Below are 288,358 nucleotides of genomic sequence, written 5' to 3'. Positions count from 1 at the left end.
ACCTGCATCACCTGATCCATGTGTGACAGAGGGAAACGGGACAAGGGTCAACAGTACCTCCACTGAAACGGGGGAGGGGAGGCAGCCATGGAAGAGCTGGGAGCAATAGAAAGCACTGAAGAGAACACTGCGTGGACAACTCAGGAGAATCTATAAGAACAAGCCTGCTCCTTACACACACGTGTTGAAGGAGGGACCCTCTGGTGAAGAGAGGGATAGGCATTCACATTGCAAATATCAGTATGGTCCATTGTGCTCACAGTCTGGGAAGGCTGGCATCCCATCAGATGCATAAACAGCACGGACACATCATATTGGACAAGCGGAGCTCAAAAAGAGTCAGTGCTTCCAAAACATTCTGGACGGTTCCAGAACTTCTCTTAGAACAGTGTTTGTGGTAAGAAGTCATAGCTATGTATGACTGGAATTTTTAAAGAGGATATTTTTTTCTTAGTTGTGAAAAGAAATATAATCTTTCAAATAGAATTCTGCTATTTTCCATCTAACATAAGATTCCTCAATCTCCGTATAGTTATTTGCTCGAAGCCATCAAGCCTCTAATAGCAGCCTCATTACATCTGCAACTGCTCTGTGTTTTTAGCACGGGCCATCTGAACAACTCTGAGGCCTAATGAAACCACAGTTTCCACTGACCTAAATGTCCATGCAAACCTGAAGTATCATACGAGATATTTTCTTTTTTTTTGCCATAGTCTCTATTCATTACCTCGTCTTCTAGAAGTATGCTTTACTGGTTCATTCTAATGTCCCTTGCTGAGCATCATCTTGAGCAAAAGGAATGTATCACATTTCTTATTCTTATGGAATTTTTGACAAGAATGGGCGATAAAGACAAATAACTGTTTCTTGGAAGACTGATAACCACCACCAGGGTAGTTCAGACAAAGTGTTACCATGATTCTGAGAAAAGAGAGGTCACAGCTGGTGGGGATGGGCAAAGGGACCAAGGACAGCCTGTAGGTGGAGATGGCTTCTGGGTGGGGTGGGAGGACAGTGCTCCTCCAGAAGGAGCTTCCCTAACCCCTACAGGGCGGTCCCTCTTGCCGACTGGATTTGTCCCCTTCCTTCAGCACTTTTGCAAAGGTGGCCACTTTGTTCCTGAGCAGACATGGGGATGCAGGCTTCCCTGTAAGCACCTGCAGTCCGCTGGGGATGGGGGAGGGGGCTTGCACACGGGTACCCATCCACTGCTCATGCATACACACCACCCACGGAGATGGCATCCTCAACACCCACCCCTGACCACTTCTGGACAGGTAAAAAACTGAGCCCTACCTGGTAGATGTTAGCATCTTCTACAAAGAAAAGTGATAATCGATCACACAAATATTGTTCCATAAAATACTAGCAGACAATGCATTGTGGCACAGAGAAGTTGATTTTTTCTGAACAAGTAAAACAAAAATCTTGGCTTGAAAATAATGAAGTCCCGTATATAAATAATATCTCCCCACCCACAAATTCTTTTGTCTTCTTTCCCTTTGCAATAATCTATTGCTATATCAGATTTCAGAACAAAAGCTAATTTCAGAGAAAACAGATTCAGTCAAACAATGTAGAAAGAAGTAATGTTTGCAAGGTTAAGATTTGAAATCTTACATAGCTTTCTCAAAGACACTGACGTTTACTGGTGCTTTACTATTTTAATCCTGAGCATGAAATTCAAACTTTTCTTCCATAACAAAACTATATACCAATAAACAAAAGAAACATCCCACAGGTCTCTTCCTGGTGTGAGCTTCAAATAATTTTCCTTTGCAGCTCTTTCCAGTTGTGAGTCATGTTGCTCTTTCTCTAGCTATTTTTAAAAAGGATTTTCCAGTGACAACTAAACTAAAGTTATGTCATGTTTCTGAAGGCATGTTCCAGTGACAATGCATCGGGTGGGAATGATGTTTATGACAGAATCTATATTTTGTTTGGGTTATGAACCACTTATTTATGAGATTTAATAAGAACCAGACATTGCCTCATTACTGTTTCACCCGAGAAGTATGGCTTGCAGTGAATTCTGAGATCTATTTTTTTTCCCTGTAGGGTAGTAAGTGTGTTTCAAATGAAAAGTGAGAGCATCAGATGATTTGTTCAGGTCAGTGGTTCTAGGACTATAAATATGTGGCTAGTATGTATTAATTCATTTTTATCTGAAACTCCATAAAAACCAAGTAATGGAACAGAATCCTGAGTCCCAACCAACTATCATTAGAGGGACAGCAAAACAATTGTGTTCCAATTCTGGGAACCCGAGGAGCACTGGGTACAGATGTACATTCTCCAATACCACATTCGTTTGCTGTTTGATCTTGGCATTTAAGGTATTTGCTTGAGGCAAGAGTTCAACTGATTAGAGAACTATTCTAAGGGTAGGAATGACCTTGTGTAGCCTGAATGTTTTGCAACCGGGCAGACCTATATTTCAGTCTTGCCCCTACCTTGTACTAGCTATGTGATTTTAGGCAAAATTAATTAGTCCCTTAGCTTCAATTTCTTCTTCTGAAAATCAGCGTGCTAATATGTCCTTGGCAAAACTAGTGTGAATTTAATGACATGAAAGTATGTACTGTACCTGGTTCCTAATAAATGTTAGTTCCTTTGCCTTGAATAATTTTACATCAGAAAGGAGTGGAAGATTTCATCACAGTATACCGATTCTCTTAGGTATTCATGGGAGTATTAGCCTATATGTTGCCTTTTTAGAGACAAAAGGTTTTCTAGGGCTTTTGAGCTCAATGATAAAGTTATCTCCACTTGATGACCCATTTCATCATTATAACTCACAGCTTACAAATAATGTTGAGCTAAAATAATAAAAAATTAAGGCCATTTTTTTTTAAAAAGTGTAATGTCTTAAGAACAGGGATGTAGATCAATGAAACAGAGAGCCCAGAAATAAACCCATACTTTTATAGTCAATTAATATTTGACAAAGGAGGTAAGAACGTGCAATGGAGTAAAGCCAGTCTCTTCAATAAACGGTGTTGGGAAAATTGGACAGGTACACGCAAAAATGAGAAAAACCTAGATCATCAACTTATACCATACCCAAGAATAAACTCAAAATGAATAAAAGAATTAAATGTAAGTTGCAAAACCATAAAAAATTGTACAGGAAAACATAGGCAGTAAAATTTCAGACATCTTGCGAAGCAATATTTCTGCCAATATATCTCCTAGGGCTCTGGAAGCAAAGGAGGAAATTAACAAATGGGACTACATCAAATTAAAAGCATCTGCATGAGAAAAGAAATCATCAACAAAATGAAAAGGGAACCCACTGAATGGAAGAATGTATTTACCGATGATATATCTGATAGGGTGTTAATTTCCAAGAATTAATATAAAGTTAATAAGGTTAATATAAGGTTAATTACTGTAAGGCTCCAAGGTTAATACAAAGAACTTACACAACTCAACACCAAAAAAACAAACAATCCAGTTTTTAAAAATGGGCAAAGTTTGGCTTGTATGGCTCAGTGGATTGAGCACAGGCCTGCAAACCAAAAAGCTGCTAGTTAGTTCGATTCCCAGTCAGGGCACATGCCTGGATTGCAAACCAGGCCCCAGTAGCAGGTGCTGAGAGGCAACCACACACTGATGTTTCTCTCCCTCTCTTTCTCCCTCCTTTTCTCTCTCTCTAAAAATAAACAAATAAAAATCTTAAAAAAAAAAAGAAATTTATAAAAAAATTGAAAATGGTCAAGGGACCTAAACAGTCATATCTCCAAAGAGGATATACAAATGGCCAATAGACATACAAAAAGACGCTCAACATCATTAATCAGAGCAATGCAAATTAAAATCACAATGACATATCACCCTACGCACGTCAGAGTGGATATCATTAATAAATCAACAAACAACAAGTGCTGGTGAGGACATGGAGAAAAGGGAACCCCAGTGCACTGTGGGTAAGAATACAGACTGATACAGTTGCTGTAGAAAATAGTAAGGAGTTTCCTCAAAAAAATATATGTGGAACTGCTTTTTGACCCAGTGATCCCAATTCTGGGAATACATTCTGAGAATCCTGAAACACCAATTCACAGCAGCACTATTTACAATAGCCAAGATCTGGAAATAGCCCAAGGGCCCAACAGTAGACAAGTGGATAAAAAAACTGTGGTACATTTACCTAATTGAGTACTACATGGCAGTAAAAATAAATAAATAAAAATAAAAGGAACTCTTACCCTTTGTGACAGCATGGATGGAACGAGAGACTACTATGTGAAATAAGCCACTCAGAGAAAGACAAATACTATATGATCTCACTTCTACATGGAATTTAATGAAAAAAGTCAACTGACAAACAAAATAGAAACAGAGGCATGAACACATGGAACAGACTGACAGCTGGCAGTGGGGAGGGTGGAGGAAGGGGACTGGATGAAAGAAGGTGAAGGGATTGGCCAAAAACATATATGTATAACCCATGGACATGGACAACAGTGTGGTGACGGCCAGAGGGAAGGCGGGGTGGGAGATGAACAGAGGTGGGTGAAGGTGGAGGGGTGGTAGGGACATTTGTACTAGTGTCAACAATAATGATAAAGTAATGCCTGTGTTCTTGGCTAAATTTTCTTAAACTAAATTTAGTCTGTGACACCCACTGAGCTCACTAATGTACATTAGAGCAAAGGGAAGGAAGTGGTTATCTCAACTGAAAAAAAAAACAACACATCTATGAGAAAGGTGAAGAAAATAAGGCGACATCAGAGCAAACACAAATTCTATGAAAATGTTCCCCCAGCTTCACTGATAAGCACGTGGCAGATGCCACACTGGTCAAAACAGTGCCATTTCCAGCCCAAGCCCTGGCCCTGAGCACAACCGCTCTCACTGGCAGGAATGAGAAAGGATGGGGAGAGACACCAGTCAGGGGAGGTCCTGGCTTGCGCAGCACACAGATCAATTCTAGGAAGTTTCTGTTCGATTACAATCATGAGAAGGCAACGCCAAAGACAAGTGTGTAGCTAGATTTGGCTACACACAATTTCAAACTGTATGTATACCAACAAAATCAAAATGAAAGACAAATGGTAATTAAAAAAACATTTCATAGTCTTCACTTATTACAATGTATGTAGTTCACTACAATAATTTTGAAGCTATTTTTAATAGGAAACTATATTGCCAAAATAATTCCAATCAGTTAAAAAATCATGGAGAAGGAGAGTAACTGGAGGGAAAAGGCCAGAGTCTGTAAAACAGAACATTCCCTGACAAATGTCTAGAGAAAAATCTCAAACATGTTGTGTGGAATAATTGGACTGTAACATAGTAATAATTGATAGCAACTGTTTCGCTGTGAATAAAGGGATTTTAAACTAACTTCACTGTATTTATTGATAGAACTAAGGTGGTGATTTAAAAATGCTGTAGAGACTGTGTAAATACATTTCCTCAAAGCATTTGGAGCGTCTCATAGTCTCCTCGTGGATGAGACGGTGGAAGGCAACCTGGGCAGATTCTGAACGTGCTGAACAACCCAGACAACTTAGGCAGTTAAGACACATCAGAGGAAGCTCCTTCCAGAGGCCAACAGAGTGCTTAGTGGTCCGTCTTTAAGTATTGCTCACAAATGAGATGGTAACACAATTTTTGAGTTTGTGACTGAATCTAGCTGGGAGGCAATAGGAAAAACAAAAGAATCAAGACTCAAAAGTATCTTGGCAAGATCAGAACCAACCAGGAGACTGCATAGGAAAAAGGGTTTGTTTCCAGGATGGTTACACTGCTTGGAGTAATTTGCAAAAACTGTCGGAACACGTGTTGAGAGGAATCCTAAAGGCTTGGGGAGAAGAGGAGTGAAACCCATCAACACTATCCGGTCGTGACATCCATACAACACAGTGTATTGCTGTAATATCTTCAAGTTAGGAACTCATTCATTCATTAATTCATTCATTCATTCAATAGGTGTTTATACACATTTCCTATGTGCTCTGGGAGAAAGGGTACTGAAACCATTTAATGTGTGGAGTTGTGATCACAACAGAGATCTCCTGAGGGTACAAGAGGAGTTTATTCCCTCATTAATTTAATAGCTGCTCACAGTTTCCTACAAGCACTGTTATAAGGGCTTTAAAGTATTAAATTATTTGATTCTCTTAGCAATCATATGATATGAGATGCTATTATTGCTCTCTCTACAGAGGACAGGTTTGGTCATTTGTCCAAGGTCAGAAAGGCACTGACTGCTGCAGCTGGGATTCAAGCCCCGCAGTCTGTTTCCAGAATGAGAGTAGCCCCTCATGACCTCTCCGTGACGCACAGCATCTTCCAATATGTGGATCATTACCATACACATAATCCATCTTAATTTATTTAAAGATGAGTTTTAAGTTCTAAATTGAGGACCAGAAAATACAGCACATTATATAAATATAGAATGGGAGAGACAGATTCATACAAAAAAGAAAATTAGTTTGAGGTATATTTCAAGTACAAGAATAACAAGGCTTCTGCTAAGAAAATGAATAAACTTCCATCCTTGATTCATAGAAAAGAAGTAATGGAAGGGAAAAGAATTGGTTTATCAATTCTACTGGGTACTAGGCACTTTATATACGATATCGTATTTACCCTTGATTAAATCTCTTAGAGGTAGTTATTTGTGGTAGATTGGTTGCATTTTTCAGATGTTATAAGAGGAGATGGCAGAAATCTAACATCAATCAAATGTGTATGGGGTCCTTGATGGGGGCTTTACATGCTTTGCTCATCAAAACCTTACATCAGCCGAGTGAGAGCTAAGCCTTATTATCACCCTTTAGACACGAGCAATCTAAGGCGTAGAATGCTTGAAACATTGTGAGAGCCAAGATTCAAGTTCAGATGCATCTTGCTCTGTGGCAAGCTGAATAATGACTCCCCACCCCCTGGCCACAATGTTCATATTCTATTCCCCAAGAACCTGTGAATATCATTACTTTGTATGGCAAAAATAACTTTGCAGATATGACTATGGATCTTGAAGTGGGAGGTTATCCTGGATTGTCTTGGTGGATCCTAAATGGAATCATGGAGTCCTTGTGGAAGGAAAGTAGAGAGAATTTGACTACAGTAGAGGAGAGGCCAGTGTGACCATGAATGCAAGGACTGCCAGGGTTCTCTAGAAGTGGAAGAGGTTAAGAACAGATTCTTCCCTGTAGCCTCCAGAAAGAACCCGTCCCGCCAATACCTGGATTTTAGCTTCTGAAGACATCTTTTGGACTTCTGACCTTCAGAATGCAAAAAAATAACTCTGTGCTGTTTTGTGTTTATGGAATTTGTGGCAGTGGCAACAGGAAATTAGTGCAGGCTCCCAACTTAGAGAACACTAGTATCAATCAATTAATTCCAGGCAAAAAACGCTCAGTGCATTTTTTAGATGAAACACTTAAACACATCCAAATCAGGAAAAATCAATGACTGGAGCCATGTCAGACCAGATAGGGAAGTTCCAAACGTGCACACCTTCCAAGGACACTCGAGCCATCGTCACGACTATTCCAAAGCAAAATCTGGAAATCCCGAGCCAAGTACTGTAGAAGCTCTTCCCAGCGGGGAGGAAGGAATAGTGTGAGGGCCAGTCCTTCAGGTAGCCAAGCCATAAAACCTTGTAGAACTAAGTCAGAACTGCAAGCTGAAACCCGCAGGACTGGGGTAGCCAATGCAAACCTCAGTAGAACTGGTTGTACTTCCAGTAGCAAAACACATCTAAACAAGGGCCATATTACATTTCCAACTCTTGGGGCAAAGCCTGGCATGTGTCCGACAGTAGCCCTAGACTGGAACTCAAGAGAATGAGTAACTCAGAGCAAAAATACTTGCAAAACAAACTCTGTGCCTAGCCCAGATAGAAAAACAAGCTACTGGCTTTGATTGCAGTACAAACTCCAGACCTCATGCCAGCAACGGCCTCCTCCAGGATTACATTTGGCATAGGACAGGAATTATAGTAGTTTGAATTACACATACTTTCCAAGGCAAAATAAGTACTACCATGCCCTGAAAGGAAGTCTGTTTATATCTTCCGCTGTTCATTGAGACAATACTCACTGGCTTTCAAAGCTGCTGTCCAGTGTTACCCTCTCAGGGGAAGTGACTCAGGCAGGAAACAACGGCCAAAACCAAGAAAAAAAAAATACAACCTTCCGCGTGAAATTAGCCTTTGTTTTCCTGCCCCCTTTTGATTTTGATGGATATTTCTTCATGGCAAAATTTTCAGTGCTAGTCTTCTGAAATATTCCAAAAGGGAGGGCTCAGAGGTATAACATATAAGGGGGTCTGGTGTAGGTGGGCAGCAATGAGAGGACAAACCACGAATGCAATGAGAACGCTGATGGGAATCTAAAGGGTTGCAAGCGCTAAAGACTTGAAGTAGTGAAAATATTTTTTAGACATCCTTAATGAAAGAGCTATTCTCCAATTTTGAAACTCCACTTGTTTCCTCATCAGTCTTCCTGCATCTCTGACGTTGTGGGTGGCAGCATTGTCAGAAGGTCCCACGAGCCATACTGAGTGCCGTAAAGTGATCTTGACTATGACTTTCATTTCAGATCAACTACACCCATGGCTCATTAAAATCAAATCAATGGGTAGTAACTGAGCATCACTGATTCACAAAACGCCGTGGAGGATGCAATCACCAAAGGCAGTGCCCTCTCAGGGATTGTAGTCTACTAAGGAGAAAGGACATAGATGTATAAAATACTAAATAACCAAGTTTTAAAGATGGGTGACAAAACAGAAACCCATCACGAAGTAGGACATGATACGAAGTAGGACATGATAAACCGGCAAATGATTGCCATTGTGGGTTTAAGGGAGAAGCAGATCATGAGAAAGCTGCAAGGCTACAAGGAGACTCGGGAACCCAGTAGCTCCTACCATGCTGTGCTGTGGGTAACACATAGTCGGTGTGATGGCGAGAGATGCAGGCACTGGAGCCACGCAGACCAAGAGTCACATCCCATCTCTGCTACTTGCTTGTCCATCAGATCTTGGCAGTTACTTAAAGACTCCAAGCCCACGTATCGTCCTCTGTGCAATGTGGTCCACACCTGCCTGCCAAGACTGCACCGTCAAAGTGAGATGTGTGTCAATTTCTTGGCAGGTAGTAGATGCTCAATAAATGTCAAAAACCTTTTCTCTGGCAGTGGTGATTTAGTCCTCAACACAATTCTTTGCCAAGATTGTCATGACACCTTCTTATTACCCACAAACCTAAACACACATTTACAAAAATGTCAGAGTCTCCTGCACAGGCAGCATCATGGCGCCCCCGTGACTGCCCAGGGAGATCTGGGGCTCCAGCTTGGTCAGCAGGGACACCCCGCAGAAAGTGGCTCTCCCCTCAGAAACTCTTAATCATTGTCTGCAATTGCTACAGGACACAGAGAAGCTACATACACCCTCAATTTTATTATGTATATTTTCTACACATTAATGTTTCTGAGGCAAGCTTGTGGCTTACAATTTGTCAGGAATGCCCCTTTGAACGCAATTGAAAAAAACAATAGAAAAGCATCTTGTTTTATAATTCATGGCATTTTGGCATCGAGCAAACATGATCATGGCCCTGGAGAGAAGGGAACTTCCAAGGAAACAGAGGTGGGCTCAAGTTTAAGGGCAAAAAGCCACAGACCTAATGCCACAGAGCAGCACACTTAAAATTGTTAAAATAGTAAGTTTTATGGGATATGTACTTTACTATAATAGAAAAAGCTAAACCACAGGATAGGTAACCATCCCCTGGATTAATGAGTCAGCACTGTGCAAGGCAGCAGAAAGTGCACAGGGCACATTAAAGCAAAGCCTTCCAGGGAAACCAACTGCGTCTCCTCCCTCCAAGCCTGTCTTTGAGGAACAGCATACAATTAGTTGCTCACAAGAGTAAAGCCTATTTCCTGAAAACTGCTAACATTCTCAGGGGATGGGGACAATGGTTGGGGGAAGGATTCTAGGAAAGGGGGAACAGGAGAGTGGGCAGGAGCAGAAATCTTATCGGAGGACAAATAGAATCTGACCTCAAATACAAAAGCTTTCCTATCAGCTATTCGGTTCACTCTACTGCTGTTGAAGTTTTCTGTGTGTTCATGTTTAAGGGAAAATGATAATATATAAGAAATATCCAAGTTATAAACTACACCCTAGTAGAGTCAAAAGAAAAAAAAGAGGGAAATGTTGAACCCTTTGGTGGTGGGGGATGGGGGGGTAGGGGGTGGAGGGCAGGAACGTGTTCTAGGATGTTTTGCTCTGATGGCCCTCCACACTTCCTTCCCAATTGCACGACATCCCTGAAAGCAGCCATTTCTGATCAAAATGCTGCAGCACGTAAAAGGTCAAAAAAAGAGTCTCCACCCATGAAGCAGTCATTACCCCAGCCCTGGCCTCCCTTGCACCCCCTCGGCCCCCACCCCCACTGCTCCAAGAAAAAGCACAGCTGCACCCTTCTTTCAATCAGTGGGGTCAGAGGCTCTTCCAGGTGGAGCTGGGAGGGGCGGCACCCCAGATCAGTGCCTTCCCCTCCTCTCCTCCACGGCCTTTTCCCTAGAATACTGCATAATCCATACCCCATATTCAGAGTCTGTCAACAGCGCACCAGGGATCTAATACATTCTCACTCTATCAGGAGACTGTTGAACAGGGAAAAAAAGGCTTCCAGATTTCCACACAAATTGCTAATGATGTAAATTCAGACCTGTGTGGAGATTTATTAAATCAGAAGACCCTGTTGAGAGGGTGCCTTCAAAGTTCCCAGCGTTCTTGTCCGTCCCTCCACTGACCCTGAATGACCCGGTAGTGAAAGCTCTCCTCTGACTCAGGCTTCCCCAGACAGCACCTTCAGGGCAACGTCTTCTGCCTCAAGACTGCAGTACGGAATTTCCTCCAAAAAAATGTAAAATAGAACTGCCTTTTGACTCAGTGATTCCAGTGCTGGGAATACACCTGAAAGATCCTGAAACACCAATTCAAAAGAACCTATGCACCCCAACATTCATAGCAGTGCTGTATACAATAGCCAAGTGCTAGAAACAGCCTAAGGGCCCATCAGTGGATGGGTGGATTAGAAAACTGTGGTACATTTACACAGTGAAATACTATGCAGCAGAAAGAAACAAGGAGGGATGAAACAAATCCTAAGATTTGCAACAGCAGGGATGGAACTGGAGAGCATTATGCTAAGTGAAATAAGCCAGCTGGTGAAAGATAAACACCATAGGATCTCACTTATAAGAGAAATCTAATGAACAAAATAAACTAATAAGCAAACAGAACCAGAGACATGGAAAGATGGAATAGATTGACAGCTGCTGGAGGAAAAGAGGGGGAGGGAGCAGTGGAAAGAATGGGAAGGAATTAGTCAAAGAACATGTACGAAGGACCTACAGACATGGACAATGGTGTGGGGATTGACTGTGGGAGTGGGGGGTGGGCTGGGTGGAGGAGGGTAAAGGGTTTGGGAAAATTGGGACAACTGTAATAGAATAAGCAAGAATTAAAAAAACTGCCCGAGGACCATTCCACCTCTGTTAGTCTGCTCAGGCTACCATTACAAAACACTACACACTGGGTGGCTTAAACAAGAAGTAACGTTCTCTCAATAGTGGAGGCTGAAAGTCCAAGATCAAGGTGTTGGCAGGTTTGCTTCCTCTGAGGCCTCGCTCCTTGGCTTACAGATGGCCACCTTCTTGCTGCGTCCTCACACTGTGGTCCCTTTGTTCTGACCTCCTCTTCTTCTAAGGACACAAGTCATAGTACATTAGGGCTCCTGCCCATGACCCCATTCTACCCTAACCACCTCTTTAAATGTCCTATCTTCCAATTCGGTCACATCCTGAGTTCCTAGGGGTTAGGACTTCAACGTATGAAATTTAGAAGTACGCAATCCAGCCCATCACACTTTCTTCCATCTTCAAAAGTCACAGAAGGGGAGCTATTGTTCTTTTATTGTGGCCAGGAACATTACATCAGGTTTTCTTTGAAGAGAAAAGGTCCTACTGTCTAAAGTATGGAAGAGACATTTCAAAGAGAAAACAGGTGGAGACGTCTCTGCTGTAGTTAGCTCTAGGAGGAAGACACAAATAAAGAAAAGAAACCATCCTGACCAGGAACCTGCTCTGAGACTACCCAAAGGAAGCTGAGGGGTCTCCTCCATTGTCACAGAAGGTAGATGCAGGATGGGAAGCATCGTTCAGTAGGATGCGTTCGGGAGTTTGAACAGCAGGTCATGACTGAGACAGCCTGGGATGACCCAGGCCTGACAACTCAAACAGTGAGTGATCTGCTGTTCGCTGAGACCCAGGAAGAACATGTGGCCCCACTTTCGTTTGTCATCTAAGGCAGCTACAACTGTTCTGTTTCCTTTTATTTACTTGCAGTAACAATAATGATAATAGCAATAACTATACCACATACTGAGCTCTCACTGCATAGCAGGCATTGGGTTACTTGCTTTGTAGACATTTTCCCACTTAACCCTCACATTATTATCTCTCTTTTGTATAGGAAGGAACTATCCAAGGTCACACAGCTCGTTGGAGGAAGAGCTGGGATTTAAACAAAGCACTCTGACTCCAGAGCCCTTAGCTACTTCTCTTCATTAGTCCACCTTTCAGAGGCAGTATAACTGGGCGAGAATAGCACAGTGGAGAAACGCCAAGCTTTATCTTCACAATAGGCAAGTGTTCAAATCCCAGCTCAATGACCATGAGTAAGTGACTTAATCTCTATATTCAGTTGCCTTCTATCCAGCTGGGGATAATTTATGAAAACATCTAACCAAAGTCACTCATAAATAGCATCAATCATTTTTATTACTACCATTATTTTCTTCCCAGCGCTATTCTATGATTATACATGAAATATAAACCAATAAAATGCCATTAATCCATAATATCTTGCATTGCAACTTTACACTAATTAGTACTACTCATTTGAAGTTACACTTCTAGCTCTTCAGCAAAGGCAACATTTAGATGAACTCTTATTTTTCACCTACTTTTAAAGATCGCTACTGATTGCTTCTTAGGATTGCATTTTCCTTACCCCTTCGACATTTCAATCCTTAGGAGGACTCAATGAATAATTTAAATGTTGTGTTTAATGTATTATATATGCTTCTAGCAACTATTTTTATGGACCAATTCCTGTTAAAGTCCTCGAGTCCTCGTGGCACAGGTGGCTCCATTAAAAATGTATTTCTCAGCATCCTTGAGGGATTTCTTTTAGGTCCTGCAATGGGCACATCCACAGATGATCGACAGTAGCCTGCATGCTCCTCTATTCACCACATTTGAAGAAACATTGTGGGGTTTTTTGGTCTGATAGTTGTATGCCAATATTTTCTATTTTCTACACTGAACTATAATTAAAGCACATGACATACAACGAGGTGATTGATTCAACTATTCTCCAGGAAAGGGTTAAAAGCAGATTGACAGGGATGAATAGAAGTGGGGAAAAGAAACAAAGAATAGGAAATGTGTGCTTCCAAGTAGGGTGTTAGAAAGTTAGTCAATAGTGGGATACAGTAGGGAGGCCAGAATCACTCTCGCGCCTTCTCCTGATGCTGGGAATGGAATAGTCAGGAAGAGGAGGGGTGCTTTTCGCTGGCTGTGTCTCCATCAGGGGTCAAGATGCATCCTCAGTCATCACCCACTTTCCTGGAGAAGAAATGAACCCAGAACATGGCATATTTTCCTGGTGAACCCGTTCCATAATCTATTGAATGGTTTGGGTTTCATTTATACTTGTCCTGAGTTTGAAGTCTCCTAAGGCCTAAATTGGGCACCGTTGTATGTGACTGTGATGCATTCTGTTTATGGAGTCAACAGGGTTATTCCTTTGTAGAGATGTGAAAAACATGAATATAAAACAAGGATAAGTCAGTTCCAAATAACATGCTCTGGGAGGCATTCACTCTCCTTGGATTAGTACAGATTAATATATTTTTAGAAGGTATCTATGGATAAAGGCCTTCTCTACCTGATGTCAGGAAGTCACCAAAATTATGAAGGGCCCACCCAGCCTTAGAAAAACCTGTGTCCCACTGGCTGAGAGACTCGTGGAAGCCACACACCATTAGCAATGTGGTCTCCGCTCTACCTGCCAGACAGATGGACCATCTGACTTAGGGTTGGCTCTAGAGTTTTCTATCAAAATAACTGTTTGTTTTTTTTTCAAAACATACTGACTTCTGTTAAGTTAATATGAACAATATCCCCAGATGGAGGACAAAAACTAAGGCATCTACTTGTCAATGCTCCCTGGAGGAAAAAAATTATATATAAATATACATTTTTAACTTAGGCTTAATTCAATACAGAGTATAAAAAGCAGCTCTTGTTTTCATTCATCAGCACGTCTCCAATATCCAGCACAGGGCATATAACCCAGAAGGAGGTTTCAGATATTTGTTAAATAGAAGAAAGGTTTGTGGTTAAAAGCGAGCAGCCTCCGACATCCCGATGCATCTCACATGATACATTCACATTGAGATTAAAGGCATTTATTATGCAAAGCATCAACTCCATGTAAGACACACCTGCACAGGGGTCAGTTTTCTCTCAGGGAAGGGCATTGCCTTTGAATTACCTTTGGAACAGGCCTTCTCTGGATGCAGATCACAAGAAAGAGCACTATCCTTGGGAATGGGCATAGCCCTTTACATTTGCAAATCTCCTGATGCTCAGTTTTATTCGCTATTTTAAGAATAAGACCCTGGGATGTCAGCAATCATACCTCATTTGATAGAGGAGCAGTGAAAATCCAAAGGCATTAATTGAGGACTTACATATTTAGTGCTTAAGACCCTAAGGTAAATCCGTAAGTGTATTATCAAATCCTCACCCTGTGAGGCAAGTTCTGTTTTAGCTCCATGTGTTATTGAAGTTCAAAATGGTCTAAGTGACTAATCGAATGTCACATGGCATCTAAATGGTGAAGACGGGATTTAAACCAAGGTCTGTGTGGCTCCAGAACTCAGGTGCTTGACCACTGTCTATTACTGTTGCCATGTTCCCTTGTCTTCTTGAAGTCCACGAAGGCTTTGATAAAGTCCATTCCCAGACATGACAGTTTAATGATGGAGGGTCTTCCAGGATCTCAAAGCAAAAAAGTCCTTAAAAAGTGGAAATAGTAAGGAAGATGAATTAAAAGGAATGCTTCAAGGCAGTGGATGAGGTACCTGCACAGAGGTTTGCTGGCCCCCACATCAAAGCTTACACTCTTCCTAAGCTTACACTCTTTGGTCCTCTTGGCTGCGTAGCTGGTGTCATTTCAAAGAGCTCACCAACAGGCCTCTGCTGCTTCAATCAAGCTGAACTCCTCACAAATCCTACTGCATAGTTTACATCTTCTTGCTGCTATCCCTTCCGGAAGCGGTTGTCCCCGTCTGAAATGCCCTACGGTAAGTCAGATGTGGCCACAACTTTGTTGTAAGGACTCTCATCAAAAGGAGGAATCTACTTCTCAATTGCCTTGAATCTGGACTGACTTGGTGACTTGCTTTGACCAACAGTATGTCGCAGAAATGACATCTAGTGACTTCCAAGCCTTGGCCTCCAGAAGCCCTGAAGCTTCCATCCTCACTCTCTTTGAACAAAGAGAGTGTGAACAAACCGATCTGTGAGGATGAGACAGACCACACAGAGAAAGTGGCCCAGCAGGCCAGCGCTGACCGAGGCCCAGGCTGAGAGCTGGGAGTGAGGCTGTCCATGACCAGCTGACTCATGACGACTGAACAGATGCAGAGTTGAGATGAGCCGTCTGCCCAGATTGCCAAGCCAAAGGAAAGTGACAAATCAATGAGGTCGTTTCGTGTCCTTTGGTTTGGGGGTGGTTTGTAATGCAGAGGCAGAACATTGACACGTACTCTTTTGTGCCTTTTTCCTAATAAGTCCAGTGCCTACTCATTGACCGAGCTCTGACGCCACTCCTCCAAGTTTTCCCTGATGGAAAGTTTCCTTGAAAAGCCAATCTTGGGTTTAAGTGGATGCCCCACTGTGGTTCTGAGGGCACAGAGACCCCGTTGCCTCCCTGGGTACCTTCCGCCTTCCGTACCCACCACCTGATGTCTGGGATTTCACCATTCACGTGTCATTACTTAAAAGAGCAAATGCCGATTACGTTTTAAGAGTCACGCTCGTGCATTTGATTTTTCTCTAATTAGAAAAATATACAGGAATGGAAAGTGACCCTAACTTAAAGTCACTTTCTAAACAAGAAAAAAATTGTAAATGGTTTTGACCAACCTGAATATAAGCCTTTAGGAATATAGATGAAGTCGTTATGTAATCTAATTTCAATGTTTAACTTAGTAAGTTCATTAAGCATACTATATATTTAAAATCACGGTATATAAAATATTTAATTTAGAAATATTTCTTTCTTCTATTCCTCCATCCATGAAAGTACTTGATTCAAGGTAGCCGTATGTGTTTTTAGTCCTCTGTAACACTAGGGACACTTTTGAGCCATCTGACAGTTTTCGAGACGAATCTTCTCCACCTAATTTGCTGCTGCTGTCGTTTTCCCTATGATGCTGCCATGGGAATTTTTATCCCGAGCTCCAAGTACCCACTCGCAAACCACAAAGACAACTGTTTGTCCCCTGGTCCTACTGGCGTGTATTCATGATTTTCACAGTACAGCCATTGGTAGTGCTGCTTTGTAAAGGGACCTTCAGAAAGCTGTCGTACAATGACATGGAATGCTTGCAGTTTGGGGGTCTTATCCCCCAAGAAAGAATTCATTACATTTATGTTAAATGTCTTGGCTCCTTTTTTTTTTAAATTAGAAGATCATCATAATCATTACAAACATAATCAAAAGTTTGTAACTTCCTGAGATCATTTCAAGCTAATATGTCTTCCCCAAATAGTACTTTGTAGCTCAAAATACGTCAGAATAAAAACATCCCATCACACAAAGGACTCTGGAAGGACAAGAATGCAAGGTGCATCCTTTTTGTGGAGGGAAACCCAAATTTCAGAGTTAGATTTTGGGGGCAAAATGAATTTCTTATGTGACATATATTAATACATACTTACACTAGAAACTTCGGACAACACAGAAAATTACAGCGGCAACAACGAAAATCATTGCTAATGCTACCAAATAGACACGACAGCCCTGGCTGGTGTGGCTCAGTGGGCTGAGTGCCAGTCTGCGAACCAAAGGGTCACCAGGTCAATTCCCAGTCAGGGCACATGTCTGGGTTGCAAACCAGGTCCCCAGTAGGGGGTGCGCAAGAGGCAACCACACATTTATGTTTCTCTCTCTCTCTTTCTCCCTCCCTTTCTTTCTCTAAAAATAAATAAATAAAATCTTTTTTAAAAATAAAGATTATAATTTCACCATTTTGATTCCTTTCCTTCTCGATCTTCTTCCTATGCATTATTACACGTGTATCAGATTAGATTCCATCGGCTCTACCATGACAAAATGATAACAGATGTATTTCCCTTGTGTGAATTCTTTGTAAGAAGATACACCCTACTTTTCTCACTGCGGTACATTGGCATTGCCGGGGGAGGATCAGTGTCTCAAGCAGACACTCGTCCCTTGCACCTTAGCATGAGTGTGTTTCTATTTCTTTTTCCTTCGTTCAACATCTAGCCAAGTAAAATATCCCAAAAGTGAATAAAGAGCAATCCCCACCCTAAAAGGAGAGAGACACCTATAAGCAATGCAGTGCATAGAACATGGTAAGGGCTTGAACACTGGAAGATACAAAACGCTACAGTAACACAAGGCAGGGACGTGGACCCCTCAGGGCAGGAGGGCTCACAAAGGAGGCAACACTGGAGGACTGGGGGGCTTCTTTGTTTGTTTGCTTGCTTCTTTTTCTTTTAAATTTATTTAATTATTGTTCAAGTACAGTTTTCTGTTTTTCACTCCCATCCCAGCACACCCCCCCAGTGCTCCCCACCTCCCTCCCATTTCCACCCCCCTTAATTGTTGTCCATGTGTCCTTTATACTTGTTCCTGTGAAATTCCCCTTTTCCCCTGAAATTCCCTCCCCTCTCCCCTCTGGTCACTGTCCCCCTGTTCTCTATTTCAGTGTCTTTGGTTATATTTTGCTTGCTTGTTTGTTTCTTGTTTAGCTTCCTGTTAAAGGTGAGATCATATGGTATTTGTCTTTCAATACTTGGCTTATTTCACTCAGCATAATACTTTCCAGTTCCATCCATGCTGTTGCAAAGGGTAGGAGCTCCTTCTTTCCTTCTGCTGCATAGAATTCCACTGTGTATATGTACCATAATTTTTTGCTTGCTTCTTAATTGCTTTAAAAAAAAAAGACTATTAAGACCGTTTTGAGAAGGGAGAAGTCTTCAGGAATCTTTCCCCAACTAGATGTCCAGGACAGAGCACCTCTGCTGTGTGGACAGCAGCAGGACCACGCCTTATGACGCACAAGTTAGAGGTTACCTGGAGACCGGGGAATTTTCCAAGTGCAGCCATGATCAGGGGGAGTCAGTCTGAGGGCACCGGGCCTGAAGAGGTGGAACTAGAGAGAAGCCAAGACAAGTGCCAGCATGAAAGGCCAGAACAAGCTCCGCCACTCCCACACTCTTCCACACCTTGCTCAGCATTTCCACATCCTGGCACCCGCCGCCTGTGCTCTCTGGTTCTTCACACAGGTGTGTCTTGTCTCCCTCCAGAAAGTTCCTGGAGTTTAGTGCAGACAGCAGTTATGGAGTTGCACGGAGCCCAGCGCCTGGGTTTGAGGCCCAGTTGCCAGCCTCCTCTGGGCTCGCCATCCTGCCCAGTGTGACTCTCCTTCAGTCTGCAGACATGGCCGCAGGCAAGTGACAGACGTGCCTCTTCTGGCCACACTGACCCTACAGATTCTTCACCTCAGATTTATTTCTTGCTTTTTTAAAAAACTTTTTAAAACTGACATATGACCACTTAATAACATTATATGAACTTCGGTTTCCAGACACCAGGCTAGGCAAGCTACAGCCAGACATGGAGACTAGACCTCTCAACTCTCAACCACCCACCCAAAGTGGCCACCGCTCCCCACCAACAGCCTGCTCATTCCACCTGTGTTTATTTTCTCCAGAGCATGGACCACTTTCTGCAATGAACTTCTTTGTTCATTTGTTCACTGTCTGTCTTCCTACTAAATTTTACCATTAGAGCAGGAATCTTGTCCCAAAGCCTAAGACAGTGTATGAGGCTACAGGTGGAACAGTGTGAAAGAAGAAATGAATGAACGTGGAGTAAATGTGACCCTAAAATATGAATTACCACGACACACCTCTGGGTACTAAAGAAAGAAATAAGGTAACACTCCACAGCTCACAGTCTAATAAGAAGAGAGAATAAGAAAAAATTGCAATACAGTGTAAAAAGCATAATCTCAGAGGTAGAAATAGGTACAGAGGTTGAATAAAGGAAGGCACCTGCCTATTCTTCTGAAAGAAGTAGTTTCTGAACTTGGTTTTAAAGAATGAATGGAAATTTGCCAGGTAGGTAATGAGGGAAATACTTTCAACAGGGCCCCTTGGATGTTTACTATGACCTGAACCTTCACCTCATTTCCCTTCCCCACGGAAATTCAGGGTAAAAATACCCTTTAACATCATCTAGTCCAGCAGTTCTTAAAGAAGACTGTTGTTTTAAAATATGTCCACAAATTGTCTGATACTTGGGCCTTCTGAGGAGGCCAGTTCCCCTTCCCTTGAGTACGGATTGTACTTTAGTGACTCACTTCTAATAAATGGAATGTGGCAAAATGACAAAGCGTGACTGCTGAGGCTAGATCATAAAGGACAAGTGGCTTCCACTTTATTCTCTCTGTCTGTTTGTCTGTCTCTCTCATCATTCATTCTGGAGGCAGCCAGCTGCCATGTTGTGAGACACACCAGGCAAGACATGGAGGCCCCCTGCCCGCAGCCACTGAGACCCAGACTGTCCAGCCCCATGTAAGCCTTCGGATGACGGCAGCTGTGGTCAAGGTCTTGACTGCAATCTCATGACCTCCAGAATCCACAGCTCAGCTGCTCCTGAATTCCAGGCTAACAGAAACTATGAAATAACTACTGGGCTGGCCGAAAAGTTCATTTGGCTTTAGTAGTGCTTACTGGTCTTTAACTTCATTCAAAACAATTTTGTTCCATCATATTGTGACAGCTGTCATATTAGTATGCATTAAAAAAACTTATCAGCCTTGGCTGGTGTAGCTCAGTGGACTGAGCGCGGGCCTGGGAACCAAGCAACCATGGTTCGATTCCCAGTCAGGGCACATGCCTGGGTTGCAGGCCAGTTCTCTCCCTCTCTCCTTCCTTTCCCCTCTAAAGATAAATAAATAAAATCTTAAAAAAAACTTATCAAAAGTGGTGAATTTTTGTGCAGCCATTTTAATATTGAAGATGGAAGAAAACAAGCTACTTTTTTGGCATATTATGCTTTATTATTTTAAGAAAAGTAAAAAATGCCACTTAAATGCAAAAAAAGAAAAAAGATTTGTACAGTGTATGGAGAAGGTGCTATGAGTGATCAAATGTGTAAAAAGTGGTTTGTGAAGTTTCATGCTGGAGATTTCTCGCTGGTCAATGCTCCAGGTTGAGTAGACCAGTTGAAATTGATAGCAATCATATTAAGACATTAATTGAGAACAATCAACATTATATACCATGCAGGAGATAGCAGACATACTCAAAATATCCAAATCAATAAAGTGGTTTGGGAAAATGAAAAAAATGTCTTTTATTTTAGAGAAAGAACTGAACAAGCTTTTGACCAACCTAATATTCCTTGCTTTTGTTTTTTAAATTAATTTGTTTATTTTTAGAGAGAAGGGAAGGAGAAGAGAGGGAGAGAAACATCAATGTGTGATGGCCTCTTGTGCACCCCAAACCAGGGACCTGGCCTACAACCCAGACATGTGCCCTGACTAGGAATCAAACCAACGACACTTTGGTTCACAGGCCCACACTCAGTCCAGTGAACCACACCAGCCAGGACCTCCAATATTCTTGTTTTAAGCCACAAAGTGTGGGGGTATTTGTTACACAGCAAAAGATAACAAATACAAGGACCTCAAATAGCTTGTGTTTATGTGAATGATGACTGTTTATATTTACCCTATTAGAAATTAAAACTGAAAAGTGTTGAAAATATTTATGTATTAATTCATTAAAAATAATGTAATAAATATAATACATGTTAACACAGATGACATTTTTATGAAAAATAATAATTTTCCAAAACAAAAATGAGAAGAGTGGCATCATTTTCATTTTTATAAATCTTTTCATTGTCCCATTTCATGGAAGATAACTGGATTCTTATATTTACTTCAGCATTCAATCATCTGTAAAGTCACAGATTATGTAGCTCTGAAAAACTCCACAAAACATTAGAAGTGAAAAATATCATGGATCTTATCAAGGTTCTTTTTAACACCCATGACAAGTAGACACAGGTCACACCTGAACATGCCCAGTGACTGGAAACTCAGAGTTCCCATGAAAGCATACTGCTCCCTGCAAACATCTCTGGTGATGAGAAAGGTCCCCCTTCTGCCAGGCTACCTTCGTTCTCCTATCAGTTTTCTGCAGTCTCCTTCAGAGTGCATTCAGAATAGGTCTCATCGTTCCTTTAAGGCTAAGATCCTTGGGTAGGTCATTTAAGGGTTAGTTAGAACTTTCCAGTTTATGGAGCACTTTTGCCCATGTTCTCTTAAAAAAATCTGTAAGATAATTCAATGCTAAATGAAAATCTCAAAAGAATTTATCACGAGTTATGCCCTCCTGCCAATTAGTTTCAAGCAAGTCAGGGCCTTTTGCCAGACATGGAGATCCCCATAGGAGCTGTTTTCAAATATCAGACTGGCTGAACACATAGGTTTGATGTATCTGGGATGGTAAAATGAAAAGAACACCGAAAACAATCAATGCGACTTAGAACAGAGATTTCTCTCTTCTGCCCACGGCACAGTCTTTTGATGGCATTAGCTGTCCCAGCCCTGTGTTTGAAGTCCCTCCTACAGCAGCCTGAGAGCTTGTGCATGTTTCCACAGGCTTCTTATAAACACCCTGAACTTAGCTGTTCATCAGAGCTGTCCACCAGGACCCTGTTTGAAGGTGCCTGGGACAGGACGTCTGCTGGTTTGTGAGGGTAGCAAAGACGTTTGTGGTTGGTTCTGCAACACAGAAATGGGTCCAGGAAGCATTTCCCAAAAGCTGTTCAGAGAACAGAGAAAGGCATTTCTCATTATGTGAACCATACTCTCTGGGGAGAAAGAGCTATGCTCAGCCAGACTTAAAAACTGAGTTTGAAATCCTCTTATATCCACATCAAAACATTTGGCACACACACGAGGAAGCACGCTATTGGGGGGGACTGTAAACTGGTAAAACCACTGTGGACAAGAAAATGGAAGGTCCTCAAAAAATTAAAAGTAAAACTTCCATGGGATCCAGCAATCCCACTTCTGGGCATTTATCCAGAGGAAATCAAATCACTATCTTGAAATGATGTCTGCACCCCGTGTTCACTGCAGCATCATTTCCAACGGCCAAGGTATGGAAACCATCTAAATGGCCGTCCACAGGGCACCTTATACAAACACACACAGTAGGATGTTATTCGTCCATAAGTAGGAAATCCTGGTGTTTATGACAATATCCATGAACCTGGAGGGCATGATGCACAGTGAAATAAGCTAGACAGATACTGTATGGTCTCATTTATATGTGGAATCTAAAAAATAATAATGAAAGTTTAAAAAAAATTTTTTTTTAAGTTGAACTCATAGAAATAGAGAATACAATGGTGGTTAGGGGGGCAATGGGTGAGGAAATGGGAAGATGTTAGTCAAGGGGTACAAGCCTTCAGTTATAAAATAAGTTCTGGGGATCTGGTGTGCAGTATGGTGGCTATAGTTAATAATAATGTATTGTATACTTGACATTTACTAAGAGAGTAGATCTTAAGTAAGCATTCTTGCCACCAAAAAAAGTATCTCCAAGGTGAAAGAAGTGTTCATTAGCTGTATTGTAGTAATCATTTCACAATATATATGTATACTGAATCATTATGATGTACACTGTAAATATAATTGTCAATCATAACTCAATAAAGCTGAAAATCACATTAAAAACTGAACATAGAGATATAAAACTATCACACTTTAAGTATGTACAATTTTATTTGCCAATTACATGTCACTAAAACTTGGAAAAACATATAAATAATATAATTTTTAAAAATAAGAGGGAAAGACAAAATGAACTAAATATATCTGGAAGCCACTTTCCGGTATTTTCAGTCAAATTCAGAATGATCTATTCAGAACAGTCACTTCATCTGACATTACAGGGTTTGTTACAACACAATGTCACTCCTGAAAAAAGCTTCAATTAATCTCACACCATTTAGAGAACTCATTCAGCCATTTCTTCACTGTATAACAGAGAATAACACAAACTTAGTGTTTTACTCTTAATTGTAATAGCTAACATTTATTGAGAACTTCCTATATCAAGCACTGTACTAAGAGCTCTTCAGATTGAGCTCACTTCATCCAAGTAGGTGTACTAAGTACTGTGGCTATACCCATTTTATAGATGGGAACACTCAAGTTCAGAAAACAGAGAGCCAAGGTCATAGCCAAGGTCACAGAACTAGAGAATGGCAGAGAGGAAATGGTAGGAGACAAGAAATGACCTTTGGGGCATCCGTGGAAAGTGCTCACTTGAACAGTGATCAGAGATCATTGAAAACTAACAAAAGGGGGGAAGTCCTGAACTGCACAGGAATGATAGGAATCAGAACAATTTGTGTGCGCTTCCATTCACACTCACCAGGCAACATGATAGCCAACCACACGCATTTTGTATGTTTACAGTAGGTTTTATTTTACGGCAACAAGCACTTCCCACCGGACCTCTCAGACCACGTATGAGTGTGGAGGAACAGCAGACTTTGGCCTTGGGTGTTGCCCTGGCCTGCGTTTGAAACCCGTCTACAATTCACTGGCCATGTGGCCCTGGGCAGCCTGTATAAACTCTCTAACCTCAGTCTTCTCACCTATAAAACACAGGTATAAAAAGAATGGGAGGACACATCTCCAGTATTCCACAGAGTTTAACACACACAAAGCACATTACAAATTACAAAAATTAAGAGAGAGAACACAAGAATATGAGACATAGATGGAAGCACGGCACAATATCCAAATAATAAAAGGGAAATACTGCAATTGAGTTCCATCCTCCAAAGGCATAAATGAAATTGGAAAGAAAGACGCAGAAGGGGGCGGGGGAGTTAAAGTGAAAAAGTGTTAAGAAAATCTTAGAAGTTTATTTAAAAAAAATGAAAACATGCAGAATTAAATGAGGAACAAAAAGTAAAACAGCCGTGAATATGGAGGATGTCCTTTCGGGGTCTTTCTCATTCATTACATTTTAATTCCTTTTCCTTAAATAAACGATTTCAAATGATTGCCCATTTCTTTTCTGACTTTTCAAAACTGCCTTAACAGAGCCATGAAGACAGTATTTGGCTGTTTTAGTGGCAAATGTGAATTGGCCGACTGGAGGATGGTGGTCTTCAAAGGGCTGAAGAAAACAGAGCTCAAGAAGCTGAAGAGTAAGAGCGGATCTGTTTACCCAGCACTGTCCCCAGAGAGAGACGCTGGGACTCATTTCTATGGGGACTTTAAATCATTGCCTCAGGAGGTCGCCTTAAGGGGCATCAGTGAAATGGATTATTTTAATGTGTACCATTGAGTACAAGCTCCTGGGCCCACTGTAAGGCGCAAGAAAGAAGTCACCTTTACATCTCCCGATGGCAGGCTGTGACTGTCCCTGGAGGATTCTCCAGTGGATGAGGTGTCACCTGCCAGGTGTCATTACACAGCCATTGCTTGCCAGGCCCTGGTACAGACCCCAAACGGGTCAGGAATTTCTTCTATTTCCAAGTGATGTTCTTCCACTGTGATTTTAGGAGAAACGAATAAATTCATTCTTTTTTCAATCACGCGCTAGGCAAACTAACAAACCAAACTTATTACACAATTAGCTATAATTATTTCGATTAATTACAGGTATTCCAAACCCTGAATTTGTTTCTAATGATACAGGTATCATTTTAGTTCTGGCCAACCATCGCTCTGGCCACAGGCAGCTGAGTCAGCATTTCAGATCTAATCTGTCTACAGAGTCTTTATATCTTCATTTTTGTCTGGTCCCGAGCCCCTTTCACACGTATGTGTGTTCTCACGTGTATGTGGATAGTTACATGTGACACACACACACACACATTGCCCACCCACAGTCACCTTCCACGTGACCCCTGAGTTTACTTAGTGTCCAGTCACTCAATTTATAAGGCTTTACTACCCTAACTGAAGAAGCTTTTTAACTTTTTCTACCACCCTTTATTTCCCAGTTCTGGTCTATAGAATACATAGGGAAAACTACCAGGGAACAAGTTAAAAATATCGATTCCTGGGACTCACATCCAAAGATTCAGATTCAGTAGCTTTGGAGTAAGGCCCAGAAATCTGCATTTTTAACATATCTCCTATTCAGGGTTCAAGAAGGGGCAAGACGACATGCAAATGTGGTATCATTGTGACCAGTACGAAGTGCGGAGTTCTAGCAGCAGCTCCCACCTTGCCCTCTGTGTTGGGCAAGCTGCTTCTACCCTCTGTGCCCACTTGGGGGTAAGAGGGAAGTGGATTCTGTGGCATGGTCATCAGGATTAAATGAATGAACACCTGTTAATCTTTGAAACAGTATCAGTGAGTCCTCAAAAATCTTAACTATTTCTGGCTTTATGCATGTTGATGTGTTGCTTTAAAGGTTTGTGGGGTTTTTTCAAATAAGCATATAACTATTTTTACAATTGTTTAAAAAAGTCACCCTCCCTCTCCGTGGGGACAGGGTTGGGCCAGCACTCACCCCTCCCGTTGGTGCATCATCGGCTCCTCCTGTGGCCAGCCCAGGGCAGCTCCCACTCTCAGACCAGCCCTGCCTCTTGCACTCCTTTGCCGTCAGGGTCAGGGCGGGGCTCAAACCTCCTGGAAAACTGGGCGATGCCACTGTACCCACAGGGCCCCAAGGCTGTGAGGCTGCTCCTGTTCTCTTCCCTCTTACACTCCTGACTATTCCCTAGGCTCCCGCCCCTCCCCACCCCATTATGCTCCATTATTCATACTTCTGTGCCTTCCTTGTAGAGCACTTAGCACAGGTTCTAATTACACACATCAGTTGGTTAAATTGATGGAGCCAGGGTTCACGTCTACTTGGTTCGCTCTTACATTTTTGCTCCTACCACCATCCTTGGCAGGTAGATGACGCTCAACAACGCACTTTAAATGGATGGATGAGCAAACTGCTCCCCTGTTCACCAGGCCACTCCTTGCTGTCTGACCCTACTGTGTGTCTCAGGCCACCTACTGTGGTCAGGTGCAGCCTGCACAGTAGGAGGACTTATTTATTGTCCCTATGGCTGACATAGAGGAAAACTTCACCTGCACGTCCAGTACCACCAGAAGGGCTACTTCCCCAGGAGACAGAGCAGCCCTTCTCTGGTCTGGTCCCTGAGATGCCACTCTGACACTGTCCCTCTCACGGATGCAGGGACAGGAATGAAGTCACTGCCCTTCAAAAGGAACTGGCTCTTTTCAACTTCCACTGTCTCTCAGAGACACCACCAGCATTTTAAACCCTCTTACTCCTTCCTGCTGCCCCAACCAGACAGACCCTCCCTCTGAGGCCGGCAGACTGGCCACCTCCCCTATTCCTCCCAATGGCAGGTCCTTTCCACTGACGATCCATGCAAATTAGCTACCTCTGATAGGCTACTGTTTATCAGAAAAAAACAAGGAATTTGTTTTCTAACCAAAATAATCCTCATATCCCAGTGTTAGGTTTGAGCTTCCTGGATGAGGTGTCCCGAAACAAATATTGCTTTCATGGGAATGCAGCAGTGAAAGGGAAATGCTGCGAACTCTAATCCATAAACATGTAGGTATTTTATTCAGTTCCTGCTCTGAATCTGTAGCTCAATTATTTTCATCCTCAAGAAACTGACTGACTCATAATATCTAGTAAGAGGTAGAGAAAGTTAGCGTAAGTTCATTCTGACTTACTTGCCACCCCGGATGTAGTGCTTCCTCACCTGTTAAAATTGGTTTCAATATGCTGAGTTCAACTCTGAGTTTCCTTATTCCAGCCTCGGATTTTTACATAATTTCTTGGCATGGAGAAAAAAAGGCCAATTAAAATATGTGCTTGCCCACAAGTCATTCTTCTGATCCTGGGAACTGTATTTGCTTCTCTTTAATCTTCCCTTCTTAAGTATACCTCGAAGAAGTGACTTCATGCATCTTGCAACAGACCATGCCCTTTACAGTGAAGGCTTCCATGGGGTTATGACTAAACCTTGTGCTGCTTTGCACAATGATCCCAGGACACTTACAGTAGAGGATAGGCATCAGCCACTGCCCCTTACTCTGTCCATGGCTAACGTCACAAAGCAGGACCTATACGTCATGGGCTCTATATAAAAGCAGGAAGAGCCTTACTGCGAGATTTTCTACATGTGATTAATATCATTTTAAACTATTGTAAAGGTCGTTTCTCTACTTAAAAAGACACCCACCACCACAGAGGGTGCCCCGTGCTCTGGGACCTGGCCCGAGGACTGCATACCCCACTGTCACTTCCGGGCCCACAGCGGCTCATCTTTGCACAGACTCTTTCGTACAAAGTCACCTGTCCCCTTTCATTGCCCCACTTCTGCAGTAGGAACCAGTCTTTTTAGTCTGAGAGAATTTTGTTAGCAACACCTCAAAGTTTTTTACCCATTTCAAAAAAAGCTGGAAGAACAAGGGTGTTAACCCGAAGAAAGAATAAATTGAAGCAAATACGAGTAACATAATTGTTCATGTTTAAATCCAATTTTTTAGCTATGAAAAATAGAGCAGATAAAGGACACAAAGGAGAACAAACAAAAAGAATAAAAATTATACTGAATAATTAATTTTTACCAGGACCCCATGATTTCTTATTTTTTCTCCTAGTACCAGCCACTTCTCCTCGAATATCCTTTACTTAGATCTTCCTCATCTTTTGGAGTCCTTTTCCTTTTTATGTATTTTTTTAACAGCTAAGGGTGCTAATTTCAGGTACACTCTACAAACCATCAACTTCATGTTTTAAGTGTATAATTGATTCTTAGTAAATTTACAGAGTCATACAACCACACTAGAATCTAATTTTAGGGCATTTCCGTCACCCCAACAAGGTCCCTCATGTATGTTTCTTTGACTTCTTAGCCAGGAGCAAAGACTTAGCCAGTCTTTGGACCACTTCTCTTTATACTCACCTGTGATGATCTCATCTGGCTGCCACATTTAAGGACCAGGCATATCCTGATGTCTCTCAAATCTGCATCTCCACCCTGAACCTCTCCCCTAACCCTCAGACTCATCTCCTCTTAGATGTCTAATAGGCATCTCAAATGCATGCCCAAAACTGAGTTTTGATCTTCTCTAAAACTGCTCCTCCCACGGTCTTTCCTAACCAGTTAATAGCAGTTCTTTATTCCAGTTGCTCCTGCCAAAACCCCTGGAGTCATCCTTGAGTCTTCTCTTTCTTCTCATCCACCATTCAATTCATTGAGAAATCCTGTGACTCTACCTGTAAAGCAGATCTAGAATCCAGCTACTTCTCCTACTGACATGGCTCCCACCTGGGTCCAAGCCATCACATCCCTCAGCCGGATTATTGCGATAGCCCCATTACTGGTCTCCTGCTCTTATACTTACTCTCTGCCTCCTGTTCTCAACATAGGAACAGCCAGAGTGATTCCTTTAAAGTTTGTCGGACCATGTTACAACTCACAGCCAGCGGTGGCTTCCCATCTCACACAGAGCACAAGCCAGTGCTTATCCAACCTCCTCTGCCCCCCTCGTACACTCCGCTTCAGCCTCACCAGACCACCTTCCCCTTCCCCAAACACATCCAGCTCAGGATCTTTCTTTTCCACTGCTTGTTCCTTCTGCCTACAGGATTCTTCCAGGAAAATGGGCTAATTTCTTCACCTCTGATAAGTCTTCCCTCAGTCTTAGTTTTCAATGACGTCGACCTTCATCACCTTGTTTAATCCCATAAATTTGCCCCTGCACTCTCAATCCCCCATACCTTGTTCTACTTTTTCTTGTTGCATAAAACTTCCCCCCTCCTTTCACTTAACAAAGCTGGTCCAAAGATATGAAACCTATTGTAAAGCTGCAGTCATTAAAATGGTATAGCAATGGTAAAGACATGGAAAAATGGGGCCAATCAAAGAGAATAAAGGGCCCAGAAATAAATGCATGTTCTACACAGGAACTTGGGATATGACATGTTAGCATGTCATATCGCTGAGACACAAGATTATTTAAAACAGGACAATTGGATTTCTATTTGGAAAAAGATAAAATTATTGTAGAACACTATTTTGCATCATATACAAAGTAGATTCCATAGTGATTAAGGAACTAAATAGAAAGAAGAAAAACTTTCAAACCTTACAAGAAAATATATGTATAACATCTTGGTAGAAAAAAGTTTTCATAAACAAGGTGAAAAATGTTCAACACTAAAGGGAAATATTGACATAATTGACTACATTAATATTAAAAGGGACCCATATAACAGGAGACACAATAAACCAACTTAAAAGACATGTCACGATCTAAAAGATGATACACATGGTTGAAAAAAGGACTGGTTTGTAGTATTTATATTTAGTTTTGACTGCCTCTAATTTTGAAAAGACAAATAACTTAATGGAAACACTTTCAATGTTTAAAATAAAATTTAAATGTTGAAATAGATAAATAGTCAATTAATTCACAAAAGAGGAAATTTATCTGGCTCTTTATACATATGAAATATGTTCAACCTTACTAAATGAATATGCAGTTAAAATGATGATACTCTCCAATTGGCTCCACAGAAGTAAAAATAACTCTGGTAATAGAAAGTGTAATTCGTAAGAATGTAGTGGAATGAAGCTGTGATATACCCTGACTGGGTGTGCGCTCTGGCCCTGACTACTTCGGAGGACAACTTGGTGAAATCCAACAGAGCTGAGAATGCATGTGTTGCACAACCTAGTAGGTCCATTTGTAGAGATGGGCTTAGAGAATCTCTGATGTATGCACACAAAGCCATGTACAAGTGTGTTCACTGCAGCTTTGCTTCTGATTGGAAAAATAATGAGAAATAATTTAAGTGTCCATCAATGATAGAATGTATAGTAAGCTGTGATATTTTATGTATTATGCAACATCATTAAATTCATCATAACAGCAAATTTTAAAAACATACTTGTGAGTTTTTTAAGAAACAATATACAAACCCACATATCGAATAGGATATTAACTATGCTCATTATTATAATACAAAATTTTATCTAGAAGTACAAGCACATCTACTAAAAATGTAAGACACGTACATGAAAAAATGCATATGCTTTGCGGTAGATGACAGAAATGGCCACAATTTTCCTCCCCTCTTAGAAATCCACTCCCTTGCAATATGGCTTCACCATTCCTTCTACCAAGAATCGGAGTCTATTTTCCCATCCCTGAATCTGGGGTCTGTGATGCTCCTTCTCACCAACAGAATGTCATGGAAGCAATGTTTTGCCGGAGGTCCTATACACTGCCATTCTGCTCTCCCTCCAGAACCTTGCTGCTATCTTGAGAATGAGCCTGCTGAGTGATAAACACCCATGGCCCATTGAACCCCACTGGCCTAGCCTGCAATCAGCCATCCACCAGACACATGATTCAGCCCATATGAACCCAAGCCAGCACTGAGGCGACCTGTAAATTGACCAGACATGTGGACACACCCAGCTAAGATCAGCCCAGCCCACCTCCTATCAGCAGAACCACCCCGTGGACCTGTGCACTCAGGAGCAATAATACTCAGTTGTTATTTTAAGTCACTGGGTGTTGGGGGTGATTTTTTTTTTACCTAGAAATAGATACGTGATACATGCACCATCTTCAGAACAGTGCTCTTTTAAGAAGAGAGGGAAGGGAGGAGAGTCGAGGGGATGGAGGCACCTTCACTTTTTACATTAATTTTTTTAAGCTTTTGAAGTCCTCGAATCCTGTGTTAAACTGGGATCGTAGTAACCTGAGGAAGTCCATTCTGCTATTTTCAGAATTGTGCTGAACACCTGAAATGCTGCCTGATTTGTTTATAGAAGCACGCCCCCAGTCTTTCCATGCTTGTCAAGTTCACACAAATATGGTAGAAGTAGACATAACTAAATGGCTTCCTTCACCATTTGGTTCTCCTGCAGATTGGCTGCCCAGAGACTTGGAAATATTAGACCTGGCCTTATGTAACCGAACTCATGAGCCTCAGTGACTCAGCGTGAGCAAACATTACAGTCACACCTCATTCTGCGGTAGCACATCATCAAGAGCAGGAGAAACATATCAAACCCCCAATTAATCAAAACTCAAGACACAAATTTTCTTTCATGAAAAAGTCTGTTTTTAGGAGTGAGCAAAAACACACTGCAATTCTCCGACTTACAGGTTAAGTCCAAGGGTCAGACTGAGTAAAGCTAATCTGTTCATGTTCAATATTCAGGTAGGGGAGCAGATGTACACTTTTGAGAAATATTTTATTTTCTTTTTCATTTTAAATTAATTTTATTTTTAAAAAGCATATACAAACAGGTCAAATAAGACTGAAGCCTGAGAGGGCTGCAATCTTTCTAAAGAACTTAATAGTCCCAAAAGACCGATACTTATTGCTGATCCAGCTCACGAGATCCACACTCACAGGCAAGCATCTTGCAACCACCTTTATGGGTATAAGAAAAAAGAAACATGCTGTACAAACACCAAGACCACACACATCTATCACAACAAAAGCACCTACCCCCATAAGTCATTACACGTTCTAACCAATGAGCCCTAGGATTATCTGGGCAAATATACACTACGTCAAGTTTCAACCTGACATAGCAAAACAAAAAAGTTTGTATTTACTTTCTATTCACTCATGTTTCAACTGAATTGAGTTGAAAGAGGAAGACATAATTCTAAACCAAGTGTACCATTAAATTTAGTGTTCATGTCCTAGAATTTCTCCATAGTTCTACACCCAGATGTCAGCTTCAGTTGTTCCGACTGCCAAAATGATGTACAAATTCAGGCAGTGAGTAGACTGCTGCCTACCCTACGGCAAGATCCGTACTGATAAAATCATGCAAGTTCATTTGGGAATCTCCAGGTTCAATGCAGGGAGATGATGGAGGAGGCTCTCTCCAGTTGCCACTGGAATCTTTTATGGGAGGTCCACCAGAAGCAAAGTTCTTCAAATAAGAATCTGTGCTGATAACTCTAAATTTTCTCCTAAACAGCAGACAGACGTCCTTGTCAGACTTAAAAGCATCTTCCACACCAGCATCAGAGGGGCAGGACAATGGCGGGACAGTGTTGAGATTGCAGTGAAGCTCTGTCCTCCACTTGACGCATGAAATGAGATGACATGGCAGTCTCAGATCACAGGACCTTCCCCGGGGGTGGCCTGCCATTTCCAGACAGGTACCATCTTCCTCTCGGCAGACATGGAGGTAGAAGTGACGTTCTTCTAAAGGGTACTGGTCACGGTTTTTGATGTATTCACAGAGCATCCAGGTTTTTTCTTCACCCTGGCAGCCTTTGTAGACACAGGCATCCTGTGGAAGGAAGGCCAGCTGGTAGTGGGTGGGGTCATCCCCCTCCATGCTGGCTTGGACCAGGGCAGAGGCCTGGGGTGGAGGGAAGGACCAGCCTTGCCAGTGGGCTTTGAGGAAGGAGGTGGAGTACAGCAATCTGCTCGGGTTCTCAGGGCAGAGTCGAGAAATACTTTCATTGGAGACAGGAAAAATAGATTTCTAGTTACTCTGGCCGGTGTAGCTCAGTGGATTGAGCACGGGCCTGCAAACCAAGGGATCGTGGTTTGATCCCCAGTCAGGGCACATGCCTAGGTTGCAGGCCAGTTCCCAGTGGAGGACACATAAGAGGCAACCATACATTGATATTTCTCTCCCTCTCTCCTTCCCTTCCCCTCTAAAGATAAATGAATAAAATCTTTTTTAAAAAATGGATTTCTAGTTGGTCATTTTATAAAGAAACAAAAATTTCACTGCGCACCCCAGCCAGCAATGCTGCTTTTATTGAAATAGAATTGCTTGTTTCAGTTTTGCTATAATTTTATTTCAAGATTTAAAAAACTCATATTGTAAGTGGTTGTGAGGGGTAGAATTTTACAGAATAACAGCAAAATCAGACTTATCCAAAAATCCCAAGTTCCTATTGAAACCTAATGAAAAAGATCCATTAATTTTTATGTTAAGAAATTTCTGAGCCCTGGCTGATGGAGCTCAGTGTAATGAGCACAGGCCTGTGAAGCAAAGGGTCACTGGTTCGATTCCCAGTCAGGGCACATGCCTGGGTATCCTTATTTGGGCTGCCTCCCTGTGTTTGTTTTTATGAACAGGTAGATCTGCTGTATCTTGGCAGTGTGGCCTTATGTGGTAGGTGTCATGTGCACAGTGGCACATCTCCCTGGTCACATGAGCTGGGTGCCCTGGGTGTGTCCCTTGTATGGGTGATGTGTGCCATCCTATTGGAGTCAAGCCCTGATTGCTGTTGGCACATCAGCAGGTGGAACTGTCCCTTAGTCTGACTGGCTGTGAGGACTGGCCACGACTATGGCAGATGAGCTGTTGTGTGGGGGCTGACCCCAAAGAGTGGGATTCACTGCGTGGGGGTTCTGGTGCCTGCTGAGTCCACACCTTTCGGGTGTGTCATGTGCGGAGCTAATTGGGAGGGACTCTAGTGTGGGTCCATTTTAGCCATTGCCTATGCCTGTCCCAGGGACACCTGATTAGAGCTACAAAGTGATCTGTGGTTGGTAGTTGCCTGTGCTGGGCTGGGAAGCACCTGGAAGAGGCTGTGCTGTGAACCGAGGCCGGCTGCCACTAGTGCTGGGCTGGGCTGCTCAGTAAGAGGTACAGGTCATGCCAAGGCCAGGGCTTCTTGTTTGGGGTTTGTGGTCTTTTCAGTTATCTTAGGGAAGTCCCTAGCATGGGCCAAGGCTGGTTGCTTGTGAGTAACAGCCTCTGAAAGAGCCTTTGGCCTAGGCACAAGTTGGGTGGAGTGAGTTCTTAGGGAATCACCTATCTGCTTGGTCTGTGTGGGGAGAGCTTAATAAAGAAACAAAACATTCAAGACAACAGCCCCTCCACCCTTGCCCTGAAGCCAGACAGTTCAATTCCCTCCCCTATGTCCCTGCCATTTTTTTGAGCTGCTGCCCAGCACTTGCTCAGAGCAAGTGAGTCCATCAGCAAGTCAATTCATGTGTAGGCCCTTTAAGAGGAATGTATGGGACTCCACCAGCCCTCTGACTCACTCAGCAAAATCCCCACTGACTTTCACAGACAGATATTGTGAGGACTCTTTTCCCTGGCACTAGGGTCTGGGCGGAGGAGCCTGGTGTGGGACTGGGAACCCCTTGCTCCTCGAGGGGCACCTCCACAGCTGAGATGTCCCTCCCAATCCTCAACTGCCATGCGTGGGTGTGGGCCCAGCCCATTTCGTGTCTCTGCCCCCCACAGCAGTTTCCACGTGTCTTCTTCTTTATACCCTTAGTTATGAAAGTTCTGCTCGGCTAGTCTTTGGGTGGTTCTCTAATGCAGTTGGAATCTTGATGTGATTGAGGGAAGAGGTGAGCACAGCCTTTACCCTGTCATCTTGGAGGGGAGCTCTGGATCTTGAGTCTTATCTGCCTGTTACACGTCTCCCAAATTGACAAAATAGGCAAATATGCAATGTGAAAAGCAAGAAGGAAAAAGCTCCCAGTCATCAGACAAGGAAACAGTCCAATCCTATGCCATAAACTTTAGCGAGAGGCATTTAAAGGGTGGGGTGGGGATTGAGAGTGCCTACTAATCCTATTCCCACTTACCAGAAACAATATCAAATTAATATTTTGAGTCAAACAAATGCAGAAAGTCCTTGCTAACAACCCCCTCTCCCAAATTTGGAGAGAAGTGGAACAATGGGGCGTCCGAGGCATTGTCAGGAGGAGACAATATCCGGAAAGAGTGTACCTACATCAGAACAAACTACAGTTCTCTACAAATGAAAAATGAGCAAAATAAAAATCAGTGACATAACAATGGCAAGCATGTACATACAGGATAAAACGACAAAATGAAAAAAGAATTGGTAAAGTTAAGAAAACTGAGCACCAAAGCTGCACCACTGGAGTAGGGGGAGGTCAAAATACTCTTACCCATGGGACAAATGCAGGACACCACCCATTTTTATAAACCTCTGTTGGAACACGGTCACTTCTATTTGTTTATGTATGTGTGCGGTGGCTTCTGCACTGTGATGACAGTGTTGAGTAGTTGCAACAGAAACCAAATGGCCCACGAAGTTCCAAATATTTACCAAGGGGTGCTTTACAGAAAGACTTTGCCAACAGCTGCCCAAGAGAATTAATACCGTGTAAACAAGCTGGCCTTCTGGTCCTGAGCAACCGTATTCCACCTTTGTGTAGCTGTTTTCTGGTTACACCGTGAAATTAAATGTGCGTGAGTGTAATGCAGTGTGAGTTGGTGGGTCACACTTTGGCCTTCCAGCCAGGGTCCTGACAACTTGGAAAATGTATCTTTTCACCCTCAGCTTCAGCCAGGCATCTTTGATAAGACATAAGAGCAGCTAACATTTGCCCAGCACTGCATGGTAGGTACCACTGTGCTTCTGTAAGAAAGCAGTTGCATGATGTACAATGTCCCTTGGGTCAACAGCAAACAGCATACAGAGCAGTGGTCCCATAAGAATATAATGGAGCTAAAAATTTCCTATTGCCTAGCGATGTCACGGCATAATACTACTCTGTTTTTAAAATAACTTTAGTGTAGCCTCAATGAGCAGCATTTATAAAGTCTACAGTAGTGTGCAGTGATGTCCGAGGCCTTTACATTAATTCGCACTTACTCTCACTATCTCACTCACTCAGAGCAACTGCCAGCTTTGGAAGCTTCACTCATGTAAGTGCCCTGAAGGTACTACAGGTATAATTTTTTACCTTTTCTTCCATACTTTACTGTACTTTTTCTATGATCAGATATGTTTAGCTGCACCAATACGTACCACTGTGTTATAATTGCCTGTGATATTCAGCACAGTAACATGCTGTATGGGTTTGTAGTGGAGCAATAGGCTGTACCATATGGCCTGGGTGTGCAGTAGGCTCTACCGTTTAGCTTTGGGCAAGTACATTCTGTGATGTTTACACAGGGACAAGATCACCCAACGATGCATTTCTCAGAATATATCTCTGTCACTGAGTGACGCATGACTGTACAGAAACAAAAGGAAGGTAGCAAGCAAATAAAACAATACTTCCCTATGATATAATAATCCTCCTTTATGGAGCAATCTAAACATAAGACAATGAGGAAGGAGAGAAAATGGTCTCGAAGTTTATAACACTGTGTTCTACTTCTAGAAACATGTTTTTTACTGGAAGTATCTTTGTTGAAACATTTCAGAGATTTATTTACTGTGTTAATTTTAAGGAAAAAATATCAGGCTATCACCCCGATTATTGAAGATTTATAATTCTTTCAGAAGATTACAAAATGCAGCGCAAAATTACATGTTACTGATTTAACCTTAGCAGGAATAAACAGAGAGCACATTTTAATCTCACTGGCCATTGGATCCGAATTTACAACTTGGAGGAAATCGTCCCACAGGATGAGCCTGTTAATACCTCCTCCTTGTGGGCTTTCACACGCCCCTCGGGCGTTTTCTTTCTTAATTGTCAAACAGATCTTAGGTTACTCATTTGAAAATGGTTATACAATCTTGTATAGAAATAATTTTTGTTCAGGAATCAAACTTCTCAAAATGTACATACCTCATTATAAATGGTCACTGTTTTGAATATTGTCTGTGATCACTACATTTCCATTTTAACTGCATTTCGGCACTCGAGACATGTCGGAACATGTGTAGACACTGTAGACAAATTGAATATCTTAGTATTTATTCTTCAAATAGTTATCCAACCCAAACTATGTTCTCCAGGTACTGTGTGAGGTACTGGAGAGTGATACATAAGGCCCAGGATTTGGGGAATTTAAAGTCACGATACAGGCGAGCTCTTCCAAGATGGATATGCAAAACAGCATTGGAAAAAAGTGTCTTCTCATGTGCAAACTCTGATCGCTCGGTGATTGAAGCGTTTCTGAGAATTCTAGGATAGCCTCGAGGAAAGAGAAAAATGGCCCAAATCAATTAGCCATGTCTGCTGTGGGCATGTGTGACTTGGTTCATGTTGTTTGTTCACAATTCCTTGTAGCGTTAAAAAGAAGAAAGGACCAAATGGGAGATATTGGATGTCAATATTTAACATCCAGGTGAGGGACAGGGGAGAGCAGCAGAAAATTATGCAATGGCAACATCAGGAAGCTCAAAAGAAGAGTTTCCAGGAGGAAGCAGAAAAGAACGTCAAATGTCATATTCCTGGAAGGAGGAAGCTTGGCACATTGGAATTCGTGGGTGACTTTCCTGAGACCAGTGTCAGTGGAGAGGTGGGGTGGAAACTGAAGCACAGAGACTAAGGAAATAAGGAACTGATGCAATCCCCAGCTCTAGAAATCAAAGATTCTTCCCACTCCCCACTGTTCCTTAATATATAATATGCATATTTGGTTTGAGGTTATTTCTTTGTTCACAACTACCTACCCTGAAAATTGCAACTTCTGGGCAGCATGCTTCTGGTATATCCAGAACTCTATTATACTACTTTTCTCTATAGACACATATGACTTTAGGAGTCTGTCTTATTATTCTGATACTATATTCATACACCTAATACTTGTCTTTTTTGCTAATTTTTTTACTTTTATTTTTGCTAGATAGCACCGTCTGTTTCAATAACATAAACTATACTATTACTATCCAATGTCTATAGCTCCCAGGATACCAGATTAGCATTCAGAATGGCTCTCTGCAACCAAAGATCAATAATGAGCTTTGGGTCTTTGGCATCGGAATCATTAATGCATATTTTAGGTTTCTAAAAATCCATTTAGAATAAATAAAATCCTGAATTTGGTTCCAGAATTTCTGTTTTATTTAATTCACTAAGGAATACTTCATCTACGTCACATTGCAGTGAAAAAGGAGACATAAACAGAATCTCTCAGTGTAAATATCCACTAAAATTGGAGATAATTTTATACTCGACTTCCAAGAGTCACAATACTAAAGATATAATGGAGTAAGTACAGGCTGTTCCAACGGTGCACCCACGGCCACTTTGCCACACCTCACTGGGCAGAACCTGGAGATACCAATTTCCTCCCACATCGAGGGTTATTCCAGGGAAAGGATTGAACACAGTGTTTCAGATTAATCTGATTTTACCACACTTTTATGCATCCAAACAAAGATATTAAATCTAACGTCAGTGAGCTAGAAAGCAGCTGAGCTGGGGAGAAAGAACCAAGGAAGGCTGACTTGTGGCCTCGAGTCTACAGTCTACTCGAAAACTCACGAAAATGACTGACTTGCCTAGGCCACAGTTTTCCCATCTAAAAACTGAAGGAGCAGAGTTGGAAGGTCTTTCAGGTTCTTTCCTGCCCTAACACCCATGCCGCGGTGAGTCCACAATGATAGGAAATTGGAAGAAATACTGAGAAAAATTAAAACACAGACGATCAGCTTTAAACTCAGGCGACTGGCGAGGAGGCCCTGTTTTTAAGATTAGATTTGTGCTTAGAGTATCAAAGGGAAACGAGCATGTAAATTCACTCGGAAACAAAACTAGTCAGTCCCCTGGGCATTGTTTCAGCTCCAGGCCTATGATGAAGGTAAATTATGACCAACTCAAATGTGCCTATATAATCAAAGCACCCTTGGGTAAATGAGGAAGAAGGAAATGCCCATCATGAGTCACTGAGGGATTTAGCTATGTTCATAGTTTGTGTAATAAGAAAATAATCGATTGTTATTAAATATTGGGACAAGATTTGTGTCGTATAATGTAAAAGGCAAGATCAAAGCTTTGTTGTAGCATGTGCAGACTATCTGCTCATTACGTCATGATTGCATCTCAGAACATTAACATTTTTTCCTTTAATTTTTATGTCTAGTAAATATTAAGTCTTCATTTTGGGGACAGTTCTTAAATTGAGACCAGTCTAAAAGAGCAAAATATTCCATCTGTCAACCTAGTCATTATTCACTCTCTAACTGAACGTTAAAAGATACCTATCTTTTTACTTCATTCTCAGTAACTGGTATAGAATTAATCAAATAAAAGATGGAAGTTTGAATCACTTGTGTTTGGGCTTTTTTTTTTTTTGGAATCACTAAGTGAAATCCAATTCTGAGCATGTGTATCCGTTTGTATTTCCCAAAATGTTGAAAGAGTACTCCCACCATATTTACCATTTAAGTGATAATCATGTATTTGATTTTTACTATGTTCCAATTGTACCGCACATTTTACATAAATTATCTCATTTATCCTCATAATAGTTTAGAGTGTGAATATCATTATCCTCCCTTTGCAGACAAGGGAACGAAGGTTTAAGAAAATGAGACGTCCGAGTGGCAACAGCAGGCTTTAAATCACTTCTTGGGATCCCAGACGGACTGAAAGTGTGACAAATGGAAGCCAAGCAGTTGTTGAATTTAGGAGAACAAAAACTCTCTTGTTCTAGTGAAACCAGGAAAAGTAAAATTCTACTTAGCTGGTGATGCTTTGGAATACCCATCAAACCCTCAATAGTGATTCACAGCTGATGTCTCAAGCCTGGAATTCAACAGGGTAATTGATGAGAAGAGTTTGGTTGTGAGAGCAGTTGTGTTAGGTAGGCTTAAATGTGTTATTACCCTTGTTTTACAAAGAAGCAAATAGGAGCTCAACAAGAAATAATTGGCTGTTAGTCACATGGCCGTAAGGGAAAAAGGCATGCACACACATGCAGGTCTTCCAACACCAAGTCCACGTTCTTTCCGCAGGGCCAGACAACCTTCCCCAAGATGCCACGCTGTGCCATTTACCTGTTTTACTTCATTATTTAGATTCTTACTAACTTACCAAGGCTATCTTGGACTTTCCTCCAATCTTAAATACTCTATTTGTCATGCATATTCTGTCTATTAATATCTGTGACCTTGAAGAGAGCCTTGAACTGGATGTAGCACTGCTCTATGCCTGGAGGTGAACTGACCCCTCCTACCCATAGAACCTGGACGTAACAAAGTGTTTACACACAATGAGGAAGTGATGCTATTGGTGCTTCAATACAACAGAAGGAGCACTCAGAGCCTAGAACATGCCTGACACTGGGACGGAACTCTCTAAATATTTGCTTACTAAGTGATTTCATAATCACAAACATAGTGATGACTTTTGGTTTAGGCAGCGGACTCTACATTATGTAAGGAGTATAAATCCCAAGGATATATCATATGACCCACTGGGATATGGGAAGAAAGTATTAAAATGTTTACATAAAATTTTCGTCTTTTTTTAAATTGTCTACTTTAGAATGTATATGATTTATTAGACTAGTGGTACCTATAAATAATTTATGAATAAATATATAAATATAAACATACGAACATCAGTATTACATTCACAAAAGGCTTTATTGATGGTGATGCACAATAAAATTTGTTTTGAAAATCCTGGTTAAGGTCAATTTAGCTGCCTTGCCCTCGGTGAGCCCCATAAGGGCTCCAAAACACCTGTGTGGTGATTCTCAAACTTTAGTGGGCCCGAGACTTACTTGGGTGACTCATTGAAAATGCAAATTACAGGTTCCGTCCCCAAATATACTGACTTAGTAGGCCTGTGGCAGGCCCAAAGATTCAGTTTTTGAACAACCAAGTGATTCTGTTGCAAGTGATCTCAGGAGAAATACAACTTCACGAGGCTGCAGTGGGCTGAAGAGTCTCCCCCTCCCCCACTGTCGCCTTTCAAATCTCTCAGTGTAGTTTTGAGAACCAACGGGATAAGGGTTCTCTTAGGTAGGAATAACCCCATATTGGTTAGGCGATTAATGCCTTAAAGAAAACATATAATGATAATAATGATAAAATTGGCTACCATTTATCAAGCATACACTCAGTATACATTATTTCTAACCATCTCAAGAGTCCTATAAAGTTACTACCATCAGCCTTGTTTGGCAGAGGAGGAAATGGGTCTTAGCACAGCAAACAAACAAGTTGCCCAAGACTTTCTATTATACTTTTTCTAAAAGCTTTGAAGCCCCGAAGAAGAAGCATTCTTTACAATTTCCCACTACCTCATATGTGGAAGAATCAAGTTCACGATCCCGATCCTATTTCTGCATTCAGACTCACATGACTCAGCGGTGGCTGAGAATCAAATTTCTGGGTTTTTCTGTGTGAGCCGCTATCATGTCTTTGTTCATGTTGAGCTTGGATAAGCCCAGAGATGGCTTATCTCTACTCTCCTGTAATAACCTCTCCACATCAAAGGTGAATCAGAAATGAGGACTCTTAAATAAAAACACTCTGAAACATTCACATAGAATTTCACTTCTCACGCCCTTGAGTGACATCTTTAAACTGGAAGGTTTGAGCTAAACACTTGCTCAAATTCTTCCATTTCAAACGATAAAGAGGATGACTGACCACCACTTGGCAATGTTCAACAGTCATTTATTTAAAAGGCATTTCCTGACTTCAGCTCCCACCTTCCACATCTTCCAATGCAGGCTCATTGGCTTCCCACATTATAGCAAGTGAGTCACCTTTAGAAAGCCCGTACCATCCCCAACTATAGTGGCCAGTAGGGGCATGGGGAAAGGCAGCAATTTAGTGGTACTCGACTCTGGAAATCTCAAAAGTCCAGTTCTGAATGCCACGTTAGTTACAGTCATACCTTCTCCCTTGGACCGTTCACTTTGGAGGAAGCAAGGTGACTTCTGCACACACTCAGGCAGGCCCACAGGCAGGTCAAAGGCAAAATGGAAGGAACTGAGGCCTCCAGCCAACAGCCATGTGACTGAGCCATTCAAGTCGATGATGTACCATCTTGGAGGTGGACCCTCAAGCCCCAGTGGACCTGACGGCTACCCTGACTGGCACTTGGACTGCAACTTTCAAAGAGACCCTAGGCCAGAACCAGCCCGTCAAGCTGCTCCCAGATTCTCGAACCTCAGAAATTATGTGAGATAATACACAATGGGTACTTGAAGCTTGAACATACACACACATACAATGATAGTATAACTCTTAGTACACACTCTATTTTGCCTCTGAAATAGAGTGCCCAAACTACCCCCTGAGACTTGTCCTGGAAGGGAATCTGGCCTGAAAACAAACAAACAAAAAGTTTTATACTGTGTATTTCCGTCTCCTGCTCCTATATCACGGACTACCAAATGGTAATCAAGAATTAACATGACTCTCCCTCCTTACTGCTAAGTGCTGAAGCCACTGTGTGTCTGGTTGTTAATCATAAACTCTGTTAAGTGCTGGCCTCTTCTGTCAGATCATTCTGACCCTGAACTGTTTTTCCAGGGTTATGTGTAAGTGGCCTACAGCTACACGCAACCCACCCACAGTAAAGTCCATGTGAGCGCAGGTCTCCAGCCTCTAGGAGCTTCTTAGAGTCTGCAAGGAAACTAAGCTAGTCTGTGGATGCTACAAGCATGCTATTGAGCCATTGCTTCTATCCTGCTCTGTTAAGGTTCCTAGGAATTTACACAAACAGGTGAGGAGATGAACCATGTATTTCATTTTGGCTCAAAAGGAAGCAGAGAGGATTCTAATTGTTCAAACACGGAACTTGTGAGTCTTTGGACCTTAATAAAACCTCTGTGTAGGTGTGAATATGACCAGTAAGTTCTTTGGCCAGCACAGAATGCAGATGTAATAAGGTATAAGTCAGCCTTGTGTTTAGTTGCTCCCTATGTACCTGGTAGCACGCCCTCATCACAAAGTTCACACTCTGACTTTGAAGAGAATTCTGCCGTGAAGAAATGATGCATTCCCAGATGAAGAATGAAGCCATGCTCATGCCATGTATAATGATGGCTGAAAAGACTCTTTAGACTTTCTTGTCTCTGTTTTTCAAATCATAGATTTTCAGTCTGAAACATCTTCTGCCCACAAGAAATGGCCCAGATAAACCTTAGTAGTTTTTTTGGTAGAGGACGCTCCTTGCTGAGCTTCCTGTCCTTCATTTTACACATTTGCACTGAGTTTCAACAATATGAGCACTCAGTGATTCGTCATCATTGAATTTCATACACAAAAGGCAGAGTATGCAAAAACTTCCATTTTTAGATTTTAATGGTCATTTTCCTTTGTGCCATAAAACCTTAATTGCTGGAAATACATCTTAGAAGAGCTGAGTTGACTTCACACTATTTGGTCACCCACCCCATTCCAAAGAGGTCAAGGGTAAACCCTCCTGCCACAAAATAGCTCCGGACAGTAGGCCTCAATTCGAACACCTTTATATTGAAAGATTTGGACTCCATGGTGTTTAAGCTCTCTTCTCCTGGTAATATTCTATGAATCCAAATCTTTTTTCAAAAGAAAACTCTTGTAAAAAATTAACCCTTATAGTTATAGTTACAAAATTTAAGTAGGCCCTGGCTGGGCACCTCAGTCGGTTAAAGCGTTGTCCCAATACATAAAAGTTGTGGGTTCAATTCCTGGTCAGGGCAAATACAAGAATCAACCAATGAATGCATAAATAAGTGGAACAACCAATCTCTATCTTTCTCTCTCTCATCAATAAACAAAAAATTAAAAAGTAAAACTTAAGTAGAATAAAAATAGTCTGGTCCGAGATACTTCCAGATAACCTTCCGACATTTACTTCAATTGTTTGCATTGTTTCAGAGAACTCAGCCTCTTTCTTTCGCCCTCCGGATCTCCCACTGTCCAAGACGGGGCTCTCCCTCCACTGTGGTCCCCAGATGAACACAGTTCGGGATGGGCAGCTGGCAAAGAGACCCCTCCACACTGCAACCAGCCGATGACCGTAGTTTCTAACCTGGCTGCAGCCATCAGCTATGGGCTGTGGGGAGAGCAGAAGGGAACAACTGAACGTGCTCTGGTCCAGGCAAATCACGTCCTCTATAATCAAGTATCTTTCCTCCTCTGAAAATGTGACTGTGCGAGCCCTATTCTAGTTTGCTGCCCTATTCATCAGATGAAGGTGAACACTGACCACTATAGACTTTCTTCAGCCTATAGAGCCATTTTCTTTCTCTTCCACATTCTAGAAAGACCTACTATGCCAGTTTGCCTGGGACTGTCCCTCTTTTAACATCAAAAGACCGATATCCAAGAAAACTCTCCAGTCCCCAAAAAACTGGATGAGTGGTCATACTATTCAAAGTGTCAGCCCAAGAGTTTGTTTCATTGTATTTTGAATTTTGAATCAGTTGCTAGACTTAAATGTCGGGCAATTCACAGAAGAGTCCAGATTTCTGGCTTCTCTGTAAAAAATGAAACTCCTGGCACCACTGGACCCTCTTTCATAGCAACCACCATCAGGAGCTCAGTAATCACTATCCCATTAGATAAGTCACGTTATTTCCAGGGACTCACAGGCCTCGCCACTCCAAACTGCTTCCCCGGAGTGAGGCTAAACACCAGCCACTCATCACTGCCCTGGAGCTGTTGTTCTCTATGGTGAAGTGGAAAGTGAAATGTTCCCTATATCTATAACTCTATTAGGAAAGACAAAGTGACAGATCTACCAATAGAAGCAAACATACTTCAGTGTATTTAAGTGAAGAATATCCCTGACTACTAACTGACCTGGCTGTTCACAGCCCACTGGCCCCTCGAGAACTGAAGTCCTGACACACACGATAGATTCTGCCCTTTGTGCTTGGCTGGTGTGGTCAGCACCTTTGCTCAAGAACTGGCAGTGCTGGCCAGTGTACTCAGGGTGCCAGCACCCAAGGGACAATATTAAATTATGTCTTAAATACTATTCGGTTGGCCCAAAAGTTCATTTGGTTTTTTTCAGTAAGATGGTTCCAGTAGCACTTAGTTGTCTTTAACTTCATTTGAAATAATTTTGTTATAATGTATTGCGACAGCTGTCATAACAGCGTGCATTTACAAAAACTTATCAAAGTTGGTGAATTTTTATGCAGCCATTTTAATATTGACTATGGAAGAAAATTTACAACATTTTGAGCATCCTATGCTTTATTATTTCAAGAAAGGTAAAAACTCAACTGAAATGCAAAAAAAGATTTGTACAGTGTATAGAGAAGGTGCTGTGACTGATTGAACATGTCAAAAGTGTTTTGCGAAGATTTATGCTGGAGATTTCTCACTGGACGATGCTCCACGGTTGGTAGACCAGTTGAAGTTGACAGCTATCAAATCAAGACATTAATTGAGAACAATCGATGTTTAGGCCATGTGGGAGATAGCCAACATACTCCAAATATCCAAATCAATAAAGTTATTGCTGAAAATGAAAAATGTATCCTTCATCTTACCAAAAAGACCCATATGGATATTTTGACCAACCCAACAGACCCCTCCTGACAGGAACTCAACTTCTACCATTGCTTCTGCTTCATATGAAAACCCGATAAGCCTTATTTTTCTCAGTAGGGATATCTTGGGTTTCAGCCTCTCTAATTAACTTCTGTGCTTCCATTCATCTTAAAGTCATCTAGGACTCAAAGCAAACACGCATAACCTAGGGCTGGTAGTTGATTCTAATATTCTTTCACATGGGGATATTCACAAAAGGGTCATCTCCTACATTAAAAAGGTGGGGGCAGATCTTTCCATTCTTGTCTGTGTTTGCAGGAAGTGAATCCTTATCTCTAAACCCTGAGTATGCAAGGAACCTGGAGGGAGTTAGAGATTCTCAGCTTCATACAGGCATAAATGATGCCCTTATTTTTGCTCATCATTTTAATCCCAGCAAACAGCCCATGCCCGGCCCATAGGAAACACTTGAGAGCATTAACTGAATGAATGAACAAATGCATGAGTGAATAAGTAAATGCTGCAGAAGAAGTAAGCTTTGAAGCTGAACGGATAAGAGGTCAAATCCTAACGTCTAATCCTAGCTCTGACTCTTCCTGGCCAAGTATCTTTGAACAAGCAATTTCCCTGAGCCTTAATATTCATATTGCCATGAAAGAAACAATGTCCATGCCTCATATGGAAACTCTGAGGATTAAACGAGAGTCTGTTCAAGGCCTAGCATGCAGGAGGTACTCAGTAAAAAGTAACTATTTAGCCCTGAGCCACGTTGGCTCAGTTGGCTGGGTGTCTTCCAACAAAGTGAAAGGTTGCCGGTTGGATTCCTGGCAGGGAACATGCAGGTTCTGAGTTTGATGACTGACCAAGGTTGTTCTCTCATATCCATGTGTCTGACCCTCGCATTCTTTCTCCCTTCCCCTTTCTCTAAAAATAAATAAAATCTTTACACTTTTTTAAAGTAGCTATATAAAAACTGCTTCACAAGGGAAACTGAGGAAAAAGAATAGAAGAAATCCTTAAGCAATCTTTGAGTGTAAAGTACTTAAAAGGAAGAATGTAACCATTGCAGAGAGTTTGAAGTCTCCTAAATTTGATAAAAATCACATTCTTAAAAGCACACTCTAAACTTTGTTTAGTTTTTTATATCTCTAAACTTTCGGTTGAGCGGGGGCTCGCCAATTATCATTTCACATTGATTTTATTTACAGTTAGATTTTAAAGTGCATAAAACAGATAGACCAACACCTTTAATTGCAATGAGATTTTTATATATTAAAAATGCATGCAGATGTAAAGTTAATAAAAAGAATTTGTGAATTTTATCCTCCAAAATATATTAAGAAAATATTTATATGTATATATACACATATATACACACACTGCATTATGTGATCTGATTGATATATACAGTAGTTTATGAAAACAGATTCATTCAAATAAACCCTTATGGATTTCAAATAATGAAAATAAAATCAAGTCATAGATTCTTTCTTAGGCAAAAATTTCAGCATGAGACCCTGTGCAATGTAAGCATTTCCCAAGGACTGGAGTTTATTAATTGCTGCCCTGACTTGGAAATAAATGTACAAGGCCAGCTATGAAAAACAGTGCCCAGGCTGACCAGTCTCACTTTCTGGCAGGACTGAGAGTTAGAAACAGTCCCACTCTCTAGGAGAGCTCAGATCACAACTTATTGAGCTTGGTTGTTCTGCGAGTGATGCTCTAGGAATGGTGATGCTATTCAGTCACAGGCTATTGCATCTTTAGGGAAAAGTAATTATCCTGAAACTGCAGGCATGCTACTCATCAGGACTATATATAAGGGACTCGACTATTTGACTTGAGTTTGTTGTTGTTATTATTATTATCATTGTTTTTAGAGAGAAAAGAAGGGAGGGAGAAAGAGAGGAAGAGAAACATCAATGTGTAGTTGCCTCTCATGTGTCTCCCACTGGGGACCTGGCCCACAATCCAGGCATGTGCCCTGGCTAGAAATCAAGCCGGCAACCCTTCGGTTCACAGCCTGCGCTCAATCCACTGAGCTACACCAGCCAGGGCCTGACTTGGTTTTAATGTGACCTCATTACCTGGGAGATATGAACTTGAAGATACATTTACCTTTTTAAAAAAAATCACTGTCTATACATCTTATCTTACCACCACGCCGGTGTGTGGTGGAGCCACCCTCCACATTCATCCTAATCTCCTTCCACTGTGCCCTCCTGTGCAGCAGAGACCGGAGAACTAGAAGCCACATCTCCCAGGCCTCCCTGGCAGCAGGGTTTTAGTTTTAATTTCTTCCATTCATCAGGAGCCCTGGCATGATGGCTGGAAGATCAAATAAGCTGGAGGACACACTTCACCATTTGGCTCTTTCTGCTGGCTGAGAGTGGGGTGGCAGTGTCTGGCTTTTCTGGGGCAGTATCTTGATCTGGATGGTTCCTGAGAGTGCTGACCTCCTTCTCATGCTAGCTTTCCAATCCTGGCAGAGGTGGTTTGGTCTCAGAGCCAGCAGCTGGCACCTTGGCTTCCCAAATCAGGTAGAGGTCTCCCCACTGAAGAACAGTATCTCCCTGGGTGGTCCAGCCAGAGTATACCTTTCAAGATTGTTCTTGAAAGCTCAACCATGTCAACAAATTGTGCTGCCACTGGTCTAGAGCCAACAGGATTCCCCAGTCTGAGGTGCGTGAAAAGGGGAAACTTTATTTGGGTAAACTGCATGCAAATCAAAAAAAAAAGTCGTTCCTCTGAGACAAAGGGGAAGCTGCCTTTTATAAAGAAAGTTCCTGCCCTGGTTCCCAACTGATGGGTTTTTATGAAAGTGAGGTTTCCAAATTTACGCAGTCTAACAGACTGAAATAGCATATTTTTGTTGACTTCACACATTCTGATTGGTTGTTATGTAGACACTCTGATTGGTCATTATAGATGCAAATAGGGATATAGCTGCAGTTACAACTGGCCAGGCAGGTCTCAGCCCATTGGTCAAAAGATAATACTAGGAACTCCATTATAAAGGTTGATTCAGACCACAGGAACACTGTGCAGGAAGCTAAGGGTTCAGTCTGTAGTTTTTGCCTGAAATGCAGCATGCGTGAGAGGCCTCTGCCAACAATGTCTGCTAGACTGATTATAAATTTGGGCCCAGTTTAACCACAAGGAGTCCTTGGTGGATATATTCTTTCTCAAGGTCCTCAACCTGGAAGACCTTGAAAAAGGACCTCCTCAAAGGTTCTATGATCCACACACTGTAATGGGTCCCTCTCCGTTTAAACCAGCTAACGGGGATTCTGTTCTTTGCAGCTGAACCCTGACAGACATAACCCTTACCTCCTATCTATTGAGAATCTCTTTCATGCTGAAACACTAGGAGGTAGGTTTATTCATTCCATCAGTACACAGACTATGGGTCCGGAATCATTCTAGACACTGGAGATGCTGTGATAAACAAAGCAGATAAAGTCAAGTGCTCAGAGAACATTCATTTAAGAGGGAAAAACAGAAATTCCCCATGTAAATGAACAAGTTAATTTCAGAGGTGAATGTAATAAAGGAACTGAATCAGAGCAACATGATAGAGAGGAACTCTGGCAGACAGGGAGGGTCACGTTGGGTAAGGTGATCAGGGAAAGGCGCTCTGAGCCTTGACATTTGAGTAGTGACCTGAGTAAAAAGCTCAGGTCCACCATGTGATAACATGTGGCTAGAGCTTTTCAGGAGCAGGAACTAAAAGAAAAAGGTGGGAAGGTGAAAGGGAACTCAGGATGTACAAGAGGCAGAAGAAAAGCCAGGGTGATGAGAGCTAAGTGAGCACAGATGAACAAAGTAGGACTCATTCATTCAATATTTGTTGAGCCCCTACTATGCACTGAGCTGTAATCTGGGTGCTTGCATTACAGGGTGCTTGAAAAATGGAGAAAAAAAATTTCTTTTCTCGTGAGCTTATATTCTAGTGGTAGAGAAAGAAGGAACAATAAACACATAGGTAAGATGCATATTCTATTAGATCAGTGGTTCTCAACAGGTGATGAGTTCTCCTCCCATGAGACATTTGGCAATGGCTGGAGACATTTTCAGTTGTCACAGCTGGGGAAGAGAGAGGGGGTTGCTAGTATTTAGAGGGTAGAAGCTAGGGATGCTGCTAAACATCCTACAATGCCCAGGGTGATTCCCCCAAAGAATTATCCTCATATGTCCCTTGTGCCAAGGTCAAGAAACCCTGTATTTGGTGGTAACAAGAGTTATGCAGAAAAAAGCAGAGAAAGATGATAGGGAATGCTAGGGGCAGGGCAGAGGAAGGCAGGGTGGGGCAGCCCAGGGAAGAACACGGTAGAAATATACCGTTTAATGACCTGGCTGGGTAGCTCATTTGACTAGCATGTCATCAGGATAGGCTAAGGTTGCAGGATCAATCCCTGATCAGGACACATCCAAGAATCTGGCAACTGTCCCTGTTGCTCTAACAGCAAGATGGAAGGTAAGGAAGTGAGTCAGCCTGGGGATGTGACTTGCTTAGCCCAAGATTCTGTTCTTGCTCTGCAACAAAAAAGCCAGCATTGAGAAAGCTGCTATTTATTTCCTTCCATTGCAGTTGGTACCACTGCAATGGAAGGAAAAGTGACTCTGAGCTTTGCCCAGAGAGGACAAGAACTGGTCTCCTTCTCGATCTTGTCACAGAGCACACTCACAAATACACACATTTGTTTCCGTAGAATGAAGAAAGGTGGTGAGGCTGGCTCGGGCCCCACTACGCACACGGGAACAGAAACGTCAGAAGGGGAAGTGCGCTGGCCCAGTTGTCCTGTGAGTCAGTGGAGAAAGAGGCAGCATCCTGCCCTGTGGCTTAGCCACTGACCATATCTCTCCTCTGCCCGGTAAGCAAATGCAGAGAGACAGAGCAGGTCCCATTGTGGACAACTGTGAACCACTGTGGACCAGCAGGTCCCATTGTGGACCCCCGGGGCTGGGGGAGAGGAACCAGACAGCTTATATCCGGGCAGTGAGTAACCCAGATGGTACATTCAGAGAAGGCAAATCGGACACCTCAGACTTCAGGCCTCTGCTGTTCAAGCTTGCCTGCATCCTCCCTCTTAGGTGGTGTTTGAATACCGTAGGGCAACCTCTGGGTAGCTTGCCTTTGCTTCATTCTGTTTTTGAAGACGTCTGACTAAAAGGAGCTTTACCAAGGTCTCCCTTGGATTTTCTTTTTCAGGAAGGGTATGGTTTGAGGTTGCTTTCTAGAACTCCATTTCCTTCCTTTCCTCTATTCAGTTTAAAATGATGCTGAGAACAGGAAATACGATTTGTAGGAAACTTCTGTTAAAAAGAGAACTACTAACATCATCTCTGTGAAAAAAAAAATCAAAGGGTGCGAGAGTCTACATTCCCAAAGACGGTCCTTTCATGGGAAGCTCCTCACAGTTGCCTGCTGGGAAATGAGGTCCTTCAGCAAGTAACACAAACCCCATGGGGTTGTTTTCCCTTTACTCTCTCAAAGGTGATAGCACTTTGCTCGTTTTCTAGGCCATTCTTGAGAAAGCCTTTCCAAATTTCAACTCACACTTTAAGGCAAAGTTCACATACCATCTCTTCCCTGATGCATCCATGATTATTCCTCCCAGGAAGAGTGTGTGTGTGTGTGTGTGTGTGTGTGTTGTCTAAATTCTTCCACTGGAGTGAAATGTCCTTAAAGCAAGAATTCTATTCTAACATTGCACTTTTGTATTCAGATAGAGAAATTTCATAGAATAATAGTAGGAAAGAAAAGGTTACTTGGCTGCCACACTGAAGGGGATGCTCCTGGAAGATTAGGGACATGTGTGGGCATATGCAAATATGCCTGAAAGGGCTGGTACCGAAATGGGATTTCAGTGCATTCCATGTCATGAAGGTTTTCAAGAAGACAGTGAATCATAACTCTTCAGAGATGCTGCAGAGTTGGTACGGCAAATGGGGAGGTAGATCCAGTGACTTCTAAAGCTCTTTCTAACTCTATTTCATATACGTGATTCTTAGAGAGTTTTTCCCTGGCGGAATAATCTCATTTAACTGCTGCCCCCAGAGACACTGCCCTGCATCAGGCAGTTCCAGAAGCTTCTCCGAACAGCCTGATGAAAACACACTGGCTTCCAGCTTCTAAGGAAGCTGCATCAGAGGACTTCTGACCTTGATGTAACCCCACCCTCACTTTACACGGTGGTCACAGAGGCCCGTGGTTCAGGAATTACACAAAGTGGTCGGAAACTGGACTCCAACTCTCAACCCCAGACTGAGAAATTCAAGTATATGCACCAGTTTCATCTTCACTCCTTCTGTGTGCCTGACCTCGACAAGCGTGAGCCAGATCCGGGAAAGTCTGAAAACGATTCTAAATCTTACCAGAGGGGAAGACTGTGTGGACTTTCTGCTATTTCTCTTCTTTCCCAGTGATTTATTTTTAAGGGCCAAATTAATGACGCAGAGGAAAAACATGTCAGGAAAGTTGAAAACATGTCCCTCGGATACACCATGCCTCCTGACGGTTGCTGGTCCTGAAGGCAGCGGCTTCACTCTCTGAAACACAAGCACCAAACTCTACTTTACTGCAGGGGACCAGGCCAGTACTGCAGAGTAAGGTGTTCACAGTGAGACCAGGGGCAGCAGTGGTGTTTGGGACTAAGTTAGGAGGTGTGTGTCCTTGCACATGTGTATCCATCTTCTAAAAAGCAAAGCACGTAGTACAATACGGTTAGTCTCTCTGTGCTGTATACGGAAATTAATCAGGACTCAAACAGCAATGTGTTATAATATGGGAAGCAGTTTCTTTATTCTAACTGTTCTACTATTTTGAAAGAAAGACTGATAAAGCAAAATATACCGTGGCAGACCTGACAATTTCTTCTCACCAATCTACTTCTCCATGTGTCTTTTTGTGAGACTGATACAATTTCCCCAGCTAGAAATTGTAAGAATGAATGCCTACATAGTACAGTCTAAAGTATAAAAGTTACAATTACCTAAAGTAATCCCAGCTAATTGACAAACAAGTTCTCCATTTAAAAGTATTCTGTGGTCTTTGCAAGAGCTTCTTGGCCATCGCTGGGAAAATGTGGCGTGTGTGTCTGAGGAAGCGCCCACAAGGTGAAACAATCAAATGACCATCTATGGTAAACAACCCGATGAATGAGAGCGAAACCATCACTGCTCCAGCGTCTAAGAAGCCGTCTCCCATGTATCACTGTCAGGTGCAAGAAGACACTGTGCTGATTCACTGCCTGTTACAAATGCACTGGAAAAGCCTATCCTAATGGGGGTGTAATGAATCCAGTAAGAGACAGGCTCAGACCCTTGTCAAAAAGAGGAAAGATGGTCTGTCTATCTATCAATCTACCTATCGACATACAGGTGGGGCCAAGTGAGTTTACCGTCCTGAGTATGCAAAACACATACTTTATTCCTGCGTTATTTATTAAATTTTGTATTGGTTTCCATATGAATACCTGTAAAGCTACTTTTGCTCTACCATGTACATATATGTGTGTGTATGTATGTATATGTGTGTATGTGATATATATATGTAAAATTTCTAAACCCTTCCTGATTTTGGTGGAAATATCAAATTTAGGCTCCTGCAGTTCCCCAGCTCATGCTATTTATTAAATAGTTGTTAGGCTGAATTCAATCACATATCCTTAGGTCTGGTTAACCAAACACTACAGCTTTGGCCAGGTGGCTTAGTTGGTCGAGCTGGTGCTGCGCACTAAAAGGTCAGGGATTTGGTCCTCAGTCAGGATACATGCGGAATCTACTTTGCAGGTTTGATCCCTGGGGAAGGTGCTCAATCAGAGGCAACCAATGGGAGGCAACCAATCGATGTTTGTCTCTTACATCGCTATTTCTCTCTCTCTTTCTCCCTTCCTCTCTAAAGTCAATAAACATATCCTGGGCTAAGGATGAAAAATAAAACACTATGAATTGAGACATCTCACCTCAATTGCTATAAATCTTATGTATTTAAACTGGGACAGAGTCAAGTGAGTTTAGGACCCTCAATGACGTGTCACAAGGCAATAGAGGAGGAATCCTATCCCTTCATTCTCCTGCCGAAAATCCGCCAGGGCATGGAAAAACCCCAAACTCAGCCTCTCGGCAGTCTTTAACCAGTCCTGCTGGAGTCCTGGCAGGCCGATTCGGAAACCATGATTAATCCCCCGGTAAACAGAAAATCTTCTCTGCAGGCAGCCGCAGCCAAACCTGAGTCACTCTCTGAGACCCAACCCTTGGCCAGCTGAACTCCAGCTCCTCCTCCAGGAGCTGGCTCACTTGCCCAGTGGTTTTCAGCAGCTGGACAGGCCTTTCCATGGGGACAGAGGAGCCCAGTGAAGCAGAGACAGAAATGTCACTTGAAGCGACTGACCACAAGCTGATGTAACCCAGATACATGCAGGGGTCATCGTGTCCTATATGGATCAACTGAAACCGGCTGGAACCCTAAGCACCTGCGATGAAAACTCCATATCCATGCCCACCATCCCCACAAACACCATTTCTGCAGGGACTGGGGGGAAGGAAGACCACATACCTAGATTTCTCTTTGTCACGGACAGTGCCGCTTGGTTTGGAGTGTGATCATCTTGTCATTGCGTGAGATGATGTTGCCCCGTGACAAGCATGGCCCTGCTTCCTTCACACACACACCTCCCTTTCTGTGCTTCCCCAAACACCTCTGACTCAAGGCTCTGGGTGTTAGCTCAGGGAAGGGAGAGGATTTACATGGGAGCACCAAAAACAATTTAAAAGTAGAAATTAAACACCCCTTTTCTTAAAAGTCCTTCAAGCACCCTGACCCCAGAGTTTCTCACCAGCGGTCCTTTCTCTGCAGGTTCTGGCTTCCTTCTCTACATTTCCCCTTTTTTTTTTCAGCTAACCTCCTCTCCCAAATTCTTACACATCATTATATAAATTTTACTTTGATTTCCCTGTCTGCTTGTAAACTGTGCCCTCACCTTGTACTCTTAAAACATTTTCCTGAACAAAGATGTCTCTTTTCCTAAGAGAAACTTGATGGCCAATTGTTCAAATACACTGACACACACCTGCACATGGGTGAGCACACACGTACACACACAGACCCTCAGAAGACCCAGGAGCAGAGATGTCAGTTTCCAGGAGCTGAGACCACAGGACTAGAATAAGACAACTGGGCACAAGAGGAAGATTGTAAACATTATGTGTTCCTTTTTACATGTTAGTATTGCTCTTCCCTTACTTTTCTAGGATGATGTGTGTGCTGGAAATATTAAAGACTCTCAGCTGCCGTGGAACTCTGAGGCTAACGGGCCACCAGGAAGCCTAGTTCCTAGTACCCATCACATATGACTCTGCTTCCGGCAGCTCAGGTCGTCTTTCTGCTGGTGTCACTTTCTTGGGGTCTCAGATGTCGTTCCAGCTGATACACTTTTGCTCATTCTCTCTCACCCCAACACACACACACACACACACACCTGTTGCCTCCTAGAATGCTTTTGCCATTTCCCCTCCCCGGATCAGACTGTAGCATTTGATTTCATTCTTTCTCCCATGTAGTCATCTCCTTTATGTTTGCCATTTCCTCCCTGAGAGTGACATCCATTCTCTGAAGGCAAGGGCTGTGTCCAGCTCTTTCTCTGTGTTCCCCACATTCCCTGGTACAGGTCTTTACATGTCACATGTCATCCTCAGCAAATGCCTGCTGGGATGAAGTAAACAAATGGCAGGACCTCAGAACCACAGCGTAATTCATCACAAACACGAGAACACCTCATTGAGAGCAGCTAAGGAAATCTGGGGCCCTGGAAACCGCCTAACTCTGCTGTCCAGACTTTGGTAGTTTCTAATCTCAAGTCCAATTCTGCGCCTTCTTTGTGACCTTAGGCCAGAGCATCCTATTTTTAAATCTATGAAATAAGAAAGGTAAAATCACCTGCCCTGCTTTGCTCACATAGTAGTTGTAAAAATTAAACAGGAATATACATATATGTGCGTGTACACATACACACATACACACATATGTGTATATATGTACATATATTAAATATATATAAAATCTGAGAAGTATTGTGTATAAGCCAGATAAATTATTACAGGTATTATAATGTCCAGATATCTTAAAAAGATCTTGAGTATTTTATCAAGTTAGCATAGACCACAGAAATTCTTCTCATATTTATTACAAAGTATTTTCCCTTAAGTAAATGTCACTACCATTTTCTAAGAACATTTACTTAGCCATATAGGAAGATTTATTATAGTTCTCTGATTTATAAACAAAATATCGCCTATTTTTTCTCTTCTACCAACAGAATTTACTTCATTTCCCGCATGATTCGCTATCAGAGGAAAATCAAGGTATTTAAAGACCATGTTTAATGCTAACTTATGAATAAAAACCACAGCTATGTTAGAGGAATGATGTGACTTGACTGCTTTTTTTGGCTTGCTTCTACATTGTATAAAATGTTAGACTCCGTGACCTTGGTTAATTTATTCTTGATTAAAGTTAACATTTGATTTAACTTTTGTGGTCCTATAGATTTCTTCAATGCCTTTGATAACCAGGGGTATTATAAAGGTAAAGCTTCAAATCATAAAAATGAGCTCAACTTGAATTGCATATGAAAATAGGCACACACCACTGCTTTATACATTTTTCTGCACTTAAGCATTACCTCTCCCAAATGACCTAGATAACATCCACCAAACAATAATTTTTGTAGTGCCTAGTAAATGCACGGAGTTGATGATTTTTATATCCACTTCAGAGGTAGGAAACATGAGGAGAAAGGAGCAATTACGTTACAGACAAATTAGTGTAGGCTATAAGTCTTGCTCCATACATATATGTATATATGCATATATACATACATACACACATATACACACCTATGCATATATACACACAGTATATAATTATATTTATATCTCCATGTGTACATCTCCACCATCCATTTCTTTCCTAATAGCATCCAGATTATCCTTTAAGGAAAAGAAATGTCCTGAGGAATGTTCAGTCCTCTAAATCTGGGTTCGTGCCCCCATGAAGTTGAAGAGATTGGATCCTTCCTGGACCTAAAATCACCCAGCCAAGGAGTCAGGAATACGAGGACAAGCAGACAGCCATGGTCTGGCCACAGGGAGTGTTTTCTGAAACACCCAATGTCCCAGCCCATTTCCAAGGCTTGTTCTCTGATATCCTATTAATTCCAAGTACACTATTAGTACCCCCGAATCCTTTGCTCTAATAGATATTCTTGAGCTTCAGTTGGTCCGAGTTTTTGTTAACAGCCACTGAGGGAGTCTCAGCACCTATGACCTAACCTTTCTTTTCTTAGCCAATAATCTTTGTTAAAGTTCTAAATAAATGAAGAAAATGCACATAAAATCTATAGGGTGTGAACCTTTTTGTTGTTGGCTAGAACTTGAGAATTCTGTATATGTATTTTAAGTTCCTCCCTTTTTGTTTCAAGATGTAAATATTTGTCATCTGAAACTTCAAACATATCCTTCAAAACTTCGGTGATTTTTATATTTCTGAGTTACTCCTTTTTATATACTAATTTACATTTTATGAATCCATTCTTTGAAAATTAGTGAATATCACGGTACAGAGTCTGCCTCACATTTTGTCTATTCCACACAAGGAACCATAAACTAAGTTGCCAACTTAGTTGTTAAAACTAGCAACTCAGCACCGCAAACGGACAGAATTATTTGCCTCTGATTTGCAAAGCTTTCCATTTTACAAATTAGCCGAGCAGCAACCACTGGTTGCCAAGCAACAGCCTGCCTCTCAAGGGCCAGAAATAGAATATATAGAAGGCCAATTTTTAAAACATAAGATACATGTATGTAAGTTAAAGAAAGACCCAGCCCTGTAGTTTGGCTGTTCACCCAGAATGCTGGTCAGGAATATTGAATTCATAACGACAGTGTGTGCATTCCAAATACATTTGATCCACCACTATTTCCCCTTGTATTTTCTTCCAGTATCTTCCTTGCTACTGAAAAATCATGAAGAAACATAGAAACCAGGCTTTTGAGGCAACTTTCCTTAGAAAAGTATACTCAGAAACTGTACATTTGGGTTTTGTTGAACCAAGTCATTGCTACATTAACATTCCTGTAGCAATACTACTCTCTCGGTTAAAATTAAACACCCTAGGAGGATATATTCCAAGAGGTTACTAATGACTACCACAGGGAAATAACCATTTGCTTTCTTCCCCTGCATATTCCTTACAATGAAAGTAATTGCTGCTAGTCGTTGCTGGGTGTTTGTGCAATGCTGAGCACGGTCCTAAGCTCATTAAATGCATTAATTCATATTAAAATTCTCCATTTGGCAGATGAAGAAAGAAGCTTAGAAAAGTTATGTAACTTGCACAAGGTCACGCATATAAAGTAACAGAGAGTCAGGATTCGAACACAGGCAGTGAGCCTCCTGGTCTCCACCAGGAGACTGGGGTGGTTCTTTTTTTTTTAAAATAAGGTGGTCCATGCATTCCCCGAATACCTTTTTCTAAGTTGTTGTGTCTCAGGACACACAGACTTATAATTCCATCTGGCTGTTCAGTTCACTAGCAGCTTTTCACCATTTGCTTAAATCAGTGTGACAGCAGTAGGAGCGAAGGGCCTCGGAGAAATCTAACAAGTGCATGAGGATCAACACGTGAGCTGATTTTAGTCAACAAGGAACTGACATTGTGCCAATTCAAATGAACCCGTAGCCACGTGCTGGGCTTGCTAGAAATAGATTGTGCAGTTACAGAAGCTTCTAGGGAATGGCTTTAAATAATGACCACTTCTGGGAATTGATTTCCTTCTCAAATGTATATTTAGTAATCTTTTTGAAAGATTGGCTTAGTGTACCCCGCCCCTCCCCCCCCCAAAAAAGAGGTAAGAATCTCTTCTCCTTCACTTTTGAGCTCAGTGTAGAAAAGGTGAGCATTCCTCAAGAGGCAGAAATTTTCTTGCTCAATTATTCTTACCCCGAGGGGGTAGATCAAGTCTACAACGTAAAGAAAAACAGAAAGCAGACCAGGAAAGGAGCGTTGAAAACTGTGCTGAATAAAACCAGCTTAGGAAAGAAAGAATACCCCAAATGCACTGCTTGGTCTCCTTGTTGAAACTTGTCCTTATGCATTCGTTTACTCATTCACTCTGTGTGAGGAAACTCCACTGGATGTTGGAGACACAGGAATGAAATGCACATACCTGAAGTTCATGTGCAAGGAGAGGAAGCAGTTGCATAAACCTGACATTGCAGTTTAACGAGGAAGTGCTGTGAAGGAGGCGGGGCAGAGAGCCAGGGGGACCTCAACATGTGCGAGGCGGGAGGCTTCTATTAAAGGGTGCACGGAGCTGGGTCTTGGAGCATGAGTAGGAACTTGCCATATGAAAGAAAAGAAGTCAGAGTTCTAGTTAAGAGTTCACAGAATGCTCCAAGTCCCAGGGAAACAAAAGACCATGGAACACAGGAGGGTGGAGAGAGCCCTTGTCCTGAAGATTAGGCAGAGGAGATGGGAACGAGCCAGGTAAATTGTTAATACTCTACACTAGAGAGCTTGGACTTTATCCCGCAGCAACCAGCAGCTAGCTGACAGAGGGGCAGGCAGACAATGAAGCCTATTATAAACGTGGATTTCTAAACCATGGCAATATAAAAATAAAAGCATAGCTGTGAAAAATTGGGGGGCAAACAGTGGAAGAGTGAATAGCTGTGCTGATTTTCCCAAACTTCAAAGCAAAAAAGTCAACAGGAACGTCTAAAAATCAGTCAGAAAATAGAGACCACCTGTACTACCCAGGCATTAAAGGTGACCACTAGAACTGAAGCTAATACGAGAGCTAAGAAAATTAAAATATCAGGAAGTAAAAGACAGCAACTTAGGTAGAAATTTCCATGAGGGTTCTTCCCACCCTTTATAGCAAGGAGTCAGCAATATATTGCCCAGAATTGATAAATCAAGAATTAGAAATTAGCAGCAGAACTTAAAATAGTTGCCTCTGCAAAAGGAGGCTTGGTGAGCAAATACTTGCTGTTGGTTTTAACGCCTGCAATTTCCTGTATTTGGAGCAAAAGGAGCATAAATGGGCTTCCTTTCTCTTTCACAACTTTCTCTGACTCGTCGCTGCACTACCTTGGTGAGCAGCCCCTCCCACCTGCGGTAGGAGACCGGCTCCAAAGGGCTGTTTGTCGCTCTTCTAGGTTCCGTCAGGCTCTGCTTACACAATGAGAAAAGCAGTCTTTAGCCCAGGTGGTGATAACAAAATAGAAATAACTAAAGGCTTCAGGGAGCTTAAAATAATTATTTCTAGCGATGCTTCTCTACCTTGGACACAGAAAATCCAAGGTCTTCGCCTCCTTGGAATGAAGGTTCGATCTTAAGTAAGAAAAGTAAGAAAGTAAGAAAAGACTGTTAAGTCGTACTGTAGGTGCTAAATTAGCGACTTGGTTGTTTTCTATTTCCTCAGTGTTTTTCATGCGTGTCAGGGGAAGTTCAAGCCTTATGAAAACTGTCCTAATAACTGAGAATGGAAAATTGTCACAGGGGTTATAAGTTTCCCTTGGAAATAACATCTTTGTGACAAAATTCAAATTACGTAATTTTTGTAAAACCCCATTTGAAAAAAATCACAAACTTGCTAGAACCGTTTGCCGAAAAGAAAATGAGCCAGTGTCCATTTAAAAAAAAAAAAAGCTCCATGTTGTCCTTCCTTAGACAAAAAGAATGGGATTGATTACACTCTATGCAAAATCAATCTTTAAATATTTCTATATTTCTCATGGTAAGATTGTCCACACAAAACATTGAAGCACAGCCAACAGGCCTTTCCCCTGCTCAGGCAAACATATATAAATACATGGCCATTTCCCGTGACACTCAGGAGTATTAGCAACTGACTATGCAAGGCCTGGATTAGCAGCTCAGCTCTGACAGCTAAGTCCACTAAGTGGACGACCTTGAATAGGGCATTTGACCCAAGTCTTGGTTTCCTGATATACCTGCTTCGCAGGGTTGTGGCAGGGACCACCCACAAGCTTGCAAGTAAAGTTCGTAGCACAGTAGATGACACATTAGCTGTTATTCTAAGTAACATTTTACTGATTTGTTTTAACAAAAATATTTCCTACGTTAAAAAGTGCCCTTTAACACAGATAAAGATCCCCGGCTGGCAGTTAGCTTTTAATCAGTGCAAACTCAAGAGTTTCATCTGGTGAGATGCTATGGATCCCACAGAGGGCACCTGCCCCCTGCAAGTCTGGAACCCACAAGGCCAGTTATGACCTCACCCGGCCCCTTGCAGGCGGCATGGCCTTGGCTGGGGTCATTGCCTTCTGCAGGTGAACCTCTTCCCAGGGATGCCTTTTCAGCGGGCTGCATTCTCACCGGGAAGAAATTAGTTGGCTATCTATGGGAGGGAGAAGAGTAAGCATGGCTGATGTGACAAGGGTAGCTTTTACGAAATCCAAACACCAACAGGGTTTACCTTGGATGGCTTTATGCTACCATGGTGACAATTCCAGGACCACGCAGTCTTCTCTGGGCAGGGACTGGAGGTGGTGGCACAGAGGAGGTATCGGAAATACAGACATACAGAGGAGACACGTGACCGGAAACACCTGAAAATATTTACTATCTGGCCCCATACAGAAAAAGTTTGCCGACTCCTGCTATAGAGCCGAAGTGCTGAACTTTGAGAACCTCCGCCTCACGGATTTCAATCTCTATAAGCAGTAAGTCAAAACACTGGTTTCTGCATAACTGATGAGGTGCTCTTGCTCTTCTAGCCATGGTTCTGGATACTGAATAGCAAAGGGCATTTTCCTTCCTGCAGCCATTGGCTTCAATTATTATTACAAATGAAGTCATTCAAAGTTAAGCAATGAGCTTATTGGAGGAAACCGAGTTGTCGTTCAGTTCAATCAGAATGATGTATCATTTGCTCTGTCATTGGGATTGACACTGAGAGCAGGGGCATGAACTTGCCTGAAACCAACAGACCTCTGGCTCCTGCAGCACCAACAGCAAGCCCAGCAACGGTACATAACCCCGGGCAAGGAAAACTACTCACATTTTTCCAATTCTAAAAGCCAAAAATTTCCATGCTTTTGGCATCAAAACACATTTTTGTGGAAAAGCCCAAACAAAACGGAGGTGAGCTATTATCTGTATTCCACCCAGTGCGACTATGGACACTTTCCTCGGTGTAAGTGGGGGAGGTGGCTGATTGTGAGACAGCGCTCCACAGTCCATGAGTCTGTAACTAATGATGGAGCACATTCTCCTTTCTGAAACCCCAGGCAGCGGGGTGAGGGGAAATCTGAATCCTGAGTTCAGCCGGTCCTAGAGGTTCTCAGTGAGGAACTGCGGGCCTGTGTTCCACTTGATCATGGTTACAGCACAAGGCAGGCAGTGCAGGCACCACTACTCTGAAACCAGCAGAACTCTTTCCCACAATGCTCCTGGAACTGGAAGAGTCCGAGTTGGTGGTGCTTATTGCTGCCAGAACAATAAGTAGAGACAAGGACTGAGTCTTTATGGGCGCTTTATTCAGATGCCAGTGATCTGGGAAGACATTGGGTTATGTCCCCTCAAAAACCATCTGAACATCTCATCTCAAGTCAATCTACTTATAAGGAGAAGAGAGGGTAGGTAAGAGGTTTGGAAAAAAAGAATAATTGAATAACAGTCACAGATTTTCCTAGTACTTCTTTATCTGTTGGTCAACAATTCCTTTTCTGTGTCACAAATATTCCCTCCCTGAACGCATCAGTTACCAGCTCCATCACTTGCAGACCCCCGGGCCACAAAGGAGATTGAATTGTTTGTCAGTCTCCCAGGGTCATGTGGTCGTGCACTCCTGGAACAAGAGCTTTCCACAGCATTAATCACTTAAGCCTATCAACTATGACTAGAGCTAAAATCTTTGACTCTTGCCTTCCCCTATCACTTCCACATAATACATCCCTCCAATTTTTTAGTATTTGCAAATAATATAAGCCTAACATTTGTTCCAGCATACAAGTGAACACATTGTACCAGTAGGTGTCTTTTAAGGATTCTGTACAAAATAAGAATAACACCCCCACCTTCCAGACACTCTACATACAAACATAAGTATTCTTAAAGTAACGCACACTATTCCTGTGATTACCACTCCCAATTTAAATGAATTTAATTTAAAAGAATCATTTTTGAGACTCTACTATGTGCCAGGCACTCAAGTGTGTACGGTAGTGAACAGAACAGGCATCTTCTCCTGTAAGAAAACTATGGTTTGGCCCTGGCCAGGTAGCACAGTGGGTTAGAGCATCACCCCAATAGGCCAAGGTCACAGGATTCCATCCCCAGTCAGGGCACATATAAGAATCAACCGATGGAAGCATAAATAAGTGGAAAAACAAACTGATTTTTTCTTTCTCTCTCTCTCCTTTCTCCTCCCTCTCTGTCTCCAATCAATAAATTTAAAAACAAAAAACTGACTATGATTTAAAAGTGCAAATACAAGATTTATCTACTGGCTCATTCATTTAATCGAATAAATTTATTGAGCACCTATGATAAAGTACCTTTGTAGGTGCTGGGAATTTAGCAGTTAAAAAAGAAACAACAATTCTATCAGCATAAAGCTTACTCACTAGCAGAGATAGATAATAAGCAAAATAAATAAGTAAAATATATAATATAAAGCAGAGATAAAAATAAGCGCAGAAGTGAGGGATGCCACTTTAGAGAGGGTGAACAGACAGGACCTCACTGAGAAGGCTGGTGGGAATGAGAAGGGCAGGTGTGTCAGGTAGAGGGCACAGCAGGTGCAAAGGCCCTGAGGGTACCCGGCCAACCTGGATGAATAACGAGGAGGCCAGAGTGGGTGGCTGGAGCATGTGAAATAAGGAGAAAGGGTCACAGGAGATGAGGCCAGAGAGGTGGGAAGGAAAATCGAGTAGAACGACAGAGGCCACCGTCAGGACCTTGGATTTTACTCTGCATGGAAGGGACTTGGAGCAGCTGGGGGGCTGACCAATATTGTGAAAGCTGCTTTCAGAGGTAAAACAATTAAGCATGGATGACTATCCAGTAAAGGGATACGCCTAGGCCAAGAGGTCAGTGAACACATCACTGCAGAAGTGGCATTTGGGCCTCGAGAACTGGTTTGCAGTGCGCAGTGTGCTCTTGGGGAAGGGAGGTGCCCTCTGCAGACCAGAGGACTTGCTGGCAGAAGGGAGAGCACAGTGAGCTGGGGGCTTGTGATGCTACAACCAGCATCCTGTCCTTCATCTGAAGGCCAACGAGTGGCAAACTGACAGGTTTTAAGGGAAGAACACGATCTGCTCAAGGCTTTATGAAGACTGCCTGTTTTCTTTAAAAACAGGATAGGCAGTATTTTCTTAAAAACACAGGTTATCACTCCTAAGTACATGCAGGCACCAAATACGTTTTTTAAAACAGAAAACATCAGTATGCCTGTGGGTTGTAAGTACAGTGGTAGGAAACTCCTGAGTCTCTCTACGCATACACTCCTGCACCTGTGTGTCATTATGCAAAGTTTCAAAGTCACTTGATTAGAAGGAAGGACATGTCAAATGGGAATGTGTTGTCATCTTCTTAAAGGTATCGCTGGTTGCTGAGATGAGAAGAGGGAGAGAAACAAGGCAAAATATACTATAAATTTGGGGGCAATCTTAAACTAAAAAGCCAGGCAGTGAAAGACAAATACCATAGGATCTCACCTTTAACAGGAACCTAAACAACAAAACAAACAAGCAAGCAAAACATAACGAAAGACTGAAATTGAGAACAGGCTGGCAGTGACCAGAGGGGAGAGGGGAGGGGATTTCAGGGGAAGGCGGGAAGGGTTTGCAGAAACAAGTATGAAGGACACGCGGACAAATAACAAGGTGGGGGGTGCTGGGGATTGGGCTACGGTCAGGGGAAAAGGCAGAAAACTGTGGTTGTACAACGATTACAATAAAAAAAATAAAAATGTCCTTTGTTCATCTGGAATTCACACTTCACGTGGCATTCAGCCCTGAATCTGGCAACTCTAACCAGCATTCTAAGCTGCCCCCTGAGAACAGAGGCGGACACACCAGTTAGGACACAATGACCACAATCCAGGCACGTGGTAGGAAGCCCTGAAACTACTGTTTCACAAGGGATTCTTGGCTGGACTAGTATAAATGCAAAAGTTAGAATGTAGAGTTGAATTGCCAAACTTTGAATTCATTATAAGCAGAACAATGTCCTATGTAAGTACTTCTCCTCCAGGTCAAGATGTAAACCCGTGTGGCTCAGATTCATTATGGGCCCCTCCGTCGGCTGTGGCTTGAGACAGGGCTGCAGTATCTCACAAGACCCACATCACTAGAGAGAAAGGTAAGAGCTGACACCCAGTTGGGCCATCCCAAATGGGCTTTTATCTGTGGGAGGAAAGTTCAATTTGCGTTTTTACTTCAATAGAACTTGTTTACAAGGTTAAACTCGACATGAAAACAAAAACCAAAAAGGCTACGTTGATATAAGTGTCCTTCTGGAAGCATTTTTTAAAACACACACATTTTCAATGTAGACGCATGAGTTGAGTAACTTAGCTTGAAAAAGAAGCCAATAAAAATAAATCCGATGTATCAAATATGTATTTTTTCTCTCAGACCAGCTCTGCTCCTAGGGCCCTGGAGTTTCTGTATGCGTGTGTACAAATAGTCTGTGGGGCGACCTCAGAAAGTATTGCAAGAGAGGGCCCTGAAGTTTCTTACACAGTAGACTATGAACTGAATTGCTTGGCCCTGATCTCACAGCAAACTCTGAAGACAATCCATTGTTCTTGGGCTCTGACTCCATCAGGCTCCTGGAAATGGAAGGAACAAGCAGTTGTAGGCACACACACAAATTCTCAAAGTGGACTGGCAGAGCCTGGTTGCTTGCAGGCCCAAGTTCCACGAGCAGATATATTTGCAATGGCAAAGGGATTCTTAACAACCCGTAAGGAGATGTGTAATAGGATATAATGAAAGAAACATCAGTGACAGCTGCCAGTCAACTGCACAACGTTTTCAGCACCCAGATTCTAATGTGATTTGCAAAAGGGGGGAAAATGAAGTCTGTGCCCGTCAATCACTGTGTACAAGGGGATGCGGAACTACTCAAAGCTTTTCACTGTAAGCTTGTCAAGAGCAACTCAGTATCCAAAGGCAGACATTTCAGTTCTTCCACTCAGGAAATGTCAACTGAAAACCAATAAATTGCCAATTAATTGTCAGGCTCCTTCGCCAAGAACAGAAAAGGGGCATTCACACATAAACTGGAAGAAATGTATACACTGTAAAAAGTCTGCCCTTTAAAAAGTTTACTCCAGATGCATGGAATTGTACATTTGAAAAGGGTTTAATTAAGCCCTTTTTGAAAAGTGGAAAAACATAAACGGTTAAAAGTAAAAAAAAAAAGTGGAAAGTTAGAATGTCATTAGCAACTATGTTTATCCAAGTGGAGAGAGGCAGTAAAACTAGTAATTTTTAATTAATAAAAACTAGAAATTATTAGCCCAAGACCATTGCAAAAAACAAAATACACTTTAAAAAATTGAAAGACAAAAATATAAGTGTTTTTACTTCCGAGTAAAAACTGATTTATGAGTGTCCAGGATAAACAAATAAAATGACTGACGTAAGAGGAAGGAAAAGCAAAAGATCCGGAGAGTCTCTAAAAAAAGGGTTTTTTTAGATTTTTTTATTGTTATTGATTTTAGAAAGAGAGGAAGAGAGTGAGAAGCATCCATTTGTTGTTCCACTTATTTATGCTTCCACTTGGTGATTCTTGTACGTGCCCTGACTAGGGATCAAACCTACCATATGGGTGTGTTGGAACAATGCTCTAACTGAACTACCAGCTCTTTTTAAAAGAAAACTATTTTCAAAATATTAGGAGTAATTTGGAGACAATGCCTCTTTTTTTTCAATAAAGGCTATTAAAGAGCTGTTGAACCATTTATTCCACTACTTCATAATCTCGAAAAGACTCTAGAAATTTGTCCTATGAACGAATGGGTCATTGTTTTGTTACCATATTAATTAATATAATGGTATGCAGATCTGTCTATTTAAACCAAAGTACTTCACAGGGTTATCTAAAGCCCTACAGGGTGTTAAAGAACAATAAGGCAGGCTTGATTCCAGGGGGCACTGCAATGGGGTCTTTTAGTAGGGGAAAGAGACAGGGCCCCAAACTGAAGAAAAAGTGAGAATATATAGCAAGGAACACAGGATGGGAAGGCTCAATAGATGAAAAAGTACTAAGAGGCGGAGTGAAGACTAAGGAGGAGTTCTGGCTAAACTGATCTATTAGGATTCTTGCTGAGGGCGGGTCAGAAAGATCAGGTATCACCTGGGGCTGGCGGAGGCTGATGACTTTGAACAGAAATGGTCTACAAAGGCTGAGATGTCTTTTTAAACCCTTCCCTAATTCACATGCTTAGCAGACCATATCTGGTACAGCTAATACCCTTATGGTAGGGGAAAAAAAGCTGATTTAGGCACCTCAGTCTGGTTCCTGAGCCCTGTGCTACTGACTGTGAAGGACACACTTAATTAGCAGTAACAAGATCTTCAGGAAGAGGAACTTGCAAAGCTAAGTTGCCAGGACATTGTAAATGTTCGGCAAATTTGTAGGGCCAAGTTAAGAAGACCTACCAGGTCCTGTCTCAGACGTGGGTGAATAAGGGGGTGTAAGGCAGTGGTCTTGGAACCAAGGTGCCAGTCAAGCTGGGTATAAATCGGAAGGATTTCCAGATGTTCATTCACAGGCATGGATAACAAAATCAACGCTCAGATCTTCAGTTCTTACAAGTTCTCTCCAAACACCGCCTTACTGAAGAGAGCACTGCAGTGGCCCGAAGGTCTCTTTCCCACATCCCCTTTCCCAGACACAGGCTGGGCAACCACTTTAAGGAAGTGAAAGGAAGGTCTCATCCGGTCCTAACTTTTGTGAGCTAGTTCCAGGGGCCATCCTCCAGGCCATCAGAGAGATGGACCAGGTAGATTTCCCGAGGGTCTCAGATTTCTAGAGAGGGGAGCAAAGCTCAGAAAGATACCAGGTCCCCTCTCTCTCTCAAGTCGTGCTCATTCTCAATTTCAAATTCAGAAGTGAGGTTGCACAGATATGCATTAGCCAGGTTTATTTGCAATTTAAAAAAAGTAAAGTCAGCCTGCTCCCGATAGAAAAATCTAACATTTGGCCAGATGTTTTGCTCTCTTACTTCAGGAACAAATGTCTGACCTGAATGAGGCAAACCTACAACTCTAACATGTAACATTCTTTGTACAAAGTATTCAGATGTTGACGTGAAAATGTGCAGAGATATGGAGTTTTACAAAAGTCTTTTAAAGCTTTTGAAAGCAAAACGTTTGAAGACCACTGGTTGATTTAAGACACAACTCCAGGAAAGAAGGTTTTGCCAGCTTATACACTCAATTTAATGAGAAGCACAGGCCTGCTGAAGGAAAAGGTGGTTTTTGAATGCAGCAGGATTGCTTCCATTCTAATCCTCAGGAGCTTTTGTCCATTCTCAGGAAAAGAGACCTAAAATAGTGCCAGTTAATAACACAGAACTTTGTCACCCAGACATCTGTGGGAGACCGCTCGACACAACAGTTTTAAGGAGTGGACAATGACACAGTGAGGCGTGAGGTGCTACTTCATGGTGCTGCCCATCTGAGTCCACGGGGTTGCCAGAGAGACCACAGAAATTCCAAATTACAGTGCAACATACGTTGGCGACTCCCTGCTATCACTGGGAGGCCCAGGGCAGGGGACGGGGGGCTGGGGGCTCCCTCTATTTTGTGCTGTCCATGGGATTGGCATCTCACTGCTGTTCTGGGGAGTCCACTGGGTGTGGCCTGGGGAAATCCAGGAACTCTTCGGATACAACATTTGGAACACATTCAATATGCAATCTCTTCCTTCACTGTATCCACCTCCAACTTCCTTCTCTTCCCAATTGAAAGTATGGGGAAACTGAGGCCCAGAGCAGCTGAAGTGCAAGAGGTCCTGAAGTGCTGCCTGTTCAGGGTGGGACAGGCAGTGTCCTGTCTGCCCTTAGATCTAACTTCAAGTCCAGAACCTGAGCCACAGACCAGACACTCCTGGAAATATAGACCATCTCAGAGGGGCATTTCTTATATTTTCCTCATGTTGTTTTTAATGTCATTCGGCTAAGACCCAGAGTTGGCCTGGATTTGGGCAGGAAGCTGAGTGTGTAACTGTCCCTGACTCACCGGTGTCTCACCCACTTGGGCGGCAGTTGACCTGCTGGGAGTTGGGCTGGGATCTGCCTGGATACCACGTGGTCAACGAGGACAGAACATTACTCTCTTCCTGTCTCATTCCCAGAGAAGGGTTCCTGTCTCTGACGATATCACCGGTGGAAGGGCCTTTGGGATCTCAGCAGGGAGCAGGGGCCCCAAGTGCCCCAGGAAAGAGACTTCAAGACTTTATATCGATAATTTCACTGAGCATTTACAGCCCCCTCAGCAAAGCACAGGTGATATGAACATTGACACAAGACAGATCAACTATATCGCCTCCAGCAGAAATTCTCATGTACACACTACGGGTTTTAGTATCTCAGCGAGACACCACATTTGAAAACGTACTTCATGTAATAACAGAGCTTTGTCAGGTACCCCTTTCTGTCCGGCCCAGGGTTGTACCACATTTCTGCCAAGTTCATGTCTGAGTAACTCAGTGTAAGATGGTTCCTTTGTACACCAGCTTATTCCAGACCCATGGGATTAGTTACCCTCTGAGTGACCAGACAAGATCTTCTGAAACATTTTTGCAATAACCTACATTTTTCAAATAGTTGTTTCTGACCCAGCCCAGCACACAGCACATTTATGACCTAACATACCTCCAAGTATGACCTAAAAGTGGGGGTGGCAACTGTAAATATGAGGAGCTCCAGTCTCTCTTCCTTGACATAAGGCAGATACTGCTCATTAGTAGCCACACTTGTTCCACTGTGTGGAGAGTCGCTCTAACTCTTCAAAACCAAATGTTCCACGCGACACTGTCAAAAAATGGCATCTAGGTTAGGATCTATTTGCAAGGCCAGGATTAGATGAAATCACTAGAAAATCTAACTAGTCTTGAGAAGTTTCTTTTAACATTCCAAATCTTGTGCCAAGCAACCTAATGTCACGTTCCCAATGGTAACATTCTTTTGGTGACTCCAAACTTCCATGTCACTTTGTTTGAGTGACACCTGAGAATTCTAACCCCCATTACAAGTTTTGACTTGTACCAGGACATATCTTCAGGTGGGAAAACAGGAACAGCTAATCTATTCTCTATTTCCTCTTGATTTTTTGACAGAAGTAGACCTGTGGTTCCCAAATTATCTAAGCTGGCTCTTAGGTTGTTAGTTTAAGTTTAAAGCTAATATATATGTTCATATGTTATCTGATTATCCTTAAATTAAGGACTTTGAGAAGCCATCATTGCTTTTCATTAAATATTGGCAGTCTTGCTTGAGAGCTATAAGATCGCTCACCTGGAATGGATAAATATTATGAAAAAGTAATTCCAAAATTTAATTTTTTTTTTAGGATTTCAGAACCTACGGGAAACATTTAATTCAAAGTTTCCCTTGGTCTCCCCTGCTCCCCAGGCCAGGCCTGACCCAAACACTTAGGAAGACCCGGGGGGCAGGGAGGGGCTGTGATCTTTCTCTCTCACCTTCTTCACTTTCTACCTACCACAGTCAATGCAACCCCATTCCAATCTCTAACTTTTATTCCTGCCATGTCCCCCCCTCATGCTTACTCTCTCCAGTTCCATTGGCCTCCTTTCCATCCCAATCACCAAAGACCTTTGTTTCCTGTTCTTTCTGCTTAAAACACTCTTTCCCCAGCTCTCTGCATGGTTTATTCCCTCCCTGAGTAGTAGCATGCAAAGGGGGTGCAGGCAAGCTATATACTTCCAACACACTGTGTGACTGATGTTTCAACAAGGGGAGAGGTCCCAAGGTGCTGTGTGAGTTCATAGGAGGGACACAGCCTGCCCAGTCTTGGCTGGTCACGGAAGGCTCCCTGGAGGAAGTGAGCTCTACACTGAGGCCTGGAGAAGGAGTAGAAATTAATCAGGTGAAGGGTGCTCCAGTCGGTGTTAAACAGCTTGTCCAAAGGGCAGGCGTACTAAGGAGAGGGTCGGTGTGGCTGAAGAAGAAGATGAGGGATGAGATTGCTGGGGCCCGACAGACATTCACAGGAAAGAACCTTGATTCCCTCGGTAATTCAGGTAAAAGGCTGGCCATGATTCAGGTTAGTCTAACACTAACACGGGTACACTCACGGTGAGCGGTGGACTTTATCCTCATAGAACTAAACACGAAGCAAAACAGTTTACCCTCTCACTTGCTGTAACACTGCAGGTTTCCTGCCTTTCCTCGATAATGGGATAAAACATTCCCATTAAATGGGATTGAACCTGAATCACGAGGAACTTAAGTGAAGACAGGGTGGAGTTGAGAATCCTGCATCCCCTTCCACATACCTGAGACCACTTCAAGAAAGAGAAAAGGAATTTGCAAGGAAATCCAAGTGCTGCTTTTAAGTCATCTAAGGAGACTTTACTTCCCCTGCATGCAACGTGCCTCGGTAACAACTCCCTTCCTCATTTTCCAGGTCCCCTCTCACTCCAGCTTCCTCCACCACTTAGCTTCACTACTTGGAAACATTGGTTTGGCGAGAAAGAGCCATGAGAGGCACAAGTGATTTTTGACATTCATTCATCCAACACTTGTACATGTCTGAGGGCAGGAACAACCCATTTCAGCGCTTGGGTTGCTGCTGGACTGAAAGATTCACATCACTCATCTCCCAAGTCTGCAAGTATAAAAGTTCCTTGTGGTGGATTAAGTAAGACACAAGTGTTATAAAGATGGTCCAGGGTTCAGGGAGATGGGAGAGAGGTTATGTACACTGGAGAAACTGGGGGAGGCCTCTAAATAACTAAACACTTACTCATGACCTACCATATGCCATCTATAATATAATTCTGTGGGGCAAGTATTATTGTTTCCATGTTAAAGATTAGAAAACAGAGTCATCAAGAAGACAAGAAGCCTTCCTTAAATAGTTTGGTAACCAAGCCTAGATGTAAATCTAGGCCACCAAGTCTAGTGCTCTTTCCATTATTTACTAGTTCACCTATCAGTCATGGCAAAGTGCTAATTGGGTCTTGAAGGATAGGTAAGGGGAAGATATTGGAGAGAGAAGCAATGAGGAGGGAGAAGGGTATCTCGGGCCTGTTCAGCCCATAGGGGCATTGGTAGGACACATAGTGGCACCATTTTTCTTTCACATTTTTTTCACTAGTGAGACACCAGAGATGAAAAGAAAACACTTCACTTGGTAACTCTTTTCCGAAGGGTACTGATCGTGGAGAAGTGTGGCTGGGAGGGCTTCTTCTTCTCAGGGGTGGGAAGGCTTTGATAATAGCTTTATGATTTTGTGTATTCAGGCATTTGGAAAGCCTAGTTCACTAGAACCTTGTAAAATTTCATCATGTTCTTGTCATACTTCACTCCGGTCTCCTCCAGACAGTAGGAAACATTATAGAAGTCGGCAGAACTGATGAGACAACCCCAGTGCTCAGCCCTTTCTGGTTTTTGTTTGAAGTAGTGTCTGAACTTCACAGGGTAAGTGATCGGTTTACACTAGCAACAGTTGGCTGGCTAGTCCAAGGCAACCACACTGTGTAACTTTCATCCATCCAGGTATCAAGTTTTGGATATCACACACAACAAAAGTTCTCTTTTGGGAATAAACCTTCTACATTGTGCTATATGTTACCACGCATTCATTTACACATTTGCTTTCAATGTTTATATTGAGAACAGCTTACTATAAAGTCTGTTTACTCCGTGTCTTGTTACTCTCACCAATCAAGTTGATTTTTTTAGGATTTTTAAAAATATATTTTATTGATTATGCTATTACAGTTGTCCCATTTTTTTCTCCCCTTTATTTTCCTCCCCCTTGTACCCACTCTCCCACCATCATTCCCCCACCTTAGTTCATGTCTATGGGTCATACATGTAAGTTCTTTGGCTTCTCCATTCCCCATACTATTCTTAACCTCCTCCTGTCTATTTTGTACCTACCATTTATGCTTCTTATATGCCTGCCTTTTTCCCCATTCTCCTCCCCAATGATTACCCTCTGTGTGATCTTTATTTGAGATGAATCTGTGTGAATCTGTGTGAATCTGTTCCTGTTCTAGTTGTTTGCCTGTTTTTGTTTTTTTATGTTCAATTGTTGATAGTTGTGAGTTTGTTGTCATTTTACTGTTCATATTTTTGATCTTCTTTTTCTTAGATAAGTCACTTTAACATTTCATATAAGGGCTTGGTGGTGATGAACTCCTTTAACTTGACCATATCTGCAAAGCACTTTATCTGCCCTTCCATTCTAAATGATAGGTTTGCTGGATAGAATAATCTTGGATGTATGTCCTTGCCTTTCATGACTGTGAATATTTCTTTCCAGACACTTCAAAGAGAAGCCTGCAAGGTTTCTTTTGAGAAATCAGCTGATAGTCTTATGGAAACTCCTTTGTAGGTACCTGTCTCCTTTTCCTTGCTGCTTTTAAGATTCTCTCCTTATCTTTAACCTTGGGTACTGTAATGATGATGTGCCTTGGTATGTTCCTTTTGGGGTCCAACTTCTTTGGGACTCTCTGAACTTCCTGGACTTCCTGAAAGTCTATTTCCTTTGCTAGATTGAGGAAGTTTTCCTTCATTATTTTTTCAAATAAGTTCTCAATTTCTTGCTCTTCCTCTTCTCCTTCTGGCACCCCTTTGATTCGGATGTTGGAACACTTAAAGTTGTCCCAGAGTTTCCTAATCCTCTCCTCCTTTTTTTGAATTCTTGTTTCTTCATTCTGTTCTGATCGGATGTTTATTTCTTCCTTCTGGGGCAAACTGTTGATCTGAGTCCCAGTTTCCTTCTCGTTACTGTTGGGTCCCTGTATATTTTTCTTTATTTCACTTTGTATAGCCTTCACTTTTTCCTCTATTTTGTGACCATACTCAACCATTTCTGTGAGCATCCTGATTACCAGTGTTTTGAAGTGTGCATCTGATAGGTTGGCTAACTCTTCATTGCTTAGTTGTATTTTTTCTGAAGTGTTGATTTGTTTTCATTCAGGCCATATATATATATATTTTTTTGTCTTGGTGCACCTGTTATGTGATAAGGGGCAGAGCCTTAGGTATTTGCCAGGGCAGGGCAACCTATATGGCTGCCTAGTGGCACTGTATGTGGGGGAAGAATCTGAGAGAGGGGAAAAATGCCACTTGCTCAGCTCTCAGCTGGCTTTCAGTCACTTCTCACACTGCCCACAAGCAAATTGGTCCCTTCTAATGCTGATTCCCAGGTGGGTGGGTTTCTGTACATTCTAGGACCCTGTGGGTCTCTCCAAGGAACTCTTCAGTGAGGCTGGGAGTTTCTCCTGCTACCTCAACCCCCACAGGTTTTTTCAATCAGAGGTTTTGAGGCTTTATTTGAGGCTGGAACCCTGGGTTGTGCTCTGTCTTGCTCCCCAGCTGTTCCTCCCACTTTATCATCCACACACAATGTGGGACTGCCTGGTCTGTCAGCTGCTGCCTCGCCCACGCTGGTCCTCCAGCCCCCACCTTGCTGTGAGTCCTCTCTGCCCAGCTGCCTGTCTCTGCCTCTCCTACTGGTCTGGATGAATGTTTCTTCAACTCATTGGTTGTCAGACCTCCATACAGTTCAATTTTCTACAGTTTTGGTTATTTTTGTTTTTAAATTTGTTGTTGTCCTTTTTTTGGTTGTGCGAGGAGGCAAAGTGTATCTATCCATGCCTTCATCTTGGCCAGAAGTTCTGAAGTTGGTATTTTTTTAAGTTTTTTTTTTTTATGAAGTCTTTTGGAAAGCTTAGGTTGCTCATTAGAATTCAAGAGCTGACTATACAGTGAGCTGTTGGCCATGCAGACCAAAGAAGTAGCAAGCTTGAAGGGCATAAAATGTCACAGGAAGAATGTTTGAATGACATGAGAAGTTTTAATCCTAAGAAATTTTTGAAAGAGAAAGAAACTATTAAGGGATTTTTGGTTGCTGAAAGAGAGTTGTTCTAAAAAATTTTAGCAGGGATGACTTTAGAAAATGAGCAAAAGGTCATTAGTAAACTAGTCAGCTTGGCTAATGTAAGAGCCAGTGAATATAATACAGGGAAAAAAGTATTCTGATTTTATAATCTCTGGATTAAATAAAGTAGTATCTGAACAGTCTTCCCATTCTGGTGCAAGGTCCATATTGAAGTCTTACCAGGAAAATGGAAGGTTCTCTCTAAACGGGAAACAGTTTTTTAGAGAGGCAATCAAGTTATGCCTCGCAATACCTAACAATTTCCAATGAGCTATTTTAATGAAGTTTTGAGATTTCCCCCGGGTTCCTGTGCTTTTTCTGATGCTACCATTTTCTTGTTTCTGCTCTTAAGGCAACACTAATGTAGCCTAAACATATTTTCAAATGCCAAAAGAAAAGAGGAGGAAGAGATTGAGAGAACAGTAGCATTGACGGCAAGGATGAGAGCAATATATGAAGTAGACAAGCCGGTCACCCAGATAACAAGAGGCACCGGTGGACTGGAGAAGGCAAAGCACTGCTTTGCCAAACCACAGGAAGGCTCAGTGTTCATTAGGCAAACGACATCCAGAAAATGCAGGCAGCTGATCAAAAAATAATGTCATGTGGCAAAGAAGTTTTACAATGTAAACAAGCTTCCACCTTAATATTGTCAGAGTAAGGCTTGTAATAGAGTAAGACATATAAATTGGGTAAATTGCTAACCAGCAATATCTAATTCGGTTAACTCATCATAACTAGAATGATTAATAAATAAGAGAGGGGACTAAAATGTAGAATGAAATGGAGCATGTTCCTATGCTTAGAAAAGGCTTTTAAAATAGAAAAAATTCAATTACAGTTGGCATTCCATATTATATTAGCTTCAGGTGTATGGCATAGTGGTTAGACATTTACAGAGTTTACAGAGTAATCCCCCTAATAAGTCTAGTACCCACCTGGTGCCATATACACTGTACTTTATACCCCCGTAACTATTTTGTAACTACTAATTTGTATTTATTCACCCATTCCTATTTTTCACCTGCCCTCCTCCTCAACAATCGGCAACCATCAGTTTGTTCTCTATGAGCCTATTTCTGTTTTAATTGTTCTTTTTTGACTTGTTTTTTAAATTCTACATACAAGTGAAATCATGTAGTATTTGTCTTTCACTGTCTGTCTTAACTGCACTTAGCATAATACTCTCTAGGTGATTAAGATTTCATTCTTCATGGCAAGTAATATTTACATATACCATATCTTCTTTATCTAAGCATCTATTGATGGACACTTATGTTGCCTCCATATCTTGGCTATTGTTTTTATAAATGTCCTTCTTTGCCTCTTGTCCTTTGCTTTAAGTCTATTTTGTCTGATATAATTATTGCTCCCTCTGCTTTTTTTCATTTCCATTTGCATGATATACCTTTTTCTGTCCCTTCACTTTCAGTCTGTGTATGTCCTCCCATCCAAAGTGAACCTCTGCTAGATGGCATGTGCATGCATCTCATTTTCTTCTCCATTCAGCTACCCCCCTCCATTCTTTTATTGGAACATTTAATCCGTTTACATCTAAAGTAATTCTTGATAGGTATGTAATTATTGCCATTTTATTATTCATATTTTTCATTTTCTTTTCTTTTTCTTCTTAAAGAAGAAAAAGAGGCAATGTTAAAAGAGGCCCTTTAACATTTGGTGGTGATGAATTTTTTTAGCTTTTTCTTGTCTGGGAACTCAGTACTTTTCAAACTTTAGTGTGGGTACAAGATATTGGGATGCTTGGCAAAATGTAGATTCCTGGACTCTTTTTTAGAGATTCTGACTTGGCAGTTTTAGGGTAGGGGCTCTCAGTCTTGACATTACTGCCACTTTAGGTGGAATCATTTTTGTGTGTGGGCAGACAGTTCTGTGCATTGTAGGATGTTTAGCAGCATTAACATGGCTCCTAGACAACAGTACCAACTTGGCCCTGAAGATTGCTTCCAAAGATTGTGAAATGTCCCCCAGGGGCAAAAAGCACTCCCCTCCTTTGAAAATCACTTGTCTAGGGCGAAGCCTAGGAACCTTCATTTCTAAAAAGAACATCGGGGTGATTTTGATAAATGTGGTCACTGGCCCAACTTGAGAAACACTAACTAAAGTGTTATGAGTTGAATGTCCCCTCCAAATTCACATGAAGCCCTGACCCCTAATACCTCAAAATGTGACCTTGTTTGGAAATTCAGAAGATGAGGTCACACTGGGTTAAAACGGGCCACTAATCGATTATAATTGATTGCTGTCCTTATAAAAAGGGAAAATTTGGACAAAGGAAAAATCCATGCAAATTTTGGGGCTAAGCGAAAAACTATCGGAAGCAAGAAGAAAAGTCTGGAGTGGAACTTTCTTGGGTGTGTACAGGGGCAGCACAGCCTTGCAGGCACCTTGACCTCATACTTCTAGCCTCCAGAACTGTGAGACAATAGATTTCTATTGTTTAAACCACCCAGTTTTGGGTACTTTGTTACAATAGCCCTAGCAAATTAATACATAAAGAATGAAATACAAGTCAGAGTTTAAGACTGGGACAACATCTGAAGCAGTATCAGAGGCAAAAAATTTAAAAATTGGCACCAGTTCTTTATCTTTCTTAGTGCCTGATATAAAATACTGGATAGTTTTTATTTTTATTAAGCATTCTCCAAATATATTTTGTCTAATTTAAATATTAAGAGCAGAATATCTGAAAATAATTTGTTACTTTAGAAGGTTGAAATTACCTACCATATTCCATTTTCGAGTTTGCATTTTGATTACGCAGTCGTCAGATAGATAGGTTTAAGTATCTGCACGTTGCCTGGAAGACAAATGGAACGAATACTTTAGGTTAATGCTCATAGAGAATGCAGTATATGACACTCCATACTAGGTAAAGATGCATTAACTGACCAGACTGTAGCTTTAAGAAAAGTGCTGGCTGCTTCAGGTCAGAAAGGCACTAGAGTACAGCAAATGGGACCCTGGGATCAGCAGGCCACACGGTCACACACTTACCTAAAGTGGGCAATTCATACTCTCACCAGAACTACAAAGCTCATGGCACTAAAAGAACCTAACAGGTATGTATGTATTCTAGCAGCTTCATTTGCGATGCAAGATTATTAAAAAACAAAAGTCCAGTGGCAAATGTCAGTCTTTTCTCCTTAAGAAAGAATAAGAATCAAAGACACTGAAATTGAGAACAGGCTGACAGTGACCAGAGGGGAGAGGGGTGGAATTTCAGGGGAAAAGGGGATAGGGTTTGCAGGAACAAATATAAAGGACACAGAGACAATAAGGGGGGCAGGGCTGGAAACGGGAGGGAGGTGGGGAGGGCTGGGGGGATTGGGCTGGGGTGGGGGGAAAAGGCAAAACACCTGAACAACAGAAATATATATTCATTGAAAAAAAAGAATAAGAATCATTCTAATAGATATTGTAGTTCCCGTTTCCTCCCTAAATTGAATTGAAAAAAAAGGGAGGGGGGAGGGCGGCGGAAACAAGTCTTCTTGCCTCACGATTTTTAGAATAAAACATTGTAAAACTTCTGTTACAGATGAAGGGCCCCAACATGTGTTTGCCCTGCTCCTGTGGGCATAAACTAAAAAGTTAAATGTTCAAGAATGGTAGGAAGCATTGACGAAGTGTTCCTAGAAATGTCTAAAATTAAGCTGCGTAATCAAATGCAAACAAGGGTAGGCCTGGACCCCTTAAGTGCTCTCTCGGGGAACCACGATAAACTAAACAAAACATTAACCTGGAGGCCTTTGCCGAACTCAAAACAGGTTTACCTCACTCAATCTCCTCACTTTGAAGCCAGGAACTCTCCAGCTTGCCCTTCAGAGCCCTTACATCATGCTTCACAGAACAGGTTTGCCTCCGGGGGCAAGGTGGTGGGGTGGACTATTCAGTTCGGCACCTGGTCTAGAAGGCCCTAGAAGGTTCAGATAGGGACTACCGATTCTCAAGACTATTTTCTGTCTCCCAAAGAGGCTAAGACCAGTAAAGAACTGACTCAGTGTCTCCCAGAGGAGAGCTGAACTCAGACAAAATAGAAACCTCGGGGGACGAGAGGTAGAAGTAAACAGGTTTTTACAGCAACACATATTTACTATGCCTTCTCAGACCTTTCCAATAGTTTTTTTCCTCCAATTTACTGGATTTTCGCACCCCTTCTCTTAACCTGCTTGTCTCCTTTCTCACAGACTCCACCCTCCCGCCTGCACACCACCACCCACCTGCAAAGGTAAGGGCCAAGGGCAACTACACTCGGACTAGTGTGCTCGGCGGCTAGCTCCAGTCAAGAGCAGTTGTCTAGATGTAAATTTGACGTGGAGAAATCTAATCTCCCCCCTGTGATGCCCCTGGCTGCTGTGCCTCTCAGAGGAGGCAGAACAGGTGAGGGCGGCTGGAGGGAACTAGTTCCCGGGCGGTCTGAAAGGGCGACGGGAGGGTGCGGGAAGTAAAAGGAGGTGCAGCCTGAGCACAGTGTCTCTCCCAGGGATCACCTTGCGTTGACCTACTTGAGTGGTGCTGGAAGGAGCCAGAGAGAACGAGGGAGAAAGGCGGGGCGGGGCGGGGCAGGGGGTGGGCGGGGCCTCGGGCTGCATCCTTCCTGGTGCTCGCCTGTGATTCGCGGACAGATTCGGCCGGAAGCGCCCGCAAGGCGTTGGCGGCACACGTGGTGACGTGCGAGGGGGTAAGGCGCGAGCTGGCCGCGGTTGCGGCAGTGTCTCTGGGGCGCGCGTGGAGGTCGGTTGCTGGGGACTGCTGGGTACAGTTTCTCCGCCTGCGGCTTCAGCGCAGCTGTGCCGGCGAGGGAGTCCCCGCGAACACTCGGTGGCGCTTCCCTCTCCTCCCAACCTCCGTGGACCGACCGCGTGTCCTCCCGCTCGATCGCTTCCACCCTCCGCGGCCTCGAGACGCGCTTTCCGTTGGGCCTGGTCCCGCCCGCTTCCTGCTGCTCCCGTTGGAAGCTCCAGAGATGAGTTTTTCCATCTCTTCAGAGATGAACCAGGTAATAATCCTTGTTCCCAGCAACGGGGGAGGAGAAAGAGGGAGCGGTTGGAATCCGAGCTGAGAGATGGAGTGGTGTCCCAATCCTGGGGGGGAGAAACCCTTAAGCCTCCGCCACACTCTGTGGGCGAGAGGCCGGCACCTTGAGAGCCCTTTGCTTCGGGCGCTGCCACGGTTGCTGGGTCCTGGCGGCCTCAGGCGGGTGCCGGCAGCAGCCTCGGAGAAAGCTGGAGCAGAGGGACCAGGGAGGGAGGAACCATACGTTCGGGGCCTGTGTCAGGGGGCCGAGGGCCAGGGATGAACTGCCGGAAGGAGGACGCGGGAATCTCCATTCCCACTGTCAGAACGGATGCCTTAGTGTGTGGGTCTGCCCAGGTATGGACTCTCTAATGTGAGACCTCCCAGGACTAGCGTGTGGGCGGAGAGCTGATCCCGGGCTGCATCGGTGTCCGCGGCCTGGAGTGAGGTGGCACCCCCGTGGGCCGCGGGGTCCTTTGTTCCCGCTCCACGTTGCCCGCTTTTCTTGCCAAGCGCGGGGAGAGGAGGGCGGGGAGGAGGGAGGGAGCAGCTGCCCTGACGTGTCGGCGCTGAATGACTGTGGAGCTGGCCAATCCCGGGCGGGGGTGTGCAGACGCAGGGCTTTGCCTTTCAGCGCGCAGAGTGGGCGCCGGCCCTGCTGCGCGCGCGGAGGAAGGTCTGGAGCTACGGGTTTACCAGTCACTCTGGGGCGCTCGCCTGTGTCTTTTTTTTTTTTTTGCAAAAGATTTCGGCGGAGAGGTGTGGTCTTTTCTGATCTTCGCCTCTTGCAAAGGGTCTCCGGTTCTAAGCTCTTAGGTAGGTATCAGGCAGTATCAAATTGAGAGTTGAACGTAGGGAAACTTGAACCACAAATACTTTAGAAATAGGTTTACTTTTTCTAAGTACGTCGTATACAGATCTTTGTGTGAGACAGCAGATTTTGAAAGCTATAGCAAGTAGAAATCGGGTGCCTGAAGGGTGCATTTTTATTTCCTATTGTCAATTGTTAGTGATGGAGGTTAGAACATCCTGGCCTCACTTGTATGTGGATCTTCTGTCTAGTAATAAAGAAAAATTTTGGAAGCTTAGTACTACTAATAACAGTTTAACAAGTCCAGTATGAACCAGACTGTATTTTCTCTTAATAATTCTAGCTCTGGCGGTTGATTTAAGGATAACAAGATACTAACGAATACCTTGTAGGCATAATACTGCTACTGAAGCTTCTGGCTTAAAGATGATGAGGCATTGTATTTGTATATCTGAAGATGAGGCAAACACTGACTATTTAGACTGAGATTGAGAAGAGTATCATTTAATGTCAGCTGGCAGGCTGCTTATCAAATGTCTATAATTTGGTACCTGGAGTTTGTGTAAAACAGACTAGAGTCACTGACCAAAAAAAGATCCGGAATAGTTTTCCTCTGTATTTTCTTATTAGAGGACATCTCTGATTAATGGACATAAATTTCTTGATTTATTTTAATGTTCTATTTTTCTAACTTTTCCCCCTAAAGCAAAGCATTCCAGGTTTTGATTTAGCTTTAAATTAGTGGGGGTTTGGGCTCCTTACTTAAGGGTGGGGTTTAGTTTTCTTTGCTTTAAAAAAAATATTTTAGGTGGCACTTAAATGTGGTTTTGCCAATAAGGGCTTTTGAATGTAAAAGTTTTCTTGTTAAGCAAATGTCTTAATCATGTTTACTAAGATCAGTTACTCCTAAAAATAATTTCATTGACCTTTCAACACTATGAATGGATAATCAAATCCACAGGAAGGAATTCTTCGAAGTTGGGGATCCTTCCACCTTTTTGTGCTAAAATGTAAATGGAGGAATTATGGATAAGGGAGTGATTTCTGGGTTTTTGGTTTTTGTGCATGTTTGGACTACAGCAAATACATGCTTAGCTATAGTTACTAACTTCAGTTACCACCTTGGAGATAATTTCTGAACCTATACCTAGATCAGTATTATGACTCTTGTGGTATCAGCCTGAACGCCCAACAGGTACCTCAACACTGTAATGTCCTAAAGCAAATTCCTCAGATTCCTCTCTTCATTCCTAAATTTAGGGTGGAGCAAACTCAAATGACTGTTAGGCTTTTTGTAAATCTAATTCGGCCATTGGTTTTGATCCTGATGCCTCCTATCTACGCTGAATGCCTTTACTCCCTGAGGAGAAGCATGGGTGTATCTATACTTTTCCTGCTTCTCTGTTTTAGCAGGCCATCTGCACATTTCTGCTGGTGTCCCGTGCTTCTTGCTAAATCCTTTCCAGCTCTCCAGCATTGTTTAAACCTAGCACCCATCGCCATTATTTCCTCTCCCACTATTCTCCGAACGCATCCCACAAACTGCAATCTTTTGAGATAGAAATAGCTGCAGTTTCTGGAATATGTATCCTGCCATACTTTTTCCCCTTTTTTGTTTGACCTGTCTTCACTGCTTGGTTTATCTCTCTGTCTGGTTGGTCTGCATAATGTTCCAGGCTGGAGAAAGGGGGTTAATTCCACTGTGTCATGAGCATCCCATTCCAGATTGTGCTTGCCATATGTTTGGGGCTATAAATGACTGTGGGATAAACCAACTACAGAACAATGAGGTTAAAAGCATGGGGCCGAGTAAGTCTGGCTGGCGACTTGATATAAACGGATGGGGATTGTAGTTTCAGAGGTGACACTGGGGATTGTTAACTTATGTTTTTAAAAAGATTCATTGGTTTACTTTGTATGATTCTAAAATCCTTTAACAAATGGAATCGATTGCTATTTTGTGTGAATGGCTGCCCTCAAAAGACTGCCTTGAAGCTTAGGATGTTTGTCATTTGCCTTGAAGTTTTCAGGATCCTTTGAAGGTTTGATAAGGTTTTATCTTGCTCTTTCTTGCTGAAGGCCCAAGAAAACTTTGGAGGGAGATAATATTGTGCCCACCTTTTTTAACTCTTCAGAAAAGAGACCTGTTGAATTCTATTTCAGTCAAGCCAATCTTTTTGGGGTCTGTGGTAACACGTGAACTTCTGGATGTTACTAAAGAAGTTTAATTACTCATTTATGAGTTTTCTGTCTCCCTTTCTTGCACTGAGTGTATTAAGGAACTGGAGAATATTTACCAGAATATATTGCATTTAACCTTGGTTTTAATTTTAAAAGTGGGTTAGTCAGATATATATGTGAAATATCAACTTTTGGGTTGGCTTTTCAAAGGAGAAAAGCTCTCTCTTTACTTTTTTAGTCCTATAGTTATTGAGTTTCAATTAAGATTTTCTGTGAATTTTCGGAACAGTTTAAAACTCTGAATTTGCCCAGTCTTACTTTAGTAGAAGTGCATGTGAATTGTCAAAGACATGTTTCTGGGGGCAGGAGTTGCTGTGACCCCCTGACTTGGGGCTTGGTGAGAGTAGGGACATATGTAAGGACAGTCATTGAATAAAGTAAGTTTGCTGCATTAACTCCAATATCCATTGGACTTGCATTAGCTTTTAAAATCAAGTAGGGTTGCACTGATGAGTAGACATTAAAGTGATAAGATTCGTACTAAGATCTTGATGTACTAGAAAACCATCAAGTACTAAGTGTATAGTAGGACTCACTGTATTTGCAAAACTAGTAATACTGTACAGATTTATGTGCCAAGATTTGCTACAAAAATTTTCCGCATTCTCCCAAAGGACTGAAGTGATTTCAACCATCTGTTTTTGTTTTTAAAAATAAACTTAAGGTAGAACTTTCAATTTATCAAATGCAAATAGATGCTATATTTATTTTTAGATCAAAACTAGTTTACAAATAGATACTGAATAAAACTGGTCAAAGTTTCAAATATTTATAAATCTCCATATCATAATGGTTTGGGTTTTTCAAAGGGCACATTTTAATCATATCAACAGAACTTGCAAGGAGGGTCTCCTTCCACCTTTTTAAGAGCAGCTTATGCAATTGAAGTGAGGGGTTAACCGCCTGTGTGCTTGAATGGGCTGGCCCTGTGTATACCATATGTACAAAGATTTTCCTAACTTGTGCCGGGCCTTGGCTAAGAACGTTTGAAAGTTTCTTTAGGAGATGGTGTGTTCTCTATAGAGAGGTGTGTGTTACTTGGAAAACATCTATTTTGTTAGTCCTGGTTCCTTAAGAAAAACTGAGTTAACTAATCTAGAGGAAAGTATAGAGCCATGGAAATCAGTATTACGTAATGGTTATGATATAATTTCTTTGTGGGGGTACACACTGACAACAGTCCCAACTGAGGCAGAGGAATTCTCAGGCACAGTTGGGGCCAGTGCGATCCCACTCTTTTACAGATTGAGCGTGTGTTGAATTTAGCACAGGAGGTTTGTTGATGTAGAACTGGACCAGACCTTAGTGGTTATTTATCTTAACAAAATTGCTAGGTTTAGAATTGTGGGTTTGATTGATGTATAAAGGAAAAGGAAGTCTGGATAATTTTAAGATGACATTGGAAAATACGCATATTTCTCAAATAATTTCTTTGTTCTGGTTTCCTGGAGTCATGGTGTAATCACAGTTTAGGTGAATCTTTGTATTCAAGTTTTTGGCTGAGTTGCTTTGGTAGGGGGTAGACGGGATAGATACAAGGATGAACAAGATGGAGGCTCTGCCTTCAAGGGACCTTGAATGAAGGAAGATACAGAAACAACCCAGAAGAGGCCAAGCCAGAAGGTCTCACATACTGTTCAGAGAGGGGTCAGTATGTGGAGAAGCTAGTTCTTACTGGGGGGGATTTGGCAGGAGCTCTGTAGAAGTAAGATTTCATCTGGCAGAGGCTGGACTAAGGCACAGCGGCAAACCCAAGGCCGATGGGCCAGGCCCGGCCTTCCACCTTCTTTTATCAGGCCTGGCAGTGCTGAACAGTGCTTAACTGTTAAGGAGTAGTTACATTTATACAGTCCTAAAATTACATTTGGCCCTTTGAAGGCAACCGTGAGGCTGATGTGGCCCCCAGTGAAAAAGAATTTGGCACCCCCGGACTGAGGGTATTTATAAGAAGGTACAGAGGCGGGGAAGTGCAGAGCACATTTTGGAGAACAGTGTATCCGGTTTGTCTATAACATTGTGTACATGTCTGGGAATGACGCCCAAGTTGCTTGCTGGCTGGTGAAAACAGAAGGATCATGTGTTTCCATATTCACCTGACTCCAATAGTAGAGAATAGAATTAACCAGGATTTATACAAGGTCTGGCACCAATGACATCACTTTTTTATTAGAAAATCTCTTACTACAAAATCGGAAGCATGTACTTCTGTGCCGTAACAATAGCAAATTCAAGCGCACCGTATGACAATTTAGATGAAATGTTTAAATTAAAACTGTAAATTATCAAACCCACATTATTATCCCACAAACCACACTCAAGCAGGCTTCACTTTTGCCAGGCCCTGTGTTTGTTTTCTGACCTTGGGTCTGTGTATCTCACTTAAATGATCAATATTATCAGCTCCTCCTGTCTTTGGGAAAGGTTTGTTTGTTTCTGATTACCTCAGTAGTGGCAGGTGAAATAAAAAATATTTATATACTATGTAATCACATTTGTGTTAAGTTATTTTCTCTCTTCATGCCATTTATGTCAAAATCTCTTCGAGATCAAGACTTATATGATCTACCCAGATCAATGGCAGTCTTTGATCCTTCTAAAATATTTCATTGTTACAGATTATGATGCATGATTATCACAGAAGAAATTCATGTCTATAGCTTTTAAGGACTTGATTACATCATTTCCAAGCCTGATAGTTTTGGAATCACCATTGGAGCTTAAGACACCTCTGCCTTCACTTCAACCAACCGTCTTCATACCTCAATGAAGTGCTGAGATTTCACACTCCTTTGCCTCGGATATTTAAGCCCCAGAGGTACATTTCTCACCAGGATAGCAGGTGAGTGAATATTCACTGCCCAGTGCACCTTTAAGATACCTTGTTTTTTCTAAAGACTGTACCACCTACACTAATACCCTTCCATAACTTAAAATGTGAAGTCAGTAATCTATTTGTAGTAAAAAAAAAAAAAAAAAATTCCCATCCCCCCCCCTTTTATTTTGGATTTGGATAAATCAGTTACTTCAAACCGACTCTCCTATTAATGCTTTAGAATGGTGCGTCTCGTGTAGCCCGGTAGTCACTTGTTCACGAGAAAAGGTGAAGTGGAAACTTTAAAAGAACATAAGTCTCTGTCATGTGTTTTTCTAAGTGATTTAGAGTATATGGAAACTTGCAAAGGGACCAGAATTTAAGTTCATCTTCCGTATCAGTTTTACCATTTGAGGATGAAGGAATGACAGCAGCCGAAAGGAACCCTGCACTGGAGGACCAGGCCGCAGCCGTCCGGGCCTTTAGCTGGTTCACAGAGCGGGTGTGGGCAGGGCTGGGCATTCGTTTCTCTCCCTTCGCAATGAATGTCAGTAGACATGGAAACAGCCCAAATCACAGATGCCCACCGAGATACTCTGTGAATCCTTGAAAAGACCACCAGAGCACAGGGGTACAAGGACTTGGATGTTCAGTACCGGTGCTGTTTCACCAGTGTTCTTGTAAGATACATTTTTTGTTGTTGACAGGATGGAATTTGAAAATTAAGATACTGTATTCCTTTTTAAAACATGGAAATCATGATTCACAAGTAAAATAACTCAGCTTCTCTTTGCTCTTCAGCCAAATTTATAAGGAAAAATGATTCCCAATGGATATTTAATGTTCGAAGATGAAAATTTCATTGAGTCCTCCGTTGCCAAATTAAATGCCCTGAGGAAAAGCGGCCAGTTCTGTGATGTTCGGCTTCAGGTAGTTAAAACCTAATTGGAAACTTACGGAAGTGGTCTTTTATTATTCAAAGCCATAGAATCTTGGATTTGCTTATTTTCTTGTTCATAGGAGGCATTTAATGAGATAACTTTTGAAAGAGAATGATGAGCTAGAGAAATACAGAGTCCGTAATGTTTCTCATTTGAACCCCTCATCGTTTCAGGTGTGTGGCCATGAGATGTTGGCACACAGAGCGGTCCTGGCTTGCTGCAGTCCCTATTTATTTGAAATCTTTAATAACGATAGTGATCCTCACCGAGTTTCTCACGTCAAATTCGATGATCTCAACCCGGAAGCTGTTGAAGTCTTGTTGAATTATGCCTACACTGCACAGTAAGTTCTTTGGTGTAATTCATATAATCGGGAAGTCTCATCAGGAAATTCCAAGTTTCTCTATATTAAGAACCTGTATTAAAGCCTCGGTACGTAAAATGATCAAGAACTTTTATTTTTTAACAGGTTGAAAGCTGATAAGGAATTAGTAAAAGATGTTTATTCTGCAGCCAAAAAGCTGAAGATGGACCGAGTGAAGCAGGTGGGGTACCAGAAGTAACAAACAAGGACTGCTGTTGTCGGGGAGTCGTGCTTTATGATTAAAATGCATGCTGTCATTTCTTAGTGTTAAGAACTTGAAAGACTTTTTTTCCCCCTAGAGAACTGAATATGCTATTTTAACTGTAGCTGATAGTGATGTAGCAGGGTCACACCTCCTGTCGGGTAATAGGGGCTGGAAATGTGCCCTTCCAGCAGTCTTCCCTGGGAGGGTGTCGGTGTCAGCGCTTGGTGGCATGAATTTAAATATGTATCTGTTCACTGTGCTAGCGGGACAGTGCAGGGAGAGCAACAGAAAATTGGAACAACTGTAACAGAAGAGTAATTTAAAAAAACAAAAAAGAATCTGTGTGCAGGAGAGAGGACAGTGCTTGGGTGAGCTTTGGGCAGAAAAAAGCATGTGGCTGTGTGCTTTTGCCATCTGGAGGGACTCAGACTTTTCTAGTACGATGCTGGTTTAAGGTCCATTTTGGCACTCTCAATTTAAAGAAAACTTCACCTGGATTGTTAAAACCAGGGATCAATGCAAAAAATATATGTATTTCTTCTTCTCCATCCCATAACCTCAATTCTTTGTTCTTTTGCTTTTTAAAAAAATTTTATTGATTGATTTGAAAGAGAGAAGAACACCAGTTTGTTGTCCCACTTACTTAATGCATTCACTGGCTGATTCTTGTGTGTGCCCTGACCAGGGATTGAACCCACAACCTTGGTGTATCAGGACAGTGCTCTAACCAACTGAGCTATCTAGCCAGGGCAATTCTTTGTTTTCTTACTCTTCCAGGTTCTTTAAAAGTATTCCTTCTAGAATTTAACACCATTGAGAAGTGCTTAATAATTCATAGGAAGAAAAGCATTTAATCTTCTAATGTGGGGGGTCAGTAAACTCCAGCCCTCCTGCCATAATTATTCTACTTGAAAGTTGTACTTTACATTTCATAGGCATTATCATAGCATTTCAGTTTATTTTCTTAGATGAGTTACACATTTGTATGGCATTCTTTGATGTTCACTATTCGCATGTGTTTCTTCCAACTGTTGAACTTGTTTTCTCGTGGCAGTAAGGTTTTATTCATCTTTGTCTTCACAGATGCATGCACACTGAGTACTAAATGTTTGTCAAATAAAATGCATGTAAATGTTGGCACTCTTGTTTTCCAAGGTTTGTGGCGATTATTTACTGTCCAGAATGGATGTTACCAGCTGCATCTCTTACCGAAACTTTGCAAGTTGTATGGGAGACTCGCGTTTGCTGAATAAGGTCGATGCTTATATTCAGGAGCATTTGTTGGAAATTTCAGAAGAGGAAGAGTTTCTCAAACTTCCACGGCTAAAGGTAGGAGTCCAATCCACAGATGCTTATTTCCAGGCACAGAATCTTTGTCCATGTTTTGAGCAAGGAATGGTTGTAGAAAAAGACGCTGCGTTGAAACGATACTGTTATTTTTAGCAACAGCGTCACAGTTTTCTGCCAACCAGTTTGTTTACTGTCTTTGTTTTTTTTGGCTACTGGTTCTTAACTCTAGTTCACAAGTTAGAGTAAGTGCAAGTGGGGCTTCTTTATTCACGGCTTTAGTATGAATTTGAGAATGAAGCTGAACATTGGAGGGTCAGCACTGATTCACATGTAACTGCTCTCATCCAACTCTAGTTGGAGGTGATGCTCGAAGACAACGTCTGCCTGCCCAGCAACGGCAAACTGTACACAAAGGTAATCAACTGGGTGCAGCGCAGCATCTGGGAGAATGGAGACACCCTGGAAGAGCTGATGGAAGAGGTTAGTTTTAAAGTAAATGGGATTCAACAGTTCTTAAAAATTATGTTGCTATAACATGAAGGATTCCCTTTCACCTTTATTTTATAACCATGACCCTAAAGAATTTAAATTTTGCTATAGGTACCCCTAAGCTGAGAAACAGGGGGGGTGTCCAGGTGAGCTGAATGAACTGTTCAGTTTGGTCTTCTGCTTTCCTTTTTAAATTTCTTTGCTTATTATGTGCTATTAACTTTCTTTAAAGTAGCATGTAATTTGCTTTAGAAGTGGGAGGTGGTACACTGAAATTTTCTGTAGATTCTTAATTTTTCTTCACAGGTTTTTGCTTTAAAGTTGACAAGTAGGTAAAAGCTTCTAATGGTTGTTCCTCCCCATTGATTTATCTCCCCATAGGTTTATTAACAAAACTAGGATACCCAAGACTGAAGAAACAAGAAGAAACCTCAAGTGTATTGACACGTACAGAAGCAGCAGTCCTGCCCCAGTTCTCCTAAGAAAAACCTGCTGTGGGCAGAGAGCGATGATGATTTAACGGTGTTTACTCCTTTACAGGATTCCTACCTTTAAAGCTTGGTGTTTTTCAATGATATTGTTCATACATGTAGTCAACTCAGCTTGGGCTTTTCAAAGACACACAAGAAAAAAAACGAATGGAGAAACAGTGGGAATTAAATAGTGGCAGATGGAGCAGTGGAGTGACCTTGAGTTTATCCCTGCACTTAAGCCTTTCAGGCCCACTAATGGCTTACCACACCTGTTAGGCCTTTAGAAATTCTATTATCATTATGTTCTGGAAAGGAGAACAGGCGATCTTCAAGTCCTGTGTAGTTTTCCACTTGAAAATCAGATGCATTCGCCTTGTATTTGCATCTGTTAAGGGAAGTGTCTCTACAGCTTGTTTGCATTTTTGAATTTGTTTTTCATCTGTTTTTCTTGACATTGCCTATAGGACAGAAACATGTTTATGCAAGTTAGACCACTTTTCCTTAGAGGTGTAAACAATATTCAGTATTTTATTGTGAATAATGTGTATTTTGAAGACCCTATATACTGTACCTAGTGCCTTTTTTCTTAATGCTGTATAATGGAAGCTATGAAAAAAAATGAAGATTTCTTTCATGCCAATCAAGCCAAAGACTCTGCAGCTGGGCCTAGAAGATTCTGTATTTTATTTTTGTTTTTTACATTTTTACATCCATGACATGTATTTTCTTTACTCCGGGATCCCGCCAGAATAAGATGTCAAGAAGCTCAAGCAGCACCCTGGAGATTTCCCCGAGGCGGTTGTGTGATCTGCGGACCAGTGGTGTAGCCATGGAGACGGTAGCCACATGGGTGTTCTGTTGCTGTTTTGCAGGTTCAAACCTTGTACTACTCAGCTGATCACAAGCTGCTTGATGGGAACCCACTAGATGGACAGGCTGAGGTGTTTGGCAGTGAGGATGACCACATTCAGTTTGTGCAGGTACACTTTGCACATCTGAGGTAACCTCAGGTTGGAATTTGAGTAGAGCATCATCGTACAGTGCACTGAGATTTTCCTTTAATGAAGGAGAGTGGAAGAGCTTCCTTGGTATGACATTTGGACAGAAACATTTTGGGGAGAAAACAAGGCATACCTTAGAGTTAACTACCACTTTTTTTGCCACATAAAAAGAAGTTAACAAATCGGGAAACCCCAACTTAGATTTTTTTTCTCAATAACATTTACAAATAGTAAGAAAGATTTCAAATAAGATGAAGCAATGTAGAAATAAATGTGTTATGTGGTTTAAAAAATAGTTTGGGAACAGAAGTGACTATTAAGTAGGTGCAGTTTTTTTTAAAGTGTCACACTTTCTTACTTTGTGAACAAATAACAGAAAATTATGCAAATTGTAAGTGTCACACAGTGAACTCATTAGTTTAAACCTTGCCTGGTCGGAAGCTCCGAGAGACTTCCTCTTGCCCCTCCCCAGTCACTGCCCCGCTGTACCCCCAAAGGGGAGCCATTATCCTAACTTCTGAAACAACAGGTTGGTTTTCCTGTGTTTACAGTTTATATAGATGGTCATACAGAAATCGTTCTGGGCGGCGGGGGGCTTTAGCTCAACATCGTATTTATGAGGGATAAAGTACAAAGTAGGTGCTGGCCCAGCTTAAGGGGTGTTCTCCTTTAATAACTAGAAGACAACTGATGGACTCACACGTAACCCGTATGTGACATTCTTAGGTGTTCTGTGTTAATAGTGACTGAACATCTTCATTCTCAGAAAAAGTTTTTGAGTCTGAAGATAACATTTTTTCAAAAGTACTCGTTCAACAAGCGAAGACTGAATCCCTGAGAAGTGGCAGGCAGTGTTTTAGATAGGGGGACACAAAAATGTCTTTGACAGTTTGTGCTTGTAGGACCTCATAGGAGCTGTAAAATGGTACAGGCATAAGAGGTGTCTACCGAAGGCATATAAAGGAGGGCAGAGTGGAGGCGCGAGGCTGGGGCAGTTGCACAAAAAGAGGCGACGGTTGAGCCATCTCGGGGTCAGAAGAGTTTGCACGGCAGACAGCAAAGGGAGTCTGGGCAAGGACGACGCTCTTGGAGTCGCAGGTCACACGACTGGGAGAGTGGGTGAACGCCACCGACTGGGGCTTCTACTTACACTTTCAGAGAACTTTAGAAAAGGGAACAGAGTGGTAGATATATTTCACGATAGAGAAATGGGCTAAGTTATGGTATTTTTCTGGAGAGCAAGCATGTGTATTAATCGTATTTTAGACAAATGGTTAAATATCAGGTGGCGGCCTCTGGTTTGTGGCATTCCAGCTGATTTGTGCTGTTTTTTTTTGTTTTTGTTTTTTTTCTTTACAAAAGGATTATATGAAACCCTTCTGTTTTTATAATCAGTTTCAGAAAGTAGATTAGAGCTCCTGAGACCAATTTGTAGACCATTCCAAGCAGCGGTTCAGGTGAAAAAATGAAAAGGGCTGAATGTGAGGGCATTAAGGAAAAGGGTGGACTCCAGATACTCAGTTACAAGGAGACTGAGTCGGTAGTTAGTTTTTCTGATGTGTTTATTTACTTGTAGAGAAAAGGGAAGGTAGTAAGAAAGGGAGAAAAACATGTGGAACGTGAGAGAAACATCAGTCGGTTGCCTCTGGCATGCCCCCAGCCAGGGACCTGGCCCACAACCTAGGCACGTGCCCTGACTGGGGATTGAACTGGTGGCGACCCTTTGGTTCTCAGGCCAGCATTCAGCCCACTGAGCCAAACCAGCCAGCCCCGAGTCAGTAGTTCTTCATGACGGTTTAGATTAGGAAAAGGAAGAATCTGAGAGTGAGTGGGGTTTCTGAAGTGTGACTTCCTAGGAGGAGGCAGTGCCACGAACAGAGATCACAAAGGGAGAAGGATGAGAGGACACAGGAAGCCTCAGGAACGGAAGTAGAGAAGGAGCCATTGGAACGCTAGGAGGACAGTGGAAAACTGTTCTGTAAAAGCTAGTTGACGCAGGAGGAGGAGGTGGGAAGGAGGACTCACTTGTCAGCCATGTCGTAACCTCCTCGGGAGGTCGTGTGAAGGGTTAGGGACGCGACTCCTGCACTGGTTCCGGGAAACTGCTTAGTAGTAACCTCGGTGGATATGGTTTCCTTGAGTAGTAAGGTCAAGAAACCCTTAGCTTGCCAAGCTGAGAAAGAAACAGCCACTAGAGACCGCCTCCTGGGGAGACACAGGCAGAGGGGGTGGGTGGTACGAGTCGGGGTGGGCACCTCTGAAGGGAAGGCGGAGTGAAGGATGGCGTTTGCAGATGTTCAGAAGGAATATGAAAGAGTCCAGCAGTATTTCTGCACCGGGCTGGTTGGTTGTGCACACTGGCAGTCTGCCTTGTCAGTGTGCTTGTCCCTTTCACGTTGATTTTCTCCCTGTACGTTAGACCAGTTTTCTTACTGTGCTGAAAAAACTCTTAATGGAAGCATTATCAATTTGTGATGTTTCGGATCCCTCTTCCCACAGATCGGGGGAGGGTTCTGTGTTCCTTGTAACTCTAGTAGCAGAGGACAGTCTGTGGTACCTAAAGAGTGGGTTTATACACAGAATGCCTAATCTTTTATTTTAGTCGTTATTGCCTTGGGCAGTATGTATGTTCTCTGAGTTTCAGTATTTTGATCTATGACGTGTAGGTAGCATTGCCCTCACTGGGTTAAAAGAGATGAAGTGAAAAAGTGTCTGATGACACCTGGGCACGTAATAAACGTCTCAGTGGAATGGAATAACCATTAACATGGTACATTTGCTGCCTTTTCTCAAAATAGCCTACAGGTGCTATAACCACACTTGCTGAATGGCCAAGACCAAACTTGGCCGTAAATAGTTTTTTCAGAGCTTCAAGTAGCTACCCAGATCTTTTTCTCTACTGTTACGTGGATTTTCGCTTCTATTAGAAGTACAGTTTTCCAGTACAGTTTTACCTGCCCCCATGGCTCTGGCCCTGGGGACCTGAGTAAGTGGATAGGCAGACGTGGCCAGGGACTGCGGGGAGGGCGCTGGTGCCCGTTCACTTGGTAGCTCCTCTCAGGGCAGGCTGCGCTGGCTCTTCCTGTTCTCCGTGATCACATCTTTTACAGATGGCGTGGGCTAAAGTCCTTGAAAGAAAACTATCAAAGGGAACTCACACATGAGAACGCATCGGAAATCTCTGAGAGTCATTTAAAATTTGCAACTTTCCCCCTCTCCCCTCTCTTTTAGTGTTCCTGGGTATTCTACTTTGTGAATGTTTGGCTCTTTTAGTAGTATTGTTTCATTTCTAATTACTATTTCTTTTTTATTTCTGTGGTTTAGTATAGTTTTGTTTGTTTGGAAAACCACTCTATAATACCTATAAGGAAGTCCTAAAGAAATAGACTATAAAAGGTTTTTTGTAATTACACTTTTTTTCTGTAAAGAACTTTCAGAGGGACTGGCTGCATGTTCCTCACGTCCGCTCACTTTTTGCTGGCATTGTGTGAAGGGCTCTCTGGTACATGGTGACATTGACTTCTCTAGGTTTGAGGGTCGTCGTGGAGACAGTGGGTTAAATGCAGTCTCCATTAATTAACGTCATTTAAAATTTATAGTATCTTTTAAAATATTCTGTACTTAATATAAATGTGAGCATATGTGGATTATGGAATGGAGGATTTCCCTTTTTCCCTCCATTAAAGAATTGACACTCGGCCTATAATATATAATTTTAGTTGTTCAAATTGAGCTTGTCCTGGCCAGGGAAGTTTTGTGAGCATAGTTGTTCTGAAGCGCAGAGGGAAGTAACTTGTGTCTGTTGGAAGTGTTGGTTGTGTTCTGTTTAGGCGTGCGACGTGACGCACAGATGCAGGGTACTGAGTGTCTTTTTCAGTGTTGTGGAATAGCTCGGGAACAAAGGTACACCTGCTGTGGTCTTTGGCTAGGTGTCTGTAGCTGCCTTTTGATCTTGCAGAAAAAGCCACCACGTGAGAATGGCCATAAGCCGATAAGTAGCAGTTCCACTGGATGTGTCTCTTCTCCAAGTGCCACGGTACAAAGCCCTAAGCATGAGTGGAAAATCATTGCTTCAGAAAAAACTTCAAGTAAGTATATTTCGCTTGTCAGACTGTCTTAAAATTTATTTATTTTTGAAGGAGTGTTAGTGGAGCTATTTTTTAATATTTTCAAACTGACTACTTGAGGAAACATCTCTAGACACAGCAAAGTTTGGAGCACAGTAGCAGACCGTTCCTGTCTGGAATCGGGAGTTCAGTTCAGGACTGCTTAGCAACCAAAAGGAACTAGTGATTGCATCTCACAGCACTTCTGTGCTTTCACAGATAACACCTACTTGTGCCTGGCTGTGCTGGATGGTACGTTCTGTGTCATCTTCCTTCACGGGCGAAACAGCCCCCAGAGCTCACCAACAAGTACTCCAAAACTAACGAAAAGCTTGAGCTTTGAGATGCAGGCAGATGAGCTGGTGGAAAAGCCCATGTCACCCATGCATTACGCACGGTCTGGTCTGGGGACAGCAGAGCTGAACGGCAAGCTCATAGCTGCAGGTAAGAACAAGGGTGAGTGATTTCTAACTGGAAACCTAGCAGCCAAGTCTCCGAGTGGACATGTTACACTTGCTTGTGACAGACACACTTGGCAGAGAGGAGGGTGTAATACACCTTCTTTCCCGGCGTTTCAGTTTACCACACTGTAGGACAACAGGGAAGTAACAACTAAGTACTGTTTGCCTAACCTTTGATGCAGTGTGTTTTCCATTCTTAAACTAATTTAGTCATACTGATAACGTTACTATTTGGCCATTTGTAAGCTCTTAAGAAATGCGAACTACTGGGGCCTTGTAAGTTTGTGGATACTTTAGCTATTCTGGACCAGAAACCCTTGTCCAGTCTAATGTTTTACGCATAAATCTTTGTGGTTCTTTCACCAGGTGGCTATAACAGAGAGGAATGCCTTCGAACTGTTGAATGCTATGACCCATGTACAGATCGCTGGTCCTTCCTCGCCCCCATGAGAACACCGAGAGCCCGATTTCAGATGGCTGTGCTGATGGTGAGTGCGTTCGGCCCACACTTAGCTTCTTCTAATAACTGGAGGGTGGCAGAAGTGCTCACCTCGTACTTCTCGTACAGGGCCAACTCTACGTGGTTGGTGGGTCGAACGGCCACTCGGATGACCTGAGCTGTGGAGAGATGTATGACCCATATGTCGATGACTGGATTCCAGTTCCAGAGTTGAGAACCAACCGTTGTAACGCCGGTAATGCTGCTCCCCTCCTGAGGTAATCGGCATTTAAACAGGATGCTTCAGTTCTCAGTGTGTGACCTTATTTTCCACTCACGTAGGCGTGTGTGCCCTGAATGGAAAATTATACATCCTCGGTGGCTCTGATCCATATGGTCAGAAAGGACTGAAAAACTGTGATGTTTTTGATCCTCTAACAAAGTCATGGACAAGCTGCGCTCCTCTGAACATTCGTGAGTTGATTTTTTTTTCTTTAAAAGTTTTTTTCCCCTTCTCCTCCCTACCCCCCCCCCAAAAAAAAAAGACCTCTGAATTAATAGTGTGTGTAGTACACACTACAGTTTTGGGAGATAGGGTGGTAATTTTGGTTTGACTTGATTTCACAGGTAGGCACCAGTCTGCAGTGTGTGAGCTTGGCGGTTACTTGTACATAATCGGAGGTGCGGAGTCCTGGAATTGCCTGAACACTGTAGAACGTTACTGTCCTATAAACAACACCTGGTCTTTAATTGCTCCCATGAATGTGGCTAGGAGAGGGGCTGGGGTCGCTGTTCTGGATGGTGAGTACTGGGATTCGGAGAGGTGAGGAGTCAGTGGCAGGAGTTTGTTCTAAGATCCCAAGAGAATGTCAGTGATAACTATAAGCTTATTTACATCATTCAGAATTTGGAAGCAGCCATCTTTTGTGTTGCAGTGGAGTGTGGTGGGGTATCTTTTGGTGGTTTTCTTAAATCAGAAACTCAGTACTTAATATAAATATATTAATTCATTAATCTTTTGATGAGTTCACTGAATTAAGTTCTAAGTCATTTTCTTCCACAAATCAAGCCCTTAATGCATCATTTTGGAGCTTGACTTTATTTCCTTAGAGCAGGAATTTTAAATTTTTTGATTTGCCAAACAAAATAAATGCAAATCATCTAGATCTGGTCATTATTCTAATTGCTCTCTACCTGATTAGAGGTAAAACTTTTTAGACTACTTTTCAAGGCATTAAACTGAGTTTTATAGAGACACACCTTTCTTTCACATTCAGTTTATTGGTTTACATACAGTTGCTACAGTGAATTTAGCTAGCATTGTTTTGGGAACAAAAGCTGAGTCTTAGTAAGCTTGTGGCTCAGCTGGGGAAAGCATGGGGTTGTGCACGCACCAGCAAGCCAGCCTGCTGGCCTGCAGCCTCCAGCCCACCGTGAGCCTGGGCAGTTCTCGCCCTTCAGTGACATTTCTTTGTAACGTTGATGAGATGCCCTGGAACTCAACTCTTGTTTATGTCAATTAGCCTACGATAAAACTGGTTTTGTCGTATGTTGTCTCACTGAAAGTCGTAGAACCTATCAACAACATTTAAGTAAGGACTTAATAAGTAACAGTGTTTATCCTTAAAAGTTTATGTTTGAAAACAATTTAAGCTATTCTGTATGTATATTTAAAAATAGTCCTAACATTCAACTTTGTTTCCAAGAAGAAATTTCTTTACCAAAATCATTTTATGTAGTTGGAAAACTCAAGATAGAAAACATTCAGTTATCTGAAATCTTCTGCATCTTCGTTGTTACACACTGGACTAATACAAACCCTCCAGTGCACAAAACTGTTGTGGTCGCTATTTACTGTGTCTTTGGCAAGTTGTTTAACATCTGAAATGGCAGTAGTAGCAACTACCACACGGGATTGTTGCGAGGACTGCACTGTAGCTAGGTGGTGCCACCCCTACTCCCAAATTGCCCTGAGTTCCGTGTGAGTGGGTTTTTACTGGTTTTATTCCACGTATATCCCCAGCCTCTAGGGTGTGCTTGTCACACTAGTAGGCATTTCATAAACACTTCTGACAGAATGAAGAGGCATTTCTGAGAACCACCGATTTTAGCAAAAGACAGGTTTTGGGTGTTTTTTCCTTCACCTAGATTAACTTGTCTCATTTCTCTTATAGGAAAACTGTTTGTGGGTGGCGGCTTTGATGGTTCGCACGCCATCAGCTGTGTGGAGATGTATGATCCAGCTAGGAACGAGTGGAAGATGATGGGAAACATGACTTCGCCAAGGAGCAATGCTGGGATTGTAGCCGTAGGAAACACCATGTATGCAGTGGGGGGGTTTGATGGCAATGAGTTTCTGAATACCGTAGAAGTTTATAACCTTGAGTCAAATGAGTGGAGCCCTTATACAAAGATCTCCCAGTTTTAACAAATTTAAGGTTTTTTCAAACTAACAGGCTTAGTGATGTAATTGTGTGTAGTAGAGGTACATTTGTGAATAAGGAGGGTGGGTGGGTGTAGAGGTTGCTGACAGCAACACAAAGCTTTGCATATTGCATACTATTAAACAGGCTGTACATACTTTGTGTCATTAGGGAAGGAATGCAAAGACGAAGATCTGTTTTTGTGTATTTTTAGGGCTACTTTGGTTATTTTACTTTTTGGGAGTTGGTATTGTAAAAGAATAAACCGAGAATTGATTGGGTGAACCATTTCAAGAAGTCCCCTCTCCTCCACCACCTTTCTTTTAGCAATTTGCACTTAAATGAATTTTTCCTCAAATGTGTATTAGGCGAGAGGGGAAGGGTATTGAGATACAGGTGGTTGGGTGTTTTAAGAACCCTTTTTCAATAACTGGAAACCCTCTATAACAAAAAAAGACTTATTTAACTAGATGGCAATGACTATTTTTGTTTTTATTAAAAGAATGCTGACATGCCTACCAAGATGTAATCTTTTATGATTGCCTTTTATAACTGTATCCTTAGCAGAGTGTTTGACCTGTTGAAGATGTGGTGGAGTCACTCTGTGGAAGCAGAGGGAAGCGTTTCTTTTACACACCTAAAACAACAATGTCTGGGCATTTGCCTCAGCTGCGTTATTTTTTTGAGAATGAAGTACCAATGTTTATTTGAATGGAACTGCTGAACAGTAATATAGCTTCAATTTTTATTTGAAATAACGATGTTTTGAGGGTATAGAAGATACTTAATATTCAACAGTAAAGAACAGTGAAGTATTTTCTCCTAAACAATTCCTGTTTTTAATCATTAACAGAACAATCCCAAATGGCAGCTGTCAATTGCGAAGACAGTTGAACTGTATTGGATTTATGAGTGCAGCCATTACCAGACTATGTTTCTGTTCAGAGTTTCTATTCATACGGATAAACATTACTCAGGGTGACTTGGTATCAAATGTGTAGTGCCGTAAAGAAAACTTGCGGGGCCAAAATCAGCACATCCTAATGCCTGCTGCCGATGCAAACGTGTTCAAGGTACTATGCAGGAAATCTTGGCACCATGGGCTTAATATCCCTGAGTTTTGTGTGCCCATTCATTGCTGAATGTTTTGGGGAAACATTTTTTCCAGTATCGATGAGTGGGGAAAAAATACTCACCCGGCATCTTACATTGGAAAGAAAGGCTGATACAAGGTTAACAGTTTCTTCCCTCAGAGAAGACAAAGTGCACGCAAGAATCTGTTGAACTAGCTGAGACGAGACGACTAGTTGGTGGCTAACTAACCTGGTTAAGAAGAAAATGAGGTACCTTCTCCAAATGTTTCTCTGGTACTTTCACACCTTATTGGTATCATCCACTCCACAAACACCACCAGAAAAGGAAATCCGTTCACCTAGTTAGTGGCTCGTTCCTGATTATGTCTATTGTGGTGGTTCTGGCCTAAAACTAGGTTGGTAGATTTGAGCCTAACATGATCACTTTTTTTTAATGGCTCTGTTTATTTTCTATTTGGCACAGGAAATTAACTTTTATTTGGGAATTCAGCAGTAAAATACTTGAAATTACTTCTTAGTTCCTAAGTAACACTTAAATGCAAATACAATTACTTTGGCTCAGAGTTTTCCTGTATTACCACTGATGCCAAATGGGTATTTTGGTGGCCAAAATATATTTTTAAAGCATGTTTTGAATATAAGCAGCTTCCATATTGTGGGGGGGCGGGGGACACATGACAGTCCTCAATCCACATATAAAAGGTACATTTTTTTTGAGGTAAGGAAACAATGTGGCATAGCCTCAGCATAAATTTGTTTTACCATTATGGGTTTTGGAGTAATTTAGAAATAATATCAATAATAACCACACTTGAGGTTAGTTGTCATAATGCATAAAACATATAGATCCCTAAAACAGTAGCAAAGCTATAAAATACCTGGTAGAATTAACAAAACAATTGATTATGCCTCAGGCATGACTTTATTTTTATTTTTTTACTTTCAAGACAGGGCTTTGATTTTTGACTTGTAGTAGTAGGTCAGGCACCCTTAACTGTTACTCAGCGTTTAGCTTTTCTTATGTACTCATATTTTGGCAGTGAACCTCCTGGATTTAGGAATGTGATGTAGGGCTAGCAACCTTGCTTAATACTTGTAATCTCTCTGGACCGCAGGATTCTTAACTTAAAATTCAAGTAGGAAAAGGAGAAAGAGTTGTATTATTATAATATTTTTTGCAACTCCAGAGTTGCCTTTAGGGAAGTCACAGAAAATTCAGTCTCTATAGTATTAGGCATTTATTTGTATTCTAATTGGTTCCAAAAAAAAAAAGATTTGAAGTCTTTCACTGACTAAGACAATGTAAATTACCTGAGACAAACTAAATTAACAGGGTGTAAAAGACAAAGAAAAGCAAGGAAATGCCAATATAGATGACTCTTAAATGATAAAGCCAAACCACAAATTTTGTTCTGGAAAGTAAGTTAAATCATCTAAGAGGAAGGATAACCTTCCATTTGTCACAACACGGGTGGGCCTTGAGCATACTGTTAAGCAAGATAAGTCAGAGAAAGACAAACATTGTGTAACAGCATTTACATGTGAAATCTAAAGTTAAACCTGTAAAAACAAGTAAAATGGTGGTAGTTAGGGGGTTGGGGAGGGGCGGGGTGAGAGTGGTGTGTAAGCATACAAACTTAGCAAGTAGTAAATAAGCCATAAAGATCTAACGCACAGCAAAATGAATGCAGACAATATTGTATTGTAATCATGTAATACGATAAACATCACCATACAGCAGTCATTACAACATATAAATGTATCAAAGTAACATGCTGTACCTTAAACTTAAAGTTTCATGTCAAATTTACTCGGTTTTTAAAAATCAAGGGGGAAAAAATTGAATCATCTGTAGGTTAAAAGATTACCATGAGGCACCAATTTCCTTCATAATAAAAACAAGTTTATCAAGAGACTTAAAATGACATATTGAGCAACAAGGAGAATTTATAGAGGGCATAACTCATGTGCATGCCATGGATTCTTCAAACTAGCACATTGGCCAGCAAAGTATTTAAGCTTCACTGTTAGCTTCGTCACTTATTGGAGGTTGACTAAGAGAAGCAAAAGCTCAGTTACCAAAGATACCCCATGGAAATAGAAGCAGCTACAAAGGCTATAGGTTTGAATAGGTGCAAAGGGAGTAATACAATTTTAGACCAGGAAAAAAGCACACAGCATACCAAGCTTCAGTGAAAGAATGAAACAGGAGAGGAAGTGAAATTTGCAGCAGTTTCAGAAGAGTTGCATTAAAAACTGGAAGGCAGCTATGAAACAGGACCAGCTGTCCACTAAGGCTACTTGCAAAGTCATGGTAAGGCCAGCCTTCCACATTAAACTAGTGTTACCTACACCAAAACTGTTTAAAGGTACAGACTTGAGAGAAAACATTTGATAAAGGATTTGAATTCAAAACTCAATAAAATAATCAAGTTTTTAAATGGGCAAAAGATCTGAATTGACACTTCACCAAAGAAGGTAAATGGGTTCCAAGACAGTTACTCATAAATTGTTAAGAAAATGTAAAGCAGTGCCATTCATACCTATTAAATCTGAATAATATACCAAATTCTGGTTAGAGTGCACAGTAACTGGCACTCTCAAACTGTAGGAAATTAAAAAACAGTAAGGTCACTTTGGAAAACAGTTTGGCCGTTTCTTAGAAAAATACCCTATGACCCAATCCCATTCCCTAGGTGTTTTATCAAAGTGCAGTAAAAACAAAAACATGCTCATGCAGAAACCTGTATGTGAATGTACCAGCTTTATTCATAATTGCCTAAAGCAAACAGCCTTTCAACTAGTGAATGAATAAATTCCATCCATATAATAGGTAGGATACTCAAGAATAAAAAGAACTGAAGTACTGATAACATCATGGATGGATCTCAGAAGCATGCTAAATGAAAAGACAGCCTCAAAAGGCTCCATTTATATAGCATTACAGAACATTGGGAAAGGCTAGTGTAAAATGATGCTAGGAACTTCGATGGGCTAATCCTCATGGCTACCTCTTATGAAATCACCAGCTCCTCACTGAGGCAAAGGCAAGGACATCATGTAGAGAGACAGTCCTTCCCCAGGTGACTCCCCATCAGTTCATTCTGGTGGCTCATGACGTGCTTATGATGGCTTCTATTCAAAATATAATAGCCATACATATTGAAGAATGGAGATTTTAAAATCTGAAGCTGCTGTTAAGAATCTGATAATTCTTGCATCAAAACAAATGTATGAAAGTAATCATTCAGTGCAATACCTAATCAAAATACTTAGTGGCATTCGTATCAGTACTAGAATAAACAATCCTGAAATTTCTATGGAACCTCAAAAGACCAAGAATAGCCAAAAAACAATCCTGAGAAAGAACAAAGCTGGATGTACCATACTCCCTGATTTTAGGCTATTCTGCACAGCCACAGTAATCAAAGCAGTATGGTACTAGGACAGAACAGAGATCCCGGAAACAAAGCCTTACTTACATGGCCAATCTATGACAAAGGAAGCAGGAGATACAGTGAGGAAATGACAACCTCTTCAAAAGGTGTTGCTGGGGAAAACAACGTGCAAAAAAAGAAACAGAAAAAGAAACCGGGCCGCTTTTTACACCATATACAAAAATGAATTAAAAACAAAGTGGGACCTGAAACCATAAGGCTCCTAGAAAACACAGGTAGCACGCTGACATCAGCTTCAGTAAGACCGTTACGGAGAGGTTCCCTCAAGCCAGGGAAACAAAAACAAGCAAATGGAATATTACTCAGAAATAAAAAAGAATGAAATCTTGTCATTTGCAACGACACGGATGGACCTACAGGGTATTGCCAAGTAAAATAAGAGAAAAATACTGTATGATTTCACTTGTATGTGGAACCTAAAACAAAAAACAGACTCACAGAAACATCATACTGATGGTTGCTGGGGGGAGGATGGAGGGGGTGCCTGGAAAAAGGTGAAGGAATACAGTCATTGTCATAAGTGTGCATGGTGACAGATGATTACTAGACTTAGTGTGATAAAAATTAAACTTTAAGATTAGACAAGACAACAGTATAAAGACTCAAGTTAGAAAACACCTTCACATATCAATAAAATTTCAGAAATGTTGACATAATTGACAAATTAATGCACAACACAATATTAAAATCCACATAAATATCGGTGGAATATAAAGAACTAAGCAGCTAATTAGTGAAAAGAAATGTTCTGAATGCATAACACATATTAAAAAGATAGGACAAGCAGAGCCAAAACTCAACAGTAGTAACCAGAAGCAGTTCGGGGATAAAGACCTGAGTAGAAGTTCTTTTGGTCAAAAAGGGATGTTTTGGCTCCTCAGAGAAGAAAAGGAAAAGAGGCAGAGGGCAGAGAGGCTTCTTCCCGTTTCCCAGAGCAGCACTGAGCCCGGGGGGAGGCGTGGCTCTGGCCCGCACAGCCCAGCGGGCCCTGTGGGCTGCTCGTGAGCATCCTGAGTAGGTGCTGTCGTTGGCGGGGCTCACTCTTATAGTGCCTTGTACGCAGCTCAAATACAATTTGGAGGTAAAATTAAAAGTAAAAATCTCACTAAACATAATGTACTGCTTTTTAAAAAAATAAATTAACATTTATAATAGAACACCAAATTAGATTTAGCCTAATGTATTACATAATATACTCTATTAAACAAGGACTTCCAACGTGCTCTGTACCTACATAAGAAGTCAGTCAGACACTTGGTTTAGTTAGGAGCAAACATAGGTCAGGGCCACCTACTCCCATAAATTTCGCTGTTTGCTACGTAAGGGGAAACTCAGCACAGGGGTCCCTCCCTGAGACACGCACAGAAAAGTGCGAACCTCAGGGAAGAAGAAAGACTTACTGCAAGTTGGAACTGAAGTAAAACTTCAATTTCCAGTACCTTGGGGAAGTGTAAGGGATGTGTACTATATTCACCAGGTCTACATGGATGACACTTGGATCATACAAGAGCCCTGGGTAAGACTGGAATGGTCATGTCCTAATTGTTCCTTGGAGTTTGGAAGTGCTGCTGGTCACACAGGCATATGCAGGGTTGAAAGATGCTGCCACTGTGCCTTCCTCAGATGCCACAGGGGCTCCTGCCCCCAGACGACTAACAAGGCGCCTCTCCTCTCCTTAAACACACCGGCTCAGCATCAGGGAGGTAGGGAGGTACTGTCAGCTTCAGAGGAGCTGACTACGGTTTATCCCGCAATGGACGCGTTAGGCTTTCAGAGAACCTCAGTGAGACTCAGTAATGAGCAATCACCCTTTTATACAAATGAGACATTTCTTACAAGTCCCTTGGGTTTGGCTTCAAAGGTCGAAAGCTACTCTATTGTTCTTGAGGCAGTCAGACTGTGGTCCTGTCGCTGAGCAAGTCTTCACACCAGCCCCGGTTTCTGGCCTCGGGGTACACAGAGGCGTGGCACTGCTGCATGGCGCGCTCCATCTCCTCCAGCTGGCGGCACCCGATGGTTAACCTTTCCCTAGGGAAGAAACGTGCGTCACTGCCAGTGCTGGCCAGGTGAGTGAAAGCATTTAACCCCACAGGATGGCGCTGGGGTTTGAAACACATTCTTTGATATTAGAGAAAGATACTAAGTGTTACGGTTTCTCAGCACAGACAAAGCACAGGAGGATATAATAGGCGCTTAGACTAGTTCTCAGTCAACATGAAGATCTTGATGCAGTTCCTTGAATTCAGGAATACCTGTTCTCATGGAAGACCTGCTGCCAACAAGCAAAGCTGGAGGCTTAAAAACAGACCTCTGTGTGGCCTCTCCTCCGAAGGACCTCCTCCAGGAGGTGGGCTGGTGTGAACAAGTTTTGATCCGAGGGGTAAGCAAGGCCCGGAGAGGGGGTGTAAACCATATTTTTTTGTCTTATTTAGCTTGGGAGTTAAAGAACAGGTAGACTGGAGGCTATAAAAGTGCGCCCCCTGCCAACAGCAGACACTAGAGAGGGGACAGGACATTGACAGAGCTATTAACATGATTGCTGAAATACATTCTCTAACAGTTAACAAATGAGTATTAGTTACTCTAACCAGAGGCGGAAGCAGAGAGTTATGGCCAACGTATGCCATGCCTATGCATAATTTTACCTGAAATGAAGCCTACCTGGGCTCTCAGGTGTCTACAGAGTCCAGATCCCACTGGAACCTATTTATACGTACTAGGAAGTCCGCTATATAAGTTTATGAAGAATACCCAGCAACTAGTACAGCGCCTGGCACATTACACATTAGGTGTTCACGACATGACAGTTACTTTTATTACGTAAATGACTTATTACTCCCTTGGCTTCTAAGGTCACTCCAAGCCATCTCCATGGTGTTGGAGAAGATCACTGGCTACGTCTCCCTGCTGCCCCCACGGATGCCTCCACGTGGGGTAGGAAGGAAAACAAAGGCAATCAGTACTCAGGGAATGAACAGGCTGGGAGACAGTGGTGGCAGCAGAAGTAAATACACCCCATCTTGAGTGGCCTCGAGTCCTGGCGATATGTGGTGTCTGAAGCTAATTAAAACCTGACTTTTGGCCTTGTGTTACTCTAGTCCTACTTTCTATACTTGGATTGCTTAAAATTTAGTGTTACGCTGCTGCCAGTTCTTCACAACTACTCAGAAAATGATTTCCGGAGGACCCCCTGAGATCCAAAATGAGAGAGGTTTTCTTCAAACTTAAAATGCAACACATCCCTGTTGCTGTTCTTGGCTATTCCATATATGAAAACTACTCCATTGGACAGTAGACTTTGAACCGATTTGTGTCTTTGCTTTTTCTTCCTGCTTTCTCCTCACAGTTACAAGGTGAGTTCCTCTCCTCTTCCCATCCCAGTGGCATCTGGTCTCTATTTGTAAGTCGCCTATAGATTCTGTTTCCTGCAGCAAGGTGTCATGACCGAGGAAAGCATCAGGTGTTTCTCACCTTGTATATCTGGTCTCTCCTGGATTACAGTGACAGGAATTCTTGAGTTCCTTTTGCCTGTGGCTTATGTGTACAAAGAACAGTAAACGTGAGGTCACCTAAGCACCTTTGCTTGCCATTCAGAGTGAGTCATCTCACCATGTATGGCTATGAGAGGCAGCCTATTACATGTTTTGATGTCTCTTAATTGCTCAAAAGTTCCTTCTTTATGTTGAGCCTAAAAATCCCAGTGATCTGACCTGAATCTTAAAACAAAACAAAGTCATTATCCCCTTTTCCTCCAACAGAACAAATATTTTCTTTTATAGTGATCCTATTAATTTTTTCCAAACTACACAATCCCAACTACAAACCCTTTGTGGAGCCACCTCCAACCCAAGACTGGAGGTGGCTCCAGTTCTGTGATGTGCTGTGTCTCGTGTGGGCGCTGCCCATTTCTCCCGTCGTCCTCATAGGGGCATTGACCCGGCCTGACCAGATGGTGAACAGGTCAAAAATAAGGGGAAAAAAATTTAAATCAATGAACCCCGCCCCGCAAAATCTCCATCATTTGATTAATTTCCATGACTAATTTTGTCCAAACTGAATGGTGATGGTGAATTTAAGTGACCTAATTCCCATTTCTGACGCAATTTTTCCGAAGTTCTGTCTAGATACGAGGAAAGTCTAAAATGGGCACTGGTTTTACAACTCTGCACTTTGGCATACATTTGAAATGTGTACCTCAAATCATCAAATGAAAGGAAAGTTTAATGCAATGTAATCCTAATGTAAAAACAGGATGTAATAGCTATCATCATATTCAATGCTGAAAGACTGAAAGCTTTCCCCCTAAAATCAGGAACCAGACAAGGATGCCCGTGTTTAATGTCTCTACTCAACATAGTATTGGAAGTTCTATTGGCAGAATTAACCCCCCCCCACAAAAATAATAGGCATACAGATTGTAAACAAGGAAGTGAAATTGTAAATCCCAAAGAATCCGCAAAATAACTGTTCAGAGCTAATAAACCATTTCTGCAACACTGCAAAATAAAAGCTCAACACAAAAAATTAGCTGTGTTTCTATACACTAGCAATTCACGATTTGAAAAGTAATGGCAGGAAACATACCATTTCCAATAACATGAAAAAGATCAAACTACTGAGGAATAAATTTAAGCGAAGAGGCACAGACCTGTACACTAAAAACTTCAGTCTGTCGCCAAAAGAAATCCAAACCTTCAATTAGGGGCGTGCCATGTTCCCACACTGGAAAACTTACTGCACTGGTGACAGACCCTGGGGCAAAACACATACTTAACGCAATCGCTGTCAAAACTCCGAGAGTCTTTTTTGCAGGAATGGAAAGGCTGATACTAAAATTTACATAGAATTAAAAAAAAAAAAACCCAAAAAGCCAAATGTTGAAAAAGAAATAATGTGAGAGGACTCACACTTCCCAGCTTTGAAAACTTACCCTAAATAACTCAACCAAAGCAGAGTGGTCCTGGCATAAAGACAGATGCACAGACCAGTGGAACTGAACTGAAAGTCCAGAAATAAAACCTCACACACAGTCGACTGACTTTAGACAAGTGTGTCAAGAGTGGCTCCTTCAACAAATGGTGCTGAGGCAACTCGACATCCACAAGCGAATGAATGAAATTCGACCCACACCATACACAAAAATTAAAATGAATCAATGACCTGTTAGAGCTAAAACTATAAAACTCTTAGAAAAACATTTGGGGTAAATATCCATGACCTCAGCTTCAGGAATGGATTCTTAGATATGACACCAAAAGCCCAAGCGACAAGAAAAAACTGCACAAATTGGATGTTACCAAAATTGCAGACTTTTCAACTGTAACTGAAAAATAAAAAAAATTTAGGTAAAAATGCAAGAACTAGTATAGTTTATCCAGCAAAAATTCTGTTTTGTCCCTTTGGGACAGTATAAAAAATCCATGTTTTAAAGCAGATATGCAAATAATCCAGCAGCGCTTTTGATACAACTCGGTCCTGGTGCAGTGGCGCTTTTGATACAACTCAGTCCGCAGTTTGCTTCCCCTCCACCTCCCTGGTGCTCCGCCCCAACCACCTGCTCAGATTGACATTGAACGACTGCAGGGTTTAGTTCCAGAATTCTCCTTGTGTCTGATATTTTGTCTGGTTTCTAATCTGGCAATGTTAATTTTGGGATAAAGCATACATAAAATATGATTAAACAGAAATCTCTTTCTCAAAAAATCACTAAAATCTTTGTACATCAAAGCATACTATCAAGAAAGTGAAAAGGCAACTTAAGGAATGAAATTCAGGGGGAGAAAAACACTTCAGGCTAGGCCTCCAGAAAGGTCTCTGCAGAGGCGCTTCAGCCACGCCCCCAAAGGAGGCCTCCCAATGGAGCCCCTCATTCAGCACGGCAGGTAGAGGTGTGGGCGTGGCTGCCCAGCCGGCACCCCGCCCCTAACCCTGCCAAGGCCACAGCCCGTGGGCTGCGCACCGCGTCTGGTGTTGGGAAGGGAGCGCTCCCCGACGGAGGCTGCCAGGTAAAGCCACGTAACTGCCAATGGTCAGGTCTGCAAGACCACACAGGATTCCGGTCTGGAGCCGGATTCCTCATCGAGAATTCTTTACAACTTGACAACAGAAAGAAAACAACCCAACTAACAATGGCCAGCAAGCACGTGAAAAGATGTTCTCAGCGTCATTTGTAATTAGGAAAATACAAATCAAAATCACAGTGAGGTAAAACTTCACACTCAGCATAGCTATAATCAGAAAATGGAAAATAAATGTCGCTGAGGATGTGGTCAAATTAGAACGCTTGCATCTCGCTGGTGGGAAGGTAAAATAGTGCAGCAGCTGTGGAAAACAGTTCCCCAAAGACAAGCACAGAACTACCATCTGACCCAGGAATTCCACTCTTGGGACACACACCCCCCACCAATTGTAAAGAAGGAAGGAATTCCAATACGTGTCCACCAACACTAGCCCCAAACGGGAAACAGAGTGTCCAACAGCAGATGGAGGAACAAAATGTGATACATACTGATACATGCCATGGAACACTCTTTAGCCCTACAAAGGAATGAACAGCTGATTTATGTAAAAGTGAGATGAACCTCAAAAACATCATGCTAAGTGAACAAAGCCTGTGTTGTACGAACAAAAGGTCCTGTGTTGTATGATGCAACTTACAAGAAAAACCCAAAATGAGTAAATCCACGGAGACAGAAGGCCAGGTTAGTGGTTGCCAGGGTCTGGGCCAGGAGGGGAGAACAGAGAACCACTGCTTCATGGGCAAGGGCATTCCTACCAGGGCAGGTGACGGAAGTGTCCTGGAGTGAGAGCAAGGGGTGTCCAGCCTGTGGGCCGCACGCAGCCCAGGATGCCTATGAACGCAGCCCAACACAAAATCATAAACTATGCATGGACCTTTTTCTTTGCTCGTCGGTTTTCATTAGTGGTTGTTCAGTTAGTGTGTGGCCCAAGACAACTCTTCTTCCAGTGTGGCCCAGAGACGCCCAAAGTTGGACACACGTGGCACAACACAGTGGATGCGCCCGGTCCCATTGAATTGTACAGTTTAAAGTTGTTAATTTTGCTATGGAAATTGTACCTCAGTAAACAAAAGTACATACTTTTATTTTGTATAATCTTCTATCACAAATAATGAAGTCGAATTTACTGCAACATACTATTGCATCTAGAGACAAAAATAATGTAATTCTATTCCACTTAAAGCAGAAACACCAAAGGTCTAAATCTGAGTCCCAGATTCTTCTCTAAGGCTTTTTTTCTGCCGAGGCTTCTTGGACACAGGGGTTCTCAAATTTCAGCGTGGCCTGGGAGCACTGGAAAACATTGCTGGGCTCCACCCCCAAACTTGCTGATTCAGGAGGTCTGGGGCAGAGCCCTAGGGTTTGCATTTCTTCCAAGTTCCCAGGTGACGTTGACCCTGGGGTCCAGGAACCACAGCTCAAAGGCAACCTCAAAGCCATTACCAGGGAGCTGGTTCCAAGGGTCAGAAAGCACTCACTCCTGAGAGCACCTGCCACAGGGAAGGAAAGCTTCTGATACACATGCCTTCTTAGGCAGTATATTAGCTGGATATGCCAGGTACTTTATGAGGCTGATGTTACAACTAGTTTGCATTTCATGTAGAAGAAATGACCTCAGGGACTCCACTCGCAAACAATGCCAGAACACTCTGTCAAGAACTTACAGGGCAAAGTAAGTTAAACACTTCTAGCTTACTTCTCATACACATAAAAGATATCACAAGATATGTGTGTCTGGTATCTATCTGACAATTTACCACCTGGGTTTTCTGAGCCAACCCTTCCTCTGCTCAGGGCGCATAATGCAGACAGACCCCAGCAGCAAGAGAAAACACCACGTCAGAGAGTCTACAAACTGGAAGGTAGAACATTACCCGGTTTATAATGTGAAGACCAGGGTTCCCCAGTGCCATGGAATTCAACTTTTGATCAAAGCCACTTTCAATGTGAGACCTTCATTTCCTGCTTTATCAGAACCTATAAAGTAGTTTTATGTTCTTCAGCTACTTAATTACATCCCTACCGCAATAAATACAGTGTCGGGCACATGAACTGTGTCCTTCCTCACAACTAACACTGTGTAACAAAAAACAAGAAACAGGAAATCCAGACACTTTAAGTAATTGCTTTTCTTAACATTCCCAAACACGGCCAGCCGTGTGCAAGTTAAACCACTCCTGTTTGCACCTTGAGACCACAGGAGAACGTTAACACCCTCTATGCACTGCGTTTAACCCTGCGACTAACGTGAACCACTGACACCAAAAGAAGGTCTCTTCTGGCAGCTGATGTGGAAACTGCGAGCTGGGCACGATGCGGGAGGCTGGCACAGGAGACACCGTTCACTGAACAGGGCAAACGATGCTAAAACGAACAGCGGGATAACAAATCTAAAAGCTATGAATCAAAAGCCTGCTGAACAGCAATTGCCATTTTTCAACTCATTCAAGATATTATATATTTGATTTCAAAATCACCCTTCTGGGTATAAGAGTGAGCTTGTTAATACCAAAGTTCAAACCCCTGAGACTATAGGTGGGAAGAAAACAAAGGAGAGAAGAAAAAGTACAACTGCTTCAACTTTGAAAATCAACTTTGACCCCTATCCCCTCTCCACCACCCACCCCACCCCCTCCAAAAAACCCTCCCAATTATTCCAACAGTAAGGTGAACTTGAAATAATCTTAGACATCTGAACCATCCTGCAAGGGGCTCGGGCCCTCCAGGTTGTCTGCAGTGGGCTTTCCACCCTTGAGACACTGTACTTTTTACACAAATCTCAGGTACACAACCTTCAAGTATAAACTGTGAAGATCTATAAGAGTATAGCTGGTTAACTGATAGTCTGCAGATTACAGTAAACAATCATTCTCACCACCAGGAACAATATCACGCATGCCCTGGCTTCAGGTTTTCTTGGAAAATTTATTCGATTCTAATGGGTGCACTTTCATAGCTATACTGCTTAGTAACATTTGTGTGTGATTCTCAATCCTAGTGTCTTGACCATCAAATAAATTCATCAAGTGAGAGTTTTAACAGAAGCACTTTGATCGCTAACTCTGTCCCTGAGCCTGCACACAGAATTTCGTAGTCACAAAGGTACATATGCACATTATCAACAGCAAAGAAACAGTGATTTAGTGACATAGTGGCATATTGCCTAGTAGTGAAAAAACAGTTCTGCTACAGTGCTTGTTCCAAACACACAGATTTATTCCAACCCCACTGATACAATAAAGAACAATTTGAGCACATAACACAAGTTTCACATTTTTTCACATGTAATTTCAGCAGTGAGAGATGCTAGGTGAACAGAGAAGACTGTACTCAGCCGAGCCAAGCTGCTTAGGAACACACACAACACACATGCGCACACCTCAGAAACGCACAGTTCTCCCAGCTTCCTGTGTCACGGGCCACATCCACTCACATCTGGTGCTGCAACGTCACGTCCAATTTCAGATGACCCTCCCCCCAGCACACCACACGAACCGACCAGCTGCAGCTCTTCCAACGACCAAGTCCACAAGCAATCTCAGCTCTTTTTCAGGCGCCAATTTTATTATAGCATTTATGTATGTCCTAACTATTGAACATGTGTAAATCTGTGATGTCATTTTGATCTTTTAATGCACTCCTGATGAGGTTTCGGAGTGACATGCCCCAGCCCATTTGTTCTCGTGAGCCCTGTGATCGTCACTGCATGGCTGTGAACAGTGCAGGGGTGACAACAGGAACACACATGTCATGTGGTGACAGGACTGTGAACCACCCCCTGCTCCAGGGCCCCACAAGGTGAATCTCACTGCTGACTTACAGGGGAGCGTGGGGTGGAGGGCAGAGGGTGTGAGACTGGAGGTGACACGGAACCGGCTGGTTCGATGGGCTTTGTGCTCCTCAGGAATTCGTCTGGGCCCAGGGTTGGGCCTATACCCTCTCTCTGCGTACAAAAACCAGATATATACTACTGTTTTGTTACATATGAATGCGATGAACCAAATGATTTGTTTAAAGAATATAAACAGTGTGATTCCACTAAGTTAAAAAACAGATGAAATTAATCCACATATTTTTAATAATAATTGCAACAAAACCATAAAGATAAGGTTGAGAATTATAAACACAAAACCACTAGAGAGGATGGAAGAGAGAACACAGATAGAAATGGGTGAAGATCTCTTCTGTCAACTGAAAGGGAGGCATATGAGTGTTCTGTACACCAGCTGTTCTTCAAAACACGGTCCGAGGAAGGTAAGCCTCTTTCAAAGGGTCTGTGAGGTCAAAGACGTCAAAGCTATTTTCTTAACAAGACTGACACAGGGTCTGCCTTTGGCAACGGTGCACTCACTCTTGCAATGGTGCTCGGCAGTTTCCAGGGACGCGTGGTGCAGTTATGGAAACAGAGTAAATGCAGCAGCCGTGAGAACCCAGCTTGCGCCTACTAAGCCAGACACTAAGAGACCTACAAACAGTGCTCCTCTTGTCAGTAATGTTTTTCGTTTGGGAAAAGTTCTCTTCATAATTCTATGTTGCTTAACATGTACTTTCAAATAAACATTTTAAGGTTATCAACTTTAATTTCTAATACAGTAAATATTGATAGATATGACCCATGTAAACAAAAGCTCTCTGGGAGTCTTCAATAACTTTTTAGAATAGAAAGGAGTCTTGAGGCCAAAAATCTTGAGGACCACTTTAAACCTTGTACCTGCTACACAAACATACACACACATGGCCCTTTTGTATGCAGGAAACATGAAATATTTCCTACTAATAAAGGTAAAAAATCATAGTGTAGTGAAGACATTAAAAAACCCTTCACCACCAGCAGAAGCTTAGTCAACGGCTTATCTGTGCACAGATAAGACTTACCGATACTCAGTCTGGGAAACACAATCATAAAGCTCCTGGGCAGTAAATTTGACACTTTCATGTACCTGAAAAGAACCGAGATACAGCATTAAAAACGCATATTAAATCCACAAGTAGTAAGAGCACAATTAGAGTGGCCCATGTTCTGAGGGAGCAGAAAGTCACGTTTCTAGTTTTGCATAAAAGGGACCAAACAGTAAGAATCAGAAGTTCAGTGACCATAACGCTAACACTGAACGATGTGTGAAAATATGACACCTATCGTTAAAGCCCAATCTGTTCCCAGAACCAGAGGTGAGAGGGGCCTGGGGTTAGTGAAAATCTCAATAAGGCAGATGACTGCTTTGGAGATCAAATGGACAAAAACCAAAAAACAAACACCTACCCCGTGCAACTGATTCATGCTTCAGTTATCCCAGCCTCTTAAAATATTCCTAATTTTAAACATTTATTTTCTAGACAAAGTAAGTGAAATACAAAACAGTAAAACTGAAAATAAACAGAAACTCAAAGGGCTGGAGTGCACTGGGGGTCACTGGGCAGGCCACTGCAAGCAGAAGCAGCCACATCCGGTTACATCCTGGACGTCAGAGGAAACCCCAGTGAAAGACAAAGTCAAGATTTCAGCTCCAACAGCACTCGAATACTACGGCTGACCCTTCCAAAGTTATTACTGGGTAAACCTGCACTTTCGTTTAAATACAAAGGTTGTAAACTATGCAGAAACATCTATCTGTTTAGAAAAGAAGTTTGATTTGTAGACATTTTCTAAGGAAATGTATTCTTCAGACTGCTGAGGTCTACATCTTTAAACTAACATGTTTATACCCACAAATGTGTAAGGAACTTAGATAATGCGAACAGCCCTCCATCACACACAAACGAGGCGTGGCGCACAGGCAGGGTGTGGTGAAGGGATTCCTCTTTCTTGAGGCTTGCTGGTGACTTAGCATTTTTGGCTTACTTCTGTGGCGGGAAGACTCCAGAACTGAAATTCTTTTTATCAGACAACTTAACAAAGAGCACAGTGCCTGAAGTTTCAGAAATTCTGAATTAGTAAAAGGGAAATGAAATGAGACCATCTTGTGTATGATTTATCTACAGTACTGTTAGTTGGTATGCACTTTTTTTTATGGGGAAAAAATGTCCCCATCCTGATTTAGTTAATACTACTTTAAAGATTCATATCATGAAAGTCTCCTATAAAGGGTATTATTTGAAAAGATTCCATGAGCTTTGTCAGTATTTTCATAAGAAATTCACCATATTTGCGTAGAAAATATTTCATTCACTGAAAGTTAAAACTATATAGTTTTTAAATATAACATTTGAAATGCATATAATCCAGCCCTGGCTGGTGTAGCTCAGTGGATTGAGCGCAGGCCTGAGAACCACACGATTGCGGTTCGATTCCTAGTCAGGGCATGTGCCTGGGTTGCAGGCCAGTTCCCAGCAGGGGACTCACGAGAGGCAACCATACATTGATATTTCTCTCTTTCTCTCCTTCCCTTCCTCTCTAAAGATAAATAAATAAATAAAATCTTAAAAAAAAAATAAAGAAATGCATATAATCAAAAATTTTTGCTTAATATCTGTTAATTATATATAATACTTAATATATTAAATGAATGTATTAAGTTGGTATATAATTTATCATAGTTAACTTTTTAGGTACTTTATAATTTTTACTAACTAAAAGTGTATGCTAAAAATGTCCTAAAATATGGATTTAAACTATCAACCAGTCCAATTCCTACTTCTTATTTTAAAAGATTTATTTATTTTTAGAGAGAGGGGAAGGGAGGGAGAAAGAAGAGGGAGAGAAACATCAGTGTGTGGTTGCCTCTCATGTGTCCCCTACTGGGGACCTGGCCTGCAACCCAGGCATGTGCCCTGACTGGGAATTGAACCAGTGACTCTTTGTTTTGTAGGCCGACGCTCAATCCACTGAGCCACACCAGCCAAGGCCAATTCCTACTTCCTTACATATTCTGCTCTGGTCTCAGGGCCTTTGATATTTTCACGATTGCCCCAGCATACCAGAACCTATAACATGTCAAACTCAGGCAAGCGAGTGCCAACAACAATGCAGATGCCTGATCAGAGATGAAGGGCATCGCCTGTTCTCCATCAACTGCTGAGAAGAGTCACCTGAAGACTGGCTTTGAACGTGATACAATATGAACACAAAATAGTTCCTTAGGCCTTCAGAAGATTTTTAGAAAAATGAGTATTTAGATGACTCATCAGTCTTAAAAGTGATCATCCAGATACATTTGGACACTTATTCCAGAATACAGCTAGAGTACAGGGTGGTGTGGGTCCAAGTCATAGGTGACTTACAAAAAAGGCAGTTCGTCTGCTACTAAAAGGAAAAACGAAAACCAAATTAATGACCTAGATCGCAGATTCTAGCCTGAAATATCTGGTTTCATCATATTCATTAATTTTGACTCAAAACATTTTCAGTCACATTGGGACATTTTAAATTACACTGTTAAATATCATTTCTATGCTCAAGTGTACAATTCTAATTCCCAGGGAGCAAACAGTTAAAAGATGCCTCTGTCAGTAAACATTATTAGAATTATGACTATAACGTGGATTGTGGAATTGCAGTCGTTAATTCACTTACTATGTCAAAAAATGCCAAATATTAGAAAGTGGTTATATAATTTTGAATTCTTAAAACCTCAAGAACAAAAGGTAAAGATTCATATAAAAACAGCCAAACATCTTAAATACTTCAGATGGTCCTATCACCGTTTATGATAAAATAAGACAAGTATCTCCAATGTGGTACTTGGTATAGAAAAGAAAGTTCTGCTAAGAGAAATGACTTTAAAAATCTGAAAATCAATCCCACATATTCTTATAACTAACATTAGCTATTTTCTCCCAACGCTTTAAGCAACAAGAAGCCCTAAAAAGACCTATGTCCCCGATTTTTCTAGGATACATGATTTTAAAATTGTTATTTCCACAAGTATATTTTTGTTAGAATGACTCAATTTGAAATTCAGAAAGTATGATGGAGTAATTAAATACATATGAATCTTCTCAGATGAGGAAATCACCCTGATCACATAATGCGGTCATACAGTATGAAGGCTGATGTTTAAAAAAGCTCAACATTTCCTCTGTGCCCGGTACTGTACGGAGCACTTTCTACAGGGATACGAAGTTACTTAGTTTTAAAGAATACTGTGACTTGTATGTGCTGACATTATGCTCACTTCCCAAGTGAAGGCACTGAGACAGAGAACTGAACGGGTGGCAGAACCACACCGCACACTCGGTCGTGGTTTCTTACTGTCAGGTGCTGTGTACTGAGCAGGAATTAAAATGAAGAAACACATCGAAAGGAGTCTGACCCCGTAAGAAATGTGAGATGTGAATATATGTCACATTCCTTCAAGTAGAGCATTTTAAAAATTACACACAGACCCTCGAAGAGAAAGAATACACGGGAACACAGGCGGGACAGACCTCTAGGCAAACAGGAACCAAGGATCAGCAGGGCACTTTCCTTGGATCCGCAAGGCAAGGACAAGGAAAGCACGCGGCCTTGTTTACCAAACAGCCTGGAGCCAAGCTCGGCTGACTCTGGGGTCTGTGCTGCGGGGGGGGGGGAGGAGGAGGAAACTAAATCACAGCCTCCCCTTTCAGCGCCAGCGCCTCCCAACCTGGGGCGATGAGCTGGGCGGAATGTCTCTCGCTGTCATACGACCAGGGAAGCCACTGACAGGTAGCATCTGAGGAGCAGGAACGTTAAATGACAAGCCGTGTTCCACACAAGAAGTAATGTAACCTGTCCAAAATGCCAACGGCTCCTGATGCCGAACACCTCTGCCTTGTAGGACGTGTATATGTAAGTGTGTAGGATTCTACTCTATGTTTTCACTTAGAGAACCAAACACAAACTCATCACGTCGCTCAGAATTTAAAGCAGGTATCAATGAAATAACATTCCATTACGTTCTAGAACTCTACCACGTGAATTTATATGAACATTTCTGTATGGTGGAAATATGTTAAACATTTAAAAATACTTCCCATTACCTCATACTTGATTAAGACATTATAGAGGGTCTCAACATCTTGAGAACTACTGTTGGGGACCAAAATCCTAGAAAATAAAATAGAATAAAAGAATGGTTAAAAAATAGCTGAACTTTTTTCAAAAAACATTCATATTGTGAGAGATAACTTGAGCAATAATCTTAGAATGTTTACAAACCGTTTTGGTTATAATCAATAAAAAATGATAGAATCATGAGCTTAATGAAACAGCAATTCATTAAAGTATTTCTGCTTATTTACATTGATACTTACATCATCAATTAAGCAAGAACCATAATCATTCTGTGAAATTATAGCTCACATTTTGAATTATGATATTGATTTCTCAAAAAGTACATAGAAGTATGAAATGCATTTACACTCCGTATCTTTTTTTTTTTTTTAAGATTTTTATTTATTTATCTTTAGAGGGGAAGGGAAGGAGAAAGGCAAAGAAACATCAATGTATGGTTGCCTTTCGTGCGTCCCCTGCTGGGAACTGGCCTGCAACCCAGGTAATGTGCCCTGACTGGGAATAGAACCACGACTGTCTGGTTCGCAGGCCCACGCTCAATCCACTGAGCTACACCAGTCAGGTTACACTCCGTATCTTTTAAGCTGAAGATAAGGCTTCAAGATCTCCCCCGGAAGTGTTCAACCAATCCAGACAACTGATTAAACTATCAGACACACATTCTAATCAAAGCTTTTGTGACTAAATTCAAATAACACTGTCTGAACTATCAGCCTAGCATTATATGAAAAAGCATTACTAGTCAGACTGTTACTAACACTGACTCATAAAAATAACATAAAATATAAACATAAATAAATAATAACAAAACCAAATGGAAACAAGGAAAAAGTAAAAATAATAAAGATGATGGGAGAACATCTTTCTCCTTCTAGCAGTAATAGAATAATTCTCATTTTCCTGTACCAAGTATTTTTTTAGTTCTTTCAAGATGAAGATTTAAAAAAAAAAAAGGAAACAGTCCTTTCAATATGGTACAGTGGTTATTAGCAATGTCTGCTTGGGTTTGTTGAGCTGTGTGACCTTGTTCTGTGTGACTTATTTTCATTATCTGTTCATTGAGGATGGTGACAGTCCATACTTCACAGGGTTATTGTGAGAATGAAATAAGCTACTATATGGAAAGTCTTTATAATAGTGTCCAGTATTCAGTAAGCATCATATGTCAGTTGTAATGGTAACGACTATTAGCATCATCTAACAGTTTCAAGCCACAGAGTAAGTGCATAAAGAGAAATCAAACTACCCCCAATTAATTCTTAACTTCCAAGAGCCTTTTTAGTTATAACAATGTTTCTAGCAGCATTTAAGATCTGGCTCCCAGCATATGTTGTCAGTTTGGCTTAAATAAACTCTTATAAAAGTAAAAACAACAACAACAACAACAAAACCCAAACAAGCAAAGCCTCTAGGTGCTCTCATCCTTGCCAATGCTCGATATCGTCAGGGTTGTTGTTATTGTTCGAGTTAAATGACCTCAAAATAATCTTGTTAGATCTTTAATCTATTTGGCCTTTACTCAACTGCAGGAGACCTTTTATAAGTAATTTTTCAGGCTACAGTCACAGTTTCAGAGGGGCTGTCCTCCCTTGGAGGAGACATACAAGAATATCTTTAAGAACATATGGAAATCTAAGTAAGAACACTGTTTCGTGGAAAAAGATTTTCTCCCCACAATCTTAAAATACGTCTCCTAACCCCCCCCTTCCAAAAATAAAGGTAAAAAGACAGAGGATAATATGATATATAGGGAGGAAGGGTTCATACATAATTTGCTTACAATAGTGAGAACAGAGCTATCTGGGTAAGTTAAACCAATCTTTCAGTAAGATGAAGGGAAAAATAGGGTTTTCTTAAAGTAGACTCACACCTATTCATTTTTGTAGCTTTGGAAATATCCAAAAAGAGAGTAAGAAAATTAGATGAAACAAGATGTTTTATATTAGGAGCCTTATAAATTCCAAGCTGATTAGCGCAAAAGAAAGTACTTTACTAGACAATAAAATGAACATTTCTTTGTCCTGAACTGCTCTACAGAAAAACTAGTTTTAGAAAAATCAGTCATTTATCTATAGCAACAAGTCATAGCAAAGACTGTTAAAACTCCCAGCCTGGCTTTATTTTCCAGTTTTACTGAAGTGCAGCTTACATACCACAAAATCCACTCATTTTAATCAATGTACTGGGCTGCACAGCAATCGCCACGATTCAGTTTCAGACCATTTCCTTCTCCCAGAGAAAGGCCCCCCCAACTCATTTGCAGTCCTTCTCTGTTCTCACCCCCAGCCCCAGCCCCAGGCATCCACTGATCTCCTTCCTGTTTTCTCAGTCTTTAAGATCTTTCCTTCTCACTCTCACCAAAGCATGTTGTAACTATAAAGGAGAGAGCATACTAAACACAGAGTCTACTAGATGAGGCTAACTCTCACAATGTCTGTTTTAGGTAGAAACGCAAGATACACGGGGAAAATGCCCAGATCAGAACAAGACCCCCTACATTCTCTCACTCAACAACTATTTGAGGCCTACTGTGAGCCAGGCGCTGTTCCAGGACCTTGGAAACAACAGTGAACAAGAAGGCAAAGATTCACAAAGAAAGTAGACCAAAGAAAGCATCATAGTTCTAAAAAGCCTAGAAAGAAAAAAAAAAATCCTGACCCGGCACAGGAAGATAATGAAGAAAATTATCTCGTTTTTTCGTCCATTTAACTTTCTTCTTTGTACTTTTTTAATTGCTACTTTGAAACAAACTAGTTTGCAAGTTACTTCTCCAAATGTAAACACTTGAGTAGTTGACAAAATAGCACAGAATTATCTTCTAATGAAGAAAAGTCTGTTGGTATGTCAGATATATTACTGTTATAATCTGAATAAAACTATATTATGTTACTTCTTAGAACTAGAATATACATCATAAATTTGGTTATAAAATTTGTTATCCTTAAAGAATGTTTTCAGGTAAACTGAGCCACAAATACACTAGACAACCTTTATTAAAATACATTCAATTTAAGGTTGAATTTAGACTTCATTACATCCTATGAATGCAGGGTTTATGAGAATGGAATTTGGCCTGTGTAAAAAAAAAGTTGCCAACTTTTACTAACTAAAAGTACAGCTTGTCAGACATACGCAGAAAAAATAAAATGGAGAGAAATGATTTATGAACTTTCATGCCTAAGTAATCCCCCACACACAAATTCTTGAGAGGTCAGCCTTCTCTATAGCTTTCTCATGGATTCTTCTTACAGTGGTATGAAAACAAAAGATTCTTTGAATGAAAGTCCTAAAACTACCCTTAGATGGCAACTTTTAAAAAGAGCAACAATGAAAGACTCGGCCTTTTAGGGGAAATGAAATACTTTACAGTAAATGGTATTTTTATTTACAAATATATCCACATTTGTTCTTTCAAGATTTCCTAACAATAAATATTTATCAAATGCATACTATTTTTTCAAGTGTACATTATTCTAAGAGCTACAGAATATTAAAAAAAATTATAACACATGGTTGCCTATCTTTAAGTTGATTATCTTCGAAATTTTTTATTTTTTTAAAAGATTTTATTTATTTATTTTTAGAGAGGAGGCAAGGAGGGAGAAAGAGAGGGAGAGAAACATCATTGTGTGGTTGCCTCTTGTGCACCTCCTACTGGGGACCTGGCCTGCAACCCAGGCATATGCCCTAACTGGGAATCGAACCAGCGACACTTTGGTTCTCATGCCAGCACTCAATCCACTGAATCACATGAGCCAGGCCTATTATCTTTGAAATTTCACTTTAGAATTTTGGAATCACAAATGGGGAATAGCTATCTGAAGCAGGATTTAATCTGAAGCTCACAGACGATTCAGAAACCAAGTCTGATCTGAATGTACTCTGGTGTGTTTTACAGCAGCATCAACAATAAAACCTAGTGTCTTATTGACCACTTACTGAAGTCTGACACTCCTTTGAACACCCTGATTTTAGTTATGCAAACTTGATGACGTTACCTATTTTCCTGCACCACAGCTCACCTGTGGAGTGAGAAAGTAATACTTCCTATGTTAAGTTTTATGTATGAACTAAATGAATTAATGTATCTAAAGTGTTTAGCACAATGCCTGGCGCAGGTCAATAAATACTGGCTGCTATGAAAAGCCGTTTTCAGACGTGGAAACAAAAGGCCTGAGTTGTTAAAACTTTGCCCAAGATTACCACTGCCATCTTCTTGCTTCTAAATGATTTCATGAAATCAAAGAAAATATAAAATAAAGTCCTTTTAAAATAAAAAGAATTTTACATGTAAGCAAAATCTGGCAAACTACTTTGTGCATGTTTGAACACTAAATCTTTGTAGCTGTTTCATCCTTCTCAAAGGCACAAAGGAGGGCAGCGGAACCAATACTCAACTACAAATTCTGATTCTTCACCACAGAGCACCCTGAGTTTTCTATTTGCATGTGAGCAATTAGCATTAAGTAAGCAACATGTTAAACAATTAAATAAGTTTCATTCCCATCTCATCTAATACTAGGTAAATATCAATGTATCTCTTCAAGAAAAAAGTTATGCTACTCCAACGTTAAAAAAGAGACAAACAGACACTCCCAGCTAAGATGGAGGCGTAGGTAGACACACTGTGCATCCTCGCACAACCAAGAGGAGGAGGATAATAATTTAGAAACAAAAACAACCAGTACTGGCAGAAAATTGAACTGTATGGAAGTCCGACAACCGAAGAGTTAAAGTAGACACATTCAGCCAGACCCTAGGAGGGGCAGAGCTGGGCCGCCAGGCGAGAGGGGTCTTAGCAAAGTGGTAGCTGGTGGACCCAGGTGCACAGAGCAACAGCAGGCAGACACAGCGAGGAGGCAGATCACGGAGGGGCGTGGCACACAAGGTGGCTGGCAGACTGGGTGGTCCCATATTCGCACCCAGATAAACCAGGCAAAACTGGGGAGTGAGACAGTTCACACAACCCGGAGTCCCAGCTCCGGGAAATAAAGCCTCAAAACCAATTGAAAACACCTGTGGGGGTTGAGACACAGGGAGAGACTCCCAGCCTCACAGGAGAGTTTGTTGGAGAGACCCACAGGGTCCTAGAACATGCACAAGCCCACTTACATGGGAACCAGTGCCAGAAGGGCCCAGTTTGTTTGGGGGGAAAGTGGCGAAAGTGACTGAAATCCAGCAGAGAGCCAGCAAGTGCCATTGTTCCCTCTCAGACCCCTCCCCCATGTACTGTGTTACAGCCCAGAGATGTGGGTTGCCACTCCAGTGAACACCTAAGTCTCCACCCCTCACTACATAAGAGGCAAGTCAAGACAAAAAAAAAAAGTCCCAAACAAAATAAGAGATCAAAGCTCCAGAAAACATACAACTATGAGTGTTGTGTATCTGAGCCATGCGCTCCAGGGAGGGACACAATGATGCAGATTAAAAATGCAGATAAAGAAGTACTAGGAAAACCACCACAGGGCTGCAACTCTTATCCAATCGACTTTTTTTCTAAACCTTTTACCTACCCTTTCTTCTCCTTATAAAAAGTCTGGCTTGAGATGAGATTTTAAAGATGTTTTGAATAAAGCGTCCCTAAAGACTCAGTCCTTGTCTCTGCCTACCGGTTCTGGTAGTGACAGGCAGCATGACCGCTGACTTTTCAGTTTCCATTCTAGTCTCAGTTTTATGTTCATGTGACTTTGAGTTAATCTATGGGAACTGAGGTCAATGATACAATTTATTCCCAGAAAAGTCATGGGAAAAGAACTTGAAATGTTTGGGATCTGATGAAAAGACAGATTGTGTTGTACCCCAAATCCAACTCTCTAATTATGTGTAGTGTTCATGTAAAAACAAGCTTCAGAAAATCTTAACTATGTCCACAAAGCAGCAAGCATATTCTTATCTTGGCTAACAAGTCTATGAAGATAAGGTGTTTTTGTTTTGTTTTGTTTTGTTTATGGCATAAAAACTTTAATATTTTATTTAAATATATTTTTAAGATAAGGTGTTTTCTAACTGCCAATTTGAGCCCCTGTCACATTTCTGTGATACACTAGTTGAGTACTATATGGGCGGATCTTCATTCATAATGAAAAAGACATTTTTGGCAAGAGGTTTGCAATGGGCTGGTGCAGCAGGGTCAGAAGACCTTGGGATCTCATACCATCACTCAGAAGTTCAGAAAAATGTCAGCCACCACTGTCCCAAGAGTTCTATCACAACACTCTCAAATTTCCTCAAATCCACCACTTCTTTTTGTTATTGGGCCTTGGCTATTGTTACTGGCTGAACCATGTTCCTCTAAAATTCATTATCAGAGCCCTAACCCCAGAGCCTGAGAATGTGACTGTATTTGGAGATGTCTATAAAGATGTGATTAAGTTAAATGAGGCCATTAGGGTGAACCCCGAATCATTAAGAGGAGAACTATGGACACGCAGAGATACCAGGGATACACACACACAAACACCATGTGAAGAGGCAGCAACAGGGCAGCCATCTGCAGGCCAGAGGAAACCAACCCAGCCAGCACACCTTGATCTTGGACATCAGTCCCCAAGATGTAAGAGAATACATTTTTCTGTTGTTTAAACAACCCATTCTGTGGTATTTCATTATAGCGGTCCACGCAAACTAATACAGTTGCCGTCCTGAAATACTGATGGCCCAACTTTTAGGAAGCCACAGGCCTCACGGTCACAAGACAAAACACTTCCCAGAATATGAGACTGACGTGAAATTCACTGAATCGTTAGTTGCTAAATAACTGCATTACTTGCTTTGCTTTGTAGCATTACGCTTCCTGCTGAATGATGACCTTTCTCCCTGAGATGGTGCCGCTGGAGACCAGGTCCAGGCTAAGCACTGACGTGCTGAGGGGCCACAAGGAGCGTGGCAAAGGGGCCTCTGCCGTGGACTTGCTGCGGAGGCCCCCGTGGGGATCAGTCAGGGCTTCAGTGACCCCCATTCGGGCTGTAAGACCAGACACTGCCAGCTGGATCCGCACCACCGTCACAGAGTCACTTAACACTCACTTCATGCTAGTCCCTGATTAATCCCACCGCACTACAGGGTACCTAGTATCTTGCCTTGTAACAGGGCAAATAGGATCACAAGAAAGAAGCCCAGCAGAGACAGGAGCTCAGGGTAAAAGAAACAAAAATGGAATTAGCCGGTGCTCCTACCATTTATGGCTGTAAGACCTCAATACCGTACATCCAGTCCGGGCTGTGACACAATTTTGTTCCTGCCTCACTACGAGCATACCTCACTAGATATAGAAATTGTTGATCTTCTGTCAGAAACATGAAAGAAGTGTTCTATTTAGAAGAACCCAGGGGGAAAACAATGGAAGAGCCAAAAACCCTTTTGTGATTGTGGTACCAATATATTTGCCTATATTTGATCAACAACAAAAGTACACCTTTTAAACTATATTAGACTTAAAAAATAAATAAAATAAAATATATTAGACTTTTTATAAAACAAGAGCAAACCAAATCATGAGATACTACTTCACACCCATTAGGATGGCTACTGTCTGCACATACACCCCAGAAGCTGAAAGTGGGGATTCAAAGAGACATTTCCACACCCGTGCTCACAGCAGCGTTACTCACAATGGCCGAAGGGGGGATTAAGCTAAGTGTCCACCACAGAATAATGAACAAAATGTGATACATACATAAAATAAAATATTACTATACGGCTTTAAAAAGAAAGGATTCCAACACATGCCGTAACATGGATGAACCTTGAAAACAGTATAGTAAGTAAAATAAGCCTGTTACAAAAGAAAAAATGTTAGACCATCTCATTTATGAGATGGACAGACCTTGATCAGCATAAAGACCATTCTGAAGAACCAGAAGATGTTTTAGAATTACGACAGTGAAAGAGTCAAGAATAATTTCATGTGTTGTTATCAGAGTCACTTTTTTTTGTAACTCTAATGTTCATTTATAATGAATAGTTTTTCATATATTATCTAATGAACAGTTATACTGATCTGACCCTTGGTTTCCTCGAGGAAATCTGAAATAACCTCTTCCCTGGCCTTGTGATCTCTTCTAACTACATGTCCTTCTGCTATTTCCAGTCCTTACCTCCAAGTCCCGCCCGAGCCCACTGATGCCTAACATCTGCCCCAACGCTCTCTGAAACATTTATTCAGTCAGAGAGTTTAGTGTAGTAAAAACTGAGTGCTCTAGAATCAGACCAGTTTCAATAAGTCTGCGAAGTACAAACTGTGCGGCCTTGGGCACATTCTCTGTTATTGTCTCAATTACAGATTTTACTTATTATCAATCAAAAACCAAATCTAGCTTTATGTCATGGGAAAAAACAAATAATGACCGGAAAAGGTGGAAGATAAAGAAAAAATACTAACAAAAAAGGCCAAAAGAAGAGCTCATCTAGCAGTTTATTAAACTCATCTATTACAAAATAAACTGGAAGGCAAAAGGCACTACAGGCAGCAGAGAGGACCCACTCACCAGGGAGATACACCACAGCCCCAGAATATACAGGCTCCAGCAGAGGTAAGGCCTGCCTGAGTGTGGTTGGTAGGGCAATGTTACAGATGTAATCATTTATAGTTTTAATTTAAACACTTCACCTAAAATATCATATGGTATGCCTGAGTGTGATGTCATTATCTTACAGAATAACATGCTTATGATTTTGTAATAAAAGATTGTGTAATAAAAAAGGGACACTGTTTGTGCCAGACCCCATGTAAAGCAAATGTTGAATGTTTCACAAAGAAATTGAAAAGCTCACAATTACAGCTGGAAATCTTCATATCAATTACAGAACTGGTCGGACAAAAATTAACAAGCATTTAATCAAATGGACAGAGAATCCTGTGCCTTAAGAAATAGAAAACAGAAAGGAATCAGGTGATACCAGTTTAAATGATGAGTTTAGTGTGAGAGGGTATGAGCTGAAAATTCACAATTGACCCAAGAAGAGAGGTAAGACTGAAAGTAAAGTTCATAGAGAGTTGAAAGTAGATGAGATCGCGGGAGGAGAGCATGTACGGAGATGGTGGGGATAGAACGCACCCAGTGATGAGTCTAGAAAACTTGTTGCAAAACATTAAGTATACAAACAGTCCCCGAAGTAACACTTCATTTACCTTAGGTCAGAAGTGAAAGTACTATTCAGTATTTGCCTTTAACAGATGAGGCAAGAAAACGTGGTTTAAAGGTAAGGACAACAATGGCATTACTGTAAAGCCTTTTGCTGGGAGCTCAGAAAATTCTAAGAGGTGCCTTAGAGACTTTTCCAGAAACACAAAAGGCCCTTTAAGGGGCTTAAGAGCATGCCTCACAAATCTATCAAAGACTTCCAAAAATGGTAAGGGCAGTGCCCACAGCAGGTCCACAGGGAACCCCTGGTAGAGAGGGTTTATTTCAGAGTTTTGTCCTTGGGACTTTTGTCTACTGGGTGAACCCCAATAAAATTCATAGAAAACAGTTGTTTAGAGGAATGTTCTGGTACCACCACCTGAACAGGAGAGAGGTAATCTGCAGTGGAAAGAGGTCTTTGGACTCCCTACCTTTTACGTGCAGGAACAGACCGAGGAAGCTCCTTGGATGCAGCTTGCTTTTTTTGTGGTAAAAGTTCAGAAGCCAAAATTAAGAAGCCAGACAGCAGAGTCCAGAGCAGCTGCAAGTAATTCCCAGGCAGCAGGACTGAGCCCTGCTCAGGACTCAAGGAAGTGGCAACACGTGTAGGGCCCGATCTTAGCTTGGCTAGAGCTCCCCCGTGCTTATTTTCCCCCTTTCAAATGTGAAGGTGCAGAGGAGTTATCTGATGCCTGTCTGGACGTTATACACCGGGAGGTGGGGCAGGGGACTGATTTGCCTCTGGTTCACAGGAGTTAAGACAGAGGATTGGCGCTCATGGAGCTTTGCCTCACCCACACCCGGACCTGATTTAAATGAGATCCTAGACTTTAAGCTGATGTCATAATGGATAAGACGGAAAGTCCTGGGAAGAGGTACCAGTGGGTTTTGTTAGTAGAAGGAATGTAAACCGTTGTGGCCACAGAGTAAACTATGTCCGATCGTATCTTCCAAGATGGCTACACAACAAGATCCTGCATCTCACATGATCTGCTTAAAATGTAACAGAGACAGTCCTCCTCCTGTCAACAGTAGGTTCTGTGCCCCCCCCCAATCTACTGAGTTGTACATTCATTGGCTTTTTTGGGAAGGCTCCTTCTATAAAGTCCTGCTACATCTTAGTTGAACTAAGAGGGAAGGTTTTCCATATCTCTGCATGTAGAGAGAAGACAGATCAATACTTCTGTGGGTTTGCAATAGTGGCAGCAGGAACCAATCACCCCCAGAGCCCAGGTAAGACACAAACTGGAGGTGGTGAGTAGAAATCCGTAAGGAAAAGGTGTAGAAACAGCGGTCCCTTCCCCCATGGGTCACTCCGTCACAGAAACACCTAAGGAATTACCTGCCCTGAGTGACGTGGCTCAGTGGATTGGGCACCGTCCTGCAAACCTAAAGGTCACTGGCTGGATTCCCAGTCAGGGCACATGCCTGGATTGCAGGCCAGGTCCCCAGTCGCGGGTGTGCAGGAGGCAACGGATCACTGTGTCTCTCCCCACTCTTTTTCTCCACCCTCCCCTTCTCTCTAAAAATAAGTAAGTAAAATCTTTTGTTAATCTTAAAAAAAAAAGAATTATCAATTAAGTTTCTGAACATGAAATTAATTCTATTTTAAATGACTGTCAATAAAATGTTGAAAATGCATGGGTATGAAAAATATGTTGGCCCAGGTTATAACTTATACCTCTTCAACTTCTCTGAAAATTTATACATTTAGGGAAAAAATGACTTCCTAATCAATGGTATTGGAAATAAGCTGAATTTTCTGTTTTGCTTTGTTTTGCTTGAGGACAGATGGCTCCTTGTATGTTAGGCTCTAAGCTTAACTACAGTCTGTAAAGGAAAAAAAACCCACAATTAGAGCTTAATTGAATAAAACACACCAAAGAATGCTTCTATTTCCACACATGAAAAAGTTCATAGGCTCACATCCACTTCTCTTCGTTGTTTACAACTATTTCCAGGTTATCTGGAAAATGTAGTGTTTGGTGGTTTTAGCATTTGTTAACATAAGACTTAACAGCAGGGAATTCACAGTATTAAGTTAACAAAACACTCTCTTCCATGCAAACATCACACCCTATGAAGCAGCTAAATCATTAGTGGGTCTGCAAAGCAGCTCCGACTGCAGGTTCCTTTAACCAGAAGTCATGTGTGGTTATGCCAACTTCTGTTTTGTTCTTGCGTTAAAACAGAGTAAGAGAGTAGCAGGAAAATTCAGTTTTTAGAGGCTTAATAAGCAAAATATATGTAACAAACACATAAAATTCCAAGCTTCATGCACTATAACTGTGTTTAGAAAAACAGTTCCATAAAGTATCTCAAAGCAAAGCCACGGCAGCATAAGGGAGTTTACTGTACTTTGGAAGATAATGAAAGCCTTTGAAGAGGATAAAAACGAATCACCTTTCTTTCCTAAATACAAGCAGAAGTCTCATTTCCCAAAACCACGTTCTATGGTCGGGCACCAATGCCCACGCACAATGCGATCATATCCAACATACGTCACCTCTTCTACACCAGGCAGCTCACCATCTACTTCACTGACACAAAAACATACTTAAAACTCTCTCATTGTCGGTTTGAAGATCAGCTTTCACGGAGAAGCCGCATACATTCATACTATGCCTCAGTTGGAACACATCACCTGTTCAGTCAACTCTGTGGACAGGCCCGTTCAAGCACAAGGCATCCAGACATTTAACATTTTCTGATATGTGTACACGTAGAACTATTCTTACTTTTAGAATTTGCCATATGACTCTTCATTGAAAACTTCATAATCTCTGGCTGCTCTGCCTGTGAAGTTGCCTGCTCTGTCTCATTGCTTCACTAATAGACTCACTTTCATTTGAAAAAAAAGAACCCTATAATCTTTTATACATTAAGAGAAAGGCTTTTGTGATACTGGGAGTAGTAACCTGATCTAGACCGAACTTTACTAAAATGCAAAATGAATCTAGGAAATACTGACCTAAAAAAAACTTAAAACACTTTTGTCTACGTGCAGAGTATTGACCCTGTTTTTACAGTGTTTATATAAAGAAAGCACTGACAAAGGTGCACGAATTATACATGTAAATGGAAAGATGAGAAAGAGAGAAGCAATCGCTAAACAATAGCAAGGGAGTTAATTCCCTCGCCCAGCCAAGAAGAAAGTGTGCAGAAAGTGTGGCAATCAGCAATGTCCCTACCCCTATAACTTTTCCAGAATTAGGTATTCTGCTCACAAATGTGTAACTGTAAGGGCAAGTGCAATCTTAACTTACCACGATCATGTTTAGAAACTCACTAAAATTGAAATACATATTTTAACTGAAATCCAAATTTAACATACCAGCATTAAGGAGAAAAAGAAAACAAAGACTAACACTTGTAGAGCTATTACAGTTTTAAAATGCACCATCTCCTTTATTCCTCTGAAGAAGGCTTGAGATTCAGTCACATTTAATAAGGGAAGAACTGGCTTTGAGAGGGCAGATGACATGCGCAAGGGTTAAATGTGGAACCAGAAGCCCAAGCTCTTAGTTTAACAAACACATTTTCACTCACTCCTTTAACTGAAGGACCTGGTTAACAGGTCACCTTATTATTGATTCACAATGTAACACCATACATGACTTGCTTTTGATATAAAAAAAAAAAAACTGGACTTCACATTTATTCACTAAGCATGTACCTCCAAAAAACAAACAAAACTATTCCATTTTAACAAGCATCAAAAAAATGCTAATGATTTTAATGCACTACAAAATTGAGTGCATTTTTTAATGTTTCAAAACTTAAAATTCCACCCATAGTTAGCCAAAAATAAATTTTAATGGAACTCATTTTGATTTAACATGACTCTTTAAAAACTTAAGACCACATATCCACCTAACAAAATAATTATTAACTTCTACTAATTTTGACTTAAATGCCTACTGTGTAAAAATGGTGGGGAACTGCAATTTTAGTTTCCCACTGATCGATGAATGCTGAAATGAGACAACTTTTTATTAATAATGCCCTCTACTGGTGGTAGTCCCAGGGGTGCTGATACACTGGCTATAGGAGACTGGATCCTTTCCTCAAAGTGAGGTTCCCTGCCACCTGCACACAAGTCCCTGGAAAGCTCTTGAAAACACAGCTTCCCCCTTTTACAAAATATCTACAAATAATTGTGATTTCACCAATTCTGGGGTAAGATCTAGAATTCTGCATTTTTAACAAGTTCCCCAACACTTAAGTGGAGAATCAATGGTTTGGTTAATTATGCCAACACCTGGCTTTTGAAGGACAACAACTTCCTGAAAAGCTCTGGAAAGCCATTATTATATAAAGACTGGGCTCAGGACAGTCTACCCCAGGTCACATGCTAAAATTCAGCAAAGCCACTAATATTTTTATTCCTGGAGGTATGTGTCCTTAAAGGAGAGAGAAAACTGTTATCAGCCCTAAAATCCAAGTAGTAATTTCTTCAGATGCAGCCACAGAGGCCGCACATGCATCCAAATGAACCTTCTTCGCCCCGCTCCACCTGAGAAGCACCTGGGGAACTGGTAACAATACTTACGCTCAGGTCTCCCCCCCACCCCTCCGCGAGTCAGGTTTAACAGGCTTGGGGTAGGGCCGAGTCTTTGTTATTTTTTCAAAGCTCCCTGTGATTATAATCGGCCACCACCTGGGCTGAGCACCACTTAGGCCAGTGGAGCTAGGTGTCTGGCTGCACAGAACTACCTGCAGGACACAGGCTGCTGGGGCCCAGCCCCGGAGTTTCTGATGAGTAGACATTTTAAGTTCCAGGTGGTGATAATGGTGCTGGTTCTGTGGTTAAGCATATTGGTCAGTGGTTCTCAACGTTGCCTACACATTAGAATTGCCTGGAGTAACTTAAAATTGATAGTTAGGCACACCCTCGGACTGACTGTATCAGAATCTCTGGGGTAGGGAAACAGGCACCAATATGTTTAAAGCTCCTCAAATTAAAGAGGTTTGTAGAGCAAAGGTTTATAAAACCCATTACTATGTTAACAGACATCTAGTGATTTTCTAAGACGGTAGTGTAGTATTCGGTATTTCCAAAGCTTATTGGACCACTTCTGTCAAGGGATATAATTAATGGCCATGAATGCATGAAATCCCAGCCTAGAGGGTAAAGTGGAAACCGCTTTGAGTCACCTACAATACATTGCCCTCCAGCCTTGATCCAGCCTCGTCTTTGGCCAAACCCTTCCTTCCTTCCTCCACTGTAGAGGTCCCTTTTAAAATATTAATGACTCTACTGCAATGATCTGTTTTCACATGACTGTTTGTACTATTTCTACAAGCTTGTAGGAGTCAGAGGTTGCATTTTTTTTATCTTTTGTTTCCCCAGAGCCTGCTATGATGCCAAGTGTAGCTGATGCTCAAAAATTTGTTGAGTAACTGAATACAGTTGATACCCCTACTATCTATAGAAAAGGTAGCATCAAGCATGGCTTTCTTGTGACCTAGAAAGTGCAACACTTTTTACACAGCTGAAGTCAGAATCGAATACTTCTCCCTCATAGAGCTACTCTTATTTAATATTGCTTTAAATTTAAAAAAAGGGACTATTTGCACTTAGAGATGATATTTAACTTGCCCTGGGATTTGTCACATATTCAATTCATTAGTAATTTAAGGGTGCATAAATCTTAGGAAATTTTTTATTGTATGCGTCAGTCAACTGTGATCTAAAAGGAGGTACGAATGCTTTGCACATTAACAATGAGACAGAGATTCCAAAAACCCTTAAAGAGGGAAAAAAAAACCCCAAACTACTGTTGTTTTGAAAATCTAAGTTCTTCAAACTTGGACATACCTAAATCTGTTTGTTTTGTTTTTTTTAAATAAAGAGTGATATTCTGTCAGCAAGCTAATTCAGGTCGAGCAATTTTGGTATATCCAAAAAAGTTTCAGTATTAAGTTTAGTCTTTTCCTTCACTGCTACGAGAGAAAATACGTGACTTCACACACTAACAGTGCTTGGTCCACGCTACAGCTTTCTGGCATTATGTTTTCTTTATGCTTCACAAACATTTAAATAATCACATGTGTGTATGTCTCAACACATCATAAGACGATGCTGTTTTATATGTTATATGTATGTTGTTACATATACAGGGTGGGGCACACGTAGGTTTACAGTTGTTCATATGGGGAAGCAATACAATAATTAATAAATAATAATACGATGGTAAGTTCTGTGTTTCGTGTACTCACAACTGCAAACCTACTTTTGCCCATCTGTATATAATACTACATTAGTTCATAAAACTTGCTGGAAGATGCCGAGAAACTTTGAAAAAGCTGATATAAGCCTATAAGCAAGAGAAAAGTAATAAATAAAACTCTAAAATTAATTCATATTTACCTCTGAATTCCTTCAAGAATATTCTTCACAGCTGCCATTAACTTTTGAAGGTAGATAAATGCTTCTTCGAATGATGCTATTTTTGAGGAGGTCTGAGCTGAATTTGAGCCCAATCTCTGAAACACATCTGTGCTGAAATAGAGAAAAAGAAGATACTCTTTGGTACACGTGCATACATATAAATGTACTGGTCCCTTTAACCAAAATCATACTACGAAGTGTATAGTGTGACTGGCAAATCAATTATGTAAAAGATTATGGGCCTTCAGAAAAGTATGGGAGGGAGTGCTGACCTAGTTTAAAATCAGTGGCTTTCAATTATTATTATTTTTTGCTTGTTCAATAAGTTTATTATCTGAAGACTCTTCATAGAAAGTTGTGGTTAGGTTTATTAGCTCTCAGCAGCCCATTCCTGAGCTCTGAAGAGGAAGCCGGCTTTCTTCTGAGCTCCCCGATCTTTCTTCTGGGTAAGACACCTTTTGGGACAATTCCACCTCTTCTTTTTTTTTTTTTCTTGTATACAAAAGGCAACGGGTTTTATTTATTTATTTTTTATTTTTTAAAAATTTTATTTAGTTATTTTTCTAGTACAGTTTTTTTGTCTATTTCTCCCATCCCAGCCTCCCCTGCCCCTTGCTCCCTACCTCCCTCCCATTTCCACCCTCCTTAGTTCTCGTCCCTGTGTCCTTCCTATTTGTTCCTCCAAATCCCTCCCCCTTTTTCCCCTTAACTTCCCTTCCCTCTCCCCTCTGGTCACTGTCCCCTTGTTCTCTATTTCAGTGTCTTTGTTTTTTTTTTTTTCCTGCTTGCTTGTTTGTTTTGTTGTTTAGCTTCCTGTTAAAGGTGAGATCATATGGTATTTGTCTTTCAACACCTGGCCTATTTCACTCAGCATTATGTACAACCATTATGGAAAACAGTATGGAATTTTCTCAGAAAAATAAAAATCAACCTGCCTTTTGACCCAACAATTCCACTGCTAGGATTATATCCTAAGAATCCTAAAACATCAATATCAAAGAACCTACGCACCACAATGGTCATAGCAGCACAATGTACAACAGCCAAGAGTTGGAAGCAACCTAGGTGCCCATCAGTAAATGAATGGATCAAAAAATTGTGGTACATATACACAATGGAATTCTATGCAGCAGAGAGAAAGAAGGAGCTGCAGAGAGAAAGAAGGAGCTACTACCCTTTGCAACAACATGGATGGAACTGGAAAGCATTATGCTGAGTGAAATAGGCCAGGTGTTGAAAGACAAATACCACCTCTTCTTGTTAACTTCTTTCTTGGGCTTCATCTCATAGACTGGAATCTCTGGTATAGCAGCATGAGCCTTCTTATACATTTCTTCCATCGTGTCTGGAGTTACATTGTTCTTATGTATTGAGAGAACTGTTTCTTGTAAGCATCTTCATCTTCTTCCATTAGGCCATGCATATAATCTGCCACATGCTTACCCATGATGTGCTTCCGATGCACTTCTGCACTGAATTTCCCTGCTTTCTGAATCATAACCAGGGAATTGTCTGGTACTGTGAGGAAGGAATAGGCACGTGTCCACCCACAGCTCCCTTCAGGGCCCCAAACACTTTATTTCCAGTAGTAGTTCTGGCAAGCCCTGCATCCAAACAGCAAGTGAAGGCACCAGGTTGATCATCAGTGCTTTCCACATTGTATCCACCTCCAGTCACCTCCACTTGACCTTCATATATCCTGCCCATGCCAAACCTGCTGAGAAGCTGTGGGCCAGCAGCAGGCCAGTACAAGATGCTGCAGCACAATTTGTTGGGCCGCCCTTCACACCATACTCTGGGAGTTCATGAGCACAAGCTGCATGAACTATCACATCTCCTTCTACACAGGCATAAGCCATCTGACAAATGACATCTCTGTTGGCTACACAAACTGTCATCCTGTATTTGGGTGTGTTCTTATTTTTATCCTGAATTACCGAGCGTTTCTGGGCATGGTAATCAGTTTTACCCTCTCGTCATCTTCTAAATTTCATTTGGTATCTCTTGAAGTAGGCCTTATTTTTGACAACTTTTACAAACTCCACTCTGCAGGTGAAAGACCCACATCCGCAGCTGGCCACAGACCTACAGGCCCAGCAGAGCCCCACTGGGGGGAAAAAGGCTCAGTTAGTTTTTAAGTGACCCTAGCAGCAGCCTGTTAAAACAACTACTCTCAAATGGTTTCTACCTTTTCATTTTACCAAGACTATAGTATTTTATTGGGTATGAAAGTAATAAAAGTGTTTCTTCCTTTTAAGTAAAATGTCTCCCTTTTAAAAAAATCTTACACACGAATTTTCCCTAAAACTGACCTCTCCGTACACTATTTTAAATGTTATTAATGCCTGGTGTCCTGCTAATTTGTCCAGCCAACCAAGGTGACCGTCTTTGGTTCCACATATGTAGGCAATGCTTCTCATCAAGGTTTCACAGCTGAATCACCTGGAGAGAGATTTTCATTGTATTTTTATGCACTATCTCAGCCACATCTCAGCCCTCCTGAGTCAGAATTTCTATGGATACAGCCCAGGCATATATATTTTTAAAACTCTCCAGATAATTCAGATGTACTCCCCTATTTAAGCATCACTGTTTTCTAAGGTACTGATCTGACAAAAGACCTTCAAAAAAGATATTCTGGAACATTAAACTCATAGCCCAAACATACTGTTCAGTGAATAACGGTAATGATGAAAAACTCTAAAATTGAAAAATTCTCAGAAATTTAGTACCTGTTCTCATATATTGTAATCCAAACGCTCTCTAAGACAGACCAGATTTCTTGATGCTTGTTGGGTTGGGGTGGATAAGAACCTGAGAAAACGGTGATTTCTTGGTTGTTAGACTTCTCTGGAGAATTAGCTTCTTGCTTTTTACCTGCTGTCTTTTCTGCAGCATTTTGATTAAGTTTTGCCTTGGCCTGGGAAAATAAGTACTGTATTAGATAAAATGTAGCTGGTCCTTCACCACAGTAAGTGAGAAAGAATGCCAACTGTGCTTTCAAATGTTCTAGCTTTCTGGGAAGTGTTGACTATTCTGTCCTTGATCACATACAGAATGTTCCCAGGAAAGTATCAGAGCCAAAAAAATAATTACCCTTTTCCCTTTATATCAAACATATTTCCAACCTATTTTATTACAATGACCTTTCTTAGCTGATATGCTAATATCAATTTAAGAACACTGTTTGAACTCTTCTACACAGATGGCATTGACCTAGAAGTAGGACCTCTAGGATACAGTGAAGGTTTCTCAAGAAATAATACACTCAGCACTGCACACAAAGACAAACTGGAACAGAAGCAAGTGGAGGGAAGAATCTGTTCTGAAGGCTACTGAAATAATCCAGGAGAGAGGGCCCGAGAACCTGAAGTAGGCAGGAAAATGTAGTAGAATAAAAAGACAAAAAAGTATGCAAGCAATATTTTTAAAGACCTGGCCAAAGACTAAAATTTAAGGACCCTACAAATTTTTAACCTAGATTCCTCAAAAAATAATAACACAAATAAGAGAAAGTTAGGGTGTCTATAAAGTCTAACAGTGTGTTTTAAAAAGATGGAACCTTTTTGATTACTTCTCCAAAGAAATGTAATGACAGCTTTATTCAGTAAAAGTGGAACACAAACGTTTCCCAAGCAACACATCTGAGAAACGTGTGCAGGCACTGATGGAAATGTTCATTGGAATGTGCCACACGAACTGCAGCTTTGAAAGGCGCCTTACACTCCACAATGCTGATGAGGGAAAACACGTGGAACATATCGTGTGTTACACTGTGACCGCAGTAAACCATTTAATGTATGTTTATCTAGGTTTCTGGATTTTATGGCCACCATTAGTAAAGGAAGAAGTACAGGCTAGTTATAGAGAAGGGAAAAGGAGACAAGCATTACAAGTAGATGAGATTGGTAGGAGAGAACGCAGCAGAAAAGGTAAAAAACAAACTGAAGAATGAAAGGCGGAAACCAGCAAAAAGAAAAAGAGACCACAAGGTAAGGGAAGGATCAGGAGTATTCAGTAGCAACAAAAGTCAACAGAAGTGCCAGGAAAGAGAGGGTAGAGAATATCAAGTGCTCAAGGAAGGCTGAGCAAGAGAGAGAAAAGGGCAGATTTGATCATTAGAAAGCAAATGATAACCTAATTCTTTGAACAGAGTGTGGAGGCCGAATTCTACTTGTAAAGGGTTACGGAGTGAGGGAAGAAATGGTAACAATGGCAACAGACTGCTGTTTTAAGAAGTTTGGTAGTTGATGGAAGGAGATAGTATAGTTAATAGTAAGGTCATAAAGTCATAAAAGTATTTTAAGAATAGGTCTGAACACATCTTAAAGCAGAGTAAAAGACTGAAGCGATTTTTATAAAAAGATTACCTTGAGGGAAAATATCAACTAAGGTAAAAAAATAAATCTGAAAGAACAGAAAAAAATTTTTAACTGTGAGTTTAAAAACTTGGGTTTCGGTCTTGGCTGTACTGTAATTTCTTTGTGAACTTATATAAAATCACTCGCTTTCTAGCCCTGGCTGGGTGGCTCATTTGGTTGGAGCATCATCCTGTACACCAAAAGGTTGCAGGTTCAATCCCAGGTCAGAGCACAGACCCAGGTTGCCGGTTTGATTCTGGGTCAGGGCGCATATAGGAGGCAACCAATGGATGTTTCTCACATCAACATTTCTCTCTTTCTCTCTCTCACTCCCTTCCTCCTTCTCTAAAATCAGTGAACATATCCTTGGGTTAGGATTGAAAAAAAATTACTCTCTTTCTCTAGATTTCCATGCTGATAAAAGTATAATTTCCAACATTAGTTTCACGGGTTGTTAGTATCATGCCATAAAATTGAAAAGAAAACGTCAATGCTATTAGTAATAACAGTTCATATTTATTGAGCATTGAGTATGCATTATTAGAACTTTCTAAGAACTTTTATCTACTAGTTCACTTCCTCCTCACAGCTACCTTATGAAACAGATACCCAATCACCCACCTTCCACAATGGAGGCATTTTCCTGGCACCTCATGCAAGGTCACACAGAAGAGCAGAGGCATTAACAGAACCTGACCTTCAGTAATCTGACTATGAATGGGGTTATGATCTCTCTCCAACTGTAAAGGTTACTCTTTTCTATCATTTGAAGAAGGAAGAAAAAAACTATTCTTCCTATTTTTGCCTGCTTACATTAATTATGAACTTAACATACTTGGATAGAAGGGCATATCTGCTCTAAAATAAAATCTTTTAATCAGCACATAATCACGCTTTTTAAGAAAATTGTTCATCCCATTACAGTTGTTCCCCTTTTTCTCCCTTCCCTCATCTGTGCTCACCCTCTCCCCTCCCCCAGTCAAGCCCCATATTGTTGGCTATGTCCATGGGCCACGTGTAAATGTTCTTTAATAAATGCTGTCACCGTCTTTCTTTTCTTTTTAAATTACTGAATTTTTTTGTTGTACTTTTTCCCATTACCATTGAGTCCCGTGATGCCCCCTCCCCCTGCTCCGCCACCTTTCATCCAGCCCCGTTGGTCTGTCCACGTGACCATGTGCTAAGTTTGAACATCACATTTGCATAGTACTGCTTCCACGCTTCTGCTCCCACTGTGTTCCTCTGTCTCCTGTGTTTGTTACACACAGCGATTTCGTCCTCAGCTCTCCAACAGCAGTGTTACAACTACGCAAGTGGGTTTATCACACACATTTCACTTATGTGCTAGGCACTACGTACTTTACAAATGTTTATTTATTACTTCTCACGTCAGTTCTGAGGCAGAGATTTTTATTATGCTCTCTTTACAGAAGAAAGAACTAAGGCTCACAGAGGTTAGGCCAGCAGAGGTTAGAACGCAGCTCATCAGGATGGGAATCCCGAGGCACACAAGCCTGAAGTTCAACGACAGGACCAATTTTTGTTATCCTATCATCCTGGTAGAGCAAGTCTTATTACTATTATTTTTCAGTGGTTGGAAAGCTTATAAAAAATAGATGTACATATTCTTTTCCTGGTCCCACCCTGCTTATATAAAAATGTGAAAATTGACTATGTTAGTTAGCTTTCCACTTTGGTTTCTCAGAGCCTTTTCCAAAAGCAAATAGTAAATATTCCTCTTTTCCTGGTTTTCTACACTTAGTAAACTAAGATTAGGGAGACTTTCTTTATAGTTATTAGATTTGGAGACCCTATCCTGGAGAGTAACCAATTTCTTTTCGTTGCTCAAGTTACTGAGACATGACTGAGTATTTAGGTCATACATCAAATCTGATGCATTTAACAAAACAAGTCCTATTAAAAGTGTATTTTAAAAGCCCAAGCTAAATCACAATTCCTGGCTGACTTAGACAATGAACTTGCAATCACACTAATACCACGTGTTGAGGGAAAAGCACCACTAAGGATGCTACAGTCTTTACCACTCACCTTCATGAATCTTTTGCTAATGTAGCGACGGGAAAATCAGGACCCAGGAATGAATAACTTACTAAACAATAATTCAGTATCTTTAAACACTCAGTGGGCAATATATAATATACGTAATGGTATGCCCATTTTCTGATAAATGACACTAAGCTTTAACATCACATTTTCATAGTACTTCCCATCTCTATGTTTCCAATTGATGAAAGGATCTAAAAACTTGACATTCGTTATTAGTATTTGGGGGTAAGGAGGTATCACCTCTGCAATGTACTCTTGAAGTCTTCAGGAAAAAAACATGGAAGTAAACAGAAATGTAGGCAGGAACACAGGGAAAACAATAAAGCAAATGTGACGAAATGTTAGCACTGGGGGATCTGGGTAAAGGATATATATGGGAATTCTATGTCTTACTCTTACGGTGTTTTTAAAGTTTGAAATTATTTCAGAATAAAAAGAAGAACCACATTTCCGAACACCACTCCCAGAAATCTGATTCAGTGAGGTCTGGGAGGGACTGGGCCCCTGCATGTTAAAAAAAATCCCAAGGAATTCCAATGCATGCTGTGGTCCATTGGTCTACAGCCCTGGAAGATGAGTATTCAAACAACAGTGCGTAGCTGTCTACTATACAATAAATAAAGTAATTAAATTCCCAACAACTGCTGTGATACCACTTCCATAAGAGAATGTGTTTTATAACTTGTAGTAAGAACCATTACTCAAATTTCAGTTCACTTAGTATTTTACTTAATGCGTTTAGTATATTAGAATACGTTTACCTACTATCCTTTACCTATATGTTGTCTGCTAACTACATTCAGAATGCATGTGATGACCTATCTAAACGGCATTCCAAAGACGTCTTACCTCTGCAAACGTCTTAAGTAGTGTGTTGACTTGAGCAAAGGCCTGCGGAAGAACACCGTCATAATTTGACCTTGTACTGAAGGCATGTAACAGGCTTTGGGAATCCTGGAGCAGGAATTTCACCGTTGCAAAATCCACTGCACTGTTAGCTGGTAACAGAAAATTAGGAAGGAAAAAAAATTACCTAAGAATGAGTACACAACTCGAAAATATCTTTGGAAAACCAATCTAATATTAATTATGAGATTTAAGAAGAGTACACATTTACACCTACAAGCCACCCCTGCTTTATCTCTGGTGTAAAAAGCAACAATTAAACTGACTTAGCTACAGACATAGCTATTGGAGTTGATTCTGGTATTCTGGGGTATTCAGATTCCAGGATTTTCTTCAACATGGTCAGTTCAAAGACATACTCTTCAGAAAAGAGAGAGAATCACCAAACAAACAAGTTAAAGCACAGATTTTCCAAACCAGGGCTGCCTCACCACACATTACTATGGCAGCATCAGAAGAGTCACATTTTGGCGGTAAGCACCTGAGTAACATGTGGTACCTCTCATAATCAACTCAGTTATAATGCAGTGGTTCAAATTTACCTTCAAATGTAGTGTAATGAAATGAAATGTAACACTACATTTGTAGAAAATAACCTGTTTGCTCTCCGTGTATAACACAGTTAGCCAAAAATAAGGAATTTAGGTAACAGTAAGCTGGGGGCAAGAGAAGCTAGCAGAATTTTTTCCCCCTGCACATTAACAAAGTGAGTTCATCTACAAGTACCAATTTAAAGGTGTGCTTTTCTCTTAAGGAACTAGAATTACATTAAATCCTCAAACCAATTGGGAGATGTGACAATAATTTCAAAGATTCTAAAAGCTATGAACAATTAAATAACTTTGGAATGTCATCAAAACTCAAAGTAAAAAAAATGTTTTCCCATTATTAGGATAAAATGCTACTAACAATTTTCAAAGGCCTACAAAATAAACCATTTCATATGTTGTATTTTCATGTTCACAGTTTCAGGGACTGTTAAATTCCAAAACAGCAGCATGGCTTTTCCCCAGTATTATGGGTTTAAAAAAAATCAAGAACTCCCCTGTATCACTTATATAGAAAGCATCTGCTTATGAAATATGGACAGGTCAAATGAAAATTAAAGGTAAATTTTAATAATTTATTACGCAATATTCAGAAATTCTAATCTAATGTGATGGTTACAGATAAGCTTCTACCTTTACTTTTACCAAACAAATAGTATACTTCCTTACAAAATGCTTTTAGTTACTTTTGAAGTCAATGCCTAGTTTAAATTAGATGAGAGAGATGCTACACATGAGACAGAATGGAAACTCGATGAATTCAGTAAATATCCTGACGAGGAGAAATGGAGCACAGCTTTTTTTAAGGGCGCTTCTCCACTGTAGTCTATGTTCATTAGGGCTTATAGCTTTGAAATAATCACTTTATTTTGTCTTGCAAAAATTATTTATGAAGATTATGAGCAAAAAATAAATAACAGTGATAAATTCAGAACCTAGACACAACATAAAAAGAAAGCTATGTGACTGAAATAATTCAATGTTTACATAAGAACAATAATTATACAAGTTAAAGTTAATATGGAAAACAAAGTCAGAAAAGGCTACTAGTCATTTTCACCACAATCTTCTATGAATTGATCTAAGGGTTCCTGTTGGGTATATCAAAGTTAAACACATGTATAATTCAATAGCAAGAATACTATTAAAGAGACTAAACAAAACCATAATTTATTATTTTTCTAATTCAAATTATCTTAGAGCAGAAGGCACTTTTACAATTCTGTTTACTATTCTTCACAAGTCAGGAATATTAGGCATCAGATTTTCTACACCAAGAATCAATGAACAATGCACATAATGACTCCAAAAAACAATTTTTGGGCAGAAGAAACAGTCACCATCTCTGTACTTCTCTCTACTGCCGGTCAGAGCTGCTGCCTACTGCCTCTCAGCTGCCCGTAAGAGCAAGATGCTGCCCGCCCCTGGAAAGAACAGACCAAGGGAGGATGGTGGGCAACTCAATACCCTGTTTCTGAAACTAAATCTTGTTCCACATCGTTCATAGTTTATGGACTTTCTCTTCTGATAGAACCAACTAAATTATGCCCTTAGTAAAATTTATGAAAAAATGTTCCTATATATCTTGTAAAACTGCTCTGAAGACGTGTCCAATATGTTGTTCTATGTCTCATATAACAATACCCCTAGTAAATAACGTTTATAATTAAACACAATGCCTGGGAAAACAGACATTCATACAACACCTACCTTGTATAAGTCATAAGGCACTGAGTAGGCATTTTATTTTTATTTTTAAAAATATTTTATTTATCTTTAGAGGAGAAGGGAAGGAGAGAGGGAGAGAGTATCAATGTATGGTTGCCTCTTGTGCGTCCCCTGCTGGGAACTGGCCTGCAACCCAGGCACGTGCCCTGACTGGGAATCAAACCTCGATCCTCTGGTTCACAGGCCCGCACTCAATCCACTGAGCTACACCAGCCAGGGCTGAGTAGGCATTTTAAATCCTCCAGGTTTTTACTTTGCTTTTTAGAGGCCCAGGAAGACAAAGCCAGCTACTTGACTTTGGACAAACTGCTTACCCTCAGAAGGCTAGAGTCCTTTACCACAAAACATGGAGTTCAATAACATTAGATCAGTGTTTTTCACACGTGTATCTTCTTATCAGAGGAACATTTTTTCCTAATCTTACATGGAACCTCCATATAGCAACAGATGAAAGAAAGCTGCCTGGCTAAAGCTGAGGTTGAAGGCCCAAGGCCCAGCACCTGCCAGGCTCCCATCGACCTTTGCCCCTCCAACTGGTGGCAGCTCCAGAGGTATTTCAAAAAACCCGAGGCTCTGTACAACACAGTTCCGAAACCACCCACTGAGTGGCTGACCACAGGCTCTTCTGGTTCCAAAATTCACTGCACCAAAGCCAAAGATGTCCTATTCCTTATTCATATTCTACGTAGAAACTCTGATACATTATTTTTAAAATTAGTACATGAAACGTGGTCAAAATTGTGTTAAACACAATTAGAAATGAAAAAATCTAAATCATTCTATTTGTGCACTGGAATAAACTACAAAATGTGGTTTAAAATGTTCCCAAAGATTATTAAAATTACATATTCACAATATGAAGGATCAACAATGACACTATTAACAGTCAAAAGCTCCGACAGCTGCGTCCATTCATCCACCTGCCACAAGTTCCCTTTGGAAGTGAGAAGTATAAATGACGAAGAACCAACTGAGAACATCTTTATTAATTCATCTTCACACTCCATGGACTACATTTACTAGTCTCGCTTTAATAAAACACAGCTAAAAACAAAATGAAAGATTCATACCTTTACAGAGATTTTCATGTAAGCTCTCAACAGTTAAAAGCAAGTTCTTTTCCATAATTAATCCAAATACAGCCAACCAATGTTTTTTAAAGCACTGTATTAAATGCATCAGAGTCCATGGTGGTTTCAAGTACAGCATCTAAAAAGTATTTAGAAAAAATTAGTATCTAATGATTTATTATTCCTTTTTCTTTTTTTAAAGTACAGTTTTCCTTTGAACAACATGGGTCAGAACTATGCAGGTCAGTTAATTGTGGAGTTTTTCAATAAATACGTATGGTTCTGTAAATGTATTTTCTTTTCCTTATGATTTTCTTAATAACGTTTTCTTTTTTCTAACTTACTCTATTGTAAGAACACAGTATACAATACATATAACATACAAATTACATGTTAACGGATGTTTATTTGTCAGTAAAGCTTCTGATCAACAGTAGGCTAGTAATAGTTAAGTTTTTGGGGAAGTTATATGTGGATTTTCTGCTGCATGGGTAGTCAGAAACCCAAACCCCCAAGTTGTTCAAGGGTCAACTGTACCTATTTAGGAATGCCTACACATATTTCTGAAAAAATATAGTTATTTGAATTTACTTTATTAAAAGTCAATCATAATCTTAAAATGCTTCCATTGCAAGTTCCTTTGTAAAACTGACATTAGTATTAATCCTCATATAGTTTCAGAAACTACAAGTACAGAAAGAATACATAGCTCTAATCAGAAGAAGCACATTTTAATTAGCAAATATCATCAGGCTACTTTTCGACATGGTCATTTCTACAAGAAAAATCAGTCTAATTAATTTCTTATAACTGATGGAAAAATTGATACAGAAAAAAGTTGTCAATTATAACTGACACTTGCTATAGTCTGTATGACAAAGACATGTTTAAAAAGAAGGTCGATCATTTACCACTACGAAATGTCAGCATGTTCTTCTTTGGACATTCACACAAAATTACTGTCTGAGACTCATGAAATACCAATTTACATCAACTGCCACCCGCAGAAACTTCTGATCATTCTTGCTCATCCTAATAAATGCAATCAAGAGCAAACACACTCTAGGCAAATATTAGTATCTCACTGAGTATCTGGAATAGATACAATCTACAATTAATGGAGATTAATATTTCTCCTCGCTATAAGTGTGAAGAACAAACAAACATTAAACTGAAAAGGCCACCATTGACAAATGTGGTGTTTTACAATTGTAGAAAAGATATGAATCTAAAGAAAACTCAAAATATCTTGCTAATATGATCAAACTTCTACTGTGATTCTCATATTTATATGGCATAAGCCAAAATACACCTTTCTTTTTCTGAACACACCTTCCCAGGGGAACTCCCTGTACTACACATCTGGACTCCAACTAAGTATGAGAGTTTTTCTGGATTCAACTTAAGCTTCAGAGGGCAAACTGTGCGACACCCAGACGCACAGTAAATATCTGCTCACTGTAAAAATGACTAATAAAACACAGTCCTCATCTTTGGGAAATGTCCATCATGTAGTTCTCAAAATATTATTTCAAAAACTACAAGACACAAATATAATGTGATATAGATTACTATAATAAAGCTTACATGTCATATTTCTTAAAATAAGGTAACCAATCTTTAGCAATAAAAAAGAACTTTTCAACTAGTAGAGTTGAAATACTCACATCCATCCAGAGGTTTCCAAAAGCGATTTTCATTTCTGTTTCTAATATTGAAGATAAAGCTGTTCCAAGAGATTTTTCGAGATCAGACACTATGCCTTCAAGTAGAATAAGTAGTCCAGAATTTGTAGATTTTTCCTCATTACTCTCTCCCAAAGATACTGCTTCTTTAAAACAATTATAAACTTTATTTAGGACAGTAGTAGTAAATATTTTACATAGGTAATTACTATCTAACTATAAATAATAAACATTTTATCTTTATAATTGGTATTTTAATTACATAGAAAACAAACCAATACTTTATTTTAAAAACAGTATTTAGAAACATGTATCTCTAGTATAGTTGTTTTAGATGCAACATAAACGTATTACACTAACAAATGCTTTGTTTTTGACAAAGGCAACTAAATAAATAGCTTCACTGGAATACAAATGTAAGAAATGTGCATGATATCTTAACTACAATTTTATTATTTTCAAAAAGAAGAAAAATCATGAGAATGCTTCAATCTACATGCAACAGAAAATTAAGAACTATGGATCGAAATGTGTATTCTACCAAAAAGTATTAATACTGTATTATTCCAACTGAAGCTCACATCAACAAATTGTTTTAAAAGGTCCAAATCTCTGACTTAACTAACCTTTATGTCCAACCCTTTAAAAAGTTATTAACTGATATCATTTCATTAACATTACTATTTTGATAACTAAAAACAACTACAATTTCTTTATGGTAAAATTCAAAGTTTTACTGCAGAGATAACTAGGGGTAACTAGAGATAACTAGTTTACCTCTACTGAGGATTTAAAATGACAGTAATATAATAAGCAAACTAAAACCATGTTACCCCTGAAAAACTGTAAACTAGAATATCCTGTTTGTTGCTCCTTCTAAATGCCCTTTTGAATAGTAGGACTAAAGAAATTTATCACTTTAAAAGTCAAATAAGTAGCAAGTGTATACATGAATTTTTATACAATTATACATAAAAGCACATACAATATTAGAGACTTTAACAATTATTTTCTCCACAAAGGGAAAAGGTGGAATGTGTTCTTTAAATTATGTCAGACTTAATATAACATTGCATCAAAGATCAAGCTCTATTATAAAAAAGATTATTCTGGGGGAAAAAAGGATTATTCTAGTGAAAAAAAAAGCCTTTTGCTTTTTTAACTATTAATTTAAGATTTAAAAAGAACTAATACTAGAGTCTCTCAAGTTTTTCCATTGAGTTTTTATAGTATTGGTGGAAGGTTATAAATATGAGGATAATTTGAAAAAGAAACTAAAAATTTCTCTCTACTTCAAATGAATACATTCAACAGCCACCATTCATTTAAAAGGTATACTTTGTGAGGTACAAAATAGCGTGCACACAATGATTATAAATATGTAAAACTGTATATGAGTGAACAACAAAAAAATTAGTTTTACAAATTAATTCAAATTAGTTTGTAAAAATATATGTAGAAGGCAACACTGTTCATTATTTCTTTTGTATCAGCATGATAATTTTCATTTAGTTTTACCATTTATGTGTGAGCAAATATTCCAAACAATGTTATTTTAAATGTACATGATAAGAATGTCCTATTAATTACAATTACTATCAATAATCTTAGCATATAAAATCTGATACATTTCTAATTATTCATAGTAAAAATACTACCTGCTTTCAACTGTTGCTTAGATGCACAAGACTGATGGTACACAGCTACGCCCGAGGACAAGCTTAAGAACTCTGCACTCAGTTCTTCTTTACTGAGTGACTTCACACCACTTATTAGGCCTTTGTTTCTTAAATTTCTATCGTCCCTAAGGTTGGTTTAGGAGGAAAAAAAACTTAATTTTTTTATAAGATAAATCACATGGCAACTCAAAATACACAGGATCTAATCAGAGGTTTGTAATTCTCGGCATATACATTAACAAAATCGGACAACTGTTTTAAACAGAGAAGACGAAAGCGTTAACACACAACACAGTCACATGAAATGAGCTGCAGAGGATACTAATAATTATCACCTACTGCGTGTGTCCCGGGTACCAGGCACTGTTTTACGCACTTTATGTATATACCATTCCATTTAATTTTCACAACAAACCTCTTAGGTGGGAATGGAACTAATGTTATCCATTATTTCACAGATGAGAAACAGAGGTGTGTAAAGGAGGTAAGTAACTTGTCCAGAGTTACACCTGGTAAGTAGGAGATGGATTTGAACTCAGGAATATGATCCTCCAAAGGGAAATAGAGCCATAGTCAGGGAAATAATTTACACACGGCAGGCAATTACAATTTTCTCAACGTGAGCATAAGACAAATGGCATGAATTTGCTATTTGCTGAAAGAAGTCAGTATAATTAGCTCATAGTGCAGGGTCTGGCTGAAGTAATGCTGGCTTGCATGTGGTTGGTGGGGTAATAATATGGGTGTAATAAATTTATAGTTTTAATTTGAACATTTCACCAAAAATGTCACATGGTGTGCTTGAGCGTGATATTATTATGTTACAGAATTACAAACTTATCATTTTGTAATAAAAGATTGTCTAATGAAAAGGGGGCGTTATCTATGTCAGACCCCGTACATGAGACTGGTTAATATGCGTGCAGAGAAAGGCAAGGGCATTAATAAATGGAAAGAGTTTTAAGGGCTTCAATGGGGAAGTGACATGATCAGATCTGTGTTTGTTAAACTATTCTGGACTTCAGCAGGTTTCTTGCTTTTGTTAACAGCCCAGTAGTTTGGCCAGACTAACCTTCCAACAGATGAGAATGAAAAAGATCTGACCCCGTCCCCCACCAAAAAAGCAAAACATTTAAAGGCACTGGAGAGACAAAAAACTGCACTGGTAAAAGATGCAAGTTTTTATTTTTTTGTCTGAGGGTATTCCTCAATTCATCAATGTCTTATGACAGAAAGCCACAGGCTTAACAGCTGGAACTCTCAGAAGACAATGTTCAGGACTGGCCAAAGCAGACAGAAAGTTAAAGCGGGAATGAAGAAGGAAGAAAACCACTGAGCAGGGGAGCCATGAAATCTGCACATAAATTCTTCATGGAAAAAACCCAATAAGCTGGCAAGAGACAAAGCAATCAACAGAACCAGACTCAGCTCTGACACAGAGGTTGAAGCTATCTGAGAGAGAATTTAGATTTTGATTAATATGTTAAAGGCTCTAATGGAAAAGTAAATAGTATACAAAATCTGGGCTGTTTCAGCACAGATGAAAATCTTAAGAATCAAATGGAAGTGCTAGAAATAAAAACACAAAAATAGAGATGGAGAATGCCTCCCACAGGCTCCTCTGTAGACTAGATATACATGAGGAAAGAAATTAAAAAAAAAAAACTTGAAGACAGGTCAGAAGAAATTGCTCAAATTGAAACAAAAAGAGAATAAAAGGTTAAAAAAATACCCAAGGAACTATGGGGCAACAGCAAACGGTCTAACTAACATAGACACATGAATCAGTCATCTACTGCTATGTAACAAATGACCCCAAGATTTAGCATCTTAAAATAAACAAACGTTTATTATCTTACACCATTCCTGAATCTGGGAGCAGCTGGTCTGGATGGTCTAGCTCAGGGTCTCTTACAAGGCTGGAGCACGTAGCCACTCAGTTTAACTGGCACTCACGTATGTGGTTGTTGGAACGCCTCATGCTGGTTCTTGGCCGGAGGCTTTATTTTCTCACCGTGTGGGCCCCTCCATTGGGCTACTCAGAACATGGCAGTTTGCTTCCCCACAGCAAATGGTCCAAGAGACAGAAGGAAGCAAGAGAGTGCCCAAGAAGTTCTTGCTATTATAACCTAATCTCAGGAATGACATACTGTACCGTAACTTCTGATGAATGCTATTCGTCACACGGACAGCCAATTCTGGTACAGTACAGGAGGGGATTACACAAGTGCATTGCTATTGGAAAGGCAGGAATCACCGTGGTCATAGAGGACACTGGCTACTACAACGTAATTCTGTAATACCAGAAGGAAAAAAGAGGGAACAGAAGAAATAATGACTGAGTATTTTCCAAAGCCAAAGACAGACGACACCAAACCACGCATCTAGGAAGCTCAGAGAACATCAAGCGGTACATTTGCTCTCCCCTAATCACCTCCAACAACCCCCACACCCAAACATCTGAGCCTGTCTGAGAAAAACTGCTAAAACAAACTGCTAAAAAAGTGAAAGACAAATCTTGAAAGCAATGATAGGAAAAAAAGACACATTACATACAGGGGAACAAAGACAACATTTGTAGCAAACTGCTCATCAGAAACCATATAAGCTAGAAAAACTGGAGCAACATCTTTAAAACACCAGGAAAAGGTCAGCCCAGATATCATTAAAAAATGATTAAGAAATAAAAACCTTGTAAGACGAAACTCAAAATTCATTGTCAAGAGACTTACACATGTCTAAGAAAGTTGTTTAGGCAGAAGGACTATGACATCAAACAGAAACTTGAATCTATTAAAGGAAATGAAGAATGCTCAAAATGGAATGCAAGATTAAAATATTCTTTTTTCTCATTTTAATTGCTCTAAACAGTAAATGAGTAAAGCAAAAAAAAAATTGCAAAGTATTATGTGTTTATCATTTATAAAAAGGTAAAATCTATGACAACAGCACAAAAAATAGGAGGAAGAAACTGGAAATATACTACTGTCAGATCCTGTACTAATGCAAATAAGTGTAATATTATTGAAGGTAGACTTTAATCAAGTAAAAATGTATATTATAAACACTAGGGACCCTGGCTGGTGTAGAGCACGGGCCTGTGAATCAAAAGATCACGGTTCAATTCCCAGTCAGGTCACATGCCTGGGTTGCAAGCCAGTTTCCAGCAGAGGCCGGTTCCCAGCAGGGGAGACACGAGAAGGAACCACACATTGATATTTGTCTCCCTCTCTGTTTCCCTTCCCTTCTAAAGATAAATTTAAAAATCTAAAATAAATAAATAAATAAGTAAATAAATAAATAAACACTAGGGTAACAATTTAAAAAGCATTTTTCAGGAAGATATAAATAAGGCAATAATGGAGATAGAATGGTACCTTAAAAAGTTAAAAATTAACCAAGGGAAAAAAAGAAAAACAGATGAAACTAATAGAAAATAATTAGCAAAACTGTAGATTCTAATCCAACCAATTAAATATGAATGGTATAAATTCATTAATTAGGACAGAAATTGTCAGAATGAACAAAAAAGAAAATACCAAATATATGTTGTCCACAAAATACTTTAATATGAAGACACAGGTTGGTTAAAAGTAAATGAATGGACAAAGATATACCATATAAATACTGCCCAAAACAAAACTGGAGAAATAATGGTAATGCTTAACAAAGGAAACTTCAGAGCCAGAAATATTATTAAGGAAAAAGAGAGACATTATGCGATTTTCCAGTAAGACAATTCTAAACGATCCTAAATGCATGTGCATCATGTCACAGAGCTTCATAACACACAAAGGGAAACAGAACTGAAGGAAATGGACAAATGTGCAGTCATGGCTGGACATTTCAATACTCCTCTCTCAGCTATCACAGGATAAGCAGACAGGTGATCAGAATGGTTTTATAGGAGACTGGAACGACACCACCAACCAACTTGACCTAATTGAAATTCATAGAATACTATACTCACAAGAGCAGAATAAACATTTTTTTAAAGATTTTATTTATTTAATTTTAGACAGAGGAAAAGGGAGGGTAAAAGAGAGGGGAAGAATGTGCAAGAAAAACCTTGATTGGTTGCCTCTCACATGCCCCCAACCAGGGACCTGGTCTGAAACCCAGGCGTGTGCCCTGACTAGGAATCGAACTAGTGATCCTTTAGTTCACAGTCTGGTGCCCAATCCACCAAGCCACAGCAGCAGGCAGAATGTGCATTTTTTAAGTGCACATAAATTCACCAAGGTAGACCACAAAACAAACTTTAACAAATGTAAAAGAAAAGAAATAATATAAAGTATGTTCTCAAGTCATAAAAGAGTTAAACTTTACAAATCAGTAACAAGAAGATAGCTGGAAAATGTGTAAATATTTAGAATTAAGAAACAAGAGTCTATGGATCAAAGAGGAGGTCACAGGGAAAATGATAAAGAATATTTAACCAAATGAAAATAAAAATACAACATATCAAAATGTGTGGGATGCAATTAAAACAGTGTTTAAAGGAAAATGTACAGCAGACTCAAATAAATGATCTAAGCTTCCACCTTAAGAAACTAAAAGCAAAAATGCTCTCTTTTGGAAGATTAATAGAACAGAAGGTGTTCTTTATGTAGAGAGTGATGTGTGCTATACCAGTGCCTCTGGTGTCAATGCTATCGTGAAAATGTGTGCATTTCATGTATGTACATTCTCCCTCAAAATGCAAAGAACTATATAAAATAATCATACAGGAGGGCAGAGAACACTAATTTTGATCATTGCTATAGCTGGGTACTTAGGAGTTTTTACTAACTCTTCTTCACTTTGAATATTGTTGGAATTCTCAATAATGAAATATTTTAAAAATGAAAAATAAAAAAGACATTGTAACTTTTTGAAGAATTAATGAAGAACAAGTGTGGAAGGAGAGCAAGTAGTCTTAGAATAGAAAAGGAAGAAAAAAGGAAAAAAAAACACATGGCTTGACATGGAATCGTGGCAAGAATAATAAAGAAAAGAAGCCCATCCAGGACCCACTAATGAGCTAGACTCATAGATTATGAGGAAAACGAAAGGCAAGTCCCAAAATGGTCCCTAGGTGTCTGGCTTTCAAAGCAAATGAATAGAAGGTAGGGTCTTTTGATCAGAAGGAGAACAGTTTAGAAGGAAAGATCAAGACTTTGTTTTTGGAAATGGTACTTTTCAGGTGTCTATGAGACAACTAAGTAGAGATATCAAATAAATAGTTGAGCATACTAGTCTAGAATTCAGAAGAGAGATATGGACTAGAGACATCAACTGTGGGTTGTTGGCCCATACTTGGAATTGTTAATGTAAGCAAAGCACTTAAAATGGTGTATAATATACAGTGTTATAGAAGGTTCTCCTATTACTACCACTGCAAATTAATATTTGTAATCATCATTCATTTAGGTAACATCAATGTATCGTTAGAATAAATAAGTGACTCACAGCAGGCAGGCTTACTACCTTTTATTAGGGAAAAAAATAAAAATTAAAAAACAGGCTCATCTAGAAAAATGATGTGAGAAAAGTAAGCTTTGACTACAAACTTTCATTTCACCAAAAAATGTCACATCTATTAATCACAAAAGAATGATGGCAGAAATAATAAAGAATTAAGTCTGACCAGTTTAAGTTTCATTCAAAGTTGAACTAAAAAACAATTACACAAGAATTATGCTTCATATTTAGCTGATCTAAAATTCAAAATGATTAGCATATTACTAATTCTATTTCAGCCTTCAACAATCTCTGAGATGATATGTTCTAGATTTTTAAAACATATTTAAACCTAGAGATAGAAATCTCCAATATTTCCCTTAACGCCAAAAAGAATAACATGTTCTTTGAAGATAGCTGCAATGATAATTGACCAAGCCCCCTTAACAAGAAAAATCTTAGGGCCACTAAGATTTTTTAGTGGCCCTAAAAATCTTACTTTTAGGGTCATTTCCATAATAGCTCCATTTCACAGAGAATTTAGGCATGATCATAAAACTGTGAAAACTCTATTTTGCAGTGATTAAAATTCACGCTAAAAGTGCTCTTCTTGATTCCTCTAGAGCCTTTTTTCTCTCTTTAAAATTTGTATAAAAGTTTATTTGGGCCAAACAGAGGATTGCCTGGAAGCAAAATCTAACAGACAGAGAGACATGCCTCCCAGAGCCTTTTCTCATACATAATGAACGCAGTCTTGGGCAGCATTATGGCAGTGTCGCCTTAGAACTAAGCTATGAAAATATTAGTTAGAAATGGAGGAAAGGAAGGAAGAGGAAGGGAGGAGGAAAAAACTCTGAGATCACACCATGTACAAGGCACTAAATCCTTCGTATACAGTATCTGATTATATACAATAACCCCATGAGACAGGTGTTATTATTCTCTCTCTATTTAACACATGAGGAAACTCAGTTAAGCAACTTTCCAAAGTTGCAAAGCTGGTAAGTGGTAGACACAGGACTCCAATCCAGCCCCAAGGACATAACTAAAGCATAAATGGCCCTTTGCCCAGACACTAATTAATTAACCTTCTTGCCTCATAACCAAAAATGTCAGGTTTTTATTTCTCAACTATTTCATTGGGATAGTAAACTTATATTTCTTTGGTTTTCAAAAGTTTTCTGAATATTACATAAATGAAATTGAAACGAAACTTATCTACTTGAGATTTGAATCTTGTTCTTCCACAGCTTACACCTAAGAAAGTGAGCTAGTGCAGCACGGTGAATGCGGTCAATATCTGACTCTACTGCACACTTGAAAATTGTGAAGAGACTAGGTCTTAAAAGTCCTCATCATGAGAAAAAATATTTTCTGTAACTATGTATGGTGATGGATGTGTTAACTAGTCTTAATTGAGTAATCGTCTAATAATACAAAAAAAATCAGATCATTATGTTGTACACCAGAAACTAACATGCCCCGTCAATTAGACCTCATAAACAAAGAAAAAGTAGGAGAGCATTTCAGATCTTGGTCCCTTGCATATGTCATCAGTTTGGCTCAAATAAACTCATTAACATTTAAGAAAAAATAATATAGGAGAGATAGCTGAACATGTTCACTGGCAGATTTATAAAGTACTGGGTACATGTTTTTAACCCTTGGTATGGTACATAAAGTATAATTTAAAAAAATTCTTTGGTGCCCTGACCCAGTGACTCAGTTAGTGTCTATCATCCCACAGAGGTAGATGTCTCAATGTCTCGATATCTTATTGTCTCTCTCTCTCTACACCCCTCCTTGTTCTCTAAAATCAATAAATATCCTCAGGTGAAGATTTTTTTTAATTCCTTGGTATAATTTTCCATTTTAAAGATAAATAAAATGACCATGAAACTCACGTGCACAGAATAACAAGAGAACTAGGGAATAATTCCTGGTACTGAAGACAGCATTTTAATACTCGATCATCATTGTTCTCATCACTCAATCCATCTGCAAATTCAGCAAAAGCAATTATCAATAAGTGCACTAGAAATCAGAGTACCATATGAATAATCTAGGCTGTACTTACATACAAAAAACATCTAAAACAAACAAACAAAAACCTGTTAAATAAAAAGAGGAACATAAGACACAGTAAAACAACACCCTGAAAAGGTTGGAATAGAATTCAGGCAGCACATAGTTGCGAGTTTAAAAAACTGGTTAGTTTTCTACTAACATGGAATAAGTTATGTCCACCAATAAACTCAAAAAATGTGATCAGTAGGTCAAATGCCAGAGTAGAAACCAAAAGCTATGAATTCTAATCTCAATTCAGTCACTTAGAGATTATTAGTAAATTATGATTACTACATGCTTAAAATGATATCAACTTAAAAGAGATCTGTAGAGACCATGAGCAACTCTTCCACCAGCAAGAGAACCACTCTCAAGTGTCTGCTTTTCCTTACTCTCTAACGCAGTAGTACAGGAAAAGGCATTATGGGCCCTACGCAGAGAACACAAAAAAATAACCACTAACAAATGTTAATCAGTGGCTGACAGGTGGTCCTCTGGCTTTCTCCAAGCTTTAAAGCAGTTGGTGAAAGTTTGTTTTTTGTGCAAATAATGCAATGTGCAGAAATAGGACCAAAGCCAGTGCTTCTCCTAGGACCTGACACTACCTTCCTCAGAACTCCCAGGGTGCTTGTTAATAATACTGATTGCAGGACCACACTCCCAGACCCAGCTGTGGATAACAATCTTTGGACCCTGGACTCAAAGACTGATTTCAGCCCTTGGGGAATCCCTTACATACCACCATTCAAAACATAATGGCCAATGAGCAATGTTCCTAGATTATAACGTCTTTTTTTCCTTCAAATTTTAGCCTATATTACTTAATCCTCTAAACATTCAAACTAAAAAACTCATTCATTCCTGCAATGAATACTTGTACAGAACTGAATCTGTGCCAGGTCACTGCGCTCCATAATTGGAGATGTAAAAACAAACTTTTTAGGAGCTCACAATGTCATCATGAAGTCTAGACAGAACGCAGCTGAGCTCAGAGCATGAGCCTGGAAGGTATTTAATTCAATTCTTTAATCAGACAACCAGTGAGCCAACCAGACAGACATATATTACAACAATTTTCCTTATTTTAGCTCACAGAGTAACTACCACAGTAATGCAAAGTAGAAAACTCAAAGTCATGAGTTAACTTTAAACAACTCAACTCAGCAGACAAGAGGAGGCTTAAAAGTTATAGTGCACCACTCTAAAGGTATCAGAGTTCAAAAATATCTGATCACCTTTTCTAAGATACACAGGACTAAAAAACACACTTTACATTACAAGCATATTCATGAAATATTTAACAAATTTTGTTTAACATTACATGTCATTAACATTTTTCAAAATGTTAGTTCTCAAAATATAATAAGCTCAACATATAGCTTTCGAAATACAGTAAGTTCTCATATGCCTATAGAACTGTATGTAACCTCTCTGTTAGTGAAGTTTCAAATTTTTTGCTGTATAAATGATGCTGTGATGAACATTTTTATATAAACTACTGTAAGCATCTGTGATTATTTTTTTGGATGGATTTCTAGAAAGAGAATTATGTCTTTCGGTTTCTTGATACATACTGATAAACTGCTCTCCTGACAAGTTACTTATATTCCCAAAGCACTAGAGCACTCTAAGTGTTCCTCACAGATGTTGAGAAAAATAACTTTCTCCATTTAGAAGCAATAAAAAGAATACAGAAAAAAAGTGAAAGATAAATCTAAAAATGTTTATATATAAGAAATTAATGACATTAAAATTGGCCATCAGACAGGAAACTATATGCAGTGACCAAAGGACTGACTAGCTGTATTTCTTCCTTTTGTGAATTTCCTATTAATAATCGTCATCCACTTAGGGGAAAGGGATATTTAGTTTTTCTAAGCAACCTGTATAAGCTTTTCGAAGACGTGAGAATTATAATCTATTTCAAGTCATAAACTATTAAGCACTTTATATATTATCTGACATAGAGAATTACACAAATAATCTATTATTCTATCTACAACCTTATAACTAAAAGCAATTTCAGTGATTTAACAAAAATAAGATCAAATAATAAGATTTAACTTTAAAGTGAAATAGAGATTTCCAGAAAAACACAGAGAAGCTGAAACAACACAGAAGTCTGATACAACTACGGTGATTTATCCTCCTTAATCATCAAAAAACATAGACTGCGGAAGTCGAAGCAGCAAAAAAGCACATGAAAAGAGAAAAATCAAAGGAATATAGTAAGTATCTAAAAATAATAAAATGCGCCCTGGCCAGGTAGCTCAGCTGATTGGAGCGTTGTCCCAGTGTGCCAAGGTTGCAGGTTCAATTCCTGGTCAGGGCACATGTACAAGATTCAACCAATGAATGCATAAATAAGTGGGACAACAAATCAATGTTTCTCTCTCTATCAACTTTAAAAAATAAAAGTAAATAAATAAAAATAAAAAATGTGGCCAAAATAACTATTCTAAAGTAAACACTTCAATGCAATTTTCGAAGCTCATCTAGTGAAGGAACGTCTGTCTAGGTCAAGTGCTTCATCTGTGTCTCCATTCTCTCGCCAGTAAGATGAGGCTGATGAGTGTCTTCTACTGCACTATGGGTTTGAATGAGGTGTCAGCTATAAAGCATTTGGAAAAGGGTCTGGAGAATAATGTCCATCAAAGTGTATATATCATTATCATAATTATCTATATTATTACATAATAAAATATAATTTGTGTCAACAAATGGAAAAAAAAGATTAAAAATAAGCAAAATTTCTACCTCTTTTTAAGGACTAGGCTCTACTGAAATAATGGCTTGGATCAGGGGTTAATTTTGTTAATTATGTAGGTGTATAAAAAAAATCTGTTAGCAGCACATACTGAAGTATATATAGGTAAAAATTATATGATGTGATATTCTGGATTTACTTCAAACTATTGCAGAAGTTCTGGGAGTTGGGGGAGAATAAGAAAAGGAGATGAGAATAAACAGGATTGGCAAACATTAATAATCACTGAAAATGAGTGATAAGTACAAAGGGATTCATTATATTAGTCTCTCTCTACCTGCATTTGATATTTTACATAACAAAAAAAGACCATCTAAGGTGTTCAATTTAATGTGTTTTCAAATATTTTAGTATTTTTAACTCTAATAAGTGATATTTGTGGTTTTCCTTTAAAAGCTCTACAAAACACATGAAGTTCCTCCTCAGAATACATAACTATTGTAGCTAGAGTATACTAAGAGCTACTAAATATTTAAAAACAGAAGGAATGAATGAATGGAGTCTCTTTTTCTGCAAACACGTAAGAGTAAGCAGCTGCGCCAAAACCCCTCTCGGCACTAGCACCATAATTATATTCATCTTAGGTTGAGTTCTTTCATATCTTATGGTGAATACAGGTAATGTAGGTAACATAAATCCATGATATTTAAAACAGCACAAATCTACATATATACATAATTCTGAATTGGGAGAAACAAAGCTTTAAGGAATTAAATAAATCCTCTAAATGGATGTATAAACTCTACAGAGGCAACAGTGTGGCTTGACACAGATTTTTTTTTTCCATAAAAGTTATATAAAACATCAAGAGCAAACTTAGGTTCTAAGACCAGAGTGATTTAAAAAAATGAATTAAACTAAGAAGGGAAAAAAATGAAACCAGGAGAAAATCTATAGATCTTTATTATAAAAACGCCTCCTTGTTACAGACTCTGACGAACCAGAGGAGAACAATGCCTCTGCACTACTCTAACGACGTGTAGTGATGGATGAGAACCTTAGATCAGTTATGGGTCTCGTCACTCAATGGTGGTATTTTAAAAAGGAATCCAACGTAGTGTTATCATATACAAGTATGAACACAGAACTATAGTCAGTATCTATGAAATATAGACATCAAGTCTAGGAGAAACATAAAAATAAAAACCAAAGACCCCCAAACAAAACCTAATAGAATACCCCAGCCCATCACTATGACCTGCCATCTCACATTTCAATGGTTATAAGTTTTTCCTAAGTTTTTCATCATTGCCCTCCAATGACTCAGTACCCAAACAAATCTTAATCAGGAAGCACAGCAGGAGAACAATACTTACAAAGTTTCTGAGACGCAAGTTGTATGGACTGACCCCATAGTTTTCTGTCCTGATCTCTGAGACTGTCATTGATAAAACGGACCGCAGGTATGGCTTTGTGCTGGGCATATTTCAGTAGTTTTCCTGCCTTCATTCGATCTAGCTCTTGCACCACAACCCAAGGAATGATTAACACAAGCCTGTCAAAGCCTGAAAAATAAAAAAGATGTCTCAGAAGTCAACAAATATCTACAGCTACTAAATGTAATTGCTGTTGGAAAATTGAGTTATAAAGTAAGGAATTTACAATTTAACAAAGAGATAATACATAAAAAATGAAAACTAACACCAGATGTATCACAAGAATGTCACAATACTTACTACTGGAGATCAAAGAAGAGTCAGTCTAGATAGGTAGGTTAACCCTGTGAAGGCTGTTTTAGTTTCTTAACTTAAGCCGATTATGCAAATATATTTTATAAATACCTGGGACTTCTGTTGTCTTCAAAATTCTAACAAATTTGAGATGATTCATCAGAATATTTGTATCAATAACAATTAGAAGTTGTTTGTCTGAAGCTGCATTTGCTAAAGAAAAAGAGCAAAGTTAAGATTTCATTACATTTGATAATAGACTTAATAACTAAATCTTGATATCATACAACTTTGACAGCATTCTTAAGAGAAGGCAGCAAAAGCAAAAATGCATTTACTCCAGTTCTTAAGAGGAAGAACAGTAATAATTAATTGTCCACCAGCAGAATATTATGAATTGCTCACCAATGGATTTAAATCATAAACTGACTTTTCCCAGTAGTAAACTATGTTGCCAAACTGTCTTGCCTCACTGCTAGCTGTGCACTTGGGAATTATAAGGTAATTTTAATATACTCCGAGTGAAATATGATTGAAAAGAAAAATATATTTAAAACAAAGAAAGCAGATAACACCAGCATCATTATTTTATGGTGCCATTGTGAGAATCAGGTTAATGCACATGAAAACAGTAAATTGAAAAATTCAGTGTGAATATAATGCAGCATTACTATTTTTATAAATACAATTCAAAATAGTGTACTAACACATTTTGGATAATATCTATCAATATCTTCTCCCACTAGTACGAAGGATCAAAATTTTTCTATATAAATAAGAAATCTAGGCATATAATACCTTTGAGCAATTTGCATTATTTCTGATCAGTGGTTTAGTTAGTTGAAATTGTTAAAAGTGATGACTGAAAGCAGGAACAAAAAACAACTCATAACTCTGATTACTGCCCCTTGGCAAAAAGAAAAACAGAAAATATGTCTACCTAATAATGTGATATATAAAAACAAATGATGATAAAACAAATACATAGCTACTCTTACAGCTAAAATACACCAAACTTTATTATTTCAAATGAACACATTTTAACACCCTTCATCTAAATATTATAAAAACTGCATGTTGGCACATTCGCTCTGAAGAAAGCACGGGTCTCCCGTGACATCATCACGTGCAAACAGGGTATATACCAGCAGAGGAATGCATATCGTCTTCCACCAAGTCGATCTCCATACTGGACAGCTCCCCGGGAGGGGGGACCACGGGCAAGTCCACACTCTTCCCCACACGTGCAGCGTGAAGCTCTTCCACTATCTGCATCTAGATTGGAACAGACCCGCAGTAAAATATTTTTGAATTCTTCAGTCTGAAGACTAATAAGAAGAAAGCCATTAAATGAAACAGTCTGTGGAATGAAAAATATTTACGAAAGTATTTTGGCAGCATGGTAAAAGAATACAGACTTATAAACATACACAGTGTTTTTAAATGGCTCTTATTACTTTAGTAACCTTAGCCAAGCAAACTATTTAACTACCTTGGGTCTCAGTTTGTACATCGACAAAACAGGAATGGTAGATATGCTTTCCTTTCAGTATTTTGTGAGGATTAAATGCAATTATGAAATACTGTGAGGCTCCTCACACAGAGCCTAGTATGCGGTAACAGACCTTCAAATTAAGTTCATCCTCATCCTCACCTTCACTTCACAGGACTTTAGGAGCCAAATACAGTTTTATCTGGATGGTAAGTGCTCTTATTGAGATTTCTAAGGTTGTTTATGAACCATCAAAAACTCAAATCTAAATCTAGCTTTAAAGCAGGGGTGAGAAATCTTTCTTCTATCAAGGGCACATACCCACAAAACAGAAAAATACAACTGAGTGTCACGAATAAAAACCTGTCACAATCAGTATGGTTTTAAAGTCTTCTTAAAAATAGAAAAATACAAAATATTCTATAAATCTAATTTTAATTCAGGACCAGTGAACATAAAATTCTATGCCATAATTCTATGAGGATCAATCAGGAAATTCTAGCTGGGAAATGAACGATGTAGCAGGTAAAAATATGTATATATTATATATGTATACACACACACAAACAAACACACACATACTCTCGTCTTCATTGAATAATATTTTCATCTTATTGATTAGAAAAAATGGGCAAAAAACATATTAGTGTAAAATTGCATTTTGGCAAGTCTAGGCATAAGCCTGCAAATATGCCTGACAACATTAAATCAAAATGTAACTTGGGGGCCATGTGCTCCATGCTCATCAAAACATATAAGAAACAAAGGCAGAAAGGTGACCAAGTAAATATAAATACTTTTCCAAGTAGTTTTTCATGACCGAATAAAACTTAAATATTGATTTAAGTACAGATATCGGTGTTACTTTCATATTACCAAGGTTTTTGAAGTCATTATTTTTATTGAAATAGGAACTGTTTGGCTTAATTTCATTAACAATATTCAACGTAAATAAGTAGAGCATTAACCTCTTCATCTGTATCTTGAATAATTTCATATGACACTGAAGAACATCGTGCTTCAAAAATCTGAAAAGAAAAGTGATTTTATTAGTTTAGAATGAAACATACAGCCACTGCGAGGTTGTTCAACCTTGGCAGTATGGACATTGGCGTCGGATAATTCTTTCTGCTGAGGCCGTTCTGTGCATTGTAGGATGTTCAGCAATATCTTCGGCGGAATCCACTAGAAACCAGTAGCATACCCCCCCTTCTGATCTTCAAAATCGAAAATGCCTCTATGAAATCTATGCCAAATGCCCCTGGGGTGAAATTGCCCACAGATGAGAAATTGCCTCTTGACTAGAAAAGCCTCATTTTTTAAGTCATAAAACAGAGTAGAAAGTCTTTAGGGTTTACTCATTCATATATTACTAAAAATACTCATATTCTAAGAATGAAACTATTGCACATGCCCCCCTAAGAAATAGAACCATGCAAAGGCAAAACAAGCTGGTCTTTGGTGCCGGGAAACTTGCATCCAGGAGTAACTGAGCCATTTCTAAAAGTGAAATGACATGACAACAAAGGGGCCTTGAAGATTATACTATAACTGAGGGGGAAAGGCTGAAAAATGCATAGTTATACTGTCTTCTGGCAGAGGTGGAAAATCGCTCTATTGTTTCCAATTTTTCACTGGCACTTTTGCTGAGTGGATGAGACCTACCTGATCCTCTGTAACAGGTAACAGGGAACTCAGCAAAAGCCACTACTAAACCAAATCATCTTCCGAGAAATCTCTAAGGTAACACCAAGCTCACATGCATATTCCAGGAACTATATAGGGTATACATTACATTGCTCTATTGGGAATTCAGTTTCCACCTTAACTTCCCAAGGCCAATCTTCACACGATATGAAACTATACACAACTCACATGTAGGCCCATTATAGCCTTACCATTCCAGGGTTTGAGATTTTATGTTCCCTTCTCCACCTGACATTAAATCTCATGAGATCCTTAAGGTCCTCTACAACTAATAAATGCCTGGAGAGCTACAGATTATCAGAACTTCCTACAACTTTTGATATTCAAAGTCTTCTTATTCTTTTTTGCTTAGGTCAGTACAACCCTTCACTCTCTTGGACCACAGGCCACTTCCAATAACTTCAATAAATTTTATATCACCCAAAAATCCATAAAAGTTCATGTCAGTTGTCCCTGAGAACTTCCTCCCTATTAAAAAAAGCTTTAGTGGGCATTTAATTGCCTTTCCCTACCACGATTCATTAAATACCTGGATTGGGATAAAGCCTGAGGATGAAAAAGGGAGTATCAGTAACAAGGGTAACAATGGTTTTATCCATGACAGTGATTCAAAACTGGGAACCTGATTATGCCACCTCCTTCATTATGTTTCAGCGCTGTGCACCACTTACAGGATACAAGATAAAATTTTTCTCAGGGAATACAAAATAATCCCTTGTCCAGACCCTGGCTTCCTCTCCTACTTCCCCTCCAACAGACTACACATCCCAACTGGGGTGCCCACGTCCGCCCTTGCCGTGAACCGTTACAGCTCCGTGCCACTGCACACATGGGCCTCCACCCTGGCAAGTCGGCACTTCCGGTCCTGGCTCTCCACGCCCCTGAATGCCACGCCAAATGATCTCCACCTTCGTGAGCCCTTCTTCAAGTTACCCCCAAATTTATCCTGACACCAGCGCAACTCTTAGCTCACTGCACTGCAACTGTATTTGCTTACTCATCTGCCTCCCTGCAAACTTCTTGAGGGTAAAGATCATCTTATTCACCTAGAAACGTACCTGATATATGACAAGGACTTTTAATTAATATTTGATAAACTGATGAGCTCTTCCCTCACAGACTTGTAAGTACTGAGTTTGAAAACGTGGCATGAAAGCCATGGTTTCTAGAACCCTAACTTGCCATACTGGGAGTGGGTGCAGTCTGAGAGGGGTCTGTATCACGGGGCTGGAATGCCCAGGCAGCAAAAGGAGTTATCCTCACTTAGGAAAGCACAACAGGACTATGAAATCCAGAAAACACAGTTATTTCCTTATAAAATACAATCACTCTTTTAGGGAAATAGTCACCCACTGAAAAATTTATGAGGCAAAAAGAACAACTAACATAATATTAAGATGATTCTCTCCCATGTACCACATGCCGAAGATCATACACCCAAGATAAGAACAATATGCACTGGTTGCTCCAGCACCGAAATGACTTCGGCAGATAAGGCTTCTATCAAAGGAACGGTTCTTAAAGAGCTCTAACTCCGATAACTGGCAAGTAATCCTGCAAAAACTTCTTCCCCTACAACTTAACACTCATGCTCTGTACTTCTTTAGGTTTCTGCTGTAACTCTGTAGAGACCAAAAGTAACTATAAGAAGCACGCAGGCTTCTTCATACTGTTCCCTGGATGTGCAGCCTAGGGGACCACGAAGCAGTGACACTAAGTCACTGAACACACTGGCAAGCTCAACTTCCTTGCTTTTACTTTATTCTAGGGAACTGGTTACAACACAAGAAATCTGGAGGTTTTTCCTCTAAGAAAGCAATGAAGACTTCTGATCGTGAAGTCAGTATAGGTGAACATGGTACTCGCCTCCTCCCACAACTATATCAAAATTACAACTAAAGAACAGCAATCATTCAGAACCACCTGAAATCCGGCTGAATGGACGTACTATAACTAGGGAATTAAACAAGAAGCCACATGGAGACTGGTAAAGGGACGGAGATGGGCTGGTCCCACATCTACGAATGTCCGGGAAAAACTGGGAGGGATATCATAGCTGCGAAGGTTCCCTCTGAAGAGTAAGGGGTCTCAGTCCCATATCAGGCACCCCATCCCTGAGTTCCAGCACCAGAAGGAAAAGCCCCCTTGCTGTAAAAACAAGCTGGGACTGAGGCTGAGGGAGAGGGAAGCTTTCAGAGTCCCAGCCAGTTATTTTTAAAGGGCCCGTGCATGGACTTACTCAGATTCACTCCCTCCGAACTCCAGTGCAGAGGCAGCAGCTTCAAAAGCACCAGAGGCATGTGGGGAAGAAGTGGAGTGTCCAGCATCAGGGGAGAGCTGGGGAGGCAGCTTTCTCCCAGACAGAAGTACTGGGAGAGGTTACTGTTCCTTTGATGAGCCCTCACTCCAAACAGCCTGCAGGCAGATACCATATCTGAGCCTCCATCAACTTGGCTAACACTGTTTACCCCACTCTGGAGAGTCCTTGAGGCCCTGCTCCACCTACTTTCGGCGCCAACAAGCTATTTCCAGTGAATTCTTCATAAAAATGGCCTGTTTCGGCTCATGCTTCAGATTTTCCTAAAATCTCTTAAACAAGCGGCATCTAACCTCAGTGAGTCCTGTACCTCTCACTTACCAGTAAGTGGTCCTAGGCCTGGTCCTAGCAGCAGCCAGCCTTGGTTCACAGACACCTTGGCCTTGCCTGGACACCTCTAAGGCCAACACGAGTAGCAGCCATCTGCAGATCACTTTGTACCTCGTGCTGGGTGGCCCCAGGCAGAGGTGGCTGACCTTATCCTGCAAGTTTTGGGAGGCACCCAAGCCACTGCACCCACTGGACAGCTTCAGACCACACTGAAGCACAACCACCCAACCACCACACAAGTGACACTCAAGGGGCTAATTCAGTAGGCACCAGAGTCCTGTTGAAGTAAGTCCTGCTCTGTGGGGTGGGACCCAGCATGACTTATCCCCCGTGGCAGTCAATGGTCACAGCCAGTCCTTGCAGCTGACCAGCCTGCAAGTAAATCCCTCCCACTAACATGCCAATAGCAGTCAAGGCAAAACTACAAGAGGAGGTGTACGCAGCCCATACAGGGGGCTCACCTCAAGTGCCCAGCTCAGGTGAACAGGGAGGCCGTGCCACCAGACCCTACAGGACACCTACTATATTACGACACACTACCAAGCCTGGAAGATAGATACAGCAGCTCTACCTACTATATAGAAACAAACACAGGGAGGCTGCCAAACTGAGGTAACAAGAAAACATGGCTCAAATGAAAGAAAAGAACAGATCACCAGAAAAAGGAATAAACAAAATGGAGACAAGCAATCCACCTGATGCAAAGTTCAAAACACTGGTGATAAGAATTCTTAATGAGCTTAGTGAGAACCTCAGAAGCTTAAAATAGATCCACTCAGAAACAAAGGATACACTAATTAAAATGAAGAACAATTTATAGGGAATCGACAGTAGAGTGGATGAAGCTGAGAATCAAATCAGCAATTTGGAATATAAAGAAGCAAAATACAAACAATTATAACAGCAAGAACAAAAAGAATTAAAAAAAAATAAGGACAGTGTAAGGAGCCCCTAGGACAACTTCAAGCATACCAACATTCGCATCATAGGGGTGCCAGAAGGAGAAGAGAAAGAGCAAGAAACTGGAAACACATTTGAAAAGATAATCCTCCACTAACTTAGTGAAGGAAATACACATACAAGTCCAGGAAGTGCAGAGTCCTAAACAAGATGAACCCAAAGAGGCGACACCAAGACGAATCATAATTAAAATTGGAAAAGTTAAAAGACAGAGAAAAGTCCTAAAAGAAACAAAAGAAAAAAAACAATTATTTACCAACAAGGAAGCTTTCATAAGACCGTCAGCTGATTTCTCAACAGAAACTTTGCAGGCTAGAGCGGACTGGCAAGAAATATTCAAAGTGCTATGAAGCAGGGACCTATAACCAAGATTGCTCTGCCCAGCAAAGCTGTCATTTAGAATAAAGGGACCGGTAAGAGCTTCCCAAAGAAGAAGGTAAAGGAGTTCATCACCACCAAACCAGTATTGCACGAAATGTTAAAGAGTTTTCTTTAGAAAGAAGAAAAAAATATATGAACAATCAAGTGCCAATAAATACATATCTATCAAAAATTGAATCTAAAAAAAACAAAACAGGCAGAAGAGAAGCAGGGTAATAGATACAGAGCACATTTTGACGGTTGCCAGATGGGAGGGGAGTTGGGGAAGGTGGGTGAAAACGATGAAGGGATTGAGAAGCACAAAGTGGCTGTTACGGAATAGTCATGAGGATGTGAAGTACAGCATAAGAAATATAGTCAATAACATTCTAACAACTATACATGGAGTTGGGGTGATCACTTAGTTATGTAATATCTAGTCACTGGGGTGTACACCTGAAACTAATATGATGATCTATGTTACCTGGAATTGAAAATAAAAATGATATATAACGAAGAGTTCCCTCTCCCAAGCTCTTCTGGCCTCCCTAGTTATTATCCCTGCATTTTCATAGCAAGCACTTGACCACTGCAATCTATAGTCCCAACAGCTAAAAGCAGGTAAATTCAACCATTCCCATTTATAAGCAGTCTCTAAATTTCAGAATTCTGAAGTTCTAAAATTCTATAAGTTTTCTTAAAGGCAAATAATTTTGCTACAGAGAACAGGTTAAAGGCAAATAATTTTGCTACAGAGAAAAGGTTCTCAAACTAGTTCACAGATGCCAATTTATTCCAATTACTTAAAAGGAAAACAGCCTCGCCTTGCTCTTAGGCCTGCATCTCTGCACACAGTTAGCTCCCTCTGCCTGGAACATCCCTCCCTCTCCCACGGCACCTCACTTCACCTTCCCCCAGGTAATTCCTATTCATTCCTTAGTTCTGTTTAAATGTAACCCCTCTTTGGTAAACTTTTACTAATCCCCCCACAGTGTACCAAGGCTACATGCATTGCCTGCTGTGAATTCCCATGTTGCGTGCTAAGCACTGATCAGACTTGATAATTGTTGTGCATCTTCTCACATGTATAAGCCTCTGAATACAGAGAAGGTGTGTCCCTCCTAGTTTATCGAAATGCCGGGCATACAGCGGCACTTCAAAAATAATCTGCTGAAAAGCCCTGGCTGGTGTAACTCAGGAGACTGAGCTCCGACCTGCAAACCAAAGGATCTCGGTTCAATTCCCAGTCAGGGCGCATGCCTGGGTTGCAAGCCAGTTCCCTGCAGGCCAGTTCTCAGCAGGGGACACACTAGAGGCAACCACACATTGATGTTTCTCTCCCTCTCCCCTTCCCCTCTAAAGATAAATAAATAAATAAATACTTAAAAAAAATAATCTGCTGAAGTAATAAGCTATTCAGAAGACTAAAACCTGGGTGTTCCACAGTACCCAGGGTCAAAGAAGAGCCTAAGACACTGCCACAGTGCCTTTTGCAAAGGACTCCCTGTAACTGCGTCTTTCTACATTTTTACGCAGTCTCTTCTTTTATGGATCCTTGATTGGTGCCAGGATACCTCCCTAAGGAAGTTGGGATTGAAGGGGTAAAATAAAGAAACAAGTACATATCTTCCTGACTAAATTGAAACCAGCCCTCTGTGACTATTATCAGTAATGGGGACCATATTACTCTCTGCTAAAACCTACAGTCTCTATTTTACAGTATCTTACCTGGGTTAGGTTTTTGCTTGCAGTTGAGTCATTATTTTCTTGATGCTCATAATGAGATTTTCCTTTCCACTCATGAACCGTCTGCTTATAAGTGGAATCTGAAAATAAATGTTTACTCTTGTGCCTCATCAGATCTGATGGACCCTGAAAGCTTTCCTGGCGTCCTTTTCTCTTCTGCTTAGTCCTTGACTTGCTGGAATCTAAAAGGAAAACATTTTCTTCTACAAGTTTCTGATGGGTATCGTGAGATTTTACTGGAATTCTGAAACTGACTTTCTTTCTTCTGGATTCACAGGGTTCTTTAATGATCTTGTTGGAATTATAATCCTGAGAAAACTGAATTCTCTTGCATTTTTCCATAACCCGTTTTTCAGAAGTGTCTCTGTATCTATTGTGCCTTTCTTTCCTGGGCTCCTTCATCTTCTCCCTCTGAGCAAGCACACGAGGCCAGGCTCTTTCACTGGCCTGGCCTTCAGCTTCAGGTTTCACATCTTTGGCAATTTTAGGACCGCTATGGTTTTTAATTCCATGGTCAAGGTTACTCCTAACATTTGTCAGTTTAATATCTTTCACTTTCAAATCTACACATTTACTCTTATGTTGTTTAGTTCCATCTGAAGAAGGACTTTGTGAAATAATTTGATTATCATTAGAATATGATGCTTCTTGGAGTGTAACAGGTCCTTGGGATGACGAAGTCAGTTTTGGTCTCTTTCTTGGAATGTCAGGGTCTACATTTGGTCTGTAAAGTGACACAGAAACCCAGGTTGCATTACAATTTGCACTGTACCATTTTAGTTGGGAAAGGATAGAACTAGCCTGACGCAAACTTCCTAAAAAGTGCAAATGACTACATTAAGAACGAAATGAAAAGGATTATTTCACAAATGGTGGAATAATTGGTTTGCTATTTGGGGGAAACAAAAACAAATTTATACCTCTGTAAAATACCAGACACTGGGATTAAACATTTAAGTGCAAAATAATTATTATTATAATAATTGCTATATTTCATATCAATCCCTTAAAAACCACAGAGGAAAAAAGAGAGTATTTATTTGATTTCTTAACAGAGAGCTTCCTAAATTTAAAAGCTGTGAGAAAACTCACATGAGAAAATAAAATGTAAATGACTATTTACTTCCAAACTTTAGCATATTAACCCCTGGCATAGCATAAACAAAATTTAAAGAACTGGGAGATGGCATTTTATATATGTGTGTGTATTTATATATATACATATATATGAGATAGCTTATTAGCTTTATTAGATAAAAAGCACAATAAAAAGTTCTAAGACGCTAGAATATCCCATAAATAGAAAATTAATGAAAGAGAAAAAGGGAAAAACTAGTAAACCTTCTGAAAAATAAATCTCACTTCCCTATGTTGCTAATTACAACAACATACCATTTACTTCCATCAAATAAGCAAAAATTTTAAAATAACATTATATATTGGCAAGGAGTTGGAAAATGGATCCTCTCTCATTTGTTGCTGATAGAAATGTAAAATGATTACAGTTCCACAAAGGAATCTGAAATTATAATTAAAAGTTCCAAAAAGTTCATATTCTTTGACTTCTCAGTAATTCTCATTTTAGAATATCAAGGTGAAAAAAAATTAATAAACCAAAAAAATATATACTCAATTCAGGATTATTTATAACAGCAAAAAGCCAAGTACAAGGTAAATGTAAAACCTTTTGAAATGACTAAGAACCATTTTAACAATTATGAGAAAATATCATAGTCATTTTAAATGATCTTTTGAGAAGTTTTCAATGATATAAAACATACTGACAAACTACTCAGCAAAAACCAAGCAGGGCATAAATCTGTATATATACCGTGGTCTCAACAATTTAAATAAACATAGTAAAAAGGTCAGAAACACATGTGCTAAAAATGTTAGAAGATGTAATAGCTACAGGTGATAGTAATATTCTCCTGCTTAATAAATGTAGATACTGGTTGGTAGTCAGAAAGAAAGGGTAAAAAATTTCAACACAACGCAATCCATTCATTTATGTGAACAAATCCTGGAGCGCTTTCTAAGTGCCTGTCACACTACCAGGCACTGGAGCGGCAGTAGAAGACACATCAGGTGGAGTCCTTCCCCTAATTAGACTGCAGTCCAGCATTACCAAGGGATGGTAATTAAGTGACTTCTCAAGTAGTTATGGAAGAACAATTATAAACATCTCAGTGTTTTTACAGGAGTTAAACCTGACTCTTCATCTGGTTTTATTTACTTTGCTATCTATTCCTACAAAAAGACTGCCTTTCATTATTTATCTGTTAATAAGTAACAATAAAAGAAAACTAAATAGTTTTTATTAGTCTCTTAAAAATATTCTGGATTTTTCTATTTTAGTTTATAACACACATTATATTATTTTCAGATTTACAACATATTAATTACACACTTATGTAACTTAGGAAGTGGTCATTTTAATACAAAATTTTAAATGTTATTGGACCTTGACTAGCACTTAATGGTATATCATGTAAAATGTCAACCATATTAAGAAAAAATCAGGAAAACAACATGCAGAACAAATAAATTTTTTAATAGGAACTTGTAGTTATCTGAGCACTTCCATATTCCTATTTTATTTGTTCTTCACAATGGCCCTGTGCTGCATATTTCATGGAAATCCATGCACTGTGTTTTATATGGTCATAATTAAATAAAAACTCAACATTATCATACCTTCTAAAACACCAACAAAATTAAACTTTAAAATTGCCTCTTATCAACTAGGTTTGTGAAATGCTACAATGCAATAATTCAGTTCTATATTCGCAACCCAAAATACTAAAGTTCTGAGATCTTTTTAGATAAATTAGACATACAACAAATACGCATTTTTACAAACGAGTACAAAATCAATATTCACCTAAAGCGAATATCAACATCCTAGATTGAACTCTTGCAATAAAGAATGTAAAATTTTGTGAAAAAACTAATTATTATAATTAGATTAGTTAAAAATTTAGTAACCAACGTTTAAAATATGACATAGTGCGGGGACAGTAGTTTCTCAACATTATCAGCTGCAAGATTGCTCTGCTGTGTCAAAATCAATGCTGAGATAAAAATCTACATTTTATCTGGTAGTATCTTTTATGTATACAGAATTCTGAAATATGTTTTATTTCACTCAACTTTTCCTCAAATTTATATGAAGACGATTCAAAAATCAAAATGTGATGTGCAGTAGCTAGAAATATTTGCATTCAAAACAGTACTAATCACAGTAAGCAAATGATTTTGCAAGTCTAATTATTTAGATTCTCAATTCTAGGCCCAAAAAGTAAAAAGGTACCCAAAAAAGGGGGGGGAATTTACCTTTTCAGATCTTGTCTTCTTTTTATATTACAGTTCAGAATGTCTATATGATCTGATTTCTGAAAGAAAAAAACATGCCATTTAAGAAATGTGAGTTGTGCAGTGACACAGTAGTTACAGGGAAGGAGACTGGGAGACAATCTGTTTTCCCTATACTTATGTTCTAGTGAATAGGTTCACACAATAATTTAATCAATCCTTCCAATAATCTTTTGAGACAGATATTATTATCATCCCCATGCTACAGATGAAGTACCCAAGGCTCAAAAGGAGCAAATTATCTCCCTCAGTGTCACAGAGTAGGGCAGCAGCAGATCTGTCTACTCTACTCAACCACCCTGTCTCTCTGTGTACTCTGGGATACAGGCCAGGCACAAGAAAAATGAGAGAGGAACAGGATATAGCCCCTGTCCTAAAGAGCTTAAAGTAAAATATAAAGAGAAGTAGAAGAGTATGCACAAATAACCTCATGTAAGGACACAACTAAGCACCAAAGCAGAAGAGAAGACAATAAGCTGTAAGATTGTTTAAAACATCAACTGCCAAAAGTTAGAACATGCCTAGGAAAAAAAGTGGACCAAATATATGCTAAAGGTTGACTATAGATTGACTAAAGGTTGAATAAAGATTAATGGGTAAAAGAAAAAAGGCATTCTCAGCTAAGAGTGCTTAGGCATTCGAAGAAGCTAAAGATGCCTGGAGCCAATCCAGCAGAGAGAAAAAAAACCAGCCTGGCAAGAAACAGAAGTTTTGAGGAAGAAGAAAAAAGAAAACTGGAGAGTTAGAATGTGACCAAATGTAAGTGTCCTGAATGACAAACTGAAAAGAGGGAGTGAAGGTTTTTTAACAGAGAGGAAATATGATGAAATCAGTGTTGGAAGATGGTTAATATAGCAACAATAAGTTGAAATAGCAGTTTCATTATATGAAAACAAACAAGTTCTTAAAAACAATTCTGCATGCAGGGAACTTCCACTACTTTTTCTTATTACCCACAACCCCGGGGCCAGCCTGACATAAACCTAATTTCAACTTGAATGTGGTAAGTGCTTTACCTCCCACCCACCTGTGCACTAGCTTCATGTGTTTAGTTTGCTGTCACTGCTTCTAATTATTTGTGTGAGAGAGCAAAGAACCCTGGACTTCATTGCTGGACACAGCAGGTCCTTGAATAACACCATTTCCTTTATCATTTCCTTATAACACTGATGAGATGTTATAGGAACTTAACTCTTGTTCCTAGCAATTAGCCTACAGTAAAATCAGTTTCATTAGAAATCATTTTTGCTTAAAGGCTGCAGAACCTATCTATGACATGAAGTAAAAATTTACTGTATAATTTTGTGTCCTGGGACAAGTCATTCAACCTTCTGGATCTTGATTTCTGAATCTGAAAATGCAAACACCGTATCCTCCTTGGCTACCTCAAAAAAATTGTAAAGACAAATATAACAATATATAGGAAAAGGCTTTAAAATGTCTAAATTTAAATCCATGTTCTTTAATCCCAAATGATGGGGTCTATCTGCACAAATAAATAAGGAACTTGATAAATGGTTTTTGGTGAATGAAAGGAAGAAAAAAAAAAAAACCAACCCTGCTGCCTTTCCACTGGCTATCAAAAAGCAAGTAAAATACAAAGAAAAAAAATAAATGAAAAAGTAGTGGAGAAATTTATACCTTAAACTTTTTAACTGTACATTGAAACTCTAATATAGGTAACTTTCAGAGTTAGTTATAGTATCTCAACACTTACCAGTTTTCTCTTCTCTGATGAAACATTTCTAGAGCAAGATGAACTCACAGAACTTCCTGAGGTTCTTTTATCTTTCTTATCCTAAGAATGCCATTTGGAAAAGGGGGAAAGAAAAGCACAAAACAAAGCACAGTATAAGACAACATTATTTCATCACTGTTATAATTCAACATTCCTTCTACATTAATAAATTTCAGCAGGGAACAATGTTCAAAGGCACACAAACTGGTAAGAGGAAGAGAAGCCCAACTAGAAGGTGGATTCAACTAGAAATCAGAAAATCAAGATTCTCTTAAATTAAAGACAAGAAGGGATGTGGGAGTCACAAAGGCCAGCTGACAGCTTGGGTAAGGGCCCTGGGAGGTGGCACAGGCATGGGGGAATTAGGTCTTCCACAAAGCAAATCCATATACCCAGTTATTTTTCAGTGGGTCCTGAATTCAACAGACCCAGGACAACTATATTCTCAGTACCAGTGATTCTCATGTACCAATAATATACTAGACAGTGAGGACAGATTAATGAAAAAAACTATCAAACTCCCTACCCTCAGGGAAGTGAAAATCTAGTGTAGGACTTCACACATAAATAATATATTTGGTGTGTCACACCATGCTACAGAAAAAATAAAGCACAGAAAAGAATCAGGAAATGTTGGCAGGTGGGGGTTGAGGCAGTTGCAATTTTAAAGAGTAAAGACCTAGAGAAGGGATGGAACGAACCATGAGAGTAGGAAAGTATCTTCAGTTCAAAGGAAAGAGCAGCAAGGGCAAAGCCCCTGCGACAAGAATGTGCCTGGCTTGTTGGAACAAAGCAAGGAAGCCACAGAGTGGAGAAAGCAGAGGGGGAATGAGAGGGAGAAGAGTTGTGCAGAGTAGGTCACTGCGTCCGCCCCAGCAAGGACCTTAGCTTTGACTCTGGATGAAGGGAGAAACCACTAGAAAGTACTGAGTAAAGGGGTGATGTGATCTGACTTACCTTTAAACAGGATCACTCTGGCTGTTGTGTTGAGAACACGAGGAGGCAGAGGCAGAAGCAAGGAGATCAATTTAGAAGCTATTGCAATAATCTAGAAAAGCAAGTCTACCGCCTTGATCAGGGTGATAGCAGCCAGGGAGGGGGTCAGACTCTGAATATATTACTGAGAGAAAGAAAGCTGATAGAATTTGCTGATAGACTGAATGCAGGTAGAGGACTAGGATCAAGCAACTGAAAGAATGGAATTGCAATTTACCAAACTGGGAAAACTGAGGCTCAGCACTTGAAAGGTTATCATTTAAGAAGATGACACTGTGAAGAAGTCACCAGTGAGGAAAGAAAATCAGACCTGAAATCAGACGAGTCTGATTTTCTTTCCCCACTTAGTCTCAAAAGCTAAGTGAAGAAAGTGTTTCAAAGAGAAGGTGAAATGAGTTTGTCGATTATTGCTGACTGGTCAAGTCAGATGAGGTCCTAAACCAGATGAATGGATCTAGCAATATGGACACCATTGCTGGCCTTAATGACAGCATATCTGGAGGAGTGATGGCAAGAAAAGTCTAGTTCAAGTAGGTAAAGAATGAGAACTGCACACAGCATGTCAATTCCTAGTGTCAAATAAGGGTACACAGATCAAGGCCATACTCCAGGGTCCTCTTTCCAATTACTCATATACCTGGGAGGCCAAATGAGTAATCAGGAAGTTAGTAAACAAAGAACAAATACCAAAAAGTGTAATGATCTCAAAAATGCTTCATTCAATGAAGAAAAGAAAAGCTTTATGAACTAACCTGCTACCATAGAAGTCACTTCTTTAGTGAATACCTACCTGTGCCAGACTGTCATCTCTCATCTTGGATGACAAAACAGCAAAAACACTGTCTAACTCTGACAATGCACCACACACAGAGTACTCCGTCTATAATACAACTGAATACAGGGGATTTTGCTCGTTTGGGTTAAATCGATCACGTGGTAGCCCTGCTTCCTGGAGACAACACCCAGCTCAATTATTTAGCTATCCTAAATGTCACCCACCAAAAACACTGCTTAGAGTGCTGTGCTGACAGTATCAGAAAAAGGAACAGGGCTAGCATCCATTCCCTACCCTCAGCCTCCCTTGCTCCTCCCGATTTTGACTGGTGAGCACGTGATCCTACCCAATGCAGAGTAAATGCAGAAGGGAGAAGCAGTGGGAAATGGTCTAACGTAGAGTATTTCTATGAAAAGGAGGATTCTGGGGAGGGTTAGAATTGAAGTCAGAAATGCCTAAGCAAATTACTTACCTCTCTAAGCTTCAGTTTCTTCATTTGTGTAATTGGGACAATAACATGACCTACCTGATAGAGTTGTGAGGAATAAATAAAATAATGCAAACAGAGAACAGGAAAAACAAACGACTTCCCATGGGCCAAAAGGGCAGAACAATATGCTTACACATGTCATTTGAAAACAGAGGAGTCTTCTTTACATGACACAAAAAAATAAACTGTAAAAAAGGGTGTCTTTGTATTAGTAAATCAAAATTCTTACTTCTTCATCAAAGTTGGATAATGAGGTGATGTCTTTTCTCTGAGATGTCTCTGTTTTTCCACAAGATTCTTTGCTGGACATTTTGAAAAGCTAAAATAAACATTAAAAACACATTATGTTGTTTTTCATCACCATGACAACCAAAAATAACCTTAGAAATTATTCTTTCAGTTTTTTAAAGATTGGAGTTTTACAAACCAATTTCCATTTTCTAACCATCCCTAAGATGATAGGATTCTCTCACTGTTCCATTTTATTTCAGTTATATCCTCCCTCGAAATCATCTGTTCCTCTCCTCTGGCTTCCTATATGACCTTTTCAGGAATGACTCTCAAATCTGTGCCTTGAGCTCTGACTTCTTTCTCCAGCATCACTTCATTTTCAACTGCCTGCAGGACCACTGCATTTTGTCCCACCCATACCTCAAACCAATTAGTCACAATGCCTTCATGTTTCCCACACACCCTCTGTCACTCATGGAGGGAGTCTTTGGGCCAATCACATACATTTTTTTGAGCCCATTTCAATATGTGCAAAATTGAGACAACCCATCCCAGCAGGGTTTTGAAGGGCTCAAATGAAACAATGGATATTTAAAACACCTTGCACAAGGTAGAGCAAAAGAGAGTCTAAATAAACACTGGCACACGTGACTGTCTTTCTACTAGCTCCCTAAAGAGCAAATTACTCTCTATTAAAAACTTAGGAGGTGCTCATAAATGCTTGCTGAGTGAAAGAATAAATAATTTTTTTTTCTTTTTTAGGATATTCACTCTTTAATTCTGAGCCATACCAACACTTGCCCACTGCAGGGCGCCTGTTAACTTCCCACATCAGTTTCACTTTTCCAGCCCTGCTCTGGTCAACTCAGTACTGTGAGCTGCTTATCCCTGCCCACTCCCTCCACCCCCCACACAGAAAAAGCAACTAAGACAAGTACAGTCATTCCGTATGGTAATAAACACTGCCAAGTTAGAGTACACCAAAAGCACCCCGTGCTGGAACACAAAGGCCAGAAAGTCCTGGGAACATCACCAGGACTGCTGGGACAGGGAAATATAAAACAGGGTCTAAAGCAGAGCCCCAAGGAGAGTTGATTGCTGGTTGCGGCACACACTGAGACTATGAACAAAAAAGGCTAGAAATCAAGCAGTTGTAAGCTCCTGGTCATGCTCACAGTCAGGGAAGTTGAGTGAAAGAAGGGTCAATTATATGAAATCAAACTTTCAGAATGCTTCAATGAATATGAAGAGAAGGAAAATGCTGATAGTTGATACAGACACTGGCCAGTGGTGTCCGCAGTGTTGTGGATGCGATGAACAAAATCACACAGACTGCAGGAGTCTGTGGAGAAAAAGGGGCGGCAGGGAGACTCTCTGAGTGAGAGAGTGCCCTGACCCTTGCCTGGACTGGCTTTTATTGCTTTCTGGGAGCATTACGCAAGGAAGGTGCTCATTCATTATCCTTGGGTTTTGCTTTAAGTGATTACTTCTTACTGATAACAAAGAAAAGAATGTTGCAAATGCAACGGAATGATAAAAGTGATTGATCTGATTACATTCTACCCTTGGAATGCTTAGCACAGACTTTAAGGAGTCACTTCAAAGATATACATTAAACACCTGCTGTCTTAACTCTGAGGAAGTCTTAGGGAAAGCATTCCTCCAAGCAGCCAACATATAATGCAGGCCTGGTCCCCCATGGGACTGCTGATCTGTGGGCCTGGCTCCTCCTGTGTGCCCCCTGGCACCTGTCAGTTTTCCAAACCAAGCTAAGCTACGTTCCCCATTGCCACTCGGACCTGTCCCCTAGATAGCTGGCAAAAAACATAATAATAAATATTATTAGAGAATACTCAATATGGACTTCTAAGAGCAAATTCCAAATTACCCATAAATTTTGCTTTGCAAGATAACTTATGGCAATATTGGAATTCACAGTTGAGCTTCCAGATTAATCATCTTTTTGCTATATGGATTCCCCTTCCACTTGGGGCAGGGAGGAAGGGGGCAAAGTGCAAACAATGCAATAAAAAAAAACAATAATTTCCATAAAGTGAATTGCTTAGAGGCAATGGACTATATAATGGTTATATAATTTTTTAAATAATTTAAACTCAATTCATCTTGGTCTGATGTCGCTTCAAATACAAAATAATGCTCATTTAAAACTCTTATCTGGAAAAAAATAAAAAAATTTAAAAATAAACCTCTTATCCACAAAACAAATTGGAAAAAAAAAACACTGCAGAGAGTTGTCTACTGAAGGAAAAACACCTCTGTGTTTACTATGGCAAGTGTGAAATTCATATTGACTTTATGAAAATCGAAATATAAACTAAATGAGAGGAGACCTGTGCTGGCCAGCCTTCCAAGATGGTTCCTGATGATCTCTGCTGCCTGGTCCTTCCTTACAATCTGATGTAGTCGTCCCCTCTCACAATAAACAGTGCTGCCCTGTGCTTCCAATGAAATATTGCTAAATGGTGTATGTGGCTAGGTAATATAAGACACTGTGGCTCTGCCCTCCTCTGTCTTGTTCATTCTAGAGAAAGCCAGTCAAGATGTTGTGAAGACATTCAAGTAGCCCACAGAGATACCCACCAGCAAAGAACTTGGGCCTCTTGCCAAAAAACAGCCAAGTGCCAAGAATGTGAGTGAGCCACCTTTGAGGCTGATCCTGAAGCCCTAATCAAGCCTTCACATTGGCAGCACCCTTGCCAGGTATTCTCACAAGCTCACAAGACACCCTGAGCAAGATACATCCAAAAAGCCACTTCTGAATTCCTGACCTATTGAAACTGTGGAGGAATAAATGTTTATCGTTTTAAGCCGCTAAGCTTTAGTATAATTTAGGCAGCAAGAGAATAGTAATACTCATTTGCCGTGCCTTCGTATGCATTATAGAAGTGATTATTACACCCACGGTATGAAATCATTATACCCATGTGTAATGCGCATCCTTATTTTTCCCCTCAAAAATGTGGGCAAAAAGTATGCATTATATACAGCAAACTACGGTAATTCTTCAAGCTAGGAAGATTCCTTCTTTAGGATGTCTCAAGAGCAGGACCGTGCCTGGAAATTTTTGCTGAAATTCCCATAGAATGCACACGTTAAAATCTAACCCTTCTCATCTTGTTTTCCAGCTGGTAATAAATGATGAGATCGACACGGAGGGTCTAGCTTTCATTAACCATACAGTTTTCAGAAGTAAAAAATAGATGATTCTTGGATGATGGACAAATAGCTAGCCACTACTCATTTCTGTATTATGTATTATTATCCCATTTGTAATTGTCCGCTACCTAAAACTAAAAGAGACTTCCCTCTCCTGTTGCCAATAACGTTCGGACCCGTCCCAGCCAGAAGAGCAAAAAGACTTTTTTCCCCCTGCCCGTCCCCGTGGGCTTGCAGGAGTGCGACTTAAACTCCTACAGGCCTAGAGTAAAGGGAGAAGAAGTACTACAGGGGGTGGGGGGTGGAGGGAGGGGTCTCACTGCCACATGCCTTAGGGAATCTGAATTGCAACAATCAAATGCCCAAAGCTCCACACACTCCGAGTTCTGGTATTAAAAGCCCACAATCGAGCGGGGACCGGAGGGAAAGGGGCGGGGACCGGGCACTTATCCACTGGACGCTACATCCACCAAGCAGCGGTGAAGAAACTGGGAATATGTAGACTAAAGCAAAAGTGAAATATGAGTGTTCGGGTCACGGTGTGGGTAAGGGTGCGAAACGAAGAGCAGACCCCTACGGTAATCAGCCGGACTGACAGACAAGCTCGTCAGCGACTCGTAAGTCGCGGGGACACACAGACTCCGCGGGAGGTGACCAGCCTCTACGCCGAGCGAGAGACAGCCCCCAAAGGCAGGGCCGGGCCAGAACCACACCCTTCACGGAGAAGACTCGACTCCGGGTCCGCCCACAGAGTCACCGCCGTAAGCTCCAGTGGCCCTGGAATCCCCAGTCCAGCGAGCAGCGGTCAAGGCCCGGAGTAAGGGGACGAAGCAACCCAGAAAAATGCCAATGAACCTCCCCAGTTCCCCAACCTTACCAAGCGCCGGGGGCAAGGGCGACTCTGGAGTCCCGACCAAGAGAAAGAGACCCCTGAGCCCGAGGCCCGCTGGGAAATGTAGTTCTGCACTCGCACCCCGTTACTACTCGAAGGCTCCAGAGCATCCGTTTAGCTTTGCATTAACTTTCTTCTAGACTTCAGAACTCCAGCTCCGCCCCCGTCTGCGCGGTGCACCCTGGGTATTGTAGTCTTGGCTTGGTTCGGTGGTTGACGGCTGGAACGGAGACGCACTGTGGAAACAAAACTCTCCTACCTCATTGGTCGCCGTCGTAGTTCGCTTCTGCGCAGTGTGTGGTGGCGTCGTAACGCCTCAGGGAAAGGGAAGCGGTTGGTACCGCAAATCCCTGCCTCTGGCTTTTAATTTTTCTCTTGGCAGACTTTGGTTACTGATTCTTCATCTTTTGTTTACTGCACTCATCCCGCCCTCCCCACTTGCTTTCCCACTCCTTGGATCCAGCCCTCTGGGCATTCACGCCAGTTCTCTGACCCTGCCGTAAGCCCCTCCTGGTCCCCGGGCGGGTCTGGCACGGAAGCGGTAACTATGGAGAATATGGCGGAGGAGGAGCTGCTTCCCCTGCAGAAGGAGGAGGAGGTGGCCCAGGTCCTGATCTCGGCCCCGGACTCGGCTCGGGTCCCAGCTCCGGCCCCGGACTCGGCTCCGACTCCGGATTCGGCTCCGACTCCGGCCTCGGCTCCAGCCCCAGCCCCTGCCCTGGCTCAGGCTCCGGCCCTGTCCCCGTCCCTAGCCTCTGCCCCTGACGAGGCTGAAAGCAGTAAGTGCAGGAGGCCCAGATCTTTGTGCTGCAGGAAAAGCGAGAAAGTGCGTCTTACTGGGGAGGCCCTTCTTCAGTGGGATGGCTTTTATGGGGAAAGGCAGGTTTAGGGGAATGAGGGAGGCTGGAGGGACCCGTGTAGCTGGGCACTCGGCCACAGAATGGGAGAAGTCATGTCCATAGACCTCGCGGACGTTGCGATGAAGGTTATGGGGAGGCCAGGGGTGCTGCAAAATCAGTTTGAGGGCTTCTTTATTGATAGGGTTTTTTTTTTTTTTCCTGGTACACAGATAGGAAGTTATGCCTAATCGGGTAGTTTCCCTTAGCTTCGTCACCAAGCCCTGCAAAAATGTGACAGTAACCGAGGCAACCCGTGTTTACTGTAGTAGATCCTCGCTGCCAAGATTTAGAAATCATTGCTTTCAGCTAGCTTTTATGCCTCGACATACACAAGAAGATGGGATTTTCTATAAAAGCTTGCTAACAAAAAAGAATTTGAGGATGATGAGTAGTTTAATAGTCGACCAAATTATGGATATCTTCCCTCAGACATAAATACCAATTGAGTTTTGTACTTCATTCCATCAGAAGTCAGCTGTTGAAAATTAATAGCCTGTATTATTGTCTGTGTTTCTGAATATGTGTATTTTCTAAGTGGTGATTTATTGGACCATGAAGGACTTTATTGAGTAGCATTTTCTTAAGACTCTTCTGAACATTTTTTAAACGTTAGGTCTAAGAAAGTTTAAAAAAACATTTTATGATCCATAAGTTGACCCTTACGCTCTTTCTGTAACAAAACATCTTAAAATTCATTATCTTTCCTACTTCTAGGCTAGTTGTGAGTTTAATGTTATAAAACACTTGGATAGTAATTGTCTCATAGAATCATTTTGCAATTTTACAAGCTGTTATAGTAGATTTAAGAGTAGGGATGATCATGGAAAAGACAGGTAGGCCTTCCTCCTATAAATCAGCTGGGTAGGTGCAAATACAGCCAGTTGTTAATTTACCCACAACTGCATTGGGGGTGGAAAGGGTCCAGTCTCCTAAGTTATTCTCCCTACCTCACTTCTGTTTATATTAATTGGTCATGGTTTAGCAGCTTTAGGGAATGCATGCTTTCTCTACCTCCTCACCATCAAGCATATATTAAAACAGTTTAAGGAAATGTATTCATGTTTTCTATAATTTTCAAGTATGTAATTTGAGGAATGCAGTGTTTGAGTAACCTGGAAATGCATTACTGGGACAAATATGTGACAGTCGAGAAGTCTGAAATGCATTAGAAATACATATTAATTACATTTTAAGAATTATTTCTAGATGGTCTGCTTAGTCCTTTGAAATCAGTGGTAAGTAGGCAAGATGAAGATGTCTGAAATAGAATTGAAAATAGAGGAAAAGTGACAAAAGTTCTTAATGAAACTCCTAGCATTCTGGACTCATCAGATTTAATGTGATTTGTGTCTTCTGGATTATTACTCTGTTGCAAAAAGGTTGAGTAGATTCACGTACAGATTATCTGCTATCTACTATCTTGAAGCAGAAAGTGATTTCAAAGATACTCATGAGCATATCACGAATCTTTAGACAGCTCTTTGCAAGTGTTCTTCAGTAGTGGACCACAGGATTCTCCATTTTCTCTTCTAATTTACCAGGCCCCTTTCTCTTATTTTGTATCACTCAGTAGTTAGAATGATTTCAAAAAGCACATCTTTATATAGTACTGTATATCTTGTTTTATATACAGATCTTTGAACCATGGAAGCCAAAAGCCTTTATGATTACAAACAAAATAGTTCAGTTTATATATATGGATTTGTTACCTGAATTATCTGACCTGGCAATTAAAATGGGAAAAAAAATTTGCCTATTTAAAGGAATTATATCATAATTCCTTTGAACAATACCCAAGTTAATAATGTGTTGCTCTGATTTTCTCATGTAAAAATAAGGTAAAAATTTGTATTTTAATAAATTTGAGAATGGCTGATAGTGCTGACTTGAATTCCAAAATTATAGACACATTGTACTGCTGCATTCAAAAAGGTCAATGACTTAAAAATTTAACAAACTTTAGTGCCTGCCGTTTGCAAGTTATTGCATAGCTATTACAAAAATAAATAAGACCTAGCCCCTATCTTTTTACTACTTATTGATGGGGGAGACAGACAAGGACACAAATTATGCAGAAGGTTACACAAAGAAACTGGGAGTGAAGCTCAGAATGGAATTAGGCAGGACAATAACAGTGTCAAGAATAAAATTTAAAAGGCTGAAGGTTCTAAATTGTATAACCTAACCATATAGTGAATATTAGAGAGCCTTATGGTTTATCCCATCATCTCCTGTCCCGTTGAGGGTCTTTTCCTAACAGTTATCTCCGAGTCTCATGTGTTTAGTCTCCCACTTTGTAAATATACTTTTCCAAAATTTAGAGGTATGTCATTTGAAGTTTATGAAATATTTGAGAAACCTGAAAATGTGTTACTGAGACTCGTTTATATCTAGTCCAAATCCAGCCTGAACTCCAAATACAGCTGCCTACTGGACTTTACTACACAAATACCAGTAGTACATCAAAACCATTATGTCAAGAACTAAATCCCCCTTTTTCTCTTCCTTCTTTCTGCCATACGTGTTTTCTTCTTCCTTTATTGGTTAATGGCACCATTACTCTCAATGATACAAACTCAAAATCTTAGTCTCACTCGTGAATTTATTCCTCACCCTTACTTTTCACCCACGTTCCAAGTTCTTTGCTGCTTTACTTATTTTTAACCTTCTGTTCTGCACCTTTGCATTTCTCACCTCAATTATCGATTCTTGGAATGACACCCAGAGTTACCCTTCTGAACACATTCCCATCATATCATTCACTTCCTCAAAAACCCGGAAAGACTTAACATTGCCTAAAGAATAAGGGCCAAACTCGCTTGCATAAATTGTACGCCTTTTTTGATCTCTTCTACATTTTGGCTGCGTATTTTTTTACCAGCTTCATTCAGCCAGGGGTGGGATGGAAATGTCTATTTTTTGAATACCCCATGCCTTCATTTATGAAGCTACTTATATTTATAAAGCCCACCACCGATTCTCAACTGAATCAAATGCCTCTTCTTCAGTGAAGACATTCTCGAAAGGCACTTGTTGGAATTAATTACCCTTTGCTCTGTATACTTACATTATATTCACCCCAAGTATTCATTTCATTCTGCCTCGTGTTATAGTCAGTAGTTAAATCTCTTCTACCTGATTGAAAGTTCTCTGAAAATAGGAACATGGCTTTTGTTTCTTCAATGTTTCGTACAGAACAGAACACTTTTGTGGAATAGAAACACTTTTTTGTGGAAGTATATTGAATAATTAAATTTTAAAGCTGTGAGGTTACACAAATGTTTCTCCCCCCAACTTTTTGCATCCTGAGGCACACTTGCCATCTTATAAACTGAGTCCTAGCAGTGTTCCCCATCTAGATATCAGGGTGTTGGGCAAGAACAGACACTCTGTGAAGTGATAAAGAAAAAGAGAAATGGAATACAGATTTTTTTCTTTTTAAAAATTTTTTAAACACGTTAATTGTATATTTTGTTATATTTGGGGGGGAATATAGATGGTTAAAGCATAATTTTCTAATTCTTTTTTTAATTTTTTTTTAAATTTATTTATCTTTAGAGGGGAAGGGAAGGAGAGAGAGGGAGAGAAATATCAGTGTATGGTTGCCTCTCGTGTGTTCCCTGCTGGGAACTGACCTGCAACCCAGGCATGTGCCCTGACTGGGAATCGAACCACAATACTTTGGTCTGCAGGCCCGCGCTTAATCCACTGAGCTACACTAGCCAGGGCTTTTCTAATTCTTAAATTTTCCTTTCAGAAAGACACATCTCAATTCAAAGGCAGCTTGCTGACCTCGAGAAGTTAGCTTTTGAAACTGAAGATTTGGACTCTTCTAATTCACTGAACTCAGATAATCTCGATGCAGGTATTTCCATGCCGGTGGAGTTTTTTCCCTTAATTTCTAATGGTTTGTCATCTTTCAACTCATGAAAAGTCTAGGAATAGTCTTATATATTCTGTGGAGCTAGAGCAGTAGTACTGGTAAATATAACTTTTGTTCAGGAAACCGATAGTCATCTGTATGCAAAGGTGATGTGGGAATTAGTTACTTCACAACTGCTCTAGAAAATTGCTCTCATGGATAGATAAGAGTATATGTATTCTGAGTTAAAAATTGCATTTGGCTATGAATAATAAAACTCCCTGAAAAACATTGCCTTCAATAGTACGGAGGCTTATATTCTCACATGTAAATAAGTACCAAGGCGGGCAGTTCAAGGCTGGGACAAGAGCTCTACAATTCTGTCAACACCCCAAGCTCCTCTCTTTCTGATTTGCCGTCCTTGGTGCTTGGATTCCATCCATAAGATTACCTCATGGTTTTCTGAAGTACAGTGACTTTTTTTTAATCCTCACTCGAGGACATGTTCATAGATTTTAGTGAGAGAGGAAGGGAGTGAGAGAAACACTGATGTGAGAGGGAACCATTGATGGGTTGTCTCCCATATATGCCCCAACCTGGGATCGAACCCGCAACCTAGGTATGTACCCCAACCCAGGGATTGAACCTGCAGTTTTTTGGTGCGTGGAATGATTCTCCAACCAACCAACCGAGCCACCCAGCCAAGGCAAAGTAGGCTGAGTATTAATATGAAAGTAAATTGCATCGGGTAGTGGGCTGGGGTGGGGGTGGAGACAACTGTACTTGAACAAGAATAAAAAAAAGAAATACAAATTGTGTCTATACTTGCAGTGTGCTGTATACCAAAGGTATTTATTGGATTAAACTTTATTAAGTGGGCTCTTGATTACTTCTGTATATTTTTATTGTTTTAAATCTGAATTTAAAGTTTTAATTCTTTTGTACACTATCAAAGTTTTTATTTGAGGTACATTTGTAATTAAGTACGAGTTCTATTTTGATGATCCAGAGTCTTTTCAAGAATATGCTAATAAAGAAGGAAGACTTTACAAATTCAGTAATAGGGTACAGTATTTCTAGTCTTGCCTCCTGTCTCAGAATAGCAATTATACGCAATTCCTTCTACTGCTTTGGGTTCCTTCTTCCAGTTTTCTGATTCCACATATTTACTGCCAGAGTACTTATGCTCTCTTCCCAACGCCTGACCCTCTGAGAGTGTGACAGCTATATTTTTTCCCCTGTCCAAAGTACAGAGTGACTCTGCCAGGCATTCTGGCTGCAGGATATATTAGATTATCATTTCCTCATCCTTTCTGTTCCCAGTGGCAACAAAGATAGCAGCTAGCCACAGAGAGGGTGGTTTTAGGGTAAAAACCACTGACCCTAGGCTAGAACAATTGCTTTTAATTACCTGCTCAGTTAGGGTGTGACTTCTCCCTCAAGTTAGGAAAGACTTCTGAGAAGGTGGGGTGGGGCTGGGGAATCTCCTGTTACTTTTTTGTAGCTGAATCTAAGCACTTAACAGCTAGTGTATTCTGTGCTTCATTGGTTCTTTTTTTTCTTTTATCAGGGAACAAACAGGCTTGTCCATTGTGCCCTAAGGAAAAATTCAGAGCTTGTAACAGCCATAAGCTTCGTAGGCACCTTCAAAATTTACACTGGAAGGTCTCAGTTGAATTTGAAGGTTAGTATTTATATGCTTGCTACAAGTGCTATAAATGAAATTCAAGATTTGGTACAAGTTTTTGCATTTAGTTGTGAACTTAATGAAATATTTAAAGTTTAAAATTATGAGGGATTCATATCCCTCTTTTTAATGTGTTGATTGATATTGCTCTCTAGGCAATAGCAGTTTAAGGCACAAATGGTTTAGTTTGTCAAATATTTATTAAGCCTCTGTTCTGTGCTGAGTACTCTGTTTGACCCTGGAGGTCCACATTTTGAACAATGTCGCCCAAGGAAAAGTCAAGTTGGCAGTGAATAGATGATAAAAATTGAGTTCTAAAGAAGCTCAGTGGCTAATCCAAGATAGTCTTGGCAAAACCAGTATTCAAACTTGGATCTCCTCTTTGTTTTTATACTATACCATATATAACAAGTAAATTAAGGCAATCTCATTTAAATAAATGATGACATTACAAATAAAGAATAATCCCAGTTATCCTTATAAAATTTGCTAATAATTTTAGTGAAAATTGAATATCTGAAAAACCGCGATATGACGAACAGCCATTCCTTATTCCTTATTCTAGGTTACAGAATGTGTATCTGTCACTTACCCTGTCGACCAGTGAAACCGAATATTATTGGAGAACAGGTAATCAGATGTTAGATTTATTTTTAAATTCAGCCCTCTTTAAAGAAGGTGTAATTTTTACTTTAAAACTATAATGTTCATATTCAGCAGTGAGGTTCACTTTAAGATTTTGTGTGAGCGCTTTCAGATTATCATAGGAGGAAAAATAGGAAATGCATGGAAAAAAGAGTTGCTCTATTGAATTGTTTTTGTAGTTCCAATTTCAGTCAGCTAAATTGCTGTGCTCAAAAGTAAAATTAACTTACTTACTAATTTTAGAATGGAGAATTTAAAAAAGTAATTTTTCTTTCAAAATCAATTTTGATCATGGAATGAGAGCCTTCAATTTCTGTGATTTAGTGAACATCTTAGTATGTGTTGATTCATTCTCACCATCCTCCCTATGCCCTTCCTTTTAATTTGTCAAAGGACAGAATAAGAAATTTTCTGAAATCTTTGATATCTTTTTTCTGTAAGTACATATGTCCATTTTAGAATAGGTTTGACCTTTGGGGAATAAAAATTATGAAATATTTTTAGTGATATTATCCTGAATACATATTAGTTTAACGACTCTTTATTATTAATTTTTCATCGGGATCACTAAAAAGAGTAAAGTGCTGATTCCAAAAAAAAAAAAAAAGTGACGTGCTGAGGCAGGGAGGGGAATATTTCTTCACCAATAGTAGGACAGTTCTGGGTCCATGCACCTTATGCGAGATATTTTGAATATGAAACTCACAGTACTAAAAGGAATTCTGTGCAGTGTTCCTGAATATTCTTTGCTTGCCATCTGATATCAAGTAAATAGGAAGAAGCATCAAAAGTAGGAAAGAGCCATTGGAGTAGTCTTTTGGTTCCCAGCTATGTGAGAAATTATAAAGTGAGAATTTTTTACTTGGAAAAAATAGATTTTTCATTATGTCTCTAAAATTTGGTTTGCTGGAACTAGCTCAGATTTCTAGAAATTTTGAAAGCTGGTTGTTAAATGTAGTTCATCGTTAAAAATTAAGTTATATAAACTTAAAAGTGCATAAGTTATATTAAAAGCTAAGATAATGAATACTCAAAGCTCACTATTTCCTAATAATTTTACTACATTTTTCTATTATCTGTGCTCTTAAAGTTATTTATGTAATATCTACACGGTAGTAATGCTGTCTTTTCCTAAATACACTCAGTGATGTCGCACTGGTAGCTTGAAATCTTTCACAATTGTAGCTTGAAATTATAGAGTGTTTCTTCTTGAAAGTGTAGAGTGGTTATACTACACAAATTTGCAAACACTGATAAATCAGGACTTTATTTTCCTGGAGAGCCAGTTAAACATGTACTACTGCACCGCTTATAAGTGCTGCTTAGAGAAAAGAGGATACAGTTATTTGCTGATTAGAATGAATGGGGAACATCTAAAAAAATTAAGTTGCAGCCTATTGTAAAGTAAAATTTAAAAGCATATGTAAATATAAGTAAGGAAGTAAAGATCCCTTCAGTCACAAGGCAAAATTAATACTATCATCTATACTATTAAACTCAACATACTAACATGTAAATTTGCACCCTTAAACAAACTTCTACTTCATTGTCTTAGTAACTTATTTAAATACTCTGTTTGATAGACATCCAGTAAAATGGGCGCCCATTATCATTGTATCATTTGTTCAGCAACAATCACCAGAAGGACTGATATGCTAGGACACGTGAGGCGCCATGTGAATAAAGGAGAGACTAAATCCAGGTATATTGCTGGTAAGTCACACAATCTCATTAACATGTTAATAAGTAAATCCTTAAACAATGGTCCAATTCTTTTTAGACATCAGGGAGATAAAGAGTTACTTAACCTAAATCACTTAGTTAATTACTACTTTATTACTTCAGGTTTTCTTTTCTTTCTGTGAGGCCCCCACCAACATTTATCTGTCCTCAGTTAACAGGTACATTTAACACAGGTAGAAAAAAAGCAACTGATGTTTAAGTAAGTGTTGGTATCTTAATGAAAGAGTGAGTGTAGGGTTATATTACTACCGTGGCTCCTGCACAAATAGCTGTTATACTTACTGTTGGAACACACTGGAGAGAAGAGGGAAAATGACATAAAGACCATCGATTATCCTGAGTGGTATCAAGTTATTGGTAGTTATCCCTGAGGGAGCCCTTCTCAAGAGTTAAGCATTAAGCCCCTCCCTCCCTAAGGCATCTGCTGTGTACAATGAGTTAATTCCTTTTCTGTCTGTCTAGAATGGTGTTATATACCTTTCTCTTAAGAGTTGAAAAAAAAGGCGCTGAAATAATTTTCTGTAGACATTAATTTTCTCACAGAATCTGTTTTGAGAAAGGCTGATCTTGTGAGGTTTGTGGTACTGCCACTTTGGTGGCTACAGAAGAATGGAGAGCACAGCGCCAGGAAAGGTTACTATTTTGGGGCATCGTGAGAAGAGAAATAGGGTTGTCGTTTACCTACCATGCTGATATAATCTCATGTATTTGTTCCCACACATATTACATATGTCCCATTTCTTAAACATGTAAAGCAAATGTATATAAATACATCAGTATTTCATTTGAGTTTGGAACTAAATTATTCTAATGTATATTAAATGTAGAATCTCTTTCCCCTTCATATCTGTTTGAATGTAATTTGTGATTTAAGTCATAATTATGAGAAAGTGTTCTGAAATCTAGCAAGTTCAGGAAATACGTTGATTCTTTGTCATCCATGCTGGCTGATGAAGTATAATCATACAGAGATAGTGCTTTTGTGATCATTATCTCACAATAACATATAGCAGCCAACCTGTGTAAACATAACATAGTATTCAATGAGTAATAAAGGTGCTTCAGGATTCTTCAACTATCTTAGGTTCGTTGTTCTTTTTCTGCTTTTTTTGTTTGTTTTTAGGTTGATTGTTCTTAACAAGGTATCGTGTATTGATGTACTGATCTGTTAGGCAGTTCAGATTTCACATTGACAAACTTTAATTCACTAAATACTCAACTGAGTACTACTCCTTTCCAGAGACAGTGCTGAATAGATCAATTTTTAACACCTACACAACTAATTACATTAACAGATGATTATAAAGGAAAGTTATTTTCTAGATGTGTATTGTTTTAGATATTTAAAATTATTTTGTATTTAACTAGAAATCTTTTTTCATCTTAGCTTCTGCTGCTAAACCACCTAATGAAATTTTGAAAGAGGCAGACACAGATGTACAAGTTGGTCCTAACTATTCCATACCTCAGAAAACAGATTCCTATTTTAATCCCAAAATGAAACTAAATCGGTAAGCTAAATTACGAAAAGTGTCATGTGATATTTTAAATCATTCCAAATGTACCCTCTCTTAATCCTTATGTTCTAATGTAGCAAGTTGTCACCCGTGTGCCCCAGCACACTGGTGTGCCCAGGAATTTTTAAAACCTGCAATACCTGACTAGTTAGTTGGGGTATTGACCTCTTTTCCCTTAGATTGTCAAAAAAAAAAATGACAGTAGCCTGTTCAACAATAGCCATCTGGTGCTAATCAAAATCATACCTATTTTTTGTCAGATTGGCAAAAATAGTTTTTTGATGTGCCACAGAATGTTAGTAATTAGTTTAATGTGTGCCATGAGATGAAAAAGGTTGAAAATCTCTGTTGTCATGTATTGAAATTTAAAACTAGGTACAGAATGAAAATGATCTATTTTAATGTTTTCTCAGACCAATTTCTTCCTCAGAAAGTAAAGTAGACCTAACTTTGTATAATTAATGAGCAGTGCTTTTGTGGGTGGATTTTATTTACAAAACTTGTTTCTAAAATCATTATTCATGGTGAATGCTTGTTAGCAGGACCCAATTAGCTTCATAGTTTAATTTCACAAATTTCTAGTTTTCATGCTATTAAATAGTAGTATGTTGTTAGGCTTGTTTCCAAATAGGAACACCAGTTCTCACTGGCCCTTTCTTTTTCCTCATATTCTTAAATAAAATAAAATCTATAATGACAAAGCCATGGTAGAGAACAATTATTTCAGATTATTATTTTTTCTTCTAGGCAACTGATATTCTGCACTTTGGCTGCTCTGGCTGAGGAACGGAAACCTTTGGAATGTCTGGATGCCTTTGGAGCCACTGGTAAGTCATGAAGCTTTCTCAGAACCCGGCTTTGTCAGATTTGTACTGTATTTTTACTCAGAAAATGTATGCGGACATCATAGAATATTTTAATATTTTAATGTAAGATTTTAATATAAAAAATTGAAGATCCCAGGTAAAGTTTTTTAATGTAAGATTTTATTTTAATACAAAAAAATTGGAGATCCCAGGTAGAATTTTTTTTTTACTGTGGAAAAATTTCTAATATATAAAAAAGTGGACGGTATTAATAAATGAATCCCTTTGTCTCCTCACTCCACAAATCACCAACTCATGCTCAGTCTTGTAACTGTTTCATGTGCTTATCTCAGACTCATATCCCCACCCTTTCAGCCATTGTATTGAAACATCACAGATGTCATTTCGTCTGTAAACATTTCAGTTAGATCTCTGAAAGATAAGGACTTTGATACCAGTACTATACCTTAAAAATTAAGAATAATTCTATAATATCCTTAAATGTTTACATGTGCCCAACTATCTCAGTTTCTTACTATCAAATCAGAATCCAGACAAACACTATTTCAGTTGTTTAGTATGTCTGCCAAGTCTCTTTTCCATCTGTTACTGTCGTGTGTGTGTGTGTGTGTGTGTGTGAGAGAGAGAGAGATAATTATTTGAATGTCAGTCCTCGTCTTGTTCCTGATCTCAGAGGAAAAGCTTTCAACTTTTTACCATTAAGTATGATGTTAGCTGTGGCCTTTATTATGTTGAGGTACATTCCTTCTATACTTGCTTTGTTAGTTTGATCATGAACGGATGTTGAATTTTGTGAAATGCTTTTTCTGCATCTATTGATATGATCATATGATATTTATCCTTTATTTGTTAACTGATTGTCCTTTATTTGTTGGCTGAGTTTTGGATGTTGAACTCTCCTTGCATCCTTGGAATAAATCCCACTTGATCATGGTGTGTGATCCTTTAACATATTGTTAAATTCAGTTGGCTAATATTTTGTTTAGAATTTTTGCATCTATGTTTATCAGGAATATTGGCCTGTAATTTTCTTTAGTGTCTGTGTCTCATTTGCTATCAGGGTAATTTCTTCTCATAAAATGAATTTGGAATGGTTCTTTCTTCTATTTTTTGGAAAAGTTTAAGGATTGGTATTAACTTTTATTGGAATATTTGGTTGAATTCACCAACGAAGCTGTCTGGTTCTGGACTTTTATTGGGAAATTTTTGGTTATTGATTGAATTCCTTACTTGTAACTGGTCTGTTCAGATTTCTGTTTCATTCTGATTTAGTCTCAGTAGTTAGTGTGTTTCTAGAAATTTATCCATTTTTTCCTGGTTGTCCAATTTGTTGACATGTAATTATTTATACTAGTCCCTTATGAGCCTTTGTATTTCTTTGGTATCAGTTATAACTTTCTCTCATTTCTGATTTTGTGTCCTCTTTAAAAAAATTTTTTTTTAGTCTCTTTCATTTAGTTTTGCTGTACTTTTTTGTTATTTCTTTTTCTTTATTAACTCTGGGTTTTATTTGTTCCTTTTCTAGTTAACTTAAAGTGTAAAGTTAGGTTGAGAGTTTTTTGTTTCTTGAGGCAGGCATTTGACTTAGAGCCACTTTTGTTGCATACTATAAATTTTGACATGTGACATTTTCATTTGTCTCAAGGTAGTTTTCGATTTTTAATTTTTTTCTTTGACTCATTGGTTTTCAGTAGCATGTTGTTAAATCTACACATATTGGTGAATTTTCCACTTTCCTTTATGTAATTTTCTGACCACTGTGGTCAGAAAAGTTGCTTGATATGATTTCAGTCCCCTTAAATTTATTAAGATTCATTTCGTGCCCTAAACTGTGATCGCTGTTAGAAGATGTTCTATATGCACTTGAGAAGAATGTGTATTCTGTTGCTTTTGGATGAATGTCCTATAAGTGTCTGCTAAGTGCATCTGCTCTAATGTGTCATTTAAGACTCATGTTTTCCTACTGATTCTGTCTTTGGATCATCTATCCGTTGATGTATTGAATAAGTGGAGCATTATAGTTTCCTATTATTGTATTGCTGTTTCTCCCTTCAGATCTGTTAATATTTGCTCTGTATATCTATTTCGGTGCTCATATACTGTGTGCATGAATATTTACAAATGTTCTGTTTGTTGGATTGACCTCTATGATTATGTAGTGGCCGCCTTTGTCTCTTATTACAGTCTTTGTTTTGAAGTCGGTTTTGTCTGATACAAGTACAGCCACTCCCCTCTTTCTTTTGGTTTCCATTTGTATGGACTGTCTTTTCATCCCTTCACTTTCAATCTGTGTCTGTCCTTGCATCTAAAGTTATTCCCTAGGACACAGCATGTAGATGGATTTTGCTTTGCTTTTTTTATTCATTCAGCCACTCTGTGTCTTTTGATTGGAGGATTTAGTCCCTTTACATTCAAAGTAATTATTGATACACATGTACTTATCACCATATTAAATTGTTTTTTAGTTTTCATAGTTCCTCTTTGTTATTTTCATCATCTCTTGCTCTTTTTCTTTGGGGGTTGATGACTTTCACTAGTGACATGCTTATATTCCTTTTTTCAATCTTTTGTGTATTTACTCTAAGTTTTTGCTTTGTGGTTACCCTTGAAGCTTTTTCTGTAACAATCTATTTTAAGTTTAATAGCAAGTTAAGTTCAATCCCATTATAAAGCTCAACATTATTACTATCCTTCAACCCATTTTTTGTTTTCAATGTCACATTTTACATCTTTTTATCTTGTATAACCCTTAATTATTATAATTGTTGTTATTTTTACCTGTTTTGTCTTTTAACCTAGCTTTACGTGTGATTAATCTACTATCTTTACTATATAATTACCTTTCCAGTGGGATTTAATCTTTCTTGTGTGTTTTTCTTACTAGCGATTTTATTTGAACAGAGATCATAGAAAAGTTTTGTAAGAAATAGTAATGAAATTCCATAAGACATTTTTTGTGATAACTTTTCTTCAGAGGCTTTGTAGTGAGAAAACAATTACTTATGAAATATTAAAATTTTGAAGTAATTTCTTTGTTATTTATAGAATCATATTCTATATTATTATACTACTTTTGTTTTTTAATTGTTACAATTTAGAACCTTTTTTTCCTTCCCATTTCTCCTAAGGGATAATGGGATTACAATGGGCAAAACATCTGGGAAATGCAGTCAAGGTTACAATTAATGACTTGAATGAAAACTCCGTGACCTTGATTCAGGAAAACTGCCATTTAAACAAATTAAAAGTGGTGGTGGACAGTAAGGAGAAAGAAGAGACTGATGAAGTTCTTGAAGAAGGAGAGGAAAAACTTGGTAATATTCAGGTGACCAAAATGGATGCCAATGTATTGATGCATTTGAGATCTTTCGATTTCATGTAAGTGGGAAAAAGTTGCTTTTTATTTATTTCAGTTAATACAGCTTTTTGTTCTAGCAGTGGCCTAAGGAATGCAATAAGAACATTTTCCAGCATTTGAAATGCAGTGCCTAGGCCTGACAATTTTCCTTTTAAGTCTGATCTATTTTTGCATATCTAACACATCTTATGATCATTTTATTACTTTTAAAACAGAAGTCTCTATTTCAAATAGATTTATAAAGTACTTTTGAACTAATGGAATTTTGTCACTAGAAACAATGACAGTTATATAATTTTGGTTACAAGGATGATTTTAAATATGCCTGTGGTTCCTTCTGATTTCAGACACCTAGACCCTTTTGGAACATCAGTGAACTATCTCGATTCTGCATTCAGAAATGTAAGAAACCTCGGCATAGTGTCAGTGACTTCTACAGACATCAGTTCTTTATATGCCAAGGCACAACACGTCGCCCGGCGTCACTACGGCTGTAACATCGTCCGAACTGAGTACTACAAGGAACTAGCAGCCCGAATTGTTGTGGCGGCACTGGCGAGGTACCGAGTTGCCAACAGGGTACCTCCTGTGTTTGGTGTATGACAAAAACAGATCTGAGAAGCGCTTGTCTTATTTTTAAATATGTACAAAGTAGAAATTCTGTATTCCATATCTGTAATCTTGATTTGCTTGGTAATCTTATACTATATTTTTTTAGAATTTGATTTGAAAGCTTGTGCCTAAAATATTTACTCTCCAATTAAAAATGTTATTAGAATAATGTAGTATTAAAAAGATAAAAATGGAAAGTTAATTTTAAATCAGTTATTTCAACAATGTAGGGTAGATGAGAGGCTAGCATAATGAGAAGGAAAGGCAAAGATTATTTTTAAATAATTAGAAATAGTCATTGTTTTATGTTCGTTTCATCTAATCCTCTTTAGTGAACAAATAATTTATAAAATGATGGCTTGCCCTGGCTGGGTAGCTCAGTTGGTTAAAGCATCATCCGGATACACCAAGGTTGCAGGTTCAAAGCCTAGTCAGGGCACATACAAGAAACAACCAATGAATGCATATAAATAAGTGGAACAACAAATCAATATTTCTGTCTCCCTCTCCCTCACTTTCTCTCTCTCTTAAATAATAAGTAAAAAAATATATGTGTATAAAATAAGATACAGTGATGGCTTACTAACTTGATTCTGCAAAATGATCTTACCTATAAAGTTGTCTTATCAGGATTTCCAAACAATTGAGGAAAGCAAGTTTTCTGAGCCCCTTTTATTCAGAGTATTATGCTAGAAGAATAATATAACAATGTAAATGGACATCAGAAGTAATGGATGATCAGCCAGCTGACTTAACACTCGTCTCACGGCATTTAGGTTGGATTTTCTACCTCAGCATAAATAGATGGTTAGACTTCATAGACCTTAAGGGTTATTCCTAATTAATTGAAAACTCTGATGAGCAGTTTGTACATTTCTACTTAAAAATGCTTATAACCTAACAAATTCAAGTTAATACATGTGAGCTGAGTTTAGTGTGTAACACTCAGTAAACATTGCTTGGAAGAAGGTTTTATAGAAAATACAGATGAAAAGGAAGAAGGGAGACACTGGAAACCAGAGACTAGAGCCCGATTGAGAGAATACCCTGAGGGAAAATGTCTAGTTACTAAGACGCTGGCTGGCATCATTATGTCCTATCTTTCAATTTGTGCAAAAGCTACAGTAATGACCTTTTAAAAGCACTGCTACTGAGAACTGAATTTGCCTTCTTTTTCCCTTTACCCACCCATCATTTAATACTCAAGTTAATATTTGTCAATATAACATCAAACAGAAAAATGGTAAGCACACAAAATAACTTCACATTTCTTTGCAGAGCTGCAGCTCGATGTAACAAAGGCATAGAAGTGCTGTTTGCAGTGGCCCTGGAACATTTCGTCTTGGTGGTCGTGAGAGTTTTGAGGGGGCCTACTTCTGCAGATGAAACAGCCAAGAAGATCCAATATCTCATCCATTGTCAGTGGTGTGAGGAGAGGATTTTTCAGAAGGATGGTAATATGGTAGAAGGTAAGTCAAGTTTCTTTTGACTGTATATTGTGTTTAATTTATGTATGGTCCTCCAATATGTAAGCCTTCATCACATCCCTAATTATACATATTGTCCTTTGATTTGAAAGACGACAGCGCTGACTTTATTTCCTTTACTGGATTTCCTTTCATCAACAGACAAGACATTCGTGTGAGTTTAGTAAAGTTATTTACTCATGCTATACAATTTACACTCGCTAGTCCTGCCCTCCGTTATTGAAGCATCTAGAAATAACTTAGTTTTACTGTGACTAATTTTAGGAACATAAGTCAGATTACCTCTTTGTCTAGACTCTTTCAAATCATTAATTTTATTTTATTTTTTTTAAATCATGTATCTGACTTATTATTTTTTAAAGATTTTATTTATTTATCTTTAGAGGGGAAGGGAAGGAGAGAGGGAGGGAAACATCAATGTATGGTTGCCTTTTGTGCGTCTCCTGCTGGGAACTGGCCTGCAGGGAACCGGCCTGCAACCCAGGCATGTGCCCTGACTGGGAATCAAACCACGATTGTCCCATTTGCAGGCCCGTGCTCAATCCACTGAGCTTCACCAGCCAGGGCTCAAATCATTAATTTTATAAAAATAACTTTAATGTTTCTGGCTGAATATAAAGCTGTCAGTTATAAAATTCATTCAGTAAACATTTACTGAGCTTCTACTATATGCCAGGCCTGGGAACCAAGGACAATTTTTGTCGCTTATGCCTTCATAAAGCTGTTTTTAGTTTTGCTTTTCTAGGCTATAGAAACAGTTGCCCATTGTTTTCTTAGGTTCTTGGCATTTTTTAGTATGGATTTTTAAGAACTCATATAAAAAGTTCTTTATATATTAGACTTAATCCCTTGTGATAGGAGTTACAAATAGTCTCATTCTGTTGCTCAGGTTTGCAAATCCATTTCTTTAATCTTTGATAGTTTTTCTTTGTCGCCATTTGAAGTTAAGAGAATGTTTATGTATTCTGGATTTTGTCTATAGTTAGAGTAAGCTTTCTATTCAAGGTAGGTTACATTTTATTGATTTGTCTACCTTTTTACCAGTGTAAATGTGAGAATACCATCTCTTTCTTATACTCAAGTCTCACATGCATTTGAGTTTGTTTCTGGATTTTCTATTCTGTTCCAGTGGTTGGATGAATATTTACTCATCTCTACTACACTTTTTTACATACAGTTTTTTGGGTTAATATCTGTCAGTGCAATCCCTTCTCAAAGCTCTACTTTCAGGCCCTGGCCGGGTAGCTCAATTACTTAGAGTATCACCCTTATACAGGGCACATACAGGAATCAACCAATGGCCCTGGTTGGTGTGGCAAGGTGTATTAAGCACCAGCCTGCTGCCCGAGAAGTCACCAGTTCAGTTCCCAGTCAGGGTACATGCCAGGGTTGTGAGCCAGGTTCCCAGTTGGAGGTGTGCTAGAGGCACCTGATCGCACATCCATGATGTTTCTCTCCCTCTCTTTCTCCTCCCTTCGCCTCTCTCTAAAAGTAAGTAAATAAAATCTTTTTTTTTAAAGGAAAAGAACCAATGAATGCGTAAATAAGTGGAACAACAAATTAGTGGTTCTCCCCCTTCCTCTCTAAAATCAATCAATAAATTTTTTAAGTCTATTTTCAGAGTGTTCCTGGGCCTCCCAGACTGATACTGAGCGCATATATTAATTACACAAAAAATGAATAAGCCATAATAAATAAAGGATACTGTTGTGGTTTTGAAGCCTGCTGAGAACCTAATGCGCTTTCCATTGGCCCCTTTGCCACGGTGTCACCTGGTAAAAGGGCGGAGGGCCCGTGCCAGGCTCCTTCTCCAGTTTCCTTTGGTGCTCTCCGGTTCCAGCCGGGGTGAGATGCTGGTCGCCTACCGTGGTGTCCTTCATTTCCTACTTCACTGTGTTTTATTAAGATGTTGAATTTTGTCATATTTTTTCAGCATTTGTGGAGATTATATGGTATTTCTCCTTAGAGCTATTAATTTGATTAATTCTAATAAGATTTCCCAATATCAAACTGTTGTTACTTTCTAGAATAAACTATTTAGTGAGGAAGTGTTCTCAATATAGATTCTGTTTGCTAAGGTTTTTAAGGTTTTTTCTTTCAATACTTGTATAGTTTTCCTGTTTTAGGTTGGGTTTTGGAATCAGTTTAAACTCCCTTCAGAAAGACTTTGGGACTTCCCCTCCTTTTTTTCAGTGCTTGGCGACTGTTTAACTGGCATCAAGTTCATTAAAGGCTTAGCTCTATTCACCCAGCTCTTCTGGTTGACTCACGTAGAGTTGAGCCAAGCAGGGTCTAATGTTCCCTTTTCATTCCCTTGGTTTCTGTGGTTACAGTCTCATTTTTTTAAATTTTTAATATTTGTCCTTTCTGCTTTTTTTCCTTAACTTCATTAGATACTGTTTTATCTATTCTATCATTGTTTATTTGTTACCTTAATGTTTACTTTTGTAGTAGTAATATGTATATTTCGGTAATTTGGATTTATTGGTCAAACAATATACTTTGGCTTCTTGCTATCATAAATGAGGTCATTGGCTTTCCATTTTTATTTCCGACTCTTTGTTCTTTATACCATTTGTGTTATTAGAATGTGTTCCATTTATATTGTTTTGCCAATATAATCTGCATATTAAATATATTCAGATCATCATCAGCCTTCTGGCCATAATTTCTCTACTCATTTCTTAGTTGGTTAAATGTACTTTTAGTCAAGAGGGTTCGTGGGGAAAATGCTCCTTGCTCTCATGCGTGTTCATAACTCATCATTTATGGCCTTTGTACTGAAAGGGCTTACAGCGTTTCTTTGAGTGCCTCGTTAAAGTTCTTAAGTCTTGTATCACTGAACATTAATGTCATTTTCCTTCTTCCATGTGACATGATCATTTGTCTGGCTGCCCAAAGGAAGGTTTATTTTTGAAACCCAGCACCCCGACTCTGTCTGTCCTGTCAGGATCAGTGTTTCTGGGTCATGGTGTACCTTTCATCATGTAGTTCAAATCCTTCATTTCCAGAAAGGGCTTTTAAATGTATACTTAACTCTGAGACTGGTCTTACCTTTGTACTGTTATTCCTGTGCTAGTCTCCTTGGCCTGTATTCTTTTAACTTCATTTTATCTCTAAAAATGCTCAGAGAGATTTCTGGGGGGGGTTTGTTGTTGTTGTTCATGTATTGGTCCTTTTTTAAAAAAAATATTTTTTAGAAAGGGGAAGGGAGAGAGAAACAGAGGGAGGGACACATCAGTGTGTGGTTGCGTCTTGCACGTCCGCTACTGGGAACCTGGCCTGCAACCCAGGCGTGTGCCCTAGACTAGGAATCGAACTGGTGACCCTTTGATTTGCAGGCCGGCACTCAACCGCTGAGCCACACCAGCCAGGGCCATGTATTGGTCCTTTTATCATTATGAAATGTCCATCTTTAACTCTGTGGCATTTCTTATCTAAAAGCCTGCATTATCTAGTATTAATATGAATACCACTCTTGTATTTATGATTTGCATAATATATTTTTCTCATCTTTTTACTTTCAATCTGAGTGTGTTATTGGAACCTACCTTTTTATTGAATATTTAGTCTAATCATTTTTTTCTGCCTTTTGATGAGGTTTTAGGCCATCATATTTCATGTAATTATTAAAATAGTTGGCTTTTATAATTGGTTCATGTCTTTTTCTGTTCCTCTTTTGTTGCAGTCTTTAGTATTGAACAGATATTTTTAGTGCTATTTTCTGTGTTGTTGGTTTTTTTTAAGATTTTATTTATTTCTTTTTACAGAAAGGTGAAGGAAGAGAGAAAGATAGGGAGAGAAACATCAATGTGTGGTTGCCTCTCACATGGCCCCCACTGGGGACCTGGTCCACAACCAGGCATGTGCCCTGACCGGGAATGGATCTGGTGACCCTTTGGTTTTAGGCCAGCACTCCATCCACTGAGCCACACCAACCAGGACCTGTGTTTATTTTTTACCTGTGTGTTTTTCAGTTACATTTTTTTCTTAATGGTTTCTCTAGGGATTACAATATATGTCTTTAACTTTCTTTGATGTCAGGTTAATAATGAGGTAAGACTGGCAAAATTTAGCAACTTTGCACAAATACAATTCTCTCCTTCCCTCCTAAGCTAATTTTGTCTTACATTAATTACATTTATATACACTTAAAACAACAATACAGTATTATTTTTAAGTGCACAATCTTACGAATTCTCAAGTAAATTAAGAAACACACACACATCTTTCATAGTTACCCACACAGTTACCTTTTATTATATTTTTGTCTCTCTCTGTCAGAGTACGTCTCAAATGTCTTTGGTTGTCCCCACGGAAAGTTGTCTGGAAACACTCGGGACAGGCAGGGATTTTACTGTAATGAGAAGGCTCCAGTCTGCCTTTTCATTAGAGGTACCCCTTCCCCCCTTGCCAATAAATATATATATAGGTCTTTTCTGTTGAATTGGTAAGTTTTTCTAGAGAAGAATCTTCCGGTCTTCTCTCAGCTTTCAGGAACCATAGTGGTGAAGGAGACTGGAAGGTCTGACCATTACCCACTCCTTTCCTTCATTCCTCTCTCTGGTATCTGTGACTAATGCCCCTGGTTTTATGTCCTCAGCGGTTCAGCGTCACCCAAAACTAACTGATCTCTTGGGATGGGGAAGACACAGGAGCCTGCCTCTGGGTGTTAGAGAGGAACTCCTGGTTTTTCACCCAGGCCTCCTTTTCGCAGTCCCAGCCTCTGACCCCCAGAGACAGTCAAAGTCTCCGTGCGCAGCCTTCGTGGGCCCTGCGACGCCAGGGCGCTTGCTTTTCTGTTGGCAGCCTGCCCGCCCGTTCCAGGCGCAGGTTCAGCCCCGTCCGGCCTGAAAAATCAGTTACTCCTTGTGTATCTGAGTCCCACTTCTAAAATTTTATTGGCATTTCTCATTTCTTTTACCTCTTCTTTCATTTTGTTTATCATTGGAGTTTGAATTGTACTCCATTGCTCTCATTTCAACCATGCTTTAAAAGACAGCAGGGACGGAGTGGGTTCAAGTCACTGCATTTAAATAGAAGTCTCAAGAGTTTTGAATGCCTCCTCTGAAATTGCCTTTGTAGTCTATATACCAGTGACATGGAAACACTAGTTTCCCTTCTTTATCTTTTCATTTTCTGCTGTTCACTTGAGAGGGAATTTGCTGATGCCGACCCAGCACCGAGAAACCCTGGGCAAGGGGCTTGAGGAAAGACGGGTGAGGAGGGCGGGAGCATTTTGCACAGTGCGTCACGAAACAGCCTAACACAAATTCACGTGTGTGCTGCCTGCCCGTGGGAAGTGGGTGTAACTGACTGACTGTCGATGTGAATCGCCCTCATTTGGGTAATTCTGCCTGTAATATTTGTAACTTATTTCATGGTTCCAGGGAAGTCTTCTTGAATATATTCATAAAATGTTTAAGGACATAGTTCTCAACAAAGCTAATCAATGACAGCTCTTAAGGCTTACAGTTACATAATACTGAAAAGTAGACCTGGAAAAGACAGTGCCAGAGACCTGTTAAGTAAATCTAAAATAAGCTCTCACGCTGTGTATTATGCCTTTAATTGCATTGAATAATGCTGATGGACAGCAAGCAGCTGTGGGCCCGTGTCCCTGCCGCCACAGCCCTGAATATGCCTGGGACTGACGACGGGGTCCGGCCCTCTGACAGTGCCGTATTTGGCTGCCTATAATGTGCACCCATGTTTTTGTGCACATTGTACATGGCGTTGTCATACCCATGGTACGTAATCATTATACCCATGTGTAATGCACATCCTTATTTCTCCCTCAGAAATTTGGGCAAGAAAGTGTACTTTTTACATTGCACAATATGCGGTAACTGATCCACCCAGAAATAGCCTGGTAAAAATTAATTGGAGACCGAGTCTGATTTAAAAATGACTAACTGAAAAAGTTCATGCTAAAATATTGCCCCATTTTGGAAACCAAGTATGTCCCCAATTGCCTTACAATTCTGTCAGGCTTCATTGCTCCCTAAACTGAATGAGAGTCTTCTAGCCTATGTTTCTGGGACTGATTATGAATCAGGTCTAGGAAAGAGTAATTTGTTTTCTTCCTAGTTGTGGAAGAGTTAATATGAGCAGTGTGTTTCGTGCATAAAGATTTGTCAAAGTTATCAGCCTTTTCACATAAAATGTATACATCTTATTGTGTGTAAATCAGCTGACTTTAAAATACGGATATGTGTGGACTTTATAAGACTTTCTCTTAAATAATTTTGTGTAGTAACTAAGTGTTAGTAAACGGCCTCTAATAAGCTGTTTGATATGGATTTCTATAATTTCTCTTCTACTTTAATCCTCTGTATAATTGAGATTTTTGCAAAAATACTTAGCATAATCCTTGGCACATAGTAGATTCTCAATATACAGAAGCTGCAAATTATTAACGTAACAGTTACTACTGCGGACACTGTCATGTCTGCTCTGGTTTTTCTTTCTTTTCACAGAAAACCCATACAGACAGCTGCCCTGTAACTGTCACGGAAGCATGCCTGGAAAGACAGCAATAGAACTCGGACCTCTGTGGTATGTGTGCCAAAGCTTAACAACATATTCAGAATTGATACACGTATTGGTTTGGTTGCTGACTTTTGATGATGTATGGTAAAAGACAAGGCCCCGGCCAGGTGATGGCGCAGTTGGTTAGTGTCAGTGTCTTCCCAGTAGGCCAGTGTCGCGGTGTGATCCCAGGTCAGGGCACATGAGAGGCCACCAGTGAAGCCATAAATAATGGAACAACAAGTCCATCTCTCTCTCCCTTTCTCTTTCCCCCTCACCTCCCTCCCCCCCCATCCCTCCTTCCTTCTCTCCATCCCTCTCTCTAGAAAATAAAAAAACAAAAACAATTAAGAGAAGCAAATTTTGATTGAACTTTTTTTAAGTCAAGGCAAATAATTATGACTCTTCTTCCTCTATGAACCTTAGGTGCTGGCCGTTTTCAGATTTCTCTATACCACTCTCCCCCATTTGTGGGCGGCGCCGAGAGACAGTGGAACTAGAGAAGCCTGAGGGATCTGCTGACTTGCTAATTCATTTCTGAGTACTAACAATGAGCCTTTTTTGGTTGATAAATGTAGAACTCTAGGGTGTGGTTATAAAGTGTCACAATAACTTCATAGAAGAGTCAGCTAATGTAAAAGGTCTTCGAGGAATTCATTTTAAGAAAGGCATATGAGAGAGTCCTTTGTTTTAGGGAAAAGTTGTTAAGTTGGGCCCCAACTGCAAATTTTTAATGTATGTGTACTTTGCATCATTAATAACTAGAGATTGGCAACAACATTGTGACAAGAATCATTGCAGATTTCTACCTCATTAATTTACAGGATCAAGGTGTGGCCATCCACTAAACCTAAAAATTAACCAAAATGGTAAAACTGTGCTGATGCCCATTTTAATATCTTTATCCCATGTTTTTTTAATTCTAGTTAATTTTTTTTAATTTTAATTGAATTTATTGGAGTGACATTGGTGAATACAATTACATAGGTTTTAGGCATACATTTCTGTAATAGATCATCCGTGTATTACATTGTGTTCACCACCCCATCTGTACCCTTAGACTGAGAACATCCAGCCAGCCCTATCTTCTGCTGATACTGCTTCTCTTACCTATATCATCTGCTACATGTTAATCCTGCTCACTGACCTCAGAACTAGGGAAATGAGCCCTGGCCAGGTAGTTCAGTTGGTTGGAGCATCGTCCCAATATGCAGAGGTTGCATGTTCTATCCTTAGGGCACGTACAAGGATGGACCCATGAATGTACAAATAAGGGGACAACAAATCAATGTTTCTCTCTCTAAAACCAATGAAATATTAAAAAATTAAAACAAAAACAACTGGAGAAATGAATTATTCTTAACAGACTGCTGGATCCAGAAGGAAGATCTTCTGGCCCAACCCGCTCATCTTGCCAATGAGAAAATTAGGACACAGCATTATTAATTATTAAGTGTTGGCTAAAACTGACCTCCAAAACTTAGCAGCCCAGAAGGCAGGTTTTCTCCCTCCCGGGACTGAGTTCCAAGTCCTGGGAGTCAGGCCTTAGGATTTCCTCACTCAAAGCCGGAGTCATCTCTCTACTCTCATCCAGATTCTCTTCCCCTTTCCCGACCTCCAGCCCAAAGTCTGCGTCCTCATAGAAGTTTCTCCCTAGTGCTTTAACCCAAGTTATTTCTGAATTCCCTTATAGCATTACATTGATCCCTCATTTGACACTTGAAGTCACATACCTTTCCACATGCATGTGCTAACCCCGATAATAACTGCTACCACTCATTAAGTATACTGTGTCGTGGAGATTTTATGCCTACCATCTCATTGAATTTTCCCAAGTTTGTGAGAGGTTTTACCTTCCATTTTATGATGAAGGATATGAGACTCAAAAGCAGTAATTATTCAAGATTACACAGCTAGTTAGTGGTAGAAGCCAGGAAGGGAATCCAGGTTTATCGGAGCTGGGATTTCATATTCTGTACATCACAGCTGTGATTCTCAATGAAATGGGAGGCGTGCCAGCCACCCCTGGGCCGTTCTCCTCTGTTTGACCATGAACACGTGGAATCGATCGATTTACTCTCACCGACAGGGACGTGCACGGTGAAAGCCTACGCACCGTGTCCCCGTCTGCGTTTCCAGGCTTTCCGGGGTGAACACTGTGTTTTATACCTGGGCGCATCCTCCAACCTCAGTGTAGCCAGGGCTCCATGTCTCGTGAGGGCTCGGCGAGCTCCTGTTGATTTACCTGTGAACAGACTCTCCTCCACTGATCTCACCAGTGGAGAGAATTGACGGGATGAAAAGGAATGGGGAAACAGTAAACAATTCTTCGTTAAATCATAAATTCTTTTTAGTTTCCGTGTAATTAACTATATGTCTTAGTTGTGGTTAAATTATGGAAGCTGATTTTTACAACAGTGAACATGACTCTCAAACCCAATTCTCTGTATTTTCTTGTTTTGTTTTGTTTTTTAGGTCAAGTTCCCTCTTCAATACTGGATTTCTAAAAAGAATGCTAGTGGAGTCTCTTCACCATGGTTTAGATGACATTCAGCCCCTAGTAAAGACGTTAATCTTCGAGTCCGAGTGTGCCCCTCAGAGTCAGTTTTCTGTTCATTCGCCTTCAAACCCCAACAAGCAAGGTAACTCATTTGAAAATCCGTTTACCAGCTTGCAAATGGATTACCAAAGTGCTTTACCGCACTTGATGCTTTAATCAAAGGCAGCATGAGTATTGTGCTTTAAATCCCCTCTAATGAGTCTGATCATAATTTGGTTGTGAAATTTGATTTTTTTAAAAGAGTTTATTTATTTATCTTTAGAGGGGAAGGGAAGGAGAGGGAGAGAGAAATATCAATGTGTGGTTGCCTCTCGTGAGTCCCCTGCTGGGAACTGGCCTGCAACCCAGGCATGTGTCCTGACTGGGAATCAAACTGCGATCGTGTGGTTCGCAGGCCGGCGCTCAATCCACTGAGCTACACCAGCCAGGGGATAATATATATATTTTTTAATTTCAGTAGATTAAAGTACCAAAAGTTAGTTGTGATTTTATTACCCTCTATCTGCTTTCTTGAAAGAGAAATCTTGGGGAATTTTGAGTGGCCAAAGTTTTTGATACTATCCATTGAGACACAGAAACTAGGTTTTACACTTAACACTCATTGAAACTAGGGGGGTTTTTTATGTTTTCCTGGCCGTTGACCCGAGGGTGAGCCTGCTAGACATCCTAGCGTTTCTCCTCAGTCATGAGAAGCAGCAGCGGTTGCAGAGTTAAAATGCAGTTCTTGCCATTTTGCCACAGAATCTCTCATATATTCATAAAAGCTGTATGCATGTAATTTAGTGAGCTTTTATTTAAATTTTGAATTATTAGCACTTTATAAAATATTTTGTTTTTATTTTAGAAGAATGTGGTGTGTTTATTAAAACTACAGATGACACCACAACAGATAATTACATTGCACAAGGTATGTATGGATCCGTGTGTGCATGTGTACAGATGCATGTATCGGTGCAGAAAGGCAGACAGCAAGACGGAGAGGTTTCTTTGGTAGCCTGCTTGTTTACATGGACTCTGTTCGCATTTCTACTACATGGAAATCCCTTTGAAAGAACTGTAAGATCAAATTCTGTTTGAGTAAAAATTAAAATTCTTACTCTTTTAAACTTTCTCATCAACTTATAATACATAGCAATTCCACTGATTAACCAGAACACCTATTCCGTAGCCATAAGAATTTATTATATGGCCTTTCTTGTAGTTTGGGATGTGTGCATACTTCAAAATGTGGTTGTATTTAGGCATTGCAAATTCATATTAAAAGGCTGTTCAGGTTTATGTCGGCAGTGCCTTAATATCTGTGGTTTTGTTTTGCTTTTTAAAAGACAACTTGAGATTCTAATGTGTGTTGAATACAGGTAAAAGGAAGAAAATAGTGTTAAGGTTGAAAGAGCAGAGGATTATAATTACAAGCTGTAATCTTGTATTAGTTGGTCAGTATTTTAGTGTTCCTCTTCAAAGACAAGAAAAGTTCAACTGTTAACAGCGTGTGGTTTAATGACTGCTGTTTGCTCTTTCTAATAGTCATGTTCGTTTGGCACCTTCAGCTAATGTACTAACATTCAAATCACTAAAACCATTTATTCCACTTAATTTCTCTGTCAGAAGTAAGAAAACGGCAGTATGGCAGACCATCATGAGCATTAGACTTCACAGTAACTTTCTTCTTTTGTTGTTGGGGAACCTTGGCCAGGTTTGGTGACCACTGAAGACCTTCTGTTTATCAAACATCAGCATTCAGTAGGGAGTACAGCCACACAACGGAAGGGCATTATCCCAGGAATTAAGACTATAACCTGGGAAGAGGTTTACACACATGAAAGGCCTGCGTACATCCCACAGTAAAAGTGACAGCACTCAGTGGAACTAAGGAGCACAAAGCCCTGGCAGCAGTGACGCCTGTGAGGCGACCGGCCCAGAATTCACAGCTTTCTATGGGAGGTGGAACTGGACTTGAGACTTGAGGTTGAAGAAGGTAGAAAGTCCAGTTCTGACTCGGCAAACAGTTATATACTAAAGTTACATCAGTAAGGGATAGTGAAAATAAGAGTATTTTATTCTCACGAGTTCTCCAGGAATTAAGATTGGATAGATTGAAATGGTGTTTCAGAGAATTTAGACCTGAGATGACATGTAGTTATAAAAGCACTTGGTATGTAATGTTTAAGAAAATGCTAAGTGTGTGTGTGTTTCAGGAAAAAGAAAAGGTAGTGAAACAGTCACCAGTTTAGCCAAGAAGCAGAAGACTGACGTCAGTGCTGAACATCCTCCGTTTTATTACAACATCCACAGACACAGCATTAAAGGGATGAACATGCCCAAGTAAGCAGGCCAGTGAATGGCAACGTGTGAATTTTGTATTTGAATGATTGTGATCTAAATAAAAACACCACCTCATTCCTTTTTCTTTCCTGGCCGCAGGTTAAAAAAGTTTCTGTGCTATCTTTCTCAAGCAGGCTTTCGAGTAAGCCGAACTCATTTTGACCCCATGGGTGTCCGTACAGACGCACCTCTGATGCAGTTTAAGTCCATTCTTTTAAAGCACAGCACTCCCACCTACACCGGAGGACAGTCGGAGGGCCCTGTCCCGTCAGCACCAGAAGACTCGGTGGCTGACAGGGTGGAGGCGGCAGTGACTGACAAAGCGGAAGCGAGCAGCTGTAGACGATGGTGAACGTGGAGGCTTCATTCCCAGGTGTCTGTATAGCTGGCCTGAGTTCTCTATACCACCTGTAGTTCTTTTTTTATTCTTCCAAGTCAGTGGTGTAAAAATAAAATAAAGATGTGCTGTTTTCATTCAGAAAATGAGCAGTTTCTACTTAACTGGTTTGGGAGCTACGCTTTCCAACTTTTTCTTATGTTAGAGAAAACTTAAAAATCGTAATGAAAACATTTCCTATGAAGCCAAGGTTATGACGGAGATCACCCTGTTTTATGACTAAGAAAATTTTCACATGCGACGTGTTTGGAATTTCACATATGTCATGGGAACCATTCGTAATGGCATCTCAGCTGAAATTAATGCTGAACAGGAAGAACAATGTCCTTCCAGGTCACTAATATGTTTCACACTCACAAAGTTAAAATACATTCCTGATTTTAAGAAACCATACTTCTCCCCACACCGACCTTTTAATTTCTAACTTTCCAGAAATTTAGTACTTACCCGAGATAGACATTTTTCTAATGTTTAGGTCTGCATGACTAATCTTCAGAGTAAAATCCTGTCAAAGTAAATTGACACCATGTTTTTAATTAGAATAACTGTGCATAAGCACTGAACTTCTCGAGGAGAGATGATTTTAATACACTGAACAAGTTGGGTGATCTCAAGGCCTCAGTTAACACACATACAATATTCACCTGCTCAGTTATGCTACCTTAGACGTAAAAGTTGCCACCTTATAAACTTGGAACATTTTTTGTTTTGGGGGTGGTTTTTGTTTTTTCATTTAGTGAGAGGTTCTTTTTGGGGAGGGGGGAGTGTATGTTAATTCTCTGTATAAATAACCCGGGCTAACGTAACTATGAAAATTAGTTGAAAAAGTCATGTTTTCATCAATAAGTACAGTTCTTGTTTCATCTGAATATGTTTCAATGAAAGGATTTAGCATAAAGCTTAGATTTCAAGGGTTTCATCTATATTTACCTTTAAGTATTTGTTAGAGGAAGTAACTTCAGAAGAACTTAAGCTTGGGGGCTGAAGGGGGTCATAATGAAGGTTTTGCATACATTCCATCTGAAAAAAGCACCCAGGGGCGTACACAGAAGTCCGGGGTGGGGGGGGGGGGTCACTGCTATCACATGGATTATTTAGAAGAAATAAAAAAACCTCTTTGTGTCATTATAATACAGTCCTAGGAGGTTTTTTTTCCTTCACTTAATGGAAGCCTTCACTTAAAAAGAGTATGTGAAGCGTAAAGTTCATTTCTGTTATGACCATAATAAACTATGAGTCTTGCCAATTAAAATTAAACTCACAAATGAGCACAAAAGCAAGTTAGATACTTTTTTTGTTTGTATAGTTAAAATTACTATAAATCCAAAGGCAAATCAGTACCCGGACCATCCCAATATATGTTGAATATCAGTCTCAAATTTTGCTAATGCTTATTGGCATGACATACCTTGATCAGTGGTGTTTAGTTTTATGCCAGGAACCTAATTTGACATAAAACATGTAAATTACTTATTTAAAATGTTTATCTGAACTACATACGTACAGGAAGATTTTCTGAAGAAAGCTTGGTAGGAAATAGTTTGGAACTATTAAAGTACTGTATAAACCTGATGAGGAAATACTTTTAAAATGCCACCTAATTCGCCCTCACTGGTATGCCGGTCTGCAAACGAAAAAGGTCAAAAAGTTCTCTAGTTCGATCCCCAGTCAGGGCACATGCCTGGGTTGTGGGCAAGGTCCCCAGCAGGGGGCGTGTGAAGGCAACTGATCATATTTCTCTCAAACACTGATTATTTTTTTCTACCTCCTTTCCCCGCTCTAAAAATGAGTGAAATCTCTTAATAAAATTCCATCTAATTCTACGTTGCACCTTGTTGGCATAACTGTACTTTGCAACATGAAATCAGTCATGTCCCTCCGCCAAAATTCAGGAAGCGCAAGACACCAGTTCCCACTACAGTCAGGAAGCAGTGCGTTGACCGCGCTGGTGGCTCCTGTTCACACTCCAACCACATTCAGGAATGTGAGGAGTAACCGCGGAAGGTTTGGGGACCATTGAGGTGGGCCGAGTTAAAATTGCCTTTATCACCTGCCGCCCGGGTTTGCAGAAATCAGACACCACCAGTTCAGAGATTGCCAAGTCGAGGAATTCCTCTCCTCGGTGGGAAATAGCTGCTCGGGTGAACAGCCCAGGTTACCCCGCGGAGGGCCGAGAGGGGCAGGGAGAACACAGACGTGGGGTGCGAGGGCGGGGCCCCTCTCAAAGGGCTCCGAGAAATGAACGGAATCAGGCCTGGAGGTGGACAAGGGATCGTGACCCTTTGGGAGCCAGTGGCTCTAGACAGCCCTGTACCTGCCAGTTCCATAGATCACACAGGCCCGCCGTGATCCCAGGACGGTCGCGTGATGGGCCAGCCAGGGCCCAGAGGTCCCGCCAGACCACAGCACGAAGCTTTCCGGAGCGCTACTCCTCCCGTGCTTTCCAACGACTCGGTAAACCACGGTCCATCAGGCTCTTCCGAGGGGTGGATGTGCAGACCACGCGTAATGCGTCCTCTCCAACACCCCCTCCTGGGTCTTTGGTTTCCTTTCTTCATGCGTGTTCAAGGCTTTTTTAGCAACTCATGTCCAACTTCGAGGAGGCACTGCTGAGTCGAAACGCCAGCCAGGTGACCAGCAGCACGCCCAGCTGTTCCAGCTCACAGGTCCAATTCGAGACCCACTCTGGTAGGAGGCCACCCACATCGACAATCGGACCCAATTTAAAATCATGTTCCTTCAAGGTCTAATCCACAGATCATACGGGATCAAAAACGGCATTCTTGCAGGAGGCACTCTGTCCCCAGAACATGCTGCGATCTGACTTTATGTCCCCAAGACAAGGAAGGATGGTAGGGATAAAGCAAGTGGGCTGAGGGGTCCTGCACCAAGGCAGCGACCACCTAAGGAGTTTCCTCCATTGTGAGTGAGGCTGGGCGAGTCGGGGGTTGAGGGTGCTGAGACAGATCTCCCCAAAACTCTTACAAATGCCATGCTCCTGAGCAGCGTCTAAGAAACCCAGAAAGATAGCAAACTCAGCCAATTTACAGGATCACACTTTCCCCCACAGCTACCCCAACCTTAAAGCTACAGGGAGGCTGGGCAAGTGCACATCTCACAGGTTTAGTCTCCATACGGTGAGTGGTAACTCTCCCTCATCCGGGAAGGGAATTCACAAAGACCAGGAAGAGGTTACAAAGGCTAAGCATCTACAAAAAGAAAGCAGACCTCTACACTTGCCGACGTCTACATTGGTCTTACCACCCGCGGACATCGGGTCCCTTTTTCTGCTGCCACCCTTTCCCCACTCTGCAAGGACCAATGCCACCCCCAGCCCAAGAATCCTTCCAGTTTGGGGGGCAGGGCACGGGGGTGATACCACTACTAACTTTAAAATGTGAGTAAATTGTGAACATTATTCCCCAACTGCAAACTACTTCCACCTCATTTCTGCAGCTGAGGTGGACTTAAGAGAATTTGAGATCACACAGACCAGAAAATAAAACTTGCCAAGTAGAATCATTTCCTAGAAAGTGAAAAGCTTATATTTACAGGATTTAGCTCTAGTGTTATCTTTATATAGGTTATATCGTATAATCTAAGCTATAGCAAAGCTAAATGACATAAACTAATTTATTCAATGCTGTTCTAAAAAGGCAAGTGAAAGACACAGGATCCAATCCCAGGCAGACTCCGGTGCTCACAGAAAGACAGACAGACAGACAGACACACACACACACACACATATTTAATTATCAACAGGCCACAGGCAGCGCCACAGCAACTTCTGAAACAAGTATCACAAAAATACAGTTAATCCCTAGCCTACTGTCCATTTTCCATAACTGGGCCCTCTTCACCAGTACACTTTGTATTCAATGATCTACGCATATGCAGAAAGCACTAACTTTTCCGGCTTCATTCCCATGGCCAAGATTTTCCCAGAATTCAGTTTTAGTTTTTGATAGATGGCAAAATCATTGCAAGCTACAACCCTCTGAATAGATGAAAACCCTAGATCTCTCAGAAATCAGTTACAACTTGAAAATCTCAATGCATTTGTTAAGAATCTACTATGTTAAGTGTACCTACTCCTATAAAGTCAAAGTATTCGTTTTAGAGATGGAAGACTACACAGACATCAACTCCTCCACCTTAGAGAACGAGATGCTAACGTAGTTAAGAAACTGACCCTTGGCCAAGGTTACACCATCTTCAAGTACAATATTTGTGTGATGTTGTCGTGGTTCTCACTTGCTTATTGTTCGTATTTTTTCCCCCATCCACTTACTTTTGGTCTGTTTCTTTGAAACTAAAGCAAGTTTCTTATGAATATACAGCTGAATCATTCTGCCAATATCTGCCTTTTATGAATGCTTAATACATTAACATCTCGTGTAATGAATGGTAACTGGATTTGTATCTGCTGGTTTACTGTTTTCTCCTATGCCTTGTTTCTCTATTCCATTATACCTCTTTGTGTTAAATGTTATTTTTTTCATATACCATTTTAATTTCCTTGTTTAAGTGGGTTTTTTTGAGTTACACGTTTAGTGGTTGTGCTAGGGATGACATTTACAATAATTTATATCAGATTACTACCAACCTAATTTGAAGACTGAAAAACGTTTGCTCCAATGAGTTCCTTGCCACCCTTTCATTGCCATACAAGTTGTATCTTCTATTGCCATACAAGTTGTATCTTTATATATAAGCCACTCAACAGTTTATTACTTCATGCAGTTTCCTTTTGAATTAAAAGACTTACAAACAAAAGTAATACTACAGACTGAATACTTGTATCTCCAGCAAATCCAGTATGTTGGAGTCTTGACCCCTAATGTGGTGATATTTGAAGGTTGTGCTTATGGAGGTAGTTTGAGATGTGGTTGTGAGGATGGGGCCCCAAGATGGTATCTATCCTTGCAAAAAGAGAAACCAGATCTTTCTTCCTCTCTGCCAGGAAGAGAGCCCTCACCAAGAACCAAATCTGCTCCAACTTTGACCTTGAACTTCACACCCCCAGAACTATAAAAAAATAAGCGTCTCTTGTTCAAGCCACCTAATCTACGGTATTACAGCAGCCCAAGCTAATACCAGTAGTTGTACCATTTTTTATACCTCTTAACTTGACTAGGGCTACTTATTTCTTCATAGCCATTTGCATTACTATCTAATGTCCTTTCATTACTGCCTGAAGGACTCCCTCTAGTATTTCTTGTAGGTCAGGTATGCTAGTGACAAATTCATTGGTAAGTAGAAACCTCAGTGTCTTTCATTTTTGAGAAATAATTTGCTCCGCACAGAATTTTCGGTTCACCGACTTTCCCTTGCAGCACTCTGAAGGTCCTTCACCGCCTCCTGGCCTCCGTGACTTCTCCTGAAGCAAGTTGTTCATCTCATCAAAGATCCTTGTACTCATTCCATGAGTCCCTTTCTTTTGCTCTTTCCAAGAGTTTGTTATTTTGCCTCTGTCCAGTTTCTTGGGTGTAGATTGTTTTTCACCAAATTCTGGAATTTGGGGCAATCACTTCAAGTGCACTTTGTGCCCCTTTACCTCCTACCCTTCAGGGGTTCCTATTATGCGTGTTAATACACTTGACGGTGTCCCACAGGTCTCTGTAGGGTTTTGCCCTTCATTCCTATTTTTCTGGTAGGACACTTTCAACTGAGCTAGTAATTTAAAATAATAAATTATTTTTACTGTGTTCAAGTTTGTTCAATACTTCTACCAGTTCAAATCAGCTATTTGCCCCTCTACTGGATTTTATTTATTGTACTTTTCCAAACCAGTATTTCTACTTATTATTATAACTTCTTTCTCTTGTTATTTCCTATTTGGTAATTGTTGTCAAATTAGTTTAAAACATGATTTTAGTTCTTCGAATGTGTTTTTAAAAGCTGATTTAAAGTTTTTGTTTAATTAAGGAAACATCTAGGCTTCCTCACACTTTCCTGTTTCTTTGCATGTCTGGTAAATTTTTGTTGAAAACTAAACACTTAATATAATGTGGCAACTCAGGATAAAAGAGTCCCTTCGTATCCTTGGGACCTGTCGTTTGCTCTTTGCTTAGTGACCTTCCTGGACTCATTCTGTGAAGTCTTACAGAATGAGTAAAACAGTAGTCCTATGAAGTCTTACTAATTTCTTGGCTGTGAACGGCCACTTAATTCTGTTTTCTTAGCTTAAAGGCCAGGTGATGGTTGGACAGAAAACTCCCTAAAGGCCTGAAACAACTCTCCAGCATTAACATTTTGGGATCTGCCTTCAACACTCCAACGTGAAGCCCAGAACTCTGCCTTCGCATCCACTCCCTGCTGGCAGAGCCTCAAGTTCGGCCGCGGCTTCGCTGTGGTGCCTTCGTGTGCATCTTGGGCATGCACACGGCCTTGCACATGCCCGTGGCCTTCCGCTTATCGATAGATCCCCAGGAACGTCTTGGAGCTTTTCCAAACCCCCTTACAGATGTGTCACCCCTCGGCTTTTCCCTTTTGTGTTTCGGTCAGCCTCGCTTTAGCCCCAGATGGCATCTCTACTTAAAAGCGACTGCTGTATTAAACTGCAGCCGTTTCTGACAAGCAGGCTGCGCTGGAGGTGGAGCTGTTTGCAGACAGTGGGGGTCGATGTCAGGTCACATGAGGACAAGCTCTGAGAATACAACTCTTCCTCGAAGCACCCAACAGGTCAAACCATCACAATGCCCTGGGGGAGGCTTTTGGGGGAACTTGAAGCCCCCTCCCAGGCGACTAAAAAGCTGCTTTTCACAGCTGGCATTGTTAGAAGGCTATTCATTTTCAAGTCTACCCTGGAACTGGGAAATTTAAAATGCTACAAAACCTGTTCGTTTTTACTGCATAAATGCTTTTTAAATTGTTAGAAGCTTTTCGTTGATTTTTTAGAGTTCTAAAAAGTTTATTTTGACAACTTTTACAGTTCTCATTGTTTTTATGGGAGAGCAGGTTGCCATAGTTAATTTCCTTAATCACATTAACATTTCAAGGAAGCCATTTTTACAGTTACAATAACTGCATACTAATTAATACCTTTTCCTTGTGTTTTTAAGATTTAAAAAAGCAAATATTTCTAAGTGGAAATGTCATGGGGATTTTTTAAAAGGCTCCTTTTCTCAACTGGCATTTCAATTATTTCATATTTTGTTATCCAAGGAAGAATCCTGAGCCTGTTTTCTCAGTTCTTCAAGGGAAATACTAAATACTGTCTTCCGCACAGGGTTCAGAGGATTTAAAATACATAAAACTATTGCAGAGCTACAGAAATAAAAACCGCATGGTACTGGCAAAAGGAGAGCCACACAGACCAATGGAATCCAGAGCCCAGAAATAAACCCTTACGTACATAGTCAATTAGCTTCTCAATAAGGCTGCCAAGAGAACTGAATGAAGGGCAGTTTTTTTCAACAAATTTTGGTGAGAAAACTGGATACCCAAATGCAAAGTTGAATCCTTACCTTTCACCATATACAAAATTCAAAATGGATCCAAAACCTAACTCTTAAGAGCTAAAACTATAAAACTCTTAGAAAACCTTCATGACATGCAATTTGGCAATGCCTTCTCGGATATGGCCCCAAAAGCACAGGCAACAACAAAAACAGATAAACGGGACTTCAAGAATTTAACACATTCTTCAAAAATGTAAGATTTTTGTCCACCAAAGGACACTATCAAGAGAAAGGACACAAAAAAAAGAAACTATTTGCAAATAATGTATCTGATAATGTACTGATATTCAAAATATAGAAAGAACTCCTGACGACGATGACAAAAATAGGCAAAGATTTGACTAGGTATTTCTCCCCAGAAGACATACGAATGGCCAATAAACATAGGAAAAGATACGGAGCATCACAAGCCATTAGGGAAAGTCGAATCACACCACAATAACATGACACTTTACACCTAGTAGGACAGTTTTCAAAAACAAAAACAAGTGTGGGTGAGGATGTAGAGAGACTGGAATCTTTGTACTTTGCTGGCAGAAATGTAACATGGTGTGGCCACTCTGGAAAACAGTTTGGGGTTCCTTCAATTAAATACAGAAGGACGCAATCCAGCACCTCCACTCCTAGGTGTATACCCAAAAGAATGTAGCAGAGACCTGAACAGATACATACACAAAATGTTCACAGCAACATTAGTCACAGCAACAAAAGAGGCCATCAATAGATAGGCAAAATGCAATGGAATATTATTCAGCCATAACAAGGAATGAAATTCTGATACATGTTACAATGTGAATGACACCTGAAAATATATGAAGACACACACGAAGAACAAATATTGTATGATTCCCCTTATATAATAAGGTGACTAAAATAGTCAAATTCAGAGAGAGAAAGCAGAACAAAGATGACCAGGGGCTGGAGCTGGGGGAGGATGCGGGGAGTTAACAAGTGCAGGGTTTGTCTGGGATGACAAAAACGTTCAGAAAGTGGCGATGGTCACACTATACCGTGAACGTACTTAATGCCTCTGAACACTTACAATGATTACAATGGTGCATTTGGTTATATAAGTTTTACTCTTGTAAATGTTTAAATGGCCCTAACCACATCCGGTGACCTTTTTGTTCCTCAGCTGAGATGGCAGTTACAGAATGTGTTTAGGGAATCACACTCTGTACAAGTCTTGGTTGGGAGTTACGATGAGCAGTGCCCACCCCAAAAACACACACACATGAGCGCGCGCGCACACACACACACAACACTGCACTCAATGTGCTACCAAATATCTACGATATCTATCAAGTGCCTGCCGCTACATTCTGCCAAGGACCACACACTGAATCCACAGTGACACGGAGTTCACAGCCTCCCATCACGACAGATTAGACACACACAGTCTCAAAGCACAGAACTTATATTCACAAGTAACTTTCTGCTTAAAGACAAAATTTCAGTTAATAATCACAATGGGAATTCAGTTATTTAATGCAACAACTAATCTAATGTCACCAATAAAATCTAAATAGTTGTATCGCAAAACCAGAGTTATACTGAGTGGACATGCAGTAATAGTCTGTACAATGTAACATTACACCAGAAAAAAGGAATTGAATACAAAATTCCATTGTTTTTTGGTGGTTTTCAAATCTCATGGCACAGATTACCAAAAACAACTGTAAAAACAGATTTTAAGTATTTTCAATAAAACAGTAAAAAACTGAACTGAGTAAGCCTTTGAAGTTTTCACATCGGGCCGACCATGTAGAACAGCAAGGAGACCCATCTGCCAAACATGACGGACGGCGCCAACGGCTGGACAGGCTTCTGTTTCAGCCCTTCTGGAGGGCTGGTCCCCCTGGGAAGACCCCTTGGGGTTAATTTCTCAATTCGCACATGTCTTTGTAAGTACTGTGACAATATAAACTTGCAAACACACCTGAAATTAGAACAGAGATGAAAAATAACACACAAGTCCATCGTGTTTCTCACCTACCAGCACAAAGCCTTCTGGGTCCCAACGCTGAACACCCAACTGTCCCTCAACATAAAACTAAATGAATAAGAACAGAGTAACTTTTACCCTACTGGCTGACATTCTTCTACAGAATTATCTCCTACTACATATCAAGGCAGGTCTCAGGCTTCTCTAGAGTGTAATTAGCAAAGCACCAAATATATAAACTGATATATGGCAACCCCAAATACAAAACACTTTCCAAGCAGAAGCAAATATCCCCCCACTGTTAGCTCCATGTGCCATGTTATCTTTAACTCGCACAGCTACCAACATAAAAGAACTGCGGAAGCTCTGAACATATCTTGTACTTTCATCAAAGCTAAAGTGCAAAATATCTCCATATCTCTGGTATTTTAATAGAAAAAAATCATCGAACATACATAATACAGGAATTGAAGTGACAGGAGAGCTTATACAAAGAAAGACATTTTTAAATATATACTTGAAGACTACATAAGACCAATATAATATATTTTCAGTAAAATCTATAAATGAACCAAGTCCTTATTGAACTTGAGATGTTGTTTGATTCTCTTTCCCAGGATCAGAAATTCCAAAATCAGAGGGTGGGGGATGGGAAAAAATAACACTGCATCACACTGGTCACTACCTTCATAAAGAACCTTTTTTTAAAAAAGAATGTGATATTATGGAAGAAAATACCATGAAAACAATAATCCTATGAGAATGGACTTTTAAATTGAGTCTTGGTCTTCATGAAGATACTACAGCTTATATAGAAAACTATAAATATACAAGACTCCAGGAAAAAAAGTCAAAATACAATTTCACATTCTGTAAGGCCTGAACGCTGAGGGAGAGGAAAAGATGGCTAACTGAATCTTAAGAATACAGAGCTCCAAAAAATTCCTGGGTCAAAGGGTGCTCCAAACGGAACCACACTTTGTGAAGACACAGAACTTAGATATTTTTTTTTTAAAGAAAAAGTTCTGAATAACTGCAGTCCCTTCCAAAAAGGAAATCTTAAATTAAGGGGAAAAGATTCTAAAAGTGTAAACGAATCTGGCTCAGGAAGAAAACTGAACAACACATCCAAGATTCTGTCCATAAAAGTAATGGTGATACATCTTTGATAATAAAGAAATAGGCTATAAAAAAGTTCATTCTCTGAACTGGTTTCAGTAAAAGCTCATTTGTGCTCCTTTGTGGGTGCGTAATAAAGTTCCATGGGTTTGTTCACTTTCCAGTATTTCTCACTGACCAATTCCAAAGAAAAAGAGCCATTTAAGACCTAAAAGAAAAAAAAGAAAGAATGGATTGTGAAAGCTGCTCAAAGCACAGTAGTAGTGAGACAAAGAAAACATGAAATTCCACTTAAAAAAGAAACCTTTAGGATTAACTACTTGCCATTTATACCATTCATAAAAGATATCTGAAAGTCAACTGCCAGGTTCTCTCTCTCTCTCAGGGTATCAGGGCCCCGCCCTGCCCCATTTTAAGGGCCCCAGCCCACCACCTGCCACTCCCACACGGTCCGTGTGCCCCTGGTTTTCCAGGGCCTGTTACTTTAAACACTCACAGTGAACTGCCCACTGGCAGTTGCTATGTAGATGGTGTACTGCTTCTCACTGGCTGCATCAAGGTTCATCTGGTTTGACTCTCCTTTGCTCCGAAGTTCTTCTAAAGCTAATCTCACAGCCAGATACTTGGACAAGTGATCCACAGTGGCATTACCGGACGTCTTTATGTATCTGGATAAATATATCATTAGACATTTAATTGCTAGATTAATGATGAAAATGTACTTAAGTATAGAATACATTTCTATAAAATGTAAATGTCTCACTTATCAACAAAAGAATATCAGAAATTATCTAAAAAATTTATTATTGAAAGTAGACAACCTGTCTACCCAGGCCACGAAAGCATCCATAAAATATGATATAAAATGACAAAAATAAATCGAAATATGCACAGTACTGAGGAAAAGGACATACCCCCTCACCCCAGTGACTGAAGGTCTGCTGGCCATAGCAGTAAGAAAATGACCAATTTCTTATGTCTAAGAATTCATCCATTTTCTGGTGTTTAAGACTAAGCATTAAAATGCTAATCTTGGGATATTTTTTAAAAACACATGGTATACTCATCAAGGATACCACGCACTGAACTTGCAGGCACCAGGATCTGAGGCCTGTCTGCACTCGACGGCAGGGAGCCCCATAGGATGCAGCAGTAAGGCAGCCGCCTTCAGCGGCATGAGTTCTGGGGCCACTGGCACCCCAGGATTACTGTTAAGAAATTTAAAGCACCCTTTTCCTCCTCTGTGGAGGAGGGTGCTTCTTTTCAGATGTGTAAGCGTAGATGGGAAGCATGTGAGGATGAAATCAACAACCTAGGCGGCAAGAATATATACATGAAGCCTGGTCAACACAAATACTGCCCCTTTTCCCCGTGCAACATGGCCTTTTAACTCCCCATTAAGTTTCCTGAACTGGGATCCTCTGAGACCAACCCGCACGCTTACCTCGTCTGCGCGCTGTCATCCTTCTCCATGAGGGTGGGGTGGGGCCTGAACACCAGCTCGATCTCACTGGCACCGTCCATCACCGGGTCGATGGCCACCGCGGCGCTGCTGTTGTCCAGCTCCAGCCCCGAGTCGTCGGACGTCTTGGTGCGCTTGTTGCTGGGCCCCGCCTCCTGGTTGCTGTGGGTGGACGCGTTGCTGCAGTGGGAGCTGTCCCCGTTGTCCTCGGCCCCACTGCCGTTCTCCATCTGCTGTTTCTTGCCTCGCTGTAATCTGGTTAAGGAAACAAAAAGGGGCGCAGAACGTTTAAGTTTAGGTATTTTTAACGAACAGGTTTTGAAGCATGTTTACTGAACTTTAGAACCCTAAAAAATCTTGATAACTAAATGCGCTTCAAGCCGGATAATGGCATTTATTTCTCACATGTCCCTGAAAGCCGTGATCCAGACATAAAAATTTTAAAGTTCTGAGGAAAAACCATGCCTTTTTAATTAGAAATTCTTACAGAAACAAAATCCAAGAGGCATGACATGGAAATCCTCCCTGCTGACCCCACCCAAGTCTGCTGACGTGATGCAAAATTACTCTAGTGAGGAAAGTGAGGTGGCATCTGAACGGAGAAGCAGCTCTCTAACAACCTCGAGTGCGAAAAACACACAACTGGGCGGGGCGTTTCGCAGACGTCTTACTCAGGCATCGAAACCGCCACCAAGGCATAATCATCTTTTACAGTTGAGAAAATGAGACTGAGATTTAAAGCCCACAGCTACTAAGCTAGGAAGCCCCGTAACTGGAGCCAGGGTGTGAGACACGTCCTCTCTCCCTGCACACACAAGTAAAAAGCAGAGGTGCATGATGAAAAAGGAATACAAAAGAATGACATGCGCTTCCGAAAACAGTGTCGTTATCAAATGTTTAAGGCCAGAACACGGAAATAACAGCCCACTGCTTAGGAAAGATGCTCAAGAAATCTTCTGCTTCCCCCCCCAAAAAAACACTATATTGCTTATGAAATCTATAGATAATTTCAAAAACTAACAGGGGATGACTAATATGTTAAGCAATAAAACTATAATTCAAAAAGATATTAACACATACAATGGACTATTATTCAGTCTTAAAACAACACAGTAACATGGATGAACTTCAAAAACCTGATGCCATGTGCAATAAGCCAATCACAAAAGGACTATGTTTCTGCCTATACAAGGTGTATAAAGTAGTCAAATCCATGCAGACAGGAAGCAGAACGGTGGCTGCCAGGACAGAGTGCAACACTGCGGTTTACTGGGTGCAGAGCTTCGGTTCTGCAGGATGAAGAGTTCTAGACACCGGCTGTACGATACGCATGCACTTCTGCTACTGAACTGTGTATTAAAAACTGCCAAGATGGTTAACTTTTTAAACAAATAAACAGGAAAAAACTGTAGTTAACTTTATGGTAAGTGTTGTTCATCGCAATTTAAAAAAATACAAACATGCCAAAAACAATAAAACAAAAACTCAAAAGTGAAAATATAAAGGCTATATTTAAATATGTCCTAAAATTTACAATTAAAGCAAAAGGTTTTTTTAAGTTTGCTGTAATTTCATAGGGTTACTTGTCCTAATATATTCCACACTTCTTTCTATTTGAAGTGACAAAAGCTAGATTAATTTATTTCAGGTAGCTTTCATAAAATGTTTGGAAATGAAGATCAATAGCCTATTATATCCTGCATTTATTAAAACATATCTATAATGCCACATACTGTCCCAGAGGTAGCATTTCAAGAACTGTATCAAAAGACTCAAATGTCACATGAGGAACAATCAATCAGAAATATATTTAGCTTTAGAGAAGCATAAAAATGTATGTTTGTATGAAACTGTTTGAAGCACTTGTAGATAAAAGCAAATCTGAAATAAACATAGAATCCAACTGAAGTATTTTGACAAAGATAGACCAAGACTGCTGCACATAAAAGTTTTTTTAAATTCATGCATTCAAAATATTTACTCAGCAGCTACTGCAGCCAAGCACGACTCCATGTCTTGGTGGGGTAAGAATCAATCACACTGCCACAGTCTCTACCATCCTGGGGCTCACAGTATTCCCGTGCAGCCAGTAACAGACAAATGTCAGAGAATGATGTGCTGCAGAGAAAACAAGGCACGGAGGGTAAGAAAGCATGGAGTCCTGAGGTGAAAGATGGGAACGTGGCAGACACCTGAAGAAAGTGAGCGAATGCGCCAGGTGGATCACACTAAGCAGAGGGCTCCTGAAGGACCGTGCAAGTGCCAAGGCCCGGGCAGAAGGGTGCTGTGTGAGGCTGAAGAACGGTAAGGAAGTCGTAATACACTTGTCAACGAACGAAAGGTGCTCCTCCCTCTCACCCCACCACTAGAAATGTCCAAGCAAAACCGAAGGACTAGCTGTAAAGGATTTTGCAACGAGGATTCTTTCTCCTGGTAAAAGACTAAGTTAAATAACTATCAACGTCTCTCCAATTCTTAGGACTGTGTAACTCTTTTAAAATAAATATACTCAAAACATAATACCTTGTAAGTATGTATGGTGCAAGGTGGGTTCTAGAAATATGCAGGGGGGACCACTTTGTAAAGTATACAATTATCTAACCACTATGCACTGTACACCTGAAACTAAAACAAACTGTAATTGAAAAAAATTGAACACTTTATTACTTTACTTTGCTAAATACAATTGCAGGTCAGTTTCGTATAATTAGAATGGAGCCCATCTTTCAAGCTCCATGCCAGGGGTCGAAACCACACTTCGAAACCACTTCTGGAGCCTTGGAGAACGATGTCTGGAGCCAGTCAAAGACTCTGATTCACCGCACTCGGTCTGAGGTGTTTCTGAAGCCCTGGGATGAAAGCTTTCCAGTAACTCTGACGGTCAGCCAAGGTGAGAACCACTAGATGCGGATGGAACTCCAGTGGCATCTCCTACTCTGGAGAATGACGAGGCCTGAATTCATTAGGAGACGTCAGAAAGGAAAACAGAATGGGGGTAAGAAGGTACCCACATTATACAGGGTCTTAGAAGTCAGCGTTAAGGCCTTTTGTCCCAAATGTTAATAGAAGCTATTAGAGACTTCGAAGCAAAGGAGAACCACAACTGACTTTCAGTGCCACGCAATCTCTCAGGCTGCTGTGCAGAGAACAGACTTTGTGGGGTAAGTGTGCAAAGTACAAATACCAATCATGAGGCCTTTTCAGTACTTCCAATGAAAGACAGTGGTGGCCTAGGCCAATCTAGATATATTATAGAGAAAGATAAAAATGTATTTATTAACAGACTGGAACACAGAGGGAAAAAGAGAGCTGTTAAGGGTGACTCCAAAGTCTTTGGCTAAAGCAAGTAGAATGATGGAACTGCCATCTACTGAAATGAGCAAGAATAAAAAACAACAGGGGGTAAAAACAAAAAGTTTGGTAGGAGACATAGTTAAGTTTGAGGTAAGAAACAGCTAATAACATACAAAGGGAAACAGGAAAATATGGTCTCCTGAAAGCTGGATGAAGAAAATTATTCAAAGAAAAATTCATTTATCAAATTCTGCAAGTAAGATGGGGTCTGAGAAGCAGCAGTTAGATTCCACCATGTGGATACCACTGATAACTTTAGACAAGGGTGACGTGAGGGATGAAAGCCTAACTGCAGAAGTTCAGGAAGGGACAGGAGGGGAAAGCAGAGAGGGGGCACAGTCAACTTTCCCAAGAAGCTTTGCTATAAAGTCAAGAGGAGAAACAGAACTGTGGGTAAGTGGAGGGAGAAGTGGGTATGAAAGAGGGTTTTCAAAAGTTCTAGGACAATATTTCAAATGGAAACCCAGGCATGTATGACACCTGGAGACATGTAACACACTTGAATGAAAAGAGTAATCACGCAGAACTACTACCGGTTACTGCATTTTGTCTGTTTCACAATGGAGGCTGTTAAGTAAAAATCCAGTATTAATGAAGTATTCAGAAAAACGGCCCCCCTGCCCTCCTCCCCATTACCTGTTCATGGCCTGTATCTTCAGCCCTTCCTCGATGCTGTGACTGAGTGCTTGCTGATTGTTGTGCTTGTTGATCCTGGCTAACACTCTCTCCTGATGAGCTTCATACTCATCACGACTTGGGTAAATTTTGCTGATGAGTGCATCGAAGTTTGGGTCTGGCCTTAGTGATCTTTTGGAAACTAGCTTTTTCCGACATGTAGGACATTCTTTATTGCTAAATTTAAAAAGAAGGACAAATGTGAACAATAGTAGTATCTCTAGGCTACAGACAAAAATATCTAGCTTTGGGAATAGTTATTATCTATACTCTAATACCTTTACTAAATCACAGAAATTTAAACTAATTAAACTTTCTTTAAAATCTGACTAGTGATAAGCAAGAGTCTGGGAACCTCAGATACTCTATACTACTTGCCCACAGAGAAAAATTTGAATGTTCCCAATAACTTATACATAACCATTTTTGAAACAGCAATCCTTTCTTAATATAAATTTTTCTCTTTCTAATATCCATGACATGCAAAGAAAAACTAACCACCTCTATTATTAATTTATGTTATCAATTCTTTTATTAAAACAACATTCAGCCCTGGCTGGTGTGGCTCAGTGCACTGTCAGCCTGCAAACCACAAGGTCACAGTTCAATTCCCAGTGCGGACACGTGCCTGCCTTGCAGGACAGGTCCCCACCTGGGGATGTGGAAGAGGCAACCAATCACTGTCTCTCTCACACACTGATGTTTCTCCCCCTCTCTTTCTCCTCTTTCTAAAAATAAATAAAATTTAAAAATAAAAACAGCATTCCTAAGGATACTATTTTGTATACTTAAGAAGGAGAAAAACCATGGTTTCATGCTCTGTAATTTCCTCAAAACAATCACTCATCCTTCTAAAGTTTCTAAAACTGTGTGAAATCAAAATAAAAATTCTCCAATAATTGAAGTGCAAACTGCAGAAAAATTCTAATTCTCAAAACGAATACTTCTAGAGACTGTTTCTCAGAAGCCGCAGAGCCTGCCCCAGTGAACCCGAAGCGCTCAGCGTCTCGTTCCAACGTACCCACTCCTGAGGGCCGTGATAATGCAGTCCGCACAGAAGCGGTGCAAACACTCCTTCGTGGTCATGGTGTTCTTCAACATATCCAAACAAATTGGGCACATTAATTCACTGTGAAGACTTCGAGGTGAAACCACAATTTCCAAGCCATCTGTTATTGCCTCCTATAAAAAAGGCAATTTGAAATTCAAATGCTAAATGCTGTATTTTTATTATGGACAAGTTCAATTATACAAAAGTGTTGAAAATGACAAAAATGAAGATCTATGTACCAGTCACCCAGCCACTACCACTGTAAACTCACAGCCAATCTCGTTTTGGCTGTAATATCCCCCGATACCCTTCACTTCCCCCACCACTGCATTATATAGATGCTCTTAATTTAATGCTCAAGATAATACAGTAATGTGTTTAAATTAGCCTGATACAATTTTTAAAAGCATTAAATTTGGAATCAGATGCCTTAGGTTCTACTTCTAACCATATTATCTACTTACATGGCTCTACGCTAAATAACTATTTAACATCGTTTCTTACCCTGCAAAATGAGGAAGTTAGGGCTCAGTAATCCCTAAAAATTCTTCCATCTTAAAAAAAAACACATCGTTTTGCTAATACGGTGGTTCCCCCTCATCTGTGATTTCCCTCTCCAAGCTTTCAGTGACTGCAGTCAACCACGGTCTAAAAATTTAAGTGGAAAATTCCAAAACCAAACAATTCAGAAGTTTTAAATTGTGCACCGTTCTGAGTAGCGTGAGGAAACCTTGCACTGCCCTGCTCCAACCGCCTGGGACGTGAATCCTCCTTTGTCCAGAGTATCCACGTTGTACACGCTGCCCACACCTTGGTGGCTCAGGAGTCCTCCCAGTTATCAGGTCAACTGTCTCTGTGTCACAGTGCTTGTGCTCAGGTAACCCTTACTCGACTTCCTAATGGCCCCAGAGCACAAGAGTAGTAATGCTGGCAATTCAAAAAGACGGAGAAGCCGTACAGTGCTTTATTTAAGTAAAAAAAGGTCAAAGTTCTCTAAGAAAAGAAAATATCATATGCTGAGGTTAGTTAAGATCTACAGTAGGAAGGAATCCTAACCATGCATGTATAGAAAAAACCCAGTACACATAGGGTTCAATGCTATCTCTGGTTTCATGCATCCAGTAGGTAGGTGTCTGGAAAGGTAATCCCCGTGGATAAGAGGGGATTACTGTAAATTACATATTTCTTGCCATCCAGAAAAAAGATCCCAAGTATTCTCTAATTTATATACAGTTTAACTGTATTTCATGTTAAAGTCACTTTTTCAACTCTAAAGTGTCTTGGTCTGTCCGCAGAAGCAATTCCACACAAAGTGGTCAGACTCTCGGGCTAAGCTACAAACTGACTTAAACTACAGTCCATCTCAACTGTGAAAGTATTAGTATTTCTACTCGTCGTGTCGAAAAAACGGTGCAGTGAGACAATGCCTTTGGGGTGCCAATGCACACCTCTCCCGGCTACAGGGAGGTCAGACTCCCACTTCACCCCACCACCACTGTCCACCCACTCTCCCCACTCTCTTCCAGTTTGGCACCGGAAACAAACTACCCAGCTCTAAAGCCACCTATGCTGCCTCCTACAGATTCAGAAAAGAGGTCCAATGGTGACAACTGAAAAGAAAGATGCAAGAAGAAATAAGGTTTCCCATATGTTAATGACACTTCCTGTTTCCGCTGCCTCTTCATCACACTTGTTGTCTCCACAGGGTCAAAGATGGATGACCCCACAAGGAAAGACACAGAAACCATAGACATTGTCCATAAAGAACTCGAGTGAAATATATTTACATTTACAGTACCTACCACTATTATCAAGTTTCTGTTATATTTCAACCTCTCTACATAAAGCACTTTCCATATTTTATTTCGCTTAGTTTAATATGAACTAAAAGTTTCAATTTAGGAATTATAACCTTGGATGAGGAAATAATCGGAGTGTGATGACGACTCAGCTAGTCCTCCTCTTCCTTCTTAGAAAGAACCTGCCTAGCGAAATCCCCACCCTGGACCCACCCAACCACACCCCCTGTGCCTGTACCTGTGCAGGTGTGTGGCACTGTGGAGGGATCTCACAACCAGACTGGGGCCACTACGAACTTCACCAGCTCCGCATGGGTACTCAGCCCTGCTCTGCAACCAGTTTCTCTAACAAACTCATTTTCTTTCACTGCACTGTTGTTCATCTTTCCTTCTATCTGCAGACCTTCGCTGCCTGAACACTCAGTAAATTACCTCGCCTCAAATCTAGTTAAAAAAGAGCGCTCTCAGTGTCTATGAAATCTTTACAAATCATCTTCTTTCGTGCCACGAGGAGAAAGCCTGCCTCTTCCCGTCAAAAGTGCATTCCCTCCCACCTTCTCAAGTGTGTCACTTTTCACTATGCTACGTGCTCACACTCCAGTAACCTCTCCTCCACGTCAGCCTCGAGCAGTGTCTCCAGAGAGCTGCTGCAGAAAGACATGAATAATGTGCCTTGGAGCTGGTTGGGGAGGGTGGGGGGGTGGCCAGGGGAAGGGCTCTCAGTCCCACTGTTTAACACAATAGAACGCAAAACCTCCCAATTCCAGGTTCCCCTCCAGCTTGCACTCCATTTCCCTGCTTGGCTGCAGAGCCAAACTTCGATGCAGAGTTAGCTGACTGTGCATCTCACTCTCCCCTCCTTCCACGGAACAGCAAAATCTACTCAAGCGAATCCCTTGCCCAAGCCACCAACTACATAACTGCTAACTCCAAGGTGCACTTTTGTAATTCTCATCTCAGTCATCTTCTGAGTAGCGCTGAACACAGTAACCGCACCCTCCTCCTTGAAACACTTCCTTAGATTGTGTCCCTCTCTCCCATTTTTCCGTACCTTTGTCTGGCTGTCCCTTCTGTCTCCTTTGCTGGACCCTTGTCCATTACCTGATTTCTGAATGTTGAAGCTCTTCTGCATTGAGTTCTGGGCCCTCTGCTCATCTTTCTCTAGGTGACCTTATCCAGTCACTGTTTTATTATAAATGTACTGACAATCTCTAAAATTTTATATTTACTCTGGACCCCCAGTTGGCTTCTCTGCCTATCTTCTAGGCACCTCAAACTTAAGTTTTCAGTATGCTCACCTCCTTCAAGACCCCTTTCCTTTGCCAGTCTTTCCCCATCTTTTACCTTCTCAAAATAGTCTCTCCTAGTTCCCCAGTTATTTATTACAGCAGTGAGGACATTTCCTTTACCCAATCTCTCAAATGTTTAATTCTATGGATATTTGCTTTTTTAATGTCTATAAACTCTAAGGCAGGGGGTATCCAATCTGTGGCCCACAGGTGACATAGAGCCCAGGGTGGATATGAATGTGGCCCAACACATAATCATAAGCTTACTGAAAACATTATGAGATTTTTTTGTGATTATATGTCACAATATATTTAATGTGTGGCCCCAAAGGGTAGACACCCCAGCTAAGGGCTGTTGCTACAAGTTTTACTCACCACTTCACCTAGTGTGTGGCTTAGGAGCTGGCAGAGTATGCACTCTAATTATTTGTTGAATGAATGAATGAATGAAGTGTCAACCAAATGTACGTAAGTCAGGACTATGCGTAATAAATTTATTATTACTGTCATGTTCTTTCAAGTTTCCTAAAAATGTATGTCAATTTACATAGGTCTCATATTTCCCCTAAGTTATCTTAGTTATATTTATATTACCTGAGGTGTTCGTTGTAATTCATATAAACTGAGTTCCCATGTTTTGCTTAATGGTTGAGTTCCATTCGTCTGCACAGCCTGAGACATTGCTAGGAATAAAAAGAAAAACAGTTTTAGTATCTGAAAGAGAAATAAGCCTAGAAAATAATGTTTAGGAATTATAAATCCTGAGAATAATATAGTAAGAAATTATACACTGGCTCCTTAAAAACGGAAAGTTCAAGAATCTCTCCATTTATAAATATGAGATACTCAAGAGCAAAAGAGACTGTCATTGATCCCTGAATGCCCAAAAGCTGGCATGCAGGAAGTACTTAATTATTACTGAACATATAGAAAACTGTCTTAACCCAAACAATACTCCTTTTTAAAAAATTCATGGTCATTGAACTTAGAACTCAATCAGGAAAATTTCAGGCTCTACATCATGGCCACCTAGTCCAACTTTTACCAAAAATACAAAATCTGCTTTCCAGAACTTTCAGCCACTGGTCACACTGTTCTTCTTAATTAGCCCCACCCTCGGGAAAAACTGGTAACCAGAACCTAAGGTGCTGGGGTATTATCCAGAACCTAGCTCATGGTGGGGTGGCGGGGGGGAATATCTGCCTCCTGCCCATTCTAGCCATCCTGTCCCTACCTACCGGGGGAAGAAGGGGAGGGGGAAAAGTTCAGAACCACTTGTGAAGTGCCCACAGTCCAGAGACATGGGCTCACTGCAAGACTGAGACCTAATGATAGGACCCAGAGCCTTGCCCTCCCCTACACCTCACCACATCACTTAAAGGCCCGCGTAGAGCAGCTCCTTTTGCATGGGACATCATGTCCTGCTATGTAGAAAAAATCAGAAGGCATATGAAAAGGTAACAAACCAAATGTGAAGAGACAAAGCAAATATCAGAACCAGACATGGCAGGGATGCTGGAATTATCAGACCAGGAATTTAGGACAACAATGATTAATATGCTAAGGGCTCTAATGAATACAGGAAACAGCACACAAGAATACATGAACGCTGTAAGCTAAAAGATGGAAATCCTAAAAAGAACCAAAAGAAATGCTGGACATCAAAACCACTGTACCAGACATGAAAAATGCCCTTGATGGGCTTGTCAGTAGCCTGGATCAGGTTAAGGATATGACCTCTGAGCTACAGGATCCACCAATAGATCCCTCAAACACTAAAAAGCGAAAGAACAAAGACTGGGGAAAAAAGAACAGAATATCCAAGGACTAGTAACTAGAAAACATGTAACTTGTATAATGAGAATATTAAGAGGAGCAGAGAGAGGGGAACAGAGTATATATCTGAAACCACAATGACTGAGAATGTCCCCAAATGAATGTTAGATACCAAACCCCATGTCCAGGGAAGCTCAGAAATCACCAAGCAGAATAAATGCCCCCAAACCAATACCTTGACATATCATTTTCAAATTACAGAAATTTAAGATGAAAAAGAAGTCCTGAAAGAAGCCGGAGGAAAAAGGTTATACTTGCGTAAGTAGAAAAAAGTGGATGTGAAGCACAATGTATGTCCCATGCTTCGGACTTCCTTGTTTTTCACTGACTGCAGCTGCCTACACACCTACCCCAGTGTCTTCAATAACTTCATATGCCTTGTGTTTTCTCCTAAAACCACAAACAAACCTACTTTGTAACGAGCCTGCTTTTCAATAAAATTTAAATGAGTGAGGTAAAGCATTTAGAAAGGAAAAAAATGAACCTTATATGATACATAAAGGGAAAAAATTACTGCTCACCAGTGCTGTTCTTACATGACTTAACTGGGGATCTTGAAAGTGGAGTGTGTATGTGTTCTCCTGAATTACACAAAAGCTTCCTAGGGGGATATATACAGAACTTGGTTAGTTTTAGGAGAATTTAATTTCCAGATTCTCAGTTTTCTTGAAGCAATTTACCATATATCGATCTGCCTGAGAGCAGACTTCTTAGCCAGGTAGGTCCCTCTCCTTGCCCTAATCTTTTCATAAGATCACTTATCATTTACTCATTTAAATACTAATTACCTACTGCAGTGTATGCAATACTAGAAGAGCAGCAAACAAAACAAATATGCATACAATAAATTTTAAAAATTTTAAGTGCTATATAAAAGATACTAAAAAAAGAGCTTTGGGTTAGGGAATCAAGAAGAAAAGGAGTGATTAAGACAGGGGCATCAAGGAAGGCCTTTCAAAGAACTAGACATGTTAAAATACGGAAAGGGTCAGTGTGGCTGGTAAGGAAAGGGGAAACTATGTAGGAGGTCACAGAGAGGCCACAATGATGACATTCCCAAGAATCAAACGGAGTTCAAGTAGAAGGGCAAAAGCCGCGCTGAAATGGGTAGAGGAAATCGAAATTGAAATGGTAAGTTCCTTATAAATGAATGAAATGAAATGAAAGTACTACACTGCTAAAATATATGAGATGTGTAATGAGAAATCTCCCTCACAAACATTTGTACACTTCAATTTTTAAATAAGAAAACCATGAAGACTCTAAAAAATAAACCAAGCACTAGAAATTAGAATATACACCTAAAGGGCAAAATGATCACCATATAAAAGCACACATCAAACTGAAACAACATAAAAAACATAAAAAAAAATGCCTTATTCACAAAAGCAAAACTCTGTTAAATTTTTGGAAATTCTTATTTAAAAAGTCAGGAGCAAAACAACACTGCCCTACATCATTTTGCTGAAAGTCCTAAAATGTGCCACAAAATTTTTAAAACAGAGAGAAACACTGGAAAAGGAAATGACAAAGCATCAGCTGCAGACAACATTAACCTAGAAAACCCAGTAGAATCAAATTAAAAACATGTCAAAAAAAAAGCCACAGATTTCCTATAAACCACAAATAACCATTGAGAAATGTATTAAAACGAGGAAAGACATCATAGGCTAATTTAAAAGCTAAGCAATAGACAGGGAGAAAATATTTGTAACATATTATAACCAAAGGCCAATGACCTCTACTGAATCCTCCCCCACGTCAATTTAAAAGACAACTCAATACAGGCAAAATGATGAATGGGTAACTAACAGAAAAATACTAGTGGCCAATAAAACTGAAATGTGCTTGGCTGCACTAATAATCACTACATTGTTCTATTTTTTGTCTGTGATATGGAAAAAAAATTAAAGCGACTGATAATACCCAGTATTAGCACACTGTGCAGGAACAGGAATTCCCAAATCGTTGCTGCGCACTGTGGCATGGTTAATGGGGACGGAGCAATTTGGTATTTAAGGCACAATTACAGTATTTGGCATGAGAAATGTCCTCCTTGACAAGGAGGCTGATTTACTCAAGATTCCGTAGCAGTACTGTGGAAATCTCTGTGCAAGTGCACTCCCCACCTTTTATTATCTGTGATCAACATACACTTAAGAACTTACTGGATGATGTCATTTTATCCATGTTCTTCAGAAGTGTAATAGAAACATCAGTTCCTAGAACTTCAGTACAACGTGTATTGATATTTTAACACAGATACCTTAAACTCTAAAGTAATCCTATTTATCCTTTAAAATTTTCAATAAAAATAGACTTCCAGCCAAGATGGAGGTGTAGGTAGATACACTTGGCCTCCTCACACAACAGAATAAGGCAACAAAAATATCCGGAAGTGCAGAAAATTGAACTGTATGGAAACCTGACAACCAAAAAGTTAGACATTCATCCAGAGCAGTAGGAGGCACAGTGATGGGCATCTGAGGCGGGGAGGACTCCTGGCAAGGAGGTGGCTGGCAGAGTGGGCAGTCCAACACTTCATGGAAATAAACCAGGAGGAACAACTGGGGAGTGAGACAGACCACTGCAACCCGAGGTTCCAGTGCAGGCAAATAAAGCCTCAAACCTCTGACTATAAAAACCTGTGGGGGCTACAGCAGCAGGAGAAACTGCCGGCCTCACAGGAGAGTTCACTGAAGACTCACAGAGTTCCAGAATGTACACAAACCCACCTACCCAGGAATCAGCACTAGAAGGACCCAATTTTGCTTGTGGGGAGTGTGGAAAGTGACTGAAAGCCAGCTCTGAGAGCAGAGCAAGCAGCACTGTTCCCTCTCGGACTCCACCCCCACCTACAGCGCCACAATGCAGCCAAGTGGGCTGCCCTACCCTAGCCAATACCTAAGGCTCCACCCCCTACATATAACAGGTGCATGAAGGCAAAAAAATATGGCCCAAATGACAGAACAGATCAAAACTCCAGAAAAAATACAACTAAGCAATGAAGAGATAGCCAACCTATCAGATGCACATTTCAAAGCACTGGTAATCAGGATGCTCACAGAACTGTTTAAGTATGGTTGCAAAATAGAGGAAGAAGTGATGGCTATGCAAAGGGAAATAAAGGAAAATGTTCAAGGAACCAACAGCGATGGGAAGGAAACCAGGACTCAAATCAACAGTTTGGAGCACAATGAAGAAATAAACAGTCAACCAGAACAGAATGAAGAAACAAGAATTCAGAAAAACTGAGGGGAGGCTTAGGAACCTCTGGGACAACTTTAAACTTTCCAACGTCCAAATCAAAGGGGTGCAGAAAGAAAAGAGAAGAGCAAGAAATTAAAAACTTATTTAAAAAAATAATGAAGGTGAACTTCCCTAGCCTGGCAAAGGAAATAGACTTTCTGGAAGTCCAGGGAGCTCAGAGAGTTGTAAAGAAGTTGGACCCAAGGAAGCACACACCAAGACACATCACAATGACAGTACTCAAGATTAAAGAGGAGAGAATCTTAAAAGCAGCAAGGAAAAGGAGACAGGTACCCAACAAAGGAGTTTCTGTAAGACTATCCGCTGATTTCTCAAAAGAAACCTTGCAGGCAAGAAGGGGCTGAAAAGAAGTGTTCAAAGTCATGAAAGGCAAGGACCTACATCCAAGATGATTCTATCCAGCAAACCTATCATTTAGAATGGAAGGGCAGATAAAGTGCTTCCCTGATAAGGTCAAGTTAAAGAAATTCACCATCACCAAGACCTTATTAAAAGGACTTACTATTATTAAGTCCCTGAAATATTAAAGGGACTTATCTAAGAAAAAGATAATAAAAAATATGAATAGTAAAATGATAATAAAACTCAAAACTATCAACAACTGAACTTAAAACCAACAGAAACAAAACTGAACTAAAGCAAACTAGACAGGAACAGAATCACAGAAATGGAGATCACATAAAGGGTTATCAGTGAGGAAGAAGAGGAGGGAGAATGGGGGGAAAGGTACAGGGAATAAGAAGCATATCTGGTAAGAACAGAATAGACGGGGGAGCTTAACAGTATGAGAAATGAAAAAGCCAAAGAGCTTGTATTAACCATACACATGAACTAAGGGGGGAGGGAGGAAGAATGCTGGTGGGAGGAGGGGTGCAAGGTGGAGAGGAATAAAGGGAGAAAAATGGGACAACTGTAATAGCATAGTCAATAAAATATACTTTAAAAAATAAGAAAAAATAAAAATTCAATAAAATTAACCTGTGAATCAAAAGAGAGTATCTGAAAAACAGATGCCAATGAAGAGACTACAATGAAGAACTACCCCTGCTTTTTGGCCAAATCAAAAAATAACACTCATGGTTCAGTGCTTGGCTGAATCTTCCCTTCTCAGAGTAGGCTCTGTACCCCCAAATTTTTTTTGTCAAAAAATTTAATGCACTTAAGTTCTTACCTCATGATTCTCTTCATAAATCTATTCAAATATTTCTCACAGAAATATGAATATACATACAAAAATTAACAGCAGTATTTGTATTACCAAAAAGTCATAAGAGCTTATAGATGTCCGACAATAAGAATATGGCTAATTATGCTATATCTGCAGTACAGGATACTATACAGGTATTATGTCTGATGTGGAATTCAACATATGTACATAATATACACTAAGGTTTTTAAGATTTTATTTATTTACTTTTAGAGAAAGGGGGGAAGAAAGGGAAAAAGAGAGGGAGAATCAAGTGTGCTAGAGATACATCAATTGGTTGCCTATTGCACACCCTCTCTAGGGACCTGGCCCACACCCACACATGTGCCGTGACCGGGAACTGAACCAATGACATTTTGGTTCACAGGCTGGTGCTCAATCTACTAAGCCACACCAGACAGGGCTTAAGATTTTTTTTTTTGAAAAGCAAATTGTTGAGCAAGATGTGCACCATGACCCTATTTTAGCAATTATGATAGAAATCCAAACACCTAAATGTTTGTGATTTTGAGTTGTTCACCATGTCTCTGCCACATGTCACTCTCTTCATCAATCTTGCTCATTCTCATTTTAGAATCTTCACTACCCCATCCTTCTACCTGGAAAAGGCTCGCTTCCCCAATGAGTTTCCCATAGCTACTAGCTCCTCCACACCGTCTAACAAAATTCTAACTTTGTCGTTCTTCCCATCTTCCCTTCCCCCACCCCCACCGTAGCACTTTTATAGCCTCTGAGTATCGTACTCACTACAATATCCTCATTACCCTGCACTGTGCCTGGCACACAGTAGCTACTCAGTAAATATCTGCTGAGTAATTCAACAATGGTGGTGAGTAAAGGAAGGAGCTCACCTTAGGTAACCGTAACATTTCATATGGTTGTGACTGAAAACAGAAGTCACTTCTAATTAACAAGGGTAAGGGAAGACAAAAGGAAGGTTTATCAGTTGGGCCTATTTTTTTAGATTTTATTTATTTATTTTTAGAAAGAGGGAAGGGAAGGAGAAAGAGTGGGAGAGAAACATCAATGTGTGGTTGCCTCTCATATGTCCCCTTTTTGGGACCTGGCCTGCAACCCAGGCATGTGCCCCGACTGGGAATCGAACCGGCAACTCTTTGCTTCACAGGCCCGTGCTCAACCCACTGAGCCACACCAGCCAGGGCGAAATTTTTTTTTTTTTTTTAAATATTTTGGCATGGTTAGGGCTCTGAGCGAAAAAAACAAAATCTGTCCTTCAAAACCTTAAGAACATAAAGATAACTGAATAGGTAAGAAACTTCTCTCTCTAGAAGCATGTGTTTCTGTACTGGGGGGAATATGACTATGAGACTAGAGACATTCCAGGGGTCTTAGGTTTAGAGACCTGTCTGACCTCCCACCCAAAAAGAAAAATTCATTTACATTCCAGAGATTAAGAACCTAGGATCCTCCCCTTACCAACTAAGGAAAATGTTTAGAGCTGCGGAACAAGCGCACAAGCTCAAATGCGTGTTTTCAGGTTCTCGGTCTACCAAACAAACATCTGGCTCTCACTGACCTGCCCTGGGGATGGACTCGGGCAGAAGGAAAGTGATGCAGATACTGCTCTAATAATTAATCATTCTTGTCCCAGAAATTGTATGTCTACTTTCAGGATAATATGAATAAATACAATTATTAATTATTTATCATTCTAATATACAGAATTTGGTTCCTAGAACTACCCTATATTTCAGACTTTAAGAATACAAACAAATGTTTGAAAATGAATATAAAAATTATATTCAGGACAAAAATACATTAAGTCCCCAACTTAGAGACTAAAATATCTACTCTATATAGTCAACAGTATTGTTTGCATGGTGAAAGATGATTACTATGGTCACTTTATAAGGCATATAAATGATAAATCACCATATTGTGCACCTGACATATATTATATGCCAACTATAGCTAAATAAGAAATAAAGTAAAATTTCCAACTGAAGGTTTTGCATTAAAAAACATATTACATTAAGTAATGTGTCTGAAATACTAGAAGATTTGTATCTGGATGCCAAGTTCAACTGCATGTTAGTCCTTTGAAGACTAGTCTAGAGACCTAACCAGCAGTTTTAACATTTTCTAAGTAAATATCATTTGACAGTACCTGACAAACAAATATAAAAGCTACCTCAAGTGCCATTTCTATCCCACCTTAATCTACAACGCTTAAATTGTTTGAGTGGAATACTAAAATATCATGGTCAAGTCTACAGAGGTTAGATGTAGCAAAGAACAGGTTTCATGTGAAAACAGTAGAAGAAAATACTAAATAAAGCTTCCCGTCAACTCTCTGAGACCTCTAAAGACCCTCATATCCCCTAACTGGGCTATGCACTTGCCCCCGAGACCCTTCTCTAGCTCCGACAGAAGGAAAAGTAGATCCATTAAACAACAAACTCCTCGAGAGTAAGGACAGGGAACTTCCCATTTCAGGGATGTCCTATCTTACGGTTCACAGATGAGACAACTACAAAGCACGGCTGAATGATTTTTGGAACTGGATCAGCCTGAGTTTTGCTGGCCGTTACTGTATGAATCCACAAGCAAACTTCCCAATTTCTCAAGGGTTTGTTCTGTTTTAATCTGGAAAGTGACAAAAAATGTCAGGGTCCTTGGTAAAGTTAAATGAGATGTTCATATAAAATCTCTGCCATGACAGCCATAAAACTGAGAAGATATCTTATTTCTCAGTACCCCCTCATACGTTAAAAATAAAAAACTAAAAAAAAGGAATTATTTATCCACTCCCTAAACTATTAAACATTCTACACCAATCCTCTTTAAAAAGAATAAATCGTTTTAGAAAGGTATCTAAGAATATTCGGTTAATGTGCCTCATATAATAAAAAAAGAGCAACTGGCAGGCTAATCCAAGACTACTCGTCTAAGGCTTCCTCTACAACAAACGAAAGTGACCAGAAAAGGCAGATTTGTCCGTCGTTTATGTCAGTAACCTGTATGTGACTGAATGCTAAGTGTAGTTCCGAGAATCTTAAAGGGAAAAAAAAAGAAATACCGGAAGGAGACATTTCTGGCTCAAATTCCATCAGAAGCTGCCTAAGAGGGTTTAACAGACGACACAAAGAAGGGCATCTTCAAGGTGAGCTTTGCAGAACATTCAGAAAGCTTCCACGGGATGACTCTTGGACCATCCCTCCACTTGCCATCTCTGAGGGGATAACGGTAGTATGAGCCAAGGCGCACTGTTCTCTAATCATGAAAAACACAAAGGTCAAGTGTAGAGAACCTATGCTGCCGTTATTCTTTGGTGAGACTCACAACAGACCAAACTCTCAAGTGAGACCCTGGCACGTGCTGGGGCACAGGACTGGTAACTCAGTTTCCAGTAAGAAGTCTGAATTGTGCTCTTACCAGAGCGAAGCTATAAAAAAGCAACCATGAGGGAGCTTCCGGACTGAATAAAACATTTCCCCCTCCTAAAAAAAAAAAAAAAAAAGTTCTAAATATAACTTATTTTGAGCTAAATCCTCAGAGCTCTTCTCATTTTCATCCTGAAAATGTTGACCAGTTGCTTTCATCATAAACACTGCCTGATCCTTTCAGAAAATTTGAAATACAACTACAATCCAAAATGAATGACCTATAAATTATATCCCCTCCCAAAGGAGAATTTAGGTAAATGGGGTTATTTGGAAATGTCCATTTACACTTTGAAAAATGACTGCTGTAACAAATTACCACAAGTTTGGTGATTTAAAACAGAAGTTGATCTGCCAGTTCTGGGGCCAGAAGTTCTAAATCAGTGTTCCAGGGCCAAACCAAGGTGTTGGCAGGGCTGCACTTGCTCCGGAGATTTGAAGGGAGCCTCTCGCCTCCTCCAACTTGGGCGGACTGCGGGTGGCCGCGTCACTCCAATCTTTGCCCGAGGCCATGTAGCCACGGCCTCCTCTGCGGGAAAAATCTCCCTCTGCCTCTCTCTTGTAAGGACACATGTGATGAAAGGTAGAGCCCACCCAGGTAATCCAGAGTAATCGTCTATCCGAAAGACACCCCCCTAATAAAGTAACACTACAGAGTCCAGGGACTAGAATGTGGGCATTTTTTGAGGGCCCATTTGTCACCCTACCACACTTGCCAAACGTAAGGGTAACAAAGCCAAGTCCTCACAGCCAACACTTTACGTCTCTATCCTGCATATTTTTTGTCCTGTATATGATTTGTTCCCTTATTTGTTTTTTAAACTGTGAAATATAGATCATATATCAGCAATATAATCACTTTTAAATTATTTAATTATCCCCTTTTCCTACAAAGCACTTTTTTCTTTCGTTTGAGATTGCTCAAACGAAGCACTATGAAATAAAACCGAGAGACGCCCTCCCTCCCCCCTTTTGTGATAAGAAATGTATCTTTTTCTTCCATGGTTATTGTCCCCTGTGAACATACATAAAGGTCACATCAAATTAACTCTTCCAAACTTAGCATCTTTCTTTTCTTCTTGCATTATATTATACAACACGTGAATGATCAAATGATTTGTTCCTTAATTAAAACACTGCCTGCTTCCAGGATACAGACGTTACTGTTAGAGTTTACTCCAGACCAGGCAAACCCAGGAGCAGCACCAGGTTCTGCGTGAGCCACCACTGCCACCCGACCCTGCCTGCAGGGTCGCTCACAGGAACCGCCTGCAGCCGTTCCTGCAGCCGTCTAATCATCTAGAGCTACGGCTGCAGGACAGACAATGTACTCGTCCAAGACACAAAGAAGGTGTTTTTACTGAAAAAGTTGTCACTGCCCTAAACATCTGGAATACTCATCAAAATTACTTTGCTAATCTAACAGCTTCTTCATTTAAAAAGATAACGTAATCAACTCCTCACTGGATTACATTTTTGCCACATTGTGAAACACAGAGCAGAAACCTTCAAAGGTGAATTACCAGATCTTCATTACCCAGTCTTAATTAAGTTTTTGCGTACTGGTAACAGACTTAATGTCTTCTAGTCTCTACATAATTAAGTTATTGTTACAGAAAAAATGTTCTAAGATTTTTCAAAGTATCATCAAAATGCAGCCTGGATAATGTAGGTCATGTGCCCCGTTACAATACTCCGCGTTACTCATCACTATTTCATCTCCTCTAACACCACTCCACTCTGCCTGCCCAATTCCTACTTTCTTAATGGTCCCATTCAGTCTTTCCCCAAAGCTTTGGATGTGCCTATCAAGGTCTAATATCAATCAGTACCAGTTTATCAGCAACAGCTGTTTCCCTTCTGTCCTTTGTTCACCAATATTAGAAGCTAACAGAGCCGTAACAAAAACCGGTTGAGTTTACCAGTTTACAAAACATTTACGGAGAGCTACTACTATGCGAAAGGAAATGAGACCCTGCAAGGTTTTTTTGGCTAGTGGGCCCTGAACATGTTTTTCCACAATTTGATAAATGCTACAAAAGCACAAAGAAGTAGTCCAAGGGAGGAAAAGAAATCAGAAAAGGTTTGAAACTCCTCCTTGGAAGAGGACAGTTCAAAGTTAAGCAGAAGTTAACCAACTGAGGAAAGGAAAGCAGTCCCAAAGGACGAACATAATAAGCAAAGCACTCAGCATGGGATTTTTGTGAAACTACAAGTCACTCAGTATTCAGTGAGTGAAAAGTGAAGAGCTGACATAAGTGAAGTCATTTAAAAATGGAGCCAACACAGTCACTCCAGAGGAAGTTCTTTGCATGTCTTGGTCCCTGAACCTTTGGAATATCTGAACTAGGCAAAACAAGCTTTGGACTGGGCAAAACCAACACTGTCTTACAAATAACCCTTTGCAAAGCCAAAAAAACCGCAGACAGACATCCTGGACAAACAACAAAAATACCCTGATGACTATGGACTCTCTGAAGACAGAATCAGTTATCAGTCACATAGCTAAAAAGTCACCCAGTTTGTTGGCACCAAGAAAAATGCCTTTCTTCTATCATGTAATTATTTCCTTCCTTTTCTCATAAAAACCCCTTGCCCTCACTCACCCTGTAATTAGGACGTTAATTAGGTCTCTGCCTGAATCTGTGTTGCAGTTCTTTTGATCCCAAATAAATGCTTTTTGCCCCTACTTTTTGGTTTTTTACTTTTAGGTTAAGAGAAAAGAAGGAGTCTGGAATAGGACAGAGCCTAAAGAATTAAACTGTGGACTAGATCATGGAGACCTCCTTTGCTATGCAAAGGTGTTGGGAAAAATACACAGTGAAATGACAAAATTTGACATACACAGATCAACTGTAGCAACAGTGGAGGATGGACTTAGGGAGAATAAAATACTAAAGACCTGTGCAATAATACAAATTAAAAAATACCTACAATGGGACAGTTAGAAATGTGTGTGTGTGTGTGTTTTAGTAAGTATGAATTAGGAGAGGCAGAGCTGGAAAATACTTAGGAGGTAAAATACATGGGATACAATAAATGAGGAAAAATAAATAAAGAGTAAAGCTACAAGCCTCTAAGCTTGCTGTCTAGTGGTTGATGTTTAAAAAGAAAAAAGTGAGACAGCAAAATAGGGAATGGCATTTTTACCACTTCTGTTCAACGTATTCGTGTTACAAGCTGTAGCCTGATTAGGCAAGAAAAAGAAAGGCATCCGAATTGGAAAAGTTTCTGTTTACAAATGACAACCTTATATGTAGAAAACCCTAAAGCCCGCACAAAAAAATGTTAGATACCGAACTGATAAATTAAACCAGCAGCTGTGCAGAGCCAGGGATGGGGGAAGGAGCGCCGGGAAGGATGGACTGAGCGCACAAAGCCAGTGGCATTTGAGTACACTGACAATGAACAGTTTCAGATGGAATTTAAGAAAACAATTTCATTTACAGAAGCCTCAAAAAGAAAAATACTTAGGAATAAATTAAACCAAAGAGGCAAAAGACCTGTACACTGAAAATTAAAATCACCGCTGAAAGAAATGAAGACAATACAAAGATATCTCATCCTTTGTTCATGATCAGAAGACAATATTAAGATGGCAATACTACCCAAAGCAATCTATCCATTTAAAACTATAAAACTCTTTAAGGCAAGAGAAAAAAATGAAAAACTGGACTTTTATTTTTTATAAAAACTTTTGTACCTTGCAGACTAGCAAGACTGAAAAGGTGACTCACAGAATGGGAGCAAATACTTGCAAGTAATATATCTGATAAAGGAGCAATATCCAGTATATCCAGAATATATAAAGAACTACAACAACAAAATCAAACAACTCAATTCAAAAATGGGCAAAGAACTTGAACAGACATTTCTCCTAAGACATTAGAGATGGCCAATGAGCACATGAAAAAAAATGCCCAACTAATTATTAGAAGATACAAATCAAAACCAGAATGAGATACCACTCCATGAGGATGGCTATATGGCTGTCATCAAAAGCAGAAAAATAACAAGTGTTGGAAAAGATGTGGCAAAATCGGAACCTCTGTACACTGAAAGATAAACTGGAAATGATATAAAATGGTACAGCCATTTTTGAATGAAGTATGGTAGGCCCCTCAAAAAACTAAACACAGAATTACCACATGATCTGGCAACTCCAATTCTAGACATATACCCAAACGAATATATCTCACACATAACAGTTTTGAGTTGCAGGGAACTCAAACAGATATTTGTATACCTATGTTCATAACATTTTTCTGATACCTGCTACACATGATGAACCTTTAAAGGATGAACCTTTAAAACACTACACAGCCCAGGCTGGTGTGGCTCAGTGGACTGAGTGCTAGCCTGCAAACCAAAGGGTCGCTGGTTTGATTCCCAGTCAGGGCACATGCCTGGGTTGTGAGCCAGGTCCCCAGCTGGGGGAAATTGAGGGGCAACCACACATTGATGTTTCTCTCCCTCTCTTTCTCCCTCCCTATTCCCTCTAAAAATGAATATATAAAACCGTTAAAAAAAAAGAACATTATACAATACTAAGTAAAATGAGACAAAGGGACAATGAGACAAATACAAAGGGACAACTAATGTATGATCCCACTTATATGAAGCACCAACATGAGTCAAATTCACAGAAAGAATAATGGTTACAAGGGGCTGGAGGGAGTGGGCAGTAATGAGAAGTTAGGGTTATTGAATGCAGAGTTTCAGTTTGAGATGATAAAATTCTAGAGATGGACAGTGGTGATGGTTACAAAACAGGGTGAATGTACTCAATGCCACTGAATTGTACACCTGAAATGGAAAATTTTATGACAATAAAAAAATTGCAATGTTTTAAAACAAGAAATGGTATGCACTTTCAAGGCAGGGGTGAGAAGCTGAAGTCAGTTTTGGACTTGTTTAAACACAAGGTACATGCAGGTACTCCAGAAAAATAAACACATCTGAAGTATGACAGGTTCTGATGTGAAATTTCAGAAATCAAAACTGTAACAGAAAAGAACATGTAGTATGAAAAGCAAGCGGGGAATAGAACCAAAGGAGCCCCGACTGGTATGGCTCAGTGGGTCGGGCAATTAATTCCCAGTCAGGGCACAGGCCTGGGTTGTGGGCCAGGTCCCTGGTTGGAGGCATGTGAGAAGCGACTGATGTTTCTCTCACACACTGATATTTCTCTTCCTCTCCTTCTCCCTCATCTACTCTCTAAAAATAAATAAATAAAATCTAAAAAAAAGAATCAAAGGAAACTCTGGGCTTGCTAACTAAACCATAGGTGTAGGAAGAGTATTATTCAAAGTTACCCCACCATATATCAATGCTATGGATTATCTGCATCTGGTTCATAAACAACTGGTCAGCAATACTACTGGACAGAGAGACACTACTGGTGAACCTCAACTTTGTGACCTCAACTAATCTTCAGACACTACTGAAATTAAAGTATGAAATCCTGCTTTATAGGGTTGAAATTTCATACTTTACAGGGCTGAAATAATTTACCCCATTTCACACACACACACACACACACACACACACATTTCTAGCTGTCCCATTGTAGATATTTTTTAATTTGGATTATTGCACAGGTCTTTAGTATTTTATCTTCCCTAAGTCCATCCTCCACTGTTGCTACAGTTGATCTGTGTATCTCAATGCAAATCCAATTTTGTCATTTCACTGTGTATTTTTCCCAACACCTTTGCATGGCAAAGGAGGTCTCCATGATCTAGTCCACAGTTTAATTCTTTAGGCTCTGTCCTAGTCCCAAACTCCCTCTTTTCTCTTAGCCTAAAAGTAAAAAGCCAACCCTATAAAGTAGGATTTCATACTTTAGGGTTGAAATAAATTTCATACTTTATAGGGTTGAAATAACTTACCTATTTTACAGGATCCTATGAAAAATATGTGATAGCTATAATTGTTGTAATAAAAGAGACAAGTCAGCATGTTCTATCCAACTTACATTCCTAGTAATAAAAAAACGAAGGTTGTTCCTCGGGGGCAATCAATATTAATCACACCTTACTATATAGAGGCTAATTTATTTTGAACTACAATATGATATCAACTTAAGATACACTAAAATATTCTATCTGTAAATTTTTAGTGGCCTTCTGAATTAAGTCTCCAACTTAATGGTAGGCTGAATACTGGGCCCACACAGGGGCCCAGAACATTCTAATGTTCAGAATTTGTGAATTCACTACCTTACATGACACAAAGAAGTCTGCCAGTGTGACTAAATTAAGACTCTTTTTCCAGGGAGATTATCCCAGATTACCTGGTTTGGACAGTGTGATTACAAGGCTCCTGATAAGAGAGAATGAGATGTGATAAAAGGGCAGGGTAACTGTCAGAGAGAAACCTGAAGATGCTGGCTGCTGCCATGAAGACGGAGGCAGAACCCACGAGCTACAAGGGTGGTGGCAGGCTCTGGAAGCTAGAATGTGAAAGGAAATGAACTCTCCCCTAGAGCCTCCAGAAGGAACACGGGCATGCCAGCACCTTGACTTTGATCCCCACGGCATTTACTGGTTAGCTCACCTCCTCTCCACTAATGAAAGTACCGTGCTATCTTTTAACTCATAAGAGAAAAAATTATACATGTGAATAGACGAATGTTAATATATCTGCTTATGTGCATATATGAAAACTCTAAAATAGAAGCTTAACACACCAACTTCTCACACTGTCAATCAACGTGCTGCTCACTCAGTTGTAACTGTAGAGCTTACGCATTCCTTAATAAGGCTATGAAGTATGAAAATAAGCATTAGGCACACTGTCCCCTTTTCCCTTTGCCAAAGCAACACAACTGGTCACCAAGCTGACACACTCTTCCTCAAAAAGAAAGATGAATAAAGTTCCCCCTAAAAAAGTTATCCCCATGTTTGTGCTCAGCCTTGCAAAATACGTGTTGCCACTAGGTGGCGACAATTTGACAACAGGAATGTCCATAACTCAGAACAGTAGCCACAAATTTTCTACAATACACACGCAAGGTAAAAAGAGGGGGGGGGAGCTCTGCTTCTAAATTCTTGGGTGAACTCGGGCTAATCACTTTATCAGAGGATCCACTTTCCTTATTTGTAAATAAAAACTTACATTAAGTAGCATCAAGAACCCTCTTAGCTCTAATATTTTGTTTTGTGGATCAAAAGCTTGCTTAAAGATCCTTACCACCACGATGTCTAAAGGTGGTATTCTTTAGCTAAGGTGGTAGTCTACCTTTGGCAATTTCTTTCAATTTAACACTTCAACCAAATGCAACCAGTCATTTCCTCCAATCTTTTCAAATCAGGTCAAAAAGAAGCATATTTCATATTATATTTCATATAGCTATCATTCAAAGCCAAAGGCTTTCTGCACTTTTTTTGTCCTGAAGAAAACTGTTGACACCATACTTCTCCATGACCATCTGGCCTGTCTGCATATATATTGTTAATAAGCTAGCTACAGATTTTCCTATGCACTGGTATACTTGGTGCTACAGGGCGTAGCTCTGGGAGGGTGAGGGTTTTATCTGCTGTGGACTCTGCCACAGCACACATGGCTGGCCGCCAATGCCAATACATATCTGCAGACCTAACGGCACAGACAGATCGGTATCTCTACAATAGGGAGATGTAAAATACAACTAAGGCATAAAGCAAAGCTTAACAATTTACATAAGCACATTATTAACGACAAAGCTAAAAAGAGAAAACTAGTAAGTACCCACTTGGAGTCCCATATGCCAAAACAGATGTTCATTTGAAAAGTGGCACGTACACTGCGGCTGTCATCCTTCCCTGGGAAGAGAAATGCCCATCAAGGGTAGATTTCTGCCAGAAGCAGCAGAGGTGCTGATGAACACACATTAGCTTTAGCACGTAACAACGTAGGAAATCACAGCAACATTCCCGTATGTCACCGAAAATACACATACCATTTCTGGCAAGGGCATACTCTACTGAAAAGTCTGTGTCGAGGCAGGTCATACAAAAAGCAAACAATCAGATTAAGAAAAGAAAGCTGAAAGCTGATGCCTCCACATTCTAACAGCAACTGGAATAACCCTTTCAAAAAGCAGCCAGACAACTGATTCCCAGGGGACCAAAAAAATTTCACATTCCTTCCCCCAGTTATCCCAGTCCTAGGAAATAATGCTACTAATAATAATTAACATTTACAGAGTGTCTACTACTTCACACAAAATCTTCCTTAGTCTTAATAAGCCTATAAAGTAGATACTATAATTGCTCTCATTTAATAAATAAAGAAATCAAGACAAAGTAAGTAAACAACCAAGCAACTTCTTCAAGGTTCATAAGGGTCAAAGGCAAAACTCAAACCCACATCCATTTCATTAAAGCCCTTGCCCTTAACCACTCACTACACCAACCACACTATTATTATTGCTAATACAGTAATAATGCCATCAGTATGGAAACATTTGCTGCAACATCAACAGGAAATTTCTTCCATCGTTAAAAGTAACAATCATTAATATCATATCCAATGGCTTGTAAGGTAAAGTGATGAGAGAAGCCACTAATCTGCATCTACATTACAATTACAGCTATGTCAAGTTATGTTTTTAGAAGTTAACTATTTGGAGCTTGTGAGGAGGAGGCAAGGTTCCCTCCATTTTTCGATTCCTATGACAATAAATACAGATTTTACCAAGCAGTTTTAAGACAACAGGTAAGAACAGAGGAGGGAAAAACGTGTTTTTAGTATCCCTCTATCACACAGGGTAGACTTTCTCTTGCAAAAGGAAGAAAAACAACTACTGCAGGGTATAGTAGCAATCAGGCTGAAGTTCAGGAGACCTCATTCTTATTTCAGGTTCCTGAAACATTCCAAAAGGTAAACTGCTTTAATCTTTTTTTCTCCTGAGGACTTCTTTGTCTCCTGGTTTGTGCAACACAGATTTAAAAAGTTTAAAACTGTAAAAGCAGTTCCCCTACTTTCAAATGCCAAAGTTTTAGATGCATGAAAAAGAAACCAAAAACTTTAAGGATAGAAAGAAGTCTTATAGCACTGGTAAATCGAAAGATAAGCATAAAGTTTAGGTTCATGAAAGCAGCAAAAATTTGGCGTAGCTCCTATATATTGGAAATCAATATGACTTGGAGAGTCAATACATCTAAACCTCTTTATCTATAAAATGAGCATGCTTTAGTATATTTAAATATGTATATTAAATGCTAATAAGATCTGTCCTAATGGACATCCAGATCTTATTAGCAATTAATATACATATTTGAATGTATATATAGCAAAAGCAACAAAAACAAAACAAGTGGAATTACATCAAACTAAAAAGCTTCTGCACAGCAAAAGGAAACCATCAACAAAATGAAAAGACAACCAACCTAATGGAGAAAATAACTGCAAATCATATGTGATAAGGGACTAATATCCAAAATAAAGAACTTCTCCAACTCAGTAACAAACAAACAATCTGATTGAAAAACGCACAGATCTGAATAGACATTTTCCAAAGAAAACATGCGGATGGCCAACAGGTGAAAAGATCATCAAATCATCATGGAAATGCAATAAACCACAATGAGAGATCACCTCACACCAGGTAGGGAAGGGGAATCTACAGTATCAGCTGACTTGGGAAAAGTAGAATTATAGAACATCCACAACTTCTCCCACACACCATTGTCACCCTAACAACTTTCTTTTAAATGGGAAAACTCAAACACTTGAAAGCAGACACGTAACTACCCCGAGGACCATGCCATAACTCAATCGATCTTTCTTCACATATACCCCTTAAATAATGATGTGCTTTGCTATTTACAAACTGCTTTTACCTCTTACGTCTTTACAAATTAACCTGCAAGGTCAGCATGGATGTTTTTTTCCTCTGTAAAATCATTTTATTTTCTGATACACAAACGTCTTTCTCAAGTAACATTACTAGAACCACGTTTATGGGGTTTTATAGCTGGAGGTTAACACATTTTTTTAAAACTTATCTCTGTTGTACAGAGTTATGATATAAAAACTATTTATAGGCTACAGTTTTCAGAATGTGGTTAGACTAACCCTGCTTTAGAAACTTTCCTACTTAAGTCTATAATAGGGAATGAAAAGTATGATTTAAAAAATCTTTTGCTCAAAAAGCTTGAGATCATCAAGGGAATGTTTACCAACTTCAACAAAGAGCCACGGGCTCTTTCTCTACTCTCCTCTGGCTTCATCCAGGGTGGCTCGGCAGAGAGATACCAGAAAACTTCTGATAGTATGCTTTGACACCATTCATGTCAAATTCAGAATGGGAAACCATAATCGTGGTCAATGTCTTATGATGTATTCCAACACCCTTCATGACCCGATGAAGCTTCTCGGCAAAGAAAGCTTCACAACAGTTGTAAAGCAACTCTCCGTATCACCTTACACCTCCGGTTCCAGAACTTTGTTCATGTCATGTTGACTGTACCTGGTGTACTTCTGAAACTCTCTGTGAAGATGGGGACAGTTTCTGGTGGTAAGAGTGGTATTAAATAACTCTAGTGGGATGGGTCAGCTAGTTGGAGTGTCATCCGTGGACCAAAAAGTTGCACATCCCATTCCTGGACAGGGCACACACCCAAGTTGTGGGTTCAAGTCGGGTCATGGTGCACATGGGAGGCAGCTGATGCTTCTCTCTCACATCATTGTCCCTCTCTCTCCTCCCCCAACTCCTCCCTCTCTAAAATTCAGTAAAACATATCCTCCTTGGGTGAGTATTTTTTTAAAAGTATTAAAGACATTCACATCAGTCTCTTTTCTCCTTGCTCTTGCCTCATATAAAGCCCTGGCATCTGAATCTGCCACGTCCTCATTTATGCCAAGATCCTCAGTTCAGCCACCCTTAACAAAAAGAAAGCACAGTCTTCTGATAATCTCCAGATGTGTCTGAGCTGATGTCTTTAGCCAGCTCTCTCTCTAATTCTTCACTACAAACTGTTAATTTCCGTTAGTTCCTGATGCCTGAATTTCATTCAGAATATCTTCATTAGCTCCAGGACCCTTCATGGCAGCATGGAGTTCATCAGCATCCAACTGGGCTGAACATTTTTAAAGCCAAAGCAACTTCCTTACGGCAACCTGTAAGGGCTTTCTTCAGAGATTCATCTGGGGGATTTTCTTTTTCCTGGAGATATGCAGCTTTGATCTGTGGACACTGTGCTGAGCACTGTTTTTCTTAGTTAGCATGTCAATGATGATAACTTCATCCACTGTGTGTTTGCCTGTGTTTTTTTACAGTAGAAAAGTCAACATTCTTGCTAGTAATAGAACCAGACCTAGAAACCAAGCCTCCTGCCTTCCACTAGAGTCAATACCACCCCTTCTGTAATTATACAGTAAAGGCTTCCATAAAATGTTTGGCTCGATTCCAAGATAGCCATCCCAAACCGAATTAGACTCTATAGTAAACAGTATAATAGTGAAGGTTTAATGCAATTACTGGCATGGAAGCATACATCTTTTTTAAAGTGAAAAATCAGTTGATTTTAAGTTAAATCAGCATAGTGTACAGTGGGGAAACAAGCAGAACACTTCTAAAAAGTCAAAATAAAATCCTGCAGTTTGAGCATTTTACAATAGCTACTAGAAGTAGTGGTAATCAATGGGGGGGTGGAGATAAAAAGTGGACAACTAAAAAGAACAATGTAAAAAGAAACTGCATGATGTTTCTAATTTTAGGAAATAAAATGAGGGACTTCTGTCTTTCCTCTCCCTGTAGAAATAACTGTGAGATATTAGAACATTAGGCTACAATAACAAAGGCAGAGGAGGATTTCAGCTAGCCATCAAACCAAATACCCGCCACAATGGCCGGCTCTAGAATACAGCACACCAGAAATCCAAAGTCCTATTTCTAGATCAGCTACTGAATTTAATTGGTACTATCCAATTTAAGTTAACCAATTATTTTACTCTTTAAGTTCTCACATCTGTAAATCAAATAACATTTTACCCAAACTATCTTTTATGACCTTGGAATGAGCAGACGACATCTGCAAAAGTAATGATCAATGGTTTAATCCCCATTATCCATTACAGAAATAAATGTTTCAAAACGTCCTCTATGTGCACAGGCTAGGCTGAAAGTGACGATCTTCCTAACCCAGATGAATAAAGCACCAACAAATGCTTAACTAATAATGACTGTGATTACATGAAAAAAAATGGAAGCACCTCAGAAACAATTTTATGGGTACTGGGCTGAACACAGGAGTCAGAGAGAATGAGGGTGGATTTGATCAAGAGACCAAATAAAAAGAGCAGCCATCAGCTGAGCCAGGCAGAGCAGAGGCACGTAGGCTGCTACGTCCTTTGGCTTCCCAAAGCACATCATTCATCTGTTACTGCATTTAATACACTGTACAGCACAGTTTATTTGTCATCCCCACTCAGAATGTAAATTCCTCAAGGACAGAAACCTTGTTCAATTCATTTTTCTATGCCAAATCCTTAGCATAAGGTCTGGCACAAAGAAGATAATCAATAAATGTTTTCTGACCAGGCAAGGTAAGGGCAGGATTTCCTATTTAAATTATTGTAAAACCTAGGTTATTTATGCAAGTCGTTTACTCCATGATTCTCATCTTCTAAACCTCCATTCTAGTCTCTGCTCTCTGGTGTTGTAGCTGAGACTGTACAGCTATATTTAACTACTCTTCTGCCAGAGGGCTCCTTGTTAGGCTCTGCCAATGTAGGTAGTAAACAAAGACTGGAAAGGAGGAAGGGGGTGAAGGAACTTCATCCCAATTGCTGGCATCAGCAACTGGTTGCAGCCTCCAGCTTCTTTCCATACTCCCAGAACTAGCCGCTAAACAACACGGAACCAGGCCCACAGAACCTCTTCTCTGAGCTCTCAGGCTGACTGGTGAATTGTTCCCTTTTTGTTCTTACGTCCACCTAACCAACTCCCTTTACTAAATACCCACTGTTGAAATTCCTACTGATGCTTCTGTTTCCTTTACTGGACACCAATACATTATTAAACACAGTGATTTTAACTGTTCTCTGCGACATCCTCTTGCTACTTCATTGAAGGGTAAAGAAAGTTTGGAGTTATTCCTATAGACAAAATCTACTTTCCAAAGGATAACTCAAAACCTTTTACACTTGTGCCTCTTAAGTTGCAGCACAAAAATCATTTACCTTTTGTGATGTAAACTATCCGACTTGAAAAGATAAACTAGAGAGGACACGAGAACCACCTCAGCAGTGCAGGCTGTTCCGAGCAGGTGCGCACCCCCTCCTTTTACCAGAGCACACCTCCAAGAGAAAACATGAGACGGCACAGCTGCTCTGCTGTTCCTCGGTGGTCTCAGCTCCCAGGAGCTTCTCCCAGTGTGGGCATCACGCCATCCTGAATGTGATTCTTACATTTAAAGACTTTTTTTTTTTTTTTGGTGTTCAACATGGCTCCTAAATGCAAGCTAAGTATTTCATCTAGGGTTCAACACAGAAAGAGCAACCTGTTCCAACAGTAAAGCTAAGCTGAACTTACTGGCACGTTGTTCTCCTTTTTAAGGGATTTTCTGGTATAATTTTTTACTACATGTGATTTTCAGTTTACATATTGACTTCAGAATTTAACTTCTTCATAATATTCAACACCACTGTACAGCAGAAACAAAAAGAAATCCCTCTTGCAGGACAGCCCACAATCAACACATCTTTTGAAAACAAATGAGCAAAATACTTTGATATTTTTCACATGGTCTGTTACGTCACTTAACAAGATGACTTCATTAAGCAATTTATTCTGAAATTAATTTTGAAAATAATTTTTCATCATTGTACTTAATAATAAATTGACTTGCTACATAGAAGCAGCAAAAGTGCTGTTAACCCTTTCCCTAAAAGACGTGGCAGAAGGTAAATTCAAGCAACAGGACTCTAAGAATTTTCAGTAATGTATGTAGATGCTAAGCATCCAACAAGAGATATCACTAGGCCAAGCCATCTACTAGTCCACTTCAGGTGCCCAACATTTGTAAGACAAAGATGTAATAAAGAGAACCTCAAACTTGAAAGTCTACAGCCAGTTCCATAGGAGTTCCTCCACAAAGCATAAAACTGGGGTAACAGCCCACCTACTCCCCGTCAAGGGACATACTAACACCAGCTTCTGCTTCAGGGCCAAGAGTTGCAGGGCCACCATCAGCATGTCCATGTAAAATCAACCAAGCTGTACTCTTACCACGAGAGACACCAGAGGACCCATTTGACATATCAGGCAGAAAAGATTAGGGGTGGTGAATAGACAGGATATATGGACTTTCTGGGAATGGACGGGGTAAATGTTACTGTACCTTTATACCCCAAATTATATCAGGATCTAAATTCGGTAAGTTCAGGAAATTAAATAACTGGTTTCTGATGACAATGTTGTAATAAATACTAAAAATCAAGCACAAATCTATATCTAATAATAATCTAATCTCACAGTATGTTTCCTTTTTTAAAAACTGCCCACTGTGATGCACTGTTTAGTTTTTCCAGATTTAATAAATGAGCTGCTACCAAATTACGAGGTGCTTTAAGTCATACTAGAAATGCTATTATAATTTTAATAAAGTGCTTTTTAATATTAACTCACTTCTCTTGGCTGGAAGGAATTACACTTTTTTGCTGCTGTGTAGAAATGAAACTGTCACTGAAACATCTGGTTATATATTATTCATTAGACATCTATCACCTTTTACTCCAACGACCGCATAATATAAGCATAAACCATGAATAAATCAGATTAAAGAGACAGACCTGACATCCAAAGATGTCTGCTGACCTGCTCTACATTTCTGTCCGTACAGACCTAGGAGCTAGCTGCCCAAGTGCTCCTCACAGGCAGAGGAAAATTCAAAATTCTCAAAGTCAGCATTATGTTAGTGGTTCTCATTTGAAAATTTTCCATGCACCACACCTAAGAATCATTAGCTTATTTTTCAGATACCTGAAAGGACTAGCTAGCCTACTGAGGCAGTTTTCCTTCATAAATTCTCCATTTCACTCCCTCACCTATTAAAATTAACCTCAAATGTGGACTGCACAAGGGTCCCTGAAGGAAGTAACTTGAATCCCTGGAAGAAGTGAGAGGCCATATTTGCTGTGCTATTCCTGGAAAATGGAGTCTTATATAACTACCCATTATTTTACTAAAAAGCATGTTCCATCAAGTGTACCATCAAGATTTTTGAAAATACCTGTTGATTGTGACAGGCAGAAATTCCGGGGGTGGGGAGGAATAACCAAGAATCATGCTGCTGCCATTTAAATTTTTTATAAATCAGAGCATCAAATATTCATTTTAAGAACCACAATCTAATACCAATGTAAGTTATTAAATATTCAACAACTATACCGTAAGGCAAGTGGGGAAAGACGATTAGCTACCAATTACACTAAGTATTTCAGCTCATCATCTTGAAACTACCAAAAGTAGATTTATGTAATGCCAACCATTCATACATTAGTTTTCAGCACGATTCTCAGTCTAAAACACTGAGACCATGTCCCAATTTTAATTCTTAAAAGCAATAAAGCATATGACTAAAATAACTGAATGCAAACCTATCCTTTTCATAGCAAATCTCTTTACACACCTCAGGGCAGCCTGACATCTTCAAACCAGTTTCCCGAGAAAAGGCACACACATTATCGAAAACTTCTGACAACCATGCAGGCAAGCCCCAAAAAGAGTTCACGAAGATAAGCCATTATGACTATGGCCGTACCGGGCAAATAATGGGAATACACCTCAAAGTGGGAGACGAATTTTTTACTAACAGTACCTCCGGGAGTAGGGAGGTGACTTCTGCAAGAAGGAAATGATCCTGACGAGCAGATCGAGGGCTCCCCGGCGACACCGGGTACCGAAGATCTCCGCGTAAACCACAGGATTCAAAGCGCGAAGCTTCCAGCAGAAACAAACCCAGACACCCCCTCCCCCCACGACTCCTCCAGGGCAACCTCGCGGTTTAGAAAGCAACAGATCCTCCCGCGCCGGCGGGCGGACGGCACTCCAGGAATGTTTTCACAGAGAGGGGTCTCCCCGCAGACAGCAGGGAACCCCCGACGCCGAGGAGCGCCTCCGCGCGAGCCCCGACTCCGACACCCCGGGTGGAAGGGGCTCTTTGCACAAAGCGCCCCCGCCCCACCCCCACGGTTTAGACACGCTACGGGCTGCGAGGGGGAAGCCCAGAGGAAAAAACCCATATTCCACGCCTTCCGCCTCCGGAAAGGGGCCGCGGAGGGGCTGGGGCCCCGGAGCGGAGGAGGGGGCCGCACGGCAGTCCCGGCCTCAGCGCTGTACAGCCGGCGGCGAGGGCTTCGCGGCGGAGGCACGGATCCTTTAGCTTCGTCCACCGCTCGTGGGTCCTCCACGGGAACAATGAGAAGCCGCCCTCCCCGCCCCGAGAGCTGCTGGGGGCGGCGACGCCATGTCCCATCACACCCCCACGGACACACACCCCCGGGCCGCCGTTGGCCGCCCGGTCCGGCCGCAGCAAGGCCCGGCCGCCGCTCCCTCGCCCTTCGCCTCCGCCCGTCCGACTCACCGGCTCCTGCCCCAGCCCGGGACTTCGCTGACCGTGGCCGGAGCGAGACTCGAGTCCAAGCCGCCGCGGCCGCCGGCGCCGCCGCACAATATGGCGAGCCTCGGCTTCCGCAATGGAGCTCGGGAAATACAACAGGGGCCGCTCAATATTCATGAGAGACCGAGGGGAAGCCGGCTCGGCCAGCGCTGCGGGGAGGGCGGGAAGGAGCGAGCAAGCGAGCGCGGAGGCGGAGGCGCGGGACGGGGACGGGGACGGGTACGTGCTCGGCGCCGGAGCGCCGCCGCGTGCTGGGCTGGAGGCCCGCGCCACCGCCCCTCCCCGGCCGCCGGCCCCGCCCCCTGCGCCCTCCGCCGGGCCCACGTAGCCCCCGGCAACGCCCGGGGACGGCGGCGCCTCCTCGGGCTGGCCCCCCTGCCTCCGGGAGCTCTGTGCCAGGGCCTGGGCCCACGCGGGGCCTGTGCTTCCCCGGCCCGCTGCGAGGATTTGCGCTCGGAGCTCAGCTCCCCTGTGACTGCCCCCCAGCTCTTAACACCCGTCCCGCCCGGTGGAAATCCTCCTTGGGTATGCACCTCCAGAACTTCACCTGAACTTCAGAACCCAGACACGCCTTTCAACACTCACACTCCACCCTGCACACTGAACCTGCAAGGTCCAATCATTCCAGGGAAAATGGCCTTCGATTCTCGCATTAGGTTGTTGGACGTCTGGATGCGTTCTGCTCGTTCTCATCAGCTCTCACTATTCACCTGGCTGATCTTCCATCTGTCTGGTCTCTCCCAGTATTAACCTTCCGAACTTGAGAATACGCATAGATTAAATACATGTAATTATTGTCTAAGGCATAACCTTAGACAATATGCAAAGATTACATGCAAAGATTATATGCATGCATAAAAATTAAGATATAAACTGAAAAAGTAACAAAGAACTGAAAGAGTTCCCTGGCCTCAAGATGTACTATTGATGAGGTGTCGACTTTTTTTTGAAAAAATAACGGTAATAGCCGGGGATTCTCCAGGCGTAAAGTGATGGACTGCACTGGTAATTCTTGGGCAAGCTCGGTTTAGAGCCTCCAGTGTGTCTCTAACTATGTGACTTACATAAATTAGTACATAACTCCTCTGGATTTATTTTTCTTACTTGCAAAATGAGAGGATTGTGTTGGATGATTCTTAGGTCTTTTTCAGTTTTGGAACTCTCCAAAGCTCTCTACAAGCAATGCCAAATAAGTGGTATGAATTTACTTAGGATTTTGGAAAAGCAAAAGATCAATTCCAGCTGGTGTGTTCAGAGATGATTTCCTGAGGGACTAGGATTTAATATTTAAAATACAAATGGCGACGCATTAGGTCTCCTACCTATCAATCCATTAAAGTGAACAACAGCAAAGCATTATTATTTTTCAGTGACTTGGAAATTTTCATCTACTATCTATACCTTTAAGTTAGAAACTATAATTCTCAGATACTACAAGCCTTTCTTCCAATGTGGAAAAGTAAAATAAAAATAATCATTAATACTTCAAAGCCTTCCTTCTAGTAAGGGTCTTCTTTCTGGAGACGGTGCAACTGCAGAAGCGTCTCCCATCTTTATATGTGATGACTACATGCGTAGATCAATGACGGATATTCATAATTCAGAACCTTTTGCTCTGTTAAAATGCTTATGAAAATAATGTGTTTAGATTAAGAAATTCAACTGATGTTGAGAAAAGCGATTATTTGTTGAAAGCACAGTATCTTTATGGATGAAACGTAAATAAATATAGTACTTAAAAATGTTCACAGGAGAATTAGTGGGAAAATGGAAAACTTATGGGATATCTGGATTAAATGTGATTAAAAAGACTTGAGGCTGGCATCCTTAATATGGAAGATACTACTGACAAATTCATGGAACCCATATAATCTCTTTTATCTCTTACTCAAAAACTCGGCACTTTGAGAGTATTATGGGCCTTCCTGACTATATCAGTTAGGAAAGGTTATATCATGGTGTAGTGGTGAACATCTCCAGAATCTCCATACCTTAACAGAAGTTTATTACTTGCTCATACTTCATGTGGATCAGACTCACTCTGGATTGACATGCGATCCACCATCTTGAAACTGTAATACCCAGAACAGGACAACTGAGTTTCCATGGCAGAGGAAGAAAGTGACTAAAGAATCCCCACGGTCTTTTCACAGCTTTAGTCTGGAAATAAATCACTGTTCACATTTCATTGGCCAAAACTAGTTACCCATAGCCTTCTGTAAGGGTCCTTGAACTTAATCCTTGAACCCAGTTTAGGAGAAGGGGGAATATGGTGAACAGCAGTCATGTCCACCACCCAGACCCCCTCATTTAGCTCCTAGGTATTATGAAAAAACTCCAAAGTGGCTTCCGGAGAGTTATGCTTTCAAAAATGAACCCTCTCTACTTGTTAAGAGTTGACTATTATGTAAAAGAACAGACTTTATATTTTCTTCCCTTTTGTTTAATTGCATAGTAAACCAAAGGCAAGTATATAGCAGTCTATCAGTAGTGATTTGACATCTCCAGCCTATTTTCTTTTGGGTAACTTCTTGGCTTGACTAAAGGATATCACCCTAAAAAATGTTTTCTACCACTCTGCCCCCCACCTCTTAAACATACTTATTAGAATGATAATCTTATTTTAAGTAGGAAAATTATATTATATTATATTATATATTATCACACTACATAATATCATATTATAGGTGAATAATTAAATGAACTCTGGTTAAAATGGCTGTTTTTTCCTCCAAACTTCAGAAGTAGTACCCTGTTAATCACACAGTGAATTCGGTAGTCATTTCTGATCACAAAAATTACCTCTTCACTGGCCGTCTGTTATGTGTAATGCTACAAAATTAGATTAGTTCAGCTCAATCAACTTTTATCGAGCATTTGGTACGTGCCTACACTTTACCGAGTGCTTGGAAGAAAGATACTTGTGTAACTAATACCTTTAGTTACTAGTACTACTAACTAATTTACACTAATGCACTAGTGGCTAGTTACACCAGTTATATTAGTGTAACTAGTGTGTAACTAGCATAATTAGGACTTAAGTTCCTTGAGAGCAGAAACCTTGTCCATCAGTGTATACCTAGAGACTATCACAATGTTTGGCACACAGAGCAGATGCTCAAGAAATACATAGTGAAAAAATGAAAGACTGGAAATCTTTGACCCTGTGTGACACAGTGAGCTTGTTGGGGCTCACCATTATCACTCGAGAGCAGAAATTTCTATCAAAATTGCACTTAGTCCCTCCAGAGGCTTTCTGTATATGGGCAGTGTGTCTTAAATGGAAATTTACACCTGCCTATTGTATATTCACCACATGGATTTCCTTTCACTTGTGCTCCAAATATCTAACTGTTATCTGCTCGTCTGAAGTGAGGACTGCAAGTCACTAACACATAAGGTATGTATATAACTCAGTTTATAGAGCACTTTTATATCCATTATTTCACTGAATCGTCACAGCAATCCCCCAGGGTATTATTCTACTTTATCGACAGGGGAAATGTGACTTCTGTCACATTGAGCTCAGCGTGGCTCAGACCTAGGTCATCTGATTCCAAGTCCAAAATACTTTCCATTAAGCCATCTGTGCCTTCTGGCTCGGTGCTGTATACACAATTCCAGCAATTTTTTTTTCTGTCTAACTGGTAAACAGTATGTGAGACAAACATCTCCGGAGCTTCCGCTCAGCACTAGTCATTATTCCAGTCCTCAGTGCGGTTTATTTTCCAGAAGCTGGAGATGATACTGAATATAACAGTATACAAACCTGATCCACTGACAGAAAACCAGCAGGTTTTGTTTTTGTTTCCTTACAAAACTTGCTTTTAAGAAATCAAGACAAAATAAAGACTGAAAGGTAGGTTGGAAAACTGAAATAGCTTGGGATTTAATCACTATATAGAAAATCTATATACAGCTCACACACACACACACACACACACACACATAAATGTACATGCTACCAAAACCTTATTTATAGCACATCTTATAGCACAAAAAACACATCTTATAGATGTGGTATATGCTTTCTTTGAAAGGGTCGCATTAAATAGGGTCGTATAAGAAAGGCCTAAAAAGACATCGTCCAAGGTGGCTTCAGGAAGCAGGCAACTCTCTGTAGCTTAAAAAAAAAAAGCATGGCTCTACAAGTTTTAGTGAAGTTTCATGTGTATTTCAGCACACCATATTTCTTTTTGTGATACTTCCCTAGGTGTTCTAGTTCACTGTTCCTTTTTTTATATTCCCAAGATAACCCAAATCATGGTGTTCCTCTTAATTATCCAACCTAAAGGAGCAAACCATTAAATACGATGGGCCAGTCAGACTTTAGGGGAGAACTGAACAATATTGCTATTTCCCTCCTACGGGGACTTAGAATGGTATTTTTATATGTCCCAGATGTGACCGCATTCTGCCTAACATCTGTTAGTACATTTTATTAAAATAATGAACCAGCATGTGTTTGAAAAGTCAAAAGAATGAATAAAGCTTTTCATTCCGATGCAGCACAAATAGTCCGCCATTTCTTTGCAGTTAATAACGGAGTACATAAATGGGAGAGATTACAGTGATATCGAATTTCAAACATAAAATAAAGTATGATTCAATAATGAATGGCTCTAGTTTTCTAATATGAGGAAAGTTTATTCCACTCCAACCCACTTTGATGTATGCATTGGCGCTGGTCGAGGAGCACCAGAAATCATCCTGGAAACGAACAAGGGTTAAAACATCCAGATGGAAATTCAGACCGGAATGGAAACTTCTCTGGGAGAGAAGGTTGGAAGATCCCAGAGGGGAGGGACAGATGGAGAACACGGAATATGTAAATCAAGTTACAGCTTGCTCAGCTGCTTTTGTGGACATTTTCATGTTTCCTACTTAAAACAAACACGTGTGCTAAAACGGTTTTTGTGGGATGAGAGAGTGGAGGATAGAGATAGAGTGGAGGATTAGTCTCTTAACTAACGCATTTCTTAGAAACATTTTTTTTAGTTAGAGAATTTAAGTGAACTGCCAAATCCCGCCCATACAAAGAAAGTTTTATTTTATTTTACACTTCCTCAAGAACAGGAAACCTCTGCAGTATCCATCCACTGAGTGTTTTGGTAGCATCTACGTTAGCATTTTGTTCTCTACAAAAGCCAACCATTTGAGTATACGTTGAACAACACATTAAAGTAGGTTATAATTCAGGTCAGCGATTTTCAGCCAAGGTGCCATGGCACACGGGTGAGCCTGAAGACTTTTTAAAACAAGCGATAACTGCCTAGTCGGGGGCACTGACCTCTTTTCCCCGAGATTGTCAAATAAAAAAATGATAACAGCCAACACACAAAAAAAGCTGCCTGGTATGAATGAATGAAAATTATAACTGCTAGGTTTTACAGGGTGGGGTCAGGTCGGCAAAAAGTATTTTATTTTGATGTGCTTCAGAGTTTTAGTATTTAGTTTATGTGTGCCATGAAATGAAAAAGTGAAAAATCACTGATTTCGGTAAATCTGAAAATCGTTCTGGTTGACCTAGAAAACGGAGGTTTGGTTTTGCTTTTAAACATTTTTTACTGTTGTTCAAGTACAGTTTTCTGCTTTTTCCCCTCCCCCCTCCCCACCACCCCAGCCCTCTCCACCTCTCTCCCCTATTTCCACCCCCCTCGTTATTGTCCACGTGTCTTTTATAATTGTTCCTGCAAACCCAGAAAACTGAGGTTTTACGTGTTACATCTAGGAAAAGAGATTTTCTAAGGACTTGAGTCTGTCTATAGAAAATTCTTGTTTTATCGTTTTAAACATAAACACATTTCATAGATCATGCTTCTAAGATCTGCATTGACTCTGCTGCGTTAAGAATTCTAAAGTCGGCCACATAGGAAAAAGACAAGATAAATGTGGCCGCAAATGAACTGTCCTATCACAGCTTGCTGTTCGCAGTTAGTCGAATTTCAGCTCTTGACATTTCCACATCTTCAGCCTCTAGTCTTCACTCCTGGACTTCATAACATTAGCCGCCCTGGATCGACCTTTCCCGAAATTTCAAAGACTATCTGTGGGCCTGACCTCAACACTGTGTCTTCTTCCACGTGATCCATTCTTAGTTATTCACTGACCTATTCATTTCCGGACTTACCTCTTTAACTAGGCTTGGCCATATTTTCACCCAGCCTGTAGCTTGGGCTTGACAAAACCCACTGTATTACAAGAGGATGTCTCCAACACAACTCGTGGACACCATGCCACTCATCCCTATCGATAAATGCAGGAGACACAGAGCACCCGCGTGGAAAAGAACAGAGAGGCAATGAGATGTCTGTCTTTGCCCACTCCTGGGGTGGTCTTGGGTCAGGAGAGCCCTCGCGGTGGGACTGTCCTGTGGTATTGTCGCAGATACCCAGTGTAAAATAATGGCCAACAGGGAAATTCATTATTGGTGTGCTTTCACAAAGAACTGTACTTCATACCAAGAATAAAAGTTTAAATGCTGTACAAGTAATCCTAATATTCCAACTGAAACTTGAAATTCAACTGGTTCTCAAACTATGTTTAGCATCTTTCTCTCCTATGTGTTTGCTTATATTATCAGGGTGCGCCCTGTCTTTACTCATCTTTTCTTTTTTAAACATTTTTATTGTTCTAGTGCACTTTTCTCCCTTTTCCTCCCACTCCTACGCACCAGCTCAGCCCTCCTGACCTCCCTGCCCTGTTTCCACCCCCACCCCGCCCCATTGTTATTGTCCATGTGTCCTTTATAATTGTTCCTTCAAACCATTCTCCTTTTCCTCTACAATCCCCTCCCCTCTCCCCTCAGGTCACTATCAGCCTGTTCTCAATTTCAGTGTCTTTGGTTATATTTTGCTTGCTTGTTTGTTTTGTTGATTAGGTTCCTGTTAAAGGTGAGATCATATGGTATTTGTCTTTCACCCCCTGGCTTATTTCACTTAGCATAATGCTCTCCAGTTTCATCCGTGTTGTTGCAAAGGGTAGGAGCTCCTTCTTTCTTTCTGCTGCATGGAATTCCACTGTGTAAATGTACCGTAATTTTTGATCCACTCATTTACTGATGGGCACTTGGGCTGTTTCCAGTACTTGGCTATTGTAAATAATGCTGCTATGAACATTGGGGTGCATAGGTTCTTTTGGATCAGTGTTTCAGGGTTCTTAGGATATAATCCCAGCAGTGGAATTGCTGAGTCAAAAGGCAGTTCCATTTTTAGTTTTCTACACTGTTTTCCATAGTGGTTGTACCAGTCTGCAACCCCATCAACAGTGTACTAGGATTCCCTTTTCTCCACAACCTCTCTAACATTTGTTGTCTGTATTTATCTTTCACTGTGAGTCATTACCCTTCTTTACATAGGCCCTAGCAATTGATGCAATATAATATGTATGTATTAGATATATGTGTATATACCCATTACTATTTGCCCTGCTCCTAAGACAGATTTGTTATGCCTTTAGTACTGATAATAATTGCAATTTTAAAAAACCAGTCACTAAAAATATTTGCCTTATATTTTAAAAAAATAGCATCTAGTTTAATCATATAATATCATTTAGAAAATGCAAATGTGAGTAGATATAATTTTCTACCTACCATGTTCACGCAATCAAAATACTTATTTTTAGTCAGCAGTTATGAGCACAGATGTACATACATTAATGATATGCAGGGAAAATGACACAGACTCTTAGGAGGGCAATTTGGTAGATGTCTCTCAAATTTCTAAGGAATCCAATTTCAGGAATGTATCTCACAGAAGTACACAAGTGTGCAAGGAAATATATACATGGATATTCATTTTTGCATTGCTTGTGTTCATTAAAAAACTGTAAATAACCCACATTTTTTGGCTAAAAAGATGTGGCATATTTATACATATAACTTAAAAATAATGAGAAATGCAAGTACTGGTATAGAAAAATATCAAAAATATATCATCAAGAAAAAAATCAAGATTCTCAGCAATATGTACCATATATTCCATTTTTATAATACAAAAATAGTCAAAAGAATTTACAGCAAACCATTAAGAAGAATTGTATTTAAAGAAAGGAAAACTTGTGAGGACTTTTAATTCTAAATTATTTCTTAATTTCTGTATTGTTCAAATGTTTCACAATGAAGTGAAACATGCTTATTATGAAAGCAGCAAAGACATAAGTGCATGTAGAAGTTTAATAAAAATGAGTGAAAATTTCAGCAATGTCTACCTATTGTTAACTGAAAAACTGAGAAAAAAAAGAATACAGGTGTTCCAGATCAAGCCTCATTAGCCAAAACAGAACAACTAGAACTGGGGGATTTTTTTACCTTGTTTCCAAAGATCTAGTTGTACAGTGACCTTGAAAATCAGAAATTCAAATAGCTTATTACCAGACCTCAATTACCATTTCCATAAACATTCCTAACCCTGCTTACTAAGAATTTCAGCTAAATAGGAACCAACCAATAATTATATATCCCTCAAATAGCAATCCTTTAGAATAATTCTAGGACCTATATAATTATCTTGGGACTCTGGTCTCCTAAATTATGGGACTCTGGTCTCCTAATTTATGTCCCACTAATTTATGTCCCATAGTCTCTAGGGGAAATATCAGGTGCCGTTGTCAATTAGACTCCCTGGTACTCCCTCAAGAAATTCCTACTGATTTAGCACATGATTGCTGAAAGCAAATACTGCTTGTAGGTTGAGAATCAAATTTTATATTTGCCATCTAATATACTGGGGAATTTTTATTTTCCAAACTCTTTGAGATTACCATTATGGTAAAAAAAAAAAAACATGGGCAGTATATTTGGCTGGTTTTAAGAGAATTGACCTTCCTCAAAATATAGCTCGAATGTTCCAAGGGCTTATGGCAAGAGAACTAGACACTGAAGATGTCTAGGGGATGGCGGGGAGGGGCCCTGGGGTTGTACAGAGGTAAAGGGGACTCAAGGACTGGCTGAAAAGAACAGGCTATTGGTCCAAAATGGCCAAATACCCAGAGCTGGAGCAAGAATACCATACAAAGACAAGGAGGAAGTCCAGAAAAACAGGATCCAGGATAAGTGAAAGGGAGGGCAAGGTTCCCACCTGAAAACTAAAGCAGGGGATCTGAAGCCAACTGAGGACATCAAGAGCAGCTCTTTCTCCTCCTAGAGGATGACAAGTAAGGTGAGAAAGAAGAGAGAGGCACCACACGTGAGCTGAGGCTGGCATGGGACACCCCAGCCTTGACCCCAGATCCTAAAGTTTTAGGCGGGCCAGATTTGAAGACACATGTAAAACAGAATTACAGAATGAGGGTCATGAGAAGCAGAGAGTCATATAGGAAAACTGGAGACATGGATCCAAAGAGAACACCCAAACTGGGGAAATGCCTGAGATAAGCTGTAGGAAGCAGAAAGTGAGATGAAGAGAGCCGAGGACAATGAGAGCTGAACCCATGATGACTGGCTCTTTCTTGGGTCTCTTAATTTCTCTGACTTTCTGACCCTATCTGGCTTAGTCTCTCTGTGATTTCTCATCATCACCCCAAACGCTAAGTTTTGGAATTTCCCAGGATTTACTCTTAGAACCTTTTTCTCTCTTAATTTATATCCTTTCCTTGGGTGATCCTTTTTAGTCACGTAGCTCCAAGTGCAATACTATCCATATGTTGGCAAATCCTAATCTTCTCCAAAGTTATGAACTTCTACAAGTTATCAGGAACTTCTATAAGTTATCAGAAACTTCAGGACCTCCCCAAACATATGTCCAACTCCCTAATCAGACCCTCCACTGGGTATCTAATAGCTATCTCAGATATAACATCCCTAAACTAGACACCCTCTTCGAAAATAAATGAATATATAATTGTTAAATGTTATTTGTAACTGTACTATCTATATTACTTTACTAGACCCAGGTACAAGAAATTATTCTTTAGATAATTACTTAAAACCACACGAACAATGCAAATTTAAGGCTAATGTTTCAAGTCTACGTGCAGGCATATTGATTTATACATCACCTTAGCAAGAGTCTACAGTTAACCAGACTCAGTAATTCAGAGGCCTAAGACATAGAACCTCTCTTCAAAGAATCCAGCATCTAGGAGGGGAGTCAGACACACACTGAATGTGGTGAGGCAGATAAGAGAAAGGAAATAGGAAAAACTCTCCTTTGAGGCCCATTGTTAATTACACACCGTGGAACAGCATTTCTCATAGGACTCCAGTCTTGGCAACATTAATTTTAATCCTGAAAATTGGAAGAGTTGTGGGTAAATTCACAACTGCGCTAATAGCTAACAACCTCACAAACTCTGTTTGTGTCAGATAGTGCTATTTTATAAGCATCGTATCATTGAATCTTTACAACAACCCATGAAGAAGTTACCATCATTAATACCATTTTATCTGATTAGAAAAGAGAAGGTTTAAAGCATTTCAGTACTTGCATAAATCACCTCAAGTAATGGGGTGAGCAAACCCATATTCTTAACCATTATTCTAAATTGCCTTTTTACAATTGATACTTTAATAAAAATGGTGCAAGATTTTTTGACTACCTTACTAAAGTAAAATAATAAATGTATGAATAATCCAAATAGTGAATATCCATTATACTAATAATAATCCCCAATTATTAACATAAATGGATAAAAGGGACTATAGCATAGGTAGCTATGAAATGGTAAGTTCAGTTTTCAAAGCTCATAAAGACACAGCAGCATCAGGGATATTATTTCAAGTTTCCTGCTGATCTCCTTTGGAGACAAGCCCTTAGTTCTAAAGTGTGTTCTGTGTTTTGGGCCTTCTCTTATTACTATAACATAGACAAGCTGAGATGGAAAAATCATCAAACTTGTAAAGACTGAGAGAATAGAAGAAACGGCCTATAGGAATATAGTCTTTCAAATTTATTACCTGCCTTGCATTGATTTATCACATATGGTGGGAATTTAAACCAGATGCTTGTTTCATGGGGAGACCATCCAATGACAGATCGGCGAGAGGGACAGAATGCAACCTCATCTTGAAAGCAGAGAATGAGAATTTATAGGTGGTTCAGAGCCTCCTTTTATGCCAGTTATATAATAGCATAAATGTTCTCCAATCATCCTTTCAAATTAACTAGAACTTCATGTCTTAGTCCAGACATTGTTGAAATTTCTGCCTTCTGAAATGCAATTAGATCTTTCATTTGGGGAAAGATCTAGTATTTTCAGAGTAACTTTTACTTAACCTAAAGCAAAACATTCTTGGAAAATACAGCTTGGATATGTAAATATTAATATCCACACATTCTCATTTGTTTATTTTTACCTGGAATCTAGACATCACATTTTAATAGTTAGACTTTAATAACACATCTTTGTCTGCCATCTGTTTTATTTTTTTAACTTAAGCTTTAAAAGCTCTATCTTTCAAGTTACATTTAAGTATTGAAAATAATTTTATGTTAAAAATGAACATCTAAGAAAAAAATATTTTTCCATATTAGCCTAACATAAATTATCAATCTATAGTTACACATTCTTTTCAAAACTTTAAAATGATTAGTGGAGAAAATATTTTTCATAATAAATGCTACAGTTTTAAAACTGTCTTGAAACAAACAAAAATACACAATATGGAATAACTTTGCAGGCATTCCTCTATTTTTGAGGGAAAATTTTATTGAAAATCATTAATTAATTGAGCAAAGACATCTTTCTCAAAAGTACTTGTGATTTAGTTTTTAGTTTATTTTTACTGAATATTTATGTGATAAGAAAATCTGTTTTCAAAATAATTAGTCAATTCAGTTTCTTTTTTAAATTATATTTTACTAATGATGCTATTACAGTTGTCCCAGCTTTTAACCCTTTGCCCACCTCCAGCCAGCCACTCACCACGCCCTTCAGGCAATCCCCACACTGTTATCCAGGTCCATGGGTCATGCATGTATGTTCTTTGGCTACTCTATTTGCTATACTGTACTTTACATCCCCATGAATATTTTGTAACTATTAATTTGCACTTCCTAATCCCTTCAGCTTTTTGTCCACCTTCCCAATCTCTCTCCCATCTGGCAACCATCAAAACCTTCTCCGTATCTATGATTCTGCTTGTTTGTTTATTTTGTTTTTCAGATTCAATTGTTGATGGATATGTATTTATTTCCATTTTGTTGTTCATAGTTTTGATCTCCTTCTTCTTCTTCTTCAAGAAAACCCTTCTATATTTCATGTAATACTGTTTTGGTGGTGATGAACTCTAGCTTTCTTTTCTCTGGGAAGCTCTTTATCTGTCCTTTTATTCTAAATGATAGCTTTGCTGGGTAGAGTAATCTTGGTTTTAGGTCCTTGCTTTTCATTACTTTGAATATTTCTTGCCAATCCTTTCCAGCCTGCAAAAAAATTTTTTGATAAATCAGCTGATGTTCTTATGGTGTCTCCCTTGTAGGTAACTAATTTCTTTTCTCTTGCTGCTTTTAAGATTCTCCATTTGTCTTTAACATTTTGCATTTTAATTATGATGTGTCTTGGTGTGGGCCTCTTCGAGTTCATCTTGTTTAGGACTCTGCCCTTCCTGGACCTGTATGTCTATTTCCTTCACCAAATTAAGGAAGTTTTCTGTCATTATTTTTTCAAAGGGGTTTCCAATTTCTTTCTCTCTCTTTTTTTCTTCCAACACCACCATGATGTGAAGGTTGGTATTCTTGAAGTTGTCCCAGAGGCTCCTTACACTGTCCTCATTTTTTTTCTTTTTTGTTCTTGATGCTATGATTGGTTGTTTTTTGCTTCCTTATATTCCAAATTGCTCATTTGATTCTCAGCTTCATCCACTCCACTGTTGAGTCCCTGTAAATTGTTCTTTATTTTAATAATTGTATCCTTCATTTCTGACTAGATCTTTTTGATGCTGTTGAGGTTCTCACTAAGTTCCTCAAGCATCCTCATAACCAGTGGTTTTTTTTATTGCAGACATTTTATTTTTATTTTTATTTTATTGATTATGCCATTACAGTTGTTCTATTCCCCCCTTCATTCCCCTCTACCCTGCACCCCCTCACCCCTACCATTCCCCCCTTTAGTTTATGTCCATGTGTCTCAAGTTCTTTAGATTCTATATTTCCCATACTATTCTTGCTCTCACCCTATTTTCTACCTACCGTCTATGCTACTTGTTTTCTGTACCTTCTCCCCCCTTCTCCTCCCGCTCCCCTGTTGCTAACCCTCCATGTGATCTTCATTTCTATGGTTCTGCTCTTGATCTAGCTGTCCTTTTAGCTTGCTTTTGTTTTAGATGTGGTTGTTAATAACTGTGCATTTGCTGTCCTTTCACTGTTCATCTTTTTTATCTTCTTTTTCTTAGATAAGTCCCTTTAACATTTCATATAATAAGGGCTTGGTGATGATGAACTCCTTGAATTTGATCTTATCTGAGAAGCACTTTATCTGCCCTTCCATTCTAAATGAAAGTTTTGCTGGATAGAGCAATCTTGGTTATAGGTCTTTGGATTTCATGACTTGGAATACCTCTTTCCAGCCCCTTCTTGCCTGTAAGGTCTCTTTTGAGAAATCAACTGACAGTTTGATGGGAACTCCTTTGTAGGTGACTGTCCCCTTAGCTCTTGCTGCTTCTAGGATTCTCTCTTTCATTTTAATCTTGGCTAATGTAATTATGATGTGCCTTGGTGTGTTTCTTCTTGGGTCCAACTTCTTGGGACTCTCTGAGCTTCCTGGAAGTCTATTTCCTTTGCCAGATTGGGGAAATTCTCCTTTATTATTTGTTCAAATAAATTTTCCACTGGTGGCTGTTCCTTTCCCCCTTCTGGTACCCCTAAAATTCGGATGTTGTAGCATTTAAAGATATCCTGGAGGTTCCCAAGTCTCTCCTCATTTTTTTGAATTCTTGTTTCTTCATTCTTTTCTGCTTGGTCATTTTTTTCCTCCTTCTGGTCCACTCCTTTGATTTGAGTCCCAGTTTCCTTTCCATTACTATTGGTTTCCTGTGCATTGCCATTCATTTCAATTAGTTTAGCCTTCATATGTTCCTCTAATTTGTGACTGTAATCAACCAGTTCTGTGTGCATCCTGATGACCAGTGTTTTGAACTGTGCATCTGAGAGTTTTGCAATTTCTTCGTCACTTAGATTTATGGGCTCTGGGGCTTTGATCTTCTTGAGCCATTTTTGGTCTGTTCGCACTCATTAAGTATGAGGAGTGGAGCCTTAGGGGTGGGGCGGGGCCTCCAGGGCGGGGTGGCTGGGTCCTGCCGCTGTATGTGGGGGCGGGGTCAAAGCCAGGAAATGGCGGCCTCCTCTCTCTGGGACCTCCTCTGTCCCGTCTCACTGCCTACTCCCTCGCTGGTCTATCTGCACAGGAATGCGCCAGCACAGTCAACCCACTGCCCTTTATCCTCCACGGATCCGCCAGTCGCTCAGTGGGTCGTGCTCACTAGGTCGCTCACTGGGTCGGCCCTTTGCAACCCCACGCCTGGGATCTGCGCGCCTGAGTCTGTCTGACTGAGTTTTCCTGTGCAACCCCGCTCCGCCAGCTGCTGGTTTCGCCCCACTTACCGGTCAGGCTAAAGAATTTGTTGTTATTGGACTTCCGAAAAGTTCAATTTTCTGTGTTCTGGCTATGTTTTCTGGCTATGTTTTCTTGCTAATATTTTGTTGTCTCTAAACTTGGTTGTGTGAGAAAGCACCATAACCAGTGTTTTGAACTCTGCAGCTAGGAGCTTGCTTGTCCCTATTTTGTTTAGTGTTCTTGCTGGCACTTTGCTCTGTTTTTTCACTTGGGCCAGGTTTCTTTGTCTCCTTACTTTGGCAGCCTCCCTGTGTTTATTTCTATACATTAGGTAGAGCTGCTACATCTCCCAGGCTTGGTAGAGTGGCCCAATGAAGTAGGTGTCGTTTAAGCCCTAAACAATTCGTTCACTTGTCTAACTTTGCTCAGACATATATTGAGCACTCATTGTGTTCTCTACACTCTTCTAGGCATCAGGGGGAAAGGAAATGGAAAAGACTCACAAATGATCTGTCTTTTTTAACCAGTTTGACACTGGTTATATGATGGCATTTCTTCTTATGGAGATAAAATTAACCTGCAACGAAAAGCGATATCTATTAAGTATATAATTGGGTGAGTTTTAACAAGTGTATGTATTCACGTAACCAACACCCAAATGAAGATATAAGATGCTTCCACACCCCTAGAAAGTCCCTTCTGTCATTCTTCAGTCACCCTCCCTTCTCAGACAGTTGTGTCCTAATTTCTGTCATCATGGGTAAGTCTGCTCTTGAAGTCATATAATAAAATTATATAATAGTATTCCTTTCTGTCAGATTCATTTACTCTGTGCAGTTTTAAAGATTCACCCATATTGTTGCATTAGTAGTTGATTCCCTTTTATTACTGGTCAACATTCCTTTGTATAAATGTACATTTTTTTAATCCATAATTTTATGAGTGGACATTTGTATTTGTTTCCAGTTTTTGGTTGCTAGATATAAAGCTCCTATTAACATTCTTGGTTAAGTTTTTGTGAATGTCTATTTTTACTCTCTTGGATAAACCGGAGTGAAATTGCTCAATCACTAGGTGGGTGTATAATTTTGTAAGAAGCTCCCACCAGTTATGCAAAGATGCTCTATTATTTTATATAACCCCCAGCTGTGTATGACAGACCAACCTGTACTACACACTCAGCACCAACTGATGTTGTCAGTCTACTTACGTGTAACCATTTTAGTGGGTGCGAAGTGGAATTTCAATGGGGTTTTCGTTAATATTTCCCTGAGGACTAATGATGTTGAGTATCTTTTCGTGTGTTTACTAGACACTTCCATGTCTACTTTTGTGAAATGTCTGGTCAAGCCTTTTGCTTATTTTTAATAGTTTCTTATCCTTTTATTTTTGATTGGTAGGAGTCCTTTATACGTTGTAAGCTCTTTATCTGATGTATAAATTAATATTTTCCTCTCATTTTATGATTTGCATTCCTGTGTTGTGTTGGTGGTTAAGGTAAGAGCCTCCTAATTTTTTAACTTCTAAATTAATTTTATTTTTCAATCACAGTTTAGATTATATTCTTCTGTATTAGTTTCAGGTGCATGGCATAACGGTTAGACAATCATATACCTTAAAAAGAGTTCCCCCCAATATTTCCAGCTCTCTCCTGGCACCATATTGATTTGCATTTTTTAAATAGACCTTTTAAAAGCAGTTTTAGGTTAACAGAAAAATTGATCAGGAGGTATAGAGAATTCCTGTATCCCCCCTACCACTGCCTATACATAGCCTCCCCCACTGTCAGCATCCTGCACCAGTGTGGTGTATTTGCTACAATGAATGAACACACCATTATCAGCCAACATCTATAGTTTACATCAGGGTTCTTTCTAGGTGTTGTACATTCAATGGGCTTGAACAAATACATGATGACAGTTATCTACCATCACAGTGTCATACAGAGTTGTTTCAATGTCCTAAAATTCTTCTCTGCTCTTCCTGTTCATCTCTCCCTGGCCACAACCTCTGACTACCACTGTCTCTGCAGTTGTGTCTTTTCCAGAACATCACATAGTTGGAATCACAGAATATGTAGCCTTTTTAGGTTGGTTCTTTCACTTAGTAATATGCACTGAAGGTTCTTCAGTGCCTTCTGAAGGCTTGACAGTTCATTTCTTGTTGGCACTGAGTAACAGTCCATTGTCTGGATGGATTGCAGCTCACTTGTCCATTCATCTGTTGAAGGACATCTTGGTTGCTTCCATGTTTTTGCAATTAGTAGATAAAGCTGCTATCCATGTGCAGATTTTGTGTCGACATAACTTTGCAGCTCATTTAGGCAAATACCAAGGAGCACCATTGCTGGAGCACACGGTAGCATATGTTTAGTTTTAGGGGAAACTGTCAAACTGTCTTCTAACGTGATTGCATCCTTTTGCGTGTTCCATCGGCAATGAGAGTTCCCATTGCTTCACATCTTCACCAGTGTTTGGTGTTAGTGTGTTGGATTTTGGTCATTCTAATAGGTGGTAGTTGTGTTTCATTTTTGTTTTAATTTGCACTTGCTCAATGACATATGATATTGACAATCTTTTCATAGGCTTTTTTTTGCCAACTGTACATCTTCAGGTTTTTGCCTATTATTTAATTATATTTCTCTAATTAAAAATTTCATGATTACATTGTGTACATATCAGCACAACCAAGCTAAGTACCATACCCATCATTTCACATAGTTATTCTTTTTTGTGTGGTAAAAAACTTAAGATAACTTTCTGAAAAATATGGACCACTTCATGAACCCGCATGTTGTCCTGGTACAAAGGCCATGCTATTCTTCTCTGTATCATTCCAACTAGGACACGTGCTGCCAAAGCAAATACTCAAGGTTTCATTTTGTTCCGTGCATCCTCCAATTGTTCCAACACCATCTGTTTGAAAGACTTCTCTATCCCATTGACTTGATTTGGCACCTTGGTAAATAACCAATTGACTGTGCACGTTGGGCATATTTTTTTATTTGATTATTCTGCTCTGCACATATACACACACATTATTTTATGGCTGTGTTGTATAATCCAGGCTTGATTTATTATTATGATTTACATATACTATGTGTATTATAATTATATCCATTTTTAAAATTCCATTTAAAAATCAAAATGAAAACATCTTCACAGGCCCCTGAAAGTATCATAGGCCTTAGGCACTGTGCCTAAAGACAATTGGCCCTCTTAGGGATAGAGCTAGCTTCTGCGCATGTAGCCACGTCAGAAAATGAGGCAAAGAAGCTTCTGAAGTGTTCTCTAAGAGCCTTGGCTGGGCTTGTAGGCCCTGAGAGCAGCAATTATCTAGTAGCCCATGATCAGTTGCTCACAGTATTACATTTTCACTGTATTATCTCTGATCCTTCAGTAAAATCTGGCTTGCCTTGCAGTAACAGGTGGTGTCATCTCTATATAGGAATATGCTGTCTGTGGTTGAAGGTACCCTGTTTCTATGAGAAACTCTGCAAGGGGGAGGATATGGTTCTTCCTTAGCTTATTATAATCAGAGATATTTGTATGAAAATAGAATCTCTGTCACTTCCGTGATGCTCAGCTCCTGCCGCTCAGTTCCCACTCACAGGCATGTCCTTTGTGATATACTAGCTGCTGTGGAAATGATTATCCTGCCATGGAGAAAAGAGACTCATGAATTTAAAAGAAGAATGAGCAGCAGGAGCAAAGGAACTATGCCAAAAGCCAAACATTCCGTCCCATTTAATTTTCTCCTGCCTGTTAAATATATACTGCATCATAAAGCTGGGTGTATCAACTTAAAAAATACAGTTTCAGGGTTAATGATAAATAATGACAAAAGGAAAAATTGAAAAGAAAAGGCACGATATAAGGCTGAGAGTCCACACAGAAATGAGAGCATGTTTGAGCTAAGGAACACTCAGCAATAATAACCATACACTATGGGCCGCAGTACCACGGTTTAGATACATAATTAAGCTATTTGGGTAGCGCTGTTGCAGCCTAACCTCTGATGAGTTGTTGAGGTGATGTAGGCATCATTCGACAAGTAGGAAGCAGAGTGTTGAGGCAGAAACAGAGTGGGCTCTGCATCAAACTGAGCTGATTAAACATCACTCACAAGTATTGATTTCAGACAGGCTCCTTGCCCTTCTTTGTACTCCAATTTCATCAAGCATATACTTGGGACAAATTTGTAGGAGTGTTTTTTAGGCTATTTCATTGGCATGGACTCATATCAGTGATTGATAGCCAATGTCCGTTCCTATTGGTCATGGCACTCATTCTGATAGGTCAGTGCCCATTCTGTACGAGTTATTAAATTTTCTGAAGAGCATCTGTGCCAATCAGGACAGGATAGGCTATGCTACAGTAATAATTTCTGATATCTCAGTGGTTTAACACAGTGAAATTATATATTTTTGCTTTCATAGCATCCCTTGTGGGTTTAGCCACTGTCCTGCCTCTTGTGACTAACAATTTCCAATCCAAGGTGTTACGGCAGGAAAGAGATGGAGATAAGGAGGCATACCAGCTTTTTAAAATCTCCTTGACTGGAAAGAAACAACTGTGATTTCCACTCAGCCCATGGGCCAGAACTAGCCACATGGCCCCAACCTTTCTGCAAGGGAGCCTGGGAAAAGTAGAGGAGGTTACAGAGTCATTGCTGAGCACTGTGTATAGTGACTATGTAGAGAGTCTTTGCTCCATCACCCCTTGCTTTGTGAGGATGAGATGAAATGTATACAAAGGATTTATAATTGTACCTGATGAACTAGGTCACACCACAACGGCCGATCCAGGTTGAAGTCTTGGTGTGGATGACAAGTTGGTTGAGATTATTTTCATTTTTACCTGAAATCAGCAAAGAGACAAAAGAAAGGATACACATAGAATTAACTAAGATTACAGGGCAGTACATATTGAATGCGGCACCCCAAGGCCCCCCTCTGCCTTGCTCCTTAAGGAATCAAGCCTCAGGTTCAGCAGTCAGCAATCAGAGTAGGACACCTGAGGGAGGAACTGGCCAGGTCAGAGGAGCCCAGGATAAATAACTGCCACTATTTTAGGCTGGGCTGGATAGTGGCAGTGCAGGGAATGATGGCAAGAGGAGTCCACACACAGGGCCCACCCGGTCAGGGTAGAAGAATTTCCTGCTGGAGTCGCAGTTACCTATCCCATGGTTTATCCCTTATTGCATTGTTGAGGCTTTCTGTGTACAGTTGAATTACAATGGACACTGTAAGAGATGCTAAAGAAAATACCTAGCCTCCTCTCCTAAGGAATTTATAATCTAATTGAAGATATGAAGTCACTGTTAGTAAATAAGCCCATTGATAAATGGCAGAGAACTATACCTATATACTATACCTAACAAAGAAATTAAAAAACAGGGCAGTATATAATATGTTAATTTTGAGGCACAAATGGCAAAAAAAGAATGAAAAGAGAGAAAAATGACTAGAAAATTTAGTGCAAGTCAGACAGAAATGATTCTCCAAGGACAAACAGTTAAGAAATATTTCAGTTTAAGTTCAAGTGCCAAAGCTAAGAAGGGCAGAGAATTTCAGATCACATTTAACACCAAGAATGATCTAGGAGGCTGAACACATTTCAGCCCAGTGTCTCCGAACAAACTTGAACGCTGTGGGAATGGAATGCATGTGAGCTACCCCCCGGGGCTTCCACAAATGTCTGGGGAAGACTGGAAGACGCCGCTGAGGTCTCACAGTTGCCCAGCAAGGGACTAATGAGAAAGAATAGTTGGGCTTTAATATATTCATACCCATAAGTTAGAGGACTTTCTGCGTTATGCTACAATTTCAATCATGATTAGCATATAGCTCCAATCTCATTATATTGTAAGCATTTCCTTGTATTCTGAAACAATCCTTAAGACATAATTTGTCATGGAAGGAAAACAATATCTCTCAAGTATTAGAGAACGTGGGTTTAGAAACATACATTCTTTCCTTAAATTTTTACGAGATCAATGTGAAGTAGGTGCTATCATCACTCCTGTACAGATGAAAACTCTGAGGCTGGGAGCTATTAAAGTCACATAGCAAGTCCCTGATTGCGTTGGGATGAAATCTTAGTTTGATTTGAAAGCCTGTCTTCTAACCAGTGTATTATACTACCTGCCATTTGCCATCATGTTGCCTTGCCACCATTAAACAGATCCCCTCTTGTTGAATATTTACGTGGTTTCAAGTTTCTTTAGTATCGGTAATCTATGGTAACCGTTCCTGCGCTTGAATCTTGTGAGTACAAAGTTCATGTGCACCCTTACATGCAAATCGCTTTAACAGTGCATATTCTGGGGGATGAACTCCTCACAGGGAAGATTCTGCTCCTCGGAGCTCAATCACTTTAATGTCTTTGATAATACTATCAAATTTTCCAACTGAAAAGTTGTATTAACTATAAGTTCATCTAAGGTGTATGAAAGTGACTTCCCCTAAAACTCCCTCCTCACAGTGGATACTGAAACTTTAAAGCTTTTTGTCCACCTAACAGCAAAACGTTCAAAGCTTAAGAGTCCCACCAGACTACCTGGATCTGTGGTGTGTTAGCAACCCTTGGTGTCCCTCATGTGGTTTTAGTCTTTGATGCAATAACAGATGTTGCATTAATTGCAATTCATTGCATATTTAGCCTAGCCCCTCTTGGACCACAATAAGACATTTACAGTAAAAAAAGGTCGTGTGAAGTCACTGAAATTTATTTAATTGAGGTCAGCAGCATTGGTCAACCAGAGACACTGACTCTGGGTCAGGAGACTTTGAGCCGATCTGTACCTGAAATTCCTCCTGTGAAGGACACACAGAGAGAAAGGCTCTGTCCTTTCGCCTGTAGACAGAGAGCGGTCGGCGACCCTCCTACATGCGGTCCTGGTATGCGTTTACGGGTGGACGGGCAGGAACAAGAGGCAGGAGCGCTGCTCTGTGGTATGAATAGGATTAAGAAAACAAAGGAGTGATGACGGAAACTCAAATTTTCCTTACTACTAACTGTTAAGAAATGAGTTTTTAAAATGAGTGCGCCTGTCTCTTTGTTTCTGGAAAAATGGAAACCATTTACAATTCCATAAATAATGTCTGGGAAATTTGTATAGCTCGTCAACTAAAACATAAGTGAGGCTGTTCTTTGAAAAAGAATTTAAATGTTTCTTGCAAGCATTAAAATTACTTAAAACTAGTGGCATGTTTTTTTGTTAAGTAGACTAAAGCTATTTTCCTTGTCTCCGTTCAGCTCCCTGAACCTCAGTATCAACAAGGAAGCTGCCTTAATTCCTAATTTCAGATAAAACACCCATGGTGCAAATGCGTATGTTAAAGTGAAAAGCAGCAGTGCGTGAGAAAATCTTAGTGTATGAAGAGCATAGGATTTTGAGTCAGGAAAATTGAGTTTATGTGCAATTCCAGCTGTTTAATTTGGGAGGAGGGACGGCAGCCTCATACCCTAAACCAGGGGTGTCCAACCTTTTGGCGTCTCTGTGCCACACTGGAAGAAGAAGGGTCGTCTTGGGCCACACATTGATTACATTGTGGCACATGATCACATAAAAATCTCATCATGTATTAAGTAAATTTACGAGTTAGTGTTGGGCCACCTTCACAGCCATCCTGGGCCACATGTGGCCCGTGGGCTGCAGTAGCGATGTATATATTCACCTGTAGTCGGGTTGTGAGGCTTAGGTAACATGCCTCTGAAATGACTAGACGTGATAGATGGCTAACAAGTGTTACTCGTTTTATTATCCAGCATGTCCTTGGGAGATAGACTAGTGCCCTGATCTGTAATTGTCTCGCTATTCTGTTCTCATCAGGATTTGACTTTAGAGTAATAGAATTTGCTTAGTTATATGTAACAGCTTGTCATCCTCAGTGAGAGTCCTGTTAGATGGGAAGTAAATGATCTGTAGTCCGCTATTTTCAGCAAGTAGCAATTCCAGCCAGGGTCCAGATGATGAACAGCCGAAAACGGAGATGCAAGGTCCGAGGGCAAGAGAATAAAAAATAACTCTTGGACAGCTCTCAGGAAACGGATAGTTTCAAGTCAGATAATCCATTTGAAAATAAGAAATAGCATTAGATCTGTGTAGTGAATTTTGTCTTTTGAGCTGACGAGGCTAGTGCTAAAGCCTTTCATAGATTGAATAACCTTATAATCTGTTAAGTAGCCAAGTGATTTTATTTTTATATATTTTATGCAGCAAAATAAATAGCTGTTTAAGTGCTCTTGATGTGTGAAGCAATGTACTCATTAATTGACACTCATAAGTGTCCTTCATTTAGTGAAATCTCTCTCCTGTCTGTTGATGGGTTTGCTTCCCTGGGCCACCAGCCAATAGTCTAAGGCAATTCTGTTTTTGAGGGCTCCCCAGACTAGACAGTTGAAAGATCTTTACCGTGCATTCTTGGCTCTAGTGGCTTAGTGGGCCGTTCCGTTAATGATTCTTCTTAGATTTTACATCATTCTCTCTTTTATATCACTGTCTCTACTTGAGCAATGCCAATGCCAAACTCTGAGCCTGTGATTCGAAGAAGGCAGGGAACCTGTTGGTAACTCACGTCCAACAGAAAAACCATAGAAACCACGTCCATGGAAAAACCATGTTCATATTCATCTGCTCTTGACATGCCCTCTTTTTTTCTCAGATGAGGGTTAGCAATAAAGACTGTAATAATTTTGGCCCCAGCTGGTGTGGCTCAGTGGATTGAGTGCCAGCCTGTGAAGCAAAGGGTCACTGGTTCGATGCCCAGTCAGGGCACATGCCTGGGTTGCAGGCATTAATGGATTGCACACCCATTAATGTGCTTTATCATTTCCTATTTTGGTGGTGGTGTTTTTTTCATAGACTTAGAGGAATCCTTTATGTATGAGGTTCATCTCTGGTTCAAATTGCAAATTTTTCCAATTTTTCATTTGTCTTTGACTTGTAATATTTTTAATGGAGACTGAAATATTTATATGAGTATATCGATCTTTCCTTATGTGGCTTCCAAGGCTTTTTTTATATTGCATTATATTGATAATGAAATTGATAGCTTTAAAACAAATCAGGTAGCTAAGAAATTTTATAGTAAAATAAAAAATAACCCAGTGGACATAGAGTTATATCCTTATACAAAGTGCCTTTGGTATGAACATGTTAGGTATCTTCTTTTTTTGTCTCATATAAACATTGCAACATGACTTAAAGCATGATGGTTTATTCAACAATTATTCCATCCAGATGGGACCTCAAATCTTGAGTGTCGTACCTGGAAAGGCTTTCACTCATTCAAGATTATAGAGGAATTTTCCCAGAGTTTTGTGCAGCCCTTTTAAAATTATATTTTCATGTCTCAAGAATCTATTATTATGTAAAATGTGAGGGTTTTTCCCCCAGGGGGCCACCAGTTGTTACAATAAAATATTATACCAGTTACAATGTTGTTGGCTCTAAGGGACAGAAGCCAACAACAACAAAACAACAGCTTAAAAATCAGGTACACTCATCCCTGGCTAGTGTAGCTCAGTGGATTGAGCACGGGCCTGTGAAGCAAAGGGTCGCTGGTTTGATTCCCATTCAGGGCACATTCCTGGGTTGCAGGCCAGGTCCCCAGTAGGGGGTGCATGAGAGGCAAACACACATTGATGTTTCTCTCCCACTCTTTCTTCTTCCCTTCCCCTCTCTCTAAAAATAAATAAATAAAATATTTTTAAAAATTAGGTACATTTACTGTACATTTACATCCACATTAACAAAAAAGTCTGGACAAGGGTCATCCAAGAGTTAACTCCGGGGTTTGACAATGACCCTGGTTCTTTCCAGTTTTTCAGTGTGTTGACTTTATTCCTTTACTCAGATTGAAAGACTGTGTCTCTTTTACAACGTACTCAAAACAAGCTTGGTGCTGTAAGATTTCATTTAAGGAGATAATGAAATGTTTGTACCTTAGATGGCCAGGTGTGCAGATTCCATCCACACTGCAAATCAATCAAATCACATCTTTTGAAAATTTCAGGTATTGCGTCCAGTACAACAAATGTGATGTTATTATTCTTTTTTTTAAAGATTTTATTTATTTATCTTTAGAGGGGAAAGGAAGGAGAGAGGGAGAGAAATATCAATGTATGGTTGCTTCTCATGTGTCCCCTGCTGGGAGCTGGCCTGCAACCCAGGCATGTGTCCTCACTCAGAATTGAACCTCGATATTTTGGTTCGCAGGCCTGTGCTCAATCCACTGAGCTACACCAGTCAGGGGCGACTTTATTATTCTAATGGAGGCTACGTACTTACACTCTGAGGTTGAATTTGGGAAAATTGGACTCAACTACCATGGCATCAGCCACGAACTACCTCAGCTTCTTACCAAATCCCGCAGCCCACCTGCATGTGACCCCAGGCCCCTGCCTTTCCCTAGAGTGATAGTAGAAGATGCATCTTTGCTCTATCAAGGTCAAAGTCCAGTCCTTCCACTTGGCTGGGTAACTTCGTTACTCCCGTGCTCTCCTTTATTACCCAATCCTTTCCCTCTGCTGGGCTGTTTCCATTAGCAGTCTAACACCCCTCTCCTGGCCCTCCACGTCCCTCCAACCACCACTCCATTTTTTTTCCTCCCACAATAGAAAAATTTCTGAAAGCTACTGTTTGTCCTCACCTCCCATTCTCACTTCCTCCAACTTCAGTCAGACTTTCATTCCTCCCCCACCATCCCCAGGAGTTGATAAGAAACCATTCTTATTAAGGTTGCCATGAAGTCAAGCCCTTCTGATTTTCCTCTGACTTGCTGCCCGCTGGCTCTTTCTCAGTCCTTTTCTGGCCCCTGCGCCCCCAGCATACCCCTTGCAGCGCTCCAGGCTTTCAGCCTCAGTTCTCCCCTTCACTACCCACACTCTCTCCCAGCGCCATGACCCTAAATATCTTTGATTTATGGATCGCTTCCGAATCCATACCGCCCTCTCCTGTCCTCTAGTCTGAGGTCCATGCTTATTTATCCAACTGCCTTCAGGCATTTGCTCTTGAGTGCCAAACTTAACTCCTCCAAAGGAGAACCAATCATCTATCATCCCAAGTCATTCTTCCCAGAGTCTTCCTCATGCCTGCCAATTGCCTCTTCACTCGCCCAAATAGTTATGTGCATTACCAGCAAGTCCTACACGTACTTACAGAAGGTGTTTTCAGTCCAGTTACTGCTACCTCCTAGTTCAAGTGAGCGCCGCCCAGCCTCGGCTACTGGGGAGTCTCCACCAGCCTCACGGCCTCCTCTCTTCCTCACTCTAGTCTATTCTCCGCGCAGCAGTCTGTGTGGCTTTTCTACAGTGAAAATCGGGATCTGTTTCCCCCTCTTCTCAAAAGCGTTTCAATGGTGTCTCACCACCCTCTGTAACAAAACCCAGTTCCTTTTCCTGAAGCGCAGGGCCCTACAGTGTGCGGTGTCCCCTGCCTAACCTCATCTCTGTCATTTTCTCTCCTCCTCCTTCCAGGTGATGCATTTGGGTTGTTTTTCCCACTGAGCTTGTTGCCATCTGAGGACCTTGGCACTTACACCGGGAATACTCTTCCTCTGCACGTTTGCGTGGATGCGTCCTCATTATCGGGGCTCTCAGCTCAGGCGAGAGTTCTCAGCGAATCTGTGTTTAGGAATCTACTGATCCAGTTGCGCCTCTCCTACCCTCCGTCTTTCTACACCACAAAATTGTATGTCAGTATTTGCACAGCATCGTTGTACAGGACCTGAAATTATCTTACTTATTTATTGACAGGGTAACCATCTCTCCCAGCTGGAAGCTAAGCTCTTTTGCAGGCAGAGACTGTGGCTGTCGTTTGCTCTGCTGTACCCCCAATATCTGAGACAGTGCCAAACGTGCATCCATTAGCGGGCATCTCGTACATGTTTGTTAATGGATTTACTCCCCCATCTCTGTTTTGTGCGGTCACTTTACCCCTTCTGATCTCATTCTATTCAATATGAAGATGAGGAAGCTTAAAAAAAAAAAAAAAGGATACCTGGATACCTGAAATGCTTTCTGGCTCAGTCCACTTCAATGACTATGTCCTGTAACCTATAGCAATTACAAGAAAAATCTTGTTCCGCCAAAGATTTGTATCCATTGTAGAGCTTTCATTCATTCAGTAAGACCTTTCTGAGTGCTGACCATAAGCCTGGTGCTGTTTCTAGGTATTAGAGGCCAACTCATAGCCATCAGGATGATAATGCATCAGTCTTAGCAAACACACAAGTGGAAAACCCAGGAGACAGATGCTATTCTTGTTCTCCAGCTGGTTAGTTACTGATACTGCATTTTCAGGGCAGCTTTCTCAGTATTATCCACACTGGGCTCTCTCTAGGTTAGCTATTGCTCTTCCAGTGGTTAATTTCCAAGAATTCTAGGATCAAGTGATATAATCGATGTGGCTATCACTTCGATGAAACCATGTAAAACTTAGCCATTAAGGCTGCAAAATTTCTGCAAATCTGATTTAGTTCTCATTCAAACCCTGCCATGCTTCCTAATTTAATTTCGGCATGACTTGAAATAAAAAAAATTTGAATTTTATGAATCTAATCGTTTAAAAAATGAATAAAATGAGAGCGAAAAGAGACTCTACTTATATACATTCAGGTCGTGATGGGCAGAAGAATTGCTAATTCTCTTGTCAGAATTTGAGCCAATTTAAAATCTAAATTGGAATGAGTGGGTAGGTAGAGACAATACTTAATCAAATGTCTAGGTTGAAAATAAATCACTGTGAGAACTGACTATAGAGAATGAAAAATAGCTAAGAAAAGTGAACTGTAATATATTGTGCTCCCGGCCATTGGCTGGCATATGCTGCAAATCACTCCCAGAAAGCAACGTGCGCTTACATTTGCTTTAATCAATTATCTAAAAGGATACAATATAGTTATAGAATGCTTTAATCTTGTCTATAAGCCCTATATTTAAGGCCTTATATTGGTCAAAATGCTTTCGGTTGGGAAGGAAGACAGAAATCCAATACAAATTTACTTAATAAACAAAAATTATTTTTTTCATGTAACTGGGCAAGCCGATACCTGACTAATGTTGGGTGAATTATTTCCTTCTAATCAGAGGAGCTGTCCTTCTGGTGGACAAATGTCCATCCAGCAGCTCAGCATACACATCCTGCCAGCTTATCAAACCCAGAAAGTCTTCTGTGGTAGCTCCGATACAGACACCCTAGGCAAGATTCCAACTGGCCTGTTAGGAAAGACTAGCCAAACGTATTTAAGGGCACTTCTAGATTTTCCTTTTCTCCTTCGAAACCGCAGTTCTTGCAGTGAGCTAATTTTTAGATGAATTTTAGGAGACTTTAATTGATTAAATGGATTCACCTTAAGATATTTATCATGGTAGCTTTATCATTTGTAACCTGAATGAGCTGCAAATTGGTACAACATCAAAATAAGAAAAGGAATTTAAGGTAGTATGGATGAAGACAGTTGTAAGCAGGTGCAAGGAATCAAACCAATGTAGAAGAGGTTATATTCTCTCCATACACACGACATGCAAATCTGAACATCTCTGCCGTACTACCCACAACACTGGTGAGCACAAATATTTGGAGGTGTATTGGGGAATGCTGTGGAAGTGGTCCATCCTTGGTCAAGGCCATAAGGGGTACACTGTCTGTAGAGAACAGAAAAGCAATCATAGAACTAAGTCAGCTTGCCTTATTTTTATCATCATGTACAGAAATTCTAAACAGTGTCAGTGATACAAGGTCCCTCCCCACCTTGATGGACCAGTCCCAGCATCCATCCCCTGCATCCACTGCATCCCTGCATCCTGCAGGGAGGTGTTCCTGCATCCCCTGGGGGTTTCTTGCCAATACTTCCATGTCCCCATTTGAGCATACCAGAATAGAAGTCAGAGCCCTGGCATACTATTTTCCACAACTATTGACACCCAACTAAGAGAACTAACTAATGTGTTGGTGACGCGCACTGCAAGGAAAAGAGTGAACTGCAATGCCAAGAAAATTAATCCAAAGACTGTGCTTCACAAAATGAATTATAATTACTGCCAAAGTATGTCATAAGCTGCCCTGGCTGATGGGACTCAGTGGATTGAGCATCGGCTTGCAAACTGAAGGGGCACTGGTTTGATGCCCAGTCAGGGCACATGCCTGGGTTGTGGGACAGGTCCCCAGTAGGGGGCGCGTGAGAGACAACCACACAGTGATGTTTCTCTGCCTCTCTTTCTCCCTTCCCCTTTCTAAAAAATAAATAAATAAAATCTTTTAAAAATGTGTTATAAGCAATAAATACAAGCTTGCATCATAAAATAATAGAATTAGACACCCAAGTTCATTCAGATGAGCAAAAGAAACTTGTGAGAAATAGTTGAATAATGCTAAATAACTGTTAAACTAATTAGAGTGCAAGCATATGAATTTGATTTGGACCAGAGACTGTGCCATTTGCCTCATGACCTTGTTAAGTCCTGCCCCTGCATGGAGTATCATTGCTAGTCCAGCAGGTGGCACTCTTCCCTTTGTGCACCGGTACTAAACTAACAAATTTCTGGGTACAAAGTAGTTTAGAATTTAGAGCCTTGCCTTCAGAAGAACCTGTAGAGTCTATTTATCTATGGCAGTAATATGGTTATAAACTTTATAAGGGCAACTGTGCTCATCTGGTCTTTGTCAGGTTTGAAGATTGGTATCTATAAATCTAAATGCCCCTTTGGTTCTAGAGTTTGTCATTGAGTTGTAAGCCTTCACTGGTTTTTGTTTAAATACTTGGACTCAGTGTCTAGGGTCTTATGCAATGCTAGAGACCCATATACAATTGTGATAACTCATATTTAAAAACTACGTTGAGCAAAAGCAACGTGTCTCAATTTAAAAAAATCTATCTTTTCCTAACAAAAATTCCACATCCCCCAGGACCTCCTGAAAACTTCCCCTAAAGAATCATTGGTGAGGCCTGGCCAGTGGACCAATGGGATTCAATCTCAGGTCACACACGAGAAGGTCGATGTTTCTCTCTCTCTCCCTCCCTCCCTCCCCTCCTCTTTTTCTCACTCTCTCTTTCAAAGGAATGAAAAGATGTCCTCAGGTGAGATTTTTTTAAAAAAGGATCATCGATGAACAGAAGTTGGATCCCACCTCCTACCCATTCTCCCTAGAGATGATTTTATCCAGCTTAGTTTTTTCTATGGTTTGTATTATGAAAACAGGTTTTTATGCCTTTCAAATCTACAATTTAAATATAAGGTGTAATGTTTTTCTTTTCAAAATTGGCTCTAGTGCCTTGTTTCCTGTAAAGTGTGGTTTGGTGGTCACAAAACAAAGGTACTATGATAAACATAAAAATAAAAAGAACACTTATTAATATGTTAATAAAATAGTTAATAAACAGTTAAACATCTTTTCACGTATTCTTGTCATGCTAGCTTCATTTAGAGAAGACTAAATACGTGCTAGGTATAATAATATACATCTAATGAATTACATATATAATCTCATTTAATTTTCACAGATACCCATTTAAAAAATGAGGAATGTAAGTCTTAGAACATTTCTGTTATTTTTCCCAAGTCATGTGCCAAGTTAATATCAGAGTGAGAAATCGAGCTTCTAAAGCTTATTCCCCTGAGAAAGACAGAACGTATTAGATTGTTACAACAATCTTGCTAGTAAGTGAAGGAGCTTCACTAAGAAAAAATTATAAAATGACTTTCAATAGTTGACTTACTTTGTAGAACAACCTATTAAAGATATGATGAGGTGAGGCATTCTTTAGAAACTGTACAAAGAAGGAAGTGTTAAGGAAAGATAGGAGGGGCAGAGACTAATTTAATTGATTTTATAGTTTCTCTATGGTTGGCACAATCTTCAAAGAAAATAATTCAATAAAGAGCACAGAAATATACATTTTAATAAGCAGAATGTATCAATTTGCAATGTGCATCACAGTAAATGGGTCAATGTCTTTAATATATAGAAAGCTCTTCCAGCTCAATAATAAGAAATAAATAGAAGAATGGACAAGTACAAGAACAGTCAACTCACAGAGGAACAAATATAGCCAGAAAGTCCACAGAAAAAATAATTGTCTCTCTAAATTAAACTATAGAAAATTACACAATAAAATGAACTCCCTAATTATCAAACATTAAAAGGGGTGATAAAAATGATGATAAGAAAATAGTGAAAAAGATGAAGATGTGGTTGAGGAACAGAGAAAGAGGTATGCGTACATTGTTGGTAGAGAAGTGAATTAAGTCGCATTTATACAATGAACTATCATTGACCTGGGCCTGAATGTTTATTTAAATGGAAACACTCCAAATGAAAAATTATGACACCAATTATAGAATCCATACATAAAGCATCATTTTGTTTTGATAAACAAGTAATTATAAATAAGCTCATATGTAATTATAAAATATAATTGCACATAGGTAAGTCTGTAGGACTCTAAACCAAACTTGTAGTCATTGGTAATTGGGGTTAGCTAAAGATATTGATGGTGAGATTTGGGTGAAGTTCCTCTTTTTTCTTCTTGTTTAGCAATAGTTTGTTTACCAGTAGTTTCTAGTTTTCTATATTAAAACCTAGGTTTCTCGTAAATAATCAAAAGCAAGCTTTAAGGTAAAAGAAGTAGGGTGGCGGTTGAGAGGACGAAGTAGGATGAACAGAGTCAGATAAGCCCAGGTGACAGGTGGCCTCAGGTAAATCCCTTCAATTTATCAACCTTGGTTTCCTCCTCTGTAAGCTCATGACAAGGATGGCGCCTGCCTCAGAGGGTTTTGGTACTGGGTATACTAGATAACTATTCGACTTAGTGTGTGTACTTATTCATCAGTCAAGTAATTACCAAGTTCCTACTCCTGTATTACAGGGTAGTGCAAGGTGCCAGGGGCAGTGCAGGGGCATTGGAGGTGGTCCCTCCTCCGCAGGCCGTTAAATGGCCAAGGTTACTCACTGCCCAAGTAGACAGATGCCACTGAGTTGCACAGGAGCATGGCAGCCAAGGGAGTCGTGATTCTATAACATGCAAGGCAATTCCAAAAGATACGTTTTAAAGGTAATGAACGTCTATTTAACTAATTCGCTCCTCTGAGAAAAGGCCATCTCACTGGGTGAATTTTATGGTATATAAATATACCTACCTCAATGAAGATGTTTTTAAAAGGCAATTATTTTAGTATGTGTTACTTACCTGAAAAAAATGGTCTGAAGAGTATTTTGGTACAAAACGCACGGATACAGTACGAAACCTGACATTGCATGAGAAATTTCCTAAACTAGCTGGTTTGAGTCATCCGAAGTTGAATCTGGTTCATCAAATTATTGAATTGCTTGGAGACTCATTTTTAGTGTGTGATTAATAAAATGATGCCCACATAGGATTTGCGAATGTTAAATACTATGACTCCAATAATGAATTCCTTAATTTTTCCTGTAAACCGATTGGGGAAAAAAAGTGCTTTATTTGTTTGGGTGAAAAAGGGAACGGAAGTCCTTCTGATTTTCAAGGTCTAATTAAAATTCCACTCTCTCTAGAAAATTGCTTCCTTGACCACTCTTGTCATTTATTGATCATAATAGTCCTAACTTCCATTTACTTAACACTGTTCCCATGGATATGGTAAGTGCCTCACAGACCAGATCAAAGTCAATTTTGACAATAGCTCATGACACGTTATTAGCTCCATTTCACAGATGAGAAGACTGAGAGAAGTAAGTTAAGCAACTTGCCCAGGTCCAATGGCTACTGAGTTATCAGGTTAGGCTTTGAAGCCGGGGCTGTTGGGTTACAAAGCTTGTTAACACCATGCCACACAAATCCCTCCTTGTCCCTCGTCCCATCTGTGCATGGTAGAGACCATCAAAGAATGGTAGATCAGAATAATTGGTCTTTTCTTAAAGTGTTCCCAAACAAAAGGTGACAAGCTAAAACTATGTTCTGGCAGGAGATCCAAATTAATTTCCTTTAATAATAACAGTGTTCTGAGACACAATGATAGCAATTTATATAATGAAAGGAATTGCTACTCCGAGAAGATATGCTTAATTATAAAAGCCAATATTGAGAAAAGAATTGAACATTGAATAGTTTAAATCCTTGTGTAGGTAATTATCCGGAAATGCTCTTTAGTCATTGAGATCACAGCTTTTATGGAGTCCAGATTCTTATACTTTATATTTCATTCATTCACTTATTCAGTGGTTATTTACTGAGTACCTACTATGTGCCAGGTCCGGTTTTAGGCATTTGAGATACATCAGAGAACATAACGAATAAAAATCCTGCCCTTAAAGAAAAAAATAATAAAACAATTAAAAAACGAACGAAAGAAATAGCATCACCAAAGAAAAGAAAATCCCTGACCTTATGGAGTTTCCATCCCAGTGGGCAGAGACAGAGGAATATACGTCAGATGATACTAAGTGATGTGTATAGACGTATGAAGCACAAAGCAGAGAGCTGAGGGCAAGTGTTTAAATAGGCCCTCAGCTCTGAGAGAAGAGCTGAGAGAAGAGGAAGGGTTTCCTGGGCAAAGGAAGAGCACCCGGTGTGGTCCTAGCAGAGCACATAGGCCACCAGGCGTGGAACAGAGAGAGGAAGGCCAGAGTTGCCATAGACCAGGGCAGAGAAGAGTCCGGGCCTGGTGGCAGTGACGGACTGTGGCTTTTTCTCTGAGAAAGGGAGAATAGTTAGGAGACTGTTGTGATTATCCAGGTGAGAGACGATGGGAGTGATAGCAGTGCAGATGCAGGGGACGAGAAATGATTGGTTATTGAAGCTATTTTGAAAGTACACTTGACCTTGGAACAGTACAGGGGATTAGCAGGTATCAACGCTCCCCATCGAAAAACTCACATATGATTTTGGACTCCACAAATACCCAGTATGCACAGGGGACTGGTTACAGTATCCCCTCGGATACCAAAAGCCACGCATTTGAAACCGGGGGATACCCAAATCTGACTGTATATTTATTGAAAAAAGCCTGCCTGTAAGTGGACCCACAGGGTTCAAACCCATGATGTTGAAGGGTCAACTGCAGAACTGAGAGAATTTCTGGACAAATGGGAGTGTAGGGTGCGAGAGACCAGGTGTGAGGTGGGAGAAATCTTCACGTTAACGTCCTGGCGGGCTAACTGTGGAGGGAAGAGCCTTCACCATCTGGCTCTGTGTGCCCAGGCCATCTGACCTTGGAGGTTAAGTCAACAGGAGTCATTAAAGCCCTAACTACTAAGAATAAGAAGACATGTGTAGAGTCCCTTCTGCCCAAGCTGGTTCTTATTTGGGAGAGGCTGCCAAGCTAAATAGCGGCTGTGGGAAAAGAACAGATGCCATTTTTTAACGAAATACTTTCAGCCTGTCAAGGAGAGAAACTGCACCAAGAGGTCTAAGAACATACAGATCAGGTCTTAAGGTTTGGGGCTGGGAGCA

At 40.2% G+C, this 288,358-nt stretch overlaps 4 protein-coding genes, 1 non-coding gene and 3 pseudogenes across 11 annotated transcripts; 2 read left to right on the top strand and 6 right to left on the bottom strand.

Moving 5' to 3' along the window:
* Positions 1-31,649: 31,649 nt before the first annotated feature.
* Positions 31,650-32,784, bottom strand: LOC119042154 (protein N-terminal glutamine amidohydrolase-like; annotated as a pseudogene).
* Positions 32,785-79,002: 46,218 nt separating this feature from the next.
* IVNS1ABP (influenza virus NS1A binding protein) lies at positions 79,003-98,389 on the top strand. 3 transcript variants are annotated; one of them, XM_037145701.2, is made up of 15 exons: positions 79,003-79,023; positions 85,479-85,702; positions 86,477-86,605; positions 86,790-86,959; positions 87,086-87,161; positions 88,341-88,514; positions 88,830-88,955; positions 90,310-90,417; positions 94,397-94,526; positions 94,764-94,988; positions 95,372-95,493; positions 95,574-95,700; positions 95,787-95,918; positions 96,072-96,245; positions 97,619-98,389. In XM_037145701.2, exons 3-15 carry the CDS (start codon positions 86,495-86,497, stop codon positions 97,870-97,872), a joined length of 1,929 nt encoding a protein of 642 aa, XP_037001596.2. In that variant the 5' UTR covers positions 79,003-79,023; positions 85,479-85,702; positions 86,477-86,494; the 3' UTR covers positions 97,873-98,389. The 3 variants fall into 3 exon arrangements, with proteins under 3 accessions (XP_037001596.2, XP_037001594.2, XP_037001595.2); XM_037145699.2 differs by lacking the exon at positions 79,003-79,023 and adding an exon at positions 79,473-79,794; XM_037145700.2 differs by lacking the exon at positions 79,003-79,023 and adding an exon at positions 80,533-80,627.
* Positions 98,390-103,417: 5,028 nt separating this feature from the next.
* Positions 103,418-179,633, bottom strand: SWT1 (SWT1 RNA endoribonuclease homolog). Of its 3 annotated transcripts, none has more exons than XM_037145695.2 (19): positions 179,488-179,633; positions 175,432-175,521; positions 172,921-173,001; positions 171,165-171,223; positions 167,811-168,552; positions 161,377-161,436; positions 160,062-160,191; positions 159,028-159,129; positions 158,563-158,751; positions 154,317-154,410; positions 146,950-147,095; positions 145,274-145,437; positions 143,607-143,745; positions 140,204-140,352; positions 135,659-135,846; positions 132,906-133,037; positions 117,377-117,443; positions 113,315-113,379; positions 103,418-104,447 (listed from the first exon to the last, which is right to left on the bottom strand). In XM_037145695.2, exons 2-19 carry the CDS (start codon positions 175,510-175,512, stop codon positions 104,312-104,314), a joined length of 2,724 nt encoding a protein of 907 aa, XP_037001590.2. In that variant the 5' UTR covers positions 175,513-175,521; positions 179,488-179,633; the 3' UTR covers positions 103,418-104,311. The 3 variants fall into 3 exon arrangements, with proteins under 3 accessions (XP_037001590.2, XP_037001591.2, XP_037001589.2); XM_037145696.2 differs by lacking the exon at positions 103,418-104,447 and adding an exon at positions 111,631-112,382; XM_037145694.2 differs by lacking the exon at positions 103,418-104,447 and adding an exon at positions 112,454-112,713.
* LOC128626311 (60S ribosomal protein L5-like) lies at positions 133,297-134,839 on the bottom strand (annotated as a pseudogene).
* Positions 179,634-180,019: 386 nt separating the features above from the next.
* TRMT1L (tRNA methyltransferase 1 like) lies at positions 180,020-208,018 on the top strand. 2 transcript variants are annotated; one of them, XM_037145697.2, is made up of 15 exons: positions 180,020-180,281; positions 184,159-184,266; positions 185,834-185,947; positions 186,516-186,580; positions 188,179-188,308; positions 189,726-189,849; positions 190,603-190,682; positions 193,811-194,060; positions 194,388-194,600; positions 195,931-196,121; positions 202,619-202,697; positions 205,146-205,312; positions 206,075-206,137; positions 207,426-207,552; positions 207,652-208,018. In XM_037145697.2, exons 1-15 carry the CDS (start codon positions 180,050-180,052, stop codon positions 207,902-207,904), a joined length of 2,196 nt encoding a protein of 731 aa, XP_037001592.1. In that variant the 5' UTR covers positions 180,020-180,049; the 3' UTR covers positions 207,905-208,018. The 2 variants fall into 2 exon arrangements, with proteins under 2 accessions (XP_037001592.1, XP_037001593.1); XM_037145698.2 differs by lacking the exon at positions 206,075-206,137 and having other exon boundaries at positions 207,652-208,017.
* Positions 208,019-215,673: 7,655 nt separating this feature from the next.
* On the bottom strand, positions 215,674-254,628 carry RNF2 (ring finger protein 2). 2 transcript variants are annotated; one of them, XM_037145691.2, is made up of 7 exons: positions 254,398-254,628; positions 228,701-228,789; positions 224,989-225,149; positions 223,929-224,144; positions 219,921-220,193; positions 218,973-219,144; positions 215,674-218,684 (listed from the first exon to the last, which is right to left on the bottom strand). In XM_037145691.2, the coding sequence occupies exons 2-7, from the start codon at positions 228,785-228,787 to the stop codon at positions 218,583-218,585; spliced, it is 1,011 nt and encodes a 336-aa protein (XP_037001586.1). In that variant the 5' UTR covers positions 228,788-228,789; positions 254,398-254,628; the 3' UTR covers positions 215,674-218,582. The 2 variants fall into 2 exon arrangements, with proteins under 2 accessions (XP_037001586.1, XP_037001588.1); XM_037145693.2 differs by lacking the exon at positions 254,398-254,628 and adding an exon at positions 253,633-253,715.
* LOC119049529 (annexin A1-like) lies at positions 247,669-252,008 on the bottom strand (annotated as a pseudogene).
* Positions 254,629-271,685: 17,057 nt separating the features above from the next.
* Positions 271,686-271,787, bottom strand: LOC119049715 (U6 spliceosomal RNA). The gene has a single exon (XR_005082586.1). It is a non-coding gene; the product is annotated as a U6 spliceosomal RNA (small nuclear RNA).
* Between the last annotated feature and the right edge of the window lie 16,571 nt (positions 271,788-288,358).

This window comes from Artibeus jamaicensis, unplaced genomic scaffold (assembly GCF_021234435.1).
Source record: "Artibeus jamaicensis isolate MK-2021 breed Jamaican fruit bat unplaced genomic scaffold, CSHL_Jam_final contig_2170, whole genome shotgun sequence".
Lineage (NCBI taxonomy): Eukaryota > Metazoa > Chordata > Mammalia > Chiroptera > Phyllostomidae > Artibeus > Artibeus jamaicensis.
Note: the sequence above shows the minus strand (reverse complement) of the source record. Positions and strands in the feature narration are given on the sequence as shown.

Coding starts and splice junctions, on each gene's coding strand:
- IVNS1ABP (XM_037145701.2), top strand. CDS start 86,495: ATGATTCCCAATGGATATTTAATGTTCGAAGATGAAAATTTCATTGAG. Junction 88,515..88,829: donor TCAAACTTCCACGGCTAAAG/GTAGGAGTCCAA, acceptor ATCCAACTCTAG/TTGGAGGTGATGCTCGAAGA. Junction 95,701..95,786: donor AACCAACCGTTGTAACGCCG/GTAATGCTGCTC, acceptor CCACTCACGTAG/GCGTGTGTGCCCTGAATGGA.
- SWT1 (XM_037145694.2), bottom strand. CDS start 175,512: ATGTCCAGCAAAGAATCTTGTGGAAAAACAGAGACATCTCAGAGAAAA. Junction 173,002..175,431: donor TATCCAACTTTGATGAAGAA/GTAAGAATTTTG, acceptor TGGCATTCTTAG/GATAAGAAAGATAAAAGAAC. Junction 171,224..172,920: donor CATCAGAGAAGAGAAAACTG/GTAAGTGTTGAG, acceptor TTTTTCTTTCAG/AAATCAGATCATATAGACAT.
- TRMT1L (XM_037145697.2), top strand. CDS start 180,050: ATGGAGAATATGGCGGAGGAGGAGCTGCTTCCCCTGCAGAAGGAGGAG. Junction 184,267..185,833: donor CTCAGATAATCTCGATGCAG/GTATTTCCATGC, acceptor TTCTTTTATCAG/GGAACAAACAGGCTTGTCCA. Junction 202,698..205,145: donor ATAGAACTCGGACCTCTGTG/GTATGTGTGCCA, acceptor TTTGTTTTTTAG/GTCAAGTTCCCTCTTCAATA.
- RNF2 (XM_037145691.2), bottom strand. CDS start 228,787: ATGTCTCAGGCTGTGCAGACGAATGGAACTCAACCATTAAGCAAAACA. Junction 224,145..224,988: donor ATCACGGCCCTCAGGAGTGG/GTACGTTGGAAC, acceptor TTTTAAATTTAG/CAATAAAGAATGTCCTACAT. Junction 218,685..218,972: donor CTGCCAGTGGGCAGTTCACT/GTGAGTGTTTAA, acceptor TTTTTCTTTTAG/GTCTTAAATGGCTCTTTTTC.